This window comes from Hippocampus guttulatus, chromosome 4, assembly GCF_054856545.1.
Source record: "Hippocampus guttulatus isolate MCC_2025c chromosome 4, RoL_Hgut_1.0, whole genome shotgun sequence".
In the NCBI taxonomy this organism is placed as follows: domain Eukaryota; kingdom Metazoa; phylum Chordata; class Actinopteri; order Syngnathiformes; family Syngnathidae; genus Hippocampus; species Hippocampus guttulatus.
The window spans coordinates 6,557,401-6,845,758 of NC_141264.1; the positions used below are offsets into that span (position 1 = coordinate 6,557,401).

General features: G+C 41.8%; 9 protein-coding genes across 16 annotated transcripts in view; 2 read left to right on the forward strand and 7 right to left on the reverse strand.

Annotated features, from left to right (window-relative positions):
• The window catches only part of cbfb (core-binding factor subunit beta), a 27,478-nt gene extending 24,659 nt beyond the window's left edge, over nucleotides 1-2,819 (reverse strand). For both annotated transcript variants that reach the window (XM_086109067.1, XM_086109066.1), the window contains exons 1-2: nucleotides 2,414-2,819; nucleotides 1,861-1,947 (exon numbers count right to left, since the gene is read on the reverse strand). In XM_086109067.1, coding sequence (XP_085965193.1) covers nucleotides 1,861-1,947; nucleotides 2,414-2,491 — 165 coding nt within the window. In that variant the 5' untranslated portion in view covers nucleotides 2,492-2,819. The remainder of the gene's footprint in view (nucleotides 1-1,860; nucleotides 1,948-2,413) is intronic.
• A 14,180-nt stretch (nucleotides 2,820-16,999) lies between these two features.
• On the reverse strand, nucleotides 17,000-120,790 carry gnao1a (guanine nucleotide binding protein (G protein), alpha activating activity polypeptide O, a). 4 transcript variants are annotated; one of them, XM_086110014.1, is made up of 8 exons: nucleotides 120,167-120,790; nucleotides 119,568-119,610; nucleotides 97,694-97,835; nucleotides 61,676-61,836; nucleotides 45,427-45,555; nucleotides 41,569-41,698; nucleotides 22,837-22,990; nucleotides 17,000-20,997 (listed from the first exon to the last, which is right to left on the reverse strand). In XM_086110014.1, the coding sequence occupies exons 1-8, from the start codon at nucleotides 120,282-120,284 to the stop codon at nucleotides 20,810-20,812; spliced, it is 1,065 nt and encodes a 354-aa protein (XP_085966140.1). In that variant the 5' UTR covers nucleotides 120,285-120,790; the 3' UTR covers nucleotides 17,000-20,809. The 4 variants fall into 4 exon arrangements, with proteins under 4 accessions (XP_085966140.1, XP_085966143.1, XP_085966142.1 ...); XM_086110017.1 differs by lacking the exon at nucleotides 22,837-22,990 and adding an exon at nucleotides 33,666-33,819; XM_086110016.1 differs by lacking the exon at nucleotides 17,000-20,997 and adding an exon at nucleotides 33,666-33,819.
• Nucleotides 120,791-124,803: 4,013 nt separating this feature from the next.
• hsf4 (heat shock transcription factor 4) lies at nucleotides 124,804-140,155 on the reverse strand. 2 transcript variants are annotated; one of them, XR_015100703.1, is made up of 14 exons: nucleotides 139,645-140,155; nucleotides 137,585-137,693; nucleotides 137,366-137,493; nucleotides 137,147-137,271; nucleotides 136,161-136,236; nucleotides 135,523-135,590; nucleotides 133,560-133,659; nucleotides 131,976-132,091; nucleotides 130,695-130,931; nucleotides 130,506-130,626; nucleotides 129,683-129,748; nucleotides 129,418-129,514; nucleotides 126,693-127,250; nucleotides 124,804-125,246 (listed from the first exon to the last, which is right to left on the reverse strand). XR_015100703.1 is itself a non-coding variant. In XM_086109173.1 (13 exons), exons 1-12 carry the CDS (start codon nucleotides 139,768-139,770, stop codon nucleotides 129,455-129,457), a joined length of 1,332 nt encoding a protein of 443 aa, XP_085965299.1. In that variant the 5' UTR covers nucleotides 139,771-140,155; the 3' UTR covers nucleotides 124,804-127,250; nucleotides 129,418-129,454. The 2 variants fall into 2 exon arrangements, 1 of the variants encoding a protein (XP_085965299.1); XM_086109173.1 differs by having other exon boundaries at nucleotides 124,804-127,250.
• Nucleotides 140,156-147,510: 7,355 nt separating this feature from the next.
• LOC147205778 (cytochrome P450 2F2-like) lies at nucleotides 147,511-157,790 on the reverse strand. Of its 2 annotated transcripts, XM_086108402.1 has the most exons (11): nucleotides 157,568-157,790; nucleotides 156,280-156,442; nucleotides 155,707-155,859; nucleotides 155,337-155,497; nucleotides 151,976-152,044; nucleotides 151,694-151,798; nucleotides 151,440-151,581; nucleotides 150,272-150,357; nucleotides 149,440-149,541; nucleotides 148,004-148,145; nucleotides 147,511-147,936 (listed from the first exon to the last, which is right to left on the reverse strand). In XM_086108402.1, the coding sequence occupies exons 1-11, from the start codon at nucleotides 157,724-157,726 to the stop codon at nucleotides 147,749-147,751; spliced, it is 1,470 nt and encodes a 489-aa protein (XP_085964528.1). In that variant the 5' UTR covers nucleotides 157,727-157,790; the 3' UTR covers nucleotides 147,511-147,748. The 2 variants fall into 2 exon arrangements, with proteins under 2 accessions (XP_085964528.1, XP_085964529.1); XM_086108403.1 differs by lacking the exons at nucleotides 147,511-147,936; nucleotides 148,004-148,145; nucleotides 149,440-149,541; nucleotides 150,272-150,357 and adding an exon at nucleotides 150,387-151,282.
• A 965-nt stretch (nucleotides 157,791-158,755) lies between these two features.
• On the forward strand, nucleotides 158,756-169,237 carry psme3ip1 (proteasome activator subunit 3 interacting protein 1). Its single transcript, XM_086108404.1, has 7 exons — nucleotides 158,756-158,818; nucleotides 160,045-160,192; nucleotides 160,287-160,385; nucleotides 161,458-161,579; nucleotides 162,708-162,847; nucleotides 164,852-164,928; nucleotides 166,898-169,237. The coding sequence occupies exons 2-7, from the start codon at nucleotides 160,069-160,071 to the stop codon at nucleotides 167,158-167,160; spliced, it is 825 nt and encodes a 274-aa protein (XP_085964530.1). The 5' UTR covers nucleotides 158,756-158,818; nucleotides 160,045-160,068; the 3' UTR covers nucleotides 167,161-169,237.
• A 1,061-nt stretch (nucleotides 169,238-170,298) lies between these two features.
• On the reverse strand, nucleotides 170,299-218,219 carry cpne2 (copine II). 2 transcript variants are annotated; one of them, XM_086108443.1, is made up of 16 exons: nucleotides 217,995-218,219; nucleotides 212,138-212,338; nucleotides 208,421-208,600; nucleotides 208,242-208,316; nucleotides 208,045-208,116; nucleotides 205,936-206,019; nucleotides 205,724-205,813; nucleotides 205,098-205,196; nucleotides 200,361-200,447; nucleotides 199,662-199,721; nucleotides 185,767-185,900; nucleotides 182,536-182,590; nucleotides 182,077-182,128; nucleotides 181,344-181,477; nucleotides 173,177-173,413; nucleotides 170,299-171,308 (listed from the first exon to the last, which is right to left on the reverse strand). In XM_086108443.1, the coding sequence occupies exons 2-16, from the start codon at nucleotides 212,312-212,314 to the stop codon at nucleotides 171,201-171,203; spliced, it is 1,644 nt and encodes a 547-aa protein (XP_085964569.1). In that variant the 5' UTR covers nucleotides 212,315-212,338; nucleotides 217,995-218,219; the 3' UTR covers nucleotides 170,299-171,200. The 2 variants fall into 2 exon arrangements, with proteins under 2 accessions (XP_085964569.1, XP_085964571.1); XM_086108445.1 differs by having other exon boundaries at nucleotides 217,886-218,009.
• Nucleotides 218,220-233,143: 14,924 nt separating this feature from the next.
• On the forward strand, nucleotides 233,144-244,227 carry LOC147205781 (myosin heavy chain, fast skeletal muscle-like). The gene is made up of 39 exons (XM_086108479.1): nucleotides 233,144-233,350; nucleotides 233,434-233,577; nucleotides 233,654-233,810; nucleotides 233,912-233,939; nucleotides 234,015-234,120; nucleotides 234,207-234,299; nucleotides 234,387-234,450; nucleotides 234,524-234,622; nucleotides 234,722-234,825; nucleotides 234,978-235,116; nucleotides 235,203-235,321; nucleotides 235,524-235,673; nucleotides 235,761-235,931; nucleotides 236,026-236,329; nucleotides 236,681-236,745; nucleotides 236,849-236,936; nucleotides 237,093-237,210; nucleotides 237,293-237,416; nucleotides 238,033-238,169; nucleotides 238,249-238,504; nucleotides 238,584-238,826; nucleotides 239,527-239,703; nucleotides 239,776-239,921; nucleotides 240,008-240,098; nucleotides 240,180-240,569; nucleotides 240,665-240,791; nucleotides 240,876-240,994; nucleotides 241,071-241,267; nucleotides 241,508-241,691; nucleotides 241,774-241,939; nucleotides 242,054-242,178; nucleotides 242,262-242,570; nucleotides 242,648-242,851; nucleotides 242,970-243,095; nucleotides 243,180-243,350; nucleotides 243,423-243,527; nucleotides 243,616-243,711; nucleotides 243,886-244,017; nucleotides 244,129-244,227. Exons 1-39 carry the CDS (start codon nucleotides 233,144-233,146, stop codon nucleotides 244,147-244,149), a joined length of 5,802 nt encoding a protein of 1,933 aa, XP_085964605.1. The 3' UTR covers nucleotides 244,150-244,227.
• A 4,685-nt stretch (nucleotides 244,228-248,912) lies between these two features.
• On the reverse strand, nucleotides 248,913-257,769 carry syt19 (synaptotagmin XIX). Its single transcript, XM_086109282.1, has 9 exons — nucleotides 257,530-257,769; nucleotides 256,059-256,271; nucleotides 255,898-255,971; nucleotides 253,414-253,470; nucleotides 252,986-253,168; nucleotides 252,120-252,269; nucleotides 251,748-251,867; nucleotides 250,292-250,403; nucleotides 248,913-250,204 (listed from the first exon to the last, which is right to left on the reverse strand). The coding sequence occupies exons 2-9, from the start codon at nucleotides 256,261-256,263 to the stop codon at nucleotides 249,897-249,899; spliced, it is 1,209 nt and encodes a 402-aa protein (XP_085965408.1). The 5' UTR covers nucleotides 256,264-256,271; nucleotides 257,530-257,769; the 3' UTR covers nucleotides 248,913-249,896.
• A 3,887-nt stretch (nucleotides 257,770-261,656) lies between these two features.
• Nucleotides 261,657-285,544, reverse strand: calb2a (calbindin 2a). Its single transcript, XM_086109772.1, has 11 exons — nucleotides 285,291-285,544; nucleotides 281,015-281,091; nucleotides 280,843-280,932; nucleotides 277,539-277,619; nucleotides 273,508-273,564; nucleotides 268,697-268,774; nucleotides 267,885-267,940; nucleotides 267,735-267,774; nucleotides 267,566-267,619; nucleotides 265,143-265,214; nucleotides 261,657-262,141 (listed from the first exon to the last, which is right to left on the reverse strand). Exons 1-11 carry the CDS (start codon nucleotides 285,379-285,381, stop codon nucleotides 262,025-262,027), a joined length of 813 nt encoding a protein of 270 aa, XP_085965898.1. The 5' UTR covers nucleotides 285,382-285,544; the 3' UTR covers nucleotides 261,657-262,024.
• Nucleotides 285,545-288,358: the final 2,814 nt, after the last annotated feature.

The following is a 288,358-nucleotide window of genomic DNA, read 5'->3' on the forward strand; positions in this document are numbered from 1 at the left end:
AAAGAAGCAGATGTGACCCGTAGAAGATGTTCGGATGTAGCTACGACTGGTTAAGGGGAAAGCAGTGATATTTTTTTTTCACCTAGAAAGAGAACTATGGCAAAAGTGTTTGTAACGAAGTCTGTGTTTCTGCTCTGCGGCCACAGTGCATGGTAGTGGGCAGTACCCTTGTCTCCAGAACTCTTAGAAATGATAAAAACAAGTACCGACTCATGCATTGTCAAGGTGTCGGAGAGGACTGCATCCGCTGCTACTCAAAATCTTTTTCATTGTTTATAAGAATGTTGATGGATTTAACTGCATTTAGACTTAAATCAACATAATAACCCTGCATCTACAGAAGACACGCGTATGGATGTTATGATTGAAATTTCAGGTCGAAAGGCCTGCCATCCATCCATTCATCCAACGCTTGTCCTCAATTGGTTTAGAGCTGGCGCTCACACCAGCTGACTTGGTGAGAGGCGGGGCGCCCACTGGACTGGTCACCCGCCAATCACCTTTGGTCATGTCATTTAAAGCATAAAGAAATACAAATAAGTCAATAAGGAGTCGTTACTAACTCACTCTGATATACCTACAAAAGAAGAGAACATTTTTTGGACACTTTGGCAGGTCAGTGGCAAATCTAAATTCTCTAGGCTCATGAAGGCAGTCAGTCTACTACCTGGCTCTAGTCTGGAGAGTCAAAACACCCCCAATTTTTTTTTTAATATTGCACTTATATTGACTGCAAATTTCCCCAGTGTGGGGCAAATCAAGGTTATTTTATCTTATCTTAAAATACTGCCCGCCGCCACATCCCCACCACTGCATGAGCATTAAAACAACATTACGCATGTGTGTCACTGCACATGTGCACATTTTTACCACTGCTGTTATTTAAATACATAATTCTTGGTATTTTGAATTTCATGTGGTCTTGTATGGATGACAATTCATTATGGTTGCTGTTGTTTGCAATTTTGAACATACAAAAAGGGCAAACTATTGTTGATGTTGTATTTATTTTCAAAATAACAGTACAGTATTTGCAATGCTTAAGGTTTATGTATCTGTAATTTTTCACACCGTGATAAGACTGTACTGATGACCGTGATCATTTTTGTCGCTTTAATTGTGCCATGAAGTTGTCAAACCATGACTGTGGTTCAGATACAGGGAAAAGCAGCACACACTCTCCAAAATCATCCTCGACATGGTCATTTTGAACATCAAACTAATAATCTCAATATTACGATGACATACAACCTAAAAGAGATGAATGCACAATGAGTTTGCAGGATGTTCACTTTTACATTAAGAAAACCTCAAATTAAGGGTTCATATCATCAACTGGAAATGTACACAAAATGAATTAAGTGACATTTCAAAAGGGATAAAATCCATTAATTCCAGATCAGACAAATCCATTTGAAGCTGTGGAAGACTTTTTTTTGTACATCAAACCATTGCTTTTTTTTTTTTTTTTTGCCTCGAGTGCACTCGCGCGTTTACTGAGACATGGCAGAATACTTATAATTAGTAATATTATAATCACAATTGCAGCCCAGACAGTGTGATGCAACCACCTGTCTGGGTGACATTGTGTTGATGTCTGGTTGTGCACAAAGCTGACACACTCATGATTGCTGGGGTAAATATTATAGCAGGAAGTATCTGTCAACCCTTATGATGCATGATGGACAGCTTGTTTACTTCCTGGTGTGACATTCCGTGTTTATTCTCCGAATAGTTTGCTTGTATTTGTTTATTTGTCTGTCTACTTATTTCTTTTTACACCTGCATTCCACTAATCAAAAAGAAGAAAACATAAAGAACCTGTGGACTGTGTGTTTAGTTTCGTGATACAGTACTTACTACTTCTGACCGTCCATCTCTGCAAGCGTTCTGGAAGCGGGCTTGTCTCTCCTCATGGGGTCTGTCCCTGAAGCCAGTGTATTTTATCTGAAAAGAAACATCAGAATCTTGAGAAGCCCGGCGACGATTTACACATCGTGTAGGCAGGAAGACGCTTTTAGATAGGCAAAGTCAACACTGACCTGCTTTTTCAAGATAAGCCACGGGAATTTTGATTTAAAATTACCGTGCTTTGCTTCCAAAAGAACAAAAATGATCAAAATAAAACAACAAAATAACGCGCGCAAATAATCTGTCGGAAGCAACTTTCCAAAATGTTCATTTGAAGTTAAAGTAAATGCAGGTGTACGTATTGGGTATTAAATGGCATATATACAGTAGTCACTTGTTCAAGAGAGTCGAATCGCACATGCGGTAGTGATGGGGTTTTTTTTACACTTCAGGCGGTAATTAACTGAATTTATACGGTATCGGACCAAGTAACACAGGAATATAACATCAACCAGGCAGCCAATTGTGTATTTGTGTATTTATTTCCGCCGTGCACGCTCACCTCACACTCTCTGCTCAACTTGCGGAAAAACTCCTCATTCTCAAACTTGCTCCTCTGGTCCGGAACTACCCGCGGCATCTTTCCCAATGTGGATTCCTCACTTTATTCCCCGCTTTCCCCACCCCTCACCATCAACTATAAAACGAACCCGCGCAGTCAAACTTTTTTGGGGGGTTGTTTCTTCGAGTCTGTCAACTCACTTCCCTTCCGTGTGTGAGTCGGCTTGCGTCTTCCTCGTGTGGAGAAATGTGAAATGCTGCTTTCCAAGCGCGTGACTAATGGTTTTGGCTGCCCCGATCGTGTCCTTCTCTTTGCCTTCTGTGCGCCTTATTAAGTGACCCACGTAGACAGGAAAAAAGCCTCAAGATCAATTTGACCGCGTCTCTCTCTCTCTCTCTCTCTCTCTCTCTCTCTCTCTCTCTCTCTCTCTCTCTCTCTCACGCTCTCTCTCTTTCTCTCTGTCTCGCTCTTCCTCTCTCTCTCTCTCGGCCAAAGTCTCTTTACCAATCTGTCTCCTCGAGCGTCTTCTACTCTACCTGTAAATTTCAAACACTCATATCCATAGGCCTAGCCAAACTTCCCACATTAAAGCCACCATTTCTCCCATTATCGATAGATGATATGCTGAGAAGCCACCTATTTAATAATGAATGTGCCACAGATCACGTGACGCCGAGCGTATGAACGATACCACCAAAAGGGCATGATCAAATCCTCGTATATTCATTATTATTATTATTATTATTATTATGGTATCTCACAATGTTTGGGAATTTTCATAAAAACGTGTAAAAATACACATACTGTATGGCCACACAGAATGATGACGAAAATAGGAAATCATCAAAAGATTTTCACCATTGTGGCTTATTAAATTTCCGTATGGCCGTGAAGGCACCCAACACAGTCTACTTCCTGGCTCCGCGGAGTCGCTCTTGCTCTTGTGACTGAACACCCAAAATACCAGCCGCCCCCACATCGCCACCACCCCCATTCACAATAATAATACAACTACATACGCTGCGCGTCGGGCCACTACGCATGCGTGCGGTCCCAAACCGCAAACTTTATGGGAGCCATATGTGAGAGGCGAACGATGCAGGGACACTATTTCAAGGCTCCTCAAAGCAGAGTGGAACAGACGGGTTTTTAACAGACTAAACAGTCAAAACAGGGATTCAAAATTAAACCTTGCAATGGGTCAACTGCACGAACTCTTTGTTTTCATGTGCAGATGTTCATAACGTGCTGAGAACACCGTGTTAGGATGATTCAGTGGACTTACTGTCTTGCTATTTTTGAGCTTCAAAATGAGCCAAGCAGAAGTACTTGGACGGTTCTTAACTGAATCCCAGTGACACTGCTACACTAGCGTGAAAGGGTGCGAGAATCCAGTCAAAAATCCGAATAGCCTCAGTTAAACCCCTTCAGAAATGCATTATATCTTTAAAAATATATTTTTTATAATGTATTTCTAAATTGGTTGCTCAACCCCCTTATATATGGGTCAAAAAAAATTCTAGGGCTTTTATGCGCTGGATCCCTGTGTTAATTTTTAATCAGGAAGCACCAATTCCAGTCCTTCAGAACCCCCAGCCAGCGGTGTTTGAGACGTTTCCCTCCTCCAACACACCCGATTCAAATGTTCAGGATCGTTTTCAAGCTTCTGCAGAGCATGCTGATGAGCCGATCATTTGAATCGGGTGTGTTGGAGGAGGGAAACATCTAAACCATGGGCCCTAGAGGATCCCTGATCGAAATAATAAGGTCAAAAAGAAGAATAAGTTAATAAAGTAGAGTAAGCCTATGAAAGAAGAAAAAATATTGCGACACAAGAGTCATTACACCGAATCTGTGTCATTTGCACCCCTTGGAAATAAAATGTACAAATACATGATAGAGTGAACTGTAAAATACATTATTTTCTGAAGTAAAGTCTCCTGCACATTGATCGGATTGCCTATTTCATAAATATGTTAGGAGAATAATTTAAACTACCCTGAACACTGGAAAAATAGCATCCAATGCCTATTGCAACTACGACTTTTTTTTTTTTGGCTTTGCCATTCAATATGAAAATACCTGTAGAAAACCTTTAAAAATGTGATCACGTTTACAAATTATGCAGCATTATGCAAACTGTACTTGAAGTAGAAAAGAAAAAGTTTTACTTCACACTGTCATTGCGTTTTCACTCAATGCTGTTAACCTAAGACGTTATCGCCTATGAATAATGAAGACATTTCCACAAGTCACAACAACATGGGAAGATCAAAATACCTCACAGTCCTTTAACCTAAATTATGTTTTAAAATATAGTTTATTTTAGAAATTCACTTTTTTGAATACTGTAATGATTTCAGTGTTTACATGCTGTTACTTTCAGTCCAGTTACTCAAATGAGAAGTTTCAGTACAATAAAAATGTGACATAAAAAATGATAAAGCTGCCTAAGCTGGGCTAATACACATTTTGAGTAATTAACTAGGTATATTATCAGATTTGTATGAGAAATTCTGGTTTATTTTGAGAGTGTTACAACAATCCAAAGGCACTAGTTAGATGGAATGGCCCATAAACACATTGGGCTGTATTTTTGTACCCACTGCAAGTCTGGAGCGAGGCACGGTGTAAAGTGCGGCCTTGACTAAGTTTTGGTATTTTCACAGACCCATGCAAGCCAGTCCACTGTGGCACTTTAAAAAGAGTGTTTTGCGCCAACGTAGGCGTGAACACAGCCAACTTGTTTCGCCGTCAATCAAAGCATCCCTTTTAAAATCTGAGCACAATCCTCCACAAGGCGGAAGGAGAAAACGATTTGCTGGTGTCCATGCATGAGGTCAAAAATGCACAATTGTTCAATGAATTGATTTTTGCTGTGATTCAGAGGGTTCGATGCATGCTGTTGTCATATTTAGGAACGAAATATGATGACAGCCGCGACACGTGTGCATATCTCAGAATGTGTATGACTACACCTCAATCAAATTCACCAAAATCATCTCACACTACCTGCACCAATAGTTAGGCATCCTTCCTATAGGTGTAAAGCTGCGATGACTTTCAGCCACCAAATTTTCAGGTGTGCTGAGTTCATCCCAAGGGACCCACCAGAATGCCCACCACCGAGCGGTCTACCAAATTTCCAAACAGACAAAACGGAGCTTGCACCGGCACAAAAAAGAAAAAAAAATCAAGGTGCGGTACTTTTTGAAGGAGCCCATTAAGTGAAGAACCTGCTCAAGTGCAGGTATGTATCTTGTTAGTTTGCAGTTTGGATTGGAAGAGCTTCAAGCGCATCTTTAAACAAATCTTAGCTCCACCAAAAATAAATAAATAAAAAATTTAAAAAAGTACAAAGTCAATTGAGCTAAGCATTTTGAAAGTTGTTGCAGAGTTGTTGAGAAAAGTTTCGCCATTCATCCATCCATTTTCTATAACTTTTACACACCGTGACCTACTGGCCATGAACCTTCATACGTTTTCACGTGTGCTTGCCGAAATAAGAGTAAGAGTTTTCCTGAATTTAAACTCATTTGAAAGTTTTGAAAATTCTCCGGGCACCAAACTTAACAACTTCAGCCCATACATACATGAAAGTGGATCAAAACGAGTTGTGTCCAGTCAACTGTGCGAATATGAGACCAGACTGCATGCACATCAGAATTGTTCACGATGGCAACCGCAGATTATCTGACTAATTGATGAACCTTTTACTGCATCACCAGACTGAGTTGTTAAATCACTCATGCGCTGTTTGGCCTGCAGCAAACATGGGCACAAATGGCCACTTGGAGGAAGTAAAGTAGTTGGCTTTGTCAGCAGGATCAAATGAATCAAAGAAGAATTACCGGGAATCAATGACATGAGTGCCATAAAAAAGCAGTCTTTGTATTCGTTGAACTGTTCGGAGCATATGCTCCAGCCTGAGGCCTGAACCCCCTTGAAAAGTGCTTCTTAGCCACTCATCCTGTCCAGATGTGCTACAAGTATGCAAATCCCTCTGTCCTAAAATAGCGGAATCTTGTATTTTTTCCAAAGTATTTTAGTATTGCTGTTCAATAATTAATGTGATAATGTCACGGACCTACAGTTTGCGTGTGTGTTATTTCACATTTTTACGATTGGATAGTTTCGGTCTATTGTTATTTTTGTTTGACGTAGATGTCATACAGTCACTGCAACGACTATTTGCGGACTGTTGTGTTAGTCTTACGTTAGTTAGCTAGCTTCCGAAAATGTTGGTGACCCCTGCTCTAGATCCACTAGAACAGGGGTGTCCAAAGTCGGTCCTGGAGGGCCGCTGTCCTGCCTGTTTTCCAGCTTTCCCAGGATGCAACACACCTGATTCAAATAATCAGGATCGTTCTAATGCTGCTTCAGAGCTGGCTGACGAGCTGATCATCTGAATCAGGTGTGTTGCAGCCCAGAGAGGTGGAAAACAGGCAGGACAGTGGCCCTCCAGGACCGGAGCTGGACATGCCTGCACTAGAAGGAGACCGTTCTAAGGGCAGCTCTGCGACATTGTTCCACCAGGTTGTCTTCGCTTTGCCCCAAAGTCTCCAAGAGTTCTACTCACCAGGAAGGAGTCACCTCAGCTGGTCACTCTTGCTGTGGAGGAGGAGGAAAAAACGTATGATACAAAAAAACCAAGATGAATAACTACAACGAAAAGTGACTTACATAGGAAAGTGCAAAAAACATGGCGAGGTCAACAAAACGAAGCGCATGAAACATCAAGAAGAATTCAAGACTCAGTGCCAGAGTTCTAAGCAAGATGAATTATCCGACAGAGAAATGACAACTTGGAAGTCCACAACTAGTTGGCTGATTAACATTGGCAGCAGGTGTGCATGCAGGAGGGAAGGCCCTCCTGTGCCACATGCTGGAGACAGACAAGAACGGAATCATGACACAGCTCGTTCAAAATGCAGCAGCGAGACTTCTTAAGAATTCCGATGGGTGGCATCACATCGCACCAATTTAAGCATCATTTCATTGGCTCCCAGTCTGTTTTAGAATTGATTTTAAGATTCAACTGATTCCTTAAAAAGCACTTATGGGACTGGCTTCGAGCCACCTATCCGAAGTTTTAACTACACATGAGTTAGCACGTTGTCTCAGATCCCCGGGTGGAGGCCTCCTGGATGTTCCAAAGTCAAGACTTAAAAATAAAGGTGATCGAACATTTTCTGTCAGAGCTCCTCGACTTTGGAATGATCTCTCTGTGGATCTGAGATGTGCAGATTCTGTTGCATCTTTTAAATCACTTGTTAAAATTCACTTTTATAGATTGTCTTTTGATCAAGGTTTTTTTTCCCCCTTGCTTCCACAAGTGTGTGTGTGTGTGTGTGTGTGTGTGTGTGTGTGTGTGTGTGTTATTGTTTCTGTGGTATGAATGAAGTGTACTGCATCCTGAGAGCACCACTGGAAAATTAAAACCACAATAAAGAACATACCGTTGAATCAATTCCGCTTTGACAGTGTGAATAAAGACGTGAGCTTTGAAATGAATATTTAATATAGTTGTTATTCCATTGTGCTAAGTGGTCATAGTTCTGTGGCCGGTCCGTGTAAATTGATTGTATATTTTTCTTTGTCTTTGCAACACATGAGCCTGCTCAGTTGCAATGTTGTGCATAAGTTAGTTTTCAAGTGACAATGCTACCTTATAGCACGTTGAACATTAAACACAAAATCAGTGCCATATGTTGTGCTTGTTGTACCGTCATTGTTATTCAAGGGCACACACAGCAGTATTTGGCCTTTGTTTTCCGGCGCAGATTATGCTGCGGCCCTGGAAATGGCCTAATAAATATTTAAAACGCATCAATAACACAGGAACGTTAATGATGCTACAGTGGTATGGAGCTGACTCGGGATAATGTGTGTCTACAGACAGGGGATGCCATTCCTGAATAAGTTCTTTGAGGCAGCAGCGTGTGTTCTCGTTTTGTTATGATGCCTGAGTGTCATCTGCTCCAATATTCCGTGTTTGCAAGGCTCTTTGCTGTCTGCATCTCTGTCATCTGAAGCGAGACTGAAAACTGCCGCCTGAATTGTCTGTAAAAGTATTTCTGCTTTTGCTGCACTAAAGGGACAAGTAAATAATTAATAAGCCCAAAATATTTCAGATATTGCCAATGGAGTACTTTCACCATACTGCTTCTGCTTTTGTGAAGGCCTTAGACGACAACTTTTCTCATTTCTTCCGTAGTTGATTAAGTGTCAACGTTCAAAAATAGTTTCTATTGAAATGATGAACAGTATGAGAGGCAAAACAGACCCAAAGCTTTAGCTTTTAAAGTGTTATCTTTTATGAAGGAACCGGCGACACAAGTACTCATTTAGACACTGGATTTCTTTACTTAGACAACGTCCATCACTTACCGTTGACATCATCTACACACGTAAAACCATGGACACATTAGTGTAGAGCAGGGGAGCCGTCTGCATGTGCGTATATTTATTCTTGGTGTCAGACGGTGGGATCCCGTGGCTTACAGACAAATTTGGAATGGCGCATGGTCGAGTAATTTAGTGGATCAGTTACAATGTTTGGTCAGCCAGTCTGTCTGGTTGTATATTTGGCTGGCTGTCCGCTTTTTAATCATGCCTGGAATCAGGACCCCCCCCCCCCCCCCCACACACACACACACACATTGAAAAACAAAAAAGCTTTGGAACATTTTTGTAAATGTGTAAAAATAAAGAGAAATCTCAAATGAGATGCAATCCTGTTATCCAATCTGCCACATAATGCAACCCAAAGAATATTAGACACAATGAAACTATGCATTACAGAGGATATGCACACCTGCAAGGAATATGCAAATGGTATTTCACCAGCGGTATGCTGTTTGTCTTCACTCCAATAGTCCCATGCAGTAATTCACCCACATTTATTTTAAACGATGAGAAATCAGAACCTTCCACGCTATGCTTATTGTTACACACTTTCGTCCCTTAAGGCTTCTCGTGTCAACACTAATCCTCCCTAACCCTATAGTGGTGGGCATGGACTCTGTCACTGATGGAAGGTCTGTCAGTCCGTCACTTATGCCGGATTGTTGGGAACACATGTCACATGGTCCTTCTCGGGGGTGACTTGGACTGGGCTTGCCTTGAGGAGGGGAAGGAGAGGGCGTTTTCTGCTCCGACATAAAAAAAATAAAGATATTGAACATCGCAAGTCAATCCGGTGACCTGTGGTTGTGTTGGCTGCTAAATCGCAGTTCCCATTCTCCCTTTTAAATATATTTTTGTGCACCTGCGTGTGACGTAGTAAGCGGTTCGGCAGTCATCATTCAGTCGCTATTTCAGACTGGTAAGTACGTTCTTGACTCTGATTGGTTGTTGATGGTCCAGGCTGGCCTGAAATAATGATGTAAGGATGACTGACAGGCGACGTAGCCCCAGTGGTCATGAGTATGTTCTTGAATCTGATTGGCTCTTGCCACTGACCAAAATATTGATGTGTTACTAACGGTCCTAAAATCGTGGTGACCAACTGTAATTTGGCGATGACGGAAGTGTGGTTGAAATAACTATGACGGAGTGACGGACTGACAACAGACGGGAGTCCCGCAGGCGACATTTTACTGGATAGCCCACCTCTGCAGTTTCCATTCAGGGGCTGCAAATGAAAATTGCACCCTCTGGTGTTATTGTCAAGAAATAGCATCGTGTGGTGCCACATGCAACTGTACAGTATAGAATGGACCACAAAAAGAATGGTGCGATTATCAAAAAAGAAGCAAATCGCCGGGGTTGCTGTATCCGGGGTAGCTCATCATCTGTTTTCACATGACCAGGATAAAAAGTATACAGTTATTGATTAGTAGCAGTTATTCATTTATCTCTGGTGTCTCAAACGATGACATACTTTGTCTTTGGGCATATAGAGCATGGCCGATAAATTCTCATTACATGTTTTTGCATGCGCAGTCTGTCTTTATGGAGGATTATGCATCATTGGGCGCGGACTTCCAACAGCCAATAATGTTTCTTGGAGGGGAATACTTCCGGTCCGCCTTCATCATGTCTGAGTGACTCCTGCTTTTGACGGAATTTGCCCCACCGAATATGGTCACCATGTCTACATCTTTACCTCTCTTTCTCAACATAGACTCTCCACGTTGAACTTTTTAAGCAACGGTGGGCTCTGTTCATTGAGATATATCCTGAATTAACAGTTTTTTAATTTACTTTGATCTCTTTTCGACACACAAGCGAAGCCGTTCCCTCGACCAAGAATGAAAAAATATATATAAGGCCCTGCCCTCTTAGGTTATCCTTGGTTGTTACGTCATTATTTGTTGTTGACTAAAGGGTGTTGAATATGTTGCGTTTTAATTACAAGATTTTGTTGGAATCCCAGTGTTTTGTGTTTGTGTGTGGTTTCACAATACCATACCAAATTACCATTTACTCTCTTTCTGTCTCACAGGTGGGTGCAGAAACTGCGCTTCACAGCAATGTGATCAGGTTGACAAAAAATTGCTATGTAATTTTTTTCTACTTTTCGTAATAGTTCAACTGTTCCAGATGTCTGCTACACCTAGTCCTGAGATTTCTTTCATTTAACCACCCACTTGAGAAAAAAATACAACTATTTTAGAAATGGTCGGATACAGCCATGATAAATATCCTCTAATGTTTTATTTTGTACTCCAGTAATCCTCATCTGGAGAATTATTCCACTAAAATGCACTAATTAAAGTTTTAAGGCTAACACGTTGTCATCACGCTCACAGTTTATTACGAGGGAACAAAGTCGTTCCTCAAACAAAACATGTTTACACACTACCACCCTCTGTTTCTGTTTTAACGGGAAGTTGTTATTATTTCCAAAGGCAGTTGCTGTAGCAACCACAGACCAGTATAAAAATTCTGTCAACTTTTTGGTCAGGGTATTCCCACTCACACATCATTAGAATTTATCGTTTGAGTGTGTATATGCTCGTGTGTCTTGTGTTTTACATGACTCCAGATAGGGACGGACTAAAACACTTCATTTAAAAAAGTGTAAGTTGAGGGGCTCGTAGGTTTTACGTTTAGAATGGGCAAAAAGGAGAGGACGACTTCGTTTAAACACAGCTCTTTCTTTTTTCTTTTTTTTCCAACGGCTGCCTCCTAACTCTCGAACGAACACTCCCCCTTCCGGTAACGACCCGCCTTCCTGCTTTTCTTCCCCAATCACATGTAAGCAACATAAGAATATTTCAGGACGTATTAAACAGAGTATAATTAAGGTAACTAACATAAAAGAATATAATGCTTAAATATAAAATGATAATAATTAACAATTTAACAAAAGCTTACATTCTTCCCCCACCCACTAGAGAAATGTCCTCATTTCTTCTAACACTCAACTATAGAATCCAGGTTACAACAAATTAACAACATTACACAGGGGGGGGGGGGGTTAAAAAAGCATCAGAAACATACAATCACATCAGAACAAAGTCTTTGAAACGTGAAGGAAGTTTAACTTGGCGGTGGCCTGGGCGTGAAGAGGAACCGGTGTTTGAACCCAGTGCTGCAGGCAGAACGGTAGGCCTCTGGTCCACAGATGAGGGAATAGGTAAATCTGTATCAGTCGGATGAGCTTACAAAAGCTTCACGTGACTTAATGTCAGAAAACTATCATTATCCTGAACAGTCATTATCAAAACTGACTTTCACATCTCTACAACTGGCCACTTCAACCTCTGAAAATATCAAAACAATCGCACCGATATTTGAGATTTTGCGGACCTTACAGTTTTCCTCTCCATCGGTGCGCACTCAAGTTTAATGTCGCTAAAAATGAGGAAAACGCTTTAACATCCATAAAATCCCAAATAGTGAGGGGATTGTGTAGATTTTTTTCGAAGATTGGTGTGGGCGTAGATAGAGATGCACATGAATGTTGGCGTTGATGGCCGTAGATTTCTAACATCAAGCCACGTTCAGCTTTTTCTCGATAGGGAGGAACACGCTGAATGCCCATAAAATCACGGTGGCGACTGCTTTGATTTTCACAAGTTGAAGTGGGCGTAGGTGGTGTTCTGCATTTGAATTTTGATGGTGATTGGTCTAAAACGCGTTGAGCTATTTCACAGGCAGATGAAGCGTTTTAGACGATGCCCTACGGTACACCCCCAAAAATGCGTGTTCATTTTTTAAATAAACAAACCAAAGTGCAGTGTCTGGGAATTCGGAGCTAACTGGTATCCTAGCAACATAAGGGTTGGTGCTGGAGTGCTATAAATGTACATTTGTTGTGTGTGTGTGTGAGTGAGTGCGCTAGTAGCTGCACAGACATTATTGATTTAGTCTTTCAGCTAACTATCTGCCTTGTTAATAAAGTGCCACCAGCGTCTCCCTTCGTCGAGAATGTTGACCAATAAGAGGGGAGTGAGCGACAGAAATATGACGAATGAGAACGACATGGACAAGATGCTGTCAAAAAAGGACAGGCATGCTGCAAAGAGCAGAAAGGCAGAATACAGTCAGTGAGAGTTTGTTTTCATGTTCAGTTTATTCGTGGATCAGATCTGCTTGTTTAGCACCTATGCCGTTTAATCAAAAATGCTTTCGTTTGATTTAATGTTTTTTTATGCCGTGATGTGAATTTTATGCTTTCTGTTTTTGTGTATCAGAGAGGGAACGGCTCGGTCAGCTCATTCACGTGCAGAGTAATATCACGTCACAAAATCTGCCTGCTGCATCAGACTTTTTTTTCTTTGCTTGTGAGCTTCGGCATATAAACATGCAGACCAAAAAAACAAAACAAAACAAAACAAATAATGGGCGTGGTGGTGCTGTGTCCACTTTCCACCACTAGATAGAGCACCTCGCCCATAGGTGAAGATGGAGAGACAATCACAAAAAGAGTCCCGGAAGGCCAAACGCCTGAACAACAACCTTAAAAGTGATAACCATCCATATCTTGAATGGGTTTCCGCTACTGCTAATGATTATGGCAGCACAGTGGAGTAATGCCAAGCATGTCTGACTCCCAGCCAAGAGAATCTAGGTTTGAATCTCTTCCCGTGTGGAATTTGCTTTCTGCTTGTGTCTTATTCCACCCGTTCAAAAAACATACATATCAGTTTGGTCGAAGACGAAATGGTCGATAGGTGCTAATATGAGTGAATACTTATCCATAGGTATTTTCCCTGTGACTGGTTATTAACCATTCCAGGGTTCTGGGCCACAGTTTGTTGGGGTCAGCCCAGCTCACCATCGACTTTAAAGAGGACAGGCACTTGATAAAAATTGATTGATGGATCATCTTCATGATCATTATCATCATTAGTCATTTTCACAAAAATCCAAGTACTGTACATCCTTTTTACATTTTAGGAGTAGAGCCAAAATTAGATAATTTTTGACTCAGAGTGATGCTGAAATGCTGAATCCTGTTTTCATCACAAGCCAACTTTTTACTGCCTTGACCAAAAAGTCACTGAGGAAATTTCCATTGATTCAAAATGTGGCAGCCAGGATTTTAACCTATACAGAAACATAGTGAACCCATTACCGCTTCGCTTGAACTGCTGCACTAGTTTCTTTTAGAACGGATTTTAAAGTTAATTTAACTGTTTAGAAAGCCAGAGATCTGTGATTCTCAACCTTTATTGAGCCAAGGCACATATTTTAAGTGAAACAAAAAATTGCAAGGCACACCACCAACCAGAATTGTTGCAAAAAAGGAAAGATATGTCAATTTCATACTATAATAAAAAAAATATTTCATCATTTGCACCACTGCCTTAGATAATGCTAACCTCCTGGTCCAGCTTGTTTTCAGACTCCACGGAATTCCCATGGACATTGTCTCAGACAGGGGTCCACAGTTTACCTCATGTCTGGAAGGCCTTCTGTCTGGCGCTGGGGTCCTCAACCAACCTTTCGTCCGGCTACCACCCTCAGACGAAGGGGCACATGGAGCTGGCAAACCAGGACCTAGAGACTGCACTATGCTGCGTAGCCTCACGCCTCGTCGGAACCTGGTCCACCCACCTCCCCTGCGTGGAGTATTACCACAACTCACTGATCAAAACCGCCACAGGTATTTCCCCCTTGACGGTGAACTCAGGCTACCAACCTCCTCTTTTTCCCAGCCAAGAGTCCAAAGTGGCGGTTCCGTCGGGCCAGCAGGTTGAACTAACACAGAAACACTGCCGTTCGGTTGTTGACAAGATGCACTTAATTTTTTGCTAAATGAGGATACGAGATATACCGAACGTCATTTGCTGAATCTTTAAAAGCTTCACCAAAGCCATATGGCTTTGAAAATGTGCTTAAAATATCAGTACAGCTACTGTACATCAGAGACAAACAGCTTTGATAATGCACTTACTATGTCATATACTGTATTGTACACGTCAGTTCATAAGTGGTCAAACAATGTAGGGCAAAATAATAATTGCGGTCTGCGGACACCGGGACTTGTACAACACAGCCAGCTTCCAACGTGAGCCAAAAAGGAGCAGATGTAGGCTACTTGGTGTAGTTGGTAAGTAAATGTATGGACTTGTTTACCACTGCTGATCCACGATAGGAATAGTTTTAGCAAAAGTCCCGGCCACCTGAGTGCCTGGCGATGTGCATGCATTATTTTAAATTTATGTCAGAGAAGGAGATGTCGTAAACATGGAAACATTACACATTATATTTAATGTTTGTCAGGTTGTTTTAAAAATAATTTTGGGGGTTGAAATGACAATTTTTTTTCCAATGCATTTTCGCTTGCTAGAGTGAATATACAGTTGATTAAATAGATGTATTACTCCATCTTCTGATCAATTCAGTGTCATAAAAAAATCACAAATTGACACCAAAAATTCAGATCACGTGACAGCAGTTGTTGCAAAGGTCATGATTCAAGACAATTGACGGAACGACAGTGTTGCGCAGAGTACGGCAGCGTTAAATAGATGGAGCAAAGTAGGTACTGTCTGGAGGGTATGAAGAACAATGGAACCCCCAGCCCATGCATTTCATGTGCTCCCTTAAGCCTGAGATCTGGCGGGTCTGGAGTTAACGTGAACAAAGCCTAAGACATGACCGGAAAAGAACCCGCATATTTATTAACAGAGGGTGGAAATGTGGTACAATTATATACGTTGCCCTTGTTTGCATTATTCAGTTCTTTACATTTTTTTTTCAATGAAATGTATTTTATGAAGAAAAAAAATTAAATCATATATATTATTTCATCCATTCATTTTTTAAACCGCTCATCGCGTTTAGAGTCAAGGAGTGTAGGAACCTGTCACAGCTGACTCCAGGCGAAAGGCAGACAACACTTTTAATTGGACTGGTTGCCATTCATTTGCAGGGTACATACTGTACAATATGGACAGACAACCAATCACACTCTGGTTCATGTCGTCAGTGAGTGGGAACGGAACCTACGCTGCCTGCATGGAAGTCATACAAATGAACCACTACACCATCACTGATTTACATTGTTTTGAATATTTCCCCAAATCACTGCCAAGAATAATGATTGTCCTGCTGTCATTGCAGCAGGGTTGGGCTGCCTGCTGTAGGACACCCTGTGGAAAACAGCGAGCGCTCATTAAAATGCAATTAATGAGCAGCAGTGTTTCATTAACGTGACGTGGCATGATCCTCAATCTTCTTTCAGACACGGCGCCAATGTTAATTGCTATTGTGAAGAGTTTTGGTTCACAAACAGTGGCGCTTATGATCTACCACATATTATAGTATATATTAGTGCTATACACATAGAGAGTTGAGAGAGAGTTGAGAGTCAAATGTTCACACCTTCTCATTCAATAGCATGGGAAAAAGTTTCCAAATGTTCTCATAAAAGGAATTTGTTGGGTTACCTTAAACATACTTGACACTGTAAACTGTATGGTCCTAAACCTGATGTACAAGATGAACATCATGGGCTCTATTTTCATGACTGGCGTAAATCCTGCATGGCGGATCTGAGGGAGGTCCACGCCGTTGTGGGAGCGGTCACAGCCGACCTCAATCATGGCCAATCAAAACAGTGACTCAAATGATCTATTAATGCAGTCCAATGGTTGCCACTACAGTATCGACATGGAGAGCACATAGCCTCACTATTAAGTGGCCCGTTGGAGACCGCCCTCCCAGTCGTGCCAGCCAGCCAGTGGGATGATTTCAAAAAATGTAATGATGATGACAATAATAATAATGCATGCAATGAATTAATTTCAGTGATTCAGAGCGTTTGATGCCCACTTCAGATTTTTATGAATGAAAACCATCTGACATTCATCACACGTCCACAAAACTTGCAATTTGTCTGCCTGCAATCTAATCAAATTCCACCGCCAAAATCGCATTAGACCTGCTTTTCTACTCCAGTTGTACTCCGACAAGTAGAAATCTCTTGATTGCCGATTCAGTCTTCCGGTCTTCATGGTGGTGAAATCCCCTCTTGCCTTTGCCCCAGCAGTACAAAGAGCAGGGTGTCGGACTGTTGCTCACTTGCACGGGACATGACTTCTTTCACCGAATTTTCACTAATTTAATCAAGACAAGAACTCGGATGTGTAAATGTAAGTGGGTGATATCATTCTTGATGCTTGGTGTATTTGGACAAGTTTTATTTTGTAGGGGAAAAAAATGCAGAATTTTTCACTTTCTCATACTTGAATCGGACCTCAACGGCATCAAACACCTTTGGGAACCAGTTACAGCTGCAAATGGGCTTCCAAATCAATCCTTTCTTTCAATATTAGCTCCAGTGTATACATGCGGTCAGCTGTCCTGGTTCATTTGTGCACAATGTACAGTGAGATGACAACAGTCAAGCATTGAGGCAGTTTTATACAGAAAAGACAAAATCGGTGAGCATTTTTATAGTCATGAAAACAGTGGCTTTTAATGTAAACACTACATTCGATTGGTTTTTTTTTTCCATCACGGACATCCCACATGAAATAACAACCATTCACTAAAGAGGAGGGCGAGAGAGAGAGAGAGAGAGAGAGGAAGAGAGAGGGTGAGACAGAGAGGAAGAGCAAGAGAGAAAGCTGCACAGAAAAAAATGTATTCACTGATTTGAGAACAAAAAGTATAAAAAAAAAATCAAATGCAGGTATCAAGAACAGAATGCCAAAAAACAGGTCTATTATTTCATTATACACATTTGCAAGAAAGAGAGGGCTACATAGATGGATCGATGAAGGCTAACATATAGACATGGCTAGGTAAGAAATTTTGATATTTATGTATTTTGTGTGTATGTGTGTGTGTGATATGAAAACTGTGCTTTTCATTGTCGACCTGAAAGGCATGTGTCAAACTAATTGCTCAGAGAGGAAGAGGGAAAAAGAGGAGGTTTATACACAGCGACGTGTGAACATGCGGCATCACTAACAAGTGGAGCAGCAAGAAATCTGCCCCCGCCCCAAAATAATGTTTTTTTTCTTCCTGAAATAATAATAAAAATAAAAATAGAGATTGTTATCATATAATTTAATTGTTATGAGTCAGGCTAAAGTGAGGACACGCGTTCAAACAGGCAAAACAGTCACAAGAGAGAGGGAGATGGGGCACAGTTCAAAGCATTACAACACATTGTCTTTTGAGAACACTGTGGCTCCAAATATGCTTGCTGTTCTAGCTGGAACCAATTGCAAACCATATTTTATTTTACAAAAGGGAGCTAGAGAGAGAGAGGAAAAAAAAAAGTTCTGTAGCTACAAAGCACAGGAAATATTGTAGAATATTACAGGATCACCGTGACCGTTATGTAATACTCGTGTTAATTTCTGCGTGTGATTTTTTTTTTAATCTTGCTGTTTTTATTTGATTTTTTAAAAACCAGATTGATATTGATGTAACTGCAAGAATTCCCCACAAAAATCTATGATTTGTGTCTTTCCGACAGCATCCTACATAACCATTCACCTTTAGGGGTGTTCACACGGCAACTTTTACTCCGGTGTAGCACCGGGGCTGCCCCCCGTAGAGCGTTCACACGTACAAAGTTATACCGGTGTAGCCCCTGAAAACAGCTTCAACCGGAGCAAATTTAACCCTGCTCAGGAGGTGGTTTAAAAATTTACTCCGGAGTAAATGCTAGTTTGCGGGGCAGCACCGATATATGTGAACGCTACAGTGGTAGGCTCGCTACGCGTGAGAAGAGTTGGTTACATTTGGGTATTGCATAACTTGCATCCTGGGTATTTTGCACTTCTTTCCTTTCTCTCTCTCATCCTTTTACGGTGTCTGATAGACCACAGCGTTGATTTGTCTGGAGAAGTAAAAACCATGGTTTATCGGTATGTCACAAACAAGGCGGGGAAAAGGAAGTACACTTTACGCATGCGCATGTTTTATTTCCGTATTATTACCGGTACTATCGTATTGCACGGCCGCAGAAACTGCTGTGTGAACGCGAGTGAGGCTGCACCGGGATTAACACGCTTCTCTTTAGTAAGCGGCTTTATACGTGTGAACGCTCCACAAAATTGACATCGGTGTAAGATACATCGCAACAAAATACAACGGTGCAGTACTGATGCAAATGTGGGCCGTGTGAACACCCCTTTTGAAAACCTTAGTTGTCATTCCTGATTACACAGTAGTTGATTACACCCAATAACAAAACATCTTTCTCCTTCTTTGCAGGGCATTGACTCGCTCGCAACTGGACTGTTCCAGTCGTCTGGCAAGACATTTTGTCTCTGACCTGAACGGACTTCATCAGCTCATACATAAAGGCTCGACAGCTTTCGCCTGAGCGTTGGTGAGGGAACACAACTTCAGTATTTATCCGTCCCCCTGAAAGCCAAAAAGTGACCACAACAAACGCCTTCTAACCCGAGGCAACCCGAACAGTCCGGTTGGCTTGACAATGAAATGACCTGAAGGAGTGAAAACAATCACGGCTATCCCTCTCGTTAAACTGCTGCCCTTATCTTGCCATTGGATTTATTTTTCAATCTATTTTTCTCAAAGTGTTTTCATTTCTTTTCCATTTGAAAGGACTTTTTAAAAAATATGAATTTGTATGCGGAACTTTTCTTTTTTTTTTTCTTTTCTTCCAGTTTTGGCATAACTGTTCACTTTATACAAAGGCTGGAGTCATATCATGCTATACATGTCAAGGGCTTGAACAGGAGTAAGGAGGGAGAGAGGGCAGAAGAGGCGACTCTTCTGCCCGCCTCACCCCCTCCGCCCCCCCGGGTCTGCCTCCAATATTAGCCGTATGCCAAAGGTACCATGCATGGATTGAAGTGAAAGACGTAAAGGCATGACGGTGCGTACTGTAAAATGTAGAGGAAGAGAGACCGATAGATAAGAGTACGGTATGTCCTGGGCTAGGATGTGATCATCAATAAATAAATTAATAAATTAATCAAACATTTTCAAACCAGGACCGAGATTCCTTACACTGAGAATATATGGTAGAGGTTATAATAGTGAGAAAAGCTAGTTATAACGTGTACTCGCTTCTAAAGGCATTGCTATCTACAGTACAGTCCCTGCATGTGTCACCTGGCACTGCTTCCCATTGGCTGTCGGGTGAAAGCCAGCTTTAGGAAACACTTTCTGTCCCTGCCAGGACTGCTTGCGGAACAGGAGAGTCACGCCAATGTAAACAAAAGACAAATGTGAAATGAATTGGTGTTTGACACTTTCAGCAGGTCTTGAGTATTTTTCCAAGGTTTCGATTGGCTGACCCTCTTCATAATTTTGAAGCGATAGATATTTTCACATATTTATTCAAAAAATGTTCTGACGTAAACACTACTGTCGCCAGAAACAAAACAATAAACAACAAATGGGTTCAGGTGAGACAAAATGTGAACACAAATCTGTGTACCGGCTAATGTAATAAATACAGACAAAATCAACAAAAACACAATCCATATCCAAGGTCACAAAAAAAAAAAAAGGGAAAAGTTTCGTTAGCGACAAACGACACCACCGGAAAAGCAAATTAGATTAGAACACTTTCATTAACTTTGTTCGAGAAGGTTTCAAGGCTGCAGAGTTCTGTGTTTCCTTTCAAAAACACTTTTCTTTGTTTGTTTGGCAGCAGGCCAGAGAACATTGGGGGAGAACCCAGAGCAAGGGGAAAAAAAATTAACAACATTATATCTATCTATCTATACACACACACACACACACACACACATATATATGTATAGATAGATAGATAGATAATATATATCTTTATGACTAATATTTTCTTTTATTATCCTCACTAATATGTACCTAGTTGCATTTTTCCTCGTCTTCTTTTTTTTTCTGTTTTATTTTAAGTAAACAGCATCGTTACCATCATCGTTTCCACAGCAGTGTCAGAGGAAGCGGGTTGAGTAGGAGAGCGAAGTGGAAGAGGACAGGTTGGAGAAAGGAAGGAGCGGGTGCGACACGGGCTGCTTAGTACAAGCCACATCCTCTGAGGTTGTTGGCGATGATGATATCGGTCACAGCATCAAACACCACCTGGATGTTCCCTGTATCTGTGGCGCAGGTCATGTGACAGTAGATTTCTTTATTTGGGGAGCGATTCTTGCTCTCAAACTGTGCTTGGATATAAGCTGCAGCATCCTCGTAGGTGTTTGGTCCTGGAGAAAGACAAGAAAGGTGGGGGGAAGGGAAGACACGGTGTCATTTGTGCATTGATTGGCACGCCCCCACAACCTTGCGCTGACTCCTTTCCTTGGGCATCTGGAGCTTTGCAGAATGGTTAGTGGAATACTTACCTCTGCTTAGCAATAAAAGTTACGAAAGAATTGGACAGCTCGAGACAAATCAAGAGTGAAGATTGAAGCAACCTTTCCAAAGCGGAGGGGTCACAGGCAGCTTAGAGGATTCAGAACCGACGCGGAATTAGGAACAGTTCTGTTTGACAGGTAGATTTAACATGAGTAATACCTGTTGATTTTCGTGCTGGTGCAAGCCTCGTTTAGCCTGTTTGAGAATTTGGCAGACCCCCCTCTGCGCCACGGTCGGTGTTCTGATTTGTCAAATGAGTTTTCTTTGACAGACGTACAGCACAGCAGAAAATTTGGTGGCTGAACTAAGCTTTGCGCCTGCTGAAATCACATCAAAGTACTGGCGTACACGGACGGGGTAACGAGATTTAGGTGGCTCTGATATGGGGCACAGGAAGACACATTCTGCGCTCCGGGCACGTGTGGTGGAAGTTATTGGATTTCATTTCTAACTATGACAACAGTGTGCATTGAACCCACTGAATGATTGCAGAAATCAATTTCTTGAAGGCATTCTTATTACTATCAGCCGCGGCACAGCTATGGAGGGCAAGGATGCTGGTGGTCTAACACAGGGACAGCATGTGTGGAATGTCATCTCCAAGTGCTGCGATCTCCCTGGACAACTTTACATCATCCGCTCATGGAGAACTGCTTGCAGTTCCTTCTAAATCTACTTTGCGCACCTCGATCTGCCGCAGGACACAAGCAAACCAGTTTATTCTTCAAGGACGGTCTTATGCACCACATTTAAAAGGAATGAGAGGAGCCACTTTGATCGGCAGCAAATCAAGTCGGCTGTGTTCACTTACAGCACAGGTGTCAAACTCAAGGCCTGGGGGCCAGATGCGGCCCGCCACATCATTTGATGTGGTCCCGCGAAAGTAGCTCAAACATGTCAACTTACATGATCCTTTCTAAAATGTCTACCTAAATTTTTAATTCTCATATGGAATAAAATAAAGAGATATATTCTAAGCATTTCCTTGTTACTCAACCCCTCATGATAGTAACTTAAACAATAGTTGAATCAACAGTTATTCTTAACTTTATATGGTTTCAGTCATAACAGCCCTCCAAGTGAAACGGTAACTAAAATCTGGCCTGCGACAAAAATGAGTTTGCCACCTCTGACTTACAGAATGGGCACAAAACGCTGTTTTTTTTAGCATCTGCTTTTTAACTCATTCAGTACCAGCCAATTCTAGACCAAGTCTGAAAAGACGTTTAACAACGTCTTTGGGAGTGAATGAGTTAATATATTTTTTTTTGGGGGGGGGGGCGGTATTAGTGAAATGAGGTGACATTCAAACCTTGCTCGCAGTTTAAACTCCCACTTTAATGACAGCAGCAATTTTGGAGCCGAACCATCTCAAAATTTGCAAATGGGCTTTGTCAAAAAAAAACAAAAAACAAGACCAATGCTACAGTAAAACAGTCGCTTGTATGCATAAAGAATACCAGCATATGCACCACCAAAAAAATGTTAGTATTGTCAACTGGGCGAGCCTCCAGGGTGAGGCGACTGAATAAATTGACCTTGAGGATGAAAACAGTATCCAACCATCCATCCATCTACTGAACGACAATTTACTGTCGTGTAGTTTTTATGATACCTGATTCAACCTGTGCACTTTGTTGGTTGCTGGTCTCCTCCACCTTCATGCATTTGGCAGAGATGCGTCTCACCTGTGTACTCAGGGAAACAGATGCTGAGCGCTGACTTCTTGATCTTCTCTGCAAACAAATCTTTCTTGTTGAGAAAGAGGATGATGGAGGTATCGATGAAGAATTTGTTGTTGCAGATTGAGTCGAACAGCATCAGAGACTCATGCATGCGATTCTGTGGAAAGAGAGCGGGAAGGGGTGAGAATGTTGAGTTTTCCACACTAAAAAAGATCTGTAGGAAAATGCAAGACAAGTATTGCAAATCTTTTTGGAATGAAGCACAAATAAACAAATCAATATGACACGAGGGTCCATCGAAGACATTCTTTCTGCAATTGTCAGTTTTTTTCCATCCACAAATAGTCTTCACACATATTAAGTTACTCAAGGTATGCTTTATTTCAATACTTTCCCAATACAATGTCAACAAATGACATCACAAGGGATACATTATTAGTGGTGGTCCGCTTAATAATCATGACTGCAGTATGAGTAGCTTTGTGCTTTAATTGCACTTCTTGATAAAGTAAGGCACTCATGTACCCAATTTGCTACAAGCAGTTGCGAGAGAGTAGAAAGGTTTCATGAGAGCGACAAGAGCAAGGATGACTTATTGGCAAATACTTCGTCCCAAAGGGCTACTTGGAACAATTGTGAAGGACTAAAAAGCAAGCGCCGCCCACGCAAAATATGATATATCTGGTAGAGATGCTTGGGAAGCACTCCCATCTGATTTAAGTCGAGAGACCGTGAACTCATCACCAGTCAATCACAGGACTGACAACCATTCACATTCAAACCTATGGAAATTCTGAGTCTTTACTGAGCCCACCATTCATGCTTTTGGACTTCGTGAGGAAGCTGGATTATCCAGAGAGAACCCCTAACAAGCACAGGGAAAACATGTAAACTCAACACAGCAAAGCTTTAAACATGCCAAAATGAGCTCCTCACTGTTAGGCAACGGTCATATTTTTTAAATTGAAATCTGTTCAATTAAAAAGAAACAAAATACTTGTGAATGACGTTTTTGGTAATAACTTTAATAGAAATGGATCAGGATCAGCTCATCAGCAAACTCGGAAGAAACAACATAACGATCCTGATCATTTAATCAGGTGTGTTGCAGCAGGGAGAGATGGGATACAGGCAGGACGTCGGCCCTTGAGGACTTAGTTTGCACACCCCTGTGATAGATATTGTATATTTGGATAGTTCTTTGAATTAACTTTCATGGTTACATTGTTTGGAAGTAGTTTTATTTTATCAACAAGACCAGGGATGCACAACTTAAATGATGTAGGGGGGCCAACATTTTTTTCCCCAATCTAAAAGCAGGTCTCAATGATAGTGCAGTTGACGCAACGCAATTTTGGTGTATTTGATGGAGGTGAAGCCGGACAGATTCAGTTCTCTGCGGACAAAACACAGACGCACCGTCGTGGGTGCAAGGCGGTCTTTTTTTTTTGCGAACGCAAATGTCATGCACGGACACCAGCGAGTTCATCACCGTTTCCATAATGTCAAGCACGGCGTGCCCTCCGAATGTCCTGATTTGAATGCAAATGAGGCATGTCGCTACGATTGGCTGGCACTCAGCTGCGTTCCATCCCACAAAGGTGCACAATGGCGCAAATGCCACGTACGCCCAATTCCACCTGTGCAACATCTAACAAAATACCAAAAGAAACAGAACTCCACCCATGCGCACAGTTAGCTTTGCGCTACAAAATAAAGCCCTCAGAGTGAGTTTGAGCGCTGCATGCTACCTGCGGGCTGCCAGTTACCCAACCCTGAAAATACTGAAATTCCCATTCTCAGGTGTGTTCCATCTTGCATGGATTTGTGAAATAACAGTTATGACAGTTATTATATAAAAATATAAATTAAAACATTGCCTATACAGTTAATAAGGCAATGGACGGTTTAACATTGGAAAGGAGGAATTCAATGTCAATTACTGTGTTTCCAATGGGACAATCTGCTTGTAAATCTAAAAATATTCCAGAATGGGCTATGATCAGCATTTCAGGTCCTGTGAAGCCGAGGGCCTCCGCAACAAGTCGATAAAACCCAGTCATAACCTTTTGCGATTTTTACCTCACAGACTGTTCAAACATACAGTATGTCGATAAATAACAGAATAAACAAATGTAAAAATATAAACTGTACTGTAACATCACAGCAAAAGTGTCCAATAATTATTTTCAACATGTTGGCCCCCATCTAATTTTATGCATGTATTACATGCCAAGTGTCCGTACAGAAGAAACATGAACGGACGTATTGGTCGAGCTTCAGACAAACAAAGTAAAATGAGGCAAAGTTAAAGAAGTGGGTTGCCTCCCATGAAAAAATAAAAATGTAGGCATGAAGATTTTACTGACTCAGATCTAGTGATTTAGCCTTTGAGGAATTAAAACATAGAAAGGGAAAATAAGAGCTGCACCGCTACACAAAATGAACCACAGAACAAAAACTGAAGCCAACACCTGACTACACAATAACAACAGCTGCACATACAAAATGAGGAGGAGCTGCATGCACAAAAACAAATTGCAATTCCTGCTCACATTTCAAAGGCAGTGCACATGCCTGACACCATTGATTACAAAAGCGACAGGGTAATCCGACATTTGCATTGCATGAAATTAAGTATTCCAGATCTTGATTTCTTGATTTTTTTTTCTAATATCACAAACATTGTTTTGACATTTTGAAACCACGTAGCTGTGTTCATGGCTTGATGTGCTGACAGCCAGTGGGCGTGGAAAGGGGTGGACCAGTGAGTGCCTTCTGGATCATTAATCCACTCATACTGGCTCCACCCATGGGCTCGTGGTGTCTTTGACACAACACTTTCTAGTGCTTTGCAATCACGGGCACATACACACCCACGCAAAAGCACACACGTCCTTCCCTATACCATCGACGCACACTCAGGACTCAGACCACAAACACATGCGCAAAGCAGGTTGATCAACAGCCTGAGGCAGCTCGGTGTCTAATTAGGACATGCCATAAATGGAAATGGGAGACGTCATCTACCTGGTTCTTAAAATAACAATTTGGATCGAAGCAGACATGCCTTTTTTCGGGAACATCCAAGGCTAGTTTATTTTCTGTATGATCATTTTAAGTAAAATGAATAGAGAATTAGATTAGATTAGATATCTAAATTATAAACTATACTATTGATGCTTCCTACATGTTAACCCTTTCAGGGACCATGGTTACTACAATGGAAGCTTATCATTTTATCAGGTTACAGTGTACATGAAAGGTTCACGTCAAGTAACCCGGTCTCTTTAATTGACTCTCTAATCTCATGCAATTTTTTCAGTAGAAGCAACATGAGCAAGCTGCTCCAACCTACGGGTGAAAACTGCAGTCCCAGTTGACAATGGAACCACAGAAACACAATGCCTTTTTTTTCACAGCACAAGTTTGACTTATGAGGGCACAGTTACGGACAATAAAGAAACAATCACGTGCAGCAGCACCCAATAATGGTAGAAGAAGCCCCCGGTGACCCTATCAAGTCAATTGTTACACTGAAGCACCCTCTGAGAAGTGTCAGACTGAGTCAGCACACTACATCTCAAGCTTGAGTCTTGAGTGGTTTTATGTAGGCCCTAGCAAAAAGACAATAGTTCCCCTAAGTATAATGTGCAACAATAAAGATGCCTTTCATCGAGTGCAAAAACCCCTCCCAAAAAACAAATTACCATAAAATAGCAATTTAAACAAAGAATAAATTGATGTGAAATAGATGTTGAATTGTGTATATCCGGGGTCGGGACCTTTTTTGACTAAGAGAGCCATGAAAGCAAAATATTTGGAAATGTATTTCGATGAGAGCCATATATATATATATATATATATATATATATATATATATATATATACACACACACACACACACACACACACACGCACACACACACACACACACACACACACACACACACACACACACACACACACACACACACATCTTGGGGTCGACATATTACCGTAATGACCATACACAAGATGCACCGGATTTTAAGGCCCGCGGTGAGGTTTTAAGAAAATGAAGACTTTTTGGTGCACCCTATAGTGCGAAAAATACGGTACATGTATTTGGATTGAACCCAAAACCCGCTTAATATGAGGTGGTCTCGAAGTCGTGACATCATCAGGCTAGGCCAGAGCGCCGGAGGCTGTCGGTGATGATGACATTACTCGCAGCATCAAAGACAAACTGCATGTTTTTCGTGTCGGTTGCGCAGGTCACATGGGTGTAAACCTCCTTGTTTGATGACTTGTTCTTGCTCTTGAACTGAGAAGTGATAAAGGAGATTCCTTCCACATACGTGTTTGGCCCTATGGAGACAGAGACGACAGAGATATGGCATCATTATTATGGTTATGAAAGCGTTGGAGTCGTGAAAGCTATTTTAAGATTGACTTTGTTTCTATTCAGTCTTTTTTTGAAACCAAACTGTCTCAGCATGATGTACTGATAAACACATTCTGCACGTTAAATTCTACTAATATGCTTTGAGGATCCCTGCAGCAAATGCAAAAGGAGGGGTTTTATTCTAAAATTAGACCACCATTGATGCGTTATTTTTGGCACCACAGTCTTGGACGTCCGCAAATGAACGAGAGCTCAAAGGCAGCAACCATAATTCACAGCACGTATTGATTCATTTCACAAATCTAGTGCATGCCCTGTGGTCCACACCCATAATCGACCGTGACAGTCAATAAGGCAAGGACTGGATTCGCAGCTTTTCACTTGTTAAAATGCTTTTCGATCGAGCCAGATGGTGGTGAGTGGAGTCATCTGTGGGCCAAGTGTCACTAACATATCATTGGCAGCACCGCGGCGGGCCTGTCTGTTTCAATTGCAACACCATCAGAACATGCGCGGGGTCCTTCCATGCCAGAAAATGAAGAAAGGAAGCGGGAATGATTGGAATGTGAATGTTCTCTTTCTCACAGTTTATGCTGTTCGAATGCCTCTCGACACTGTGTTCCCACAATCTTGCTCTCTGCACTTGGTTCTGCTGTTTTCCCAATGACACACACGTTCTCTATCTTTCACACTTTCTGTTTGTTTGTTTTCCCGATTGTCTTTGCTCCCGTTGCATCTCTTCAATATGAGCCTGCCAGCTGCTCTCTATTCATCACCGGCATCTATGAGCATGCTGCAGCCAGTATTGGGCACTCATTACATTCATGAATCGCATGCATGCAGTGACACTAATGATCAGTTTTTGGTTTAAGTGTAACATGGATACAATTGTCAGGCAAAATATTGGTCACCTATTTCTTGGGTTAGTCGATCTTTTGGAGCAGCAAAAAACTACTACTTGCAGTGTTTTTCATGAAAGCAGGATGCAGCAGTAACAACTATCTTTTGAGCATCTTGACATGCTGTATTACCTGAATATATACTGTACATACTGTATATATTAAAAAAAAATCCTCGTCTCACCCCTCGGGTGGTGTCCGTCCCTCATTCAGCTCGGGTCCTCTACCAGAGGCCAGGAAGCTTGAGGGTTCTGCGCAGTACCCTTGCTGTCCCCAGCACTGCACATTTCTGAACTGAGATGTCCGATGTTCCCGGGATCTGTTGCAACCACTCATCTAGTTTGGGGGTCACTGCCCCGAGTGCTCCGACCACCACAGGCACGACTGTCACCTTTACCTTCCAGGCTCTCTCCAGCTCCTCTCTGAGCCCTTGGTATTTCTCGAGTTTCTCGTGTTCCTTCTTTCTGATGATCACTCGGGACCGCTACATCCACTACAACGGCTTTCCTCTGCCCTTTATCTATGATCACGATATCTGGTTGGTTCGCCATTACCATCTTGTCAGTCTGGATCTGGAAGTCCCACAGGATCTTCGCTCTGTCATTCTCCACCACATTCGGAGGTGTTTCCCATTTTGACCTTGGGGTTTCCAGTCCATACTCCGCACAGATGTTTCGGTAGATTATGCCAGCCACCTGGTTATGGCGTTCCATGTAGGCTTTCCCTGCCAGCATCTTACACCCTGCAGTTATGTGTTGGATCGTCTCAGGTGCCTCTTTGCACAACCTACACCTTGGGTCTTGTCTGGTGTGGTATATCTGGGCCTCAATGGCTCTGGTGCTCAGGGCCTGCTCCTGAGCAGCCAGGATGAGTGGCTCTGTGCTGTCCTTCAGGCCAGCCCTCTCTAGCCACTGATTGGACTTCTTGAGATCAGCCACTTCAGTTATGGTCCGGTGGTACTTCCCGTGTAGGGGCTTATCCTCCCATGATGGTCCCTCTTCCAGCGCCTCATCCTCTGTTCCCCATTGTCTGAGACATTCTCTGAGTACGTCATCCGTTGGAGCCTTCTCCTTGATGTATTCATGGAGCTTGGATGTTTCCTCCTGGACAGTGGCTCTCACACTCACTAGTCCCCGGCCTCCTTCCTTTCGGCTTGCGTACAGTCTCAGGGTGCTGGATTTGGGATGGAACCCTCCGTGCATGGTTAGGAGATTTCGGGTCTTAACGTCCGTGGTCTGAATCTCTTCCTTTGGCCACCTTATTATTCCTGCAGGGTATCTGATCACTGGCAGGGCATAGCTGTTTATTGCCCGGGTCTTATTCTTGCCATTGAGCTGGCTTCTTAGGACTTGCCTCACTCGCTGGAGGTATTTGGCCGTAGCCGCTTTCCTTGTTGCCAGTTCGAGGTTGCCATTGGCTTGTGGTATACCGAGGTACTTGTAGCTGTCCTCAATGTCTGCTATTGTTCCTTCAGGGAGTGAGACCCCTTCAGTGCGGACTACCTTTCCTCTCTTAGTCACCATCCGACTACATTTCTCAAGCCCGAATGACATCCCGATGTCGCTGCTGTAGATCCTGGTTGTGTGGATCAGGGAGTCTATGTCCCTTTCGCTCTTAGCATACAGCTTTATGTCATCCATGTAGAGGAGGTGACTGATCGTAGCTCCATTTCTGAGGCGGTATCCATAGCCTGTCTTGGTGATTACTTGGCTTAGGGGGTTCAGTCCTATGCAGAACAGCAGTGGGGAGAGTGCATCACCTTGGTATATGCCACATTTGATGGACACTTGGGTAAGTGGCTTGCCATTGGCTTCGAGTGTGGTTTTCCACATCCTCATCGAGTTCGCAACGAAGGCTCTTAGGGTCCTGTTCACCTTATACAACTCCAAGCATTCAGTGATCCATGTATGTGGCATCGAGTCATATGCTTTCTTGTAATCAATCCAGGCTGTGCACAGGTTGGTATGTCGGGACCTGCAGTCTTGTGCGACTGTTCTGTCAACCAGGAGCTGATGTTTGGCTCCTCTGGTATCTCTACCAATGCCCTTCTGTGCTTCGCTCATGTATTGATCCATGTGTCCACTTATCTTAGCCGCAATGATGCCTGACATGAGCTTCCATGTTGTGGAGAGACAGGTTATTGGCCGATAGTTGGATGGGACTGCACCCTTTGAGGGATCCTTCATGATCAGGATCGGTCACCCTTCGGTTAGCCATCCTGGGTGAGTCCCATCCCTCAGCAGCTGGTTCATTTGTGCTGCTAGGCGCTCATGGAGTGCTGTGAGTTTCTTTAGCCAGTAGGTGTGGACCATGTCCGGGCCCGGTGCTTCTTCATATCTGAGACTCTTTCCTGTATGTCTGCCACTGTTATGGTAACTGGGGAGGTGTCTGTGCTCCCCCTCTCAGGGTCACCAGCCATTGTGCACTGCTGTTATGTGCAACCTCCTTCTCCCATATGCCTTTCCAGTACCTTTCAGTTTCCAGTCTTGGTGGGTCAGCTCTGTTGTTAGGACCCTGCCACTGAGCGTACACTTTCGCAGGTTGTGTTGCGAACAGCCTGTTTATTCGTCTGGCCTCATTCTCTTTCGTGTACCGCTTTAGGCTGCTGGACAAGGCTTGGAGCCTTTGTTTGGCAGTTTCGAGTGCTTCAGGTATGGTCATCTGGATGTACCTCTCGGGTGTCGGCCTTTTCATCACACCTCTCTGGGCCTCCGTCAATTGACTCACATCTTTCCGAGCCGCCTTGATCTTAGCCTCCAACCGTCTTTTCCATGGTGGATAACGTATCTCATAGCTTCCATGGTTGTTCTTATAGCCAAGCATCTCTAGGATCACTGATGCTGAAGCGTATATCAGCTCATTGGTTCCATGATCGTTACGGTAGGGATCGCCTTCAGTGCTGCATTCACACTTTCCATGAGACTTTCAGGTGGTACTAGGTTGCCCAGCTTTCATTCTCACCATGATCTTAGCTTTCAGGTCAGTTGCTGCCTCGCTCAGCATTTCATTCATTGGGGCTGGCCTCCCAATCTCATCATCTGCATTCATTGGGGCTTGCCTCCCAATCTCTGGTATGACCTCCTCCTCTGATCTGGCAGCCTGGGGCTTCACCATGGAACCTGCGTTGTACCTCATCAATCTGAAGTTGTGACAGCAGTTGCCATTTGTGGATGTTGGAACACTAAGCTACTAGTTGTTTTGTGGTCAACCGTGACTGTGGGTTTCGAAGTAACCATTTAGCCCACATTCTCTGCATGTAACTCCTCTGACTAGGATTGCTTGAGGAGTAGCATTGCAACAGAGCCATGTTATCCCATCTCGCCCATCTCCGCTTTGGTTCCCCAGCACCTGATGCAGACCTTGTTTGGCCGGGCGACGTCTGAGCCGACATGTCATTCGTTTTATTGTCTCTCATCATTGTATAAGGTAGGCATTAGCGTGAAGGATCTTCCCCAAGGACCCACACTGGATGGTGTTATGTGCTCATTTTTGCCCCAAGCGGGATTCGAACCACCGTCTCCCGTACACCAAACCGATGCCTTACCAACTGAGCTATCCAGCCGCTCGTTGGTGTTTTTTATATATATATATATACACACACACACACACACACACACACACACACACACACACACACACACACACACACACACACACACACACACACACACACACACACACCGTATTTTCACGACTATAAGGCGCCATTAAAAGTTTACAATTTTCTCCAAAATGGACAGGACGCCTTATGATGCGGAGCGTCTTGTCTATGCGCTGAGTTCCAAAACCTGACTGACAGCCGACACGCTGTTTATATAGAGAAAAGGCGGAAGTGACTGTGGACAGGCATGCGGCAAAGAAGTCGGCCAATCAGTGAAGGGTGGGCGTGTATATATACACATATGGAGAGCGAGAGAGAGAAAAGGCAGATGTGAGTGAGGACAGGCATGCGGGGAAGAAGTCCGCCAATGGGTGAAGGGTGGGCGTGTAAGTGGACGCTAAAGGTACGCCCCAAGCAGGTACCAACACCTGTATAGAGTGTGGCTATGTGCATTGTTGCAAAACAACTTCGGTTTTGGTTTCTAAGAACCCCCGAAAATAGATTTTACAAAGAGACACGCCTACGAAGCTCAGGTCAAACTTCAAGCCATCGGTTATGCTTTTGGCATGCGTGCCCATCTCACAGCAGCGGTGAAAAACCAAGTCAAGCAAATGAACTCTGAGCTTGCCGTCATTCCCGGAGGCTTGACTAAATAACTCCAACCGCTGGACATCGGCATCAACCGGGCGTTCAAAGTAAAGTTGCGAACGGCATGGGAACAATGAATGATCGATGGCAAACACAACTTTACAAAGAGTGAGAGGCAGCGCCGGGCGAGTTACGCCACAATTTGCGAATGGATTGTGGCTGCTTGGACGAACGTGTCTGCTTGCACTGTTGTTCGAGTTTTTGGCAAAGCCGGCATCATTTCTGTGGAGCCACATGGCAATGAGAGTGACTGACAACGAGAGGGAACACGGCGTTTTTGATGGATTACCGGTACTTGCACAATTGTTCAATTCTGATACAGAGGATGAGGACTTTGATGGATTTCTGGGTGATGATTGATCGAAAAACGTGAGTACATTGTACGATGGCTAAATAAAATACAACGGAACTCAGTTTTCTGTTGCCTTTTTAAAAACGTGTTTTTAGCTTGTATCTGTATGTCTTGGCATGCTACCGTATGCTTCAAGCTAACGTGTTTTTAGCGTGCGCGCATGCATGCCGTATGTTTAAGCTGGCGTATGTTTTACCACTTTAAAATTGCGCCCAATAATACAGTGCGTTTTGTCTATGTGTAAAATACAGATATAGCACCCATTAATGAGACTGCGGCCAACCATACGGTGCGTCGAATGGTCGTGAAAATACGGTATATATATATATATATATATATATATATATATATATATATATATATATATATATATATATATATATATATATATATATATAAACAAATAACAGTAGTTGTGTTGTGACTGTTGGTTCCTTGATGTATCATTTGCTATGCAGGAACTGTGGGCCTTCATTGTGTTCCCTTCATTATGTCAGATATGCCTGATGTCTTCCAGTATTAAGCGTGGATTACTCAGTTACAATGAGTGCGAGTGTCAGATCACTTTCGTGTCAGCTGCATCCAGCCCTGCTCTCTGTAGTTAACTTTGTATTTTCATAGCTCAAAACTTTTACTTGGCAACTTCCACGTCACGGCTGTTTCTGCATCCAAATTACTTTGGTGTTTTAAGTGTTTATGTAATTGTAGTGAAAATCAACCCATATATGTTGAAGCAAATGAGTCAGTGTTGTCTCTCAAAGCTGCACTGTAGATCCTAACCCAATTCTATGGTGTCACTCCCGCAGTTTTAATTGAACAGATTCAGGAATTAATAAAAGTGAAAAAAGATTGTAATTCTAGTGTCTCATTCAAAGTGAGAAACAGACTAAAATGATGTGGATGGAATTATAGAATCATATACTTTTCTGTCATATGTGGACATACCAGTGTATTCAGGGAAGCAGATGGACAATGGTGACTTGCTGATTTTGTTTTCAAAAATGTCCTTTTTGTTCAGGAAGAGGATGATGGAGGTCTCTTCAAACCACTTGCTGTTACTGATGGAATCAAACATCTTCAGAGACTCGTGCATGCGATTCTGCAAAAGACATTAAACATTTTTTACAGGTTGTTTTATGCATGACTCATAGAGTCAGACATGTAACCCAAAGAGTCATCCAACAAATGGAAATCTGTGCATGCAAAAAACAAACAAACCAAAAAAAGCCATCAGCAACAACAACAAAAAACAACACAAAAAACATCAGGAAAAACGGTGTAAAGTGAATTACGTGATTACATAATTAACATGCGACAATCAAAGCCATGCATTGTTTGCATTTTATCCTTCAGTCACGATCCAGTCTAATTGTATGATGCCAAGGATCACACCACTTGTGGTTTTTCTGTAATGGAAACCCGTTTGAAAATGAATGCAATGAAATCATCCAACGTTTGATTGAGTATTTAAATACATGCTGGAATAATAATACTGCAAAGTTCCAAATTCGAGTCACTGTTAGATTAGCAAGCGGCAACACATGCATGAAAATACGGGCCTATAATAATGAAAACTCTTTTTATATATATATACACATACATACATACATGCATATATATATATATATATATATATATATATATATATATATATATATATATATATACACATACATACATACATGCATATATATATACAGTGTATATACATACATACACACACACACACATGCCTAGCAAACCTAAATGCGGACTGTCAAGGATAGTAGATATAGTGCAAGAGAGAGCATGCAATAAACACACAAACGCAAGGAAATCATGCCAAGCATATCCGCTTTTCCAAAGGGCTCATACCTGTTGGTGGGTGGAGCATCTGTGGAACATCTGAATGCTCATTGCTTAGACAGGACGGCCGAGGGTGAGAGTGACAGGTGAAGTGGAAGGTACCAAAGATGCTGCGAGGTGGAGCTCAAAAGCAGGAAGCGAAAACGCAAGGGACACACTTCCCCGGGACACAACCTCGTACACACACTCACATGACACACACAGGCACCTCTACATCTGAGACTGAAAAGAGGCAGGAAAACAGTTCCCCTAAAGCAGCTGTCACATCGAAGGACAGCAAAAATGGCTGTGAATGTGTGCGGCTGCTTGTCAAAGTGAAGAATTTGTCTTCAACAGCAAGATGGGAATAAAGAGAAGAACATCTGTGTGTGTGTGTATAGGTGTGTGTGTGGGTGTGTCTAAGGAGAGACTATATATACAGTAATCCCTCGTTTATCACGGTTAATGGAGACCAAAACCACCCGCGATAAACGAAAATCCGCGAAGTAGCGACCAATAAACATATACAGGTAAAAAAAAAACAACAACTTTTTTTTAAGTCCGCAAAAAGTCCGCAAACGGTCCGCGAGAAGCTGCAAAACAACAGCGAGTCACATCGAGCAACAAAAAAAATTATGAATATGTTTGAAAAAATTTGCGATGCACCGAAGCCGCGATAAACGAACCGCGAAATAGTGAGGCATTACTGAACATCATACATCCAACACAGAGGAAAACAAATTAAACCTCTTTTCCAAAATGATCTCAACATATAAAACATAAGATTAAAAAAAAAGATCCTCCCATTTTATTGTGCACAGAGTATCTTTTTTTTCAAGCATTTGACAGATTGATCAAAATGTAGGTTTAACCCTTTCATGCACCCTGCACCCTGATAACATGATCAGCTGTCCACTGTCGTAACCGCTGTCCCTGAAAGGGTTAAAAATATAGCATTCACCCTCATTTACATGGTTGTTGCCACTGAATGAGAAAAAAGGTGGTCAATCAAAAGTTACAAATCTGCATATGACTTAATAAAAGGGTCTTTCTTTTTCGACACTTTCCTTTGAGGGTGGATGCATTTTTACGACCCCTTATAAATGCTCCCATTCCACCCAAAAATGCTCTACCAAAAATACAATTGGCATTTCAACGACCCAACTCCACCAGGAGAGGTATAAACGTTAGCAGCAAAACTTTACACTGTGAGGAAGTGAAAGAGGCATCTTCTTCCCTTTCATGTTCTGCTTCACCCAAAGGAGAAGAGTAACTTCTTTCTATGACCACTGAAATCCTATTTTGCACGTACTTCAAAAAGGAAGCAAAGCAAAAGTAAAATATGTTGTTCTCTGCACCTCAAATATCTTTGAGACTCTACCCGAGTGGCGTGGTGTCGTTGTGTTTACGCCACCCCGGAATAGCTTTCTTCCTTTCTTTCCTCCCAAAGTACAGCACATGCGATGGAGGTGTCTGGTAAAGATGTGAGTGAAGCAGAGCATCCAAGTTCTTTTCCTCGTGCTGTCATTATAAATTCACACGAGTGCTTGTTCTTTAATAATTACACCTCTTTGATCAGCACCCTGTCTCATTAAAGCAGACCGTGCCATATATCAGTCTCATGGGTAACCACATGCTTAATTAAAGCATTGTAGGTGCTGCACCGCACGCGGAGCTGCTGAGGTGAGGTTGCTGGGAATTGAAACAAACTGTCCCTGTGCGGTTGTTTTTCATTACTGGACAATTTGAGACAAGAAGTAAGCGCCTGATTTCATGTTGGAGAAGGGTAGTGACAAATGAGGAGATGGTGGCAGATGGCGAAAACACATTGTCTTCTATCCAACATGATTGTAGTCATGTTAAAAAAATATAATAAAATAAAAAATAAAAAATAAAAAATAGCACAGTGGTTGACATCTGCAGAGATTGCAATTGTCAACATCAGCCCATCACGCAAGAGGAGACTTTGCGGCGCTCCCGACTCACAAGGAGGCATGAAGACATCTGCGTAAATAGAGCACTAATTCCCAGTGGATACACGTCAAGCCTATAAATATCAACCTGCATGCATCATATTCAAATTAGCCCCTTTGTTTGAGGGCACATGACATCAGCTTCTCGAGAACACCACAGTATGTTGTCTGCACGTCCATCTCATCTATGTCTACATTTACCAGCACTTGCATACTTGGTATGTACGGTAAGTAAATAGTGACATCCTAGGGCATGAGCATGCCATGACATCACGAAGGCAAAGGCCTTCCGTAACTTCATGTGTTGTTTGATGTAAAAAATCAATTATTGTATATTTTATTCAAACGGGGATGGGGGATCGGGGGCTGACAATTGGGAAATTCGAGACAACTCCAAAACGGTCGGCCAATTCCAGGCTGACCTGGTCTACCGGTGTATTTTTTTTTGTTTTTAAGGTCCTTATTCCTTTATCATGGGTTTCTTCAAATGTCTGAGCATGGGTTATGATATACATTTTTTTTCCTCACATGCGCTGCTATCACAGTGTACACCTGTTGTCTGATCACGTGATCGCAATGAGCCAATCAAATTGTTTGCCGGAAGCGATTTGCGACTTGCTCCAAGGTTCTAAAACCGGACTCGCAAAAAAGAGTTTTTCCAAATGAATGGACAGACTTGTTCTTTTCTATTCTTCCAGAAGGCAGCTCAAAGCTCTCGCGTCTCATGCGTTGCTTTAATAACATTAGGCAGCACTTCCAAGACAAAGAAGTCATTCTGCGACCAAACATCCACTGAACCCGGTGACCAGAACTCGCCAGCCAGCCAAGCATTTTGCGATGTTTCGGTCGTAAAAAAAGGCCGCAGTGCAACTGCACATTATTCAAAGGTACTGTCGACCTAATCACCTTTTTACTTAAAATCTGCATCTACTCGTTTTGTTTTTAATTTGAAAGCTAAGCTTAGGTTGTCTGTTCTGAGTTACTGGACTTTAAATTTATAATTGAGAGTGAAATGTAAGCCTGACATGTTTGTGCTAGTTTATTCATTCATTCATTTTCCGAACCGCTTTTATCCTCACTAGAGACGCGAGGGGTGCTGGAGCCTATCCCAGCTGTCTTCGGGCAGTAGGCGGGGGACACCCTGAACCGGTTGCCAGCCAATCTGTCATGATTCGGTTTAGGGACCAACAGGTGGCACTGTAGGGCTCCCCCGGCAGCTGCACACCTGTTGGTCATTTGGTAATTAGTTGTTTAAAAGGACTCCCAGCGCGAACACTCAGTGTCGGGTCATTGTTGCTCTTGCTACTGTCATGTGTGTTGCTTTTTGCTACTGTCATGTGTTTTGCTCTTAGTTTCTGTCATGTTTAGTTCATTGTTATGTTTTAGCTTTAGTCATGGTTTTTGTTTGATACTTTGGACTTTGTTTTGGATGTAGTTTTCTTTGTTTTAAATACAATTCTTCAAATACACCCTGCTCCTCCCTCCTGCCTGCTTTTTGGGGTCCACCACCACCATGCTACGTGACAGAATGACCCGACCACCTGGACCCCGCAGGTACTAAGGACTGGTCCCTGTTCCACCATGTGCCTGGCGGAGCGCGTCTGCGGCCGACACCCCTTTCCCCTTTCAGGCAGCGCTGGGGATGCGGCTGTCCTGTTTTCGTCTCGTCAAGCCGCGTCTACGGTGGGCCGAGCCCCGTCCGCGTCGACGTTGAGCCGAGGCTCGTCACGTGTCTGTTGGAGCAGAGTCACATTCACGTCGACGACGAGCCGTGCCACGTCCACGCCCACGTCAGGCCGAGCCCCTGTTCACGTCCGGCTGTTCCATGTCCCCCGTTACGTCGAGCTCCGTCCACGTCAGGCCACGCCCAGCCAAAAGGATTGCCGTCGCTTTTGTTCCTGTTCCCTGGCGAGGTGAAGGTCACCGTCGCTTATTGTTCTTGTATTTCGGCAAGGCGAAGGTCGCCATCGCTTTTGTTCTTGTTCTGCGGCGAGGCAAGGGTTGCCGTCGCTTTTAATTCCTGTTCCCCGGCGAGGCAACCCTTTTGGACAACTTTGGGACGTCTGGGATCCGTCCCTTGAGGGAGGGCTACTGTCATGATTCGGTTTAGGGACCAACAGGTGGCACTGTAGGGCTCCCCCGGCAGCTGCACACCTGTTGGTCATTTGGTAATTAGTTGTTTAAAAGGACTCCCAGCCCGAACATTCAGTGTCGGGTCATTGTTGCTCTTGCTACTGTCATGTGTGTTGCTTTTTGCTACTGTCATGTGTTTTGCTCTTAGTTTCTGTCATGTTTAGTTCATTGTTATGTTTTAGCTTTAGTCATGGTTTTTGTTTGATACTTTGGACTTTGTTTTGGATGTAGTTTTCTTTGTTTTAAATACAATTCCTCAAATACACCCTTCTCCTCCCTCCTGCCTGCTTTTTGGGGTCCACCACCACCATGCTATGTGACACAATCCCAGGGCACACAGAGATGAACAACCATCTGCGCTCACACTCACACCAAGGGACAATTTTGAGTGTTCAAACAGCCTACCATGCATGTCTTTGGAATGTGGGAGGAAGCCGGAGTACCCGGAGAAAACCCACGCAGACCCGGGGAGAGCATGCAAGCCAAATTTTCGACTGTCGGTCGCGGGCCGACCCGAGGGCCTCTATAGCTCAAATATCCGGGCTCAATTTGAGGCAGAGTAAGTCCCTGTATTTATCCATTAAAAAAATCTGAGGTTGCACCATGTGCAATCTGTCGATGGAGGATGGAAAAAGTCTCCTCGTCTCTCAAGCCTCACTCAAACGGAGACGCATGTCATGGCCTCAGCCAATCAGAGTTAGTGAAGGGCGGGACTTCCTCTGATTGGCTCTGGCATGATATCCTTGCACTTTTTTTTGTTTTGTTTGTTTTTTTACTTCATTAGACGCTCAACAGGGCTGGCTACTCACTTGCATGGGTAAACACATGCAATTGCACCTCTATGTCACACACACACACACCCACACACACACACAGCGTGGTGAAGTAAAAACAATATGCGACAATATAATTGTGCCCTGCGGAACCGAGAGGTATGCAACACAGCTAGCTTCCAAGAGCGGCCAAAAAGGAGAAGTGAAGAACTATCGGTGAGTATCTGGTAAGTGTATTGACGATACTGACAGCTCCTAAGACTGTGAGCATTGCCTTCATGGCGGCGAATACGCTGCAAGCCAAATCCTGTCTTATACTGTACTTAAAACAAAGAACTTTGGTGATCAGATTGTTCATCGTTTATCAGTCAATATTGTGTAAAATACATTTTTTCCTCTTCATAAGATTAAACCTGTGATGCTTCGGCGGGGAATGTGATGTGGTTGAAAATTCTGATGCACCTAACTTTAGTGCTGATGCAACCAAGAAGAAAAATTGGGTGCAGCGGTGCAACCAGTTATAAACAGCTCATCTAGAGCCCTGCTTTACCATCAGGACTTTGTTTGAGAAGTTGGGTACACTCTGGAGTGGTTGCCGCTGAATCAAAGGCAAAACTTGAAAGTAATAGAATAGATCATTTATTATTTTTGACTTTCTCTAAACTCTTGAATCCACATGCGCGACTCTTCAATGTTTGAGTACTTTTTGCACACGTTGCTGGTTTCGAACAAGAACCTCAGTTAACCAGCAAGCTGAATATATGCCAATCTTTGTCGTGAGTAATGTATAAAGTATACAATTAGATGCTGAAAAGCCACACAAATAGAAAAAAAACATGCTAACTTTACAGACAGATCTTGTCATGGTGTTTGAATCCCACTATCCTCATTGTGAGGCAGGCGTGCTGACCTGTAACCCAGGAGCCTGCCAAATTATTTTAGAAACAATTCAAATATTGTAATATTAAATTTTTAAAGTGAAAATGGAGATACGCATGAATTGTCTTTAATTCCGAAACAGCAATCCATTGTGGTGGCCATAATCCATCGCTTATTGGCCTGATCTCCTTAGCTACAATAATCTTGCTCCTCAGGTACTTTGTAGATAAATACCATTACCAAAACATTATAAATCCCTTCCAGTATGACAACGTGATGTACTGTAAATGCAGTCAAAGCTCAACTTTTTGCACCTCAGAGGTAGAGCACAGCTTTCAAGTGTTTTGTCGAACAAATTTGTTAAGGTATTTCGAAAGTAACCTTCACTGTAGTGTGAAAAGATCCATTTCATTCAAATGCATGTCACGTTTTAGGAGCAGGTACCTTGTCAAACCAGATCATGACAAATGCACAATATGGTGGTCCCACGCTATATTGTGGTTCACCGTTCATGGAGACGCAAAAGCTCAGATTCTTTTTCTTCCCAAGTGCAATTTTGCATGCTTCTTTTTAAAAAACAATTTTTTTTTACAGCTTACAACCCAATACGTTTGTGTCCGTATTTTTTCAGCGTCCGCATTGTGTACTGATTGGCTCAGATACTGTCAACCAACTTGAATCCATCTCCTCCTTGCCATGTCTCCTGTATAGCACCGAATAGGTCAATTTGACCCACTATATCATAGTGGGGTTAAAACAGGTCTTGACCTCTTTTCCCCCAAATAATATCAACAATAACAATTAATAAGTACAATAATGATAATAGCAGATAAAAGGCATCAATCTACTGGTCGCCATTTTTTCCCTGGTTAATGGTCTGTATAACAACTGAGTTTGTGCTGTAATTGGTCTTTTGTTTGGGTAAGTGCTAGGTATAGGTCACTGATAGATGCATTTCAATGTAGTCCTCTTAATGGCAGGATGGATCCCATCTGTTGGATTAGACTGCAGTTGCACTGTTTCATATTCAGTTCGTGTCCGTTTTTTTCCCTCACATCCAGTATTTGTGGTCTGATTTGGCTCTGAACATACACTGAAGGTATCTGTGTATTTTTGGGCTTATTCTGCTATGACACATGCAGTATCCGATGTGAGCCACGTGAATGAAAAAGATGTGACTTGGTCAGTTCAACCATATAGTGTGTAAATCAAGTGGAATTCACACTAAACATTCAGAGAGACACTCAGGTGAGCGTGCGTCCTTACCGTGGTCTCGTCCTCGTGCAACACCTGGTCGTATCCACTGAGTGCGACGCAGAAAATGATGGCAGTGACGTCTTCAAAACAATGGATCCATTTCTTCCTCTCTGACCTCTGGCCTCCGACATCAAACAGCCTGATAGATGGAAACATTTCCATGTTTACAGCTTTGAAACATCATCAGGCTCAGTTATTGGTCACTTTGCATGACAGCTCGGCTTTAATATAACGTATTCAATCAAATATTGGAGAGCGGTATTTAAAAAAAAATCTTTTTGAATACCAATTTTATTGAAAGCGAGATATGTTTATTATATGGCATTAAAGGTAATTGAGGTCTTCTTCAATGTTCTGAGGGCCTGGTTCAGAATCTCACTTCTGGCTTTACTGGGTGTTTTTATTAATGTTTATTTCCAGATATCGGGACTTGTATGTTAAATTAAATGAAGACTCAAAAATGTCAATCAATGTGAATGCGCGTTTGAATGCTTGTCTGTCTATTTGTGCCCAGAAATTGACGAGGCACAACATGCACCTTGCTCCTGTCCCTTGATTGGTTTGTTACTTCCATTTCACAAAATGAATGGAATGTGTACCTACATGAGGTTGACATTTGTGCCTCCTTTTTTATTTGGTTCCTACCAATAATGCAGTGCAACTGGAAGCTGAAGCAATTTTTTAAATGTCATGATTTCCACATATGATGGAAGCACGTCCCCGAACAGCTCGGTTGAAGCAGACAAAAACAAGCGAGATGTTCTAGTTTTGCCCCACAAAGCAGAAGCAGGCACTTGCGGCTGAAGAATGAAAGTCATTTTTTTTTGTAACCAACACCCCTAACTGTGTGTGCTACTTGGGTATGCTATGGATCTACCCTACTTACTGTTATTTTTTTCCTGAGGGGGATAAATGAGATGTCGATTTGAAGTAAGACATTTTTTATCGTTTTTTTTTTTCCTTTTACTTTTTCAACGGAACTGCACATGCGATTAACTGAGGCAGGGCTTCTTTTGGAAGAAACCTATAACAATGGTCTTTAGGCTAGCATTCTTAATGTCATTTGGAGTGGCGGGTGCCTCTTTTTTTAGACACTGTTTTATTTTTTGTGGTCAGAGAGTCAAGCGGAAATGCCCACTTTAATGTGCACAATCTCGCGGAAAGTAATTCTGATAAAATATAGGGCAGGGGTGTCAAACCCATTTTTGTCCGGGCCACATTATAATTACCGTTTTCCTTGGTGGACCGTTATGACTGAAATTATATAAAGAAGTCAAGAATAACGTGTTATTCAATTATTGTTTAAGTAACTGTAATGAGGGGTTTGGTTACAAGAAAATGCTGACAATATGTCACTGATTAATTATATATGAAAATTTGAAATTTTGGTACAGATTTTAGCAAGCATCATGGAAGTTGTCATCTTTGATTTGCTTTCGCAGGCCACTTAAAATGATGTGGCGGGCCACATCTGGCCCCCGGGCCTTGAGTTTGACACTGGTGGTATAGGGGATGACTAATTGAGAATTTAGGCTATTCTCTCCCTCAAACCACTCCGCTACCTCCTCTTGAGCTATTTAACATTGATTGTAACACTGAAGTTCCACTTAAGATATTTCACATTCCTGTCTCGCTTCTGAATCATGAGACAATAATGGAATGTGGGCTGTATAAGGCAGTATGTTACCTGAAGTCTAATTTGGAAAGGATCACTCTCATCTATTTTATTTTTCAAGTCCAGTTGGGAGTGTCCTCCAAGAGAGGAAATGAATGCAACCAGGTTATATATTACATGGAGAGAATGATAGGAAGGCTGATGGGCTCCAGATCAGTCCGGTAATACTGAGGCTGCCCGTTCAGTGCCATAGTGCCACGTAATAGCGACTGAGCCGAAACGATTTTGGCATCTCAACAGAACACACTCAGTGCAGCACTGGCTTGAGTTTATTGCCTAAATATTAAAACTTCGGGTTATAACTGAGCATTTGGATCTGACAACATACATTCGTACAATGTGTGCTATGTTGATGTACAGTTAGTGGTCACAACATTAGAAACAGTAGCCTGTAGCCCTTTCAGGGACAGCGGTTACGACAGTGGACAGCTTATCATGTAATCAGGTTACAGGGTGCATGAAAGGGTTAATGAAGTCCGATATAACAGTTGTATTAAATTCCAAAGATTTAAATCCTCAAATTTGATTTACACTGTCAGAGAGGGATGGATTAAACATAATGGCCTTCAATACGGGTACAGAACTGCATTGCATCATGCTGGGAGATGTTTCAAACAGTCTGATATCTTCATGTTGGCAAAAGATCCGATTGCATGTAAATAAGTTTCGGCTACCATTTGAGACTCATTTCCATCAATCCATCCATTTTCTACCGCTTATCCAGGGTCGGGTCGCGGGGGCAGCAGCTTTAGCAGGGAAGCCCAGACTTCCATCTCCCCAGCCACTTCTTCTAGGTCTTCCCAGGGGATCCCGAGGCGTTCCCAGGCCAGCTGGGTGATATAGTCTCTCCAGCGTGTCCTGGGTCGTTCCCGGGGCCAGGACACGCTGGAGTGGGACTTGTCAGAACACCTCACCAGGGAGGCATTCAGGAGGCATCATATCATCTGGCTCCTCTCGATGTGGAGGAGAAGCGACTCGACTCTGAGCCCCTCCCGGATGACCGAGCTTCTCACCTTATCTCTAAGGGAGAGCCCGGACACCCTGCGGAGAAAACTAATTTTGGCCGCTTGTTCTTTTGGTCACGACCCCTAGCTCGTGACCATAGATGAGGGTTGGAACGTAGATCGACCGGTAAATTGAGAGCTTTGCCCTTTGGCTCAGCTCCTTCGTTACCACGACAGACAAACAAAGTTAAGTTAAGAACAGAATCAGCGACAAAGGGCAGCCTAGGTGGAGTCCAACCCTCACTGCAAACGATTCCGACTTACTACCGGCAATGCGAACCAAACTCTGACAATACAGCCTGTATCAGGGGGTTCAGTACCCCATACTCCCGAAGCACCCCCCACAGAACTCCCCGAGGGACACGGTCGAACACCCTCGCCAAATTCACAAAGCACATATAGACTTGTTGGGTGAGTTCCCATGTACCCTCAAGGACCCTGCTGAGGGTGAGACCCCTTTGGCCCCTCCCGTGGGTGGTGAGCCCATGAGAAGGGGGACCCACGTTGCCTCTTCGGGCTGAGCCCGGTCAGGCCCCATGGGTGTAGGCCCGGCCACCAGACGCTCGCTAACGAGCCCCACCTCCAGGCCTGGCTCCAGAGGGGGGCCCCGGTGACCCACGTCTGGGCAAGGGAAACTAAGATCCATTCATTTCAGTCATCATAAGGGGTTTTTGAGTCATGCTTTGTCAGGTCCCTCACCTAGGACCTGTTTGCCATGGGTGACCCTGCCAGGGGCATAAAGCCCCAGACAACTTAGCTCCTAAGATCATTGGGACACACAAACCCCTCCACCACGGTAAGGTGACGGCTCACAGAGGTAGACTCATTTTTATTCCCCAAACGCAACGAACGTGTGTGCATTTCGTTTGATTGTGCAACATGCGCAGTTGCTGAGTCTACATCTCTGTTCACCCGGATTTTAGGCACACATGCATGAAATCGGCAAATTGAATTCGAAAACTAAAGTCATCCGTCTTCACTGGCACAGCAGGCAACAGGCTGTAATTCACTCACATCTCTTTTCAAATGAAGATCAATCATAATCTTGGATGCTGAACTCATTTTTATAGACTACAATTACCAAAAAGGCATTTAAAGGTAGTATTGGCAGAGGTGCAGAAAATATGACATTAAGTTGCTGTGTTTGTGTGTGCGGTGAGTCACTTGGCGATTCACTTGTACTCATACCTGAAGTGGAGGTTTTTGAAGGTAAAGTGTGTCTCCACAATGCCCGTAGTCTTCACCCGGGTCCTCAAAATGTCCTGCTCTGTTGGCTGGTAGTCGGCAGCACCGATACGATCTAGACTGTCGAGATAGCTGCAAAATAAGGAAGATACATATTGTTAATTAGCAGTATTCTTCATGGCGGTATTTATCGACTTTAATGTGGATTGAAATAAGAATATAAAATGAGCGATCCAATACTTTGGAAGTTATCGCAAGAATGAAAATTGGTTTTCCCAAACAAAATAAAATATTCACTGAGGCAATATTTCACTTATGTGAACCCTCAAATTCAGGGACCAACAAATATTACATGAGAAGAAGAGAATGAAATCAAATGTCTGAATTACTGCACTTTTGCTACACTTAATCTGTTAAATGATCATGAAATGAGCCTCTGTGTCACTTTCTTGTGATTTAGTTTCAAATAAAAATGTTGCAATCACTTCGTACAAAAGAATATTCAAGATATCAATCCATCCATCCATCCATTTTCTGATCAGCTTATTCTCACAAGGGTCACGGGGCGTGCTAGAGCCTATCCCAGCTGTCTTCGGGAAGCAGGCGGGCTACACACTGAACTGGTTGCCAGCCAATCGCAAGGCACACAGAGACGAACAACCATAATGGGACAATTTAGATCGTTCCATTAACCTGCCATCCATGTTTTTGGAATGTGGGAGGAAACCGCAATACCCGGAGAAAACCCACGCAGGCACGGGAGGACATGCAAACTCCACAAAGGAAGGCCAGAGCCGGAATCAATCCAGTCGATCACCGGGCCACCCTATTCAAGAAATTGATTTCTTTATTTTTTGCATGTACAACAAAATGAACAACAAAAATGACATTTAACCAGACCAATGTGTGAATACCCATCTATTGAATAATCATAAGATAACTACTGCAGTGATTAATGTTTCATCTAGCAACAATTATTCAGCTGTTATAAAGTAGATATTGACTCAATTAGTGTGACTCGGCCATAATGAAGTGAGAAGAATGGTCGATAAATCGATCCTGCCATGTATTCCGTACAAACCTTGAGATATTGCACATGTTGAAATAATATGCTGATAAAATATGCTGATATAAATGATCTAATAATATCGGTCTCAATAAAATCCATCCCATTCTTCCCACAAATTGTCATTGCAGACTGGCATGATTCGGTTTGGGACCAACAGGTGGCACTGTAGGGCTCCCCCTGCAGTTGCACACCTGTTGGTCATTAAGTAATTAGGGCTTTAAAAGGAATCCCAGCCCGACCACTCATTGTCGGGTCATTGTTTGCTCTTGGCTTCTGTCATGTTTGTTTCAGTCATGTTTAGTTCATTGTTATGTTTTAGCTTCAGTCATGTTTTTGTTATTGAGAGTTTTTAGTTTCTGCCATGGTGTTTGTTTGTTACTTTGGATTCGTTTTGTTTTCATGACTTTGTTTTTGGATTTAGTTTTCTGTGTTTTATCAATAGTAGTGATGGGTCCATGAGGCCTCATGAGGCATGTCGACACAATGACACACATCTTGTGTAACAAGTCTATGAACGTATTTATAAAGGACGGTGTGGTTTCAGCACCGTTAGACGGATGCTGACTTACCTCCCGATGAATGGAAGGACAAGATGGAGAAATGGTGATTCATGCGTGCACACAGACATGCACGCACTCACACTTGCACTGACTTTCAGGTCGATTGATTACATGGACAGGAATCATGGTGAGAAATTGTGCACTGAAGCATGAAGATAATGTAAGATATTATGGGAGAAAGCCATAAAGCTAATCTTCTTTTGAGACAGGATGGTGATTTCATTTTGAACCACTGCTGATTCGTGTTAGTAATTAACAGCAGACTGTTTTAGTTATCTCCTAAAATAGCTGGAAAGATGAAGGACTATCCAATGTTTGGGACCAAGACAAAAAAACATGTGGCGTGACAGACACTAAAAATAATACCTGATGCTTTTCAACTCAGCTCTTTGTCATGTTTGAAGATAAAAATAACTAGAAACAAATAGCCATTGTTTTGTTGGGCAGCAATTTTGCATCTCCATCGTGATCTGCACAATTTATTCACCACGATGAAGAAATACAATAAATGATGCTGGCTGGAACAGCTCGGTCAACAATTACTTTAAAAAATAAGTAGTTATTTATGTACTGCATGCCACTGTGTGTCAAGTGTGGATAAAATGTGCTGTTTGAAGTTGCATTTGCATGTTAGCCAACATTATTTGTGTAGCAAGATGCTGCACAGTGCTCAAGCAGATTTTAAATTATGACCTTCGGCGTGGGAGGACAGTGTGATATGTCCTCCGAAGGTGTCACACGTGGCATTGGAATTTCAATCAACAGGCAACCAGATGAAATGGATAGCTGTGAAGTGATTATGATGTATTTGTGCGTGTGTGTTCGTGTGTGTGTGTGTGTGTGTGTGTGTATGTCAAAAAGTTATCTGAACAAGGTGTCAACATCATCCTCAGAAATTTTTGTTCCCGAACACACAAAACCGATCTGCTGTTTTCAACAGCTTGCATTACCGTTCGTGAGTACGGAGGCAGTTTTAAGAACTCATCATCTAATGGGATCGTCGAGCATGAGGGAGGCACATCTAATGGAGATGCACGTCAGAGCCATCCATCCAAGCCAGGGGCTGAAGCCGAACACTGCCGACTGAGCAGAAGGATGACTACACTCCGGATTGCTAGCCAGTCAATCACAGGGCAGACATTGAGACAGATAAGCATTTTCACGCCCACATTCATACATGCGGTCACTGAGCAGGTATTGGCACTCTGCGTTAAAGTCAGATGCGTGAACCACAGCACGACAAGGGACCAAGTTAGTGCTGAAATATTGAAAAGCAACAGGGGTGGGGTGTTGGTGACATGATGCATTATTTACAGCAGAGTAGTCAAATTCATTTTTTGTTGCGGGTCACTTTATGTTTACAGATTGGTTGAGAGGGAATGATGAGAGTGAAACCAAAGAAATGCTTCATCGTCTCATCGTATCTGACCCGTACACAACACATTGATGGACGACTATTTTTTAAATGAAAAGCCAAGGACAAGAGTTTGTTCCAATTATTGTTGACTTTACTGTCAAAATGTTTTCAGAAACTATTTCAAAATCTGAACATTATTTCACGTTATATGACAATTTAGCAAGGATTATAGAAATTGCCGCATGATTTCCTTTCATGGGTCTTGAATTTGACATCTGCGATTTACAGTATTCCAGTAATAATAATAATAATGATAATAATAATAATATACAGGAAAACTGTGTTCCACATTTTTACCAAATGCATGGGAAAATACATAAATTTACATTTATTTGTTGATTAATTTTATGCCGCTGACAAGATAATCCCTTTATAATTGCCTCCAACATTTGCAGTGAAAAGTACCTCATCAGGAGAGAAACAGACGAATAATGGTTTTACCTGAATCATCTTTAATCCTTCCATCAATTTTCTACCGCTTATCTGGGGTCAGGTCGCAGGGGCAATAGCTTTAGCAAGGAAGTCCAGACTTCCCTCTCCCCAGCCACTTTTTCCAGCTCTTCCCGGGGATCCCGAGGTGTTCCCAGAATACCGGACATGCTTCACCAGCGAGGTGTCCAGGAGGCATCCTAATCAGATGCCCGAATCTCTTCATCTGGCTCGTCTCAACATGGAGGAGAAGTGGCTCAACTCTGTGCCCCTCCCGGATGACCAAGCTTCTCACCTTATCTCTAAGGGTGACCCCTGACAGAGGAAACTCATTTCGGCTGCTTGTATACGGGATATGTTCTTTTGGTCACGATCCATAGCACGTGACTATAGGTGAGGGTAGGAACTTTTGGCTCAGCTCCTTCTTCACAACGACAGACTGATACAAAGTCTGCATAGCAGCACCACACCGAAACGCCTGTCGATCTCTCGCTCTCTCATGCCCTCACTCATGAACAAGACCCCAAGATACTTAAACTCCTCCCCTTGGGGGATCTCATCCCTGAGCCGGAGAGGGCACTCCACCCTTTTAAGACTGAGGAACATTGTTTCTGATTTGGAGGTGCTGATTTTCATCCCAACCACTTCACACTCGGATGCAAACTGCTCCAGTGAGAGTTGGAGATCAGCACAGCAACACATCATCTGCTACAAGCAGAGATGCAATACTTAGGCCAGCAAACCGGACCCCCTCAAAGCCTCGGTTGCCATTTTAATTTCATCTGATTATTAACGATGCTATGACAGTCATGTATGTATCTGAGCAACATTCTGTCATTTTGATTGCCGACACACGCTGAATTTTACCAACGCTGTACAACCTGCAGCATATTTATTTGCATGAGTGCACATTTTGTGCTCACATCCAGTATGCCATACAATACACAACATACTGATCCAGATATATGAGATACAATCTAAATGAAAGAAATAATTGCAATACTCTGTTATTACTTTCACAAAATGTCAGTCATGTGCATCCCTTCTTAGAGGCGCACATTCACAGATCTGATTAACATGATCACTGAGTTTTCGACAAGTGTTGTTCCACCATAAGCACAAAGGAATTACATAATTTGCAAGAGCAGCAGTGAGGAACCGATGGATTTTAAAGGTGATGCAAAGCACAATCCTCCACACTTTAGTTGAAAAATGTTCTGAGTAGGACTGTCATTGTAGACTATTTTTACAATCGATTATTATATAGATTATCTGATTATTAAATAATCAGATAACATTTTATTGTGCATTATTATCAAAGAATCATTGCTGTTTATTTGGTAAAAAAGAGATCTCGGTCATTCACACTGAAAACTAATGCAGGTTGTTGCAGGTGAATTAATTTACATGCCGTGCATGGCCAAGCCTTTTAATGTAACTAACGCAGTGAGAAGTTTCTCATTTATCAAACAGATATTGTGTGCTAGTGGAATAATGAAACAAAAGAAAAACCCTTCAGAAGAACCAAATTATTGATTTGCATCAATCTCTGATGAAGGGTTATGTAGATACATTTGAATTGACTTCACAAAATAAATTGCTGTATCAGCTTAAAGTGAACTGTGATTAAACCCTGCAAGAATAGCCACATCGTGCTGTGCTGTACTGCAACGTCCATTCCATTTACAAATGTCGCAAGACTTCACATTGTCATCTCAAGGGATTGAGTCAGATGGGTGAATTCATTTGGTTATTTCTGTGGAAGAGTGGTTCAGGAAGCATGAGAAATCAGTTCCACACATTGATCGAAACCTTAACCCCACTGAGAGTCTTTGGGAGATTATATGCACAAGGTTGTGACCCACCATCATCTGTTCAACAACAATGAATGCATTCACGGAGCACTGGAGGGGTGGGAGGATAAGTAGGATGGATATGGTTCTCAAAATGTTTTGGTGGCGTAAATAATGAGTCGAATACATTTCATGAGTCAAATTCAAATGTAAAAGGATGACTGTTAGTTAAAGAAGACACGTCACCTTTAAAAGATCCTGCGGTCTCCATCTCTATTTCACACCATCGACACTATATCGAGAAAGGATGCCATATGCACACATACGCATACGTGCATTGTGGTAAATAGGTCAAGATGCGACCATTTCAGAAAGGGGCAAAGGAGGCCTCAGGCAGAGCTCTTAGAATACAACGTTGTACTCTCGACAGTGTCACATCACATACATTACACATACAGGCTATGCACACCTTTGGGAATTTAAAACAGAACTTTCCAATTCCCCAGCCCCTTTAGTCATTGCAAACATTGTTGAAAGCACATGACGACAGAAGTTCACCTATCTGTTGTGCGATATGAGTCACACAGAGACTCCACAGGCCAGAACACAACAGGAAGCTGCCATCAATCTTTAATGTGACATTTAGCACACACGAATGGTGTGCATGCTTGCGCAAGTGCGGATGTTGTTTCAATTGACAACTGGCCACACGGAACTGCTACGTTGCCTATTCCTTTGAACGCCTGGTGCTGAACCACCCAAAGAACGTCACCGGACCCCTGCTGGACCCTCTCCAGTTTGCCTACTGGGCAAACAGGTCTGTGGAAGACGCAGTCAACATAGGTCTGCACTACATCCTCGAGCACCTCGACAGCACAGGGATCTACGCAAGGATTCTGTTTGTGGATTTCAGCTCTGCGTTCAACACCATCATCCCGGAACTCCTCACCCCCAAACTTCTCCACCTCGGTGTGTCCCCTACGATCTGCCAGTGGATCCTCAGCTTCCTGACGGGACGGACACAACAGGTGAGACTGGGAGCAACAACATCATCAATACGCACCACCAGCACTGGAGCCCCACAGGGATGTGTCCTCTCTCCACTGCTCTTCTCCCTCTACACAAACGATTGCACCTCAACAGATCCAGCTGTCAAACTCATAAAGTTCGCAGACGACACCACGGTCATCGGTCTCATCAAAGACGGCGACGAGTCTGCGTACCGCCAACAAGTGGAGCAGCTGGAGCTCTGGTGCAGCCGACACAACCTTGGGCTGAACACGCTCAAGACTGTAGAGATGATCGTGGACTTCAGGAAACATCCTTCTCCACAGTTGCCCCTCACACTATCCAACTGCCCTGTGTCAACCGTCGAGACCTTCAAGTTCCTGGGAATCACAGTCTCCCAGGACATGAAGTGGGAAGTCAACACCATCTCCATCCTGAAAAGGGCCCGGCAGAGGATGTACTTCCTGAGGCTGCTGAGGAAGCATGGCCTGCCACAGGAGGTGCTACGACAGTTCTACACGGCAGTCATCGAATCAATCCTATGTTCTTCCATCACGGTTTGGTTTGGGGCCGCCACAAAAAAGGACAAAATCCGACTTCAACGGACAGTTAGGATGGCGGAAAAAATCATTGGCACCGCCCTACCCACTCTTGAGGACTTGCACACTGCAAGAATCAAGACAAGGGCACGGAAAATCCTCCTGGATCCCCCGCACCCTGCCCACCACCTTTTCCAGCTACTCCCCTCAGGCAGACGCTACAGATCCATGCGCACCAAATCCAGTAGACACTTAACAGCTTCTTCCCTCTAGCCATTAACTCCTTAAACAGTCACTGACGTAGTCACTCTTCTTGTACTACAAATACTGCTACTGGTCACTCTAAAATGGTTCAATGATTTTGTTGTTTACGATGATACTAATGCAGCGTGTTATACCAGAGACAAATTCCTTGTGTGTTCTACATACTTGGCCAATAAAGATGATTCTGATTCTGATGATAAAACAAATGTGGTAAATGACCTCATATTGGCTTTTGTATGTGAGCATTATTCGTCTTGACTCTCATGTTCTGTCTGTTTTGATTGTGCTTCAGTTCCAGCTGGAGGGAAGGGCGTTTCACTCCAGCAGGCGCACCTGTTTCCGCGTTTCCCCATCAAGCCTTGCCAAGTATTTCAGGTCTATTGTCGGATTATTGATTATTATCGCTGTACTGCTTCAAGTGTTGTTTTCCAGGCCTCTCGATATTCTCCATAGTCGCTCTCATTACTCATAGATCAGGGGTGTCAAACATACGGCTGGCGGGTCGGAACTGGCCCCCATGGAGGTTCGATCAGGCCTGCAGGATAAATTAAAGGTGAAACAAATGCATAAAAGACATGGAAAGAATATTTTAATAAGGTGAAGTTCATGTAGTATCCGCTAGGGGACACACTGTTTTGATTAGAGTAGAAGACAACATTGTTTTGATCAGAGAAGAAGACAACAGCAGTCTCAGTCTATCATCGAGACTGACCTAACACAGCAGACGCTATCAAGAACATGTAAATACTTTGTTCTTTACACATTTAATAGCACTCTCCTTAGTTTGAAAGGTGTAGGCAGGGATTAAATTTTGATTTTATATGCACATGTGTAAATAGTTGAAAAATTCCTTTCTTTATAAATCTCGTTTAATCTTTAAGTGCATGACTATATTTTTCAATACCAATTACTTATTAAAGTTTTGTGCTTTTGTACAACCAGTGGGATTAGTTGCAATGCATATATATGTGAATGAAAAAAGTAAATTGCACATTTGTCCAAGGATATCTAAGGTGTTATATGTTCAGGATAAGTTCAAGATATGCTCATTAAATTTCAACATTTTACTAATGTTCTTGTGCTTCTTTAGACCAAAACAAAGGAAAGACGTATTATTTTGGTTATTTATAGCAGAGTATGGTATAATTTTAATGGTCCGGCCCACTTGATATCAACCGAGGCCGTATGTGGCCCACAATGTGAAATTAGTTTGACACCCCTGTCATAGATTCTAGTTTGTCAGTATTTTTATTTTTTCATTATTGCTCTTGACCTTTGGCTTTGCGTTATTGGCTTTGTGATGTTTTGGTTTATTTTTTTGGTGTTCTTTAGTACCTTGCCTTTTGCAATCGCTTTTGTTGATGCTTTGTTTCTCCTGGGTCCTTGCGACTAGCAATTTCTGTTTGGACATCGTCAGTGCGCTTTTGTGTAAATAAATATTTTTGTTATCGCACATTGTCTGAGCCTACATTTCTGGAATCCAAAAATATTATTCAATTTGGTCTGGAATCTCACATTGACTACATCAGACACAGCTTTTGATATCAAGTGTATTTTAGCTGCTTTTTCCATTTCTTCCAATCTTTTGCATCACTTCTTATGTGCGCTTCCCTATTCCGTGTAATTTTTTTTCTCCATTTTATGTGGCTCTCATACTTTGGTATAACTTCTAGATTCTTGTTCATTGATTTTGTCCAACGTCTGTCTTTCGAGAGCTATGTTTGGTCTGTTCATTTATTCATGTTCCTTGTACGTCAATGATCTGGCAGACAAGAGCCTGCTGGACCTTCTTGGGCCACAAGGAGGCCTCCAAGGGCATCTCAGAAAAATACCCTCAAACTTCACCAATGGAAGGATGCATATTGAGGATTGATGGCATGACATCTGGAATGGAGAGAAGCTGCTGCAGGGTGAAAGCTTACCACAGCAGGAAGTGGAACTCACCAGGCCTCTCTTAGAGACCGGCATTGGTATTTCTCAGCTACTCGAAACTGCCCATCCATCATTTTCCATAGTGCTACTCCTGTTTATAGTCACTGGGAGCTGGAGCCCATTTCTCTGACTTTAGGCAAAGGACTGATCCCTGCTCAATTACAGGGCACATGTAGAGAAAGACAGTAATTCACACTCACACCGTGACTGAGTGGGTATTGACCCATGCTGCCTGCACCAACGCCAGCCAGGTATACCACTACATCCTCACGGACTCCATTTAAAACGGGATAGTCAATTATTACATTGTTGTCAACATGTCATTTTTCCATATGAGCTAACCTGCAAATGAAGGGCTCACTGGGACATGAGGCATTATTTTGTGGTGTACCCGTTGCACAGTTAAGATCAAGGGATTGGGCTCTCTTTGCAAATTGTAACAGTAAATCATAACAACTACAAATAATCTGCCATATAATGGCCCAAGTAAGAAATATTGTAAGAACAAAACTTGTTTATTTTACTACTTAAGGTTCTTTGGCTGGATTATTTTTCCAGTAATAGTTACACAATCATAAGCTCGCCAAAGTCTAAATAAACACCACACACTTTGTTATAAGGCAGGAGAACCCTGCTCTTGAGCTCAGCCAAAGAGCACAGACAGTTCATGAACTCGGCTGATGTATTTTATGTTTTCCCCTACTCTCGACTGATACAATAACATTTCTGACACTGTGATGATTTTCACGCTTTTTCCCACAGAGATCAAAAGTGATTCCCTAATATAACCAGTCAAAACTGTCAGTCATCCAATTAAAACGGCAAGTACGCTATATGCTGCATCAGTCACATTATGGTTGGAATCTTCCGTTTACTGTGCTCTGCTCATGGCACCATAGAAGAAATCCTCCATCATTCTCAGTCCATTTTTTCTTCACGTCACTGTATGTCATTTCACAGGATGTATGGTGCACAGTTGAACAAGGATTACATGCACAAACATGGCATTTAACGTGAAAGGCTTGCCCTCCCCCGCTTCATTTGTTGTTTTTTCTCCTGCTGTCTCCATCTCCACCCACGCGCAGGCACTCAGCAGAAATCATCCCCGGTACTGGTAATGGTAATTGACTGTGTGCAGTGAAAGTTTGTGGATGATCAGATTGAGAAAATTATAAATAATGAGCAGGGTGTGTTTGAGTGCACACTGCCCTTGCTTGTCATTTGGGATACTTTGCATTTGTAATAGATTGTATTCAAAAATCAAATAATGATTATTATTTTTTCAATTAATTCAAGTATTTATTTATGTATTTATTTTGGGTACTGATCATTTAAAAAAACTTTTTTTTCTTCACGTTGCTGAGGCGCACTATGGATATCTGTGATGGATCCACACAACATTACTAGGACAAGAGAGAGCAATAAGTTTCTTCCCATGAAAGAAGCAGATGTATCATCTGTGTGCTTTGGAACTGGCTTGGATGTGTGGTAACAGAATTGGAACAGGCGACTGCACACTGCAAAGTTTGGTTAAAGCTCATTGCAACAAAAGGCGCAGCACAACAAACTTAATCCAGAGTCTAAAACAAAGGCCTCCAGCTGAGTGTGGGAAATGGCAAGCTTTATGAGGGAAGACTCTGACAACCAACAAACTCCCGCTTAAAAGCAGCTTACTGTGGAGAAGTCATTTACCCAATGCAGTGTGAATGATAAGAAAGGGCCGAGGTGGAGAGTGATCACTGACTGAAGCGGTTGCTTTGTACATTGCTACAGAAATGGTAACCAAATATAGATTGGAAAAGACCGCAGGTATGTGCTAGGTGTGCGTGTGAGAATATTAGCAGAGAATTTGAGGGCGTGTCATTTTATTCTGCAACGCCAGAATGAAGTCCAGACGAACCATGCAGCCAGACGTGCACGAGATGTCACATTTTATCGGCAACGACTGGGCTCTGCAAAGTCTTTACCGCCAAACAGCGTACTTTCCAGAGGATAACAAAGGTGACCTCATTGCTCAGGGGTTGAAGAACTCTCTGGGTTCCTGGAACCTGTTTAGTCCTCGTCTAATAGGCATGAGTGAAAGAGTGGACGACTCTAGTGCTTTGGAAACAAACTCCACAACACGATTGGTAAGTCAACAATAAGTCAAAATAGTGAGGTGAAAAAGTGTTTGCCCCCTATCTGATTTCTTTTTTATTATTATTTTTTGCATGTTTGTTGTCATGATGTGTATTTGGACTTTTAAATTATTTTGAATAAATTTAGTTTTGCTTCATGTTTTGTTGCGTTTTCTTCTCTTGTTTTCCATCTGTGCTCATCAACCTGGTCCCTTGTGTCTACCAGTCAGCTCCTTCAGCCGCTCGGGTCTTGTCGAGGTGTTCCTCGCTGTCTCGTTAGTTTGCTTGTATATAGTTCCCTGGTTGCTTTCAGTCATTGTCGATTCATTTTTTGTTGTTACTGTAAGATGTCACGTCCCCATGTCATGGTGAGTTTAGTCAGATGTAAACTTTGCATCATGACTGACCCGCAAAGCCTCTGCATGCCACTCTCCTACCTCTTCCGTTGGCATTGCCCCACAAGCTTCTGGTCTTTGGACCGCTTCCATTCGTTTGCCTGATGCGGTGCTACCGTGAAACCATTTGTTCAATGAGAATGAGGTGCCTTTAAGAGATGGACGAAAACACAATGTCTGACCTCAATGAGGTACATTAGATGTGTTGTGGGAACTTGACTTTGTCATGTTCCGTATTTGGCAGCAGGTGGCAGACGTTTCATTTCGGCCGCCTGCACACCTGCTGCCTATTTGTCGGTGATTGCACCTGCTATATCTAGGCGCTCCGGCGGTCAACTCATTGCCGGAGTATTCCATGCCGTGCCACTGCTGTTGCCCATACCTTTTTGAATACGCTACCCTAAGAATATTGATGATTGTAACATTCCTCGACGTCTCTTGTATATAATTATAGTATTTGCCTAATCTTATCCCTTGCTGTTTTTTGCAAGCGTTTTCTGTTATCTCGTTACATTTAATTCCTGGTTTTCGTTATTAACCAGCATTTTCTGTTTTCCGTTTAGACGGGGCTTTTTGTTTATAATAAATATTATTTTGTGACAAAGTTCCTTTCTGTGCCTGCTGTTTCGGTGATCCACTTATTCCCGTTTTGATGTTACGCACAAAGCGATTCCCCTGTCGTTTCGAGCGTAACGTGACAGACTTGCTTGCCCAGGTCTGTTCTTAGCTACCAGTCTGATGCTGGATTGAGCAGACCGGTTGCTGTTTTGGGCTGAAAAGAAGATTTTCCTCTGAACGCTGGGAAGTAAGATAACATAATCAAGAGAAACACTGTTTTTGTATGTATGCTTGAGTGTGTGTCTGTGCCTGTTTGATATTTGGGTTCATAAAGTTATTTGGTATAGAAGAAAATGGAACCCATGTTTGACATGTAGACCAGGATGTATTTTGATGTTAGTAATGTCCTAATTATTATGTCTGACCTCTAATTAAACGGAAAATGATGTTCATGGTTCTTGCATAGTTTGAGTTATTGGAATTTGCAAGGTTGTTGCTGCTTTTACTTTTAGCTGGAAAAAAAAAGAAGAGAGCTGTGCGAGGCACAGTCATAGCTTGGCCTGTCCTCTCATCAGTTAACAGTCCCCAACCAGACAGGGCTCACGCCACAAAATGACAGGGTGATTCCTCAAAAGAGAAGGCCATAACCCGTGTCCTAGGGTCTGATAAGAAAAGCCGACACGCTGTGCTTACTTGGCAAGACCAGTAAATCAGTAAATAAGGCAATCTACTATACGACTTGAGCTAATATAATGTCAGTGGAATGGTGAGTCACTGTCTTCTCCACTAAAACTGTTATCCTATTGTTCAAAACCAGTCTTTCAGTCAGTTTTGTGCCGTCCCCAGCCAGACTGATTGATATTGCTCAACAGAGAGTAAAGCTCCAGCTGTGCTGAGTGAAGGATTGATGTCCCTCTACGGCAGCTTTGTATTTTAACTGCAGTTGCAGTGTTTGACCACTATGGAGGCGCTATATCAACAGCGGTGCACAGGAAAGATCTGAAGCAATGGTTCATGTCCTCGTTCTCTGAGCTCTGGTACACCTCTATGTGCTGCGCAAACGCACGTCAAGTGCCACCTTACAACACACCGCAAACTTGGGATGCACGATAAATATCGGAACGTAATGACGTCAATAAATCTAATAACATTAAAAAATAGTGTTATCTGACAGCCAACGGAGACAGCTGTGCTGTCAAGAAAGGAAAAGTACAAACCTTTTGTCAGAGGAGCCAAGGGCTCAAACAATGCGATCTGATTTCACCAGTGACGTTTTGGATGCTTATAAATTAATCTTGTAGCATCTCATGGTCTCACCACCCGTGGGAGGGGTCAAAGGGGTCGGGTGCAATGCGAGCTGGGCGGCAGCCAAAGGCGGGGACCCTGGCGGTCCGATCCTCGGCTGCAGAAGCTAGCTCTTGGGACATGGAATGTCACCTCTCTGGCAGGGAAGGAGCCCGAGCTGGTGTGTGAGGCAGAGAAGTTCCGACTGGATATAGTCGGACTTGCCTCCACACACAGCCTGGGTTCTGGTACTAGTTCTCTCGAGAGGGGTTGGACTCTCTTCCACTCTGGAGTTGCTCATGGTGAGAGGCGCAGAGCAGGTGTGGGCATGCTCATTGCCCCCCGGCTCAGTGCCTGTACATTGGGGTTCACACCGGTAGACGAGAGGGTTGCTTCCCTTCGCCTTCGGGTGGGGGGACGGGTCCTGACTGTTGTTTGTGCATATGCACCAAACAGCAGCTCAGCATACCCACCCTTTTTGGAGTCCTTGGAGGGTGTGCTGGAGAGTACTCCTGCTGGGGACTCCCTTGTTCTGCTGGGGGACTTCAATGCTCACGTGGGCAATGACAGTGAGACCTGGAGGGGCGTGATTGGGAGGAACGGCCCCCCCGATCAGAACTCGAGTGGTGTTTTGTTATTGGACTTCTGTGCTCGCCACGGATTGTCCATAACGAACACCTTGTTCAAACATAAGGGTGTCCATATGTGCACTTGGCACCAGGACACCCTAGGCCGCAGTTCGATGATCGACTTTGTAGTTGTATCATCGGATTTGCGGCCGCATGTTCTGGACACTCGGGTGAAGAGAGGGGCGGAGCTGTCAACTGATCACCACCTGGTGGTGAGTAGGCTCCGATGGTGGGGGAAGATGCCGGTCCGTCCTGGCAGACCCAAACGTATTGTGAGGGTTTGTTGGGAGCGTCTGGCGGAATCCCCTGTCAGAAGGAGTTTCAACTCCCACCTCCGACAGAGCTTTTCCCATGTTCCGGGGGAGACGGGGGACATTGAGTCCGAGTGGACCATGTTCCGTGCCTCTATTGTTGAAGCGGCCAATCTGAGTTGTGGCCGTAAGGTGGTTGGTGCCTGTCGTGGCGGCAACCCTCGTACTCGCTGGTGGACACCAGCAGTAAGGGATGCCGTCAAGCTGAAGAAGGAGTCCTATCGAGCCTTTATGGCCTGTGGGACCCCAGAGGCAGCTGACGGGTATCGACTGGCCAAGCGGAACGCAGCTTTGGTGGTCGCCGAGGCAAAAACCCAAGCGTGGGAAGAGTTCGGTGAGGCCATGGAAGCCGACTTCCGGACGGCTTCGAGGAAATTCTGGTCCACCATCCTCAGGAGGGGGAAGCAGTGCACCACTAACACTGTGTACAGTGGGGATGGGGCACTGCTGACTTCGACTCGGGACGTTGTGAACCGGTGGGCAGAGTACTTCGAAGACCTCCTCAACTCCACCAACACGTCTTCCTTGGAGGAAGCAGAGTCTGAGGACCCTGAGGTGGGCTCTCCTATCTCTGTGGTTGAAGTCACCGATGTGGTTAAAAAGCTCCTCGGTGGCAAGGCCCCAGGGGTGGATGAGATCCGCCCGGAGTTCCTCAAGGCTCTGGATGTTGTGGGGCTGTCCTGGTTGACACGCCTCTGCAACATCGCGTGGTCAACGGGGAGAGTGCCTCTGGATTGGCAGACCGGGGTGGTAGTCCCTCTTTTTAAAAAGGGGGACCGGAGGGTGTGTTCCAACTACAGAGGGATCACACTCCTCAGCCTCCCTGGTAAGGTCTATTCAGGGGTGCTGGAGAGGAGGGTCCGTCAGGAAGTCGAGCCTCAGATTGAGGAGGAGCAGTGTGGTTTTCGTCCCGGCCGTGGAACAGTGGACCAGCTCTACACCCTTAGCAGGGTCCTCGAGGGTATGTGGGAATTCGCCCAAACAGTCTACATGTGTTTTGTGGAGAGGGAAGTCTGGGCTTCCCTCTCCAGCGGTAGAAGATGGATGGATGGATGGATGGATGGATGGCATCAACGACTTTTGTAGGCTACTAAACGACTTGCCACATATAGTTTAGACTTCTGAGCTGCGGTTATCTTCTAAAACAGGAGTTGTCATGCTTCTGCATACCCTGACAGAAAAAAATAAGGACACGAGCCTCACTTCTGATTTATGGCCGAGTGACGTTAGCCCTGTTAGCTTTGCTAGCTCGCGTCAAGTCATGAACTGCAGTGCTTACTTCTGCATTTACTCTCTTGACTTTTTTTTTTAATGCACTTTTTCAGCTTGCAGTACTTGGCGAATGCACTTTGTGAATCCTTAACCAACAGTTTGTGGACTCTGAGAAGAGGCCTTTATTATGCACGTTTTAATAAACAAATGCTTCAACATGATAATAGTCACATTTAAAGTATGTTTCTTGTAAAAGAAAAAGAGTCCGTTGAAATTACAGAATACATGCATGTCATGGCGCAGGGTCAGGAAGGCACCACCTCTGCCTCAATTTGAGCCAGGAACAACCCTGTATCTCCTATTGACAGAGGCGGGCCATGAATCTCCTTTTTCAAGGCTCTAACTTGGCCAAGAACAAAAACTCATTATGTGAGATGGAGAATACGGGTGAATGAAAAAATGCAGATATTTGAAAACATCAAATAGCTGCCAAGAGGAGTTTTCCCTGCGCAGATTGTGCAGGGAAAACGCTGGAATACAAATAAGCATGCAAGGGCGTGCACGTATAGTCACACACACACACACACACACACACACACACACACACACACACACACACACACACACACACACACACACACACACACACACACACACACACACACACACACACACACACACACACACACACACACACACACACACACACACACACACACACACACACAGACTTACTACTGCGCTGAGTCGTTGAGCTGGTACTCCCGAGCCCGGCTGAAACATTCCTGGATACCCGAGTCGGACCAGAGACGCATCATGGAGGAGAGCAGTTCGCTGGAGTAAGGCTCTGTGTCCTCCATACGACTAACTACATCACATACCATCTTGGCATCCGCCTAAAAGGAGACAAAAGAGGGGAAAATAATGTCATGTAAAAGTCTCTCAAAGTGCTCCAGCATTAATAAACATCAATTTCATCAAAATGTAATAAGTGGTCTAAAACAGACTTCCTTGTCCGATATCATTGACAGAGAAGTTCAACTATGATGATTAGAATGAGTGTGAATGTCGAGTAGAGAAAAGGAGCAACCATTTTCTCATTCCAAAGACATGCATCTTGAATTTCAAAGTTGTACATTGCCAACCGATGAGAATGTGAGTATGATAGGGTTGTTTATCTATTCAGTTCTGTATGTCCCCTGATAACCGATCTTGCCCAACGTCCCAACTTAGTCAGCAGGGCTGGAATCCTGCTTACCCATGACCGTAACAAACAAGTGGTGTCAAACGGTTGGGTAGATGGAGAAATGAGCCAACCTAAACAAAAATGTCACAAAAGTATGAACTACTGAAAAGTATTCATACTGAAATAGCAATGGGCCTGTTGGATTGAACACACAGCTGATATACATGTGGGGAGGTTGTGACCTTATTGGAAACACCAGTTCATTGTAATTTCTGCCATCTATTATAAGAGCATTTAGTCATTTTGCCTGTCGCTATCCTGTATGTAACTGGAATAGAGTGATGAGCAAAGATATGTTTGTAATTAATAAATATTTTTACACAAATGAAGTGAATCTGGATTGTGTCCCATGGAAAATCTAAGGATCTCTCATGGCACGTGGGAGTGCCAAGGCCCTCTGTTCTGTTTAAAGGTAAAGTGAACCCCTGCAATTACCAGGGAATACGGACCAGGCCAGCCAGCAAATATAAAAAATCTGAGTACAAATATAGCCGAGTGATGAGTGAGGTCCAAAGTTCTGTTAGCAAGTTCAACAATATGTGGTGTACTGTGTGCTATGAACTACGCTATTCATCCGCCCATAGCCTCTTTGGTCTCAATGGAATTTCATCAGTTGTCTCTCCATAATTACAGCAGGTTTACTATGGCTTTGTCAAATTGCAGTCAACCTTTGACGTGGTCACGACAAAAACGAACAAGCCATCTGACTCTTTTTTCCCCTCGTGTCCTCTCTAATTTCTAAAGTTGAAATATGCCTTTGATGTGAGACAAAGGTTACTAAAAACTGAAGGTTCATATTTAATGAGCACAGCCTTGCCTTGTCATTACTGGTGAAGAGCCTGTTACATCGCATTACTGTATTCCCACTGCTTCTTGACCTCAGATCCTTGTTTCCTTTTGTTAAAAAAAAAACACTCCCAGTGTCCAACTCACCTCCACCTGTCATAAAGTCATCCTCTATTTTCTTGCCTTCTCCATGTATCACATTGTGCTTTCATTTTTTTGTTTTGAAAGCCCCTTCATCTTTCTGCTTTTGTCCCATTACTCACAGGTCTTTATATATGGCATTTCAATCACCACTTCAGTCTGCATCAGTTAACCATGCTCTTGTTTTATGCAACTACACATCAGTCCTTTTTGATCCACTTCTGCCACATATTTGCCATGCGTCCGTTTTGGAGATCACATATCCTCACGAGAATCACAGATAAGCTTATGAGAATTGTAGCTGACTTTGGGTGAAAGGGAAGGTCGCCTGCTATTTGTTTTTATCTTTCATGCAATTTTGTTTGAAGATCTCCACTGCTGGAGGGATATAAGCAAAATGTGACTTTTTATCTTCCCAAAGTATGAGCACTGTGTGTTGAGGAACTAATTCACCAGTTTGTACTTTACACACTTAGACATTGAATAGACAATCACTGTTATCATCATCATCATCGTCATTGTTCCTCTCACATTCACTGCAGCCTCTCTACATTTGTCTTGTTCAACAAACAATCAGAAGTATTGTTAGTTCTGCAGAAGGGCGAAAGCAATTAAGCTAAACCGACATCCCAAATAACAGTGAGGAACAATTATTGTGGTAATGTGTCTTTCACCGTTGAGTCCCAGTCAGATAATCAAAATGAAAGTAAAATAAGGGACTCCTGAAGATAATGTGCTGCCAGTTTCTTCAAATTATATTGTTGTATCTTTCAAGATAATCCCCATAAAGAGCACAACCATTTATGTTGAAAGCGCTTCTACCCAAACTTGAGTCGGAGGGTCAAGTCAAGTCAAGTCAAGTCAAGTCAACAGTATTTATAGAGCACTTTCAAACAGCCATCGCTGCATACAAAGTGCTGTACATGGTACTTGTACATGGAAGGTAATCAAAACAGCGACATGGGCAGAAGCTAAAGAAACCAAACTAATGAATGTAGATGCAAAACATGAGCAAAACTCATCTGGATCGTAACATAAAATCTTAACACAAACATTGTTTGATCAGTTGAATATATTTGGTTAAACAATACACACAACTCAGTTGAAAGGCATCCAAGATGTGCCATTGCATTTTGGAATGGGTCCAGGCTGGTCCACTAATAATAAAAGTAGGAGATCTGCTTTCACTGTGGCAGTAAGGGAAAACATATTACAATACTCCTCTTTAGAAGTGAAGATTGAAAACATGTTGTGGCCTTTTGGGGTGGACTGATATGCTGTTGGCAAAGGAGCAGGAAGGAGAACATCCCATTTGTTCTTTTGGTAGTGTGTCTCAGTTCATGATGTTTCTGCATGATAAAAGCTCTCCTTTCAGTTTGGTGGCATTTTTCTTTGTATTGGCAGACAAAATGTTTTTTTGCATCTCTGAGTTCATTTTAATGCCGTGTATTGAATTTGAATTGAATTTGACTTTTATTATTACATAAATCAAAATTATTGAGCATCTTCCCTAAGAAGTCAGATGGCCTCAAGTCAAGGTATTTGCTCCACGTTGTTTCACAGATGGGCTTCTATGGTTGGGCTTCTCCTCCCACAACCCACATGAGCCTTTTCATCACTTTACTGAAGGTCAATCTTTGTCATTAGTCCACAAAACCTTTTCTGATCATGTACTTTTTGGGGGCCGAATTCCAACCTGCCCCTTTCCAATTCTTCAGCCCAGTCACTTACTTAAACATTACAAAAATCTCACGGCACAACACCAAACATAAATGTTACACAAGTACATATCTCCATTTACTGCATTTAATTGAACTAAAAGTGACATACATGCAGGAATTTAAGAAAGGCACACACACGCACAGATCTAATATACAGGTGATCATTTTCATTCCATTTCAAATAGTTCCAATTCTTTTGGAGGGGAGTGTAATTTGCACACTTCTTCCAACGATACTAACATGGTCGAATGTCAGCACAAAATGGAGCATGAGTAAGCTCAATCTCCCCGCCTTGAACCAAATCTACGTTCTCCCCTTTCAGCTGCCGAGGCACCACGACACCATGAGCATGCCCTACTTCGATATTCCTTAAAGCTTATGCAGTAGTTGCTTCCGCTCGGCAACCATCTCACTGGAATGGATTTGATTTAAACAGTTTTTTTTCAGTGTGGGTTAAAGCTGAGCTTCAGCTTCCTGCCGGTGATTGATGCTCTCAACACTCTCTTCACAGCCACACAGTGCCTGATATGGAGAGAGAGTGCGTGTGTGCATCTGGAAGTGTGAGAATGAGGTTCGGTGCAAAGTGAAACCTAGTCCGTTTTCTATTTGTACACTTTAAAGTGCTGGGCAGAGGGCCACAGACACACTTAGAAGCACTAAGCAGACAAAGGGTACCATCTTAACAGATCATATTGAACAGGGTCAGTAGTGTGAATGTGAGTGCATTGTGTGTGTATATGTGATGGTGATGATCAGAGGGAAGATGACATTTTCCAATAGTAGTATGAATTGGGAATTTCTCCAGTGCGAGACTAATAAAGGTTTTCTTATCTTATCTTTATTTCGGGGTGCTGTTGTATTGACGTGAGCGTACAACAGACGATGATAGGAATACAGTAATAGGTACTTGAAAAAAAATGCCGTTTTCCTTTATTTCATTTCCTGAGAAAACGTGCGGCCCGGTAGTCCAGTGGTTAGCACGTCGACTTCACAGTGCAGAGGTACCGGGTTCGATTCTGGCTCCGGCCTCCCTGTGTGGAGTTTGCATGTTCTCCCCGGGCCTGCGTGGGTTTTCTCCGGGTGCTCCGCTTTCCTCCCACATTCCAAAAACATGCATGGCAGGCTGTTTGAACACTCTAAATTGTCCCGAGGTGTGAGTGCGGGCGTGAGTGGTTGTTTGTCTCTGTGTGCCCTGCGATTGGCTGGCAACCAATTCGGGGTGTCCCATGCCTACTGCCCGAAGACAGCTGGGATAGGCTCCAGCACCCCCCGCGACCCTAATGAGGATGAAGCGGTTCGGAAGATGAATGAATGAATGAATGAATGAATGAGAAAACGTAATTTTGTGTGTGGGTTGGAGTTCTTCAAATTGAGATTGAAAAACGAATGCTGGTTTCAGAATCATAATCCAAATCTGATTTATTGGCCAAATATTTAAAACAGGGAAGAGGAGAAGAAAAACACCGACAGACTCCAACTAGTCAACTTAAAAAAGGTTTGAGCCCCCCCCCAAAAAAATCAACATGTCGGTTATGTTCAAAAGACGTACAACAAACCTTGAGACTTAACACGTAGTGGAGGATGGAAGTGGTTGACGGGGGAGGGAAGGGACGCGTCACAACCAGTCACATGAGCAGCTCAGACGAGCGGAGCACTCTGTCAATCAAGAAGGGGACACGTGGGGCTGGAGCAAATAGGAATCCAATGAAGGCATTGACATTAGATGGAATGTGTTTTTATCATTTGCTTGTGTACGCGTGTTGAGCACCAATGGCTGTAAGGGCCAAGCTTTATCAGTCTCGGGCTCAGGAAGGAGTCGTAAGGGGGCTGATCGGAATTCTTGCGTCTGAGCGTATTTTTCCATCCAAGGGAAAATCCAGATAACAGTTGTTTTGGGAACAGGCTGTCCACAATTTCAAAGACCTTTGAAGGTCTTTTAACTTGCTCTCCATGGCATCAATTAGCCGAATCCTTGATCAATCAATCAAATTTTTCCACGCCGGGTCAACTCTCCTTATTCTTTTCCATTTTGCAAAGCGGCTCCAACACCGCATCCACTTTGTGATGGAGTTCAGTCAACGCATGAGTCTGAGTGTTGGTCACCCGTCCCACACCATCCAGAAAGGCCGGCAGAGCTTTCCTTCCAATGAAGGTACTCCCGCTGGCTGAATTTTGTGATCGATCACAAACAGCAGGATACCTGTTATCAGAAGGCCAATAACGAAGCTGTCTTCTACATCCTCTACGGACAGTATTGTCAGGCAAACCAAACTCCACCCAGAAGGGCAAGAAGGCTTCCCACCGCCTGCTCTTTTCATTGAAAAATGTTTTATCCATAGTGCTGAGAGTCCCATTGACTAATTCCATGGTTTGTTTTTCGAAAGAAAAAATACGACCGGAGGCTACATCAAGACAGAAGACAGCACATTCGACCGAGTCACAAGTAGAGGAGTAAGGGGGTGGGGGAAGCAGCAGCAGAACAAAAAGCATCCAACTTTGCCAAACGCAAAGCAGAAAAAATAACTACCGGTATATCATTTTCCTAAATGCATATTTTTGGGGAAGCTGCAGCATGTGGTGAAAAATCACAGAAGAAAATCAGAAGAACATGTAAACGCAACATAAAAAGGCCCCAACTCAAACCATAAACCTCAGAATTTTGTGGCAGACGTGCAAACCACTCGTTTGCCATGCTGTACCAGTAATTATCTACATTGACATTATAAATCTTAAGAAAGCATCTTTACAAAAATATACAAAAGTATGTTCCTCAGTCTTGACTACCGCAGTTCTTTCATCCGAGAGCAGCCTCACAGTCTGACAAATGTAGGATTCATCCTGCTGGGGTCACAGTGGAATTTCATGTTGCACAGTTTTTGGATTCACTTGAGTCCAAGCAGACACAGAATATGATTTGTTCTGGATAAACATTTCACACATTTATGTTCCACCAATATATCATGCATATACGTGTCACACTGAAGGTCAGTGGACTGAATGCCACGAGTAACATTATTCTATAGGGCCTGTGAAAGCTTTAAAACAATGCAATTATTTTACAATATGATTATAAGGTGCTTCACAGATTGGAGTATTGACCATGAAGGGTGTCCCAAAACAATGTTTTTTTGATTTGCAATTTTAAAGAAAATTGGCCACTGAGAAAAACAACAAAACATCTGTCATTGAATTAGGAGGAATTTTCCAGGTTAATTGCAGCTGTTGGTTTTTCTATAATGTTTCTTGTACGAAAGGATGGTGAGGGCATTTGTATAACACCTTTGAACATTGGGATCACACAAATACAGAAAGAAGTTAACCACTATAAACCCTAAAACCAACAAAGGACAGTACAATGCACATGGTCATGCTGGAAAAAGGTCACTCTTGATGATTTCAAAAACAGATATTGTACACAAAACTTAATTTTTTTGTTGCTGTAAGTTATTTTATCTCGCATGTGTACGTCATGTAATGGCAATACCAAGCAGATACCTATGAGAGAACCCCCCCCCCCCCCAAAAAAAAACCCAACAAAAAAACCTCCAACAGTCTGCTCCCCCGATCTCCTCCCCCTCCCTTCTTTCTATTTTTGGGCAAGGCTTTGCTCTTTCAATCATCTCATTCATTTCTCTTGCCTCTTGTCATCTCACCTTGACTTCTGGCTGTAATCATATCGCCAGCAAAAAAAATACAAATCTACAATTTTTTTTCATAATTTCTCAAATGCATCCCCTTCCTCGGCCGTCTGCTGTCACGCCCCACCCTCTCACTCCACCTCTTTTTTTCACTCCTGCAACTATCCTTTTCCCTCACTCGCTCACTCCTCCGCATCATGTGACTCTCAGATGCAGTTGCCATGGTGACATCCTCATCTCCCAAGAATGCAATCTTGTCTGTGTTTCGCTCTCTCTTGTGCCCTTCCCATATATTCTGCAGCACTCTCCCTCTCCTTCACCATGATCATCATTGCCATCATTTCATCTACACGTTGATCCCCATGATAGAAAAACAATGTTTGCAAAATTAGGTTCATTTCCGCATGGTTCTGAACTGTTTGTTTGTATTTGTGTAGCAGTACTAGATACTGAGGCACAAATACTCTTCCCTTGCCTTTAGTGGCCTCCCAGACTCCCTCCTTCTTCGGAACAAACTGCGGAATGCTCAAAGAGATTAAATATTTAATTGCTCCTCAGCCCTCCTATGGCCTGCCCTGCAGATGCATTGACACACGTGTCAAATGAAGGCGCGCGTGTGAGTGTGTGGTCCAGGCTTTGGCGTTTCCATCAGCACACTCCCAGGGTGTCCTGCAACCACACCCACCCACAGAGGAAGGAACCAGTGGATGTGAAGCTCCACATTCTGTGGTATTATGAGCGGATGGTTAAAATACACTCGATGATAGCAAACATCACCACGACGGTGTGGTTAAAAAACTATTTGATTGTTCTCATCTGAAATGTAGATTATGAAAAAAGGAGAAGCATGTTTTTGCAATGCTAAGAGTTGCAGGTAATATTTCCTATTTGCGAGTAGTTGCTTTCGACTCATTTATTTGGCCCGTGTACAGGTCATAACTTTAACATGCATAAAAATGTTTAAAAAAAAGTTGGCCCTGCTCAGACTGGGCCACATCACTGACACAATTGACAGGCTATTGTAGCAACATCATCAGAAGGAGGCATCGTCCAGCAGGTGTAGTGTTCAACATCATACAATTACCACAGCGGCAACACACGAATTACTTTCATGGACAGATCGATAAGCCAATGGCGTTTCTCCTTCGTCCAGGCCCTGCTGTTTTCAATTTCTTCAGTGTGCTTGATTTTTAATTTTTTTTTTTTTTTCCACGCCGCAATTCGATCGGCGCGCTCTGCTCTGGCACATCGGGTCTTTCGTCATGTAGAGTGACATCACAGACAGTCAAGACTGATGATTGTGTTTCAATCAGTCTCGCAAAAATAGGATCTCATGCGCTTTGTGACTGTTCAGGCGACAAAAGAACCATCCAGAATTAATCTGCTAAAAATCTGACTTGCAGCTGGCAGTCTGGACTAGGCCTTATACCGCCGTGTACTACATCGTAAGAGGGCCTTATCATTTTTTTTGCAGATTTGGAATGACATGCAGGAAAAATGTGGTACCTAACTGATAATGCCAGTTTGATGAGTGGATTTTTGTGGGAAAATGGCTTTTAGCATGGATGGTGAAATTATGGGAATGATCTCTTTGTGTGTCTGTGATGGTCACTAGCACGAGTGCCTTTTGTCTGGGTATCCTAGCTTTGTCACATGGTCCACTGTTAGGATAAATGTAGAAACAAATATAATTTCTATTCAGAAGTCTATCACCAGGTCAGCTGGAAGAAGCGCAAGACTCCGAGCATAGGCTGAGCATCACAGAAAAATACCAACTTTTACAGTAAGATTTTGTCATATTTCTGTTCTTTCCATTTTCCACCTTTTCTTTCTTAGCTGTTTTCCATCGTGTGCTCCCTCTCTTTCGTTCCATTTCTGACCTCTTTATTTGTACAAATCTCCCGAAGCCCTTCATCATTTCAGTGTATCTTTCTTCTCATAGACCGTCTAAACTTAGAAGCGCCAGTGAGCCATCACCCTGCTTTTCTTAGCAGAATCTACACTCAGAAACACACGTAGCACAAACACGGCCAAATATATGTCGGCCCACATGAAACATCGGGAGGATGTTGCTTTGTTGAATTTGGAAAAGCAGAGAGGTTCAAACCAAACATAGCACAAAGCACAGCTCAGCCAGCACTACTGCATGCATTTCCAAATCTTTATTTTGTCGAGCATAAAAAGAAATCCTATGTTTGAGACTACCAACAGGTAGTTCTTAACTCTGACTGCTAGTTTCAAAATTTAGTAGGGCACCACCCACTGTCACTGACATGGTATTGGAAATAAAAAAGACTGTACACCAAGACATTACATCTGGAGGATGTGTGTCATGTTCTGTCTATGTTTCTTTTGAGTTTCACTGAGCAGTGGGCGTTTCCCTTGAGCTGCGCACTTCAGGACTGTTCCGTTCTCTTGCCCTTTTGAGACAATCGATTCCCGTTTGTATTTTCCTTACCTTTATTTGTACTTTGTCGGCTTTGCGCCATTTTTCTCTAAATATATATTGTTTGTACATCTTCATCCGAGTCTACGTTTGTGGAGTCTGATTCTCAATTCAATTCTGGTTCAGAAACACATGTAATGGTGGTGCCCTATTTGGATGTGTCTGGAATGGACCATTTTATTCGATTTTAGTCGTTAGCAGGTAATACACGTAATATTTAGATATAATCACATAACGGGGTAGGACTAGATAATTTTTTTACTTCTTCCTACTCCCTTGAACATAATAACTGTGTTGAATGAAGATTGATTTCTTTCTTTTTACTTTTTTTTATCTACCTTATTTTCTGTCAAATTATTACTGTATATATGTTTTATGTTCAATAAACAAACAAACAAACAAACAAAATACATCACAGTTTTACAATAAGGAGTTCCTAGTTAGCGATGCACACAAGGTTCGAGTCATGCTTCCATGCAACGACTGAAGTATGCTGATGTCACAGAAACCACGGGTTTGCTGACAGAAGGAGAGGGGGAGATACGGAGCAGCAGGGACAAAAAAAAAGAAAGGTGACAAAAAAGAAAAAGACAAAAAAAAAGGAGAGGGAGAAAATAGAATGATGCTATGAAAGTGAAGACAGGGAATTAGTTCAGGGGAACAGTTTAACTGATCATATACAGAGAACCATGTCTCATTTCATATCCAATTGGAGAAGTGATTACGTGTCATGAGAGTTTTTACGAAAGTGGCTGGTGAGCCTGGTTAGCAGTGGTAACTTGAGTCCGACCCGGAGACAGGTGACATGTTTTTATGGAAAACTGAATTTAAGGATACAAAGTGGCGGGAGAGGAGAAACTTCCTTAAATCCAACACAACTCATTCTCTCACTAGAAAATCAGCATTTTCAGTCACAGCTAGGAAAAATGAAAGTAAAACCCGATCTTTCCTTCCACGAATAAAACAAAACATAACCACGTACTGCATATGGCTGTTGAGCTGACATCAGGTTTCAGCATACTTATTTGCATAATTAGCTTTAGAAATCCTGCATCAGCTCATCTTTCTTCCAGAACTGACTCAATTATGCGTATGATGTTATTGCATAGATAATAATAATAATAATAATAATAATAATACATTTTATTTGTGGGCGCCTTTCTAAGAACTCAAGGACACCTTACAACAAGCAGTTAAAAAACACAAATACAATGTTAAAAACAACATCAACTAAAATAGATCAAATAAAACAAAATAGAGACAATGGATTTATGGTTAGAGTGAATAAGCTTGTCTAAACAGATGTGTTTTAAGGCTGGATCCGTGTTGTCCCAACCTTTATTGACCTGTGGTACCCATTTTACATTACGTCACAATGAAAATGACAAATAGTATGAATCATGAAATAATGACGATCTGGTCTCTGTTTATTTGGAAACTTACTTCGCCCATTTTACGGACCATACGGCTGTTGAGCTGACAGCAGGTTACAACATACTGTACTGTCATGCTAAGGAAATGTTTGAAACCCCTCAACTAGGCTTATTGTACCATCTGCCAGCGAATGGGAGAGCATTGGTTCCTTCTGCTTGACACGGTATGTTGCTGGCATAGACTGGGAAAAAATGAATAAATAAATCTGGCAAATTAATTGAGATGGAATCATTTCCTACTGTATTCCTAATGATGTCCACTGGCTTACTAGTGTTCTACAGAACGCTGGTTGGTAATTACTGGCACAGGGTGACTGATCAAAGAGGAGGCAAGGAGGAGCAAGACAGCTGTTTTGATCTAAGTCGACTTTTGGATGCTTCTCTTATTCTTAAAGCCAATGCAAGTAATGGATGGTATGGTATGGTGATGTGGTTGAATGCGTGAAAAGTACTTGTCTGGCTCCGAAATTCACTCCACCATGACAAAAATGTGTGTGAAGATGTTTCTGTTTCTGTTTCTTTGCGTGGCCTAGGGCAAAATCTTTACAGTGGGCCTAGAAAGCAGCAGCTCCACTCTGACAGCCTGGCTGACTCGATGCTTCAGGAACATGCGAACGCACACACTCTTCCTTTTGTCTCAGAGCCACTCAGCCTGTTCCTCGTCTATTCAAGCTGCTCTGCTCTTCCCTCCCTGAGAACTGTCAGCTTGCAAAGTAGAGCAGCTATGGACACACACACACACACACACACACACACACACACACACACACACACACACACACACACACACACACACACACACACAAGGGGCTGGGAGCACTGAGGCATATTCTCGTATGCATGACAGGACTCATACAAGAGTCCCTATATAGCACTAGGCTCACAAAGAACGCATCAGAGTATACAGTCATTAAATCTTACTCTGTGTCCTGCAGCGTTTCCTACAGTTGTGTGTCACCCTCTTGAGGAAAAAAAATGCCTGGTACTTCAGTGTTTATTGCCTCTACAGTACTTTGACTCAGCAGCACATTGACTGTAACAAACCTTGTGAGTGGGAACTGCTTGTGCCGAAAGAGGCTGGCGTGAAATCTATCATCATTTTAAATTGCAACACTAAAACCTGTGGAATATACCCTCATAAAAAGATGTCCATGTCAGATTTAACTAAAGCAGGCCAAACTACCTTGAAACCTGATTCTTACAATGTGAAATACCTCACAAATGACAAGTGAAAAATGTATGCGTCTTTACTGCTCTTAGAGGGGCGTATTCTCCCGTGTGCTTAAGTCAAAAAATACGTGCTGCTGCGTCCTTTTTGGGCTGCGCAGATTCTTCCATTGACTTAAGTACGTAAGGCGTTCTGCTGCGCACCTTCTTGGCATCGCGGATTCTCCCATGGATTTAAGTGTGCCACTTACGTACCTTCATGAAATGTATGCGCTCTGGGTGGAGCAACCTTTACATCAGGGCGTGACTCTGACAAATCTGACAGCGTGTGCATTCTGCCGTCGACTCAAGCATCTTTTGGCCTCCACATTCCCGACGCTGTATTAAGGTTAAGCGCCTCTCAAAGGCCAAACAACATATTCCATGTTTTGAGTCATTTCACGGCTGCTCACAGCCACCACCGGCCGACTCTGCAGATTCGTGCTGACGTGTGGATGGGGAAGGAGGGGATGGTGCACAAGTGTCCCATATACGCTTTCTGACTGCCCAAAAGCAGAATATATATCACTACTACATCATAATAATGGCTGAATGTTGACATTACAGTGCATCATATTAAATGGTGAAAAAAAAAAGGATCAGCGCTAGAGCACTTTTTTCTTCACCTGTGAGGAGCATTTCCACATGCTGATGGGTCTTGAAGTGCTGGTTACAAACAATAGTCATCATAAAATTGGGTCATTAGTTAGATTTTTTTGGGGGGGGGGTTGCTTGGCAACCTGGTCAACTTTCAATTTGCACCATCAGCCAAGCATTCTGTTCTGAACATGGTATTCTGATTCATTTGCTAGCTCTGGATTTATTAAAAATGAATGCAAAAATACACGCTCCTTCAAAGTAGTTTGCACATTAGCTGCACACACAAAGTGTGCCGTATTGTCAATATGGATCTCGATGGAATTATCATGTCTTATGAAAACTCCACCATCCGAAAATCAGGACCACCCGCAGACTTCACTGAATCCCGCCTCTTTGGTGGATGCACACATATTTCCAGGTGAGTGTGTCAGAGGCCTAGACGGAGGAATCGCCACATCTCTTGAAAGTTTGTAAAGAAATGTCCTTCAACAATAGCAAGTCTCTGCCCACAAACCAGACCAACTATTGTCAGCCCTGAACCCTTTCGGAGCAAATCCGAGATTTAAAAAAAAAAAAAACCCAAGTTAACAGACTCCACTCCACAACCCTTTGAATAAATAGGTTAGATATATTTGGTGCATAAATAGTGAGTGCTTCATTGTAAATGGCACCATTTTTTCATTGGCTCTTATTGTACTGTGAAATTGACTATAATGTTGATTGGAGTACAAATCTGAGATATACCAAACGTGAGCACAACTTGACATGACTATTCACACTTCTTATGTGCACACACGCAGAGCTACACATGTTATCAGTCTCAACGTATAATTTCAGATCCTCAAGCCCGTATCTCACTGAGCGGAGAATGCTTGCCAACGTAGCGAATTTGGGTTTTTTGTCATGATTCCTAAAAGGTTGCAAAAATGTTCACAAGCGGTACGGCTTGTCGCAAACAGTTTTTCTTGTCGCAAAGTAGTTTTGAGCAATTTCAAAATGTCCTTGCAAATCCGTTAGTAGTGGCAAGTGTTTGCAAATCAGTCGTATGCATTTTTAAACGGTCATAAAACGAGTCACCAGAGTTGCTTTTGATTTACCGATGCTAGAGACCATGTGAACAGGGTTAAAATGGTTCCCCATTTGTGCGTTGTGTTGACAAGCATTCGGCACTGTAAAGACTGAAAAAAAAAAGATAACTACACCCGTTCTTCCCAATGATCATCATGCCAGAGGGGGAAAAAAGCACAAACAGGAAGACAATGAGAAGTACTCTGTGTTTTACTCGGCCCATTTGAATGAGTTTAAGGACACAAACAGCAAAAGGTGTGGTGTAAACAAAATGATATCTTGTCTGCAAGTGTTGATCTTTGACACAGTGACACAAGATGAGTTGATAACATTCAAGCCGTTCCCACTCTAAAGTACTTTTGATTTGACTTCTGTATCAATGTTGCTATAACAATCTCAGTTTCCCTTGACTTGCCTCAAGATGCTGATGGTTGCTGATGCACTCAGATCAAATTCAAGCTGACCTTCAATGGAAAATGGGGCACTGTATAGGAAGCTTGATTGTGAGTGAGGACGAGTGACAGAAAGCAGGAAGTAGATGAGCATGGGAAGGAGAAAAATAGGCTCCAACAAGATTTCCATTAAAAGTCCAGACATGTCGGGGCCCGAGTTATGTCAATGCCAGTTCTCTTTGTCACACACACACACACACACACACACACACACACAAGCTTTTCTTTTTTCTTTACCATCTGATCAATAGAAGCAGCACTTTGCAACACTTGCATAAAAGGCATTTGAGGATGAATTACAATCAATCAGAAGACATCATCCTGCAGACTGGGATCTCAGAGGATGGCCCCAGGATGGTTGAAATTATCTACAAAACCATCCATTTTCGATCGCACATGTCTTCATTCGGGTCGCAGGTGAGCTGGAGCCTATCCCACCTGAACTTTGGGCCAGAATCAGGGGTACCTCCTTGATTGATCGCCAGCCAATCGCAAAGAGGTAGAAAAGTCATCTGAATACTACATCGGGGTACGCAGAATTTAATATTCTTGGTTGAAACCGCAAACGAATAAAGGAGGAAAGCAATACAGGAAAAACAGAAGTTTAAAAACCTCAGACAAATTCCTCAACTGGATCATTTTCTGTACTTTGTAAATTTGTCAAATTCTATGTTCTTAACAGCATGTCACTTCCGATTTTTTGTCCGATGTGTCACGTAGCTGATTTCCCCCCCCCCCCAAAAAAAAAAAAATCCCATAAATACAACTGAGACTTGTACTCTGGACAGGTGGCACTCATGCATGTCACCAAAAGGAGACAAACATTAACAATTGTTCTACAAAGAGACAGGCGACAAAAGCAATTGGTGGAGAAAGCAGCAGAAAACAATTCGTGGTATGAAGATACTCGAGATCTGATAAATATATGCTGGGGCACCAGCAACTATTCAGTCAGTTCAAGTACAAAACGCCTAACCAACCGTTTCCAAGGTGTGTAGTAACTAGAATGCTATTTTCTCATGCGGCCACATGAGAAAATAAAAACGTTTTGATGATTCTACACGGTATTTGCATTCAACTAATACATAAGCAACAAATCAACACTTTATACATAATCACGAGCCACTTCAATTATGTGCTGTGCGCGAGGGGTTGGAGGTGGGGGTCGGCGGGCACATTTATGAAGAGTAACAACGGTGATAACATTTGACTTGAATTGAATCCCGCTTGAAACATAAAGCATGAAGAAGAGTATGTGGAAAAGTCATAGTTGAGCCGCAGAGGCCTTGATTTGTGAGCCAAGTTAATGGTGCCTTGTTCTGTTTAGTTGCAGTGAACAAGGCGAGATCGTCTCATTTCTGCAAAAACTGTCCCTCCTCGTCTCGCCTCCTGTGTCAATTTCCTCATCTCGTCAAAAGGATTTCAGGTGGGTGGCACGAACACAGTTAGGAAGTTGCAAAAAGAAAAAATGAGAACATGTGGGACCATATTTACTTCCATAAACACTGTGCCACAAGGCAGAGTATTGTGCACATGCAAGTTTCACAGGCACATGCTGTCAACATTGGAAGAAATGTTTGTTTAATTTTTTTTTGTCATGTGAAGTGATTCATAAAAATATCAAACTTAACAAAAAATATAAATTGGGCATCATGCCGTGCATGCAGTGTGAACGTAGCCTAAGTGTGAGCTTTCTAGATCCTTCCGAGTGATGTGCACGCTTTCACAGCTGCCCGAGAGGCAGTCCATAGCGGCCACGAACCACGCAGCCCTCTCCTCCCAGGCCAACTACCATGGCAAAGGAGCTTGGGTTTTGGGCTCATTTCCCTGTGTTAAAGCAAAAACTTCAGTTGGCCGTCAGTACATGCTTGTATCATCATCACATCCTGTTGTGTGTGTGTCTTTTGGATCAAAGCCACAATATCTATCTATCTATCTATCTATCTATCTATCTATCTGTCTATCTGTCTGTCTGTCTGTCTGTCTGTCTGTCTGTCTGTCTGTCTGTCTGTCTGTCTGTCTGTCTGTCTGTCTGTCTGTCTGTCCGTCCGTCCGTCCGTCCGTCCGTCCGTCCGTCCGTCCGTCCGTCCGTCCGTCCGTCCGTCCATCCATCCATCCATCTATCCCGATCCCATGAATAAAGGTAAAGTTGACTTGCATCTTGTGGGAATCTTGCCGGATTCCCGGGGAAAAACAAACAAACAAACAAAAAATGTCACTCTATAGTTTGCATATGTGTGCCTCAATGAATCGGTTCCTGTCGGACCACTGAAGCACCATGTTTTATTTACTAAACGGCAAGGAGAAAAAAAAAATGCAACCAAAACAGTGAACATTGTACTGCCCTCTTCGAATTTAGCCTTTCGCGATGGGCGCCCCAAACGTTAGCCTCATATAACGACACCACTGAACACAAGCTTCAGAACAAATGTCAGTGTCTTCATATGATGGAACTAAAAATAAACATCTGCAAACAGACACGGAGATGAGATGCACACTGCAAAAGGACAGAAAGTACAGAAGAACACTGAACTATTAAGATTAATATATAAAAATAACCTGAATAACGCTGTTATAAAACGGACAGAAATAGGTCAAGTTGAGCTCATCAGTGTAAAAGCCAGCATGGAAGAAAGATGAACTGGATTCTTTCCAAGCGGGAATATACTATATTTTAAGCCACTCTCGACTCAAAAACACCCTGCTTGCACACCCCTCACGGGGGACATTCCATTTGAGCCTCAATTATTTATCAACAGAGAGCTGCAGCTTTTTATGAAGTTAATAATTGAAGACAAATGAAGCAGAGGGCCACCCAAGTGTTGAGAGAGGGAAACATACTATACTGGGTATTCATGTCCAAAATTGGACACAAAATCATTATCCAAAATGAGCACGAGTTTCCGCATTGTGTTTCTGTATCACTGGTATTCCTTTGCCCTCCACTCTTATGTTTCCGATATCTGCCCTTTATTTTCTCTCCAGCATGTGTCCCTCCCCTTGCATCCTTCTTCCCAGGTGTCCCTGTTACCGTAGCAACAGCAGGCTGAAGCACCGACAGTGCTTCATTTTTCTTTTCACACAATTCAGGACACACGTGCATGTTGAAAAAGACTGACATTGCATTGTATTGTGATAACTGATTCCACACACACACACACACACACGCACACACACACACACACACACACACACACACACACACACACACACACACGCACACACACACACGCGCACGCACAGACACACACACACACACACACACACACACACACACACACACACGTCATTAGCAGCATCTGATGGCTGCAAAATCACTTGCAGATGATGCAGATTACGCAAATCTTGCACAATGAATGTTATGTATTTCCCTTATTTGCATGAGATGTTGCTTTTGATAACATTTTTTCAGGAATTATGGAGGAAATGTAAACATAATATAATGTCATCCAAACACGTCACATGAAAGCTGCAACAATACGGAGCCTTATTCCTCCCCAAATTTGCCAAATAATTAATTGCTAATCATTGAACAGTAAACTGAGGATCAATTTTAAATGTCAGGGTTTTATCGCTCACTGATAGTTTTGATCACATGATATACAGTAAGTGTGTGCGCGTGTGTGTGTCTCAAGACAGAGATGACTGTTGGCATCCACTCATCGTTGAAAAAGCACACGTCGACAAAGTAGACTTGTACAAATGTGCGTGGTCATATAGTGGAGTGTAAACACTGTGTCACGATGCAGCTCAAACTACAGCGTAGATCCACCACTGACGGAAACAGGGAAGGGCAGGGTAAAGAGTGATAGAGATAGGGAGTGTCATGCTGATGGTTATCTGCTAACCTTCAATTAGCAGCGGTAGTCAGCAGGGCATTGATTGGCTTTTAAATGCCACAATAACACCACAAACACATACATATACATCCAGGCACACACACACTCACACACACACATGCACACACACACACACACACACACACACACACACACACGCACATACACACACACAGGTAAACTCTCTGTGTGAAGTACAATGGAGGGAGCAGGGAGAGAGATAATGTACAGGAGGCCAAGGAAGAATATGTGGAGGTGAAGAAGCTGGCTGGAGAGAAGGATGACAAGAAGGTGAATATGCAAGGCGAGTAGGTCATAGAATGAATGAGCATATCAGAGTTACAATAGTGGACCATGCAATCAATCATGGGATGACCCAGAAAGATGACATGATGTGGACTGAGATTTTTAGCTCTCTTTGAAATTGCTGTTTTATTTAATGTGTGTTCTGACATGGAATCAACACTGCTTTGTGTTTGTCTTGATGTTTTACAGTAAATACAGTCAACACCTTGAAGAAAAATCCTTGAAATTTGGATACTTCAACCTGACAGCCTTCTTTGTGCACCGAGAAAGCAAAAGCCAGATGTGTTTTTCATTCTTTCCATGGGTGTGTCGTTGGCGCTTACTAATAGGATGGAGATTGCTTTGATATAAAAATAAAATTTTTACAAAGGCTTGAAGAGTTAAGCATGACTTATTTGTTTTTGCAAGGGAGCTAAAATGTTTTGCCTCTTTGATGGAAGGTTGTCGTATTTGTGTGAGGAGTTTTGGAAAAAATAGTCTTCAAAAGCTTAACACAAGATTTAATTGTAAAGTGGCCATTCTGTAACTTGACAACTAAATTTACTCATATGGCTTGAAAATAAAATTTCTGAATTATAATTTTTTTCAATATGAAACACATTTTAGATTGTAATCAGTTGTTTTTCATTCTCCTTCCGACAAATAAAAAAACAACAAATTATGATGAAATTATTAAAAATGAGTTTTGCCTTATGGGGGCAATCCCCCCCGCCCCCTTCTAGGATTTGTCCCACACCAAGCTGTGATCAGTGTTCACTCAATACATTTTTCTTTTATATAAATGGTTTCCCTTTAGAACTGGCATACAACAACACGTCATTGACTGAATGTAACATAAATCAAAGGTGCGTTTCAAAACTGTCCTGATTCCTTCTTCTGTAATGATTGACACAAAGGGCTACCAGTTTAATACACACTTAATAACAAATCTCTTCAAATTACCTTTGATTTAATGTTACTTTTGATGATTGATAACATTCATATATGTAAATTAAATCATCACAGTAATGAATTATCACAATATTAATAATCAATATGTCACACTTTAATTCTATAATCGCTGCAAGTACTTACATTTTTAAATGATCACTTCAACAACATTTCTCATTGATGACCTATTTTCAGAACAGATACGCAGGCCACTCGTGATCCATAGGGGCTACTTGATGCTCACGATGCACCATGTTAGTTATCTGTTATCTCCTTATCTACATATATCACCCAAGGAGTGTAGTGGTAATGGTGTATAGTTGTATTTTATACATTTAATACGATTCAAGATTTGGGCTTTTTCGTGTGTTACGGCAACACCTCCTGCACTGGAAAACGCCTTTGGCGCTGAGAAATATGTCTTGGCTCAATTTCTGATTTGCGACTTGAAAGCGCATACAGAACCTCCTCAGGTCAAAAGTCTTCAGCAAGGTTTTATGTCATGGAAAACGCGCACTGCAATCCGGTCTCTGTGACTGACTGGCAGTGGGCTCCTATTCAGGCGGGAAACAATTTATTTTTGTTCGTTGTTTGATGAAAGACGAATCAAATGAATTCGCTTGGAATCAGTCATCTATCATTGCACATTTTTCTCTTCCCCAAAGAAAAGAGCTCCTTATGAAAACAGGAACCCATTCCCAATGCTGACCTCCCAGCATAAAAATACACAATCACAATTCAAGTTCTATTTAGATGCAACCTTTCTGTTCCGATGAAGACACCCTCAAGCAAACAGACAGGGACAGACACTGGCACACACCCATACACTCGTGTGCACAGGGCGACAGCAACACACACCCACATGCACACACGCGCACAAAGACACAAAAACACACACCTACCGTTGTACTCTGTAAAATGCCTGGTATCAAAACAAGAGCTAGTCATCAAATATAGATTAAAACATTCTTCATAATTTAAATCTACAGGCCACAGCAGGAACATTAAAACCTATACGTTGCCTTCTTGCTGTTTGAAAATCACATGTGACTCTGCGCACAGGGAAATGTGTACGTCACTCGGAAGGAAAAATAGAACACTCCAAAAAAATGCAATGGGGAACAGAAGCCAAAAAGAGCAAGGCAGATGCATCTGTCTCCAGTTTTCCAAAAGTGCCATTCACTGCAGCACGTCGACATCCTCAATTTCCTTCTTCTCACCCCTCCATACACACATGTACAGGTGACTCCGTTTTCACTTGATCTTCTTCGTCTTTTGTCCGCTGTACTGTGATTATGGGAGTTCGCTGCGTACTGGGCACTGGCATTGAGGTTGACGCTTAAAGACTGTGTGCGTGCAGTGGTAGTGCAAGTGGGCTAATATAATACTTGGTGAGTTCAACAACAAAGCCACTCTACGTCTTCATGTTTACAGTTGAGTTAGTGTGCAGTTGTGACTTGTAGGTCAGTTGCTGAGACAGTATTGCGGAGCATGTGGCTAACGCTTTTACAGGAGAGAAATGAACAAATCTCAGCCTTAGTTGACAGAACGTAGTGTTCAGTATATGGCGAAAACTCGTGGAGCAACAGAGGACCCGTACACAACCATCAAAACAGTGTTTGTTGAGGTTAAGGTCAGGGCTCTCATGTTCTGTCATGACATGTCATTTACCACACCGCTGATCCTGTACACGGTTCACACTAAAACACACCCAACCGGACCTTGCTCTGTACACTGGTAAACAGACATGCTGGAACAGAAAAGGGCCTTCTCCAAACTGTTAATTTGTAGAAGAGTCAACAAACGATTGGTTGGCTACAGAATTTATTTAAATTAAGAATTAAGGCATTTAGCACAACCCCCTAACTGAATAATTAATGCATTAATGGCCGTGTTCCAAGACTTTTGTCATCAACTGTATGTATGCCACATCCACATCCCAAATAAGGTTCAAAGCATAATTTTCTACCATAGCAGAAGCCACCAAGCAGCCACATAAGTATGGTGTAATTACATTAGTGTCTATTTTAAGAGAGGTATAATTAACAAGATGACTATATTTTCCTGCGCTACTACACACAACACAAATACGGTAAGGTCAGAATGAATACATCTATGATTTGCATCACAGCATTTGCAACACTTACATACTTGAGCTGGCAGATGACGAGTGGATGTAATCAAGTGTGAAGCTTTGGTATGACAGAAAAGACAAATTGATTTGTTTCTGTCTGTGAATGCCACTGAGCATACTGATTCTGGTCTAAATTAGGATGGTTAATTTGGCAGATGCGACTGGTCTAGGGTGTACCCCGCCTTTCAGCAAATGCCAGCTGGGATCAGCTCCAGCTCACCCACAACTCCAGTAAGCAAAGGCACGATTGAAAATTGATGGATGGATGGAAGTTGGCAGCGGTCTGTGCTGAATTGCGTGCCATTCTGTTAAAGGCATAATCCTGTGTCAGTTTTGTGTTGGTTTACCAAATGAAGGATGCACTGACACCGCATATATCGAAAATAATCTTTTTCTGCCTTGGCTTAATTATTAACGTAAAGTACAGAAAAGAATTAAACAGACGTCAGATCTCAAAACAGAAATACATGCAAGGATTAGCAATATGCTGGACCCTGAGGACTCAATCTCCCATGAATCTCTACTCCTCCCTGGGCTCGGTTTTACACCTCCATCATTTTATCACAATTATAGCCAAGGGAAATACTTTCAAATGTGTGTCTCTCTCAAGAGATTACAGCCTGCATTAAGTCTGCCAGCACCCGAGTGCTCCAGCCCCGAGGTAACTTCCACTCAACTCTGGAGAAAATACCACTTGATCAACATTATACACTGTTTTAGGTGCCAAATTAATGGGAAGTTTACCATAGTTAAAAAACCTACACTTTTTTGTCACATTTGTTAAAACGATCATTATCGCTTCATAGTAATACATGATAAATAAGAGCTCTGAAAAAAAGATGTCTCTGGCCGCATCTTTTGTCTGAGGTGGGCATTTATACACCTATCTGTCAGTACCAACAGAGTGTCCGTCCGTCCATCACTGATCAACTCCTATTTTAGCGGGGTGATGACTCATGGCAACTTCGAAACACTGACGGACGGAATAACTGCATACGGAAGCGATTTTTATCTATCCCCCAGATCGCCATGAACCTGAAGAAAAGACGATGGGCATTTTGGCGATGAGAAGCAGGAGGGGAGTAGTAAAAGTATAAAGACTAAGATTATTATTAATATATTTTTTTTAATGACGTGAAGTGGTCCAAACTGTTTCTAGATGAATGGAATTGTGTGCTGTTACCCTTTTCAACAGTTTAACACTGATTGTCCCCAAAGAACTATGATGAAATGTAATTTAGCGATGAAGGAAGGATGTTAAAAGTAACAATGACAGAGCGACAGACTGGGCCGCCCTGAAATAATGACCACGGACGGTGACAAACTTAATTCGCTGGCGAATGACAGTTCACTGACACATCCAGCACTCCAAATTTGATATACAAGAAACCACAGCGTGAAAAACAACCAATCGAAGACAAAAGACGTGACTTACAAGGTGTCATTTGTCACACACTCGTGGGCACACTCATGATGACCAAACCTTTGGCCCTCTCAAAAAAGAAATCTTCAAAACCGATAACATTTAGGACTTCACCTTCATGATAGTAAATACTGCGTGGCTTGACTCTGCACGGATTACATCCTATAATTTCACAGATGAGTGCAGACCAGCAGATCTGAACGAGGTCTGCACTGTTGGGGGAGTGGTCAAAGCCAGCAGACCTCAGTCATGACCAATGACAGCACCTCCTCTCATTCTCCTAGTGGCGCAGTCACAACATGGGCGAAGCAGGCACATAAGGTTGCAAAACATTTGCGCTGAGAAATGGGCAATTGGAGATTCCCCACATCCTCCGATACTTGGTGTGCACCCCCATAGCTGTGCCAGCCAGTGGCATAGTTGGAAAAAAAAAAAAAGAATAATAATAATAATTCTTTCAATGAATCTATTTGTCCGCTGTTCACATATTTATGAATGAAATCCAGCACACGTCCATTTTCTGCCACTGAAGTGCCACTATTGCAGGCAGAGAGCCGTTTCCCAAATTGGCAAACACACAGAGCTAGCCTTGCTCTGGCACAAAAATGAGGATCCGGTGCTGTTTGCACTTTGCCTGTTGCAGATGCGTTGTGTACAAAAACTGACCCCTGAGTGTTATGGCAAGAATTCGCTACGAAAAAGCTGCTTTTCTGCGACGATAAGGTCAGGTCTGCATGAGATTGCGGGGTTGGTGTGCCCACAAAAGTGATTGACACCTCATAAGTCAAGCCTTCGATTTCTCTCACTGTCTCTTGGTTATTTTTCCTCTGGCACAGTGATGTGTTGCCTATCAAACAAAAGTCACAAGATGGGGCCAGAGACGGCTGATTTTTCTCATAAATTTCTCATATTTATCATATACTACTGTGAACTCATTAAGACTGCTTCATAAAATATGAAAAAACTTTTGTGTTTTTTTTAACATTTCAAACCCCACGGTTTGTTTTTCCTTTCTTAAGACAATACGGTTTGTATTTACATTTACCGTATTTTGCTCCGGAGTATAAATCACACCAGCCATAAAATGCATAATAAAAAAGAAAAAAGTCATACTGGAGAATGAGTCACATTTTTGGGGGGCATTTATTTGATAAAATCCAACACCTAGAACAGACATGTCATTTTGAAAGGCAATTTAAAATGAAAATAAAAGAGAGAAAAACAGGCTAAATAAGTGTATGAAATGCTAACTTTACATGACGCATAAACAATGAACTGAGAATGTGGCTGGTATGTTCATGTAACATATTAAGAGTTATTCAGATATGTGAAATGATAATAAATAAATGATAATAATGTGTTAAGAATTTCACACGAGTCGCTCCAGAGTATAAATTACACCCCTGGCCAAACTACGAAAAAAAACCCCCTCTGATTTATAATCCGTAAAATACGGTACTAGTTTCCATGTTTACTGCTGCCTTCGCCAGAAGTTGTCAGCTGAGCGCTGTGACGTGTCCTTTTATCAGCTGATGTTCCTGCACGCAGCCAGCTAAGCCGGATTGGGGTGTACAACAATAGCAGCTACCCCGAGGACAGAATATATCCGGACAATAATTGTAATGCAATACACGAAATACCTTGCATAACATGCAATAAAACAACAGAGAGGGCTTTCAATATATGAAAAAAAGAACATCAGGAAGAATGTGTAAAAACAACCAGCAACACATCTCATAAGAGCAGAAAAAGAAAGGGGCCAAACAGAAAAAAACTCAACTCTGCAATATCATATCACGGACAAAATCACGTTCTCCTTATTATCAATCAATCAATCGGTCAGACTTTATTTATATAGCACTTTTCATACATGAAAATGCAACTCAAAGCGCTGTACAATGCTTTAAAACAATTCAAACTTACATTTGAAATTTTTTAAAATTTTACTTGACACTAAAGCCTTATGTTGATAACAGTTTATCCAGGAAGTCTATGAATCCCTGACTAAATTTGTGCAAGCCTGGTGTTTTTGTTAGAAGGCAGTGCTTTGCACACCAGCGCTGATGTTCACCGGCCTTGGGGGCGAAAACAGCAAGGCATCATGGTCCTATTCTCAGCGCAGTGGCTTGGCAGGCCCATGTGCCAGTCATATGATGCTGGCAGCACCACTCTGGTAAACAGTGCGGGAAGTAAGCGAGACTGTGACTGTGTGTGTGTGTGTGTGTGTGTGTGTGTGTCTGAGGGAAGTTTCAGAGGGTTTATGGGTAAACTGTGCAGCGGGAGTCATTATGCACTTTGACATGATGAACAGGCTTATTCATGCAGGCACACACACACACACACACAAAGCTGTCATCCTTTTTTGAAAAATCATCAAGCTAAAAGATATATATTACTAAATGGCATCAAGTACAAAGTATCAATCAATACAGTTGTCATGAATACAGGAACGGTTTGTCAGAGTAATAATCTAAAAGGCTGTTTTTGTGATCTAGAAGATCACAAAAACAAAAGAAATTCATGATCGTGCTCTGGTCAAAGTCATGGGGATGAGTGAAGTTCGAGGCTTTTTTTTCTTTCAAAGGCTCAGAGGGCTTTTCCGAATTCCAGGGCTTTGTATGTACCGAGAAATTGTTGCGGGATTTCAGTCTGGCCAAAGGACTTGAACAAACCCCGAGAACAATGTGATTGTGCCATGCACTGAGTGACAGTCTTCCAGCAGACTGCAGCCATCAATTCAATCATTTTCTACTCTGCTTATCCTGTGCAAGGTCACGGGAGCTGACTTGGGGCAAAAAGTAGACAACATCCTGCACGGCAGTCAATCGAAGTGCAATTCTAAATGGGACAATAAGTGGGAATTGATCCTAAACTGCCTGGGTAAAACACTATTCACTAATTGCCTTAGAAAAGGTGGAAAATAAGCAAACTAGAAAGGCCTGAATCAAGACTGGATGGGTTTTCCCTTCTTCCTGCGAGGAAACAGGGCAAACCAATGAGTCGTCGTGCTGCCATGCTGCAGGCATACAAAACAACCTTTAACCTATGTCTAAATGTCATGCATAAGTATTCAAGGAACATCATAATGTCAGGCATTCAACCCATTTTCTAAACTATCCATCCTATCCAGGTCACTGGAGACTGGAAACGGTCCCAGTGTGCTCTGCTGCCAGTTTATCTCTATGCCTGGCAGAAACACACCAGCGTATTCATATCCACATCCACAAACAAGAAGGCAGAAAGCAGAAACGCATCTGGCTCCACATAGAGATGCCCGCAGTTGTGAAAAAAAACAAAAAAAAAAACAAAGAAAGGCTGTGAAACAAGCACTCAATCCAATCCAGTGTTTCAAAAGCACCCTGGAGTGGCATCACTGTCTTTCGCAGTGTTCTGTATTCTAGTCTCTTGCGCAAGTTCAAACACAAAACCCCTTCCCTGTCATGTAGCATGTAATATATGAATAAGTGAACACAGAGGCATTAACGAACACACACTCCAACCAAAATCAGTAAATCTCAGGTGTGAGATCACAGTTCTTTCTGTTGCTAGGATACAGTTCATTCTCACTCACATTCATGAAGCTGCATTTCTTTGGTTAACTCTACTGATCCTGGTCTCGCTGTGCATGCCCTCAACACATGAATCTGCTTTAATATTTCAAATTAATTTTAAGGTGTTGACAGATGGAACTTCGTCATGTAAATAAGTAAATTTATTTGAAGCATAGGCAGAAATAGATTCAAATGTCAATGGAAAAATATGAGTCAGTATATAAATAGGGAGGTGCAGACTGTAAAGTCATAGAATATGAGAACCATGAAGAATAAAGAAGCAAAGACATGGGGAAGTAAGGCATGATGAGATTGATGCTTTGATCAGTGTGGAGGAAAGGGGAAGTGACAGAGAGGAAGCTGAAAATAACAGGAGGTGAGAGAGAGCAAAACGGCAGGGGCTATCAAAGAGATCTCAGCACTGCATGTGCTGTCCTACTTAAAACATCCATCCATCCATTTTCGATATGACTTATTCTCAACTGGGTTGCGGGTGAGCTGGAGACGATTCCTGTGAAATTTGGGCAGGGTGAACCAAAGACTGCCAGCCGATTGCAGAGCACGGACAAGTGTCAGCATACGTGTGTAGATTATACGTGTATAGAACATATTTCGAATTTACATGGACAATTTAGAGACTTTAGTTAATCTATGAACATGTAAAAATCCATCATGAGGGCTACAGCAAAGATTCAAACCCTGAAACTAGAAACTATAAAGTGTGAGGCAGACATTGTAACCAATCACCCACTGTGTGCCTGCTCCTGACGCTTCAGAGGATTTCATTTTTAGGAGAACTGTAAGTTAGAATTTTCGTTTGCAGTAAATAACTTCATTTGTTATTAGCCAACAGAAAAACACAGCAGTACGTCTACAAGAAATTTCAGCTGGTCCTGGGAGGAGCCTTATCAATACCCTGGGGTCTGGACTGATCAAAATAATCAATTCTCAATTATGAAGAGCATATTTGAGTCAGAGTTGATCACATGCCAACAGAATGGTCAGCTTTGTGAACCACTACACTACCAGTCTTTGAGGGAGGAGATTAACGTTTTTGTCTACCTGCCTTGATGCAGTTGTTATTGGGCGGCTCTTTAACTCTGTACACAAACCCATTCTTTTAGAAAAATGAAATGATGGCCTGCTTCCGGAAGGAATTAAAATTAATAAAGTAAAATAAATGACTAAGCATATGAGTAGCCATGATGGGATATCATTTACAGTGTGTGTTAAACCTTCAACTTTCCATCACGGGCTCACCAATGCAAGTCATGTCTTCGAACTTTGCAAATTTCAGTTTCTTTGCGGAAGCCCTTACTGAAACCACACTGTTACTGAACTGGGCTTAAAATCATGACTGGAGAGCTACAGTTGCTGGGCGAAATTGAGCCTGCAGGAGCTGCTTAAACAGCAGCAACATGTATCTCTGCTACCAAGACCCCACTGTTTTACTCACCTCAAGTCCATAAACACACAGTAAATAGTTAGAAACTAAACAGTACTCCACATATCAAAACTAGCGGTCAGTCTTTCAAATGATATAAAAACATCATGGTTCTGTTTCGTGGAGTTTGCATGCTCTCCCCATGCCTGTGTGGGTTTTCTCCGGGTACTCCGGTTTCCTCCCAAATTCCAAAAACATGCATGGCAGGTTAATAGAGCCCTCTAAATTGTCCCTAGGTGTGATTGTGAGCGCGGATGGTTGTTCGTCTCTGTGTGCCCTGCGATTGGCTGGCAACAGGTTCAGGGTGTACCCCGCCCACTGCCCGAAGACGGCTGGGATAGGCTCCAGCATGCCTTGCGACCTTTGTCAGTATAAGTGGATCAAAAAATGGATGCATGGATATGTTTTGTTTCGCCTTTGCCATTTTGCTTTGCCAAATCATGCTCCTCTCCCTCTCTACAGTGCTGAAGTATGGCAGGAGGTGGGACCAAACTCAGAGGCGGAGACTCACCCCCTCACCTGTTCCACATTAGCTTGAATAGGTGGCAGCCTTTTTAATCAGCTTCTCACATTGTTTTGTGCTGGAAGAGCCTTGCTGGTCACACTGTGGCTTGTCATGTTGCTGCTTTTCCCCCTGCCACGCGGTCCAGCCTCAAGACTCGCCTGGTGATCTAGTTTATCTTGTTGTCACGAGTATGTCCCTGACGAAGGGGATTTTCAGTTGCTACTTTGTTTTTCAGTGTATTAATTTTCTATCTCTGCTTCTTGGCTCCTGGTCTTTTTGTTTGTCTCACGTCTAATCACAATATATCTACCAAATCCTTCTTCTTCACTGTCAAAGCAACTCACCACTTGTATATTTTGAATCGAAACAGTGGGGGAAACCTGTTAGTTACCTAAACTTTAAACCAGACAGGTGTGTTTCCATGTGCAGGTTGCTTCATTCTAAAACAGAGCTGTCAAACTCATTTTTGTCATGAGTCACACTAGTTACCGTTTCCCTTGGAGAGCCATTATGACTGTGAAACCATATGAGGAACTCAAGAATAATGGTTTAAGTTACTGTAATGAAGGTTTTGGTAAGAAGAAAATGCTTATCATATCTCTTATTTGTTACATTGACAATTTGACATGTTGGTCCATATTTTAGCAAGCATCGTGGAAGTTGACATGTTTGATTTGCTTTCGCGGACCATATAAAAAGATGTAGCAAGCCAGATCTGGCCCCTGGGCCTTGAGTTTGATAACCTGAGTTCTATAATGAGCAGAGGGAAAATGGTACTCACAGGGGTATTGTTCATATACTCACAGTGGGCAACTGCAACACATGAAGGCGCACACAAACTACCCCATGAGGAAACCGAAATCCACCTGGCCGCAAGCTCTCCTCCTCTTTTTTTCAATCACTGCCAATCCTTTCCATGCACCTCTCCATTCTGCCTCCCTTTCTCCTTAATGCCATTCCTCCCTTCAAAAGTCCACAGAGACACAAAGTGTTTTTGTGGTGTCATATTCTGCATGCATGAACGTGCAGCTGCGTCCTTTTCCAAGCTTCTTCAGTTGGGCTAAGATTGCATTTACATTGTGTCTGAAGTGTAATGACGAAATCCCCATATGTTTTATTCCATTGTTTTGCTTTTAAAAATAATTTGCTAGTCAAATTTGTAACAAAAAATACAGTCCTGCGAGGTGCACTGCAATCAGGCATACATTAGTGTGATTATCACACAAAGTAAACAGATCAAAACAAACAAAATTGAAGAACAGGGTTTCACATCCGTGAATACGACTTTAGATTCCAGCAACGACACAGACTATTTCAAGCATCCTATCATGGTGTGAGTGTGTGCGAGGTGTGATGTGTGAGGGTTGCCTGTGTGTCTCATACTGCCCTTGGACACAGGCTTGCGGAATGTGTTGCGAGCAAGGCAAAACATCGGGTTGCCACAGCAACTAGCCAAGGCCAGGGATCGGATTTGGGGTGTTATCAGAAGAGGTTAGTACAGGCTGAAATCAAAATGCATCTCCATAATTGAGGATAATCTATCAACCTATCTATATTATTCAGATTGACGTATCCAGACACACTGAATCAATTAATGACCTAATCAGGGGTTGGTGTCTTCATTCTTAATTTTACCAAGACCTTTCGAATAGTGCTATGCTATTCTCCAAATACAGAGCTGCCAAATGTTAAGGTCGAAATGCTGGTTGTTTCGGATACTGCAAAGAAATCCAACATTGTCACCAGTATGGTATTGTGTTGGGCCACCAAGACAATGGCCAGGAAACATTTTGTAAATAAATTAACACTACATTGAGATAAAAAACAAATCTCTGTGTGTACATGTTGCACAGTCATCCAACTTTGTTGCTTTTCGCTTTTCCTATCAGGGAATGCTTAGTGATTGCTCTGTTGCGCTGCCGCAGCTCCCTGCAAGGTACGGCTGCTTAGCTAACTTGGCTAAAGATGATGCGGAGCCACAAATTCATTTTGCGTCCGGTGTCAACACAGCCCAAGTCACAAGTTACTAATCATCGCCTACAGTTGATAAGATATATTTCCAACTAGTATCGTGATCATAAAACGAAGGCAATACTAATTGCTAACCTATCACGATAGCTATGCAGAAGTGAAACTGAAATAAGTGATTTGCTAACCTATCACGATAGCTATGCAGATGTGAAACTGAAATAAGTGATTGGATGACACAGTACGCTTGTTACGCAGGGGTGTCTGGGAATCAAGTTACGGTGGAGAGGAACCAACTTTGAAAAGCAAAATAGCAGGGAAATGAATAAGTGCCAGCAGAGAAAAAATAATGACACACAGCTACATTTATCCTATTACTGTACTTAATATGCTGCAATAACGGTCACACGGTAATGTTCTTGACTAAATGTATCAACGTGTGGAAATTGGGTCACGTAAGTGAAGTTCTGTAGGTTCACAGCTCTGCATATATCCATCCATCCATTTTCTAATCCGCTTACCTCAGGGTCGCGGGTGTGCTAGAGCTGTCTTGGGCAATAGGCGGGGTACACCCTGCACTGGTTGCCAGCCAATCTCCTGCATATACAGGGTATCCCAAAAAAAATTATACATACCTTGAATAATTGTATATTTTGGGTTTATTATAATTCGAATAATTTTCAACATGGAAAAGAATTTACAAATATCATTCTATTGTCTTGTTATTGCATGTTCTCGTTGAAACGTTTCCAGTAATCTTTCATCTTTTGTGGGGCTTGTCGATGTACGTGGTCTTCTGGGACGCTTCTTATGGACGTCCTGAACAGTTCCATCAGCTTCAAACTTATCTTTAATTCGAGTGATGGTAACTCGTGTTGGTGGTTCTTTGTTAAACTCCCTCCTAAATTGACTTTGCATTTCTACCGCGTTTTCATACTTCCAGTAGCATTTTAGAATACATTTCCTTTCTCAAGTCTGGCTGCCATCACTCGGTTCAATGGGTTCACATACGCGTTTACATATATACTGTACATGTGCCAGTAAACAGGTAAGTCAACAATGCTGTCTGTCTATATCCATCCGCCGGCCCTTCAAACCTCTCTGGCTGCTTTAATAACCCAACAGGAGTCCTTCCAAAGATTTTCCAGACTCTGTTCATCTACGATTGATTTATTTATTTCCTAGTAGCCATCATTTTGGTCTGCGTGGCACAGATCATTGAAGTAGATCGCAGATCAGAGACAAAGAGAAATTTTACGCATGTATGCGGACATGGCGGAGTTACATCACAGTACCAGCGAGCCACCTCACATCAATACACAATAGAATTCCACACCCTCTTGCATCACCGTATGCATACGTATTTTCTCTGAAAAATGCTTGTCTAAACGCGAAATAAAAAGTGAAGATGAGATGCCACTTTTGCGTGATGAATGAGGACCCAAATGCAGGATAGCAGGGAGGTGAGGCGGGTGTTATAGAGAACAGAAAGACAAGGTACGTTGATTGATCAAAAACAAATAATTTCCTATAATCCAAAACACCAAGGTTCAACATAACAAAACAAACATGAAAATGAATTAACTGGACAAGTAGCCACCAACATGCAGAAAAGATATGACTAGGACATGGACACTGAACCGCTAAGGGCTGCAAGGAAGCAGGTACCTAAATACAAATTAATTGACGCGACACCAAAGAACAAGTGGCCAAGACACAAGTGGCTGAGGTAGACAGCCACTTGCGAGACAAGGGACACAAGGGACTCGGGCTGGCAAGAAAAGTTAAAACAAACAACCTAATGAGACAAAATTACAAACAACAACAAAAAAAAACAACCCAATGAGAACATGATGAAACTAAAATCCAATCAAAATTAAACCAACAAATGCAAGCTCATGACATCGGGCACTAATTGGCAAGATAACATACCTTTCTCCAGGTTCTACCATTCACCTCTATCAGGAATTGCAATACTACATTGTATTATACAAATGTCAGCACACACAAACACACATAGGTATATATTGTGTCAAAATCAACATACGTGCTGTTATTTTAGTCTCCATTGCTCAGTATCAATGATCTCATTGCAATTAGAAACAGGGTACCTTTCGTAAAGGTTAGAGACAATGACTCAGGGACGTACCAGAGTGCAATTGTGTGTGCGAGAAACAAAATGTGTGAGGTGGTTTACATTGCAGATGGGATTGGCCTTCTTAATTAAACCTTTATGTCAAAATAAACAATACATACATAAAACCTAGGATAGACGTTTTAATTGTTGAACCATCATCATCAACATCTTTCAGCGATTTATAGATTATGTAAGCAAAAATACTGTAACTGCACACATCTTGTAACAGACATTAGATGGACTGGAATGATTAAAAAAAAAAAACTCTGATTGAGACATGGGAGGAATAAATACTGAATTCAATGCATGCCAAAATGCATTCAGATCATAATGGTGCCTCATATTGCCTCATGCAGTGTATTCATCCAGAGCAGGGGTGTCAAACTCATTTCACAGTGTGATCCAAATACGGCCTCGGTCGATGTCAAGTGGGCCGGACCATTAAAATTATACCATACTTTGCTATAAATAACCAAAATATCATGTCTTTCCTTTGTTTTGGTAGAAGGAAGCACAAGAACATTCAGAAAATGTTGAAATTTAATGAACATATCTTTGACAAAACATTTGACAAAATAACTTGACTCTCTGTTTCAATTGGCTGTCTAAATCTGCTGATAGGTCCGAAATCCTCTCTGGTATAGTATTCCTCATCAGGCTAATATTGGCAAAAGCTTCTCGCTTCTTGGGACAGACAAGTTCAACCGCCTTCATCATGCATCGCCCTCATAGTCCACCGTTTACAAAGAATGCAATATTTCTTTGAAGTGTCATAGCACAGAACTGCTTTATTGTCCATAAAGGGCAAAAAATCCCAAGGAATTAATATAAACTATATATGTATGGATAGCACAGATCCCGCTGAACATTTTGAGTGTTTGAAAAAAAAAAAGCTATGTTTGTATAACACAACGTACATCATTTACAAAATTGTAAAACGCGTAGGTTCGGTATCAGCTTTTTTCGAAGGGCATAAGGGTTGGTTAACAAAGTCACCGTCGGAATACGGCTTTGATGCTAATGCTATTTCGCTAGCAATTAGGTAGCTGGCTTTCACTGCTGTATTGGTTCTGTCTCAGTGACAGACTGAGACTGCTGTTGTCTTCCTCATTGATCAAAACAATGTTGTCTTCTACTCTGATCAAAACAGTGTTCCCCCTAGCGGATGATCCACGAATTGGAGCTGATTAAAAATATTCATTCCGTGTCTCTTATGTATTTTTTCACTTTTAATTTATCCTGTGAGCCTGATCGAACCTCCTCAGGGGCCGGTTTCGGACCGCGGGCCGTATGCTTGACACCCATGATCAAGAGGGAGACATGGCTCGCTTTGCCAAGTAAAACTGAAACACAACCACATTCCAAATTAAGAGACTATTTCATGTTCTGGTGTTTTTTTTCATAACTTCATTTTGGGGTGTTAAAATCAGTCAATTTTTGTAATTCAGCATTGTGTGTTAGTAGACATTACAAGTCCAATTAACCTTCATCCTTTGCTTCCTTGGTCACGGAACTGATGCTTTTCTTTGTGTGATCTAGGATTTAGCGGCTTAAGAGGCGCGGACTAATTTAATTGGAGTGATGGACTTTTGGCTGGGGCTTCACAGTAGTTTTTGGCATTCATGAGATGAATCATGCTGGCATTGGCATATTCAGCATTCAAAGGGAAGAACATCGGTCACTCAATAACCAAGGCGCCCCACCAAATACCAAAAATAAATAAATATGACGATTGACAAATATGAGATTTGGTTTTATAATTTTACAGCAATGAGACAGTATGTAGTCGGTGCACCTTTTTAACTGCTTCAAAATAATTTGGATGGTAGAGCCACGGTCCAATATGGGCGATGGTGTTGTTATTTCTGTCTTCTTTCAGCCAGGACACCTTTTATTTGATTGTTGTTATCAGTAAGGATGTCCCGATCACATTTGTTTTGTTTGCACCCGAGTCTGAGTGCTAATCAATTCATTTTGGGAGTCACAATCTTATACATTGTCAAAGCATCAAGAAAAAAAACCCCAGCGTATCCAAATTGTCTTCATTGTTGTCCTTTTCTTTCAATAAATAAAATTATCCAAATAGGATACCTTTTGAAAGAAGCACCCATGGTTGCCCTTTTCTTTCATGGCCCATCAACCTCAAAGTGTGAATTTAAAGGCTTTTTGTTGCTGTTTTTTTTAGCAACTTTTAGAATTTGAGGCTTTGTATTATTAATATAACCATAATATTTATTTAATCATGAGACAGCTATAGACTTTTTATAACTAAACCAGTGCAGCAAGTTAACAAAGTTATAGCCACGAGATTTCGTAAACAGTAGTGCATCCTTGTTAAACGTTTGAATGCTAAACACGAGTGTATGCTAATTCAACAATCTCTTATACGCATTGATATGAAGGATAATAGATAATATGTATGTAGGCCTGTATAAATATATACAGACTGTGTGTGTGTGTGTTTCATCAGGTACATTATATTTATAATTTCATATAAGTAGGCTGTATAAATATATACGGACTGTGTGTGTGTGTGTGTGTGTGTGTGTTTCATAAGGTACATTATATTTATAATTTCATATAACCTGTGGCTAAAAAGCAAAGGTGGTAGTGTGTTGCCAAACTACGACAAGGTATATATACTGTATGTTTGCAGAATGCAGCACTCCCATGTTTTTTTTTTTTTTGCCTTTGCCTCTTTTTCACTCCATCACACAAACAGGAAACATTAGATGGTGCAATTTTGCAGCATTGTTGTCTCACATGATTATCTCAATACGTATTGACATTTAAAAATGAGTTTCAATTTTCTTATACCATGAGGCAAATAATAGAATCTGTCTCTTCTGCTTCATGCAATAAAATGTCTGAAAAGGGCATTAACAACAAATACTTCACTACCTCCAGCTGATAATCAAAGATGAGAAGCGAGGGAGACAAAATAGTAAAGCCACATTTATTGGTCACATTGAAAAGGTATCAGCAACAGATAAGTAGTATAGATAGCACAGATAGTGTTTTAGCTGCATGAGTCCTTGAATCATGCGGCAGCTATAAGCCCGTGGCGTGTGGTGAATGCATTGGGAGTGTACCCTTCTGTTTGCTACGCTGCTGCATGTGAGGAGATGATTGAATCAAATTCAATAGAAAGCAAATAAAAAGTCACTTAGGAGAACATTTGTTCTCCTTGTGGTAAGCAGGCATATTTCACAGAACAATGTGTTCTCATCCATAAAAAAACGCTCAGTACATTTCTTCAGTATGGAGCAGTCCAAAACCGAGATCGCTCATAATCATGGATTTTCAAGTAGCAGATTTATAAAACAGTGACCCCAAAGTACCTCAGATCCAGATGATACGGGACATGGTTAGAATACATGCTGGCACGTTAATGTTAACCTCAGTGTTCTGCTACCTTTTAATACAGTGCGCCATATGGTCCTGAGAATACGATAGTGATTTGTGGAAGAGCATGCTTTTGTCGGCAATTGACATACTGTATATGTTGACTGTGCTGTTTTCTATATCAGGTAATGACTGTAACCTGATGAAAGAACAATGCAGCTTTAAAGACTGTGACGCTGCCAAAAATGTCCCTCGGCCCTTGCAGTAGACTACGGTGATCCAGGCTAATTAATTTCTCCATTTAGCTTCATTCAGCTTGGCAATATGTACAACATTAGATGTAAGTTTGCACTCATTTTTGTGTGATTGGGCACACAATTATATACAGCATGCTGCATATTGATGCATGGTGCAAATTAAGAACAAGGACTCACCTTCCGCTCTTTGTCTCCATACTCAAGGCCTAGTGTATCCATGGCACGGACAATGGCAGCCAGAGATTGGATGGTGTTGCTGTAAACAACAGGCTTGTACTGCTTTACATCATCACCAGAGAAACCGTCCTCGTGGATGATCCTAAAGACAGACAAGCCAACAAATTAGTCAGTGGAAACATACTGTAAATCTAATGCACCACATTTGATAGGATGAAAACAAGTGTATGCAGTATTAGTACGATATTAAAAGTACAGATTTAGTCATGGATGTTATGTGCTGGGGTCACATAAAGGGTTAGGATCATGAATATAATACACCACAAATTAAAATAAGTCAGAGCAACATGAGTGGCTAAAAACAATGATAGAACAATGAGGAGGAAGATGACATTTAACAGCAGCAGCAGCAGCCTTGTCTGTTGTTTTAAATGTCATGCAGTCTTTCCCTTCCAGGAAGACAAGGACATACAGTCACAACAATGTTTTCCAGGCAGACAGTTGCAAGGAGAGACAGAGGATGAAAAAAAGTATGCTTTGTGTAATTTGTGATATAACCATTTGCTTTTGCAATATAGATCCAATATTTGTGATCTTAGTCGCAGATGGTGTAGTGGTACACTCGCCTGACTTGTGTGCGGGCAGCATGGAATCGGTTCCCATGGAATCGGTTCCCACTCAGTGACGGTGTCAATGTGGGTGTGTATGGTTGCTCGTTTCTATAAGTGCCCTGGCTGGTGACCAGTTCAGGGGTTATTCTGCCTGTCCCCTGAAGTCCCAGCAAATCCCGCGACCCTGTTCAGGATAAGCGGTGTTGAAAATGGATGGCTGGATATTTGTGTTCTTGAGTTTCAGTGCAACGTTTACAGTGTCAGACAGCAGTTATCTTCCTGAGAGAGGGCCAATTCACGCATTTATACACAAATGTACAGTATTTAACACTGGTTTTTAAAAAAGGCGTGACATATCATGCATTATACAATTGGCAACACTACGAAACATGAAACAATCTTTGATCAAGTATTTTTTCAGTATTTTTCTCAACAGGGTCATGTGAATCTGGAACAAGCGTTTGCATTGAATTGAGCAACCATACGACCACTGTAAAGCAGTCCGATTTATTCAAGCTATTCTATAGTGTCAATGAATATAACAAAATAGAATGAAAGCTAAAATATTCTGTAGATATTTAAAGACAATCCTCTGGTAACATCACAAAATAAATCAAGGTTTTAATTTGATCATCACATTACTTTGACTCCAGAAGAATGACAAACACAAAGACCAATTCAAGGAAGCAAAGGCTTAAATGTTGTGTGTGCGTGTCCAAGTGTGTGTGCCTGAGAATCTGGCCTGCTGATTTGAGTTCTCATGCATGAGGACCTTTTCTCATTAGCGACTCTCCAAGCCCTTCTGTCAGCAAAGAGCTGCACGTGTGAGCGTCAAATGTGTGTGTGTGTGTGTGTGTGTGTGTGTGTGTGTGTTTACATCTTCACTTTGCCTTGACATAATCTGGACAGTGACCCGAAACGTAGTTTAATTTCACACCGAGCCAGACAGATGGACAGACAAGCAGACATATGGGTGATTTAACCAAGACATGACACCATGTTCGTCTCAGGGTGTCTCTCAAACCTACATCAGTAATCCTGTGGGCTGTGGCGCATCGTGACTTCTTGTTTGGTCTCAATTATCTGCTGTTTACATATTTTACATAATTTTAGGCTTTAATATCCATCCATCCACCCATCCACTTTCTGATCCGCTTGTCCTCACAAGGGTCGCGGGGTGTGCCGGAGCCTATCCCAGCTGTCTTCGGGCAGTAGGCGGGGGACATCCCGAACCGGTTGCCAGCCAATCGCAGGGCACACAGAGCCGAACGACCATCACCGCTCACACTCACACCTAGGGACAATTTGGAGTGTTCAATCAGCCTGCTATGCGTGTTTTTGGAATGTGGGAGGAAACCAGAGTACCCGGAGAAAACCAAGCAGGCACAGGGAGAACATGCCACCGTGGAGCCGGGATCGAACCCACAACCTCTGCACTGTGAGGTTGACGCGCTAACCACTCGACCACCGGGCCGCCGCTGACTTAATATTGTCAATATATTCATATTACAAGTCATGTCACACCTTCAACAATATGTTTTGCTGTGCAATTCAACATCAGTGTAAAATATATATGTACTGTACATCCATCCGTTGTCTGAGCTGCTTAACCTCACGGACATGCTGGCACCTATCCCAGCTGCCTTCCTGCAGTAGGAGAGGTACATCCTGAACTGGCTATAGCCACTCGCAGGGCACACATAGACAAACAACCATTCTCACTCACATTTACACCTAGGGACAATTTAGAGTGCTCAATAACCTGCCTTAGATGTTTTTGGAATGTGGGAGGAAATCCACGCAGGCACGGGGGAGAGCATGCAACCTGCACATAGGAAGGCTGAGACCCGGAATCGAACATTGTGATGCCGATGTACGAACCAGTTGAACACCGTGCCGCCCACACAGATATATGCATCCATCCAATCCATCCATTTTTAATCTGCTTATCCTCACAAGGGTTGTGTGTGTGTGTGTGTATGTATATAAATAAAACAGTAGACTACAATGTGTCATGATTCGGTTTAGGGACCAACAGGTGGCACTGTAGGGCTCCCCCGGCAGCTGCACACCTGTTGGTCATTTGGTAATTAGTTGTATAAAAGGACTCCTGCCCGAACACTCGGTGTTGGGTCATTGTTGCTCTTGCTACTGTCATGTGTGTTGCTGTTTGCTCTTAGTTTCTGTCATGTTTAGTTCATTATGTTTTAGCTTTAGTCATGGTTTTTGTTTGATACTTTGGACTTTGTTTGTTTTGGATGTGGTTTTCTTTGTTTTAAATACAATTCTTCAAATACACCCTGCTCCTCCCTCCTGCCTGCTTTTTGGGGTCCACCACCACCTTGCTACGTGACACAATGTGTGTTTCTTCCTTGAAAATCTGTTTTCTTGTAGTTCATCTTTAACCCATTTAATACTTGCTCTTATTTTGACGAGCAGTAGGTACGAAAAGAAACACTTATCAATATCAAGTGACATGAAACACTTTATTGCAAGAAACTTTTCATTCACATCGCCCAGCACTAATTCCCTGCACTTCGGTCACTTTCCATGACACTTTTTTAGGGTACTGACAACAAAGGAAGCCAGGCCAGGCCAAGCAATGCTGGGGCAAAGCGGAGGCAGGCCATTCTGGAACCTGCAATGGAAAAGTGCGCCATATTTCCTATTATCCCCTCCATTCTTTCCTCACAGGCACTCATGTGAAGACACATGCGCTGATACACACACAAAGCCTGCACAGTGCGCCGCGCAACTACGTCCCTATCTTGGTTCTGTTTTGCATTGTCACTTGACACCATTGTTTGTCCTAATATAACCACAAGACTCTTTGAGGTTGCCTCTTTATCACTATGTTGCACAGCTAATCCATTTGCAGTCTGTGTCGACAGAGCCCTTTGTGACAAAGAGCAAACTGAGCAACTCCTGTCAACGTTTCTGTATATCGTTACGAACACATTTCATGTGTTTCTGTATGTAAATGGGGGAGAATTAATCTTAATGGGCATAAGATAGATCATGGCAGAACCAAATTCTGACAAAAGAAGCTATAAATAAGAGTGTCATTAATATGGCCCTCAGCCCTGATAAACTAACTCAGATACATAACTTGAAATGCATGCCTCAGTCACTTTGTAATCTGGCATTACTCACTGGCATCACACATTTGGGTCAAGCAGCAACATCCTGACGGAACATACTGTCCTTTCACAAACACCTCTCTGCTCTGAGTGCAGGACCTATTTATTCTTTTAAACACCCATAAAACTATTTTTAGTGACATATTTCTCAGGGATGTTGATTGAGGGTGGATAGAGAATGTTATTGGTTCAGGTTGTAACATTTTCCATCTGTTCAGCAAAATGGCCAGTAAGGTTTGAAAAAAAAAACTCAGTGAAACAATTTGGAGATGGGTATACATCCTCTTGTGCATGCCAATTGTGTTCATCTGAAGCAGCTTCCTACCTTGAAGACTTGCACATATTGTGTACATCGATCGACAGCGCTCAACGGATATTTGTGCAGAAGTGCAACAGTATACAGTCCATCATGTGGCACAAGAAGGCATGATCAGTTTTTACTTGACTGATTTATATTGATGGCCTTGTGCTAGAGCAGCAGATGGACACCTTGCGGCTTAGGGGCTGCCCACACTCGTAGTGGACCTCGATTAATTTTTGAAACTAAAAATGTTTACTGCTGCTGATCTATTGGATTCAGCGTTCTTCACAGTGCAATAACATTGTTCACTGGATGGCAGGCATCACTCACCAGTGCCTCCAAATATAGGCTGTAGTAGTGGAAGAGAGCAGATCCTGGCTTCTTGCCAGCAACCGCATTTGGTCAAGAAAAGGGTGTCCTTGAGGTAAAATAGGAAGCAGATTATATGATCACCAAATTTAAATGCAAACCTGTCTGTTTAGTGTACTTAGAGATGTCATTCGATGTCATGAAAGATTTCAACTGAAGTCGCCTCTACAACACTAATCTCAAAAGTACACAAACAGAAGCTTTTTCCACAAGGGTTGACAGATTGAAGTGCATGAGGGGTTATTAAATATGTGTCCTCCAAAAACATATTCAATGTTTAAATGTGTTACAAAAACGTATGATGATGGCTTGGGGAAGTGGCAGTTATATGGGAACGCCTCCGGGACAAATTCACGCTCTTTTGTCTCCCTGGGAAGGTCTACTCAGAGGCTCTGGAGAGGCGCGTCTGTCGGGAAGTTGAATCTCAGATTCAGGAGGGGTAGTGTTTTTTTTCCTCCTGGCTATGAAACAGTGGACCAGCTCCACACACTCAGCAAGGTCTTCAAGGGTGCATGCAAATTAGCCCAACCAGTCTACATCGTATGTTTGTACTTGGAGAAGTCATTCGACAATTCCTTTGGGAATTCCTGTCGAGGATTCTCCAGGAGTACGGGGTCCACCAATACAGGCTGTGCAGTCCCTGTGGAGTTTGGCACGAAGTCAGACTCATTTCCAGCGATGGTTTGAGTCCACCAAGGTTGCCCTTTGTCACTGATTATGTTCACAACCTTTATATAGACAGAATCTGTAGGCACAGTCGAGGTGTTCAGAGGGTCTGGTTTGGTGACTTCGGTACTACCTCTCTGTTTTTGGCATACAATGTGCTTGTGTTAGCTTCATCAAGCTGCGATTTTCGACTCTCACTGGATTGGATCACAGTTGAGTTTGAAGCAGTTGGCATGTGAATCAACACCTCCAAATCAGAGACAAGGGTTCTCCAGACAGAAAAGGGTGGAGTGCCGGAGAAATATCTTGGGGTCTTCTTCACAAGTGAGGGAAGAATGAAACAGGAAATTCACAGCTGGACAGCATCTGCAGTGATGTATCGGTCAGTCGTGGTAAAAAATAATCTGAGCCAAAAGGCAACGTTTTCGATTTATTGCAGTCTACATTCCTACCCTCAGCTATGGTCTTGGGGCTGTGGGTCATGACCAAAAGAACATGTCCACGGATGCAAGCGGATGAAATAATTTTCTCCATAACGTGTCCAGGCTTTCCCACAGCGATATATTGGAGAGGCTACGTCTTCCGGTTTGCCTGAGAATGCAGGATCCCACCAGAAAAGCTAGAAGAACTGGTTGAGGAGAGTGAAGTCTTGGTTTCCCTGCTAAAGCTTTTGCGCCTACGACCAAATCTGATATAATAATCGTGTTTTCCCATTATAGCATCTTAATAGGTAGACAGCATAGTGTAGTTTCTAGAATATGATACCACCCGCTGTCAGGATTTTCAGTCGTTGCGCCCCTAATGGTTCAGTCCTGATCTTGCATCCCACACTTTTCAATGCATCTTTAATTTACGTTTGACACCGCTTCCTTGTGGGTGGCAAAATCTCATGTTTTAACTTGGACACACAGATGTTCAACCGGGAAAATATTACAGGGCCAGATATAGCGTATTTAATTCACTGCTAGTTGAAAACCACCACAGCATGAGACAAACATATTGTCTTGCCTACAAATTAAAATGTTTCTGCACTTTGCACAGACTCATTTTGCATGCATCATTCTAAAAATGTATCTGCCAGTTGTATAATTATGTTCTTTGAATGGAAACACGGTACCGTATTTTCCGCACTAGATTATGAGGCGCACCTTCAATGAATGGCCTATTTTGTCATTTTTTCTTCTTAAAAAAAATTGATAATCTTTGCTTTCTCAACAGTGTTCAATATTATCATCTAATCCTATGCATGGTCACAGAAAGCTAGACCCCAGTTGTAACTCCATAACCACACATGAATGTGAAAATACAAAAACACACTTTTGAATGCCTAATAATGTATTACATAACCTACCTAAGTTTAGAAGGTTTTTTTTTTTTTTTTTTTTGAATGTTGCATGGCCATTTGGTGTTGTGTTAATTTGACGTAGAGCCTGCACAAACATATTGAAGTCATGAATGTATTTCTGGTTGGAAGTACAGTACCACTAAGATGTTGAACAAGAAAAGAGAAACAAAAATATGAATATGTTCCATTATCAGCAAACTGGGTCATTGGGAAATAAATGACTAAAATTCATATTTGGAGAGGCAGTTGTAAGGAAGCAGACATGATGTCATAGATTTTATCCCAGTTGTCTCCGATGCAAGGTCAAACTATAATTATTCACTTCATGTGTCCTCCCCTGAGTGAAAGTGAGTTACTTACTTTAAAGGTTTATAATCAACGTTTATCATGGTAACCAAGGAAAGCTCGATTATATTGCATATTATAAAAAGCAAAACGCATATTGTATGTTGTAATTCAAGCAAGTATAGCATTTAAACATAATTTTGGGGTCAGTGTCTAAGAATTGTCTTGCACTTTGGTGAGTATACCGTGATCTACCAGTCAACAAACAACAACAAAAAAACCTCAAACGAAAAACTGAGTATTAAATGATGAGCACTGATTTTTGTCCAGCACTGCCATCCACAACTCATGTGGACATTTAAGCAAAATGAATAAATAAATAAATAAGAAGCCAGGACTTACCCGGTAGTGTGTCTGGCTAACACCGATTCATTTAAAATCGACCTAAAAGGATTATGTATTAAAGGGATTGCCAAAGACAAAAACAACTAACCTTTTTGCTATAATTCTAGGAAGTTTTAGTCAGTTTTAAACATGAAATGTAGCATTTTCATTTTTATTTTACTTTGTAATTCGTAAAGGAAAATGGGGTTTTTTTCGGTTTACTTATTTCATTACCTTTCATTTCCTAAAACTTGCTAATAGCACACTGGTGCCGTTAGGATAGCTGTGGAACTGCCGTGGGGTCAAACCTCAGCCAATGCCTCATTCAGAGACGCCTAACGATTGACTAATCAATACTGGGTGTTGTCTGGTTTTCACCATAAATGAGCTGAGTTTGACTCAGCTCCCCCTGAACAAGACAGGCAGTAAAATGGATGGCTCGATCTATAAATAATAATATGAAACCTTTTCAAGTTATTAAAAAAATACATTACATTACATTAGCTGCTATCTTGTCTTAGCTGTGTGTTTAATGCACAACATGTTTGCATGTTTGCACTGAGGAGGATCGAGAGGAAGAAATTTCATCTATGCTGCATGTCATACACAAAGCATATTTTACAATAAAGATGACCTTGACCTTGACCTTGAAATTCATTCAGTCGACTCGTTTTTACAAATTACAGTCCTGCATGCTTTCTATAAAATCATATGGAAGAAACACTGAATTCCTACGTGGTTTTCTGGACATGACTGCCAAAATGAGGTCTGAAGAGACAGATATGACATAACGCAGTGCAATTCAACGCAAGAGGGCTGTGAGAAATAATTTAAAAGAATTCCCAATGTTCCTTTGGAATATCAAGACTTGACTTCAAGATAGTGTTGCTCTGGACTACATCATAAAATACAAAAGCAACTGAACTTTTGACAGGCATCAAAGGTACATTTAGAATTCTGTCGGCTGAATTTATATTGGACTGAATTAAACAGACTTTCCTTCTTGCTTCCATTGTCCATACATTGAAGTAAAATATGGACAGAATGATTTCAGTGAAATTAATGATAGGTTCTCTGCCCCTACTAAAGCTTTACTCAAGTCTCAAATGCAACTTTTTTTTCTTCTCTTGATCGGTGCATTCAAATTCAAATTCATCTGCACCTTTATATTCCTCACCTGGCATTTATTAGTGTCATTCTGGTTAAGTGTTCACTCATCCGCTGTCTTTTCATACATTAAATTGGACACTTTGTGTTCATTTCATATACTTTAAAATCAAAAACAAAAGTGTTGCATTGATATGTTTGGTGAGTGTACTTCTGCAAAAAGAGATGCAAATACAGAAACAAGCGCACAACTGAATCCTCTTTTATGCACAAACCACAAAGCCACTTCTGTCAGCTGACCACCATCACTATAAAAAGACTACATTGTCTCACAGCGTGACTGATATTGAATCAGGCAAATGGGTCCAAGGCAGTTGCTCAAAAAGACCACAATCACATGACACGATCAAGAGTAGCACAAAAATACAAAAGTGGGTAGAGATGCACTCATGCCATCTTGCTTTTTGTCTAAATCTGCCTCACACTGAAAAATACTCAAACAAACAAAATAATATTGAACCGGTCTCATTTAGCTGCTGAAAGACATTTTCAACGTAGAGCAAAAAGAAGCTTTGCACACAATAGGAAAACAGCGGGAGAGAACAAAAACAAAATAGACATTAAAATGATAAATACAGCAAGGAACTATAATCATAGTATGTTTCACCAGATAAATAAATAAGGCGGACTCAAAGTACAGTCAATCGTAGGTGTGCTTAAAGAGGCTGCAGTGTGTATATGTAGAGAAATAAACCGCAGCCCAAGTAAACATACAACTACATACCCAGTTTGGATTAATCATCAAAAGCAACACTGTTTTTGCCCCCTCCCTTTATCTATCCGTCCATTTTCTGATCCGCTTATCCTCAGAAGGGTCGCGGGCTGTTTTGGAGCCCGTCCCAGTTGTTTTCGGGCAGTAGATGGGGTACACCATGAACTGATTGCCAGCCAATCACAGTGTTTTTGTCCCATGAGACTTTATTCATAAGTCCAACAGAACAATACAAAAAAAGGCCTTGGGCAAAGTATTTATTTATTTATTTGTTTTAATTCTATTTGTCGTAAATGAGCCACTGCTTAACCCACTGTCAATTGCAATGGCCAATGTCGAGTATGGCTTTCATTACCATGACTACCAGGGGCGGAGCAAGTCTAAAAAAGAAGACTGTGAGAACAGCAAGGCCCACACAAAAACTATCCGTTTTCACTCGTGGAGTCAGCACATCATCATCAAGCCACACTCAACTGCACTTGCATGTGCTCAGCTGCAGATTCATAAAATAAAATCTTAACCATTTTCTGATGAGCACATTTTTTTGTAAATCGAACTTTAATAGAATAGAAATTAACAAAACTAATGAGTACGCATTTTGAAAATGTAAATGGTGTCACATAAGCAAAGTGTTCGACACATGCAAACATAACACACCCACACACACACACACATAACAAGCTGTTATTTCACAGCTCACTCAAGCAGCCAATCAAATCATTCCGGTGACGAGCACGCCCACGGCTATATTTAACCAATGAAGTATGATGATCTGGCTGACAGACTCCTTCAGATGACCAGTTAGATGCGCAAAGATTGGTGCCAACATAACCATTTCCAACCACCACCATTTCATGCGTTGAACTGTTCCACAGACAAGGAGGCTAATAATTATCAGAACGGAGCAGAGTCCAGTGAAGGTGTGGCCTTGAAAGCTGGACTGCCAACCCTCTTCTGTGTGATGCAGTATGTTTCATTTCCCCCTGCTTACTAAATAAATGAAGACATTGTATTGTACTCGCCATCCTTTTTTTTCCTTTTGCTCAAAAGAGGATTTTGCCCCCCAGTACTAGATTGCCATTATTCTGACGTTCTCTTCTTTTTTGTTTTATACTCTACATCCATTTTTTTGCCCAAGAATAAATCTCCATCTGCTGTTGCTTTAGTTTGGTGCCTGAACAGTTCTCCCCTCCATTGTTTTTCTGACCCAAGTGATCTCTCCCAAGCCTTCTTGCAACTTCATGTCTCCAACTACAAACTGTTTGCCCGTTCCTGGAACCTGGACCCATTCTGTGCAAACTTGATCTTCTCCCTCATTCTGGACAGTGGCCATTCAAACTCTTTCCCAGCCTCCCTCATCTATCCCCTCTCTGCCTCTTGTCTTCTACACTCCCATCCTTTGAGCACAAAACACAGCCCCACTTTTTTTCCAACTTTCCCCCCAACCTCTCTTTTATTCCCCTCTTCTGAGGCCCAGACCTAATTATCGCCTATTCGAGAGAAAGCACATACACACAACTTCACAGCCTTGACAGTGGGAGAAGGCTGTGGGAAGCATCGCAGCCGTGAGCCGATGTTTGTTCTCCCTTTGGCCGAGCACCTTTAATCTTGTTGGGAAGGCATATATTGGAGAGCAAATATAAAGGGGAAGTCAAACATTTTCTCGACCATATGTTCTATGAATCCCTGCTCATTTAAATGACGTATGATAATTAATTTTGTGTTTGTGGAATATGAAAGTGTCTATTAAATGTTTATGGTGTAAGCCAGTTTGTAAGCTTTCTACAATGGAAACTGAATGTCAAACAAAATGTCAAAATGAAAATAAATAGACAATATATAGACGGGGAAAGTAAACTGTTTTGAAATTTTCAGCGGTTTGTTAAGGGGAAAACTATTCAGATCGAACCAAAAAAACACATTCTTGAATTTATTTGGAGCTCCAAGAGTACGCTGTATCGGTCTTATGTTTGTGGTATTCAGTGGAAATCTGCATTGACTTTTTGCTGACATGGTTGTCGAGTCGTACTTGAGTTCAAAGGCCAGAACAATATATGCAGGTACTCTTGAGTCCTGTATATGCTTACCGTATAAATGGGATGCTGGACGGCCGTGTGATAAAGCACTGGCTGTGCCTGAGCTCTGTGTGATTTCTAAATGTTGGTATTCAGTATGTTAGCTGCAAAACAACTGTGAACTTCAGTTCCCCTTGCGCATCTCATTCCAATGCACTCTATTGTTTTACAATCAGAGTACAGTACAGTTAATAATTGAAGAAGGCATGGCTATCCATGAACCATGTACGATTTATCCCTTCAGGTTCCCAGAAGCCTATTCCAGATGATGTGAGACAGGTGATAGTTTATAAAGCACCGCAAACACCAAACATTTGGCGGGGGTCAGTGGTTCGGACTGGAGGGCAGAGAGCAAGTCAGCTTGCTGGCTCACCAATTGAGGGCAGTTGGGTGGCCCTCCTGGGTGGTGTCAGTGTCAACTAAATGGGCCTATATATATATATATATATTAGAGCTGTCCATTTAGCGCGTGTTTATCGGCATTAATTTAAATGAATTTAAACGGGATTAAATTTTTTCTCGCAAGATTAACGCGCCATACGTCACAGCGGATTATACGTTGCTCTATAAATAAACCGGAAACAAAACAACAAGCACGCTGCAGAAGTCCACGCCCATGTCTGTTTTGCCAGCCACGGCAGCGCGAGACACCGAAAACGGATACTTAAAGAGTGTATGAATGGAAAGTTTACTTTTAAAAAAGTTGCCAGATAGTTCCACTGACAAGACCAAAGTTACCTGTATGTTTTGCGGTCACAAACTGAGCTATCATCATAGAACGTCGAGTCTGAAATACCACTTAATGGCCAAGCACACAGCTGATGTGAGTACTCCGCCCCCTCGTCTAAGACAGACAGCTATGGATCATTTCAAAGCGAAGAAAATGGATAACACAACAAGGAACATATTTGCTGAACTCAGAGCTAAATGTATGGCTACTGCACGCAAGCCTGTCAACATTGTCCACAGCCAGACTCAAGCTGAAATTATTCGCATTGCATCGAACGACTCCACTACGGATTGCCAGCGAGAGCCTCCATTACAAGCTATGAACAGAAATTGTACGTAGCGGAGAAGGCTAAGGTACACCAAGCGGGAGAAGACACTGTTTCGGGAGAGAAATAAGAGACAAGGTTGATGAGCCTCTGGTGAATAAAGAGCAGGCATTCTGTTGAGTTCGATGTATGCCACTGACATAATTGTTACTTGTTAGGAACTATTTTGTGTGGAAGGTTACCGTGTTCCGTGTCCATATAAATAATGGGGGTGGAGCTTCTCTGTGTTCGTCTGACAGCGACGGTGCGCTGAGGCATGAGAGTTCAGCGGTCCAGTGGTAGCGACCAAGCGACCACACTGAAAATAAAACGTCTCCAGTGTTGTCATCGAACCAAGTGTAGTCATCTGAAATGATGTCCACACAAACCCATAAAGAGACTTCCGCGCAAGAAGGACCAACAGTATCAACATAGCCTGACTGCTGTGTTCAAAGCAAACTTGAGAAAAACAAAGTATGCAACCACGGCTTAAATCCACTATAGGCTGAGTACTAGTTTACCTTAGATGTGCACTTTATAATGTTATATTGGTCTGTTTTGATTCCATAAAAAGAGCTGTTAAAGCAGCTGTTGTGTGACAAAATATTTTTTTCACTGTTGTTGATGGACAGTAATATTGTGTGAGAGATTGTGTGAATAACTGCTCCAAGTGAAAAATGTTCATGTAAAATTGAAAATCGAAATTATTTCAGTAAATATTTGCATTTTGCACATAGAAAACTGATTCATGATTCCATGTTGATGAGAGCATTAAAATGGGGAAAAATAGGACAAAAAATATAAAAGGATATTCAGAAACGATAAAAAATGCGTGAGTAATCACAAATAATTTTCAGTTAATTTGAGTTAATTATGACAGTTGTGTTTTTAATTAGATTAAATACTTTAATCATTTGACAGCTCTAATATATATATATATATATATATATATATATATATAAAGAACAAACATTCAAACTGCCATTCATACAATTTCAAGAAAAGCCATACAAGCAGAAGGAGAACATGCAGACGTCACACAATCATGGGATCTGTCCCTCAAACCGCACAACTGTGAGGCAAACACTCGGACAGGGATGGGTAGCTGACAGCCCGTGGGCTATTTTTCGCCCTTATATTGACATCAAACCTTAGAGATAGCACAGGAATGTCAAAAATGGGAGATGTGTTAATGTTATTATCAAAACTTAAGCACACACTCCTTTGCAGTTTTTCAGTCACGTTAGCTGTCAGGCCTTATTTGTTTGTGTTCAGCGGCTTCCTTCACGAGGATAACTGGGAATCGAAATTTAGCACTCACACATGCACACACACACACACAAACACACACACACACACACACACACACACATGCACACACACTGTCTCTTAGGATGCTGGCTCAGATAATACAAATGTCATATTCAGGGAACATGTGTGTCCATAAACATATAATTCATGTAGGTCATTAGCATGTTTCCATGGGCAATGCATTGGCGGTTCATTCATTACCTTCTCAAGTCTCCCTCTTCACACTGTACCACATGATCAGTGAAAGTATTGTTGATTTTGTACATCATTCTGAAGGACTTCTTATTCTCCTTCTGAGCTCACATGTGCAACTGCAACACACAGTGCTTGCTCAACAGAGACACCATAAAATCTCAACCCAAATCTAATCAACTAATCTCCCTGTATCACTCTCTGAATAAAACACACACACACACACACACACGCAGACACCCACTTAAGGGGTGACTCAAGTGCACCCAAGATGTTCAAATCCCTTCAACAGAAAATGCAGTCTATGTATTTGAATCAAATCCAATGCAGGAACTCACTGAGCCTTTCTGAAGGGAAATGTAAGGAGGATAGAGGACACAACATAGCGTTGTTCATTTTCCCCTCTATTATGTCACAAACCCATTTTAAGGAATGAGCCTTCATTGTGGTGCTGACATGAACACTGTGGCTCCAAAATTCCCAAATCAATCAATTATTTCAGTTTTGAAAGACTCTCTCTGGGCAATGCATCACCTTGGCCCTCCCAGGCTGTCAATGAGAAGAAGGCTGCAGAAGCAGATGGAAATAAATTACCGGTACCTGGAAGAAAACTGGCTCCTACACGAGCACGAGAATCATTTCAAAATTCTATTCCAACATCCGCACATAATGAGTGCAAATTGACATTTCAATACTATGAGCAGAATGTATTTATCGAGATGACCGTTCATTTGTTTCAGTGGTTTATTATAGGCCACTGGAATCAATCAGTTGAAGAATAGTCTGTCTTGCAAAGTCTATACTGTACATTCAATGAATCCCCTGGGAGTTTCAGTCAGCGTGCAGAATGTGCCACACTGTGAGAATGACCATTAACAGCTGAGAAATAGGCTCATCTGGAGCCACTGAATCATGTATTCATGTGATATGTGTTCATATGACACTATGGCCAAGCCTATTATAATCCTAAATGCACTGAACTGTCTGTAAAGTGATGCAACACTGAAATTGGAGGGATTGGGAGGGGGGCATCACAACTGGATTAAAGGCTGATTAAAGTGTTCATCCTCAGGTGAATAAATGGGGTCAAAATCTTTTATATTTTTTTATTATTTATTTTTTAAATTTTTATTCTTTAATATTTCATGTATTCCTCAAATGGGTTTTCTTTGACATGAGGGGTTTGTATTTGGACTTGTAAGTAATTCGTGTAGTTCTTAAGGTATTGAAATTTTTGTGTTGGGACTACAGTTTTCCTTAGGTGGGATCGAAAACTAACCCCACAAATTTCAAAGGTGAACCCATCCATCCATCCATCCATCTTCTACCGCTTATCCGGGGCCGGGTCGCGGGGGCAACAGCTTTAGCAGGGAAGCCCAGACTTCCCTCTCCCTAGCTACTTCTTCCAGCTCTCCCCGGGGGATCCCGAGGCGTTCCCAGGCCAGCTGGGTGACATAGTCACTCCAGCGTGTCCTGGGTCTTCCCCGGGGTCTCCTCCCGGTGGGACATGCCCGGAACACCTCACCAGGGAGGCGTTCAGGAGGCATCCGAATCAGATGCCCAAGCCACCTCATCTGGCTCCTCTCGATGTGGAGGAGAAGCGGCTCGACTCTGAGCCCCTCCCGGATGACCGAGCTTCTCACCTTATCTCTAAGGGAGAGCCCGGACACCCTGCGGAGAAAACTCATTTCGGCCGCTTGTAGCCGGGATCTCGTTCTTTCGGTCACGACCCATAGCTCGTGACCATAAATGAGGGTTGGAACGTAGATCGACCGGTAAATTGAGAGCTTCGCCCTTTGGCTCAGCTCCTTCTTCACCACGACAGACCGATACAACGTCCGCATCACAGCAGACGCTGCACCGATCCGCCTGTCGATCTCTCGCTCCCTCCTGCCCTCACTCGTGAACAAGACCCCAAGATACTTAAACTCCTCCACTTGGGGCAAGATCTCTCCCCCGACCCGGAGGGGGCACTCCACCCTTTTCCGACTGAGGACCATGGTTTCAGATTTGGAGGTGCTGATTTTCATCCCAACCGCTTCACACTCAGCTGCGAAACGCTCCAGTGAGAGTTGGAGAGCCCCGTTTGAAGGAGCCAACAGCACCACATCATCTGCAAAAAGCAGGGATGCAATACTGAGGCCACCAAAACGGACGCCCTCAACGCTTCGGCTGCGCCTAGAAATTCTGTCCATAAAGATTATGAACAGAATCGGCGACAAAGGGCAGCCTTGGCGGAGTCCTACCCTCACTGGAAACGATTCCGACTTACTGCCGGCAATGCGAACCAAACTCTGACATCGGTGGTATAGTGACCGAATAGCCCGTATCAGGGGGTTCGGTACCCCATACCCACGAAGCACCCCCCACAGAACTCCCCGAGGGACACGGTCAAACGCCTTCTCCAAGTCCACAAAACACATGTAGACTGGTTGGGCGAATTCCCACATACCCTCGAGGACCCTGTTAAGGGTGTAGAGCTGGTCCACTGTTCCACGGCCGGGACGAAAACCACACTGCTCCTCCTCAATCTGAGGCTCGACTTCCTGACGGACCCTCCTCTCCAGCACCCCTGAATAGACCTTACCAGGGAGGCTGAGGAGTGTGATCCCTCTGTAGTTGGAACACACCCTCCGGTCCCCCCTTTTAAAAAGAGGGACTACCACCCCGGTCTGCCAATCCAGAGGCACTCTCCCCGTTGACCACGCGATGTTGCAGAGGCGTGTCAACCAGGACAGCCCCACAACATCCAGAGCCTTGAGGAACTCCGGGCGGATCTCATCCACCCCTGGGGCCCTGCCACCGAGGAGCTTTTTAACCACATCGGTGACTTCAACCACAGAGATAGGAGAGCCCACCTCAGGGTCCTCAGACTCTGCTTCCTCCAAGGAAGACGTGTTGGTGGAGTTGAGGAGGTCTTCGAAGTACTCTGCCCACCGGTTCACAACGTCCCGAGTCGAAGTCAGCAGCGCCCCATCCCCACTGTACACAGTGTTAGTGGTGCACTGCTTCCCCCTCCTGAGACGTCGGATGGTGGACCAGAATTTCCTCGAAGCCGTCCGGAAGTCGGCTTCCATGGCCTCACCGAACTCTTCCCACGCTCGGGTTTTTGCCTCGGCGACCACCGAAGCTGCGTTCCGCTTGGCCAGTCGATACCCGTCAGCTGCCTCTGGGGTCCCACAGGCCATAAAGGCTCGATAGGACTCCTTCTTCAGCTTGACGGCATCCCTTACTGCTGGTGTCCACCAGCGAGTACGAGGGTTGCCGCCACGACAGGCACCAACCACCTTACGGCCACAACTCAGATTGGCCGCCTCAACAATAGAGGCACGGAACATGGTCCACTCGGACTCAATGTCCCCCGTCTCCCCCGGAACATGGGAAAAGCTCTGTCGGAGGTGGGAGTTGAAACTCCTTCTGACAGGGGATTCCGCCAGACGCTCCCAACAAACCCTCACAATACGTTTGGGTCTGCCAGGACGGACCGGCATCTTCCCCCACCATCGGAGCCTACTCACCACCAGGTGGTGATCAGTTGACAGCTCCGCCCCTCTCTTCACCCGAGTGTCCAAAACATGCGGCCGCAAATCCGATGATACAACCACAAGGTCGATCATCGAACTACGGCCTAGGGTGTCCTGGTGCCAAGTGCACATATGGACACCCTTATGTTTGAACAAGGTGTTCGTTATGGACAATCCGTGGCGAGCACAGAAGTCCAATAACAAAACACCACTCGAGTTCTGATCGGGGGGGCCGTTCCTCCCAATCACGCCCCTCCAGGTCTCACTGTCATTGCCCACGTGAGCATTGAAGTCCCCCAGCAGAACAAGGGAGTCCCCAGCAGGAGTACTCTCCAGCACACCCTCCAAGGACTCCAAAAAGGGTGGGTATGCTGAGTTGCCGTTTGGTGCATATGCACAAACAACAGTCAGGACCCGTCCCCCCACCCGAAGGCGGAGGGAAGCAACCCTCTCGTCTACCGGTGTGAACCCCAATGTACAGGCACTGAGCCGGGGGGCAATGAGTATGCCCACACCTGCTCTGCGCCTCTCACCATGAGCAACTCCAGAGTGGAAGAGAGTCCAACCCCTCTCGAGAGAACTAGTACCAGAACCCAGGCTGTGTGTGGAGGCAAGTCCGACTATATCCAGTCGGAACTTCTCTACCTCACACACCAGCTCGGGCTCCTTCCCTGCCAGAGAGGTGACATTCCATGTCCCAAGAGCTAGCTTCTGCAGCCGAGGATCGGACCGCCAGGGTCCCCGCCTTTGGCTGCCGCCCAGCTCGCATTGCACCCGACCCCTTTGACCCCTCCCACGGGTGGTGAGACCATGAGAAGGGGGACCCACGTTGCCTCTTCGGGCTGAGCCCGGCCGGGCCCCATGGGTGTAGGCCCGGCCACCAGGCGCTCGCCAACGAGCCCCACCTCCAGGCCTGGCTCCAGAGGGGGGCCCCGGTGACCCGCGTCCGGGCAAGGGAAACTGAGATCCTTTAATTTTTTTTATCATAAGGGGTCTTGGAGCCGTGCTTTGTCTGGTCCCTCACCTAGAACCTGTTTGCCATGGGTGACCCTGCCAGGGGCATAAAGCCCCAGACAACTTAGCTCCTAGGATCATTGGGACACACAAACCCCTCCACCACGGTAAGGTGACGGCTCACGGAGAGGCAAAGGTGAACCCGAAAAACCATTTACTTTTATCAATTGTGACCGCCGGGTATACAATGACTGCTGATACATACATCTAATCCAAGTATCACCACAAAGGTCATGATTTCAGCAACACAACAACATAAATGTATTATCATCACTTTTATACCTCATAAAATATGTGCTGTTATAATATATGAAGTTATTTTTCACATCCATGGGTTTTGGGCTATCATCAAAGATATGACCAAGATATACCGGCCAGCTTGCAAGCATACAGCAGCCCAGCTAACCAACAGGCAATGTTCACATCTAAGGAAGTTGCAAGTAGCTCATTTCTCAACGATTTTTATTGGGTTTACTAATTTGTCAATGCCAAAAAGTGCCATTGATACACAACTTAGAAAGAGGAAGAAAGCCAAACAATATTTTTATCTATGAAAGATTGCTGAAATAGGCTTCAGCATACCACAGACCCTCGTGAGGATAAGCGGCTCAGATAATGGATGGATGCATTATTTATAGGTCCAGTGTTGTAAGTGTATCCAGCACAATGTGCCGGCAATCTTTTTTCGCCAGTTTTCATGCTGCACATCCATCCATCCATCCATCCATTTTCCGAACCGCTTGATCCTCACTAGGGTCGCGGGGGGTGCTGGAGCCTATCTCAGCCATCTCCGGGCAGTAGGCGGGGGACACCCTGAATCAGTTGCCAGCCAATCGCAGGGCACACAGAGACGAACAACCATCCACGCCCACACTCACACCTAGGGAGAATTTAGAGCGTCCAATCAGCCTGACATGCATGTTTTTGGAATGTGGGAGGAAACCGGAGCACCCGGAGAAAACCCACGCAGGCCCGGGGAGAACATGCAAACTCCACACAGGGAGGCCGGAGCTGGAATCGAACCCGGTGCCCCTGCACTGTGAAGCCGACGTGCTAACCACTGGACTACCGGGCCGCCCATGCTGCACATAGACATGGAAATTTGCCTGTCCGAGTAAGGCATCGTTGTAGACATGCAGCTCAAAAGGGGCGTGTCCGATAAACTTATGTTCATATCTATGGTTACCATCTTTGAACTGCTACTTTGTACTTAGCAACACTAGCCAACTAAACTAATACTTGCTAACATACAGTAATTGCTTTTGTTGTTTAGAGAAACAAACTGTTACTGTCAAACAAAGTATTGACAGTTTTCTGTAATAAAGTTAACCCATCAGACGGAATAATTATATGCCTACTTTTATTGATTACAGGCCTGCTATTATTGATTACTCAGTGATAAATGTGTATGTGATATATGTATGCATGTCCCCATATTGTGCCTATCAAAATTCCTTTATGTTTTCATCTAGAGCAGTGGTGTCAAACATACGGCCCGCGGGCCGGAACCGGCCTCCAGGAGGTTCAATCAGGCCCCCAGGATCATTTAAAAGTGAAAAAATGCATAAAAGACAGGGAATGAATATTTTTAACCAGGTGCAATTCATGGAGTATCCGCTAGGGGACACACTGTTTTGATAAGAGTAGAAAACAACATTGTTTTGATCAGAGAAGAAGCGAACAGCAGTCTCAGTCTGTCACTGAGACAGATCCAACATAGCAGACGCTATCAAGGACGTGAATACTTTATTCTTGACACATTTAATAGCAGTCTCCTTAGTTTGTAAGGTGTAGGCAGGGATTAAATTTAGATTTTATATGCACAGGTGTAAATGGTTTAAAAATGCATTCCTGTATTTTTTCCATACCATTTTACTTGATAACGTTGTGTGCCTTAATACAATCAGTGGGAACAGTTGCAATGCATATATGTGAGTGATCAAAGTAAATTGCACATTTGTTTAAGGACGTCTAAGGTGTTTCATGAAATATTTTGTAAAAGATATGTTCATTACATTTCAACATTTTCCAAATATTCTTGTGCTTCGTTAGACCAAAACAAAGGAAAGACATGTTAATTTGGTCATTAATAGCAGAGTATGGAACATTTTAATGGTCCGGCCCACTTTACATCTACCGAGGCCGTATGTGGCCCACATTCAAGTTTACAGCATAAAACATTCATTCTAATTGGGGTAGTTTTTTATCCCACTCATGAAAAAGTGTAGGTATGGGAGGTTGTGCCTTTAAGGGTTAATTCGTCTGTGTAAGCAGCTGACCATTTTGGGGTGGGGTGAAAATCATTTTGTCAACATTATTGTTTACTGCAGCATTCTAATAGATCTTTCCTTTACGCTCTTGTTTTAGGCCCCATTTGCAAGCTATGTTTTAATTTATCTCGACTAACACTTGGTTTGAATCCTTTTGTCATTATTTTTATGATTTTTGCAATGTCAAAATCCATTGCAAATCAATTTCTTTTTCCACAATGTCAACAGTAATCAGCACAGTTCTCGCATGCTACATTTAAAAGTAGTGAAAGGCACCGTTTTGATTGGCGGTGCATGAAGTCAGCTGCGTTCACATCCGTGATGGTGCAAAATGCCCTTTTTAAATGTGCTATGTTGTACCCACTTGCACCCGTTTGCAAAATCACCAAAACAAGATCTATCCTAACTACGTGCGGATTTATTTGAGAATGGCCATGATGCTCTCTAAAGCTGCCACAGCAGCCAGTCGCCCTGGCGGAAACCTTTTCCTTCTTTTTTTCTTCTCCAAGATGACGCCCAGCGAGCACCTTGAAGTGGACTGACAGTACGAAGCCATCGGCTGCAGCTGGTTCTCAGTTTCGTTAAATCCACCTCAGTGGTGACACTGCATGACCTCGCAGCCGCCAGAGGGGACTGATGTGTGGCTGTGTCGCTTCAAAGCCAGTAATTGTAGCATGTATGGAGCTGTCCTCCACAAAAAAATGTTTTAAAAAGCTTTTGAGTTTTTCCCAAAATACATCGAAGCAGTTTATTCCTCAACTCCTCTGAGGTTGGCAGCTGATGCAAAGTTTTAGCTTTGCAAAAGACGCAGACGCACCTTCGCCCTCAGCCATTTTCCCCCAGTTAAGTGGTGTAGTTGGCGGGTACTTGAATAATGAGTTATGAATATACGTCACAACAAAATTAAATCCTCTTGTTTTTCAGTCCTTTGACTTTCATAGGCTATTCATGTCACAGACTCATTTTGTCCTATAGCATGAATAAAACAGTGGAGAAGATGTTGACGGCATGAGACCTTTAAAACTGGACTTTAAAATTCTTTAGTTTCGAAAGTGCAGCTTGAGAGGTGCATTTTCTACAAAAGTTGTATCACCTTCTGAGTGTTTGACTATCAAAGATCCACTGTATTTTCTGTACTTTTTGCATTTATAGGCAAGTGCATGTCAACCAATGATTTGAATGAAACTGGGCGTGAACATTTTGAATACAGTAGATAAGATGCATACAGTATTTTTTTTCAACAAATTTTGTGGTTGACTTAGCCAATCCCATCTGCCAGCCCTACTGTATATCTTTACATTCAATGTTAATGTGAGCATCACAGAGGCAAAAAACAGGCAAGGTAAATAACATTTCATAAGGTTAGATCAATGTCTGCAGTACATGTTGTTGTCTTTGATATGTTCCAGACAGAGAGCAGCCCAGTGATTGTATACACTGTAGATTTATTGGACCATGCTTAATTGAGACTTACTTCATCTGTTTTACGATGGTGCTTTTCCCTGACTCTCCAGCCCCTGCGGGGATGAAAGAAAAGACAATGTAAACTGGGTGGCTTTGAGCACCTTTATACGTGCATTGTGTGAGAGTTCAAGATGGAGAAAGTGAAAAAGGGGATGGTGTGGGTGGAGAGAGAGAGAGAGAGAGAGTATCATCATCTTCAGTGAACAAGCTGGGTGGAGATGGCAGAAGGAGGACGCGCCCATTGCTCCCAAACTTCCTTTTCATCCCCGTGAAACCTGGCCGCCACGAATAATTCAGAGGCCCGATCAATTAATCGATCTACAATTTAAACCGACGCTGCTGAGACATCCATCATCACGTACCTGATATTTGTGTATGGAGGCCCAAGTTTAATGGGTGTGTGATGTAATATCAAATTTGGGTGTGTTCAGAGGCAATCAAAAAAGCAATTCAATTGAATCCATCATTTCATGGTGTTCCGGCGATATTAAAATGGGTTTTATCCCTGAATCTATTTCTCGTCTGTGAACCGTTAATGAGCACCCCGACACCCACGTCGTAGATGCACAGAAGCCTCGGTGGCGGGTGTTGAACCGGAGGTTCTCTTACCGAGCAGCAACAGCTTGACATCTTTGGCCGCGGTGAGCCCGTCTTCCTTGAGGTTCTTCTCGATGGCTTTGCTCCGATCCAGAGCAGCCCTCTCCTCTGCGCTCAAAGTACATCCCATGGTTAAAGAACACAGCTTGATAGCGTTGCCGGTAACGGCACCCACGGAAACAAATGCAATTAAAAAAGGCTTGGAACTGGTTGCAAATCCCGGTTTTGCGCTCTTCGATCCCTCTGTCGTTCTCTCTCTCTGGGCAGATCCCGCTCTCTGGCGCTCTCAAGGCGACGGCGGTACTGTTAAAACATTTAAACCTCGGCTCCACTCGTTTTGGTCCACGGAACAACAGTACGTGGCCCCCCACCCCCGCACCTATTCGTCTCTTAATCGTGGATTGCAATGGATCCGTTTGTCCGTCCGTCTTTTTCTTTTTTCTTCTTTTTTGGTATGTTTTCTCACTCCTAAAACACGTCCGGTTCTGTTCGTTTCCACTCTGTTACTGGGTTGCTCGCATTGTTCGTGTCGACCTTCGCCCCTTTCGGATCCTCTGGTGACAGCGACTCACGGTGTGTGCAAAGCGGCAGACTCCCGGTATCTCCCGTAGAGGCTCAGTCGGTGCGTCGTTACTTCATTCGTTCACTTGCAGGTTGGTGACGTCAGAAGAAGGGGTGTGTGAAGGGCAGCACTCTTGGATTCTCTCAGTGGCGCGGTTTAGTGGCGCAGTGATGTAGTTTAAGTAATGTTGCCAACTCAACCACGATTTTCAGGTATAATTAAATGAAATAAGATGGGAACTGGGCAAATGGGGGGTGTCGTGTTTGCATTCATGGAAACACATTCATGGGCAGCGCTGTTGAAGAACGGTGACGGTGTTCGGTCACCTCCTAACATTCATGTTAGGAGAGTCCAAAGACGACGTGAATGGTTGTCTTGTATACTATACGGGTCATTCCAAAGTTGGAGGAGGATAGGATACCAAACAATGAACCTTAAAATTATCCAGGTAAACCAAATGCAGAATCATACGCATGTTGTACTGTAGAAAGATAAAACATACTACTACTACTAACTACTACCACCACTAATAATAATAATAATAATAATAATAATACCGTAACTGGTTGTTGTAAAAAAAAAAAGCATCCCAAAATATTATTTAAAAATACCAAATAGCTTTTGACCATTCATACCTGTAATTGATTTCCGAATCTTGACTAATTTACACATCAAATATGAGACAAATTAAATTAAAGTTTAAAATCTGATTATTGTGGTTGGCTTGATTCATGTTGATGTGTTTCTTGTAAATGTTAAACCATTTAGTTTTATCTCATCACATATTTTGAAGAGTGGTGATTGTGTCTTAAAATTGTGCCACTTAACACACATGCAATGCATGTTCATATTTTGTACACAAACACCTAGAATGACCTCCGCCATGTGGCTCTTACCTTCATCGGTTACACAAAATAGAGTCTCCCACCTAAACGTTTGGTCTCAAGCTCAGTTTTTGGTGGTTTCTTGGGAACAGGGGGTGGCTGAACTTGCCTGCAATGCTCAACTTCCAGTCTCAGCTATCGTATATCACATGAGGTTTTAACCCATGTCATCAGGAATATTGGAAATTAGAGACAAATTAATGGATACTTTAAAACATATATTTATTTTGAATTAACACCACTATTGAAGTTGTAGTAGAGTATGCGAATGAAATGTTCAGTAACTTGAGATATCCCAGAACAAAGAATGGCATTTATGGCATGCCCATTTGAGGAGACGAGAAACGTCACTGTTTCAGAGCCTCACACTAGTTTGACGTCAATAACTGATTTCACTGGCAGCTGGTTTGCATTTTCACATCACTCAGAGTTCTATAAAAAGATTTTTTGTCATAAAAAATGCACAAGTTTCAGCTTTGCTGCAGCAGTCGCATCATGAAAGCATCATAACCAAGCCAAAACCAAATGAGAGCCCTCACGCTGACACGAATTGTTAACTACAATTTGTTAGCTTATCTGCTCTCTATAATATTTTAAAGCTACTACCAAACGCAAACCTAAGTTTCTGCTCACAATCTGCGCTCACCGCATTCCTCATACTGTGTTTTTTCAAAATGTGATATGACAGTATTCGGTCTGCTTGGAGGATGTGACAGTAAATTCTTGTTAATAACCTATTAGTATGATACATTAAGTGATTACCGACCTGATTCATCCCACCCAAATTGGGTTGATTTGTACCAGGAGCTCGCCTGATAACATTTCATCAATGTCATGTGCATCTCTCAGGATGCTACCAATCAAGTTGCGGGTGAATTGGGCAAAATTATCGGCAATTCCTCTGACATCCTACAGCTACCGGACCGTATTTCAACCCACTGAGTTTACTTGGCCCTGTTCAGGGATTCAATATTTGGGCATACTTTTCACCCTGTCATTGGATAATTTGGTCCAGGTTAAAAAAAATTAAGATTGGTGTAAAACAGTGGTCTCCATTATTTCTTTTGCTCCGGGGCAAGCTCAATGTGATGAAAATGAATTGCAAACCTTAATTCAATGACTCATTACAAAGACTTACAGTGAAGATTCCCTCAAAATGGTTAAAGCAGTTTGGAACACATTTCTATGGAATGAAAAGCGTCCGTGATTGAACTTGAATAAATTACAGAAGCCAGTGGATCAAGGTGGACTGGGGGACCCAAATTCACTTTTTTATCATGCATTCAGTTTGAGACACTTGGTAAACTGAGCACTACCGCCAGAAAAGACTTCACCATGGTTTGAGCTGGAGCTGGCACCCACTTCCTCCTATTTTGCAATGAAGCTTTCATTATAAAGACACAAGCTCATCCTATTATTTCCCATCCACAGTGTGCATTTTTGTTGTTGTTTTATTTGTTATTTTAATTGTCTTTCCTCTCTTTTTTCCTTTCCTCAAGTGGCTTTGCCTCTTGTCAAGCCATGGCTGTAAATAATAATTCTGTTCTTTTTTATCTGGCGAAAATAAAAGTTAAAGATTTCTTTAAAAAGTTTCAATGCATACTTTCACGCTGCAGCCTCCATATGGAAAATCACGTTTCCTCTGCTGGTGTGTATTTTAGCACTGTAATTGGGGATTTAGATACTGGGGATATGCTTAGATCTTTCTTTGACATTGAGACAAACCAGTTTTGGAAGTCCAAATAATTTCCATACATTTAGGTCCTGTTCAACATGTGCCCCGAGCATAGATTTTGCTGTACAAACACTGCAAACATTTGGTTGTGGGTTTGAGGCTTCAAGATATTATTTGATTGTTTTAAAATGGTCAGACAACACCTCATGTCTTAAATTGAGAGTTGAGAGAGGTAGGATTTATCAATCAGGATGTATTGTATTGCAACATGAAGAAGATGTCTGGAGAAATCAAAACTAGGGTTGTCCAATTCGAGATCCTGAATATTGGACCCCCTCTAAGCTATAGTCAAGTGAAAAGAAATGCCGGACTGCTAGAGGTGCCAGAATGGGCAGGGCACCCTGATTCATATGCTGAGGAGCTGTGAAGAAATAAAAAACTTCTGGCGTGAGATTCATTTTAATTCTCCAAGAGGCTTTATTTGCTTGGGGACCTGTCCTTATTTGACACATGTTCCAGAGTGGGTTCAGGTTGCACCGATGTTGGGGCGGGCGTACATTTATTATTTCAAATTGGAAAGCTTCATCACCACCCTCCACCAACTTCTGGCACATTCACCTGGCCAAATTAGCTGCACTGGAGGCCCTGACATACTGATTGCTAAACAGAATGAAAAGCTATAACTTAGAATGGAAGTGATATCTGTCGAACATGAAGGGGCCTGATGAGATGGAGTGACCTGTCTGCATGCAATCAAATGTTACTTGTTATTCATGTTGATGGATAAAAACAAAAGTTGACCATAAACTGAACCCCTTTTTGCTTCTTTGCCATCTTGTATGCAATAAACCTGCAAGTAACAATGATGTTTTCCTAAATACTGAATATTGATATTCAGTGTTGCCGAATTCACCAAATCTGTGTTCTACTTAACATATGCTTTACTGTCGTCATGTTTTATGTCAGCCAGAGTTTGACCGTTTGATTACAGGGCCTCTCTGGAGAAGAGCAGTTGAATGTGAGCTGACGATGATTTGATCGAAAAAGTTGGCTTTGTACTTGTTCCGCCCACTTCAGAAATGATACCTAGGCCCCTCTTTACTTTTGTATATTGCAGAACAACAGGAGCATAATTGGAGTTACTTGTATTTCCTGTCCCGCTTGCTATTCCCATGAGGTCACATTAAGTGAGTTGGAGTCAACGCCAGCTGACTTCGCGTGAGATGCAAGGTGCACCCAAGACTGGTAAGCAGCCAATCCCAAAGAATATGGAATAACTCAGATTCCCAACCACGCGCAATTCAGAGTTTTGAAGTTATTGGACATGTGTTTGGAATGTGGGAGTAAACAGGAGTACCCGCAGAAAACCCCCACACACACCAAGGCAAGAACATGCAAAATCCACACAGGATTGTTCAAAGGTTACATTCGAACAAACATGCATGCATCATAAATGACGTATGCATCAAATGAAGATATAATTCAAAACACAAATGCCATGAGAATGTCTCATTCAAATATCCCTTTTCTTTCATTTATTAATGTTTTGTTCACATTTGAAATACATATCCATAATTTGACCCTATGTAACATTGCACTTTAGTCTTTTTATGAAAGCCTTTTAACACATTCACATTTGCAACTGATGATGGCCCACTTTAAAAGCATTGAAACACGAAAATCTGTTTAATGGTAGTCATCAAATATTTTGGCGTGTCGTTTATTTAAAAATATTAGAAAGCCTATGATGAGAGATGACACATTCAATTCTGTTTTCTTTTCATAGCGTAACAATGCTTTTTGGGGATGCCAGGCTCTTTCTTTTACAGCAGTCATATTGTCACTTGGTTTGCTACAAATACTTAGCAGCATGCAACTTAACACACGTCCATTCATTTCCAGTGCAAATGGTTAAATATGAAAAGAGGATAAATAAAGAACCCATCAGCAGCTCAATGTGTGTAGTCACTCCTGTAAAACAATCAAATTGTTGTGAGGAACAGGAAGATAAATGCTGTCTTAAATGTGCTGTACACTTTCAGATATACAACTGTATTTTTAGTGCAATTCCACGTCTTACACCAAAGCTGACATACACAGGGAAGGAGGGTCGACGTCACAAATATCTACAGTCCTCAAAGCAGAAGGCACATGTTTTCTCTTTTACTCCTTTTTTTTCTGGTCATTTGTCAACTTGAGTGGACTTCCATTTTCGTGACATCAGGTCCAAATGGAAACAATTGATACACTGATCAATTATAAGGCATAATATAGTTCACCAGTAGTAAAAGTTCCATCAGTGAAACGTTCACCATATTTTAATGTAAATGGATGCCCGGTTTCTGATCCACAACAGTATGCCAAATGAAATCCTCCTCCAGGTCACGTTCCTCCTGCTTTGAGGATTTTGAGACAGGCAGTCATTCTCATTCTGCTGTGCATCTTACTTTGGTGTGTTCCACTTCACCACTCACAGTTGCTCTTCCCTACATTCCTACGGTCATCCAAATATTGCATTCTGTACAGTATTGCACAATTCATATGATCTTTTAAGAACTTCTGCTCAAGGATACTAGCACTAAAACTATCAAAGATCAATCTATGCAGTGTTGCTGTTTTGAACTGAACGACATTACATATGAGTAAATTAGGGTTTTTGTTTTTATTCCAAAGAATAAATCTGCACTACTTCAATTTATAGATATATAAATGATGAAATGCTCAAGAAACCACCTCACTGAACCCATATTAAAACACAGGAGGAAATTTGAAACTAGGAAAGGCAGTGTCTAAATATCTGATATGTTTGTTGTCATGAAGGTCCATGTGGACTTTATCAAGCAAGTGTAGAATGACAGTATTTATAAAATAACAAAATACTGCATCGTGTATATAGTTTGTGCAAAAATGCAGTGTTACTGTTGTTTTGATCAAATTGAAAAGTCTATCAGTGATTATCCTTGAAACCAAACATGTAAATAGACAAAATTACCCTACCTACCCGTCTGTCCTACACATGTACAGCATATGGGCTTGATATTAAACCTCCTACAGTATGTCCTACCGAGACTTAGAACTGTTTCTGAATAGATTTTAAAGTGGCTTGATTCCATATGTTCACTGAAGAGTCTTCTATTGTACTAAAGACAACTTGCCTTTCATTAACATTCATCCATCCATCCATCCATTCAGCCATTTTCCAATCCGCTTATCCTCACAAGGATCGCGGGCGTGCTGGAGCCTATCCCAGCTGTCTTGGGGCAGTAGGCGGGGGACACCTGAAACTGGTTGCCAGCCAATCTCAGGGCACACATAGACGAACAACCATTTGCATTCACAATCACACCTAGGGACAATTTAGAGTGTTCCGTTAACCTGCCATGCATGTTTTTGGAATGTGGGAGGAAACTGGAGTACCTGGAGAAAACCCACGCAGGCACAGGGAGAACATGCAAACTCCACACAGGAAGGCCGGAACCAGAATCGAACCCTGTGCCTCTGCTCTGTGAGACCGACGTGCTAACCAGTTGATCACCATGCCACCTTCATTAAGATTAACACACAAAATTGTATTGATTGCTCCTACATCTTTTTTTTCACACACACAAAAAAATCATACAGAAAAAAAATACAGTGACGCTCTCACACCCTGTTTTCTCACACTCAGATGATCACAATGTTCACTTGTACATTAGTAATAAAATGATTCTAAGAGGTAAAAGTCACTTCCATAAGTAGGAATTCCCTCTCACAGAAAGACTAAAGTGCTCAAGCCAAGCATGCACTGTGTGCACGTAGCTGGTAAAAGAGTTGATATACTTGAAGCAATCCATTCAAGAAAAAAGACATCATTCTTACAAATATGATCATTTCTGCATTTCATAATAAAACTTATGCAAAGAAGGCAAATATAATTCAGAGCTTGCCCAGCCTGTAGGATCAAATTCATGCAGGGATGTGAGATGTGTCTGTGGCCTATAGAGAAAAGTATCATTATTAGGTCCACACAAAGCAAAGCAAGAGATTGTACTGGAAAAAGTTGCCACTGAAAGGATGACATATTTTTACAATTAAAAAGATGATTTAGAAGTATGTTGTTGCTGTCTGATAACCATAGACGTCACATTTCTGCTTTGTTTTCAATTTTAAAGTATTTGGAACGGATGTCCATTTTTGGGACAGAGGACGAAGTGAGTTTTTTTACGGAGGACTAAGCAAGGGTGCAAGTGGGTTTTCGTCCGTCCCTTTAATTGTCCCTAATCGGGTTAAGTATGTGGTGACGGAGGCAAAATAACAAGGCCAAACATTGTATTTTCTGAAACAGCACAACCTTTTTCATCTCGTTTTCTTTGCAACACTGCCACCTAGTGTACATTCAGAGGACATAACAAAGTACCTACGGACACCCATTTCACTAACACTCAATCCATTTAAGAAAGTTGGCCACTAAGTTTTTTAACCCCCCCCCCCCCCCCATTTGAGGCACAGATTTTATACGATATATAACGTAAAGTTTATTTATTATTTTATTTCATAATAGTCGCTAATTTTGTGTTATGAAATACTAATGCAGAGTTAAAAGTGTGATATTGTTTAATTTAGCAAAACATGTGTTTTGTGTTTTATGGACAAAGCGTTTCTCTTGTGAAGTGATACAAACTTTGTGGTGAGCGCCTCTATGAAGAAGAAAGCATCCTAAAATCCATAATACTTGGTCAGTCATTTTCAGAGGTTGATGTGAGCATTAAGTAATGATGTTAACATAAATTTTGATGACCATTGATTGCAGTTTTGGTACATCGGACGACTTTTACAGTCCTTGATTACAGATTTGCATCACTGTATGGCAAGTGAGAAAGGACAATACATTAATGTCGGCAATTAGAGGTATTTGAACCGTTTCATACAAGATTCCATGGGAGCCATAAATTCTTCGGAATTACTGAAATGAATATTAATGTTATTTTCTTTCTCTTTTAAATTCTGTAGCAGATGATTGCTGAACCGGGTCAAAGTGATATGTCAGCAATTCCTCCAGATAGTATGTAACTTTAATATTAACCATAATGTCTGCAAATAATATCGTACAACTGAGCGAGGATAACATCACACAATCTAAAGAAATCGGGTAAGTATGGAGCAAAGTAAGTGCTGTCTCGTCCGAAGGTTATTTTGTATATACCTGTATATATATATATATATATATATATATATATATATATATATACACATTCAACAGATTTTGCGCATTAGAAGCGAACATGCACTCACAGCCACTGTTTGAAACAAGAGAGAATCTGTCCAGAATTTATTCAAACAAGGACGAGCTGATGTAATCATGGCTTCCTATGACAGATACAAGCCATTTGAGTTCCTGTCAACTTTTAAGGATAGGTAGCAAGGTGAAGTTTTTTTTTCATTTGCGTAATTCACAGTTTATTTGCCAGTTTGACTGACGTTCCCCTGCATGACTCAATTAGCCCTATTCAGCGAAAATGTACCTTTACTGTCTATCAGCTCCGCAAAAGTAGTTGAGTTTCTAGTTGAAACCAGACCTGACTTTTAGCAATCATGTAAAATCGATCACTAAAGACGGTGGAGTCACGCATTGCAACATGGGCTAGGCCAAGTCCGCCTCAAACCCCAGCCGCTGGCCAAGAATCCAAGAGTAAGAATCGTGGGAGTGGAGCAAAAAAAGGCTCCGGGGCCATGTCTCGATCTTCCCGGCATCCATTAAAAAATTCAAATGAAAATATGGAGTCCTCTGATGGTTGCAGTTAGTATACTTTTGCAAGCATGTAAGATAAAAGGACCGGATCAGTCCGTGCCTTTGTTGTGCTATTATAACCAAATGAAAGGGTGATACGCTTGGTCTGAAGCCTAATTGCATGTTTTAAAAGACAAAGTTGGCAGCCAATAGAGAAATGTTTTTATCATGATGCTATAATAAATGGCTGCTGTTACACAGGCCATTCAAGAGAACACAGACAATCTAATTGTGTTCAAATGTCTGAATCATCATAAGTTTGTCATCAGCAACAATATCATAATGCACTGTATTTGAATAAACATGGAAGATATTTTAAAACAAATATATCCCAACAGTCAAAATCCTAATGTGATTATGTGGCAAGATTATTACCTTCCATTTCAAAAAGGACCACTCACGCACAAACTGATCACTGTTTCTCACAAGTTGATGCTGGAAAAGCCTCAGGTTCTTGGTTTTGGAAGACATACTGTGAAGTGACAGACACATGCACCGCAATGCGAGTGATTTTAATGCTCACTCTGGCATGGAAAAGATGACTTGGGAAGTTGATGAAATGGACAAAATAGCTAACACCTTTGAGGGAAACATTTTATTATAGAGGAGTAAGGATGGACAAAATGCACATTCAACTTACTGATTTGAGGCTGGACTCCATCTCATTGAAGCTCCATTCAGTCAGTGGAAGGTTTACATTGAAGGGCTGCAAAAGAGACAAAAGCTGCGGCAACATATCTGGTTTGCAGGGCAGGGAATAGTGAAAGGCCAAATACTGTGTAAGTGCAGTGGTTATTTTAGAATTGTACACGTACGCAATGGATATAAGAAGTCTACATCCCCATGTTCAAATAAATTATTTCAAAACCTTTTCCACCATTGATGTGGAAATACATATTTCCGTATCCGATAACATGTCCAACTCAATTGAGAATTTTGACATAGAAAACCTACTTTGAAGCATGGCAGTGCCATCATCATCTTTTGGGAGTGTTTTTGGTTAGCTGGGACTGGCGCCTCACTCAAGATAAAGCAAATTATGAACAGTTCCAAATAGCAGTCAGTGTTTGAACAGAAATGTCAGGCTTCTCCAAAAAAGTTAAAGAAATGTAGGTAAAAGCGTACTAGAACATCTGAAATGTATTTTGGATTCATCAAAGGCTCTTTAAATGGTGACGGGTACTCACTGACTTCTATTTAACACAAATTTGAATGAAATTAGTGAATGCTGGACACAGTCACATCTCGGTTATAAAAAGGTCAACCTCATTATATCAGTTGTTCATTTTTACTTCCCCTCTCTAAAACAACAACAACAACAAAAACATTACGAAAAAAACACAATTGAGTTGTACAAGTTATAGGTCTCATTTCTCGAGATGACAATAATCTGGTATTTGAAAAGGGGTGTGAAGACTATTTACAGCCACTATCAACGTGTGTGCATGCCTGTGTGTGCTTACGTCCATAACAGTACTGGTCCCTGGATCCATGTTACTCTGTTGATGGCTCCTGAGTATCAGCTGCTGCAACTCCTCCAAGCTCATATCCATATTTTCCACTGCATCAGAAGCACACTCCACTCTGCAGGCACAAATACACACTGTGACAAGTTGTGTGTGCATAAACATCTACTGGATGGGAGCGCGTACCTTTCTATCGTAGCTCTCTTAATCCTCCTCTCTGTCACTGAGGTGGAGGAGCCTCTCCCCTCCAAAACAGATTGCACCATTGCGACAGGAAGGACAGGAGGTTCTGAGGTGCACACCTCACAGGAGGAGGTCAATGCCAGAGTGTCTCCTACGCCAACACTGCCTCCTTTCACTCCTGCTCTCACTCCTGGACTCACAGGCTCTTCTTTGATCAGCATCAGGCACTTTTCCCTATGACTTAAAAAAATGAGGGAAATTACATACAAAGTGGTCTGTGTATACTTTTTTTTTTTAAGGCTTGCTACAACTATCAAAATGAAAGTCAATCACAAAGCATCACCACCGATCCTGTAAGTGTTGGTAATAAAAAGCCATTTACCATTTAAGTTGTAAATGGCCAACCCTCAATAACTAAATTGACAAATGAAAAAATACATTCATACATACATACATACATACATTTCAGTCATACAATACTATATTTATTTCATATTTATATATGAATCATGGACTGGTCCAAGGCCAGACCTGTCATTCTGGAGGCTGTGATCTGCAGATTCTCTCGCATGTCTCAAATATGTCTGACTGTCTAAGTATGAGGTTGATCTTTAAAGAGAACAGGGCTCCAATGGGCAATCCGACAGTTGTGGTGTTCTCTGGCAAACACTCCTTTGACTGTATATTGCCAAGCTATGAGCAGAGGCTCTGCATATGCATGCCAGGCCCTCAGTGAACCTGCTTCTATCTAGATTTCTTTGGGCAAAAACATGCACACAAGTGCCCAGCTGGGTGCCAATTTTCCTCTTGCCTCCTGTTCGTCTTTGCACAATGAAGCAGAGAGCGGTACTGCTACCTAGTTTAGTACTTTTACTGTACACTTCGACCATTCAAGCAATTCTAGCCTGTATTTTGGCATTTCCTCCACATTCTCCTACTTCCACTGAGCTGGGAGACACAGCAACATATATATGCATGTGCCATTCTGAAGAAACAGCACTCCTTGAACAATTTCTGTGGACAGCAAATGTTATGCCTACAGTGCCAACATACCAGTGGCATGCAGTGAGATCAGTGACTGTTATGGGGATAAACTAAATAAAGAACCTAAACAATCACCTTCCAAGTTTTTTGTTTGTTTGTTTGTTTTTAGCAGGTGTGTTACCCTTTTTAGCAATTTCAAACAGCTCTTATCCATTTGTTGGGAGTTTGTGACTCATGTTGAGTAGGATGACAGGAATTCATGTTGAGAAATATCCTGCTGCCGATATCAATTTCACTCACCTGGTCTCTTCAGGCTGCATTTGTAGCATGCTGGCTTGAGACATGTCTGTTACATCCGATATGATCGGCCCACCTGTCAGCCCAGTGGTAGAACACGAAGCAGTATCACTGGATGGCTGAAAAAGAAGAGCAATAAAGTCAATTGAATTTACTGTACAGAATGCATGTAAAAAGGTCTCAGCGATTCATAAGCCCACAGGTCAATGTGATCAACAACCTCTTCTGCGGTCTAAACTACCCATCCCTGAAAAACAAGGAGCAACTCAGAGAAAACACATCTGTGCAGAAATTGAAGAACCCTTGTGAAGAGATCACAGAGGAAAGAATAGTAATGTTTTTTCTCAGGCAAAGTTACAACATTAAGGTGCTCACACCTGACCGTATCTCTCACTAAGCACTGTTTCCATCTAGTGTTGATATCACAAACCAGCTGCAGCATATAGGCCTTGATAGAAAACATAGGATTTGTCAAATTTTTCCATGATGGTGTGTACAATTCATCTTTCATGTAAACCAGTGGTGAGTGTTGGATGCAAAGTACTGGTAACTTCAAAGCACGGTCAGAAATTTGGAAACCATACAGTTACATACGAATTGGTGACATCAGTTTGATGCCACTAAAAATAGCAATTCTTTAATTCAATCCCTTTTGTTAATTAAAAAAAGTAACGCGCGCACGCACGCACGCACACACACACACACACACACACACACACACACACACACACACACACACACACACACACACACACACACACACACACACACATATATATATATATATATATATAGTATTCTGGTTGAGGTAAGATATTTTATAAACTTCAATTTGCTAGATTAGCAAATAAGTGTATGGGAAATATATGTGAGTGTTATGTCTGTGGAAAGCTCTTTGATCAGGGCCTTAAAATGAAGCTGCACTGTTAGGTGATCCACTCCATTTATTATTTTAATCACATTGGCTTTTCATCTGTCGGACTATGATGTGTTTTTTTTGATTGTTTGTTTGTGGATTTATTTTTTTTGGGTGGGGGGACGGACTGGCGATATATGGAGCCCAGGCCGCTGACGGATGATGGCCAAATTTTGTAATTTTATGCGTGTGTGTGTGTGTATGTGTGTGTGTGTGTGTGTGTGTGTAAAAGAGCCTGTGCTTACACTCAAAATCGCTATTCGTGTTTACATCAGTGAATGGTGTTAGGATGGATTCACATTTTGCGCTATTTTGTAAAAATGCGCCATAATCCAACAAATGAATAATGTAATTCTCAAAATGTTAAATGGTAAATGGAGTGCACTCAAATAGTGCACTATCTTCATCATTAAAGTATATAAAAGGAAATGCCAGAAAAAGGGGTTGTTTGCCTCTCAAGGAGTGTGGAGACCTTTGTAAACTAATACCGAAGTACGTATTAATAATCAAAGAATATTATTGCCATCACCATAATATGTGTCACTATAGTATCTTGTTATTCCAGTTGCTATTTATCCCAGTACATTGAGTTTTGTTCATGAATATAAGGAATCTGTAAATATAGGGCAGCTGCATAAAATGCAACGTGTACAATTTGAATTTTCTCTCACCGATTGTATGTAGAAGGGCTCTTGTATTTGCTCCATTGGGTTAGTATGGCTGAACTTGGAGGCAGGGGGGCTAATGGAGCCATCATCCAACATCAGTGGCCTGAACAGACAATGAAGTTTCAATGTTAAACATCTGACTCAGAGCAGTGTCAATATGCTGAAAATCTCTTTTTGGGTCAGTTACTTAGTTAGTTAGTTTGTTTGGTTTTTTGTATATTTGTTTGTTTGTTTGTTTGGTTGTTTGTTTTAACTGACTGGTCAGTTGGTCAGCCAGTTATTTGGACTGTAGAGTATTGAGTAACGTCCTTGAAGTACGAGATGACAAAAGATTGAACACATTTGACACAATTGATTATAATATGGGTGGGATTAAATGAAACAGTCCTGAAATGGTTAAAGTCCTACTTGGGAGAAATTTGTTACTTTGTGACCATTGGAAGTTTTGAATTTGATTGGTCATGACATGTTGGAGTCCCTCAAGGGTCAGTCCTCAGACCCCTGTTGTTCAGTCTGTATATGTTACCTTTGGGTCAAATACTTCAATGTTGTTATGCAGATGACTCACAGCTATATTAATCAATATCCCCAAATGACAGCAGTTCAATTAACGCACTGTGTCACTCTTGAGAGCAACTGGTTGAATCGAAATTTCCTTCACCTCAACCGAAACAAAACTGAGGTAATTGTTTTTGGCAATAAAGAAAAGGGGAGTGCTGTTGGAAAACACACGCAATTTTTCTATCCTAAAGACCAAGTCTGAAATCTTGGGGTGCTGATAAACTCACACCTGAAATTCTGCAATCATATCAAATCAATCGCTAAAATAACCTTTATCAGCAGAAAAACATATCCTGACTGAAGGATTGCATGCTCCAAGCAGACAAGCAGAAACATATCCATGCTGTAGAATAGATTTTAAAATTCTGCTACCAGTTTATAAATCAATGAATGAATTGGGTCTTGAAACTTTGCTGATTGAATGTACCCATTAGGAGCTCTGACATCTGCTGACTTGGGTCAGTTTGTGGATCCCAGAGTTCAAAGTAAAAAGCTTAATTTAGCTGTTGTGCTGTATACAAATGGAATAAGCTACCAGCACAAGTGAAATCAGCCCCAAGTGTAAATGCTTTTAAAATCAAGTTAAAACTTTGCTTTTTTTCTCCATGCCTTTCTCAAGTACGCATGTTTCTTTCAGCTCTTTCAGAAACCCACTCTTATTTCTTTACTTTGAAATGTTTTTAGGCATTTACCGTTAATGTGTTGAAATGTGGTCAATATGTTCTTTTAGTTATTTTTGGAAGCTACTTTAGTTTTTCTGTGCTTTGCCGATGAATGTCATTAACTGTTGTGTTTCTAAAAGATTGTAGGTGTTGTTTTCTTGCTTGTGTGAAGCACACTGGGTTGCCTTGTGTATGAAATGTGCTATATTTTATATTTTTATATTTTTTTATTAAATCCTACTGTGGTCTGGAGTTGTGCTCATAATGAATGATTTACTCATCGGATATAACCGTGATCTCCCAAATCCTGTTGCCAACTCATGGTAAAGCATGAGACATCATTGCAACTTTGCCAGGTGGCATGCTGACCCTGAAATGTCTGTTCTCTTGTCACCTTTGTGTGAGAACGGGCCTTTCCCACTGCAAGGCTGAACCAGCATTTTACATACATTGGCTGTAGCAGGGTCATGCACTCTACTCTGCCTTCCATCTGTGCGTGCGTGTGCATGCGTGTGTGTGACTGATTCAGCACTTGTCGCCATTCACACAGCCTGATGGTTCAGTTTGTCAGCTGAGCCAGCCCTTCCTTCTGCCCTACTGTGGCCCCATTTGTCTCACTTTTGTTGATAGGTACCCCATGTGTTTGTGTGTGCGTGGATGTGCATGGGTGAGTGTGTGTGTGTGTATGTATGTATGAATGTATGTATGTATGTATGTATGTGCGTGCATACGTGCGTACTCACAGCTTTCTCTTCAGGCTTACAGTGCCGGGTGTGTTGGACTGCATCTGGCTGAACAGAAACTGAATTAGCTGGCAAAGAGAGAAAAGGCACAGCATGAATCAGCAACCCTCTCTAAGCTTTCAATCTCTCTCTCTCTCACACACACACACACACACACACACACGCACACGCACACGCACACAGACACACAATTATATGTAGTGGGACTGGCTAAGGGAAAGGTGTTGTGGGAAATTACATTTAATGTATGTACAGTATACATATGTTTGCATGGTGATATTGACTAAAATGAGTCAAATACAATTGCGATTCATAAGAAGTGTGTGGCCTTCATTACATGTTTCTATTAATGATCAATAAAAATGAACATCTGAATGATAAAGAAATAATATTTCAAGTATCAGCATTGGGCATAATAGCTGATTATGTGTGGAAGTGTTTGTTGATTATGGCAGCTTGAAGAAAATGTGCATTCTTCAGAAAAAAAAGGGATGATGATGAAGGCAAATATGGTCAACTGCTTTGTGCACGTGCCTTCTTTGTGACTGATATAACACTGGCACAATTGTCCATCAAGGACATTTCATCAACTGCCTATTAATATGAGTAGTCCTATTCTTCTTATCATATGGACTGACCTTGTTCATGACCTTCTGTTGCTGTGTGTGGTTCTGTCTCAGTGAAACCACCTCTCTCCACAGAACCTCATTCTGCCTTCAAACAGTACAAGAAAAAGATATGATCACAAGCTCAAGGAAACAGTTTGTATTAATTTCAATGAATGCAAGAAAAATAACCCTTTTTCTGCAGTGATGAAATGATACAACGTTCTACACAGCCCAACTATTGTGTTCGTATTTCTCTTCTTTGTGTTCTTGCATGGCATCCAAAACTGTTTACGTTCATGGCAAGCTTGCTGTTAACATTTTTTGTGTCATCTGTTCGTTATGTCTCAAGTGATCAAATTGTTTAATAGTACTGCACAATTGTTGTTTGTGGAGCCATCCAAACAGAGCTTTGTGAAATAATCATTCTGGGTTCCCGTAGGCATTTTTAATTCTGTTGAATGTTATTATCAATAGATCAGGCTATTGAGGTATGAAAAGTAACCTAGTTTATTCAAATGTGGCTTCAAACACTTTTCAACTGTATGCATGTGCATGCACAGAAGTGATCACTGTGTGTGTTATGTGCGTGCGTGCGTGCGTGCATGCGTGTGTGTGTGCCAGTCAGGTGAGCAGGTGAACATTCTCTACTCTCATGAACGAACAATGCTGAATACAAAGAAACGGCAGCACACAAAGAACACAAGGCAGCAATTGAACAACAATAGCCTCCAGAGATTTAAAAAAAAAACAGCTCTGTCATTGCACGAGTTGACGTTACAACATTGCAACAGGAGTTGGGTTTTTTCAAGCATGCATATTTTGAACGCTTGTACTTGCAGAATAAGGATTTTTTAAAATGAAATCCTGATTGAAATGTCTGTCTGACATCCTTAAGCAAAATCATTTTTTAATCTGTGACAGAATTTTAGCTCTTCATGAATTTGCTTCTGTTTTCTGTATTAGTCTGCTAGCCTTGTTCCAGGATCATGAGGAGCACACTCAAGCTGTCTACTCACTGCTTCATGTCCTGCATCTGACACTCCATGTTGTCCTGCTGTGTTCTCAGTAGCTGAACTTCATAAAGCAGTTTACTGAGGTCCTCTTGGCGAACTTTGGTCTCTTCGCTCTTCACTATTGATACCTGCACACATGGTCTTTCTGTGACACTGAGGTTTTTTTGGGGGGGGGGGGCACAGGATTCTTTGTTCTGTGAATATTTCATGTCCATACAATACCTTCCTTTTGATGTGTTCCAGCATATGTTCATGTCCCTGAAGGAAGTACAAATGTTGGAACTCTGTATCATCTCTCTCAGGCTTGACCAGACCGCTTTGCTCAATATTTACAACTTTTCGAAAGCCGTCTAGACACGCGGGCAAAGCAGAATACCAATGCATTAGGAAGAAAAGTGTGTGGGGGGGAAAAATATGAAATGAGAATAAAAGAAGACTCACACATGTTGAGCTGTCGGACAAAGCTTGCCATATTATTGTGTTTAAAATACTTTGGTAGAACTTCCTTCGCAAAGCGACCCTGGTCAAACACATGGAAACTGGTCCCAGTCTGAAACAGACAAATGCAGTAATTATTGTTATTAAATTTTTTCATTCAGAACTTGTGTCCAATGGAGTCACGACACATGCAGGATTACATCTACACTCAAAGGATACTTTAAAGACGCATGATATCTATCTATCTATCAATCTATCTACAGTGATCCCTCGCTATATCGCACTTTATTTATTGCGGCTTCATCACATCACGTTTTAGTTTTTTTTCCAAAGTAGTTTATTCAGAAAAAAATGCCGAATGACTCGGAGGTTTTGTACACTCTGTACGCATGATTGGTTCCCGGCACGACGTCTCCTGAAAAGTGATGATTTTGGAAGGAGGATTCTACCTGACGCAGTGTTTTACTGTTTGCACTGTAATTTGTCTACAATCACCCTCATTGGGATTCGGAAAGCAAAAGACAACACTGCACAAAGAAAAAAAAATATCCTGATGGAAAATTGTACTTGCAGCCCTCTACGAATAAGTGCAGTCTTCCCATTTCTTATAGGTCACAAAATGTCATTCACATCACAACAATTATCTTCACTTGCAATGAGCAATTTCAGAAAACTTTTGATCAACCTGACACAAGCAAACGATAATGTCGAACAAAGCAGAGAATTGGACTCTCTTATTTACATGGATGTGCCAAAGTATTTGGGACTTGTTCATAGAAATGAGAAATTGCTTTTTTTCAGGTGTCCAAGTGACATAATAATGTGACAATTGGACAAGTTGTTTTTGAGAAATGAACCAAATCAACTGAGAAGAACTGAGGATGTCAGAGGAAAACGCATCACATGACTGTGTGGCAGCTGTCTTGACCACTATAACATCACACTACCCTATCAATGCCATTAAAATGACAAAAATGGTTGTCAACCAGCAGACAGACGCTCCAACCAGCTCACTAAAAAAATTGCATGAAGTTGGTTGTTTTGTTTTGTTTTGTTTTTGTCATGCAAAATGAATTTGTTCATGATCGAGGTCTTACAAATGCACGGCTTTGACAACGATGGACGTGACAGAGACAGTACACGTGACCGTTTTTCATCCAGGGTTTCTTGTTTTTTTGCATAGGGCATTTTCTAAGCAATACCTTTTTCTTTCTTTCTCACATTCGCTGGCATAGTGCCAAAACATTCTGTCACAATTTTTGTAAATGTCATAGTTTTTCACAAATCTATAATTTTGGTCAGTCCATATGTGTGCGTGTTATTTTTGCAAATTATTCACCAAAGTGTTGAAAATGGTTTGCTGTCTTTGGCGAAGTAATGTTGAACAAACGTGCCATTTTTGGGGTTTTCTGAAAAGTGATGATTTCGAAGGATTCATCCTGCCGCCAGCAAATATACATTGCCTTTTTTCTATATTGTATGAGTAGTATTAGTGGTACTATTACAGTGTAAAGATATAAAATATATCACAGGGAGCAAACTGAGAGAAAAAAAAAGTAATGACTGCTGACTTCATTTTCAATCCTGCAAATTCACAGGAAAGATTAATCAACCCTACGATATGGCATAGCATTATCATGAATTTTTTGTGACTTTTATTGTGGAAATTCTAAAATTACGAAATGAGCTTTTCTTTGTTATTATTAATATACTGTATATCCTAATGACTCGCTGCACTGGCTTATAGCTAACCTGTAAATGAACGATAAAAGGTGTTAGCAAGACATTTTTATTTTAATACAAAGACATTTGTATAAATTGTACATTAACATATGCGTGTGCTGTTGTTGTTGTTCCTTGATTAGAATGAAAAAAAAATGCCCTGTGTACTTGACACCTATTCATTTGGGTGGTCCAAAGCTGACACGTTATATTTCAGTTTTAGTTTGACATGGTATTATGGGGAACCAATTTAACTGTATGTCAAAAGCAAGGCTTTTGAAGTACAGAGTAATTTGAGCCCTTGTTTATGAGTGTCCAGGAGATGATTTTGGGCTACTTACAGCGCTCCAGCAAATTAGGTGGTTGGTATCCGGATCCTCCACTAGAGTCCACAATTTGGTGAGGAAAGCCGGAACATTGCTGGTGTAGCTGCCATCGACACCCAAAGCACCTGGAGACTCCTGCATGCTGACTCGCTCCACTGCCACAGCCGCCGGTCACGACAGGAAACCAGAGGAAGGAAGGCCTGTATACAGTGTGTGCGTGTGCGTGCGCGCGTGTGTGTGTGTGTGTGTGTGTGCGTCTGCGTGTGTGTGTCTGTGTGTGTCTTCCAAGTCCCCACACTATTCCATGTTGGAGAAATCCACTTGTGGAAATCCGTTACTGATATTCCCAAACTGGCCGCAGTCTATTTGATTCCATGCCTGTCAAGCACAAGCTCACCTTGTTTATGTCATGTCCAGTTTTGTTTTTACCTTCGTTTGTCTTGACTGCTTTGTCAAATATTCTTTAAATATCTGTATTAATCTCTTTGTAGGGGTTTTCAGATGCCTTTGATCTTTCTGTCCTCTCTCTGCTCCTCCATCATTCAACTGAATGTCATCACACATGGACCTTGTCAGCACCCAGACCATTCAAACCCATCCCTAACACCCATATGCGCAAGCGCACACACACACACACACACACACACACACACACACACACACACACACACAAAAAACATGCACGCACACGCACGCGCACACACACACACACACACACACAAAACAAACATGCACGCACACACACACACACACAAAACAAACATGAACGCACACACACACACAAAACAAACATGAACGCACACGCACACGCACACGCACACACACAAAACAAACACACACACACACACACACACACACTCACACAAAACAAACATGCACGCACACACACACACAAACACATTCTTTGGCCCCCTGTGGACAACATAGAGACTAAAACAATCAGTTTTCAAATAAAATATTAGATAGTCCACCAAATTCCAGTCCCCTCATAGTGTGTATGTCAGCATAGTTGTATGACACTTTGTGCTGATGGGATGTTCAAATATCCCTCAATGTTGTGGATGGAGTGAAGAAAACATTGTATATCATATTCAATTTCTGATTGAGTCACATTTGGGCTCTGGGCTGATTCTACAGATGTGGGACTAAAAAGGAATGTGTAAACTCAAATATAGAAATGTTTGAGTTTTTCCTTTTTTCCTTTTTAGTTGTCAATATCATTAACAGTGTTTGATACAAGTGCACAAGGAATCTATGGGTAGAGGGTGCTCTATTTCATATGTAGTCTCTTCAGGCAGTTTATAATTTTGGGTAAAGGTGAACATGAATAAATTTGGATCTTACTGACAACTTGACATCAAACGTCGGAGTGTAAATGAGCTTTTGCCATTTCTCTGCTGTGAGTGGATTTTAACGCTGTGTCACTCGGTTTCAGCCTCTAAGAGGCACTATAACACCAGAATTTACCAGACGACAATGCAAAATTGAGTCGCAAATACCTGTGCAGTACTCCTTGAAGTCAAAGTATATATATAAATATACCCTATTTCGAAGATCGTCACAAATTCTGCTACTGAAACAAATGTTTGCTAAGCAATCCAAATCAAACTTCAGGGAGGCACACTTTTTTTATTACACTGAAAAAAAAAATCAAGCACCGTTACCTTACAAATGTAAGGCAGCTAACTAACTGCATTAGATTATCAAGTGGATGCAGTAAAACAATTCCTTGGTTAGATAACCAAAAATTTCCATATGCAAAATGGAAATCAATTTGCAAGTCAGTTTATACTTTCACTGGTCAACCTTTTAATATTTAAGATTTGGTACTTATTTGAGTTTCTAATGTGTTTTGATGAGTGTGTGCTTTTTGGCAAATATCCATACTACTGTACTTATTTGGTCTTGGACCAACTTTTTTTCTATTTTTGCAAATTAAGCAGCTTACTGGCGGCCCGGTAGTCCAGTGGTTAGGACGTTGACTTCACAGTGCAGAGGTACCGGGTTCAGTTCCAGCTCTGGCCTCCCTGTGTGGAATTTGCATGTTCTCCCCGGGCCTGCGTGGGTTTTCTCCGGGTACTCTGGTTTCCTCCCACATTCCAAAAACCTGCATGACAGGCTGATTGAACACTCTGAGTTGTCCCTAAGTGTGAGTGTGGGCATGGATGGTTGTTCGTCTCTGTGTGCCCTGCGATTGGCTGGCAACCGATTCAGGGCATCCCCCGCCTACTGCTTGAAGACAGCTGGGATAGGCTCCAGCACCCTCCGCGACCCTTCTGAGGATAAAGTGGTTCGAAAAATGAATGAATGAATCAGCTTCCTGTGATTTCATATGCAGAAGAAAAAAAACTTGAAGAAAAATACTCACCACTATTGCTTTTAAAGTTCTTGATTTATCTTTACAAAAAATAAAACAGATATACTTACAAATTTACATAACTCAAAATGTGTCCAACTGTTTAAGGTTTCTGAACTTTTTGCACAACTTGCTCTTCTCTTGCAGGAGGTTGAAGGGCAAAATTGTTGTTTGTTTTGTGTTTGTGTATGTCTGTTTTTGCAAGGACATCCACTTCTTTACTTTTATGTGTTTCTGAGTATCTCTGAAGCAAACACCTGATGACTCCGTTACACTAAAGCTCAGTGTTTACAATTTTTAACCCCCCGACCTCTCCCTGAGAACATTGTTGACAGCAAAATATACCTCACCTTTTCTGAATAGCTATAGACTACTCAGAAAAAATTAGGAATATAAGCTTTATACATTCCTCTTCATCCCTGTGTTTATTGTGACAGGAGCACGGGATATTGAACCCCTTGATAAGAGGAATTCGCTCACTCTACCACTAGTGACAGAGTTTGGTCCGCATTGCCTGCAGTGAGTTGCATTTGTTTCCAGTGAGGTTTGGACTCTGTCAACACCGCCCTTTGTCACGATTCCGTATTAAAAAGTCAAAATTCCAAGCGCAACCGAAGTCTTGAGGGGGCCTGGTTTTGTGGCCTCAGTATTGCATCTCTGATCTTTGCAGATGATGTGGTGATGTTGTCTTCTTCCAGCCATGATCCCCGAATTTCACTGGAGCAGTTTGCAGCTGTGTGTGAAGTAGTTTGGATGAAAAACAGCACCTCCCAATATGAGACCTTGGTGGAATACCTTCGACAGGTTGAGAATGAGATCCTGCCCCTAGTGGCGGAATTTGAGTATCTTGAGGTCTTTTTCACAAGTGAGGGCAGAATGGAGCGTGAGATCAACAGGCGGATTGGTGTAGCATTTGCTGTGATGTTGATTTTGTATTTTTCTGTTGTGGTTAAAAAGGAACTGAGCAGAAAGGCGTTCTACGTTCCTACCCTCATCTGTCGTCAGGAGCTGTGGGCCATTACCGAAAGAACAAGATCCTGCATCCAAGCGGCCGAAATGAGTTTCCTCCGCAGGGTGTCCAGTCTCTCCCTTAGAGGTAGAGTGAGAAGACCGACACAAAAAATAATGGATACATTTTTGTGAGTAAATGCCTCACTTGAAGTTTAGTGCATCTTTCAGTCTCTTTCCAAGAGTTCCTCCCTTCCTCAGTTTCGATACTGGTCTAACCTCTCAAGGATGGTCACAAAAAAAATTATAATACAGTAAAACCACAGCCTCATATCAGACAGCAGTAAAAGCGCAATATATTGTGTTTTTATTTTCAATTCATGTCGCTTCATTTTCATATGTACCTCAATCATGCATAGTTTCTAATTATGAACACAAAAATCAGCTGGTACCGTTTTAAATTGATAAATTTGGCTTTTGAAAAATTCCTCGCGGTTTGGGTCACTGGCTGAGCCCTTAGTACAGGGGTGCTCATTACGTCGATTGCGATCGACCGGTAGATCGCGGACTGGTCACAAGTCGATCGCGAGGGGTGTAGGGGAGAAAAAAAAACAACAACAACCATTTGTGTGTCTTTGTGCATGTTCGTAATATATATATTTTTTTATGTTAATGTACACTGCACCCTAATCATCCTATCAGTCTAATTTTCACAAAAGGTATTAGAAAACTAAGATAAAAATAAAGCAGGTAAATCTTTAACCTACGGTGGTGTGTGACCTGCATCACCGGAAGTTGTTTGCGCTCAACAGTCTGAAATCGCACCTTGTGATCAGAGCTGTTGCGCTATATCTTTTATCGTTATCATTATTCTCATACAGAGTTTGTTTCGTCTCCAATTTACAGAGGGCACGGGCAAAGAATAGGAATCTAGCGGGCCAAGGGAGGCACTTTAAAACGGTACGTGTGAGCTACGATAGTTAACAGACTGCAGAAGTGTCCATGTCAGGCTGTTGCTCATCATGGCGTCTGTGTGTATTTGCGTGCGCGTGCGCCGTAATGGGTTGATCGCGGGAGGTTGGTTGATCGAAAAGTCGATCTTCAGTCCGAAAGGTTTGGGCACCCCTGCCTTAGTAGGTATGTGTGTCTCCTTTTGAAATCTTAAATCTTCTTTAATGGTTTACAGGAGTATAGCAGAGCAGCCGAGTTACACAGCAAGTAACTTTGGTCTATATGAAACAAAATGGACCCTGCCTGTGACCTGAACTGGACATAAAACTTAACCTGTTTTAACCTGATTATTTAAAGGTTTGCGATACTGTAAATTTTAACGTGATCGGTTTCACATTTGAACATTAGTGTTTACATTTCAACATCATAAGTTAAAACAGAAATTTGTCCAAATTCTGTTGCAGACCAACAAAATGGCAACTCGTCGAAGAGATACCATGACTACTGGTGACCATGAGCCCCTGCCCCCACCCTCCGACCCCATCTTCCAACCTCCCTTCCACCCACCATAGCTCAAGAAGTGTAGCACTGCTTGTGTACCGCTTCACTCTGGCATCTTCTTTTGTAACACAGTCATCCACACAATCATGATCTGCAGTCAATTTCCGGGAGAAGCCCAGTGCAACTGGAGGACAGAGAAACCAAGATAAGTATAGCACGAAATCCTGAAAAGGAAAGATAATTATCAGTGTAAGTCCGAGAAAGTTGCAGCAAGTACTTTGGACCAGGGATCAGTCATTGCTTCTCACAGCAGAAACGACTGCACGAACCACGTTAATCTAACAGGTGACACTTTCTTTAAACTCACACGAGAATTCGTTTCTTTACTCTGGGCAATGGAGGCAGACTACAACGAGTCAATGGATTTGACGACTACTAAACCTGTTTACTGTATAGTTACTGTAGATGTTACAATTGTATAAAGATTTTTTTAAACAGTATATTGGTTTAATGTGCATTTCTTTGCGTGTGATTTCTCTATGGTTTTCTCTGTCACACCACACTGGCTAATTGGTCTGGGTAAAGTTCACACTGACATCTAAAAAGGCCTGATCTTTGTGATAAACAGAAGTGGAGGCCGATAGTATTCAGTGGAGTCTGCAGGATGAGACCAATGAAGCAAAATCTCAAATCCTCTTTTTAACTATTATTCTACACATACCCGTGGTGGCTCGTGGACTTTTCACCTTTTGACATCCATTCTATTATCTTTCTATCAGTAGTAATAGTCTTTTTGTACAACATGCAACAAAAGGGAATAAGATTGCACATCCTTTACAATTTATGACATGAGAGCTCTTATATAGTTTGCTTAGAAGATAACATTTTACAGTTACAAGAGCGAAGGTGTCGAGCGGGACCGGTTTGGTGGCCACAAGATCTCTGATTTTTGCAAATGATGGAATGGCTCTGGACCTGCGATTGGCTGGTAACCGGTTCAGGTTGTCCCCCGCCTACTGCCCGAAGACAGCTGGGATAGGCTCCAGCACCCCCCGCCACCCTTGTGAGGATAAAGCGGATCGGAATATGGATGGATGGATGGAATGGCTCTGTTGGTGTCATCAAGCCACAAAACACTCACTGCTGTGTGTGAAGCAGTTGGGATGAAAAACCTGCACTTCCAAATCTGAGACCATGGTCCTCAGGCAGGTTGGGGATAAGAATCTGCTGAAGTGGAGAACTTCAAGTATGTTGGAGACTTGTTCACAAATGAGGGAAGAATAGAGAGGGCAATAAACAGGCAGATCAATGCAGCAGTTGCCCTGATGGGGACTCTGTTTCAGTCTGTTTTGGTGAAGGGGGAGATGAACCAAAAAGATGAAGCTCTTGATTTACATCCCCACTAACATCTATTGTTATGAGCTATGGGTCAACAAAAGAAGGTGAGATGCTCCTGGCGAGGTGTTCCCGTTTAAGAAAAAGAAAATGGATGGATGGTTGTCTATTTGTGCCCTACGCTTGGCTGGGAACTAGTTGAGGATGGACTCTGCCTCTCGCCCGTTAAGGGCTGCAATGAACTCCAGCATGCCCGCGACCCTCATGAGGATAGGCAGATCAGAAAATGAATGGATGGATGGGTGATGTGTATGGATGAGGGATGGGTGGACCTTAAAGAGCACATCCATTGGAGTTTGTTTACTCTTTGTACAGATGCCACACCATTTCAACACACACACAAAACACATGATCCCGTTTTTTATAGAGAAGGAATTTATTAACGACTGGTAATCTACAGATAACATAGGAATTGATGGAGGGTTATAAAAACTAGATAACATGATGTAGATAAGAAAATGCAGAGTGTGAACTGGAGGGAAACAATGAGTGCAAGATATAGAAGCCTAGATCTACAGCAGCTGAGATTTAGGAGGTGCTTATTCTCCCAAATGTAATATGCACCAACTTTAAGCCGAGTATATTGCAAAAGGGCACTTAAAATGAGTCTTGCTTGGCTCACGATGATGATGAGGATTCACAATGAATTTCTTCATCACTGAAGCACCAGATGTTAAAGACGTTGAGGCAAGAGTTAAAGTTTGCCAAAAGGAAAAAAAAAAAGAAAAAAGGAAGAATGAGAGCCTGGGGTCCTCCTTTGCTCAGAATGACGGCAGCTGATTGAGATCACGTCAGGTTGCTCTCATAAAAGGGAACTATGGTATGTCCGGCCGGGGCCAGCTATGGAAGCGCAGAGGCAGCTTTGTTGGGAGATGAAAAATCTTTGATCAGACTGAACGCTTTCCGGGAGTCTGTCACGGTGCGATGTGATCGCAGAGCTTCTCAGCAGGTGTGTCAGAGTAACCAAAAAAGAAAATTACGAAAGCAAAATTCTCCTTCCTGGTGTGGTGAAGACTGACAAGATGTTGAATCACATTTGGAAATTGGTAGCGGGTGTCAGAGTGACTCCACAAAGACATTTTAATCTCCTATATCAGCGACTGTACTATTTTGGAATGTGGCAATTCTTCTGAAAACAAGAGTATCTCTCCCGGTCCTCCTGTGGTGGGAGTTGCAAGACGAAGGTCACTGAGGCGTTGGCAAAGATCTGCCAAAGATTTGCTAAACCAATTACCAGCCTGTGTTCACTGGAAATGTTAAAAGTTCTGTTCACTGAATGTGAGAAGGATGTCCTGGTTTTTGCCGACTGGGGTGACACTGGGGCAGCTGCAATTTCAGACTTTTTGAGTCCAATGTCTGGATTTTGTATTTTGAAGCATGTCGGGGAGACAGAGGAATTTGTTTGTTTGTTGTTCAGTCATATCTGTTACACCGCCTCCTCCCATCATCGTCCTCAGATTCATTCATTTAACTTGCTTTTAATGGTTTATTCTCTCCGACATAATTTTAATTGATTAATTCCCCCTGTAATCTGATCTGCACATTCTGAACAACACATCTTTTCACCCAAGAACACCGGTTTGAATCTCAATTAAGGATTTAAATGATGAGACATAAATAGTGGGAACCAACACATTAAAGATTGATAGGTAGTAATGTGTGAGCAAATGTGTGTAAATGTCTTCATAAATTGAAACATTCATACACAATTAGGACAAAAGACAAATCAATTCCATGCTTAGACCAACAGTCTTTGTCTCTTCTGCAATGTGGCCATCAGGAAGGGGAAAGCGTTTGTTTCGAATGGCATATTCGTGCCACTGTTAAGCGTTGAAACAGGCTCAGAGTTTCACCACATGGTGTTTGAAAAATAAAGGAGAGAAGCGTCATGCCGGGGCTTAGCAGCTATCTACGCTACAATAGTAAATAATAGTTACTGTCCTTTAATTTTTATGTCTGCGCTCTGCTTCAGTGCATTGCCCTTAGTTGGATCTTCATGCGATAAGGTTTGGGAGTGAGCGTGACCCCATAGACTGGGGTGAAGTCTGGCTCTCCTGCATCATCAGGCCAGATGAACTTGAACTTCCTCAGCAGAGTCACCGTGATGAGGAAGAGTTCCATACGAGCCAAACCCTCACCGAGACACATGCGAGGACCTGTACATTCAAATTTGGGAGAAATCGTTAACAGCAGTTTCAACATGTCAAAAAGGTGCCCGCATACCTGCTGAGAAAGGCATAAAAGCCTCTGGCTTCACAAAGTCGCCCTGGTCATTAAGAAAATTCTCAGGATTGAATTTATGAGGGGATTTCCACTGGCCTTCCTCATGCAGCACTGAGGTCAAATTTGGGATGATCATTGTCCCCTGGGGAATAAAAGACACCAAATAATATGGGACTAAAGCAGTATAGAAGACAGATGGCTAATAAAGATTTATTTTTTGTCTCATCAAAATGAATTAATAAATAAAGCATAATAATGGTAAATCTGATACCTTTTTTTTCCCTCTTACTTTTGCCAAGCCAAGCCATGAGGGAAATAGCTATCGCGTGGAATGTTTTTATTTGCTTATTCATCGATTCACGCAAAAACTACAGCTTTTCAATCAAATACAAATAATGCATTATTTTATACAAAAACTTCATTTCAAAAATTGACAGTGCAGACACTGCACAAACGTAAATCACTTGTGATTCAGTTACTGGTTTGGTCCATAACATGTCAAGAAAAAGGGAGTGAATCTCAACACTTTAATTTCCGCCACTTCCAGCTCTGTTTCTTGTCTCATACATTATAGTTGGCCTCACCACTGTATTACAATCTTCTCCTTCCCCATAACACACTTGACACTCCCACTTTTCCAACCTGCTCTGAGCCATTTCTTCATCTCACCACACTCACCGTTGCTCTGAACTGTTGACTCTAAGTATTTAAAGTCCTCCAATCTGGCTCTTTTTCTCCCTTGAGCCTCACTCTTCCCCATCCATCGCTCTCACTCATGTACCATATATGTACTCAAATATTCCATTTAATTTAGGCTAAGTTTCATTCCTTTCCATTCCAGCGCATGCCTCCACCTTTCTAAATGTTCCTCCATCCGCTATTTGTTTTCACTGCAATGTCATCTGTAAACCTCACGGTCTGCAAACTCCTATGTCAAACTTAAAACACAACTCACCACTGTTCTTTTCCTCTCATACATGTCATGTACTATTTGAACATACCGGTACTTGCCTGCCACCCCAGACGTCCTCTTAAGTACCACCTGCATCCGTGTTACTCATCCGAGACATGAAACCACATCATTCCTCACAAATACGCAATTCACTCCTGAGTCCACCACTCTTCCCACCGTGTGGCTCATCAACTTTATTCCTTTACAGTTCCCACGACGATGCTTCCATACCTCCACTGGTATGTCATCAGGACCAACTGCCTTTTTGTTCTTCAACCTTTTTTTGTTGCATTCTAATTTCATCGCATTTCATCTAATGTCACAATGCGACCGCATACCATGAAGTGCCAATTAATAGTTGGCCTAACACAGGAAAACAAATATGGAGCTTCAAGATATTTTCCCGTTTGTTAACCAGTTCACCCAAAATGGGGGGCAGGCATTCATGAAGCTAAACAGTCCTGTGTGTTGTCCTGTCTCTTACCTTAGGAATAGAATATCCCATCAACTCTGTGTTTTTTGTCGTACAGTGAAAGACACTCAGGGGCACTGTGTTCGCTATTCTCTGAACTTCATGGATTACTGCCTGTAAAAAACAAACAGATACCCTGAATTCTTGGGAGTTTGGCACCTGCTGTTTTAGCTATTGGAAGATTTTATTCACAATGACATTTGGTTCAGCATATGAAGATCACTGTTGCGTTTGGATTTCAGGTGTTTTGATTTGATTTATCTGCATGTATGAAGCATGAACAAAAGTGTCTGACCAATCAGATGGCAATTTTGATAATCAGAAAAACTTTATTTCAGTTTCTTTTGAAGGAGGATGCTAATTTTCAGGAATAAAATCTCGGTCCAGTTGATAAAATTATTTTGCGAGTCCAACGGCAGAGGCTGAGACAAGTCCGAGTCAACTGCCAAGGAGTCCGAGTCAAGTGCAAGACAACAACAACAAACAAAAAAAAAAACACGAGGACTCTAGACTCGGACTTGAGTTCAGACTTGAGGAGGCTACTAAAGCCCTGCATTCAAAAAAATAAATATGATCCATTTGACTAGAACTCAGAGACTAAAAACTAAATTGACACAATGTAGTTTGTGAAAGATTGTGCACCTTGGCTCTGCTTCTTTTCACTATTACTATTATATTGCTTTTTCTTTTACAAAAGCAGATATCATAATCATAATTTCAAAGAAAATATTTATTTCAAAAACTAATTCAAAATTAAAATAATTTGCATCATTATAGCATACAGTATAAAACAGAGTATGGTATAAAACTTCAACACTGCTATTGTTATTATGGGAAGATTTACCTGCACGTATGGCATATTGTTTCTGTCATCAAAACATGCTTGATCCTTCCCTTTCAAGACCTCATCAATCTCCTGTTGGCAATGCTCTAACAGCAGAAAAAGATGTGTGAGTTGAAAAACAAGTCTGTAAAAAGTGGAAGTCACTGCAGCTGAAAATCAATTCCATATTCAACAACATGAAAGGGATCGGGTGACACACATATATATATATATATATATTGTATATATATACTGTATATATATATATATATATATATATATACCACCGGACGATCACTGAAGTGGTTGATCTCAAGAAGTCCTATCAGTGGGTAGAGAGGGCTGGCCTGAAGGACACAGAGGCACTCATCCTGGCTGCTCAGGAGCAGGCCCTGAGCACCAGAGCCATTGAGGCCCAGATATACCACACCAGACAAGACCCAAGGTGTAGGTTGTGCAAAGAGGCACCTGAGACGATCCAACACATAACTGCAGGGTGTAAGATGCTGGCAGGGAAAGCCTACATGGAACGCCATAACCAGGTGGCTGGCATAATCTACCGAAACATCTGTGCGGAGTATGGACTGGAAACCCCAAGGTCAAAATGGGAAACACCTCCGAATGTGGTGGAGAATGACAGAGCGAAGATCCTGTGGGACTTCCAGATCCAGACTGACAAGATGGTAATGGCGAACCAACCAGATATCGTGATCATAGATAAAGGGCAGAGGAAAGCCGTTGTAGTGGATGTAGCGGTCCCGAGTGATGGAAACATCAGAAAGAAGGAACACGACAAACTCGAGAAATACCAAGGGCTCAGAGAGGAGCTGGAGAGAGCCTGGAAGGTAAAGGTGACAGTCGTGCCTGTGGTGGTCGGAGCACTCGGGGCAGTGACCCCCAAACTAGATGAGTGGTTGCAACAGATCCCGGGAACAACATCGGTCATCTCAGTCCAGAAAAGCGCAGTGCTGGGAACAGCAAGGATAGTGCGCAGAACCCTCAAGCTTCCTGGCCTCTGGTAGAGGACCCGAGCTGAATGGGGGACGGACACCACCCGAGGGGTGAGACGTGGATTTTTTTTTTTAATATGTCTATCAGACTTATAAATACTCAGCAATAATATGCACAACTGCTTGTAATTCCATGACAGGACAAATATAAGAGAAGTCACCTATAATTCGGAGCATACCTTGTATGTCTGGATGAGTCATAAGATAAAGGAAAGCAGTCAATAGGGTGTTGGAGGTGGTGTCTGTCCCAGCAAAGTGAAGATCAAGAGCGTACATTGATAGCTGTTGCTCTGAAAATAGGCAACCATCATCACCACTTCTCTGTTAAAGAAAATTATATTGTTTCATGATTACAAAAAAAAAGAAGCCATATGAGATTAAAAAAACAACAGCACTATATGTACCATTCTTATGAGTTAATACTTTTACCTACCTTATCCATTTCATCCAGATAGCAGTCAAGAAAGTCACGTGGTTCTCCAGGGACTCTGGTCCTTTTGTGCTCGGCCAATACACACTTTGCAAGTTTTTGACATTTCTAACGAATAAAATACAAAGTATGATTATTTCATTTTCTTGAAAAACAAGGACAACACTGGACCATAATTTGTTAGCATGAACTATTTTCGGGCAATTGCCCTACCAAAATCAGTACATCTTTGATCTGAACCACTATTCTGATCACTAACATGAATTACAAAGCCGTAAAACATACCTTGACGTTTTCAAAAGACTTCATGAAGGGCAAAGGAAGACAACGAATCATAGGCAAGGAGTCATACAGCTGTAATTAGGATAAATGAGAAAATAATCATTGGTGATCTTCCAATGTACAATGCAGTGGAAATACATTGCATGATCACAGTGATTAAATTCTTCCTGCATCGTATGATTCAAACTTAAGTGGAGAGGGTTTGGTTTGGAAAGCTTAAGGTTCAGGGATTTACCCACTTTGGCCATATATACATTATATATGTATATATATATATATATATATATATATATATATATATATATGTGTGTGTGTGTGTGTGTGTGTGTGTGTATATTCCTACGTGGGCTTTTCTCCGTGTACTCCAATTTCCTCCCACATCCCAAAAACACGCATTGCAGGTTAATGGAGGACTCTAAATTGTCCCAACGTGTGAGTGTGAGTGTGAGCACTGATGGTTGTTCGTCTATGTGCGCCCTTTGATTGACTGGGAACCAGTTCAAGTCAAGTCAAGTCAAGTCAACTGTATTTATAGAGCACTTTCAAACAGCCATCGCTGCATACAACATGCTGTACATGGAGCAATTTAACATGCACAATAAACAGTAAGACAAATCGGTAATAAAGGTGGTAGAAAGCACCAAACAATAAAACCAAGAACAAATCTAAGTCATGCTGAGTCGAATGCCAAAGAATACAAGTGAGTTTTGATGAGGGTTTTGAAGATGGGCAATGAGGAGGCTTGCCGAATGTTCAGCGGGAGGTCATTCCAGAGAGAGGGACCAGCAACAGAAAAGGCTCGATCCCCTCTGAGCCTCAGTTTAGTTCTTGGTACTTCTAATAACGTCTGGTTCACAGACCTGAGGTGCCGGGCAGGTGTGTAGGGGCGGATGAGCTCAGAGAGGTAAGGTGGCGCGAGATTATTCAGAGATTTGAAAACAAATAAGAGGATCTTGAAAATAACTCTAAAATGTATGGGGAGCCAGTGAAGGGATGCCAGAGTAGGAGTTATGTGCTCCCTCTTACGAGTACCAGTCAAGAGGCGAGCAGCGGCATTCTGGACCAGCTGAAGGCGCTTAATGGAGGACTGGCGGGCTCCAAAGTAAAGGGCATTGCAGTAATCGAACCGGGATGTGACAAAGGCATGAATTACTGTCTCAAAGTGTTCATGTGAGAGGAGAGGTTTTATTTTGGCCAGCTGTCTAAGGTGAAAGAAGCTGGATTTAACAACGGCACCAATTTGCAGATCAAGTTTGAAATCACTGTCCAGTTTAAGGCCCAAGTTTGAGACTGTTGACTTAAGATAAGGAGACAGGGGGCCCAAGTCTACAGGATGGGATGTACAAGGGCCACTGGGGCCAAACAATATCACCTCTGTCTTCTTTTCATTGAATTTCAAGAAATTTTGTGCCATCCAGGTTTTGATTTCTTCCAGACAGGATAGGAGTGGCCTTAATGAGAAGGCGTCTTTCTTGCTCAGTGGGACATAGATCTGGCAGTCATCTGCATAGCAGTGGAAGGGAATACCATGTTTCCTTAAGATGGAACCCAATGGGAGCAGATACAGCGAGAACAGCAGAGGCCCCAGAATTGAGCCCTGTGGAACACCACATGACAGAGGAGCAGTGCGTGACTCAGAGCAGCCAAGGCTGACACAAAAGGTTCTGTCAGCTAAATAGGACCTAAACCACTCAAGAGCACTGCCGCCAATGCCCACCAAGTGCTGCAAACGAGTCAGCAGAATACTGTGATCCACTGTATCAAATGCTGCAGTTAAGTCCAATAAAACTAGACACACGTGGTCTCCAGCGTCATTTGCCAGGAGGATGTCGTTAGAAACGCGTAACAGGGCTGACTCCGTGCTATGCATCGTCTTGAAACCTGACTGGAAGACCTCTAAGATGTTATGTTCATCCAAGAAAATTTTCAACTGCATGTGCACCACTTTTTCCAGAAGTTTGGAAATGAAAGGCAGTTTGGAAATGGGCCTGAAACTTGACAGCACATCTGGATCAAGACCAGGTTTCTTGATCAAGGGTTGGACCACAGCATGTTTAAACTGTTGGGGAACTATACCAGAAGAGAGGCTGCTGTTGATGATATGTAAGACCGATGCGCCAACACTCGGGAGAACCTCCTGAAAGAAGTACGGGGGAAGAGAGTCGCAAGGGGAGCCAGATGGCTTCGTCTGGTGAACTACATCCTCCAAAAGCGTCAAGGACACAGTTTCAAAAGAATTTAGCACAGCTGAACATGGAACATGGACATAGGGGTCAGATGCGGTATTTGAAATCGGAGTCCTAGCTGTAGAGACCTTATCAATGAAAAACTGAAGGAATCCGTTGCACATCTCGGGTGAAGAATCCGAGCAAGTAGGCAGAGGGGGTTTGAGTACAGAATCTATCGTTTTAAATAGTCCGCGTGGGTTGTGACGGTTAGCTTGAATAAGGTCCGACAGATATTCTCTTTTGGCCTCTTTTACTGTGAGCTGGTAGTTACGCCAGCAGTCTTTTCAAATTTGATAAGAGACATGCAATTTGTCTTTTTTCCACTTGCGTTCGGCTTTGCGACACCACTGCCTAGCTGCGCAGGAAATGTCGTTAAACCATGGCTCAGGTTTAGGTTTTGGGACCACAGTTTTTGAAGGAGCCACCAAATCCAGGATGGCACGGCATGATGAGTTGAACCAAGAGGTGAGTTCCTCTGTGTTAGACGAGGGTACGCAAAGGTTATTAAAGGCATCAGAGAAACGACTAGCAGTGCGAGGGTTAAAAATTCGGCGTTTACAACTAGGAGCAGCGGATTTCACAGCAGCATGCGATAAGACTACGTCAAATAAAACTGCCATGTGATCAGAAATCCCATTTTCAAGGACTTCCAGATTTGACACCAGTAGACCATAAGCAAGGACAAGGTCTAAAATGTGTCCTTGTTCATGTGTCGGGCTGGTCACATACTGCAGGAAATTAAAAGAGTCGATAAGTCTTAAGAAGTCCTTTGCTAGTGGTTTTTCCGGACAGCACACATGGATATTAAAATCCCCCATTAGGAGGATATGATCATATCTCAGCCTGATTTCCGCAAGAAAGGTTGAAAAGTCGCTTAAAAAGTCTTTGTTGTATTTAGGAGGACGGTAAATGACAGCACAGAGCACCGGGAAAACACGACCAGTTCAGGGTGTACCCCCCCTATTGCCCGAAGACAGCTGGGATAGGCTCCAGTACACCTGCGACCCTTGTGATGATAAGCGGATTAGAAAATAAATGGGTCGATGGATAGATAGATGGATACATGGATGGATGGATAGATGGAGATTTCTGAAGGTACCAGTAATTGTAATAAAAAAAGCACTGTACTGACTCACCATAGCCCAGGGTCCATTGGCCAACTTTGCATTCTCAGTGAAACACTGAACAATAACTTTGATGAACTCATCATTATAATCATAGCGTTTTCCAAACAGAACCTGGCAGATGATGTTAGAGGATGCATTATGGAACATGAGTTGGGGACTCAAGGTACTGCCTGTAGAAGAGTTCAAAAAAAGTTCCAAAAAATTAGTACAAACTAATAATATGGTCAGACAGTATTAAATCTTTACCACAAATCCAGAGTGGCAACATAGATTCAGAGAAAGAAACATTACAAAATGGAAATGAAATGTGAGGGAATGTAATATTGGATTTTAAAAAACATCAGCTCAAGTGTACAGTAAAAATGCTTGATCCACATACCAATGTACTTTTCCAGTGTATTCATGATGAACTCAGTTTCTCCCAGAATCCTCTCCTCCATTGACTGCTTCCCGAGACCAAAGTTCCTCAAAGTCATGAGAGCAAATCGACGATGTTCCTTCCAACTAGGACCATAGTCAGCCAGGATGACTCCTGAAACAGGTGTGGAGGTGGTTAATGCAGACATTATAATGTAACCTCATAAAACATTTTCTCAAAACGCTGTACAACTGTAAAAAGTTACTTCTCTGTCAGTTTATGAAACATTTGTTTCTAATTTCAAAACATGCAAAACATTTTTAACTGAAGGATTGAATCCCTTATTTCAGTTTCCCATTACAGCCATAAGTAGAGCAACAGACACTGTGTTAAACACTGATGCCATTTCAAATGAGCTATGAGTAGATTTGTTCTCACTGACAGCTAATTAATCGTTACTGACTCTTTGTGCCAAAGGACAATGTTACTGCTATTATTATTATTATTATTATTATAACAATAACAAAAATGTTAAAAATATTGTAATAATAACAACAAAAACAAAAGCACTTGTTATAATAATTGTGATTTTACCTTTTCTGTCTGTTGTGTCATTGACATAAAGGTCTTGAGGTCGTCCAGCAAAGTCACTCGCCTTGGTCACCAAAGCCTCCTTCATGGCTTGTAACCCATTGACTATGACAGCAGGTCTAGGACCAAGGTACAGGCTGTAGACATTTCCATATGCCTTCCTCAGCTTAGAACATGGACAACACAATGTAGAATGTTAATACAATACAGATAAACAATACAAAATACTGAAGAGTATCTCAACTAATATTAGGATGTTGGAGAAGGTCTGATTTAGCAAAGCAGCCCCAAACCATGATTCCCCCACCACCATCCTTCACACTTGGGATGAGGTTTTGATGTTGGTGTGCTCTTCCTTTTTTTTCTCCACACATAGTGTTGCATGCTTCTTCCAAACAACTCAACATTGGTTTCATCTGTCCACAGAATATTTTGCCAGCAGAGGAGTGCTCTGGAACATCCAGGTGATCTTTCGCAAACCCTAAAGGTGCAGCAATGTTTTTATTTTTTTTTGTTTTGTTTTGTTTTATTTTTATTTTTATTTTTGGACAGGAGTCGCTTCCTCCGTGGTGTCCTCCCATGAACTGTATTCTTGTTTGCATATTGGAGATTTGTCCACAGAGACCGTGGCATGTGCCAGAGATTTTTTGTAAATATTTGGCTGAAACTCTTCTTAACCTCTCTGAGCATTCTTTGCTGTGTTCTTGCAGTCATCTATTTACTCCGAGATAGAGTAGCAACAGGACTTTTTTGATCCATAGACAATTTGTCTCGCCGTTGACTGAGCGAAATCAAGGCTTTTAAAGTTAATTTTGTAACACTTCTCAGCTTTCGGCATGCCAACAATCCTTAATCATAATTCTTCTGAGAGTTGTTGTGTGTGTGTGTGTGTGTGTGTGTGTGCGTGTGTGTGTTTAAAGTGATTACTGGTGGGTGAACTCTCAAGGTCAAGGACAAACAATAGCCTTGGCTTCAATTAGTGTGGTTAAAGGGTGCGTTCAACTGTGAACTGTGTACAGACAGAAGCAGTCTATTATGCAACCATATAGAAAGAGTTGTTGTGTGAAATCCCTCCCTCCAAAAGCATGTATAATTGTTTTACATGCTGACTTTGTAGGAGTGACCCCCCCCCCCCCCCCCAAATATATATGTGTGTATATATTTATATATATATATATAAACAAATATGATTTTATGAAGCAAGCATTCTTGTGAATTTCACAGTTATTTCTAAACATATAATAAAATGTATTCCATGAATGACAGTTTAAAGCTTTCCTGTTTTTCGTACCCGCTCAAAGTCTTGCAGTGGGTTCTCCAAGCTCAGGCTCAAGATGTTTCCCAAGACTGGCACGATGGTAGGTCCTGGTGGAAAATTCTTCGGCCTTCGGCACATGAAATTAAAAAAGATAAAGAAAACACAAAGAGGTAGGAGGATTGTCACTAACATGTTTGAGAAGAGTGGACAGACCGAAACAACTCCACTGCTTTAAAGAGGTTGCACAACTCCCAATCCTGCACATGTCTTTGTGTACTTTGCTTTTCTGAGTAACGGGGGGAGGGCAAAGAACGACAATGGAAATATAGTCTACACAACCCTGTTCAAATGCCAGCTTTTTGTTTTATATATATTTTGTTTTATATATATATATTTATACATACACACACACACACACACATATATATATATAATACAAGACCAAAGTAAATCATTTTAATTTCCACACACACACACACACACACAAATATAAAGTACAAGTGTACAGCTCATAGGTAACGCTGGAAATATCCGAATATTTTATCAATGACGAAAACATTAAGTTATTTAGAAATACAGCGCTGTTTTTCTTTAATACATAAGGATTTTCTGAGTGACCCCAGACTTTTGAACACTGCACGTGTGTGTGTGTGTGTGTGTGTGTGTGTGTGTGTGTGTGTGTGTGTGTGTGTGTGTGTGTGCATATATATATATATATATATATATATATGTATATATAGGTATTTTTATGCAAATACACGGAAGAAATCTATTCCACCAAACTATTATACCTTTCATCTTTCCACACAGCCTATGTTGCAAATTAATATTATGTAGATAAAGATAAAATCCTTCATTGTCCCTGTTAAACACCATTGTCAAAGAACATTCATGTATGGAAAAAAAGAAACTAAAAGGAAAACTAACTCAAGAAAATTAACGATAAAATAGAACAGCTAAATTAAGGTTGGAGTAATGGAGTATTGATATTAAATAGTGCAAATATAAATAAAGAGTTATTCAGGTCTTTCCAGCTTGCACACGGTTTTAAATAAAATTAAATAAATAAAATGTGAAAGGAAATGCGTTTAATTGTAAAAAGAAATATTCTCAATGTTTCAATTAAAATCAACGTTACTTATTTCATATTTTTAATGATTTTATTAGAGCGATAATCTTTGGCACAAACTATGTCGGAACTAAATTCACAAGTTGAAGGCTGCGACGAGCCAACTTCACAGTAACACGCAGACGTCATTGACTATTACCGATAGCCCGTGTTTGGTAAGTTTAATGGATGGAAAATCACCTAATCGTTTGACGTAGTCGCTGACAAATATGAAATTAGTCTTTGCTTTTCGTTGCATTAAAAGGGGTCGACATGCCATGCTTGATTTTCGACATACACTGACGACACCTTGGTTAAATGCTAAATAAGCTAACTAGCTACTTTGCTGCACGTTTCGACAGGTTATAGTCATCAAAGTTGAGTGAACTTGCAAATGCATGTGCCTCATTGGTGTCAGTTGTTCGGATGTGGTTTGAAGCGGCGAAGTTTTTCTTCGCTTTTGGGAAAAAAAATTATCCATATCAGCTAATGCTGTTATCTCAGATCACAGGGCCTTGAAAGTCAAAACGACAACATATATGCCAGTCAAAATCCCGCTTGCCTGATTTACATTTCGCAGAAGATTCCTGAATGTTTGCGTTGACTTGTTTTTGCTGAATAACCCATCCATTTGCTTTGATGTTTAACCTGTACTGGCCAGGGATATCCACTCGGGGGAGCCAAAGCTGCAACCTGCACAGTTTAAGCCAATGACAATGGAACCTCATACAAAGTTCCGAAGTTACTGACTTTTTTTGCGGGGGAGGGTGGGGGGGGGGGGTGTTTTGCGAGAGTAGTACATTGTCGCACGTCACAAAAAGTCACCCTCAGTTCCCACAGTTGCTCACTGTTTTTCATTTGATTGTAAAGCTGTTTCAATACTAGCCCAGTTTTTTAATATAAGTATACTCCTTGTCCTCACTACACTTTTAAAAAACTGCTGTGTTAAATTCAATGCAACCCAAATTGGGTGAAATATCTAAACCAGCGCTTGATTCCTAAAGGGACCCACCAAGGGATGACTCAATCACACCTTTTTGGCGCCCGAGTCCGAGTCGTTGGCGCGAAGGATATGCCGATAATGGACCCTTTGATCATGTCCTACCACCATTGAAGACCTTTAAAAAACATTTTTGACTGTGAAACCGTATGATTACTTAATCACCTCCTTATTACATATGCAGTGCACTACAAATTGATGGATAACTTATTTTTTCAAGTCAGGAATAATGTTTTATTCAACTATTTTTTGAGTTGGTAACCTAGGCGATTTGGTAGCAAGAAAATACTTGCAATATCTCATCGTTATTTATAACATATGACACTTTGAAATTTCGGTGCAGAACTCAGTGTTTGTGTGTGTGTGTGTGTGTGTGTGTGCGTGCGCACGTGTGTGACACAGATCTTCCTCTATAGGTGAGCTGCAATGGCAAAAGGGGGGACAGGTGTTGATCTCACCAGGAAGTTTGTTTCAGAAGCCGAGCTTGACGAGAGGAGGAAAAAAAGACAGGAGGAGTGGGAGAAAGTTAGGAAGCCTGATGACCCTGAGCGTAAGATCACTTCCAAAAATCCTCAACAAAAGACTCCTGTGGATCAATTCTAAATAGCTGCAAATACTGTACACGTTTCTTTCTTCTTGCGCAGAGGTCCCTGAGCAAGAGTATGACTCGCGTTCTCTCTTTGAGCGTCTGCAGGAGCAGAGAGACAAAAAGCAAGAGGAATTTGAAGAACAATTCAAATTCAGTGGGTATTGGCATGTTGTTTTGAAATGTTCTGGTTTTTTTTGTCCTTTTGCTCTGTGGATTGTTCCAACATAATAAGCCCATGATTTTTTATTATTTTTTATGTGGAACAATTCCATTTGATTTGGAATGTCAATCGCAGATGAACTGCGTCACAGTATCGCAGCTCTATTGACCCAAACTGTGCAAAGTTGACCGTAAAGGAGTTCACGCAGATCCTCACACACAGGCATGGATGACAATATTTGCAGTCAAACGGATCGGTGTGCACTCTGCAGATACCAAAAGTATGAATTCACCTCAAATTGGGTCACTTCTAAGTCAAGGCACATCTGTATTTTCTGCATCCGCACTCCCCTCTTGGTAGTACTTAGTCAATGAAAGACCTTATTAAATATCTGACTAAATAAATATCTTGGAGCGACAACAACTGCTTGAGAACACAACCCACTGAAGTGTAGAAATGGGAGATTTTTAAAGTGCAGTAAAATGCCTCCAGTGCTCTGTTTGAGTGAAATTCATGCCATTTCAATTAAAATTTGTTTTGTGCTTTTGAACAAAATTTGATGAAAAACAAGTGAAACGTTTCCCATCACAACTGCAAAATGGAATTGCATTGTCAAGTATCGGTACTTGATATTGGCTTAAATACAAGAACTTGACCTCGGTCTAACAACAAGCAGTATTAGTAAAATCCTAATATTGACAAAAAAGTTCTCTTTTTTCTTGCCATGAAGTTGCATGTCAACAAATGTATTCTCTCAGGTTCCTGTAGGATGAAAATTCAGCATCATTCAATCATCATTAGATAATTGCTTTGAAAAATCATAGTGAACCCATGAGTTTGTTCTTTACAATACCCGTTTAAATATGATTCTCTTTCCCTACAGCATACACAGCTCAATATTGCAAATGTGTTGAATTGCGTTTATGAGCATCGTCAAGCTCTTTTTCCCTACATGAAGGTCACCTAAGTGTATTTTCGAACAGACCGTAATGCTGTTTTCCCCCACTACAAAATGCCATGATTTTGCTGCAATGTGCTAAGAGCAGCTTTGTTTCCATGGTGACAGAGAACATGGTGAGGGGATTGGACGATGATGAGACCAGCTTCCTGGATGAGGTTTCCCGGCAACAGAGCTTGGTGGAGAAGCAACGCAGGGATGAAGAGAAACAGGAACTGTTGGAATACAGAATATCCTTTTGATCATGTCAACATTTTATTTCATCAGTGTCATTGTGGCTCACTCGGTAGTCTTATTTTAGCCCCTTTACACCACACTGGCCATCTGAGGGGGCTTTTTTACACCATTACCTGCTTGCGCACCTGTGTGGAAGATACACTATGTCATGGTTCCTGTGGATCCTTAAAAAGTCTGAAAAGGCATTAAATCCATGAATGCAAAAACAAGGCTTTAATTGGCGTTAAAATGTCTGAAAGCGAATTTTCAAAAGTCTTATAATTGTTACTTAAAAAGTAGAATTTCATTATTGTAAATGGTCTCAAATATGAAAATAAGTAAACATTCTTAAAAGAATAATTTACCGAATGAATCTCGTAGTAGCATCACACAGTGATGATAGCAGAACCAACATAACAGTGATGTGTTTTTAGTTGGAACTAGGGAGTGGAAATGCACATTATTTATGGACTCGAACAACTTTGGACAACATGAGACATTGGGAACATTGCTTGGTCTCACAGCAGGAAGCAGAAACAGGTCCAACATATCACCCGTGAGTGAGTGAGGTGTGGCCTGCTGTGAGACCAACATCACAAGAAAAGAAAAAAAAGATGAAAAGAAGTACGCCATTAAATATGATATAATGGGAAAATGACAGCAGAACAGAAGTGTTTACACCCATAGTTGCGTGATGGTAGTGTATATGTCCCGCACCGTATGACCATCCTGCATGTTCAGCGTTCCCTGTGGCTTATCACTCTGAGTTCTTTATATTTTCTTCCCCGTCCACAGAAGACAACCAGTTTGTCTGTAAAAGGCAACGAAGCTTGCCATTTCAAGCAGTCTTGCTGCTTTGAGGAGCTCACAAGGATTCATTTAAACCTCATACATCCTGTGCCCAAATGTGTGTGAATGAATGAATTCATGTTGTGGTGTGAATCCCCTGAGCTATGCCTACCTTTTTTTTCCCTGTTTTAGCCCTCTAATCTGTGTCACTTCCCAGTCCTGTTCTTAGCCGCTCTGCATTTATTGGAGTGTAATGCTGGTAGTCTTTCATATCTGCCGCATGTTATGATATCCGCCATCAGAATGTTTCTTGTGGTGTCACAAAGGTTCATTGACCTTAACTCTGTCATCACAGTGCTGTGGCAAAGCAAGTATCCTCTGACAGCCGCCCAGAGTCTGAGAAGAAGGCAACAGCTAAACAATCAGTGGTGGAGCAAAGGACCAGCCATTTGTCTCAAGCCCATTTACTGGCTGGTGCTGTCAAGAGACGCAGGTATGCACACACACAAATGTTTTCTACTTCCGTATTTTCGCGACCCTATTGCGGACCGTATTAAAAGACACAGTCCCAGTTACCGGTGCTATTTGTATATTTGTGTACATAAGGGGCATTGGACGCAGGCATGGTAAAACATACGCTACCTTAAAAGCATGCATGCACACTCGTGTAGTTTTTTTAAAGTTTTTTTTTATAGAGGCATATCAGGGCAAAGCTGAGTTTGAGTCTACTTTATTGAAGTATTTAACAATGTTATCATTATTATTATTTTTTTGTCAAAGTCATCATCTTCTGTATCCAAAATGAACAGCTGAGCAAGTTCTCCATCGAACATGCCAAGAACCCTTGTCAGTCAGTCTCTTTGCCATGCACCTTCTCAAAAATGATGACGGCTTTTGCGAAAGCTCCAACAACAGTGCAAGCAGACACGTTATCGCAAGCGTTCACAATCCATTCACAAATTGTGGCGTACCTTGCCCGGCGCTGCCTCCCAGTCTTAGTAAAGCTGTGTTCGCCATCGCTCCCATGCCACTTGCAACTTCACTTTGAACACTCTGCCCAGCGGTTGGAGTTCCTTCGTCAAGCCTCCCGGAATGATGGCAAGCTCCGAGTTCATTTGTTGCACTTGGCCTTTCACAGTGGCTGTGAGATGGCCTCGCACGGGGTCACAGATCAACAGGGATGATGACGCTTGGAAAACCCCCCCAAAAAACATCCAGTCTCTTTAGGTACACTTCACTCAGGCACCCTCTCATTTTCTCCTCATCCATCCAGCCATTTCGATTGGCCTTCACGATGACTCGGCCTGGAAACTTTTCTTTCGGCAGCGTCTTCCTCTTAAAAATCACCATAGGTGGCAGTTTCTGTCCATTAGCATGGCAAACAAGCACAACAGTAAAAGCCAACTTGTCGTGCCCCGTTGTGCGTATCGTTCCCGTGCTGGTCTCCTTCTTCTCTACAGTGTGGTTCAACAGGCTGCAGCTAGACCCATCTCATTCTTTTCACACTGTATTCACTCAGTGTAAAAGGTCTGCGCAACAGGGTGCCAATATTTTATTGACATGTGCAGCCTACCAGGAAGTAAAAAGTTAGACATTTGCAGCTGGTTTAGATGAGAAGTAGAGCGCACCTTGACAACATCTTTTGATCCTGATGAATGCATTGTATTTATCAAGGCTCATGCCGTTCCCTTTAACTAAGTTAAAGTAGCAGTAAATCGCTCGACCAGCACCTCTACAATTGGACGCCCTTTCTGATGTCACAGTCAGGCTGTTGACGAATAGAACATTTTAAAATTTGAGGCGTCTTGCCGTTGTGGCAAATGTCCTCCAACTGCTCCCTTTCAATGATGTTGTGTCCTCTGGGCCAAAGAGGAAAAGGAACATCTGGATTGTTTGCTATCAGTGCAAAATTCAAAAGCAAGTGTCTGTGACGATATGGGGTTGTATTACTGGCCAGGGCATGGATAACTTGCACATTTGTGGGACAAATAAAGGTTATCTTATGATTATTATTATTACTTTTTTTTTTTTTTTTTTGCTGAAAGATGCATACTGGTTTTGGAGCAAGCTATGCAAAGTCTTTTTCAGGGATGTCCCTGCTTATTTCAGCAAGATCATGCCAAGCCAAATTCTGCATGTGTTACAACAGCATGACTTTGTCGTGAAAGAATGCAAGTACGAGAGTGGCCTGCCAGCAGCCCAGACTTGTCTCTCATTGAAAATGTGTGGCACATAATGAAGTGCAAAATACAATAAACATGCCACAGTTTCAGCCTTTTTAAGAAGTGTTGCAGCCATCAAAGTGAATTGAGTGAATATTTGCAAAAAACAAAATGAGGTTTATCAGTTATAACATTAAATTTGTCTTTGTAGTGTGATTCGATGAATATACCTGTAGGTTGAACAGAATTTGCAAATCAGCTGTCCAGTACAGTTCTTTGAGGTGTACCATCTTTTCTTTCCATCTTAACTCTCTGTCTTGTCTTACCTGAACCAGTTCTTCACAGTCATCAGACAGCAGTAAGAAGCAGAAGGTGGAAAGTACGGCAACAGGAAATGGAGACAGACATACAGGTGGGCATCAAGCATGAGGCCTAAAACTGTGTTCATACCTAGTTCAAATGAATAACAAGTTACCGCGGTACAACTCTTGCTTTCTGATTGTTTTGCACATTCTAACACGACAAAACACCTTTGGAGTGATACATGTAGAAGCAATGGATGTGTTAGCCGTGTTAGCCAGCTCTTGACCCTCAGCGTCGCACTTCACAGGCAAGTAAAACAACAAACGTCCGATGATGATAATCAGCCAGCTATCAAGAAAAGTGCAGTGGTGCCTCATTTTATGGATTTAATTTGTTCTGTGGCCCCGTTTGTAACTCGACAATCGTGAATCAAGGTACATTTTCCCATTAAAATGAATGGAAATGCAATTACCGGTAATCCGTTCCAGCCCCCATGTTATATTTAAATATATGATATACAGTATGCGTCTGTGATGCTCAAAAAATAAATAAGAATAAGAAAACCTTTATTTGTCTCACATTGGAGAAATTCCCACTTTACAGCAGCAAAGTTATGAGAGGAAGAAAGTAGAACAAAAAGTATAGGAGCTGCTGTAAAGGCAGCCACTGTCGTGGTGCCATCTTGAAATCATAATAACATAACAAAATAATACAACACAACACATGAGACACACAGTCATTCAACCTTAACACAACACAGTGTAACTCCCAAGTTTTCCTTTTAAGTGTTCCCTTTATATTTTCGAGCATACAGTATAAATATATTTATACATCTTTTTTTTTATACATACCGGTACATATTTTCGACACAAAAAACTGTAAGAATTTTTTTATGTTTATGGCGTTAAGAATACAAATAAGAAAACCTTTATTCATCTCACAATGGAGAAATTCCCAATTTACAGTAGCAGAGTTATGAAAGGAAGAAAGTAGATCAAAAAGTACAGGAGCTGCTGTAAAGGCAGCCACTCTCGCGCCGCCATCTTGAAGTCATAATAACAAAATAATATAACACAACACATAAGACACAGACAAGGCAGCCACTGTTGGAATTGTGGCACGGAGAAGCCTGTGTGTGGGCGGAACTTCCGGTTGCACACACAACAGCTTGGTTCTGTGGGGAGCAGACATTTAAGTTTTGTTGGGGGGTTCTCAATTTAATACACATTTGCTCACGTTTTTGCCACATTAATCTGAAATTTAGGCAGCCGCTGTTAGAGTTGTAATTGGAAGAGACTGTGTGTGTGCATGTGTGTAAGTGGAACTTACACATGACAGGTTGCTATTTGCTGCCACAGAGGAGACATTGAGGTTTATGTCGGATTTTGGGGCGCCAACCGTGACCTTTATTATTCTGAGGTCGAATTTGGAGTTTAAAAAAAAATCGATTTAATTGATCACTTGCCTGATCTACGAGCAGAAATCTACACCGTTTTTCTGTTGTTATGAATGGCAACAGATGGATACCCAACTTTATTGTACCTAATGCCACCTAATGGAAAAGCACATATTTCGTTTGCCTTTCCACATCCGTTGCTGGTATTGATGAACAAAGGTATTTGTTTTTCATAAGTGAGAATTTTCAGGCAACGGAAATGAAAGTGGATCATTTCCTGCAGCACAACAGATGATCTTCATGACACACTCAGGTCACCCGGCACCCTTGTGGGGTCTCACGAGACCAATGTACCTCTTTTTCTGTTTCATGTCACTGTGATGTAATCGAGAATAACTGTCAACTTGCCCAAACCAAATTTAAGTCTTAAGAAAGCCCTAAAGTTAGTGGGATGCCACTTGTGTTATATGCCAAGTGCAAGCTCCCACTCCTGACACTGCACATTCATCAGATGGACAGAATTTCTTTGTTTCACTTGTCTCGTAACGTGAGCAATGCACTGCATGTTACGATTAAATAGCTGTTAAATGGACAAACCACACAAACTTTAACCGCCTACTCGTCTTCTGAGTTCCATGTTGAGTTGAAACTCTCAGTCTTGACAGTAAATTGTGTTGTTCAGAGCAGGAGGCAGGAGGAGGGCGAAGACCAGCGGGAGCTGAAAATCAACAAACTGTCACGGGCCTGACGCCCAAGAGCCCATCGACCCCCCTTAATTCCAGTCCGGCTCTGCTTCACCTTCCCTCGGCGGCGGTGTGCATCGGCGTCCTCCCGGGCCTCTGCGATTATTCGGGCAGCAGCGACTCTGACAGCAGCTCGGACAGCGAAGGTAGCGTGGATGCAATCATGTTGCCGTACCCGAGGCACAGCAGAGCCAGTAGATAGTCTGTTTCGCACCCAATACTCTGACACATGCACACATTCATACAAAACAGTGCATTGTTCTGAGAGTTACCTACAATGTCACAAGAAATTAGTAGTCATCGTTATGAAAGGAAGAATACAGTTTACCATACAGTGGTGAGTACTCAAACGTTTCCACAAGCTTTCTGTGCTATTATCCTTGGCTAATAACTAACAGGAACATTGCTGTTAGGGATGGGCCTGATAATTAATGGTCAATTAAACATTCGTTTTGAATATTGTTGATTGTGTGGAAGTGTTAATTAATTGTATCATAAAGCAGTTGAGGCAAAATCGAGTGCACCGCTTTGTTGCAACCAACCGTTTCATTCTTTGTTCCAACCATGTAGAAGGTACCCTGAGAGCTTCACTTTAACTTAATTTTAACAGCATGTCTCCTCATACACAGTACTTACGCCCCCCTCAAGTGTCCTGCAACAATTCAGCAGTCAACCCGGGGTCATACTCGCAAACTAATTATCGTCTTAAATATCATAATATAATAATCTCTTTCGAAGTAACATCCCTGAATAAATAGGAACATATCACAGAATCTTTAAATGTGATTCATCTTAGTCTTTAACAAAACACCAAACTGTAAAAGTGCAATCTTCATATAATAAAAGAATATGGAAATATAATTTAATCCCAAATGATTAATGCACTTTTTTCTCTCTTTTTATTTTACTTCAATTAGGCTGTGCATGAACCAGAGCACTGTAAATCTCCACGCCGCTGTATCTCGCTGCATGTTTCAGTTTCATCAAACAAAAAAGGGTCGTATTTTTCGGACTATTAAGTCACTTTTTTTCATAGTTTGGCTTGTCGCTTCGAACTATGGAAACGTTTTTCTTTTTACTTTGAATTGACTAGAATCACTCATCGCATTGTGGCCAAAGGTTGAAACATGGTTGTTGTTTTTTTTGTTTGTTTTTGGTGCTGTAAAGACAAAATCCTTCCGGTCAAGAAACATTTCTCCATAGTGAGAAGCAAAGTTTTGAATTCAACAATAATTCGTTCAGCGTCTCCACCATGATTAGGGAAGGGGGATTTTGGGTGATAGATAGTCCATGTTCTACTGACCTTGGTCTTGGTTTCTGTAAAATAAATTCCTCCCCCTCCAAAAAATGTGATTTATCATCCAGTGTGGACCCCCCTTCTTCAAAATACATTTTTTTGATGGGTGCCATTTATAATCTGGAGTGATTTATAGTCTGAAAAGATGGCACACTCAACTTGTTTGCTGTCCATAAATGACATCAGATATTATAACCCACGGCACATCAGACCTCCGCTATGGCACTTCTCCTCCATGAAGCTCGATTATACTGTGCAAACAGACGTGAAAGACATTCTCCTATTAAAAATAACAATCGATTACATTGATTTTCATAATTTAAACGGGACCGGTTCCTAATCGTGTTTTCTTTCTTTGTGTTACATCTTGGACCAATTCCCACAAAATTCTCACGAGAACAGTCGGCAACTAACCCCTTCAGCGTTTCCTGTTCTTTACACATTTACGCTTTTGCAGCCAGGGGGGCAAAATTTAGCAAAATAGTCCAAATAAATCAGAACAGGAAAACCAAGCATTTTAATTGGACACAATCTGTGGAGCTGTTTGTGCTTTTGCTATTGTTGTACTCAAACGTGATGCTTCTCCCTCAATCACGTCTCACGCAGTTTAGCCAAGCAAGCAAACCCGCACTGCCTACTCCGATGACGTCCCGACCCCCCCCACTCTCCCACCCCGTCCCGCACACCTCTCCCAAGCCACACTGACGACATGCTGTGCTATTGGCTGTGGGAAAAGTGATTGACTGCTGTGGAGGAAGGAAAAGACTTCTTTCATTTGCATATCACATAACTCGTACCATTGTAGCTACCAGCAACAGACTAGTGAGGCGCGGCAGGAGACACTCTTCTTTGAGTCCCATGCAGTCAAACTTATGTTCGAGAATAATGGAATGTGTGTCATTTGTCCCAAAGTTCAGGGAAGATGTTCATCTGTTTACTCCTGCCCCAGACTCCAAAGAGAAATAAAAAGCTTTCTGTTTTAGTCGGTTTCTGTGTGTGTATTATAAATGTATCCCATTGATGGAGTACATTGTAATCGTGGGATTTTTTTTGTTTGTTTTTTTTTTTTTGGCCAGTATGCTTCACCAACAGGCTGTTATGAGAACTCCGGGTTCGGCAACCCGCGGCTCCAGAGCCGCATGTGGCTCTTTACCGCCGCCCTAGTGGCTCCTTGGAGCTTTTTCAAAAATGTTTGAATATGGAAAAAGATGGGGGATGTTTTAGTATGGTTTCTGTAGAAGGACAAACATTCTCAACGTTTTCCAACACTGTAAAAATGTGTGGAATAAAGATTAAAATTCAAAATTTCTGTCAACGAAGATTTGCGTAATCGCCTGCGACACACGTTTCTATTAGCAGGGCGGGATGCCAGGCAGGTGGCCGTTGTAAGAAGAAAAAAAAAAACAGCGTTGCATGTAATTCACCGAGGGTACTGGCAAAGAATGGGAAAACGGAAAGGGCCGAGAGAAGCATTTGAAAATGGTCCACCTGAACGACAATAGTGAACACGCCGCAAAAGTGCCATCGTGTCAGGTCTCGACAAAGGTACGCATTGATTTTCACAAACTCTTGTGTCTACTTTCAGTTTCGTTCATCTTCGGGGCCGTTGTGGCTGTTGCTCACGATGGCATGCGTGTGTGAGGTAGCTGGTCGATTGCGGGAGGCCGTTTGATTGAAAAATAGATCTTAGGTCAAAAAAGGTCGCCTCCCCCTGTCCTACAGGGTGCACTGTAGAAATGAAAAATCATGAAGGCTCATTGTGTGTTTGTAGCCAATTAGCCATTTTGATAGTAGGCTAATCTAGCTCATATAGATACAGTACATACAGCGTGTGTTGCCTTCATTATAAGGCTTTAATTTTTTTTACGACTCCAGACATATTTGTTTTGGGGGGTCCAAGATGGCTCTTTCAACATTTTGGGTTGCCGACCCCTGTGTTAAACACCCATACGTAAGACCTGGTTTTGTTTATGAACCTGGGTGCTGTCACAGACACAACCATACAAAATGAAGCGCAACACATTTAGTTCAGAGACTTTGCAATGATGATTCTGATATTTTAATAATTGTATAATTACACACGTCTGCACTGCATAATACAATAAAAATATTTACTGTTAGCTTATCAATACATATTACAACATCATAAATATACAGTGCAATCTCAGACTGTATCACAAACTGCTCGTGCACATTCTGACTCACCTTCGTCAAATAATGATGCCTTCAAGGTGTGACAAAATGTTTGTTTCAAAAACAGTATGTACAAAAATCTGTAACACCTAATGCAAATCAACCCCACATGCGTTTTATGGTCTTTGTTCATTTGTAAACGGTGACTGGCAACATGCAGGATGAACCAAAGCCGTAACACTGAACTGGAAAAATGGTCTCATGTTGAAGAGCAGCATTCCACAGCTGCCGTGCGTTTTAGTGCTACAGCTGCCACCGCAGCAGCTTCACCTCCTTCCATTCACGCTGAACGCCTTCTCTAGCTCAAATTAAGGAACAAGTGCGCTGGGTCCACTACAAATCAGCCTTCTTTCAATCTGACCGCTGCCTGAAAAAAATCTCCGTCCGACCACTGATATTGATTTCAGCCAAGCGGACTTAACACCACAATGTTGTTAGAATCACACGGCAAAAATCACAAGACACATGCAAAAAGCAAACCACTAACATCCTCAACAATAAAAAAAACAAAAAAACAATCTTTCCATCCATGAAAATGATCAGTGTTGCACCTGTGGTTCAAACGTGCTTTTATCAGTTCTTGAAAACCACTATTTCTGCTCTCTTTTAAAGCAAAAAAAAAAAATGAGGACAAGGATGTCTTCCCCATTTGAGGTATTTGCCTACGGCAGACACACACAAGACTTTCAATTTGCACTGGCAGTTGACAGAAAAGCTATTTTACAGTGTGAGCTGTCATCTTCTCACTTATCTCACTCGGGCGCCGGGTTGGTGGGTGGGAGGTTCCTCTGTTTAAAGTACTGAGTGACTTGCTGAGGCAGCTCTGCCAGGACAGACTTGGCGAGGGTCTCCTTTGGTGCCTGAGTGAAGGAGAAAACAGGCAAACGTACGTCCAATGCGAAAGAAAACTGTTTCCAGGTTATCATATTACGTGCATGAGAATCAGAATCATCTTTATTGGCCAAGTATGTAGAACACACGAGGGATTTGTCTCAGGTAGTACAGGCTATGCTAATAGTACCAATAACAAGCAACTACGGTAAACAAGGACATGACAAAACGTATATTATGAGCATCTGTGGCTTAAATGTGTCTTGGCTTTTTAATAGCAGTTCCTCTTGAGGTTTTATTTGATTTAAAAGTGGCATGGCTTCGCTTACGATGGGATATAAGACTTGGGTACGAAAGACGGAGGATTCAGATTGCTCGTGTGTTTTGTTTGCGGAAATATCCCGTGGGGATTTTTGTGTGTTTAAATGCAACACAATACGACTACTATCACTTAAATCAGAGTATAACGCACCAGACTATTGCATTGAAATTCATCGTATTCTTGCGAGTCAACACTTTGAACCAGTCATTGATGGTGGAATGGTTTACTTGTGGTCTGGACAAGTGACACATCTCGGGGTGCACCCTGCTCCAGCTGCTGCAGCCCATCCCAGCTTACAGTGGGCAAAAAGCAGACTACTCCCGGTACTATTTGAAATCAATCATAGGGCACATATAGAAAAACAATTCACACTCACATTCAAACCTTTGGAGACTTTAGACTCTTCACTAAATAAACCTAACATATATATTTTGGGATTGACAGTTGTAGCTGTCCTCCCCTCTAAGTGATTGTCAGGTAGGGTAGTTGGAATCAGTACTTGATGATAGTTTCTAATATTTTGCCCCCCTTCTACCAGTATAAGATGCCGTACAATAATCAGAGTGTCCCACGTCTCTCGCCCAAGTCAACTGTTAGGGGCTCCAGCTCACTGTAAGACAAGCTCTTTCGAAAATGGATGGATGAATCGGGCAAACTAAATTCCAAAGGTTTCACGCAATTATTTGACGAGAGAAACTGTTGGGAAAAGAGGCGAGGACTTTGAAATAAAAACATAAAAGGCGAGGAGATAGATTGTGTATGTGTCAAATCCCTCATGAAATCTTCAGTGCTATTCTTTGTGCGTCTTTCAATGTAGTCTAGTTGGGATAAAGTGGTTGCTAAGGCGGCAATATCCACTGTAACCTTGAAGTGTTGCTTGTTCACAAGCATACATTTGTATGCCACTTTATCTAACCTCTAAATTGTGCCTTTTATAACTCCTCAACACCCACTGAGCCAACTCTAGTCTCACGACTCCAGCAGCTTCTTGGATTTGTACTCGGTATCACCAAAAAAAAAAAAAAGGCATCAAATTGAACATCCTGCTTGTATTGTATCCTTTCAAAAAAAGCTCTTTCTCAGAATTTTTCTTGGAAATTAGTATTTTCAAGAAAACTCCCAATGTTCAATTGCTGTTGACAAAAGATTGGTAAAAGGTAGTAATTTACTTTTTTTCTTCTTGATGAAAGAAGAGGGTTTAAGCTTTTTTTTTTTTTTTTGGTAGGTTCCATACTTATATGGAAAGAGAACTCAATTTTTTTCTGTTGGCCTTCAAAAATGAGTTAAAATGGTCCAAAATGGCTGGCGCCGGCTCCCCCGATTTGAGAGAAACTGAATGAGTTGAGGTGCGCGTTTGATCCCTGAAACAGATGAATTTACTTCACACTCGGGGCATTCATTCTAAATCCAGAATGGAACTTGTTGGAGGTGAGTTTTGACGCTCCGCTGTAAATGTTTCATCAGCGTGTGTTGCGGTGGGCAAAATCCCATCGTACAGTTAACCTCTGCCAGGATCCGATTCTAGAGACCATGCAACTGCTTTAGTGCTCAGGCTGAAGTGAATACTGTACTCACATTACGAAAATCCCGAAAGGGGACAAATTGCACAATGTCTCGAACAGCCTCCTCGCCGGTGTTGGACCTCAGCATGCTGGCGTCTCCATCCAAAAACTCCATGGCGGCAAAGTCCGCATTGCCCACACCGATGATGATAATGGACATGGGTAGCTTGGATGCCTGAACAATTGAATGACGCGTCTCATCCATGTCGCTGATGACACCGTCTGTTATAATGAGGAGAGTGAAGTACTGCTGCACAGACAGAAAGGTGGTAGAAGGAGGATTTAGTATAGAAAGAAAAAGAGAAAACTCAAAATTGGACTTTCGCTTAGACTCACGAAGTCGGTCAGTTATGTTTCTGATGATTGCCATGCTGTATATCCTGCAGTATGTGCCCGGGATTGTTAGGAATGAAAACGGGAAGAGAATTAATTTGAGAGCGATGAGAGTCAAAATGAGAATCCAGTAAAGAGGATAAGAAAAAGAAATGAAACCACTTCTGCATTACAGCAAGTTGGGCTCCGTTCACACTACAGACTGCAGCATCTGTTCAGGCATAGCAACGATGGTGGCATTAAATGAGGGAAAAGCGGATGCAGTTTCACTAGAACATTGAAATGTCAACATTTCTGTATATAACTATTGCTTTTAGTCATACAGACATGAAGTATGCATCCAGTATGATGCCTTCATAATTGTCTGTGCACGCGCGTGTAAACGGCATAAGGATGTCAATTACAATTTCGCAAGCCTTCTGTATGCGACTAGTCCCATGATTTAAAAAAAACAAAAAAACTAAATGCATTCCCCCTAGCCAACTACTTCAACACCTCACTCACGCTCTGAGCCCGCGATATATACCGTAAATATGCAAATGTAACATTTTTGACAATGAAACGATAGACAACATTGAACAGTGCGGATCAGAAAAGGATCATTGAAAAGTACTGTTTATTTGGTTCCAGATCGTAGCAGAGTCTGCCTCACGACCAGCCATCCAGATGTCCTCATTTTCGCTCCACTTTACATGTTTACAGCACCTGGCATTTAGGTTTAATATTTAGCATACACGGGGGCTGAAAATGTCATTTGAAAAACTAATTTTTGCAAACTGAAACATTTTTGCTATATCACTGTGCACATAAATAGTTGAAGGACAACAACAGAGTCGTTGCTGTTTTGCTTTTGCAAAAAAAGCAAAGCGCCAACATACAGTACAGTAGCTCATTGTGTCTTTATTCTGAGTCATGTTTCTTCCTTTTTGTTTTCTCATTCAGGTTCTAAATACTGCATGCTGCAATAATTTGTGTGGCATTTTAGAATTTGACTCTAGTCGTTGTTAGACCCCATTAGTTAATTTAGGAACCAAAGCAAGTTAAGTTCATCTAAGGCAGTGATTTTCAATTTTTTTTTTCTTGGAGCCAGGTACCACCTAACCAGCGCATTTTTGGATGAAAACACTGATGTGCAATCAGTGTCTGATTTATTAAACTTTGGAACTCCATATGTAGTGATATCCCTGCCACTATTGGGAAATAAAAAACATATATACCAAGAAAAATAATTTATTATAAAGATTTGTGCACATAAAAACATAATTTTAAATAAAAGCAGAAACTGCTAAAAAAAAACGTCTTAAAATACATATTTAAGAATTAAAAAGAAGACTGACAACAGTACCAACTGTCAGCACTGAACATTGCATTGTTGCACTGAACTGTGTTTGTTCATTTTGTGAGGATCGTCGTCATTGGCGGCAAGGAGACAACTGCTGTGATGAAGCTCTTTTTTTGCATGGATGCTACTTTATAATATATTTTTAAATCTCATCAACCTCCTCAAGTGCCTTCATGTACCACCAAAGGAGAACCACAGATCGAAAAGATGTAAATTACAGACCCGCATTTTTCACACTAAACACTTTGTCACGGGCAGCCATAAACCAAATATGAACTTGTTCTCAGGAAGAACACCGCCATGAGGTTAAGATGAGCTTACAAGAGACAATTTTGTGAACAGAGGTCACAAAGACAGCCGCTGACTGAAGTCAAAGCTCCAATTGATGTTACTGACAAACACGCATCGGGGGGTCAGAAGCTTGTATCTTTAATCGACAAACAGCAGCTCTGATTCGAGAGTGGTGATCATGCAGAGAGCCTGGGTTGCTGACACACTGTGCCATGCAAACCACTTAGAACGCCAGCTTGTGTGTGTGTGTGCGTGTGTGTGCGTGCGTGTGTGTGGTAGTCATACAAGTACACAGAGTCACTAGTCACTGCCAGTCGCAGGCTCATTATCTGAGGGACTGAAACATTGATATTCGGACATTGAGCCAGCCACGTAGCAAGCGACCCAGCCAGATGCTACTTGAGTCGAGTCGCAGAGTGTGGGTGCTTCTGCAACTTGTTTTTATGAGTTGCCGACAGTGTTTGACTAGTTTGTGTGAATGCTGTCACATCACAGATGCAATTGCAAATTGAATGACCGCATATGATCATGATGAGCAAATAATACATTTGTGGGTACTACTAAACGAGATTAATGTTGTGAATATAGTATACGCTATTGGGTTGACCGTATTTTCCGCACTTCAAGGTGCACCGAAAAGGATTCAATTTTCCGAAAAGCAGACAGTGCACCCTATAATCCAATGCGCCTTATATATTTGGTGTTAGTTACAGTCTCTTTCTATGCCCCATTGAGTTGTTTCCCTGTTAGTGTTCTTAGGCCATCTAGTGGTGATTATTCGTAGATACCAATAGTAAGGTAAAGGGTTCTGCCCGACAGTAATTGACATGTGCATTCGCCAACACACACTCAAACAGACACCTACTTTGTGAGCTTTGCGCAGCCATTATGAAACAAAGATAATTCCTAAAGCATCATTACCAACTGACTAAATGAAGGAAGAAGGAGACAAGCAAGGCTTATAAGGATATTTAGCCCCTTGTGAATGTGAGACCACAAGGTTTGTGTGCCTTTTTGTTGAATCAATTGTCTTCATAACATTTGTCTTTCATTTATTGCTATTTGTACTTATATGTTTCATGTCCGTGTTCTTGACCAGTTCTCACAGTTGCCACAAAATAAAATGTGTATTATTATGGACTTTGTGCCATGCTTCAAGCCTCATACTGAGGTACCTACATCTGGATCAATATTCTGATTTCTTGGATGGAGTATTTTAAATGTTCTGTCAAGCGCTTTGTTACAGCTGCAGTGGTTGTGAAGACTCCATATAAATAAAGCTGCATTGTATTGTATTGTATTCGCTTTAGCGTAGCTCTAGCTAGTGGATGTATAGTCCCACCGCAGCCAGGGCTTGATAGATAGAAAGCTGTATTGTATTCCATTTAGTGTAACTCCATCTAGTGGATGCAAAACACAACCGCAGCAACTGTTGTAGCTTCTATTCTATGCGCCTTATAATGCGGTGCACCCTATATATGAAAACAGTTTTAAAATACGCCATTCATTGAGGGTGCACCTTGTATTCAGAAGCGCCTTATAGTGCAGAAAATACCGTCATTTTTTTTGTTCATTTAAGATTAGATATTTAAGATGTCATCTGTTTGCAGCATCACTGATATGCTCTAAAATATTTAGTTTGTTTGGTTTGGACCACTTCTGCATTAGATTTATAGCCGCATAAAAAGGCATCATGTTCTGATACTTTGATTCAAATGAAAAGAAAATTGACAGTTTGGATGTGCTCTCTTAGATATCGATGGCGATCCGGGGCCCTATTTTCTTACCCGGTGCAAGTCTACCAGTCGAGCAGCCTAATTGTGCGCAAGGAGGGAGTTTTCTCTTTCTTTTTGTTTTGCAACGCTGTGGGAGTGAATATAACCGGCAGTTTGCTTCCCACCCAATGAAATCAGCACACCAGAGGCGCACAGTTTTTTGACAGTCTCTGGTCTGTTTTATGTTTGTACAAATACGTTAATAATATTTAAAATGTAAGATGTTTACAGTGAATCAAAATACCTGGTTGAATCAAATGATCATGCATTTGTGTGACTATCTAGTAGTGCCAAGAAGTACTCCGAGTATTGAAACTTCTTTTTTTTGGGGGGGAATAAATTAAAACTAAATTAAGAACTGTCATTTGGTTTGTGAGGGCCAGTCGTCGAATGTAATTTGTTTTCGTAGTTCAACCTCCTTGCTTTGTGTGCGGCTGGCAGCTTTTGACCCAACTATAAGAAAGCACGCAAACACAGGTGTGGATGATCGATAGATGCTAGTGCTCAGGCTACCAAATGACATTTTCTGTTACCTTAGATTCGAACAAAGTTTGATATAAAACGAGATAGGCCCGTAAAATGTGTTTAGTTTTTTGACATGAATTATGCCAGTCAAAGAAACAAGGAAACTGAGCCAGGTGCTCTGACTTGCATTTTACAAGAGCTTCTTCTGACCAAGGCAATGTGTCCACTTTTGCCACCAAATTTTTACATTCTATTCCTATACCAAGTAATTCATTTCTCACACATACCTTTCTTCCGCATGCATTTACCCATGTTTAATGAGAATTAATTGCATTTATTAACCCTGTCAGGGACAGGGGTTACGGCAGTGGACCGCCTATCATATTATTAGGTTGCAGGTTATCATTTTTGGTGCATGAAAGGGTTAATTGAGGTGTCACTTCTTACCTCATTGACGTCACCTATAAGTGCATGCAAAGATGTGTCAAATAGATACTCAATCGGTACAACAATATTATACTCAACAAAGTCTCATACTCAACAAAGTCTCATTCAACTCCTCACGATAAAGACCAACACAAGCGAGGATTCCGTATTTTTTCAACACAGTAAGGAACATTTGCTATTGCACATTTTGTGTACGTTTTTGAGAATTGTGTGTGTGTGTGTGTGTATATGTACACATATATATATATATATATATATATATATATAAGAGCTGTCAAACGATTAAAATATTTAATCTAATTAAAAATGCAACTGCCATAATTAACTCAAATGAACTAAAAAATTAATCGTGATTACTCACGCATTTTTTATAGTTTCTGAATTTCCTTTTATATTTTTTCCCCATTTCAATGCTCTCATCAACTTGGAATCATGAATCCATTTTCTATGTGCAAAATGCAAATATTTACTGAAATAACAATTTTGATTTTCAATTTTACATGAACATTTTTCACTTGGAGCAGTTATTCACACAATCTCTCACACAATATTACTGTCCATCAACAACAGTGAAAAAAATATTTTGTCACACAACAGCTGCTTTAACAGCTCTTTTTATGGAATCAAAACAGAGCAATATAACATTATAAAGTGCACATCTAAGGTAAACTAGTACTCAGCCTATAGTGGATTTAAACCATGGTTGCATATACTTCGTTTTTCTCAAGTTTGCTTTGAACACAGCAGTCAGGCTATGTTGATACTGTTGGTCCTTCTTGCGCGGATGTCTCTCTACGGTTTTGTGTAGACATCATTTCGGATGACTACACTTGGTTCGATGACAACACTGGAGATGTTTTATTTTCAGTGTGGTCGCTATCACTGCACCGCTAAACTCTCGACGTGCATCAGCGCAGTCACTGTCAGACAAACACAGAGAAGCTCCACCCGCTTTATTTATATGGACACGGAACACTGTAACCTTTCACACAAAATAGTTCCAAACAAGGAACAATCGCGTCAGTGGCATACATTGTATTCGACAGGCTACCTGCTCTTTATTCACCAGAGGCTCATCAACCTAGTCTCTTATTTCTCTCCCGAAACAGTGTCTTCTCCCGCTTGGTGTACCTTAGCCGTCTCCGCTACGTACAATCTCTGTACACAGCTTGTAATGGAGGCTCTCGATGCAATGCGAATGATTTCAGCTTGAGTCGAGCTGTGGACAATGTTGACAGGCTTGCATGCAGTAGCCATACATTTAGGTATGGCTTCAGCAAATTTGTTCTTCGTCATGTCATCCATTTTCTTCGCTTTGAAATGATCCATAGCTGTCTGTCTGAGACGAGGGGGCGCAGTATTCACGTCAGCTGTGTGCTTGGCCATTAAGTGGTAGTTCAGACTCGACGTGCTATGATGATAGCTCAGTTTATGACTGCAAAACATACAGGTAACTTTGGTCTTGTCAGTGGAACAATCTGGCAACTTTTTAAAAGTAAGCTTTCCATTCATAAACTCTTTAAGTATCCGTTTTCGGTGTCTCGCGCTGCCGTGGCTGGCAAAACAAACGTGCGTGGACCTGTGCAGCGCGCTTGTTGTTTTGTTTCTGGTTTATTTATAGAGCAACGTAACATTCGCTGTGACGTGTTCCGCGTTAATCTCGCGAGAAAAATTTTAATCCCGTTAAAATTCATTTAAATTAATGCCAATAAAAACGCGCTAAACTGACAGCTCTAATATCTATGTATACATACACACACACACACACACACATACATCCATTTTCCGATCTGCTTTTATCCTCACAAGGGTCGCGGGGGGTGCTGGAGCCTATCCCAGCTGTCTTGGAGTAATAGGTGGGGGGCACCCTGAACTGGTTGCCAGCCAATCGCAGGGCACACAGATACGAACAACCATCCGCACTCACACTCACACCTAGGGACAATTTAGAGTGTTCAATCAGCCTGCCATGCATGTTTTTGGAATGTGAGAGGAAACCGGAATACCCGGAGAAAACCCACGCAGGCCCGGGGAGGACATGCATACCCCACGCAGGAAGGCCGGAGTCGGGATCGTACCCACGACCTCTGCACTGTGAGGTTGACGCGCTAACCATTGGACCACCCTCTTTTATATATATCTATATATGTTATATATTATGGGGCGCTGCTGACTTCGACTCGGGACGTTATGAACCGGTGGGCAGAGTACATCGAAGACCTCCTCAACTCCACCAACACGCCTTCCTCGGAGGAAGCAGAGTCTGAGGACTCTGAGGCGGGCTCTCCTATCTCTGTGGTTGAAGTCACCGATGTGGTTAAAAAGCTCCTCGGTGGCAAGGCCCCAGGGGTGGATAAGATCCGCCCAGAGTTCCTCAAGGCTCTGGATGCTGTGGGGCTGTCCTGGTTGACACGCCTCTGCAGCATCGCGTGGTCATCGGGGAAAGTGCCTCTGGATTGGCAGACCGGGGTGGTGGTCCCTCTTTTTAAAAAGGGGTACTGGAGGTTGTGTTTCAACTACAGAGGGATCACACTCCTCAGCCTCCCTGGTAAGGTCTATTCAGGGGTGCTGGAGAGGAGGGTCCATCGGGAAGTCGAGCCTCAGATTGAGGAGGAGCAGTGTGGTTTTCGTCCTGGCAGTGGAACTGTGGACCAGCTCTACACCCTGAGCAGGGTCCTCGAGTGTTTTGTGGACTTGGAGAAGGCATTTGACCGTGTCCCTCGGGGAGTTCTGTGGGGGGTGCTTTGGGAGTATGGGGTAACGAGTGCCCTCTCCGGGTCGGAGGAGGTCTTGCCCCAAGTAGAGGAGTTTAAGTATCTTCGGGTCTTGTTCGCGAGTGAGGGCAGGAGGGAGCGAGAGATCGACAGGCGGATCGGTGCAGCATCTGCTGTGATGCGTTGTATTGGTCTGTTGTGGTAAAGAAGGAGTTGAGCGAAAGGGCGAAGCTCTCAATTTACCGGTCGATCTACGTCCCAACCCTCATCTATGGTCACGAGCTATGGGTCGTGACCGAAAGAACGAGATCCCGGATACAAGCGGCCGAAATGAGTTTTCTCCGCAGGGTGTCTGGGCTCTCCCTTAGAGATAAGGTGAGAAGCTCGGTCATCCGGGAGGGGCTCAGAGTAGAGCCGCTTCTCCTCCACATCGAGAGGAGCCAGATGAGGTGGCTCGGGCATCTAATTAGGATGCCTCCTGGACGCCTCCCCGGTGAGGTGTTCCGGGCATGTCCCACTGGCAGGAGACCCCGAGGACGACCCAGGACACGCTGGAGAGACTATGTCACCCAGCTGGCATGGGAACGCCTCGGGATCCGCCAGGAAGAGCTCGAAGAAGTGGCTCGGGAGAGGGAAGTCTGGGCTTCCCTCCTCAACCTGCTGCCCCCGCGACCCGACCCCGGATAAGTGGTGGAAAATGGATGGATGGATGGGTATATATATTATATATATAGATACAGGTACAGTATATATATGTATATAATTTTTAATTTTATTTTTTCATGTAAGTGAAATGTTTGTGTTGTGACTTACCGCTGCTTTTTCTTGTTGCAGGGCCTGGGCTGCAAAACGGGCTACATGGTTGATAATTGGAGCAAAGTTTGTTGGCCCGTAAAAACGGATGTGGGGGAGACAGGCAGAGTAGGCCTGTGCAATACCTTCCACACCTATTTGGGGCGAGGGAGGGGTTATGGAAGGGGGGGGGGGTTAAGGGTTGAGAAAAGTAAAACATTTGAATTAATGTTTGGAAACATAGCAGCAGATTCGTTGTCAAAAGTTTAAGCATCTGGCCACAACCACAACAAAGGGAGTGATATTAAGAAAACCTTTATTAGTCTCGCAATGGAGAAATTCCTAAGTGAACAAAATGTGACTATAGTTGTAAATTGCATTGGTGTGGAATTGCACAGCATCATACAGGGAAATGTTTAGCATATTTTGGAAAACTCATTTAGCCTTTTGACGAAATTCAAATGTTAGGTCTCTGTACAATGTCATAACATTCGGAACCACTGCAAATGACAGGCATCAACAAACACATCTTTTAAGGAATGACTCTGGCGATGTCAATAAAAGACTGGATATTTATTTTCTTGCAAAAGCCTTTTTTTTTTTCATACATTACTGGTAATGGCTCTAATTACTGTTGACTGTGTGTGTGAGTGGCCATTATGCTGTGATGGCTTGTGCATGTATCTGAGTAGTTCCAAAATAGTACATGCTACACAAATATTGCATTGTCTCCATCACCAGCATCAGTACACACCTGAGCAGAAAGGGTTTGTGGGGTTAAAGTTGATTGCAAATTCATGTGATACCTAAAAATACAAGAAAGACAAACTCAGACCCGCATTGCAATTCACAGTCAACATCCAACTTTTTGGGGTGCAATTTTCTCTCCGTTTCTGACATTGTAACACTTCCTTTGGGTGTGAGGGTGTGTGTTTGTGTGTGTGTGTGTGTGCGCGCGCGTGCGTGCGCGTTTGTTTGCGCGTGTTTGTGCATGCGAGCGCTTCTCTCTTTGTCCTTTTCATCAGCAGAGCGCCAAACACAGATGGGTTAACAATTGCACGATGATTTGAACATGCAAGTACATACAGTAGCTTACTGATTTTTGTGTGTTTCCACCTGACCATACACCGCTGTTATCCTCTCATGATAAAGCAAATGTATCGATATGGCACACACGCATAGTATGTACAACCAAACCAACAAACACGTGTACCTTCCAGTCAGGAGGGAGTTGGGCTCCAAATCCCAGAGCAGGAAACATTTTGTCACTGAGGAAGAAACCATGGCAACAGATAAGAAAATAAAAGTTAATCCTATTCCCACCCCCCCCCCCCCCATTTCAAAATTCAACACGCAGCATTTAGACAACTGTGGAGATATGGTGACCTGCTTTGCAAAGAAACACGGTGATGAATTGAGCACTAGGATGCAAGCAAACACACTTTGTAAAATAGTCCCTCGTTCAGATGTAACTTTTTTGGGGGTGGAAAAAAAATAGACCCTCTCCTATTTTCATGACAAATGAAGTCACAATATATCAGAACGTTATCAGATTTTGTCTGGAGTGTCAGACTTGTATTCATACCTGTCAACTTGTACGTTTTCCCCGTATTTTATGTTTTTTTTTATCATTTCAAATGATGTACGGCATATTACAACTTTTATACGGGGGGAAAAAACCCCAAAAAACAATTGTGAATCGATCTCACAAAGACCATTTTGGCTCAAATCCAGATCGTCTCACCTGCTGGTAGCCAATGACAATGCCGTCGTCGATCGCTACTGTTGTCACGGCAAACCAGCAAAAGTAATCCTCAATCGTATATTTTTTTTCATTGCTGCATACGGTCGGATTGATAAAGCATGATGTGCGCATGCACGGTAAGCCATTGTACGGGTTTTTGTTGCTTTGTAAGGGGAATCGTAATCATTCATAAGGGCAGGTATTAGCCGAGGTTGACAGGTATGTGTATTTCTTGTCAGAGGTCGCAAAAGTGCTGTGCTTTGGTAAAAGTCCAAATAACGGTGTAAAAGAAATACAGTATTGTTGTCCAAATAGTGGAAGAGATTAAACCCTTTTCAGTAGAGGTTAAAAAGTACAAACCCCAATTCCAATCAATATGTTGTAAAACAAAACAAAAACTGAATACAATGATTTGCAAATCCTCTTCAACCAATATTCAATTTAAGACACTTCTAAGCCAAGACACATATTGTTCAAACGTTTTGCAAATATTCTCTTATTTTGAAGTTCAGAATTACTAAAAAAAACCAACAAAAAAAAACCCAACACCCCTTTGGAACATTCCACAGGCGAACGGGTTCACTGCAAACACGTGAGTGTCATACATGGGTAGAAAAGGAGCATTCCCGAAAGGCTCGGTTGTTCACAAGCAAGGATGGGGTGAGGTTCACCGTTGTGCCAACAGCTGCATGAGCAAAATAGGCCAGCATTTCTTGAACAATGTTTCTCGATGTACAATTGCAAGGACTTTGGCGAGTTCCATATGGGCCATAATATCAATCAAGGCAGAGAATCGAGATAAATCTCTGCAAGTAAGCGGCAAGGCCGAAAACCAACATTGTATTCCCGCGACCTTGAATCCCTCAGGCGTAACTACATCAAAAACCGACATCAATATATAAAGGGTATCACCGCGTGGGCTCAGGAACTCTTCAGAAAGCCATTGCTAGAAAACAGTTTGTCACTACATCGACAATTATTATTTCAATTATTGGATTGTAAGAAGCATTGTGTTGAAGCAGAACTTCTGGCTGCACACACAACAGCTTTCTATTTTCTGCTATGGAGGAGACATCGAGTCATATGTGGGTTTTGGGGGGCCAACAATAACCTTTAAGTCATTCTGAAGTCTATTTAAATGTTTAAAAAAAAACAAAAAAACCCCAGCACAGCTACCACCATGAGTTACGCACAGGGCCAATGATGGTTGACTAGCGTGAGAAGCACAGCACTGATCCGTCCGCTCATCCATGCTGAGACAGTTCGCATAATGGAAGATGTACATGTGGAAGCAGATTTTCCACAAAAATTGAAGTTTGTTGAAAAAAAAAATCGTAGTTTGTAACTCGAGCTTCCAGTGTTTATACAACAAAATAATGACTGAGTATTTTTTTTAGATCAGAGGCCAGTTGTTGGATTGATTATTTTTAGTCATCATACATTCGCTTATGCCTGACATGATAAATTGATTATGCTTGCAAAGAAGAACGCTTATGCTTGCAATCATTAATTGACTATGCCTGCAATGAAGAACGCTTCTGCTTTTAATAAAGATACATTCTTTATTATGTACTCACATTTTATCCATTATATACTCACTTTTATAATCAAGAATGCTTGGTGCACTGTGTGGAAGTTTAGGGACGCAACCACCTTTCCGAGGACGTGGTTGGGACGAGATAAGTGTTAAGACTAAACAGTCAGCAAGGGTGAACAGTGAATGGAGCCATCAACACCAGCTGCGGCGTGATGTTTTTGTGACAATTGCACACGTGTACGTAATTTGCACTCACATACACACACATAGTCAAACAAGTTCAGTGTGTGTTCAACAGCCCCCACCCTTTAGGTTGGACACACCTATGTAGTAGCTTTCCCAATAAATGAGGAGGTGAAGGGGGAGATCGTTAGGGTGACGTGCGGAGAACTGAAACCGAACGCTTCTCCTCGTTCCCTCCTGGTACCAGAATCGAGTCTCCTGTCTCCTCCTTTTGTTTATTCCTGAGTGTCAAATTGGATAAACCTGACACCAGTAAAAACTAATCACCCATTACAACAAAAAAGCTAGCATGATGTCAACATTTTTAAAAGGTTCTTCACTTTTGCAATTTGCAATTTTGTATTTCAGCAAGAAGCAGTCAAAAATGCTTTCACCATAAAACAATGCCATGATGTGGCGGGCTAGATCGGGCCTGGAGTTTTTTGACAGCTGTGTCATAGGGGATTTCTAGGTATGTTTTGTCTTTTTTCTCACATAGGAGCTGTTTGCCCTTGCTGACGCCATGGGGGTGGTAGGGGGAGGGGAATAAAGCCTCAGACAAAACACAGCACCGAGGATCATTTGGACACACAAACCCCTCCAACATGAAGTCATGGCTGGAGGAACACACACATTTCATTAAAGGATATTTTTAAGTTTGATTTTAGGGAAGGAAATTAAACATTTTGATGGTTTTACACGGCTCACATTGATGCATGAAGATACCAGAACAGAATGCCATTGTTTCAATTCATGAATGGTAAAAAACATTGAGGTGTCACCTGAATGTTTATGGAGACTTAATGACACCAGAGTGTTGGATTTCAAACATATTTCCAGGCCCATTTCAGGCAAACACTCGTCTAAGACGTGTGTTTAGTAAACTAAACCATTATAAAAAAATACATAAATAAAGATCAACCTACTCATAACATACTCACGTGTCATAGTCCTGTATGATTTGTCCAACAGCTAAAATAGCAGCAAGATACTCATTGCTTCCCAGTGGGTTAATGTAATGGAGGGAAGAAGGCTCTCGAGGGTTCCCATTGGATGCCGTGAAGTCTATACCAACCTATGGAAAAAAACAATTCATTCTTTGAGGCTGATTTACTGGAAGTTAGCGTGTGCAAAAAAAAAAAAGCCTGCAAGCAGCAAGCAGATGTGGAAGCTAATCGGCACCCGTCACGTCTTATCATCAACCTGGTCAAGCGTGAGCATCACCTTCCTCGGCCTACACAGCACTCAGCAAGAGGCTCAACCGCTCCCATCCAAGATGGAGAACGTCACTAGCTTTCCACGCTCATGCAACATGAAGTCGCGAAAAAAGATCCTGGTCATAAAGTTCTACCATTGTTTCCTGTCCCACAGCACCCCGCCCACCCACCTCCACATATGTTCCCCATGTACAATGCCTTACAGTATTGCTACGGGGCTTGCAGAGGAGGTCATTTGGTCCCCAATAATGACAGAAGCTTTTGCGGCTGCTATAAACGCTTGGGATGGCACTGCTCTGCTGTTGCGCGCTTCCCAAACCGTACCAGTTTCCTTCATAAAAGACATTTTTTAACAGTGGGTTCACGGTGAGTGGCTTTCACACCTTGGTGTTTAAATCTCTATTTCACCGGTGGGGACCACACGTTTCTGTTTCCGCAGCCAAGCCCGTCTCCATCAACAAAGCGATACGTTTTGGCGTGGTGGCAGGGACATCGCCACAGACTTTATGTTTAGACAACTCACTATGCCACACAATGCATCCACATTCCTAACACTTCACTGCCTTCGTTGGCCTTCCCACACCCCTGCTCGTGATGGCCCTCAATGTCTTGCAGATGAACCACCATGAGGTAGAGACAAAAGACCATTGAGTGGGAAAACGATCCCACGCTGCCTACACACAAATCCGCCGAGTGTACCACTACATCATCAGCGAATAATTCTGTTGTAATGTTTTCGTAAATGTATGTGCTACGGTTTCTTTTAGGGCTCAAGCTTCCTTCAAGTATATGGTTAGAGTCTGTATTTTATTTTATTTTTTATTCCCCTCCCCTATCGTTTCCTCCCCTAAGATCTTGGGGTGCTAAATAGTGAACCGGGAGGCTTCCCGTTCTGTCTCCCTCTATTGGTTATTGTTATTTTGTGGTATGTTTTTTTTGGGGGGGGGGGGGTTGTAACTGGGAAGACAAATTCCTTGTTTTTACACACTTGATTTGATTCTGATCTCATCAATGTCACTTTTAACACACCTGAACCATTGTTCTTATATGAGGAAACACCGGAGACGTTTGCCCTGGTTGATGAACGGACCCTACATCGAGCTTTCTCCCAAGTCAAGCCAACAAGCTGCCTCTGTGAACAAATTCCCGCATCACTCTTAAAACTGTTTTATTGCTTCTTTGAGGAACAGATTTTAAATGTTGCAAATTACTTGATTCAGATTGGGTGTCTTCCCCACTGCTCAAAAACAGGCAGTGGTGAAGCACCTTTTGAGGAAGAATAATTTAGATCCCAAACATTTTAAATAATTACTGACCTGTGTCGAAACTACCGTTTTTAAGGACAATTTTAGAAACAAATGTTTCCGAATTACTGGTAAATTGTTTCTGAAATAGAAACAACGTTTTAGAGAAATAGCAATATGGACTTGAGACGAATCGCAGGACCAAGATAGTCTTTTTTAAGTCTAGAAATTACATCAGGTCTAATGTGGATTCAGTACAACCCACTGGTGTTACTGTATTTCAGTGCCACCTTTGATACAGTAGATCAGGGGTGTCAAACACATTTTTTTTGTCACGGGCCACTTTAAAGGCCGCTATGACAGTGAAGGTAAATCAATTGTCAAAACCAAAAACTCCACACAGGAGGGCCGGACCCGGAAATCAAACCCTGCACCTCTGCACTGTGAGGCTGACGTGCTAACCACTGGAACACCCTGCCACCCTTATTGCATACACCCCATGTGAATTAAAGTAAACACACTCCCACACACACACGCGCGCGCGCACACAAAAATGCTGCAAAACGTGAGATACAAAGTGACAAGTTTTTCCTGTGGCCATTGTGTGCAGATGGTAACTTCCACCCTACTCTTAAGTGGCCTATTACATAAGTGTACGAGTAATGGATTTTGAATTAATCAGTTATTTTTGCTCAAAATTGGGTAATATTTTTAGGGTTTGTCCTAATAGAAAAAATAAGTAGATATATTTTATTCCATTTAAGAATTGCTCTTAATGTACCTGTATGTAACTTAATAAAGATATTCTTTGCAATGTCGGTTAAAAGTGTGACGAAACCTGAACCGTTAAGCCGTAGTCCGAATGAACAACCACCGCCTATGTGCAAGCCCTGAATGCTTCCAGACATGCAAGATTATTTTATTTCTATTGCGCATATCAATGCCATCTGGGGAATTAATTAGATCTTGCTAAAACATTACATTTCACAAGTCGTGATGGCATATTCTCCTCAGTAATGTGTAGACATCATTACTTTGATAAGTGTGAATTCAGTGACAGTGGGAGATGACACCATTCTGTTTCCAACCGCTTTCTACCCCCAAGCTATTTGTAATTGTTAACACAAAATACACTAAATATAACATGACAGGCCCTCCCGTTCTACAAGCAATGGCATGGGAAAATGGCGAGCAGTATTTTTGTCATGGAATATTCCAAAAGCTGCCCTTGCAGTACATTTGAAAAATGTCACTGCTTCCAAAACAATGTTAAATAATATAAATCCGAGACCTTTCAGACACAGTGAGCTCGGCAGATGGTGGTGTGAGGAAATTTGAAAATAAATATCACTTTGCATTGGTATTATACATATACTGTACATAAGAATTGATCAATTCCAATACCGTTATTGATGCTGTTTATTGATCCAATTCCTTATCTACTTGTGATCGGGTGAGGGAATTCAATGATATACCGTATGACACGATTGATGTCATGACCATTATACACCATTATCGTGATATATTATCATACAAAAGATGTTTCTGTCTTATGCTTGTTTGAATATTTTGATTGTAAGCCCCTCCGTAAGTCACACAATGTTCATGTTTTTGTCTTTGTTTTTGTTCACTAAGCAAATTAGCACAGGTCATAAACCAAGGAGCTGTATGCTCCTGATCGATGGTTAAGGTGAAACGACAGATGACGAATGACAGTTAGCTTCTTTATAATAACCGTTCTAACGCACGTTCTAACTCAAAATGAGATATCAAATTATTGAGCGACAGCCATCCATTCATAAGTCTGAACAGTGCTGTGCTCAGTGTGCAATATGGATAGTACAGTGTAGTTAATTTCAAATCCTTGTAACACAGGGGTCGCAGGGTTGTCAAACTCATTTCTGTTGCGGGCCACTTTGGACTTATGCCTTCCATCGGAGGGCCGTTATGACAGTGAAACCAATAAATGTTTCATTATCTCATCGTGTTATTACTTGTAACACAACAAATTGATGGATTACTAGTTTTGAAAGCAGTCAACTGCAAAAGTTTGTTCAATTATCATTCAAGTGAGTGCAAACAGGGTCACAAAATTATTGCAAAATCTCAAAATGATTTATTTGTATGTGACAATTTGACATTTTGATACAGATTTTAGCAAGGATCATGGAAGTTGACACGCATGATTTGCTTTGGCGGGCCACATAAAATGACATGGTGGGCCGGATCTGGCCCCCGGGCCTTGAGTTTGACATCTGTGCACGACAGTATCCCGATATTGTATGTGAAATTAACAGCAATTTTCTCTGGTCTTTTCTGTATTTATTTTTAAAATGCATCTTATATGGATGGAATGGCAATAAAGTGGAAAAAAGATCAATGAAATAACTATCCAGAGGAAAAATACCACTCAACATTTCTGGTTGAAACACCCAGCGGTTGTGTACATTGCAAACAGGGCTCTAAATGAACTTTTTTGAACAGTACCAGTGTGGCTGCTGACTCTCTAAAGTTACCAGCCAATCACATTCTTTTTTCCAACTTTAGCTCTCATAGCATTTATTAAAAATGTAAGAGTCACTGCCAGGAGTAAAAACGAGAGAGAAGAAAAAATAGCATTGATTCGAATTGGCATTGTTTGAATTTAAACGATTGCAGTTCCTTGCAGCACAAAATTAAAAGAAAAAAAAAGTCATTTGCCCACATTGTTCTATGGTAATTGCGTTGTACACTGAGGCTGTGTCCAAATTCACAGGCTGCGTCTGGGAAGGCTGCACGTGCTTTCAAAATTCACATTAAGTCTGTCCGAATTCGCCACGGGTTCGAGGCGGCCTGCGAATTTGGACACAGCCTGAATGGCAAGGCAGGAGAACGGAAGTTTGTTCTCATCTCTCACTTGATGTCATCATTTGATCGTGCCAACACCAATACCAAAATCTTTAAAAAAAACAAAAAAAACCCTAATCATTGTTTTGCTTTATTACCAGCTATATTTTTTCCAACTCTACAGAAATAAATATATTATAACTTCACATATCTTTACATACATTGATGAATTGTCCAAAAATTTATTTCGATTCATGTTTGACTTTTTGATGAAATTTAGTGTGAATCTCTCACAGGGTTGTTTTTCTTAACCAGCTTTTATATAAATTTTATGAATTTGAATTTTAGTTTTTTGTTTTTGTTTTTCTTTTTAACTAGAGAGCTTGATTTTTGAAAACTCATGCAAATAAATTCATACATGAGTGTGAATGAGTATAAATGTGATCAAATGAAAGCTTTGCAAGGGTTGCAAGTAGCCCTGGTATAATCTTGCTCATAAAATAGAACCAAACGTTATAAGGATTCTGAGGAACCCTTCAGCAGAATCATTCTGCAAGCAAACAATTGATTGGGCATCAAATTGCATAGAGCTGTTTGTCAATAAGATTTTTTTTTAAATTACAATGACTGTAGTAGATCATTGTCAAGATAGCAACATCCCGACCGAAAGAAGTGATAAACATTGAGGACCTCTTGATTCCCCCTGTTGTATCAAAATGGCTTGACTGGGTCACTACCAACGAATTATAGGCAATTTATCAGTAACCAAACAAACAATATATATCAATGCAAATGTTGGGGGGAAATTAATGATAATTTCAATAACTATAATACCTGAGCCGTATTGTAGATTATTGTTTTTATTAAAAATAAATAACATTTTAAATTTGTGGAGTTGCCACGAACTGCGAGGAATGAGAATGCTTGGTCTTTTCATAAATTGTGTTGAATTCATTGAATGTCGAGCATTTGAGTATTCGATCTAATCCAGAGATGAAAGTGGAGTTTCTTGAAAATTCCGGAAATGTATATATATACAGTATACAGTAAATATTCTCTGGTACGGACTCGTGTTTGCGCTGTCCAATTTGTCCTGATAACAGAAATTCCTCATTTGGGAAATGAGCATGGTACATGTCCTTTATGAACCTGCAAGTATGTTGACAAAATGCATGTGTAACAACACAATCAATAAAATACAAAAATATACTGTCCAAAAACTGTTTATATAACAAAAACTGCAATACAGGTGTATCCCAAAAAAATCACAACAGTAAAATACGTACAGTATTTTAATGTTTATTTTTTTCTCTCTTGGGAAAAAAATGTGTATTTTGGATTGTTTTGTTGGATGCATTCTTTGGTTTATGACAATGTTTGCCTGCGTGTCATACAGTTTTCTTGCTAGTTGCAAGTAACTGTCCCGTTGATCACCGATGTCTGGTAATTCTTGTGCATACTGAAGGATTTTTGTTGCAATTTGCATTGCTTCCTTGCTGGATGGTGGCTTGTCATCAGGAGTTGAATCGATGCCTTGTTTTGTAAAGTTTCGTAGATTTGCGTCTTTCCGACTCCAAGTGTCTGCTGGATCTTTTTAACTTTGTGTCCAGCCTCGCTCAAACGGACGCATTTCACTCTCTCCGCTCCAGTCGTTACAGTTTTTCTACGTTTCGATGCGATGATCTACACGACGTAAGTGTATAAAGTTAAAATCTTTCGCAATTACAGTAAAACACGCCAATAAAAAGTCGCTTACACGTCTTCGTTTTGAATCTGATGAATGAGAATGGCGAAGCAGCACGTTTCTTTGGTCATGTCGAGTGGGTGCTGCTATTAAGCTAGTGCCGCGTTCTCCAGGACGTAAGTGAATAAAGTTAAAATCATTCACAATTACAGTAAAACACACGGCAATAAAAACTCACACGTCGTCGTTTAGAATCTGATGATCGAAAAACGCGAAGTGAAAACTTGTACAGCGTTCTGTCTTTTCCGTCGCATCGGGTGGGCGTTGCGTGTATTTAAGCTCCCGCGGCAATACACCTCCATCCGGGTTACGGGTAGTGGAATTTCCGCTTACGCAAGTTCCAGTAACACGTAATATCATAGTCAAAATGTTAATGCATAGGTTTTTATTCCGGGTGAAGGATATTCCTTTCCATAGAATTCCGGGGATGGGGATATTTACTGTATATATATATATATATATATATATACACATATATACACCGGTATACATGTATATACACAGTATATATATATATACACATAAAATTCCTCGTCTCACCCCTCGGGTGGTGTCCGTCCCTCATTCAGCTCGGGTCCTCGACCAGAGGCCAGGAAGCTTGAGGGTTCTGCGTAGTATCCTTGCTGTTCCCAGCACTGCGCTTTTCTGGACTGAGATGTCCGAGATGTCTGGATTTGGGATGGAACCCTCCATGCATGGTTAGGAGCTTTCGGGTCTTAACGTCCGTGGTCTGAATCTCTTCCTTTGGTCACTTTATTATTCCTGCAGAGTATCTGATCACTGGGAGGGCATAGCTGTTTATTGCCCGGGTCTTATTCTTGCCATTGAGCTGGCTTCTTAGGACTTGCCTCACTCGCTGGAGGTAGTGAGGCAATAAATATATCGGCTGGATAGCTCAGTTGGTAAGACATCAGTTTGGGGGACGGTGGTTCGAATCCCGCTTGGGGCAAAAAAAAAAAAAAGAGCACATAACACCATCCAGTGTGGGTCCTTGGGCAAGATCCTTCACGCTAATGCCTACCTCATACAATGATGAGAGACAATAAAATGAATGACATGTCAGCTCAGACGTCGCTCGGCCAAACAAGGTCTGCGTCAGGTGCTGGGGAACCAGAGCACCTTGATGAAAAATAGGCTACTGGAACAAAGCGGAGATGGGCGAGATGCAATAACATGGCTCTGTTGGAATGCTACTACTCAAGCAACCCTAGTCAGAGGGGTTACATGCAGAGAATGTGGGCTAAATGGTTACTGTATTTTCACGACTATAAGGCGCCATGAAAAGTCTTAAATTTTCTCCAAAATGGACAGGACGCCTTATAATGCGAAGCGTCTAGTGTATGCGCCGAGTTCCAAAGCCTGACTGAGAGCACCTCTGGCCGACACGCTGTTTATTCAGAGAAAAGTTGGGCGTGAGTGACGACAGGCATGCGTAAGTCCGCCAAATAAGTGAAGGGTGGGCATGTAAGAGGACGCCAAAGGCACGTCCCAAGCAGGTACCAGTCGCCAATGAGTGAAGGGTGGGCGTGTAAGAGGACGCTAAAGGCAGGCCCTTAGCAGGGACCAGTCGCCAATGAGTGAAGGGTGGGCGTGTAAGAGGACGCTAAAGTCTTTGAAGTCAAGATGGCGCCCGAGTAGGCAGCCGTCAGCAAGTGCTCTCATGAGCCTTGCTTTTTTGTTGTTGTTGTTTTTGTGTTTGTTTTGTCACTTTGTGTTTGTTGTTACGTCGTGTGGACCTGATGTGAACTTTTTTCAGCATTTTTTGGCCACGACATTCATCAAGGAGGAGACTCTGTGCTCGGTGGTTGCGCCTTCTCGGCAGCATGGGTATACCAGCACTGTTTTTGACTGGGAGGAATGTCGGCGCCATTTGACTGTCGTTGCTGGACAGTCCCGGGGCGCTTGTGTCTTGCGCCTGTAATGGGCAGCATTTTTCACAGCCCCGCTTTGTTCAGCGGAGAGATCGGTGCTGTTGAACGGTCTGCGGCTGGATGGATGTAAGTCTTGAGGAGCCGACGATGAGAAGAAAGGAGCGTTAGCGCGGAGCGCCGATGCGGATTTGGAACTGGGAGTCGCGGCTTGGAGTTTGAAGCGGATTACGTGGGACAGGAGAAGTGAACTCATCTCTTTTCATCAATGGACGCTCCAGCTTTGTGTTTGCTTTCAAAACTTAGCTTGTGAGATTGGGAGGCCAGCCCCAATGAATGAAATGCTGAGCGAGGCAGCAACTGACCTGAAGGCTAAGATCATGGCGAGAATGAAAGCTGGGCAACCTAGAAACCGATTACAGCGGCTATGTGAAGTACCACCTGAAAGTCTCATGGAAAGTGTGAATGCAACACTGAGGGCGATCCCTACCGTAACGATCACAGAAACCAATGAGCTGATATATGCTTCAGCATCAGTGATCTTAGAGATGCTTGGCTATAAGAGCAACCATGGAAGCCATGAGATACGTTACCCACCATGAAAAGACGGTTGGAGGCTAAGATCAAGGCGGCTCGGAAAGATGTGAGTCAATTGACGGAGGCCCAGAGAGGTGTGATGAAAAGGCCGATACCCGAGAGGTACATCCAGATGACCATACCTGAAGCACTTGAAACTGCCAAACAAAGGCTCCAAGCCTTGTCCAGTCGCCTAAAGAGGTACACGAAAGAGAATGAGGCCAGACGAATAAACAGGCTGTTCGCAACACAACCTGCGAAAGTGTACGGTCAGTGGCAGGGTCCTAACAACAGAGCTGACCCACCAAGACTGGCAACTGAAAGGTACTGGAAAGGCATATGGGAGAAGGAGGTTGCACATAACAGCAGTGCACAATGGCTGGTGACCCTGAGAGAGGATCACAGCAACCTCCCTGAACAGAACCCAGTTACCATAACAGTGGCAGACATACAGGAAAGAGTCTCAGATATAAGATAAGATAAGATAAGATAAGATAAGATAAGAAAACCTTTATTAGTCTCGCAATGGAGAAATTCCCAATTCACAGCAGCAAAGTTATGAAAGGAAGAAGTAGAACAACAAAATATAGGAGCTGCTGGAAAGGCAGCCACTCTCGCGGCGCCATTTTGAAGTCAAAACAACAAAAATAACACAACACAACACATAGGACACAGACAGTCGTGCAATCTTCACCACTTTTCTGCATACACTTTGTTGTCTGAAGCAGTTCTAGATGAAAGAGGAGAGGATCAAAGTGTCCTTTCACCAGTGGATCAGAGACTTCATGCTGAAAATGTGCACACGTCTGCTACAAGCTAAGTTTTGAAAGCAAACACGAAGCTGTAGTGTCCATTGACGAAAAGAGATGAGTTCACTTCTCCTGTCCCACGTAATCCGCTTCAAACTCCAAGCCGCGACTCCCAGTTCCAAGTCCGCATTGGCGCTCCGCGCTAACGCTCCTTTCTTTTCATCGTCGGCTCCTCAAGACTTACATCCATCCAGCCGCAGACCGTTCAACAGCACCGATCTCTCCGCTGAACAAAGCGGGGCTCTGAAAAATGCTGCCCATTACAGGCGCAAGACACAAGCGCCCCGGACTGTCCAGCAACGACAGTCAAATGGCGCCGACATTCCTCCCAGTCAAAAACAGTGCTGGTATACCCATGCTGCCGAGAAGGCGCAACCACCGAGCACAGAGTCTCCTCCTTGATGAATGTCGTGGCCAAAAAATGCTGAAAAAAGTCCACATCAGGTCCACACGACGTAAACAACACAAAGTGACAAAACAAACACAAAAACAAAAAAAAAAAGCAAGGCTCATGAGAGCACTTGCCGACGGCTGCCTACTCGGGCGCCATCTTGACTTCAAAGACCATATGAAGAACTGGACAGCACCAGGCCCGGACATGGTCCAGACCTACTGGCCAAAGAAACTCACAGCACTCTATGAGCGCCTAGCAGCACAAATGAACCAGCTGCTGAGGGATGGGACTCACCCAGGATGGCTAACCGAAGGGCGAACGATCCTGATCATGAAGGATCCCTCAAAGGGTGCAGTCCCATCCAACTATCGGCCAATAACCTGTCTCTCCACAACATGGAAGCTCATCATTGCGGCTAAGATAAGTGGACACATGGATCAATACATGAGCGAAGCACAGAAGGGCATTGGTAGAGATACCAGAGGAGCCAAACCTCACCTCCTGGTTGACAGGACAGTCGTACAAGACTGCAGGTCCCGACATACCAACCTGTGCACAGCCTGGATTGATTACAAGAAAGCCTATGACTCGATGCCACATACATGGATCACTGAATGCTTGGAGTTGTATAAGGTGAACAGGACCCTAAGAGCCTTAGTTGCAAACTCGATGAGGATGTGGAAAACCACACTTGAAGCCAATGGCAAGCCACTTACCCAAGTGTCCATCAAATGTGGCATATACCAAGGTGATGGATGCACTCTCCCCACTGCTGTTCTGCATAGGACTGAACCCCCTAAGCCAAGTAATCACCAAGACAGGCTATGGATACCACCTCAGAAATGGAGCTACGATCAGTCACCTCCTCTACATGGATGACATAAAGCTGTATGCTAAGAGCGAAAGGGACATAGACTCCCTGATCCACACAACCAGGATCTACAGCAGCGACATCGGGATGTCATTCGGGCTTGAGAAATGTAGTCGGATGGTGACTAAGAGAGGAAAGGTAGTCCGCACTGAAGGGGTCTCGCTCCCTGAAGGAACAATAGCAGACATTGTGGACAGCTACAAGTACCTCGGTCTATCACAAGCCAATGGCAACCTCGAACTGGCAACAAGGAAAGCGGCTACGGCCAAATACCTCCAGCGAGTGAGGCAAGTCCTAAGAAGCCAGCTCAATGGCAAGAATAACCATGCATGGAGGGTTCCATCCCGAATCCAGCACCCTGAGACTGTACGCAAGCCGAAAGGAAGGAGGCCGGGGACTAGTGAGTGTGAGAGCCACTGTCCAGGATGAAACATTCAAGCTCCATGAATACATCAAGGAGAAGGCTCCAACGGATGACGTACTCAGAGAATGTCTCAGACAATTGGGAACAGAGGATGAGGCGCTGGAAGAGGGACCATCATGGGAGGACAAGCCCCTACACGGGATGTACCACCGGACCATAACTGAAGTGGCCGATCTCAAGAAGTCCTATCAGTGGCTAGAGAGGGCTGGCCTAAAGGACAGCACAGAGGCACTCATCCTGGCTGCTCAGGAGCAGGCCCTGAGCACCAGAGCCATTGAGGCCCAGATATACCACACCAGACAAGACCCAAGGTGTAGGTTGTGCAAAGAGGCACCTGAGACGATCCAACACATAACTGCAGGGTGTAAGATGCTGGCAGGGAAAGCCTACATGGAACGCCATAACCAGGTGGCTAGCATAATCTACCGAAACATCTGTGCGGAGTATGGACTGGAAACCCCAAGGTCAAAATGGGAAACACCTCCGAAGGTGGTGGAGAATGACAGAGCGAAGATCCTGTGGGACTTCCAGACTTCCACTTCCGCTGAAGACTTCCACTTCAGCGCCTACGCAACCGACGTCACACACGACAACAGCTAAACTAAGCCAGCTGAGATGACACTCGAAGTCGGACGGACACGTTTTTCTGCCAATCTGTGTTTTTCCGTTTTTGTCCAAATATATTTTTTACGACAACAACTGTCTTCTCCACGGCGTCTTTTATTCGTTCCACTGGGCTTTAGTAAGTGTGTTTATAAAGAGACGAAAATCTCTTTATTGTTACTAGTGTTAGTGCCTCAACATGGCTACGCTCGTGAAAGCAAAACAACGAACTCAAACGCGTGTTCGTTCAATGTGGTCAATTAATATCCAGATTAATTTTAGGAAATTTTTCCTCAATTCTCCGGAGAAATTTTCATTAAAATTTGAAAATCCGTAATTCCGGGAAAATCCATAGGACTTTCATCTCTGATCTAATCAAAAGATGCATTTGTGCCCTAAATGATATCAAATATAAGATATGCCTGAAAGCCAAATGCTTCTATGACAAACAGCCCAGCAGCACTAGCAAACCTCTTTGTGTTGGGAGTGTTACAGAGAAATGTTTCTGTTCCCTAAAGCCGCACAACCCCGAAGAGAGGAGAGAGTTTTCCTTCCTGGAGATTAGGATTAGAGTCATTCTAAGTCTGATTGAACACCGCAGAACAGCTCAATCTGCATGCGCGTGCCTGCATGTGCACGATTTTGTCTCTTTGTACATGTTTGTGACATCTGTGAATATACAGTACATTCGGTGTGTACTACACGACGATGTGATAGTTCGATTATGCATGAATCTTAGCGTGTCTTAATCGGTGTGATTTAGCAGGAAAGGTGTGAAGACATCGAAGGTGTATGGGCACTGCGTCCTACGTCCTTCATACAGTTACGTATTTTGTGAGATGAAGTGCCAGTATGGGGAAGAAAACATTTGTTTGGAGGGATGGAAGTTTGTAAGGAGAGAGGCCGTGCGCTCAGAGTGAGATAGATAATGCACACTTGTGTGTTAAACGGTTTAGTCAGTAGACTGCAAGATGCATATGTACAGTACGTGTTGCAACCTTGAAAGCGCTGCATGTCTGTGACAAAAGATTAGGAGGGTGGAAGGCTCTCATTTGGATTTCCATCCCAACCCCCAGAACAAACGGGCCAATTTTTACATCCTGTACATCAGGGGTGTCGAACTCATTTTCGTGGCGGGCCAATTTGGAGTTATGTATTCCCTCGGAGGGCCATGAACATAGTGAAAGCACAAAATTATTACTTTTACACAACAAATTAATAGATTACGACTGTAGTTTTGAAACCAATCAAGTCGATTAAGAGAGGTTGTTCAATTATTGTTCTCGTGAGAGCAAACAGGGTAACATGATAATTGCAAAATCTCAACGTTATTTATTACTCATAACAATTCGACATTTCGGTACAGATTTTAGCTAGTTGACACACATGATTTGTTTCCACGGGCCACATAAAATGAACTTGCGGGCCGGATCTGGCCCCCTGGCCTTCAGTTTTACATTTGCTGTACATTGTGTTTATTAAAACAGTATTAAGGTCACTCTGCTGCTATTTGTAATTTCAACAAATAACACTGGGAAACACATTAAAAAAATGATTTAATCAGAGGCAAGTAAAACTTATGTTAATTTTTTTGTGTTGATTGTGAATCTGCCCTTGTCTTTTCTGTTATGCTTTGATCTGGTTACATTTGGTTTTGATACCTCATGTGCCCTTTTTTCGCCACCTGTTCTCGTTATCAGTGTTCCTTGTGTGTAACCAATTAGCTCTCAACCCTTTGTGTGTTGTCCAGGTGTTTCTCGTTGTCTCGTCACTTTGCTTGTATTTAGTTCCCTGAGTTTCTGCCAGTCTTTGTTGGGTGAGTATGTGAGCTGTGAGTATGTGAGCATACGTGTGCTCCTGTCATGTTTTGTTTCCTGTTGTAGTTTGGTTTGATACTTGTGATTTCCAGGCATTTTTTTTTGAGTACTTCGACTTAGTGTTTTTTCCATTGTACTCCTGTGTGTATTTTTTGTTAAATACATTTTGGTCAATCCACCCTGCTTTTTGGGGTCCTACAACTACCATCACGCAAAACGTGACATTTTCCCTAGCACATATACTGTAGGTTTAAATAATAATAATTGTATTATATTTTGGAATTAAGGGTTAGGTTCAGACAGGTGTCATTTTTCTGAAATGTTATAACTGTAAATTACATTTGGTAAAATCCATATTGTGCAAGCTTTTGACCAGTGTAATAATTTTGTTGGTGTCTGTTCTGACGATTCACAAGACATATATGTATTGCTATCAAACTCACAGTAAACATGAGCTGGCATCCTCCAAGTATGTAATCCAGGAAAGTGTAGACTCTTGTAATCTGGAGAAACAACATGACACATTTATTTTAGTATATTTGCCATAAGATGTCAATACAACCCATGTTTTCCTAACACCATGTCAACGGATATCATTATTGATTCATATTATTGTCGGCAGTTGGTTGCAGGAATATGCAGCAGACATGTTTGTTACTCGTGTCATGATACACTCAGTTTCATTATTTTTTTCTTCTTTTTCTGTTCACTGCATGCTCCTTTTCATGTTTGTTCTTGTTTACCCCAAGCAGCATCGTGAGCGGAGAGAACTGGCGCAAAGAAGCGCACCTTGATGTTTCTAGTCATCAGTCACAGGCTTAAGCAAAGGAAGAATTCTTTCTGCTTTGGGGTCTGACTCGTCGTAAAATCATAATTAGTCAAAACTCATTCATTCAACCAACAAATACCAGCCATGAAGCCATCTGATTTCAGGCATATGTGAATAAGATTAGATGCAGAAAAAAAATAATTATGACAGATTTAATGTCATCTTAAAACATTCAGAAACACTCAAATTTCTTATGTTCGTTTGCGTTGATTTGTTTGTTTTTGTTTGAACTTCCTAGTCAATCTTGGAATGTACAGCTCATTGAATTCAGTTTATTGATAGGAACAAATCATTGTCCAGCATTCATCCTTACCTTACAAAATTGGAGGATGATAATGCCAGAATTTTTATAATTCTTCTTCTTCTTTTGTTTCTTTGGGTTGATGCATTCAAATTCCACCTGGCAAAGATTTGGAGAAAAAAAAAGAATATGCTAAACACGGATATGATTGCAGGAGTAGCAGTTAATGGAGATTTAACTATTACTGATATAACAGTTGTGTTGTTGTTTTTAAACCATCAAACACAAAATGCTTGACGGAAGTCAGTGAACCAAAAAGTAAGGAGTTAATGCCCTGTTATGTGACTGGAAGTTTCAGCGAAAGATTTTGCATCTCAAAAGCTCTCTCATTCTTCTCCATCCCCCATCTAGCCTGTCTTTTCTTGTGAGCTCTTTTTAGACACACACCATTGGCACATGTGAACAGGCTCAGTGGGAGAACAAGTCATGTGGCTGCTTTGCTACAACACGCCCATACACAAACACTGACACATACACACATCTGATGAGGAACTCACCATTTTCTGCACAATGCATCATTAGCCGATGAAGAAAGCGTAAATGGAAAATTCAAATCCATTCGATGTCTATTCAGCACAGATTTCAAACTCATTCAGGAGTATAAAGCATATCTACACATATGAATAGTCATAATGATTAACGTCATACATTTTGAATTAAGATACAGATTAGCCCAAAGTGCATGGCTTTGGGCAAATTACTGCAGGTAATTGAGTAATTTAACAAAATCATAATTTCATGAACAACAAGGGCTTATTGTTTTGACATGAAGAGCAGAATTTGGAACCAGAATCAGAAACTGGCATGGAAGAAAATCTTTCTGACAAGGTGTCATTGAGGAACTCAAGTTTAAAAGACACCAGGCCAGGCCCAACCCTGTGTGACTAAATAAAGGACCATAGCAACTGACAACATCAAGTACCCGATCGGCGATCACAGTTACAACAGGGCAGGCCCTGACACATCTTAGGATGGACTCCTGGTCTTGATTGGCTTTCTACAATTTTCCATTGCTTTAAGAATGACAACCGGAAGAGAGGTTGGATGCTACCCCAAGATCATTACAGAAGGCTTACCATATCTGAGACGTGAGCAGGGAAACAATGTCAATGGGGATGCCATGGAGCTTGAAAACATGGCTGACCAGGATGTCCGCAGTCTCAAGGGCGAAGGGAAGTTTGGGTAGAGGAATGAAATGAACCATCTTGGAGGATCGGTCAACTGTGGTCAATATGACTTGGTTTCCATCGGAGGGAGGCAGACCAGAGAAAAAATCGATTGACGGGTGGGACTAGGGATGGTTAGGGATGGGTAGAGGTTGCCTATGGGGCGATGGTGAGAGGACTTCCCTCGGGAGCAGATAAAGCATGCCGGGACAAATGTCCTGATATCCTGGGCCCCCCTGGATCAGTAAAAGAGTTGTCGAAAGAACTGGAGTGTTCTAGTCACCTCAGTATTGTAGTTGTGCCAACTTGGAAGAGTGTCCCTATGGCAAGCTATTGCGAGCAGACAAAATTCAGGATGAAAGCTATGAATTTAGGCACTTGGCAGATCGCAGATGTGTGAGGTTTTAGTGATCTGTTCGTACTAGAAAGGGATCTCAGCTCCATCCAGCCAATTTCTTCATTCCTGGGCACCACAGCCAACAGTTCACTGCTGCCGACATAAAAGTACGGTAAAAGGTTCTTCACCAGCGGGAGCAGGCATCTCGGGGCTTTTAGAAGGCTGGGTGACCAGTTGAGGAGTGGTACAAGGGAAGGAGGGCATGTCTAGCGCTCCGACGACTTTCTCTTATGCGATTGTCAATCCGAATCACCACGGAATTAATTGCTCCTCCTGAGTGGACAGCTGATCATGAAGCTCCGATCGCCCGCAAACAAAAGCTGCTTTTTGCTAGCCTCATTTCATCACTCCCAAAGGCCAAAATCCTGAACTCAATGGTATAGTTTGCAGCTGACTGAGAGCCCTGATGTAATGACATTAGCCGTTTGCTGAAGGATTGATCAATAAAGGGCTGATCAAAGACTTAGATGTAAAAGAGGTACGTAAATGATTCGAATGTCTCGGATTTTGATCTCACAAAGATTAGGCCCACCTCCCTGCTCGTCCCCAAAGCAAGTTAACAACAAAAGCCAACTTAGGTTAGGTTGCTGCCCAAAAACCAACCAACAGCAGGAATCTGCCTGGCCGGAATAATGTTCGGGCGGCGGAATGTTGAGCTCTCAGTGAAAAGGTGAAGCAGCAGCAGGTGAGATGCTCACTACCTGATGGGAGGTCGCTAAGTGGGTTGCAGCAGGTTGTGACATCTGCAGGGAAGCGCTGGGCATCAACTGGGCGGCCATTGAATTTCCATTGGTACAACAATTCTGAATAGAGTCCATAACCTTCTTCAGGAGGTTCTCGTGTCTGTCAAGCATTGCTTTCTAATCGCTCTGACAGCTCGGTGGATTATGTCTTGAGTCTACTGGGTCTATGAGTGTCAGAACATACTGTGACGTGAGAAGCAGAATTTGGACCCAGAAGCAGAGAAGGCATGGGAGTGGCAAAGTAAAAAGTCTTATTAGATTTATAAAAATACAAAGAAACAATAGAAAGCAGGGCTGGATGCAATGAGGCATGGAAGATAATTTGACATTCTGACGTGTCATTGAGAAACAAGTTTAAATAATGAAAGACACCAGGTCACGCCCAATCGTGTTTGGCAAAATAAGGACCATAGCAACTGACAACATCAAGTACCCAAACAGTCACAATAATTGTATTGGCATGATTTCTGTTGTTTTCATTTACTTTAAATTAAACTTTTAATGAAAATATTCAGCATCTTCAATGTACCATTAAGGAAACATCAAGCTTATGAACTTGAGTAGTTTGCTTCAGCTGGGAGGAAACAAAAATAAGACAACTTAAAGGATAAGTTCATCAAAGCTGTAGTGCTCTCATGGGGAAAACTCATTTTGCTTAGTTTGGGTAAATGAGAGAGAGAAAAAAACTAGCAAATGATAATGTAGAGCAGTTTTACAATCACAATAATAAGCATACCGTATGATTAAATGAAGTCACTGATGGGGTCGTGGTACAATCGCCTGACTTTGGTACAAGTGGTGTGGGTTCAGTGATGATGTGATTGTAATTGCGAATGGTCCTGTGACCAAGTGGTGAGCAGTTCAAGGTGTAGTCTGTCTTTAGTCCAAAGTCAACTGGGATAGGCTTGAGCATTCTGCCTCCCTGAATAGAATAAATGGGATTGAAAATGGATGGTTGGATCATGCAAAATGTATATTTCTCCAATTTTGCCAATCAACAAGTTATGATCTTGGTGGAATTTCAAGTGTTCATAATAATGTGGCTGCTGAATATATAATTCATATTTAAATCAGTATTATAAAATTGTGGAATTTACATAGTGGCACAAGTATGCAAAGTATATGTCGAATTCTTGCTAGCGGCCACTTTCCAATATTCTGATTGAGGGTTTTGTTTAGGATGTTTACTAAACAAACAAACAAAAAAAATCCTCCACAATTTCATTGGTTAATTAAGCTGAAGGACCCTACAATATTTGAATCGGTACCATACTTTCTGACAGCATGTTATTGATGTAATACATTGCCACCGAATGCCTTCACACAGGCCCAAAAACTGTCTCCCAAGCTAAAGGCAGTCAGTTATGGCAACCTAAACGCCAGACAGCCTCAGAGATTTTATGTGGACAAATGGTGGATTCAACAGAGGAACAAAGCGATAAGTAAAGAACAAAACCTGGGCGCATAGAACAGATATTGAGACAGATGGTGGAGATTCTTCTGTTATGATGTGCAGTGTGAGTTTGCTGGCTGAACATTTGAGCTGGTGTGAAACTGGAGTGATTTTAATGAGTGTTGTCTTGTGTGGCTCACCGAGGCCAGGAAGCACCTCTAGACCTACTGGCTACCATCAACTGCTTTAAAAACAGATCAGAGAAAGGGGGAAAAAAATAAGCAATGGACTGGTTTTATTTGTAAACTATAGATCAGGTTCTCTGGTCACACTATACAATCCGTATCTGTGGCCCTCACAATTTGTTATCGGCATCGTAACCATTTGGGATTTCAACCACTCATGCAGGTTTTCAATCTTTTTCATTTATTGCAAAGTACAAGTAATATTTTTTATAGTCCGCAAATGTGAGGTTGATGAGAAAAAAAAACAAAAAACTCAATGTATAATCAGTTGAACTGTGTGTGTGGGTGATGGGGTTTTTTTTCCTTTTGGTAATTTCCTATACTTTGCACAGGTAGAAATGTGCCTAAATTGGCGTTTGCAGTGTTGTGGGATAGAAAGTAGCCGACTCTCAGCCAATCGTAGCGGCATCCCTTATTTGTGTTAAAACCAAGAAAATTGGTGTGCATGCAGAGTTTGACGTTGCAGATGCAGAAATAGACTCGCTGGGGTGAGTATATACAGGTAAACCGCAAAATCTCCCCTAGCGGGTGATATCTCCTTGCAACCCGATCAAGCATCTATGTGTAAGGGTACAGCAGCTCCATGTACGGGAATGCCCAATGACGTGCATCACAGTCCCAAACACATTACACTAAACTTGCCAAAAATAACCCAAATGATAATGCAACTGTTTCTACGGAGAGCGCACGGGCGTCTGCCAACGAAAATTGGGCCCAAAATGTTCAACTTTCACCTCAACTTATTACACTGTGTATCATAAACAGTTTTAGTGAAGATGGAAAGCTTCAAGAAAACAAGCATTACCTCCACGGAATTCTGAGCCTCACTCATCTTGGCCACTGTTGTTTGGAATTCTCCAATGAAGTCATGGCCTCCGTCATTATCATAGTCATAACACAAAACCTGTTATTGTGTAAGACAAATAATACATCAGTGATTCTAATAGTAAATGGGCGCTCACTTATATAGCGCTTTTCTACCTTGGGTACTCAAAGTGCTTTACGCTGTAACCTCATTCACCTACAGATGACGCAGCATCAGGAGCAACTGGGGGTTCAGTGTCTTGCTCAAGGACACTTCAACATGGTCGCAATGGCCAGAGTTCGAATCACCAACCTCTGGGTTGGGAAACGACCACTCTACCACTGAACCATGCCGCCCCCATGCATAGGTGGGTAGCTTGCAGTTGAGCCAATGTGAAAATTTAACAGCATATCCATAGTCGTTGCTTGCATTATGGAAGGCTTAAAAAAATGCATTCCAAATTCAATTAATACTTTGCACATATGCATTTCTACTAAAGGGTTGGTTTCTGCATTTAGACGTGAATTATGGAAAGACCAAGTAGTCATACAGTGTTCCATTGGAGTGGAATGAAAGTTCAAGGAGAAAAGCCATGTGGCTGCAGCTTTGTACAACATGAAACTGACCTTGATATTTCTGGTCACATCTCCATTACAGAGAGAAACAAGAGGCACAGTAAACTGTTTCCAAGAGGGGTCCAAAGTGTTCTTTATGACCTTGGGTGACACGAAGATACACAAGTAACAATTAATTCATTAAATCAAAAAGTACCAGCCATAATACCAAGTCACACCCACAACAGAAACATACTTGAGTACATAAGTAAAAACGGACTCACCTCCGTCCTGTGCACCAGCATCCATTTGTCATCTTCTCCCTGTTTGTGAAATTCCAGATAGGGGTCTGACTTCCCAAAGAAGTCCTGCAAAGAACAAGGACGCATTATGTTGGTGTTGTCTTATATAGTTAATGGCCTCAATATTTGTCAACAGCAGATCCGTTTTGGGGTGTAAGTGTCAGCGGGTCATGATTTTCATGTCGCTCTGCATGCGTTCGCCAATTTGGCAGACCGGTCTCCGCCAAGATGGGCATGCCAGGGCAGCATCAAGAGTGTCGCTGGAGATGGGCCTGGCAGTGATAATTTGGTTTCAGAAAGTCCATCTAAATTTAGCCCTGCTCAGATCACATCTATGGGTAGACAGCTGGTCGAATGTGATTTTGGTGATCGGCACATTCACGTTCTGAGTTTATTTGATCGGGACGCAGGAGCGCCACAACCAGTATGAAACAATCTGAATCATTGTAGAAATCAATTAATTGAAAGCATCATTATTATTATTATTATTATTATTATATAGATTTCAATCATCCCATTTAGCAACACGGCTATAGGAGGCACATGAACGATCAGGTTGGCAGGGGGTCTCCAAATGTCCACTTCACGGTGCAGCTGTGCTCTCTGCCATGTTAAGATCCAAGTACCAGGACACAGCATTTAAAGGGAATTAATGGAGCCACTTTGATTGCCCATAAATGAAGTCGGCTGTGACCACTCCCACAGTGTCACAGCACTCGCTCTGTATGATCCGCCTGCCTGTGCTCACCTGTGAAACTGCCAGACTTTCTAACCTGCCTCCATAGAGAGTTACACATGTGCCACGCAGGATTTATGCCATTCACGACAAAGAAATGAATTTAAAAAAGAGGCCCGTTGGGCCTTTTTGGCATATGGGACTCGGGATGCAGCTGATAACTATCAGCTGACTCAGTGGAAAAAAAACTTGGGCATGGGAGGAGTTTGATGAGGCCAGTTTTGAGGAAATTCAGGTCCAACATCCGGCGTTTCAGGAGGGGTAAGCAGTGCACCATCGACACTGTGTAGAGTGGGGATGGAGCTGTACATCATCTGCAAGGTTCTTGAGGGTGCATGAGAGTTCACCCATGACACATGAGACAGCTACATGTTTTTTGTAGACGGGGAGAAAGCATGGGGAGTTCGGGAGTAGGGTGTATCAAACCCCCCAATATGGGTTGTTCAGTTCCCGTACGACCAACATCAGAGTCTGGTCTTCATTGCTGGCAGTAAGTCAAACTCGTTTCCAATGAGGGTTTCACTCTGCCAAGGTTGCCCTTTCCCATTAATCCATCCATCCGCCCATTTTCTAATCTTCTTATTCTCACAAGGGTCGTGGGCATGCTGGAGCCTATCCCAACCGTCAACCTGCAATCTCCAACTATCACTGGAGCTGTTTGCATGCGAGTATGAAACCGTGACTAAAATCAGCAACTCCAAATCTGAGATCATGGTCCTCAGTTGTGAAAGGGTGGAGTGCCCTCTCCAGGTTCGGGATGAGCTCTTGTCCCAAGGGGAGGATTTCAATGGGTGAGAATGCCTCCCGGGACGCCTCCCTGGTGAAGTGTTTTGCATACGTCCCACTGGGTGGAGGCCCCGGGACACATTGGGGAGACTGTGCCTCCCGGCTGGCTTGAGAATGCCGAGGGATTCCTCTGGAAGAGCTGGACAAAATGGGTGGGGAGAGGGTAATGTGGGCTTCCCTGCTCAAAAGCTGCCTTTGTGACCCAACCCTGAATACAGGGAAGAACATGGATGAATGGATGGTGTCATGTTCACCATTCCATTTTGGTAAGTACATAAAGATATCCAGTCTGTAAGTCTGCCGTTTCTTGTCTCTAGAAATCCACAACAGCGCTCAGGTGGTAATCTTGTATTCTACAATAACCATCCGAAATATCTGTAAATTGATCCACTTGGGGGGATTTAAATCTTCACCTATAATTGGAATTCAAAATTATACTCCTTGCCTTTCGTATTCAATCTATTCCATCCATTCGTAAACGCTGATGTGTGGGTCCTATTCTATCCATTTACTGAACCCCTTAGCCTCATGCTGAGAATGTTTAGATTTTTGTGGAGAGAACCACCTACCTTCTTGTCCAGTTTACGCCCACTCAGGGTCAAAGTGATGATTCTGTTGTCAGACAGCTCCTGGGCTGTAATCTATTTGAACATTACATACAGCATAACATAAGCAGAAGGCACATTCTAGATAACATCACGTCAACAAAATAATCGTCTCAAAAGTAAAGACAAAACTGCATTGAAAACAAAGTATAGGTACTTACAGTGATGGATCCTTTACCAGCGGGCTTCCCGTTGGCCAAGATCAATGGCCGGTGGAGTTTCTTATTGGACACAATCTAGCAAAAAATGTAAAGGGCACATATTCCAGGAATTATTACAGAATAATGTGATGTCTATAATGAGGTTTGGTAATAGCTAATGAATTGAAATGATTCCATACAACTCCAAGCGTGCAAACGTATTCTCCCAAGAAATCGTGTTCATAGAGCTGCGTTGCACACTTGTCTTCATCGAACATGGCAAAGCGAAGCTTCTGAATCTCTTCAAAGTGGTAGTCCACCTGGAATTTCACTCCAAAAACTGGATTCAAGTTATTAACAGCTGTTTCAGTCCGGCCAAGCTGAAACACACGGAGAGATGAGAAAGAGTTTCAGTTTCAACCTTTTTTGGAACTTTGGATTTAAAATAGCGAATGAATATATCATCAAAACAGTATGCAGTAATAACTAGACAAAAGGGATCAACCAAAAATTCATCAATTTTCTTATCCAGTAAATTTTTGCACTTGTTGTAATACTGTGTAGAGGAATTGAATTGTTGATTCATAATATTTGAATTAAGCCTATGAATAAGAAAGCAAATCCAATACCATGTGTGTATATTGTGGAAACAATTGGTTATTCTGTTTGCTTCTATTGTATACTGATGCAGTTTTACAGTACAACAATGGATAGATTGAAGCTTTTATGATCTCGAGGGAAATTACTTCAGCCTATGAGAGTACACTGAATGTTCTGAGCAAGAAAGAGAGAGAGAGAGAGAGAGAGGGGGATAGAGAGGGAGAAAATGCATATAATATAGATAGATAGATAGATAGTTTGCGTACTTCTCCGGACAATACACCCTTACGAGCCATCAGAAATTTGACAATGCAAACAGTTGGGAGAATAGGATTGTTAGTGCCGGTTCCAATCGATCTTTGTGACATGATGCCCAAATATCTGACCGACACAATTTTATCATGTATCACTGGCAAAACTGACATGTAAGCTTTCACTAACATGAACCTAAATGAATTTTAATCTGCATTTGATAGGTTGGCAGGTGTTAACTGAGAACCCTGATTGTGTTGCTGATTATTATTATCTTATTTGCCGCCACAAAGGCGTTCCCAGGAAAGCAAGGACTCAATGAGGATGGTGACAGCATGATATGGATGCAACATTTAATTTTTTTTAATCAGCTTTGAGCTGATTGGTTAATGTGACCTGTCCACCAGTGGCATGACCGCTTCTCATTGTGATTTTGGGGGGACTTAAAACAAAACACACACAAAAAATAAAAATAAAACACAGCTTTGACGATCATCAAAGCCCGTTGATTACAAAATCTTTCGGTCCTAATTCAAAGAACATAATGCAATGAGTTGTATCATATTTCTTTCTGTAAGTTGTTTCAAAATCAGCCCTAGTGTGTTCCGCTTGTCTCTCACCACTGCACTGTATCGTTAATTTCTGCTTCACCTCAGTCATCGCCTCACAATTTCTTGCTTTCTGGCTTGTGTTCACGCTTTTAGCTTTTCCTGCCCTCTCTCTTTCCCCAATGGACTCAGCTGAGTCTCACTTCTCTCCATCTCACAGAACAAAGACAGAAGAAGAAGCCACGAGAAAGATGGCAAATAAGGGGAAAATAATTGGAGAAATAAAAAAGCTAACTGGAGGGATTCGATGATGTGAAATGTTGCATCTGCTAAACTGCAAGCGCTGTGGATAACAGCCTAGAGAAGAAGGTACTGGCACGAAGCTTATTTAGTTTCTTTATCTGTTACCATAGCAACCAATGGCAATTTCACATCACAGCCACATGCCCCGCTGACCGTAAGATAGCTACTACAAAGGTCTCGCCTACACAAAAGCAGGCACACACAGAGACCAATACACAACCTCGTGTGCCTTGTTGCCAACAGACATCATACAGCAAAATTATTTGGGCACAGGGCCAAAAAAAGGCTATGAACAGAAACCCAAACACAATAGAATGATTTCTCTTTCCACATAAATACAGGGAAATCAATCATGTAGTGAACATCTTTATAATCATTTGCAATGCACAAAGTGTGATATTAACCATATGCAATACACTTCTGAGGTTGTGGGTTCAAATGTGGGCACGAGCCTTCCATTATGGTGTTTGTATGTTCTCCTCGTGCTTGTGTGGATTTGGTTTTCTGAGTAAAGCATTTCTCCAACACATGCCTGTTAGGTTCAATTAAGACTTTAAATTGTGAACGTGAGTGTGAATGAATATTTGTTATATTTCTCTACATTGCCCTGCAATTGGTTGGCAAGCAGTCCAGGGGGTACTCCAATCTTTCCCTAAGTCAGCTGTGCCCGGGCTCCAATGACCCTAATGAGGATAAGCGGTATAGAAAATGGATGAACAGACATTAGTCGTTCTATTACATTAGACTAGATTTAATCGAGATTTCTTTTCATGTGTTAAGGGTAATAAGTGCATTTGACATTCAAACAGTCGGCCCAGTGATCAACTGGTTAGCACGTCCGCCTCAGTGCAGAGGTGTAGGGTCCGATTCCGGCTCCGAAAAGAGAAAATATTTACTTGCTTTTTCATGTTATTGTATAAATTATTTTATTTGAGAATCTTTTTTGGATTCATTAGGAAACATTGAAACCTCCCAGTTCAATGTTTCCTATTTTTACAAACTGGTGTAGTGGTGCGTTCGCCTGACTTCCATCCAGGCTGTGCGTGTTCAGTCCCAACACATTAATGGTGTGAATGTTAGTGTGAATGGTTGTCTGCGTCTATGTGTGGCCTATGATTGACTGGCAACCAATCCACGGTTAAGTCTGCCTTTTTGTCTGATGTTAGCTGCCATGGGCTCTGGTTCCACATGACCCTGAAAAGGATGAGATGCGTAGAAAATGGATGGAGGGATGTTTTGCAGGGAATGCATAGTAGAGTATTGGTGAGCAAGTCTGCCTCGAGCCGAGCGGTCAGACCTTCCTGTGTGGAGTTAGCTGGCTTTCCATGTGCTCTGTACTTTGGGTGGGTCTTCCGCCACATTACTAAAACTTGTGAGGTTAACGCTTCAAGTCTTCAATTAACTAACAATTAAATTAATTAATTAACTTCATTAATTGAAAATGACTTTTCAAGTCATTTTCAAACTAACAGTTTTTGTCATACATATTAAAACTGTGAATTAACAGTCGAAGCATATTAAAATGATCTTGTTCACGTTTTGTATTCTTGGTATAAGTACAGTTTTTGTCATTTTGTTTTCATTTCTCATAATTGGACTTCCTTGTTTTTTTATGGCAAGCGATTTTTTGTTGTTTATACCCCCTTGCATTTTGCAAGCGATTTGTGTTTCTCTCGTGTTATCCTTGCACTGCTGTTTCCAGGGACATTTGTTGGACTTTGTCGGTATTGCATTTTCTGTAATAACACTTTTTTTGTTAAATCTTTCACCCGTGTCTACATTTGCAGGTTCCACTTCGTTCCGGAGCAATCCTAAACTTGACAAAGACACAACCAAGAAAAGTGAGTATTGAGACCAAGACAAGACCAAGACTTTTGGAGGTCGAGACAAGACAATACCAAGACTCTTTATATCAAAGAAAAACCACACAGAAACCTCCACCCACCAAAAAAAATGACCAGTATTTTCTTCATTAAGTTTGCAACAAAAACAAAATCAAAATGTATTTTTGAAATAATTGCCATACAATGTGAGCTTTTCTTTTCAGTTAAACAGGCCCAGATTTCACACTACGTACAGTATATTTGTGGGTGAATTGAGATGATATTTTCATGACTTCAGTATTTTTGTTTGGTGTGCTGTGATATTAACTCAGACAATGTTGGGGGACACTGCACAACAGTTCCCCCCCTTTCTGTCAGCACCCTGTCTTACCTCCACCCAGTTCCCATCCACTTCATGGAAGAGAACGCAGAATGGATCCGACTTGGAGGCTACATCGCGATCCAGAAGATTGGCGGCAGTAACAGAAAGCTCCACCCGTGTGACGCAGTGCTGAGGTCCTACACCACGTGTCTGGCCATCAATGGCGGAACCCAAGGTGTAGGCCATGATCTGATGTTACAAATAGTCACCCTGAAGATGAGAAGAAAAGATAGTAGTAGTGATGTTGGGAATGATTTATCAATTTAAAGTAAAACAGTCACAGTAAGATCAAGTGACAGCACGTACAGTCATTTGTGTTTGGACCCTGGTGTGGGTTACCAGGGCTTGAGGCTTGATTTTGTGGATGTGCTTGTCTGCTCAAATGAGTACCATTGGACCATCCCCTTGATTGACCCATCAACCATCAAGATAGTGGTTCTGGGCTCTTCTCAGAAAAGGTGGTCCGCCCCGTACTGCGGATGGTGACCGAGTTTGAGAGTTAATATTTTTTACCCTTTCAGTTCAATCACCAGATTTGACCGTTTCAAACATTACACATATAATGTAGGGGTCATATAAACAACCTTGCTGAGATTTGTGCTCTTGTTTGTGTGTGAATGTATTTTGAGCAATGAAAACTAGCCCCCGTGACTTCTTCTGGTTCATGGAAATTACAGCCACTAAGTCACGTTGATCAAAATTTATTCGAAGGGGTCTCTGCTGAATTGTCTCACATCCCACATTTTGGCATTAGTTCATCTTTAATGCAAAATGGCTGAACAAGTTGACATACGATGTCAAGGCTTTTTCTGTACATTTCCATTCAACATTGACTTTTTCTCCCCCTCAAAAAATAAGATTAAGATTAAGATATCCTTTATTTGTCCCACACTGGGGAAATTTACAGCCTCCAGCAGCAAGAATGTGGGTAGAAAGAAGAAAGAAGAAAAAACAAACAAACACCGTTCAATTAAGTGCAATATAAATACAAAAGGGATAAATCGCAGTGCTATTTACAATTGTTTTTCACATCATGTAATTATTATTATTATTATTGTTGCTATTTTCATTCAGCTGCCTGACAGCAGTCGGTAGGAACGAGCGTCGGTATCTCTCCGTCTTGCAGCGCGGGTGTAACAGTCTCTGGCTGAAGGAGCTACCTAGTGCTGTCAGGGCGGGCTGGAGAGGGTGGGAGGGACTGCCCATCATAGCCTTCAGCTTAGTTAGCATCCTTCTGTTGCCCACCTCCTCCAAAGTGTCAAGGGAGCAGCCCAGGACAGAACTGGCCTTCCTGACCAGTCGCTCCAGTCTCTTTCTGTCCCGGGCTGACAATGCCATAATGGATGGCCGTAATTTTAAACAAAATGCCATAATAAGAAGCATTTGATGAACTACTGATCAATCACTCTTCTGGATTAGCTCGCAGCGGGTGAAGATAATTGCTGTGATGCGGATGAGAATTTGATGCCCAAAGGAAGTTGGGAAAATACTTTGTCATTCCGCGTTTTCCTTTCCGTATCACATGGTGATGGTTTGTCAACAACAAATTACAGTGTATACAGTAAAACGTGCTTAAGACCTCCAAAATCATCCATTTTCAGAAGACCAAAAAACTTTTCTTCATCAAAGATGAGGGGTGGGGGGTTAGTCATTAGTTTTTGAACATGAGAGGATTTTCATTCATCCACCATTGGCGGCAGATATGTTCAACCATTGGCGTTTTTGCTCTTAAATAAATAAATAAATTGTCGAACCAACCTGCGCAGCTGGCTCGGAAACATAGATCACCAATCACTTAACTAAAAGGCAGCCCATTGTCTAATAAGCATATTTGAAGGTATGCGAAAAACTCAGGTTGTCATCCGTTAGAAGCCAAAAGGTTGTCAAACCTTATTCATGCAAATCACCCTAATCCGTGTGTTCTCTTCAACTATTGATTCTGCACCTAAACCCTATCAGCCTATTTGCACAGACATTTCTCCTGAAATGTGGTACAGTTTTGACAAGGTTGACACTACTTTTAACACATTTAACCCCTCTCTGTCCAAGTTTCTTGTTCCAAGGTGTTCAATTCCTTTGAAGCAATTTGCTTGACATTTTTAGAGGATGTGGTTCGCCAAATAAAGCCATCCAGCTCCCCTTACGACTCGGTTCCTCCACACTACTTTAAGGAGGGTCTCCCGAGTTGAAGTCTGTCTTCTGGTACAAACCCCTAACATTATAAACATGCTGTCGTGTAACCCCAGTTTAAGAAAACCTGGCTTTAACCAAGGTGGGTTGTCTAATTTTAGACTCATTTCCAAGATGCCTTTCATTTCTAAAATTCTGGAAAAAGTGGTGCATACTCAGTTAATAAAGTCGAACAACGCATTGCATACTGCAGGAAGATTTGATTTTAGCATGTCTTTTTCAACTGGTTTTGTTCAGTTTTGGGCTCAAATGTCACACTCCTGGACCATGTGACATAGTCTCCATTTTCTGCGTTGTCGTCATTCCCTGTGCACCATTTCATAACCCCCCCACAAGTTTTCAAATCTATTCAGCATGGATTAAAATCGTATTCTACTCTGTTCCATTCCCACCTGTCACGTTTTCCATCTCTCACACTTTAAGAACCACTGTATTAAATGGACAATTGGAAGTTAAAGCAATTTGGTGTGGCCTGCAGTTGGAGACGTGCCCTGGTGTAAAACTTACACACTCCAAAATCTGGTTCGGGCATGGAGAGTAACTCTTGGGGGGCAAGGAGTCTGATCTTATGCATGAGGTTAGGCCTTATTCATAGCTGAAAGCAGGGAAATTCTACCTGAAATCAGTTCTTGGCGGTGTGTGTGTGTGTGTGTGTGTGTGTAGATTGTGATGCTGTTTCTGTTCATATATTTGAACTCTTTTGATTCACTATGGTATGGAAGCACTTAAGCCAGAGACACAGATAGGGCAGGATCTTGTTCAGAAATACCTTATGCCAGAAATCCGGCACTGCACTGGAGTACTTTCAGCCGTGCTTATTACTGATACTGTACTCGGTAAAGCAAGTATCCCACTGAGCGGCGAAAGTTTGAGAAGGTACCGAATGTTTCTGACATGATCGACATTCTTTGTGAATGTTTGTGAATTTAAACAAACCTCAGTGAAAAGTCAAATATTTGCTGCCTTTGCAAACACTTGCCAATTTTGCCTTTCAGTGGAATACGGCCGTGCTTCATGTAATAAGTGACATTCCTTTTCTGTATGGGCATGGCCATAGCCAATAGGTATGTGTATCATAATGCATCAATCCATTTTCTAATCGGACGTGCTAACCAGTCAACCACCGTGCCGCCTGTGGATCATAATCTATTGATTTCTAATTAACTGTGTGAAATTTAATGTTGATTAATCTTAACGGCAGCCTGGTGGCCCAGTGGTTGGCGCATCGGCCTCACAGTGCAGAGGTGCAGGGTTCAATTCCGGCTCGGGACTTCCTGTGTAGAGTTTGCATGTTCTCCATGTGCCTGTGTGGGTTTTCTCCGGGTACTCCGGTTTCCTCCCACATTCCAAAAACATGGCAGGTTGATGGAACACTCTAAATTGTCCCTAGGTGTGAGTGAGAGCACGGATGGTTGTTAGTCTCTGTGTGGCCTGCGATTGGCTGGCAACCGGCTCAGGGTGTCCCCCACCTTTTGCCCGAAGACAGCTGAGAGAGGCTCCAGCACACCCCGCGACCCTTGTGAGGATAAATCGGATCAGAAAATGAATGGATGGATGGATAATCTTCATATGTTTAATCATAAACACAAAACGAAATTTAATGCATATTAAACACAATTAAAGGAAGTGTTTGTCATCAATAAAAAAAAGTAAACCATTAGATAAATAAATAAATAAACAGCACTTCATTTGAATTTTTGTCTGACAAAAAATATTTTGTTCGCTTGAGTATTGACTTGGCACTTGGTTTGTTATTCATTCATTCAGTAATGTTGCTTGATATTAAAGTACAGAAGCAATGTGAAAACGTGTATCTGTAATCATACATTTAATGAAAAAACCCGAACTCCACTGTATGTCGATTTTGAAAGTCAGTCACTGTCACGTTGTACAAATGGTCTTGACAACATTTGACTTTGACCGTAATGTGTCGTGTCCGTAAGACCAAAAATAAAGGAACACAATTTGTTGGCTGAAAGTAAATTTGACGTTTCACTATGAATTATGTTGAATGTAAATGTGTTGATTTGATGAAACCATGTGCTTTAGAGAAGCAAGGCGCTTGACATTTTTACATGTAAACAATTCATATATTTTAGACATTTGTCTTAGAGAGCCGTAAAGAATTTCTTCGTTGACTGCATATTATCAAAACATTAACATTTATTATTAACATAACAACATACAGCAATGGCTCTGCCCCAAAAAAGTGAAATAATGTACGATAAACAGCTTTCTTTAGTGAGGGATGATAAAATCTTACGTTAACAGCGCTCCCCCTGGATTCAACGATAATGCTCATGTTGTCCTGGTTGAAAGTGAGCGTGACATTTCTAAATTGTGACTAACCTTATATGGGAAATGTGTGGGACACATTAGAAAAACATAAGACCCATCAAAATGCCACAGCTGAAATCAGGATGGGTTATCAGTGAGGTTAAGAACGGTCATTGAAATACAAGCTCACCATGTATTTTTTTTTTTCCTTCCATAACGATATCCTAAATAATCACTAAAATTCAAATATGCTACGTTGTCTGTCCACCCAGGCTAAATTGTTGATATAAAATGCCTTCGGAGCAAAAGCACAAACCAGATGTGGCCACGCAGCATGAACCGAGTGGAGGTCACTGTTGCCCTCTCGAAACTGAAACACATCATGGCCATGCCAAAGCCTCCAAATTGGCAAAAACAAGATCATGGCGTGGTAAAAACGGAAGCGTTTTGAGTACAATAAGATAATGCCGTTTTATTTGAAACTCATTTCTCCCCTATTAGTTGATGCGGCTTTTAGACAACACCTCATCTCCACAAATGTGGATTTGCTCACAGAACGGCATGCCAAAAGGAGGATGCTGTTTGTTGCTAAGATACACAATGTGCCATAACCAGCATGATTCTTCCCATGTGATGTCACACTGGTTGTGATGATGCACTAAGTAGACGTACAAAGAAATCCACCTTTCAGAAAACACCTGCTGCACCACTGTGTTGAAGGAGAGCAAGGGGTGAACTGCTACACAATACATCATAAACATTGTCATTTAAAGGGGCACAGAACAAAGGAAACATAGTTCATTCTGGATTTTGTTGGCCATTTAAGAAGCTCAAACCTAGAACCAACATTCAAGACAGAAAAAATGGCGTTTTTATATCCTCTAAATTAAATTGGATGCAATACATTGCAATGCTATTGTTTCTTCTGGATGCAAGAACTCACATCAACACACTCTCTCTGGTCCTACAATACATAGCAACGTTTGCATTATACTATGGAGAAGGCATATGTTGTCTCCTTTCTGCAGAGGAGCTGCCCCTCCAGTCACACATCACACCTAAGTCACCTGCATGCCCTCTTTGACGGTGCAAGAGCAGTGACAGCACGCCAAAGAGGAAGGGTTGGATATGGCTCGCAACATCTCAACAGGAATATTGCTCCTCACCCTCAAATGCATACCATGTACTCTGTGCCATGTTCAATTGGTCGTCAACAAATCCTCAACTCAAATTCGGAATTGAAGATTAGACCCACGTGCAGACATGCACTTAATAAGCATGCTTCCTTACATTTAAACACTGCAGGTTCTCTGAATGATGCTCATTCTCTCATATCCATAATCTTTCTAGATTCCTTTATCCAGCACACGAGAACCACAAGCTCCCCGATAAATCTTACCTCGGTTTAAAAAAAAAAAAAAACGACGTCCAACTTCTACGCGCTTTTCGAGTGACAATTTCTTTAGTTGCCGCGCAGGAAAATAGAGGTCGTTTTTAACTTTCATTCAGCTATTTTTGAAATAGATGTCCCGATAAGCATGTCTATCATCGGGACCCTGGAAAGCGCAGAGAGAACGTTAAATCATCCTTGGAAGGGAAGGCACGCTCCTTCCCACCAGTGACAGCGAGCTGTACCAAGTTAATAGAAATTATACCACGTGTTACAGGAAGTTAATCAAATAACCTCATCAAAATAAAACTGTTTCCGTTTTTTTAAACGCCTTATTAGCAAATAGACTTTTTTCGGCAATCGGTTTATTGATATTTTCACAGAACAAATAAGCATTACAATAACGATTAAATAACAAATAAAAAAAACAGGTGAACAATCAAACACACTAAAGAAAGACCAGACTGGTATTCGAATGAAGGGAACAAAGACCAAGGGACAAAAAGTTGCTTATGGTAACTATTATACAGTAGTTATGAAATGGATATATGAATGGCAGCAAGGTATCACACACACACACACACAATAATAATAATAATAATAATATGCATCCAGTTTCTGATCCGCTTATCCTCACAAGGGGCACGGGGTGTGCTAGCCTTGTGTGGAGTTCGCATGTTCTCCCCATGCCAGCGTGGGCTTTTTTTGGGTACTCCGGTTTCCTCCCACATTCCAAAAACATACATGGCAATTTAACAACACAATCTAAATTGTCCTGTGGGTGAATTGGTGACTTCAATTCCAGCAAAATCATTTACTCAATAACGAAGTAACAAAATCTACGGAACAGCTTCTGAGGCGGGGAGTGGTATTGTGGGTGGAGATACTGTACACCAGGTTTTACCAACATGGTGTCTGCAGGCACTGGGCCCCCCAAATACCGCATAAGTAGTTCAAGAGCCTGTTCTAAAAATAGCTTACCATTGATGGCACATCAATGGTAAGCTATTTTATTATACTTTTTTTTATTATACTATTATATTATATTATATTATTTATTATTTTTATACAAGTGATCATATAAAAATATAAACACCGGCCGAGATGTATAGGAATTAGATTGATGTGTATTTTGCAATTATCCATCCATCCATCCACCCATCCATCCATTTTCAACACCACTTATTCTGAACAGGGTCGCGGAAGTGCTGGAGCCTATCCCAGATGACTTCGGGCAGGTACCCCTTGGACTGATCGCCAGTGGCTTGGCACATATAGAGACGAACAACCATTCACACCCTTGTCCACACCTTCAGTGAGTGGGAACAAATCCCACGTTGACTGCACACAATTCAGGCGAGTGTACCTCTGCACTATCAGTGACTTTGTTTCCTAATTATTGTGAGAAATCATTAACATGATCAGTGTCTTACCCAAAGCCCCTCCACCCATCCATTTTCAACACCGCTTTCCCTGAACAGGGTCGTGAGAGTTGCTAGAGCCTGTCCCCAGCAGATTTAGGGCGGAAGGCAGACTACACACTGAAGTGGTCGCCAGTCAGTTGCAGGGCACATATTGAGACGAACAACCATACACACCCACATTCACACCGTCACTGAGTGGGGACTTCCCACACACAAGTCAGGCGAGTGTACCACTACACCATCAGTGACTGAGAGTAAAATATTCAGAGGGAATTTTATTTTGGGAGATTAATTGTACTCCAAACGATTCAAATCAACTTTTATTTGATGAGAACATAAGTAATTCCCCCACATTTTACACTGATATATGTCATGTGCAGTACACTGAGTGAAGAGATTTTTATCATCTGTGCTGTATGTTGTACATAGAGCATATTTGAGAATAAAGATAACCTTGACCTTGATTCATTCCGAAGATGTACTCCCACTCTAGTGGCCAGCAGAGGCAATTGTACACCAAAATGTTAAAATACAACTCAATTAGAGGAACAAAAGTGACTCTGTAAGTCTGTATTAATTTATTTACTGTGTATTTGTTGTTGTTGTTTTTTAATCATTGATAAGGAATGTTAACAATGCCATTTTTTATGGCTTGTCAAATGTTCAAGATTACTTTCTAGGATCTTTAAGATTCACAGAGTCCTCAAAATAATGATTAAACTTTGATGCTCCAGTCAAATGATTGGAATAGACAAATTCTCTCATACAAAGTAAAGATGAGAAGATAAGATAAGAAGATAAGAAAACCTTTATTTGTCTCACAATGGAGAAATTCCCAAAAAGTACGTTGAGTAAAATTCATTCTCGAATATTTCATTCTTTTCCAAATGTAAATTTTACACAGTTTGAAGCGAGACCACATGTAGTCTTTTTAGGGTAAAATGTACTTTACAAATTTTACTGTGTCGCAGGGAACATACTGTTCACAGCAGATAAAGCAGTCAAGCCAAATAGGCTTTGTCGTTTTACGAGTCAACTATTCAAGGAGTTACTGTACTGCGTCTAATTTCCATATTTGGATAATGTCTCTCTTTGCTAATAAAGCTTATACTGTTACAGTGAATACTTAGTGTTCAAGCAAACCAAACTGCACTATAATACAGTACTGTACTGCAGGCAGAAAACAAAGTAAAGTAATAGCGCTTCCTAGCGGTGAATTAGGAGTATTGCATCTTAAAATGCAGTGCCAGGTCGGTGAAAGGTCAAAATCACATTAATGAATGGTGTTTAATTTACACATTTCTTAAATCCCTGTTATTTCCCTGTTTCACGTCTGATGACGTATTTTATCATCGTTCCTCTTCTGCACAATAACAACACTTATTAAGGCTGAACGACACATACAAGGCACACAATGAAAAGACAATGCAGATTCAATAATTCAGTTTGTTAAAAACATTTCTGAAACCTTAGCATATGATAGGCTGGGAAAGGAGATGAGTGACATTGAAAAAGTACCAAATGGAAACCTGACTTCAGTGAGACATTTATAGCATGTCAACAGGATGTCAAAATGTGTTGAGAAAAAAAAAATTGCTATTGAATACCTCTGTTCTGGCCTCAGCATTTCATTCCCCAGCTTAGCACTTTGCAATGTTGTGAGGATGACACAAATCCACAGCGGGGGTGGGGGAGAATCTTGGAAGAGGTCCTACTCATCCGCAGTGAAGGGCTGGTGACATGTTGGTATGGCGAACGGCGGCCGTGTTAACAAACCCATGGCCTCATAAATAAAAGCATACCGACGTTACTGTCACAGTGAACGTGAACATCGGCCTAAAATAGATTAGCTGTTTTCAGTCCTACTGTTGAAACAGCAATTCAGTCGTTAGCACATTTCCAGGATAACAATACTCACGATGCATGATTTGGTATCACAAAAAAATTGAGAAATGTGGAAATTCCACTGTCAGTCTTAATTTAAAAATCGGGGCAGTTTTGTTCTCAACTATAAGATAAAGAGATACTATTGCATTGTGATATACACTGTAAATGCTGTGCATTATATGGATAATGGCTGCTTTATTACAATAATAACAACGCTTCAATTATATCCGTCAGCATTTTACACAGATAGCAGGTTTTATTTGGCTCTTGCTGAGATCCAGATTAAAAGGATAAATAAATAATGAGAAGAAAGAAAATCCTCAAAACAACTCCAGTACAGTCTCCAGTAGGTCTCAAAGACCTACAGTTTTGAGAATGACACCTGTATTAATTTTCACAAGGTCTCCTGCCTATTTTCTATGATGACATTGGGATGCTTGTAATTATACTTGAGTTTATCATCATAAGAGCTTACACTCAAGTCGACATAGGGCTGACAACAGTGCCATCTAGAGGAGTCAGAAATACTATAACTAGTTCATTAAGCAAATGAAGCTTCATTTTCCCATCACTAGCTGCAGGTGAACTGGAGACTATATCCCTGCTTATTTTGGGTGTCAGACAGGGTAAACCCTGGACTCGTCACAAGTCACTCAAAGGGCACAAAAAGAGAAACAACCATCCACACTCACATTCACACACAAGGACATTTTATAGAGTCTTTTCAGTAACCTAAGAAGCATGTTTTTCGAGTATTCAATTTACCAACATATTTAAGGAACGTGGGTGGAATCCCAAGTCTCCAGAGGAAACCCATGCAAGCAGACAATATACAATTTTATTTAAAAAAACAAAAACAAAATACAAACAGTAATTTTGCCGCACAGTTCATAGGGAGCAGGTCTTGAATCACACCGAATAGAAGAGAGAACCAAGGTGGATGACTTAATCGGTTTATTGAAATGGAAAGTGGCAGAGGGCAGATAGAATGACAAATAACAAAAGAGGGAGTAGGGGATGGAATATGAACACCCAATCCAAAACCCCCCTTCCCACACACACACACCCGCACACACGCACACGCAAAGAGTCCATCTTCTCAGTGAGGCTGTCAATGGCCCTTGAAACAAACACGGCGTACATGCCTTCATCAAAATTTGACATGTAGGTAATGTGACGAGTGATGTCATGTGAAGTGGTCCAGTAACTGCACACTGCACTGGATAAGAACAATAAGAAGAAATATTACCACAGGGGTTGTGATTGAAAAGATCATTTCACCAAACTTCCACTTGGTCACCTGTGTTTATCAGCAAAGTTAATGAATGGCCATTGTAAAATGACATTGCATTTAAATGGACCCAAAGTTTTTCAGTCATCCGAATCCAATACACCAACCAAGGAGTTAACCATGAACAAATGCAATCAAAACAAAAGCTTATTGTTTTAATAAAAGTGGGTGTGAATGGTTGTTTTTCTCTATATGTGCCCTGCGACTGACTGGCGACCAGTTGAGGGTTGAGCGTGCCTTCCGCCTGAAGTCAGCAGGGATAAGCTCTAGCACGGATGCGCGACCCTGTTCAGGATAAGCGATGTTTGAACATGGATGGAAAAAGTGAGGTGTGAGTGAAAGCCACTCTTCATCAGCGGCTCAACTACTACTGATATTGAATTTGAATCCTCCTTCGAAATTACCACCTCACATGTACTTAATTCACATCCAGTGTGATGTACTTCAAAGCGCCCAAGATATACCGTTACGTGACAAACTATTATCGTGTCTGTTGATAATCCCAGGAAATTCAATCAACTGAACTCCGAGAATAGTTGCATGGTCAGTTATATCAGACTGTTTATCTCTTCTTGAACTGTCAGAATACTGTATTCAACCCAAAAAAGAACAACCCGATTGAAATAATTTTGCTCAAATACTTGTTCAGTAGTAGTCAATGATTAGCAGCAATCAAAATCAGTTTGGCACTGCGTCAAACAAAAGGTTACAAGGATTAAAAAAAATCCCTGAAATGTTGAAAATCAACTGGTTCAACACTGAAAAAGAAAGAGCTCACCGGCGTCCGGTGGAAACCGCGTACCTCCAAAAATCAACACTTTTCAGGAGACCCCAAAAACAGGAATTTGTTCAACGATTAACTTTGCGTCGTCAAAGAGCACAAGCGATTTTCAATATATAAGATCGGTCAATTACGAATAAGACCCTCACAATTGGACTAACCAATAGTGTACTGTAGATCTGTGAACAAATATGACATTTACCAAATTGTGACATATGAGATTTCGGCCCGATGCCAGCGACATATAAACTCACATTTTTTAGAACATGACAACTGCAAGCATGTATCAACCAATTTAGAATTGAATCTCTAGCACGGATTTTCTGTACAAAAACGCAGGTACTCAATAAAAATACAGTAGTACCCCTATGATTGAAAACGGCCTCAATGAAAGGCTTTAACTCTTCTTCTTTTTTTTAACAATAATGCCCAGCATCACATCACGTAAGGCACCATGACGCTATCAACCTAACATATGGTCCAACGAAAACTAGATTGAAGTTTTTGGCCAGAATTCCCGAAGGTATGGCTGGTGCAAACATAAAACCATTACAAGAACATCATACTGATTGGGGGCTTCATCAAGGTGAAGAAAATCACAGTATGAGCAGTTTGATATTGCGGTTAGTATTAGAACAAAGCCTTCAGTCTTCTGCTAGCGAAGAAAACCAAAACACAAACGAACAAGAGAGCCTACTAGAACAGCTCAACTTTATACGGGGCTAATCAGATCCATTTTGAATGGTGGCAGTGGTTATCTCACTCTTGAATTTTGTTCTAGGTCAAAAAATGGTGGGAAATGTTTTACCTGGGTCGAATTGTTACGCTCACAAAAACCTGGCATTTGAACAGGGATGTGTAGACTTTTTATATTTTCGCTGTACTGTCAGTAGTTGTTGCTGTGGCTGCAGGATTCACTGGTGTTTATGTCACCTTCTTTTAATTTGTGTTTTGTTCTTTCAGTTGTCTTGGTGAGCATTTGTTTCCTTGTTGTGCACCTGCTTTGACAACCAGCCGATTCACGGCTACAGCTGAAGCGCACAAGAGACATCCAACTATTACGGCTCCATCGGTGATTGCCGTTGGTGTTTCTAGTATTCTGAGAATCTTTCCCGGCCAGTGTAGTCACTGGTGGTGTTGCAGTAATGTGCAGGCAGGCGTGGGTTTAAGTTTCGCAGTGCCTATGTGAAGGTGAGTGTAAATGGTTGTTTCTGTATGTGTATGACAAGTGAACAATTCATGATGTGCTGTTGTCTGCCTTTTGCCCAAAGTCAGCTGGAATTGCCTCCAGCATCTCCTCGACCCTGAATAAGAATAAGCGGGGTTGAATATTAAAGGATGGATTCTTCGGTGTGCATACTGTTTTTGTCTGGATATGTTTTACCGCAAGTACAGCTATGATTTCTGTTTTGCACCTTGTGTAGGTCCGAGTTAATACTTTGACTAGATGTATTTTTGTTTTTAGGGGTTTTTTTTGTGATGTTTCCCTTCCGCTCTGGCTCCCCTCCGCTAACTTTAGTTACCGGTATATTGTCCACCTTTAAAGTTTTTTTATGCAACGCATTGACATTTTTTGCCAGTTGTATTGTGTTGCCTTATTTGCATTTGTCTACCCATGTTCTGTGTGCTCTGGTCTTGAATTAAAATTCTGTCATGATTTAAGTGATGCCCCGGATGGATGCATATTATTATTATTATTATTATTATTATTATTATTGTGTGTGTGTGTGTGTGTGTGTGTGTGTGTGTTTGTGTGTTTGTGTGTGTATACAACAACTTGAACAGGTTGTCTACTTTAGGAATAAACGTCTGTAGTGTCATTAACAAAGATGATCAACTCATGTATCTGTTTCATTCAAACATGACAAATACATCATGTTTGAAACAACGAAAAGATTACATTTGTCAAAAATGGTAACATTTGAAAAAAAAGTACAAGCTGCAAAATCCATTCATCCATTATCCTCATCGCTTAACCATTGTCACCTGATATCAGGTGTTGATCTCCTGTCATCGTTTTGCTTGCATCACTCTGTTGACATCGGCTTCTCTTTGTGCTCTCCTGAATCCTAATCTTCCTTTATACAAGGACGCCATGGAAAAAGAACTCAAAGTTTGACTTCAAACCATCAGCAGAACTAAAAAAAATTTGGTTGAAACCAATCTTTCATCAGTTTGTCGTTTAGAAATGCACACACAAGAAGTCTTGCTTCCGCGTATTTCGGCTGTGGTCTTGCAACGTTCCACAATTATCCAATGTTTGTACTTGGAAAGTGCTAATGCCGCCATGTTACTCCTCTGTGAACAATTTGAGCTACTGCTTGTCGTAGAAACAAATTTGGCCCTCAGCACTCCCCGAGTATGTTCATGAAAGCATAAACACCGCTGCACAATGTATCCTGAACTGGGTCGTAATAGTACGCGCACCATGTGTAGGCAAGCGAATTCCCGAAGTAATGAGCAATCTTAGCGAGTACAGAATAGAGTTGCCAAATTGAACAGCTGTTCAACGCTATTTCCAGTAACAATTAACACGACAATTCACTGAAAATGTCATCTTATCATATCATATATCGTATCGGTTGATTTCTCGATGTCCTTGTGTTCTAGCAAATAAGTACCGGAGACCTGTGGTGCGCAGAGAAGCTTTATTGCCACAATGTGATCGTACATTCATCATTCATAGTATTAGGCGGAACTCAAAAATGTTTACACATTGCTGATACAGAAAAAAAAAAAGAACAAAACAACAGAATGGAAAGAGATTTATATCGTGTTCATTCAAATGCGGCTAGAAAATAAGATCAGGCAACAAATGGTCACATGAGACACATGGAAAAAGAAGGAATGTGGACGTGTTAAATTCCCCAACTATGATAACAGTCCGACATTCCTCACAGCTCGACACCATTAACTTCAGTAACCTTAAAAGCGCATCAAGCGTCTTAGCTTTTAAATAGGATATCCTCAATCGCCCAGATGCTACATTTCACACGATGGTGTGCATACAACGGTGCATGTTGCTATTTGTGAATCTTGTTGTGATGAACTGAAGCCAGAAGGCAAATGAGAATGGTTCATCACCATGCAAAGCAGATAAAACAATATCAATTCACTGTAAACGAGGCACACGGACTTTACACAGTTGGTCATCAATTTAGGTGAGAAGCAATCCCACCAGTCATCTCCCAACATCTGAGGTTTTTATTTTTCTCTGATTATTATTTTTAGATCCTCCTGGAGCAAGTTTGCTTTCTTGTGAGTAAGTGCGTCGATGCAGGAAGAGAGTGGATGGAGGCTGAATGTTGCCCTTTAGTTGTAAACGCCCACAGAGTTTAGTTATTGAACCCATTACACCAGTTGTGTTTTCGGTTGTGTTATGTCCAAGTTAGAGCTACAGTTTTAAACTCCAGGCAAATGAACAAATAACATAGCGTAACAACAAAGGCCGTTTGAAGCAAAAGTGAAAAAGGTTCTGGATTTTGGAGCTTTAGCAAAACACGATGGATACTCTGCTCTGACCTTTATGCTGACCCGTCTTGTTCTCTGATTGGAGCACTGCTTTGTATCCCCATCAGAGCATTCCTGGCTTCCTTTTAGGGCGGGCCGTCAAACATACCTCACGGTGTGCTCAACTTACCGGACACGGATCATACCTCCTTATGTTGCAAGTTTATTCCTGGAGGACTGTGACTTTCCGACACCTCTTAAACACTTTCTGTTGTGAGGGAGAAAATTCCATTCTAAGATGCCAGTTTTTAGAAAGTGCCGCCTTCATTGAGAGTCAAGGGCAGCCTCACCAGAGGCACATCAGAGAGAAGTGAGTACCGGTAATCAGAGCAGCCCCACCAGCAGACAAGTCTTCAAAAAATCCTAATGCATGTTTTTTCAGTCGTGCGCATAAAAGTAGTTCAGGTATTTGCATTCGATATATTCCAGAATTATGTACTTGACACATCTTTATAGACATGGTTCTTTTTCCTCACTTAGCACACTCGCATGGGGACCCCGCTTCAAGACCATCCCTTGACACATGTCTACGGTGTCCTTGAGCAAGACATCGATACCTTGTCCTGCTCCCCAGGCGCTTAAGCAGCCCCCTTCTCCAGTGTGTCTCACTAACAGTGTGCCTTTGCTGTCATGGGTCAAATGCAGACAAAAAAGATTCTTCGATATTCCAGCAAATCCACACATAATTAACTCACCTATGACATGGGTGGATGTATTTGTTACTTTTGGGGGGTTTTTTTTGGAATGGTTGGCATGCTGTGTAGCTGCAACAATGCCACAGCATTTACAAATCGACAGTATATATGCTCCTTTCCAGTTAACTTAGTACTTTCAGTAGCAGTAACACTAATTCATTCTATCCAAACTACATAAAGAAGAGAGCATTATTATAGTTAAGGGTATTTCAATTTTCAATTCATGTCTTGTCTGTTCTGTTTCGTCTTGTCTTATTAGAACATCCTATTATTGTGCTTGACTACAAATAAATCTATATTTAATTAGCTCAATAAAATTTGAATTGTATAATAATAAAAATGAACCCTAACAATAGCAGGCTACTTTTGATTTCAGTCAGCATAGGCTAGAAAGTGCCACTCGAGTTTGATTTTGAGTTATTGGACAAAGTGGAGGCGGACATTGTGGATGTGTGCTGTTATTTTGCTACTGCACTTTGATTTGTAAAAGTGACACTCCAGTGAAAACACCTTGGTCGAGACCTTGAGTAGACCACAGAGAGATAAGACAAACAAAAAAAAAGACTCCAATTATATTTTCAATGAATGACCTTTTACATGACAAGTTGCATTAAAGTCATTTTATAATTATAATTGTAGTGCTTTTACTAGATTACTTTTGTCAGAATCTGTTCAACGCCTTTTTCTGGCGGCCGTTCCGTCCATGGGCACATGATACGGTTGTCTTACCAATTTTATTATGTAAAATTGTCACACCTCATTTTTTGGGGTTCGTGTAAGACGCTAAAAAGCAATAAATGTCAATGTAATCCCCAGTTAAGTAAAACTCAATGTAAAAGTTGTTAAATGGCTGATTTATACCAGCAGTAAACACAAAAGTGTGGAATGAATACCTGTCGTTCTTTGAGACTGCCCACGCAAACGCTGCTTGTTTTATGATGACATCCAAATGTTGAAAGCACACTTACTGGCACGTTTTACAAACATACTGTATAAAAGTATTCTCTGAAAGATAATTTGGGTTATTATTTTTTTTAAATGCTATGATTGATCTCCAAACAAGGAGGCAGATCATGCATTGTATGTTTCTCCGTCAGAGACAGAGTTCTTATGAGGCCAGCTTGGCAAAGCTGCCCAGCTTGCCATCCTGCCAATGAAATGAGTGGAAGGCAGTGGGGCATGTCTGCTTGGGGATCTTATTGAGTAAATTGAACAATTCCTTCATGATTTATAATGACAGCCACATGTAGAATCTCGACGTTTAAAACAGAGGACGAATTTGGCAGATTGGACTGTGCCCACCTGTGCACCTGTTGCAGTGACTAATTTGTCCACACATCAGGGACTCCATGATTTGACCCTGCCTCCTGATGATCAAAAACTGGCTCATGTACTGTAAGGCCATCGGACAATTCCTCTGAGACAAAAAATAAAATAAAAAATACCACAAGGAATACAAAAAACTTGTAAATGACTTTGTTGAGTGCAAAAGCCAGTAAGATGGGCTTCCAATGTATGGGTACAGCTTCTCAATCTATATTTACATCGATAGCAAAGTACTTGGAAACTATTAGGGGTTTTTTTTTTTGTTTATTATTATTATTTATTTATTTTTTTTAATTTGGGGGGTGTGCTTCTTCAAATGGATCTCAAGGGTGTAAAACAGAGTACTGTAATGCATTGGCATGGCGAACCTCATGAGGATAAGCGGCTCGGCTAATGGATGGACTATCGGTCAGTCCACTCGCGTGGGTGTTATTTTTTACATATTGTCGCCCAATCAGATATATTTTTCTCTGTTCGTGTTCAAACATGACATTTTTTGGGTCGCTTGAAAAGCGACTATTTTAGAGGTACAAGCTTTCAGTCCAATGCCAGTGATATGCGGCCTGCAATACATCATCTCAGTTTTGAAAGTGATGCCCTAAAGGTCTATCTGCAGAAGCTGCAAAAACTTCCCAGGCCCACAACCCTTCAACATAAGAATAATAGAACACAATATCCATAAATTTCTCTTTTCAACGTTGAACATTTGTTCAAATAAGGAAAACTACTGCAAATATGAATTGACATGGTATATTTTGTACAAACACTGATTCCAGTGAAGTTGATACTACGCCACTTGGCGGGGTAGACTCTGAACTGGTTGACAGCCAGTTGCAGGGCACACATAGACAACCATTCACACTCACAGTCACACCTCGGGACAATTTAAAGTGTTCAGTCAGACTGCCATGTACTGTATGTTTTTGGAATGTGGGAGGAAACCGGAGCACCCGGCGAAAACCCACACAAGCACGGGGAGAACATGGAAACTCCACACAGGACGGCCGCAGCCGGAACCCTACACCTCTGCATTGTGAGGCCGACGTGCTAACCACTGGATCACCGTGCTGCCCCTGATGTATTATTAATATTATTATTTTACTTATTATTACCACAAACTGGAGACACCAAGCCACATTATTCCCATTCCCAAGTGTGTCATTTTCGGTCTGTTATTTTTATTGTTCCAACAAGCAGGAATGTCACTGGTCGACATGAAATTTAAGGTCGAAAAGTGAAAAATACAGCAAAATGCTAGAGGACTTAATCAGCGTGGTGACTCAGGTCAGCAAAAACAAGATACATCGCAGCTTTAACTCGTACTTCCTGCTGTCATTACATTTTCTGACCCATTCAGACAAAGTTACAGATCAAAATTCTCAATGTTCGTGATTTGTTCTGATCCTAAATTTATCCATTTCCCATTTCTGTAAGAAAATTCTAAACAAGTACCTGAAAAAGTGACTGCATGATACTATAACTTGAAAACATCAGTCCAAAAGCATTTCAGTTGTGTGTGACATTTCAAAAGGCCATTGCTCAACAACTGTGACAAGCAACGTATGTGAAGCCAAAAATGGACATGCGGCTCTGTCTGCAGATTTAAGTGTTAATAGCATGATATGTGTGAATACCAGAGACATATCTGTTACACGTGGTTACAAATAAGAATAATTCAATTTGTTTAATAATTAACTTCACTTAAAAAAATACAATAATCATAAAAAGATACATAACAAAATAAAACTTTTCATGCTTCTTCCTTTCATTCCTTAAGAAGTTATTATGAAGACAAGAGTTAGAAATAGAGTTTGATACATGATGAATTTAATGAATATGTGCTGTGAAGTGAGAGAGTCAATAGCATTAGTCTACCTGAAATTCAGCATTAAATTACATTTTCTAAAGGGGCTCTCCAGAATCTGTTTTCCTTGATGGAAATGTGATACATCAGATGTATGCTGCTGTGACAAATGTCTCAAGTCATGTAAGCATCAGCTGTGCTCCACACCATATTTGGCAGCTGTCCCAAATTTAACTACTGCTTTGTAAGCAAAGCATGTTCGCACAAAGGACGACACATGTGAGAGTGGAGGGCATGATTAGTTGAACTGTCAAATGCAACACTATTGGAATGAAAAACGAGTCACATTTACGTATTTACACTAAGATGTGCTTTGTTGTAAAATTCATGCCTTACTTTTTTTTTCACCAAGAAGTAAAAAGCAAAATACGGAAATGTATTTTTAGAGGATATGCAAAAACGTTTTGATAATTATTATAATAATTTATTAGTCGTAGAATATAGGCCTTAGTGGGGTAATTGTGGAAATTAAGCCAATAGTGGCTTAAAACTGTCTTTGGAAAGGAAGTGGAGCTATGTGTGTATTGCAGAATGATGGAATGGCTCAAAGGTAGAATTGTAATCATTTCCTAAATTTTCTCATACCTTCAGATGTATTTAAATAGCTTTTTGTTTCAATTGTCCAATGGTTTGGGGATGAGTATCCATCCATAAATCAACTTTTTCCAACAGGTGATTTTTGAGATTTCAGCAGTTTTAGACCAGGCAAATTGAATGAAATATAAATGGAATTGGAAAAGACTACCCACAAAAATTAAAACCATAATTTGATCTAATTTAAATGAAACGTTCTCATTGGCATTCAGGAAGAAAATAAACTCATCACAACAGTCATAAGCCACAGGCTGCGACAGCTGTCTTGATGAAAATAAAGGATTCTTAAATTGTGTTTGACGTGCATTCTAGTCTACATCACAATTGTTAAGAGCACAAGGGCAAGAAAATAGTCTCATTTTTATGGAAATGAATAAGGATTCAAAATATTTAAAAAACGTTTATTTATTGCCAAACAACATATAAATCAATTGGAAGTGGTAAAAAAACATTTAAAAGAAAAAAAGAATGTGAGACGACGTGCTTCCGTGGATGTTGGCTTTCAAAGTTCGCCACACTACATTTGGTTCGTGGTCCCTATTTAACTCTTGCCATATAAGCAAACAACACTTGGTATAAAAGGAGAGCATGGGTGCTGAGGCGGTATGTGGTGGAGGAGCCTGAAGACCCCAGCCTGTGGTAAGTACTCAGAAAATCGCTCTCTGCTGAGGCACAATTGAATATATACTCCGTTTAAAATATATACAATACTATTTTAATAAATATAGATCTGAATATAAGATGTACCAGCAGTAACAAAAATGTCATTTCAACAGGATTGTGACATTCAACTATTAAAAGGATAAGCAGGAGGTATGAACGCTGTTCAGTGACTTTGCATGGATTCATTCATTCATCTGCCGAACCGTTTCATCCTCACTAGGGTCGCGGGGGTGCTGGAGCCTATCCCAGCTGTCTTCGGGCAGTAGGCGGAGGACACCCCGAATTGGTAGCCAGCTAATCGCAGGGCACACAGAGACAAACAACCATGCACGCCCTCACTCACACCTAGGGACAATTTAGAGTGATCAATCAGCCTGCCATGCATGTTTTTGGAACGTGGGAGGAAACCGGAGTACCCGGAGAAAACCCACGCAGGCCGGGGGAGAACATGCAAACTCCACACAGGGAGTCCAGAGCTGGAATTGAACCGGTACCTCCGCACTATGAAGTCGACGTGCTGACCGCTGGACTACCGGGCCGCCCGACTTTGCATGGATATTCTTAAAAATATTAAGTTGCTTATTTAGGGAGGTGGCGCAGCGGGGACGTGGTTAAAACATATGTCTTACAGCTCAGAGGTTGTGCGTTCATATTCGTATTTTGTGTGAAGTTTGCATGGGCTCTGCATGCCTGTGTGGGTTTTCTCCAGGTATTCTCGTTTCCTTCCACATTCAGTGAACACTCAAAATTGTCCGTAGGTGAGAGTGTGAATGTTTGTTTGTCTCTGGTTGTGCAAATGTGCTCTGCATTTGGCTGGCAACCAGTCCAGGGTGTAAACTTTCTCTCACCTGAAATCACCTGGAATAAGTTCCAGCACACCCGCACCCCTAATGGGGGTCAGCGGTATGGAAAATGAATGGATTTAGTTCGAACAATATCGATTGCACTGTGTGCTGATCTAACATCAAAATGTTAGTGAACGTGACTCCACATAGAACTAGAAAACCCAATAAAATGAATTTTGGGAGAAGAAATTGTTGATTTGGTTCTGCAACGTGGATGTGACACAAATTAATCAGGCTGTCATTCTAATTGCTGCACAGACATACAGTAAACCACCACCATGAGTACCGACGCAGAAATGGCCATTTATGGCAAAGCTGCCATCTACCTCCGTAAACCAGAGAAGGAGAGAATTGAGGCTCAGAGCAAACCATTTGATGCCAAGTCAGCCTGCTATGTGGCCGATGTAAAGGAGCTGTACCTGAAGGCTACAATCCTCAAGAAAGAGGGTGGTAAAGTCACCGTCAAAGTCCTGGACACTGAGGACGTGGGCATCTTCTCTTCTTGTATTAAACTCATGTGCTCCAAACAAGTGATTTGGTTCTCACTTTGTCTCATGTCTTTGTCAAGGAGAGGACAGTTAAAGAAGACGATGTCACTCCAATGAACCCTCCCAAGTTCGACAAAATTGAGGACATGGCCATGATGACCCATCTCAATGAAGCCTCTGTCCTGTATAACCTCAAAGAGCGTTATGCAGCATGGATGATCTACGTGAGACAATCTGCTCAAAATTGTGTCCATAAATCGTCTCCCCTTAAGATGTTTTTACACATTGCGTCTCTCTCAGACCTACTCTGGGCTGTTCTGCGCCACTGTGAACCCCTATAAGTGGCTCCCGGTGTACGATTCCGAAGTTGTGAGTGCTTATCGAGGCAAGAAGCGTATGGAGGCTCCTCCCCACATCTTCTCCGTCTCTGACAATGCATACCAATTCATGCTTACTGGTATGTAATAATAATAAGATGAACATGTATAAGTTCAAAACCATTTGAGCCGACTGCTGTGGAAATACTACATTACTGATTCCATGCTTCTGTTTGAACAGACAGGGAGAACCAGTCTGTGTTGATCACGTGAGTTATATTTTCATTTGTAAACTAAGAAACGCTTGTACAAAACATTTTCACACGTTTATCTCTATTGTCCAGTGGAGAATCCGGTGCTGGAAAGACTGTGAACACCAAGCGTGTCATTCAGTACTTTGCCACCATCTCAGTTGGTGGTGATAAGAAAAAGGAGCAGGGAAAGTATCAGGTGTGTTCGCTTCGAAAGGATTAGCGTTTGTTTTGAGAGGTTCACTTGAACTTATTTGTGAATGTTAATTCTAATGACGATGACAGGGGTCACTTGAGGATCAGATTATAGCTGCCAATCCTCTTCTGGAAGCCTACGGTAATGCCAAAACTGTGAGGAATGACAACTCTTCTCGTTTTGTAAGTTTCGTGCGATTGCTACAGTGTACGGTAATTCTTTTTACATTTCAACAATGAATGAATCTAAACCTGTTACTTTTTAAACAGGGTAAATTCATCCGAATTCATTTTGGCACAACTGGCAAACTGGCTAGTGCTGATATTGAGACCTGTAAGTGGACAATTCACAGTGTGAAAATGCCTCGGCTGTAGTGCGAGAGACTGATTTCTTAAAATAATTGCAGATCTCCTTGAGAAGTCCAGAGTGACATTCCAGCTTCCTGATGAGAGAGGCTATCATATCTTCTACCAGATGATGACCAACCACAAACCAGAGCTGATTGGTATGGATCGTTGTAGTCTTTCCAAAATGCAAGACTCAAATACTTGAACATCCAATGAAAAAAGTTTGTTTATTCTTGCGGGGTTTTTTTTCCCTACAGAAATGTCACTGATCACTACCAACCCTTATGACTTCCCTATGTGCAGTCAGGGACAGATCACCGTGGCCAGCATTGATGACAAACTTGAGCTGGAAGCCACTGATGTGAGTGATTATATTTCAAATATTGTCTAGAAGGTAAATAATCAACTCCTGAACGCAACATTTGACAGTACAGTTTTATTTTGTTGTTTCCAATCTTATCTTCTCAATGAATAACTTGTTGTTGTTGTTTGTTTGTTTGTTTTAACGCACAGAACGCCATTGATATTCTGGGCTTCAGTAACGAGGAGAAGATGAGCATCTACAAAATGACAGGTGCTGTCCTTCATCACGGTAACATGAAGTTCAAACAGAAGCAGCGCGAGGAGCAGGCAGAGCCTGACGGCACAGAGGGTATGTCGAAGCGTGGCATGTACATGATGTCAGGCTTATTCTGTTGAACAAAGTACATATGAGCTGTACTCTACAAAAAACTTCAGATGCTGATAAGGTTGCCTACCTGTTGGGTCTGAACTCCGCTGACATGCTGAAGGCTCTCTGCTATCCCAGAGTGAAAGTCGGAAATGAGTTTGTCACCAAGGGACAGACTGTACCTCAGGTAACTTTGATCAAAATAATCCAAATTTGAAAATAAATAAATAAATAAATAAATAAATAAATAAATAAATAAATAAACAAACAAACAAACAAACAAATAAAAGGCAGCACTTAAGGTAGGCTGAAGGGCGTGATAATTTTACTCCATGTTATGACAGAGCTCTAAATATATTACTGACTCTCGGAGTTGATATTGTTTCTAGGTGCTGAACTCAGTAACAGCCCTTGCCAAGTCCATCTATGAGAGGATGTTCTTGTGGATGGTCATCCGTATCAACCAGATGTTGGATACGAAACAGTCAAGGCAGTACTTCATTGGTGTCCTGGATATTGCTGGCTTTGAAATCTTTGATGTAAGCTTCATTGATGTGAAAAGATGAACACATTTCTTCGGGACGATAGTCCTTGCCGTAATGAGGAAATGATTTGTCCTCACACAGTTCAACAGCATGGAGCAGCTGTGCATCAACTTCACTAATGAGAAGTTGCAACAGTTCTTCAACCACCACATGTTTGTGCTGGAACAAGAAGAGTACAAGAAGGAGGGTATTATTTGGGAGTTCATCGACTTTGGCATGGATCTGGCTGCCTGCATTGAGCTGATTGAAAAGGTTTGATTCCGAGGGCTAGATTTGTCGATGGCCGCGAACTAACCTGGATCACCGAAAATACCATAAATAAGCTTCTCCTTTGTTTTCTTTTCAGCCTATGGGTATCTTCTCCATCCTTGAAGAGGAGTGCATGTTCCCTAAGGCCACAGATACATCATTTAAAAACAAGCTGTATGATCAGCATCTTGGCAAATGCAAAGCATTTGAGAAGCCAAAGCCTACAAAGGGCAAGGCCGAGGCCCACTTCTCCCTTTTGCATTATGCTGGTACTGTGGATTACAACATCAGCGGCTGGCTGGACAAGAACAAGGATCCCCTCAATGAGTCTGTTGTGCAGCTCTACCAGAAGTCTTCAGTTAAACTCCTGGCTTTCCTTTATCCACCTGCTACTGCTGAGGGTGTGCTGATAAAACACATGTTCAATATCGCTGGCATCAGGAGGAATCCTCCAATCTCAGAAATCATCACTTTTCAAGAGACCCCCAAAACGGCATATTTGTTCAACCAATATAAAATGACATTGTCAAAGAGCACAAGCGATGTTCAACATTTTAGATTGGTCCAAAATTTGTAAAAGCAACACCCACACATGTGGATGAACAGATAGCATAGATTCGTGGTGGGAGAAAAAAAAAAGAAATTACCAAACTGTGACATTGGAGGATTTGGCCTGACGTCAACGATCGAGTAAATGGCATGAGTATTCAATGTGATTCTAATGCTGCATTTCCCTCCAAAATGGTGAGTAGAAACTGGCAAAAAGGGAGGCAAGAAGAAGGGTGGCTCTATGCAGACTGTATCTTCACAGTTCAGGGTAAGGCCTAGTTTGCCCAAAAAAACAACAACGTGATTTTGCAACGCATGTTACATTGTATTGACATGACATTATAATGATGTTCATTGTTTTGTACTTTCAGGAGAACTTGGGGAAACTGATGACGAACTTGAGGAGCACTCATCCTCACTTTGTGCGTTGCCTGATTCCTAATGAGTCAAAGACTCCAGGTAATGTATGCTGCCAAAATCTGCGTAGAATGTCAGATAACGTTATATGGATGACATTATGACTTATAAATCTTTAGGGCTTGATACCAATTCCTATTTTTAGTTGTAGTATGCCACTATTAAAACAACCACGATGCAATGTGCCCCTTTCCGTAGGTCTGATGGAGAACTTCCTGGTTATCCACCAGCTTAGGTGTAATGGTGTGCTTGAGGGTATCAGAATTTGCAGGAAAGGTTTCCCCAGCAGAATCCTCTATGGTGACTTCAAACAGAGGTATCATTAGCAATAATTTTAACAGCCATATAATGAAAGTCAATCAAAAACTGATGGATTAAATAACTTTCACAATTAAAAGGTACAAGGTGCTGAATGCCAGCGTCATCCCTGAAGGCCAGTTCATTGACAACAAGAAGGCTGCAGAGAAACTGCTTGGGTCAATTGATATTGACCATGACCAATACAGATTTGGTCACACGAAGGTAAACAGCTCTTTTCTTAAAATAACTAAATAAATAATAAGTTGAATTTAAAGGTGAACAATTATGGGAAAGAATTCCTCTTTTTCTTCCTTAAAAATCACGATTGCGATTTGATTTGCAATTTTTTTCCAAGCTCCTTTTCTCAGGTCTTTTTCAATAATTCTCTATTCCAACAAACACTATCAAATCTGTTATGCGATACAAAATACCAAGGTAAATGAAAATAAAGCATTCATTAATATGAAAGACAGATTATCTTCAACAATTACTGGAATAAACAAAATATTTTGATGTGCAGTTTGGTAAGTGTTCAACACAACAACTTTATTCTTCCACACGGGTGTGGTGTAAGCATAAGTATATGGACTGTAAACCAGTGGTCCCCAACCTTTTTCGTATCATGGAGCAGTTGAGACAAGGACACGCTGTTCGCATTTTTTCTCATCGCTTTTACAATGCCAGTTTTGAAGCACTACTTCTGACAACAATTTTCACGAAAATAAGATTTACAATTATTTTAATGTATCAAATTTGATTTTCAAGTTTTCTAGCCATTCATTTCTGTGTTTTACATGAGATATCAAGTTTATGACTTTTTTTTTTTCAATCTGGTTAGGTGTTCTTTAAAGCAGGTCTTCTGGGTACCCTTGAGGAAATGAGAGATGAGAAGCTGGCAGCTCTTGTCACCATGACTCAGGCCCTCTGCCGTGGTTACCTCATGAGGAAGGAGTTTGTGAAGATGATGGAGAGAAGGCATGTTAAGAATTGTAAAAACACTCTGGATTCATCAAAAAGAAATGCGCTGTGCATAACCGAAAACGTCTGTACACAGGGAGGCCATCTTCACCATCCAGTATAATGTGCGGTCATTCATGAATGTCAAACATTGGCCATGGATGAAAGTGTACTACAAGATCAAGCCTCTGCTGAAAAGTGCTGAAACCGAGAAGGAGCTGGCCCAGATGAAGGAAAACTACGAAAAGATGACCTCTGACTTGGCCGCTGCTCTTGCCAAGAAGAAGGAACTTGAGGAGAAGATGGTGTCTCTCCTTCAGGAGAAGAATGATCTCCAGCTGCAAGTTGCATCCGTGAGTAACAAGCCACTGACAGATTTTGCTGGGAACCAGTGTTTTGTGTGATTAAAGGTGTTTGGTCAATGTGAAATAGGAATCAGAGAATCTGTCTGATGCTGAAGAGAGATGTGAGGGTCTTATCAAGAGTAAGATCCAATTGGAAGCCAAACTCAAGGAGACAACTGAGCGGTTGGAAGATGAAGAGGAAATCAATGCTGAGCTAACTGCAAAGAAGAGAAAACTGGAGGATGAATGCTCTGAGCTCAAGAAGGATATTGATGACCTGGAGCTTACCTTGGCCAAAGTGGAGAAGGAGAAACATGCCACTGAAAACAAGGTGTGCATATCTCTCTCTCTCTCTCTCTCTCTCTCTCTCTCTCTCTCTCTCTCTCTCTCCAACTTCAGAATTGAATTGAGAATGGCAACTAAATTCCAATTAAATTCTTGAATTTGAATTTACGTTTGAATTCAGGAGACAAACAGGAAGCAGAATTTCAAAGGAAATTTGACATTAAGGAAGCAGAATTGAAATTCAATGAAATTCATTGTGCAAAATTAAAGTTACAATTGACTTTTACAGGGTTTCAGCCTATTGACATTAATTTCATGCAAATATTACTGTAAGGACTTTCTGCACACAAACTAAATTATACAAAATAGTAAAATGTAGTCATCTTTTTTATGTACATTAAAAGCTTACTCAGAAAAATGATTATTAAAATTATATTTTTTAAAAATGAAAGAATGGTACAACCAGAATATCTTTCTTCATCTAAGTCTTTAAAATGGCTTTCTAAACATTTTCGACATTTTGTTTAGTGTACACCTGATATGTGATGAGGATGATGAGTTTCCCTGAATCGCATTGAATACAATTCCACTTCCTGTAATTCAAACTGAATTCATCATCCTGTGGGGTGCAGCCAATTCAAATTCAAATGAATACAATGAATTGAATTCTGTAATTCTGAAGTTTGCACAGCCCTGATTTGTACTCTCTAGAGAAAAAATTAAAATCTTCTGTGTTTCCATTGTAGGTGAAGAACCTGACTGAGGAGATGGCTTCTCAGGATGAAACCATTGCAAAGTTGACCAAGGAGAAGAAAGCCCTTCAGGAGGCTCATCAGCAGACTCTTGATGACCTGCAGGCTGAGGAAGATAAGGTCAACACTCTGACCAAGGCCAAGACCAAGCTTGAGCAGCAAGTGGACGATGTAGGTGAAGATAAGTTATTTTAACATTGGAAAAACAAGATGTCACAATAATTAAATAGCATTACTCTGCAGCTTGAGGGTTCTCTGGAACAAGAGAAGAAGCTGCGTATGGACCTGGAGAGGGCCAAGAGAAAGCTTGAGGGTGACCTGAAACTAGCACAGGAATCCATCATGGACCTTGAGAATGACAAACAGCAGTCTGATGAGAAACTTAAAAAGTAAAAGCTTTGTTCTTGATCTCATGATGCAATATTAACAATCACTTGTGAAGCAAGACACCACTGCATATGACTAATCTTCACAGGAAGGACTTTGAAATCAGTCAGCTTCTTAGCAAGATTGAGGATGAGCAGTCAATGGGTGCCCAGCTTCAAAAGAAGATCAAAGAACTTCAGGTAAAATATCCTCAATGTTACATGCTACATTTTAAAAACGAAGAGTGAATTTAAAAATGTAACAAGAACATGTTCTTGTAGGCCCGTATTGAGGAACTGGAGGAGGAAATTGAGGCTGAGCGTGCTGCTCGCGCCAAGGTTGAGAAACAGAGAGCGGATCTCTCCAGGGAACTTGAGGAGATCAGTGAGAGGCTGGAGGAGGCCGGAGGAGCCACCGCTGCTCAGATTGAGATGAACAAGAAGCGCGAGGCTGAGTTCCAGAAGCTGCGCCGTGATCTCGAGGAGTCCACCTTGCAGCATGAGGCCACTGCTGCCGCTCTGCGCAAGAAGCAGGCTGACAGTGTTGCTGAGTTGGGTGAACAGATTGACAACCTCCAGCGTGTCAAGCAGAAGCTGGAGAAGGAAAAGAGTGAATACAAGATGGAGATTGACGATCTCTCCAGCAACATGGAGGCTGTTGCCAAAGCAAAGGTGAATGTTTCACTTCAGTTTATCGTTAACATACACCAGTGAGTCTGACTTTAAGAATGGATCAATAATAGTCGTCATATTTTCAAACTTACTAGGCAAATCTTGAAAAGATGTGCCGTACTCTTGAGGACCAACTTAGTGAACTGAAGAGCAAGAATGATGAGAATATCCGTCAGCTCAACGACCTGGGTGCACAGAAAGCTCGTCTTCTGACAGAAAATGGTATGCATGAGGCTATCAAACTACAGTTTATAGGTGAATAACTAAACATACACGCTAACGCTACACGATGATGTTCAAACAAAGGTGAGTTTGGCCGTCAAATTGAGGAAAAGGAAGCTCTTGTCTCACAGCTGACCAGAGGTAAACAGGCCTTTACCCAGCAGATTGAGGAATTGAAGAGACAGATTGAAGAGGAGGTCAAGGTAAGAAACGTCATCATCAACAACAATTTTGTTTCACGACAGAAAATGTAGGCATCAAATATATTTGTCTTCCCAGGCCAAGAATGCTCTTGCCCATGGACTGCAATCAGCCCGCCATGACTGCGATCTGCTGAGGGAGCAATTTGAGGAAGAGCAGGAGGCCAAGGCTGAGCTGCAGCGTGGAATGTCCAAAGCCAACTCCGAGGTGGCTCAGTGGAGAACTAAATATGAAACTGATGCTATCCAGCGCACTGAGGAGCTTGAGGAAGCCAAGTCAGTATGATTTAAATTTTAAAAAATACCATTGCCGCATACTGACAGGGGGTTTATTTCAGCCGGCGTTTTAATTTCATTTGGCATGGAATTTTTTTTTTGTTATAGCAACTAATATTTTAGGGATTTTCAAAATCACTAGCCAATGTAACTACCGGTACATGTTGCAGGATGAGGTAAATTTGTGTAAAATCTATTATGGCAATTGGAGATTTTTCACAAAGAAACCTTTTAAAACAGGAAAAAGTTGGCACAGCGTCTCCAGGAGGCTGAGGAACAGATTGAGGCTGTGAATTCCAAGTGTGCTTCTCTGGAGAAGACCAAACAGAGACTCCAGAGTGAAGTGGAAGATCTCATGATTGACGTGGAGAGGGCCAATGGTCTTGCCGCCAACCTTGACAAAAAGCAGAGGAACTTTGACAAGGTACAACTAATACCAAGCGCTCCCATGACATACAAAAAGATAAATTAACATGCACGAACCACTTTGTAAATTGTGAAACTAGGTCTTGGCAGAGTGGAAGCAGAAGTTTGAGGAGGGTCAGGCAGAGCTTGAGGGAGCTCAGAAGGAGGCTCGTTCTCTTGGCACTGAGCTGTTCAAGATGAAGAACTCTTACGAGGAATGTCTGGATCAACTGGAGACCATGAAGCGTGAAAACAAGAATCTGCAGCGTGAGTGTTGGACAAAGTTTGGAAACTTGTAGTTCACGTAGATTCTCCATGCAAGAATGCGGTGCAAGAAAGGGTCCCTTTTCTTAATTTGAAACTGTCTTTATCACTTTGTAGAGGAGATCTCTGATTTGACTGAACAGATTGGAGAGACTGGAAAAAGTATCCATGAGCTCGAGAAGGCCAAGAAACAGGTGGAGACTGAGAAATCTGAAATCCAGACAGCACTTGAAGAGGCCGAGGTGAATTAAATGAATGCGGATGGAGCAAATCAATGGATAAAATCGGAGTGCAAAGATTTATATTTGTATTCCCAACTATGTAGGGAACTCTGGAACATGAAGAGTCAAAGATCCTGCGTGTCCAGTTGGAGCTCAACCAAATCAAAGGAGAAGTTGACAGGAAGATAGCGGAAAAAGATGAGGAGATGGAGCAAATAAAGAGGAATAGCCAAAGGGTGATTGACTCCATGCAGAGCACGTTGGATTCTGAGGTCAGGAGCAGAAATGATGCCCTGAGAATCAAAAAGAAGATGGAGGGAGACTTGAACGAGATGGAAATTCAGCTGAGCCACGCCAATCGGCAGGCGGCCGAGTCTCAGAAGCAACTGAGAACTGTGCAAACACAGCTGAAGGTAAAGCAATGTGATGAGCTGCGATCACCCTTCCTTGGTGTTGCAATTTAATCACTTCATACCTTGATTTTCACCAGGATGCACAACTGCATCTCGATGATGCCGTCAGAGCGCAGGATGACCTGAAGGAACAAGCTGCTATGGTGGACCGCAGGAATGGCCTTATGGTGGCTGAAATTGAGGAACTTCGGGCTGCTCTGGAACAAACAGAGAGAGGCCGAAAAGTTGCTGAACAGGAGCTGGTGGATGCCAGTGAACGTGTGGGCCTCCTGCACTCTCAGGTAAATAATACATGTATATTTTATATATTTTTTAAAATACAGTCATACATTTTATGATTCAACATGACAATATTTTATATGCGTTATGTTTTGAGTGACAATTACCTTTCTGTCCCAGAACACAAGCCTTCTTAACACCAAGAAGAAGCTTGAGTCTGACCTTGTCCAGATCCAGAGTGAAGTAGATGACACTGTTCAGGAAGCCAGGAATGCAGAGGAAAAAGCCAAGAAGGCCATTACCGATGTATGTTTTCTCTTTGTAACGTTGTGCTTTAATTGATTCGAAAGAATGCTCTACAACAAAAAAAAACAATCCTGTCCTTTCTAGGCTGCAATGATGGCTGAGGAGCTGAAGAAGGAACAGGACACCAGCGCGCATCTGGAGAGGATGAAGAAGAACCTGGAAGTTGCTGTCAAGGACCTACAGCATCGCCTGGATGAGGCTGAGAACCTGGCCATGAAGGGTGGCAAGAAGCAGCTTCAAAAACTTGAATCTCGGGTAAGACAGTGAAGTGAACCGACTCAAAGCTAGTATAAAATATGGCCATTACATTTGAAAAACAATCCCCAGGTGCGTGAGCTTGAGACAGAGGTTGAGGCAGAGCAGCGACGTGGAGCCGAAGCTGTTAAGGGTGTCCGAAAATATGAGAGGAGGGTGAAGGAGCTCACTTACCAGGTAAATATCACTTAGCATGCATATGTCGAAGAAATTAACCTAAAATTAGATGTGTTCAAACTTGCAAACCTGATTTTTTTGTTCACAGACTGAAGAGGACAAGAAAAATGTCATCAGACTGCAGGATCTGGTTGATAAATTGCAGCTCAAGGTGAAGGCCTACAAGAGGCAGGCGGAAGAAGCGGTAAGAATCTACAAGAAAATATATATACATACACACAGACACACACACACACACACACACACACACACACACACACACACACACACACACACACACACATTGTACAAAGGTATATAATTTTTTACTGTAAAGTTTAATGTATTTCCAACTTAAATCTTCTGCCTGACTTTTCAGGAAGAGCAGGCCAATGTTCACCTGTCCAAGTGCAGGAAGGTCCAGCATGAGCTGGAAGAGGCTGAGGAGCGTGCTGACATTGCAGAGTCTCAAGTTAACAAACTCAGAGCCAAAAGCCGTGACTCTGGCAAGGTAAATACTGAAAAATGTAGATGACTAATGTCCACAATAGACAAGTACTGTATGGGCCTCTTATGCAATATGAAATTAAGTTTTGCCTATAAAAATTATATTTTCTTTCAGAGCAAGGATTCAGCTGAATGAAGTTGATTCTTCAGTGGGTTGTTTCAACTCATATAATATGATGTGAAATATACCACAATAAAACTCTTTTGAAAAAACCCCAAAACAAATATCAATGTTTTTTTTGTGTCTGACAGTATATTTTATAACAACCTAATCTTATAATCTCAAAATAGTCAATGTAATTTCACTTGGAGAAACTGGAGATATACGCCTTTTCTAGGAACAGTAAAACCACACAATTATCTTTTAAGTGATTTGTTCCTGAAGAAGAATTTTCAGTAATTTAATCTTTACCTTTATAGGGTTTCTATACATTGTTTTGCCATTTGTCAGTTTTACAGAATTTAAACTGAAAAGTAAAAGTGAAAAGTAATTGAACATTCTATGAACATAAATTTTAAAAACAAAATGAAAAAGATGAACACAAAATGATTCAAGCTGGAACAGGATCTCAACTCCATCCATCCATCCATCCATCCATCCATCCATCCATTTACTAATCCGTTTATCCTTCCAAGGGTCGCGGGTGTGCTGGAGCCTCTCCCAGCTGTCTTCAGGCAGGAGACAGGGGACACTCTGAAATGGTTTCCACCCAATCGCAGGGCACCCATAGACGAACAAAAATTCGAGCCCACACTCCCACCCAGGGACAATTTAAAGTGTTCCATTGACCTGCCACGCATGTTTTTGGAATGTGGGAGGAAACCAGAGTACCCGGAGAAAACCCACGCAGACACGGGTAGAACATGCAAACTCCACATAGGAAGGCCGGAGCCAGATTCGAACAGTGCACCTCTGCACTGTGAGGCCGGCGTGCTAACCAGTCGTCCACCGTGCCACCAGCACCTCCACTCCTTCCATCAATGCCTCCATTCCTAAAGAGCAGACACCACTGCCAGCAGCTCTTGGTTGCCGACATAATTTATTTCCACGGGAGATAGTTTTCTGGTGAAGAAAGCACAGGAGTGTACTTTTTGTTCCTTTTAGCTTCTTTGCAAGAGGATGGCCCCCACTCTAGAGTTGGGAGCATCCACCTTGATGAATTGGAGTGAGATATCAAGATGAATGAGAACATCCAAGATGGATGAGAACAGGAACGAGATTAACAGTCGCTTGAGGTAATTGAAGGCTGCATTAGTCTCAGATGTCCAGGGAAACGAATACGATGTCGAGGTGAGTTGAGTAAAGGCTGCTGCAACCTTGCTGTAGTCTCTGATGAGCCACTGATAAAAGGTGGCAAAACTTCTTGAGTTGTTTGCGGGTGGTGCTGTAACTTAACCACAGTCTCAATTTTAACAGCGTCTGGTCTGAGCGCCCCCCCCCCCCCCAGGAAGAATGTAAGCAAAAAAGTTAATTGAGGAAGCAATAAGAGGTCAGGCAGAGTCAAGGCTAGTCATGGGGAAATTAGCAGAACTAGCGAAATCACCATTGATAAAGTTACCATCATCTGACCCTGAATCTATTAACACCTTCAGTGAAGCCGAACAATCGCTAGAAGAGTCAGAGGCAGGCAAGGTTATGCTTTGAGGAGGTGAGCGGGAGGATGCAGTCTCTTTCTGCTGTAGCTGAGTGGGGTCCCTTGGTCCAATGTGGGCACTGACGGATGAAGTGTCCAGTTGTCCACAGCAGATGCAGAGGCCCGAAGAAAACCCCACGGTGCGTACTTACTGGCTGAGACAGGCCCTTGCCGAGTTGCCAGGGCCCATCCATTGGAACCCACTGCTTTTGAGGTGCTGTCCCCACTGGGACAATGGGTGGGATGGATGATGGCACAACGGGGGAAGGGAGGGCGGTAGGATCCTCTTTGTCGTTCTCTGAGATGGTGAACTATCCTGATGACTAAACTAATAAGTTGTTTGAGCGACCCTGGCTCGTCTTGAGAAGTGATCATGGAGCTTCTCTGAAAACCTGGCAACAAAAACAGTCTTCAAATACACCTTATTTCAACCATTCTCTTTTGACAAGATTCTAAATGCAATTAATTAATCAGCATCAAATGGCAAGCCTTGACATAAATATATAAATTTCTTCCCATATGCCTTGCCTGGCTGCGAAAAGGTTGATCAAAAACCATGTGAATCTCCGAGATTCACCCAAAGATGGTTGCCGCACCTTCCCTCTCTGCCTTTGAGCAAATTAATCACATAAACTTGGCATGCTCTGAAGAAAAAAGCAGTTGAAAACTAATGAGCAATTTCGGAAGAACTGACTGCATGCTTTGACCTCCCACATGTAGTGGTTTGGTGGAGGGACACATGGCTTTCATGTTGAGGGGGAGACCACAGCAAGTGGTGTGTTCTCCTGTAGTTTTGCGGTGGGGGATTAAGCTAGAGAAGAAGTGCCCTGATTTAGCTGGGCAGCCATCGAAGCAACCTTGGCAGAAAGGCTCAGAAAACAGTCAAGAACTTAATTGACAAGTACATCATGCTTGCCAAGAAGCGCCGACGGCCTGTCAAAGACAGTCAATGTCTGCTGGATCCATGTTTTTAAACCAGAACGCACTGTGACGAATGAGACTGCATGGTGTTATGGCCCAGATGCAGACATTGACATCTAACCAAGGACCAAAGTAACAAATAAAAAGAAGACCAGGCATGGCAGCGGCTGAGCTTTCTACTAGTGATGGGTCCAGCAACACCGATGTGTCGAGGCACGCACGCGCCAAGCTCACAGAGCAATCCCCCGCGTCGGTGCGTGTACTGCTTCAAGACAATCATGTGACCGATGCATGAACTGCGCTGACACAGTCGAGGGGGCGTCGATGCCGCAAAAGCCCGCCAAACTGTGTTTATAAGCAAGTGCGTCTAGCGACGTGATGCCGCCTGCCGAAACAAGCCAGACCTCACCCTCGCTTGTTTGCCGAAGTACGTGCATATTATGGAGCAGCTCCAGGCGTGTGGGACCATTTTGATCTCCTTTTGGAGAATAAGGTATTTATTCAAATCTCCTTGTCTCACCAAGTGCCTCTCAGATTATTGACATGTCTTGTTCCATTCTAATTCAAATTCATTTCAAGGTAACTCTTAGTTTACTATTCACATATTTTATTGCAGGTGAAATGTCGAATTTGCCATACAGAAATACCATACACCAACAAAAGCACCTCTGCAACTACATCTGGCATGTTACACATCATTATTAGTTTGTTTTTGGAAGCTGTTCTAAATGCCAATTTGGTTGGGTTTTGTTTTTTAGATGACCTGTGGCAGCATCTGGATGATGAGGTGGGATGACCGGGAAGATGTGCAACAGCAGATACGATAGCTGAGGTCCAGCGATACCTGGCAGAGGGAAATATTGCACACAGTCAAGACCTGCTGTTGTATTGGAAGCACCAATACACTTCTCTTCCAAACCTCTCCCACCTCGCAAAGGAGTTCCTCTATACGCCGGCATCATCAGTCCCATGTGAGCGTGTGTTCTCCACAGCAGGGGAAATAGCATGTAAAAAACGCAACAGACTGAAATTCAAAACACTCGAGCATTTTCTTTTTCTAAATAAAGATTTGTGAAGACAAAGCCCACAAGCATGCTCATGCACATAATTTTCACATTACTGAAACATAATGAATGATACAATATGAATGCATTGATGTGAATGAAATTGGATACACTTCATCATCAAATCAGTCAGTTCAGTCTGTCAAGTGGGTTGCCTGCAGGGATTATTGAAGTCCAGCAGGTGTCAGTGGTCAGTGACACAGTATCAACACAGTATCAACATAGTGTGTCATTGTGTCAGCATGCTTCAAGACGCCTCATGGACCCATCACTACTTTCTACACTACGAGGATAAACTCTCATAAATGGCAACGTAATGACCAGAAAATCAATACAAAAAACTGGGAGCATTGTCAAAGTTCAACAAAGTATGAGATCAAAAAACTTGAATGAGGACACCGCAAGGAGAACTACCTAGCAGGACAAAGGATGTAACAAGGCATTCTGGCAAGGAGCAACAGTTAGACCGGAACATAAATGCTGAGGGTGATGAATGATAACGAAGAAGACAGACGTAGAGGTAAGATCGGGCCGCCCGAGCTCGAGCCCGACCCGACCCGGCCTAAAATGTCAATCATTGCTTCGGGTTCGGGTTGGGTCGGGCTTCTCTCTCGCTGACTTTGTTTTTTTTTTTTTTTTTTTAGTTTCAAGACCGTGAATAATTTTGGCCACGAGAGATCGTGGTTCGCAAAAAAACAGAAGTCACCTCATCACAACACGTACTGTACTAAACTCTTGCAATGACAATTCAAGAACTCCTTCCAGTCTCTGTCGAGTATCCACCCGTCATTGTTCGTCTTTGTCTATCTGCTTCTCTCTCTTAAAGTGCTGCGCTAGATTCTTAAGGACGTACTGCTGCTGTGGTTTACGGCCCAATTTTCAACTCGTCAAAATGACGGACGGCCTTAAATTTTCCCCGCCCACTCTTGAAAAAATCTGTCAATGATGGAAAATTGTCAGTTAATGTAACCTCTTCAGAAACAGAAATATAAAAGATGTAAATGTTTATCCAGTCTTGTTTAACTTGGATTTCATTACAAAAGACAGGCTTTGTTTTCAGAAATCACCCCTCCTCCTCCCGAGTCCTCACAAATAAAATATGAAATCTCGGGTTTGCTTCGGTCTCGGGCCTGCAAATCAAGTTAAGTGATCGGGTTTAAATACCCTCGGGCCGGGTCGGATCGGGCTCGATTTTTTAGGACCGATCTTAGCTCTAGACAGATGCTAAAACCGGAAATAGAAATGCAACAATTTCAAAATAAAAGGGAACAAACAACAACTCATAAAACAAGTACTGTCATTTTATTCAGGAGAAGCCTACTGTTTGCTAAACTCTATTCTTTATTCTACAATAATATGGCAATCTGTTTGTACATTATATAACAAGCAAGATTTCCAAAACTTGTCAATGTTCAGTAAGGTATTCTACTCAAAAGCATGTTTACGTCTGAAAATTCATTTAAACAATATTTTAAGCATATAACACAGCCATTACAATTTTTATGGCACCAGTTACAATTTTATCAACAAAATACCTAACTCTGAAAGTGCACATTGTGGTGATTTAAATGCAGTAAGCATTGGTTTGGGTCAAATAGTCATTGATATTAATAGCAACAAACCTTTGAGCCACAAGAGGGTAGTAAAGGCTTGTCACAAAAGTACAAGCGATATGAACATCAGAAGTGTAGTCATCTTAAAGGGGAAGTCACCCCAGAAATGTCAATATTATTTGTGGAGTATGAGTTAAGCAGTAAAATCCACCTGTTTTTAATCCATCTCAGAGCACGGCTATTTTGTCACTTACTGTTGACTGTAAATAACATCACACTTGCTCAGGTAACAACCAATCACGGCTCAGCTTAAAAAAACAGGTGAGTCGTGATTGGTGCTTTACTGAGCCCTTCGCAACTGTGATGTCATTTTCAGTTGACAGAAAGTGGCAAAATGGCCACCCGCTGACATTGCTAAAAATGGGTGGAATTTGTTGCTGAACTCATATTCCATAAACATGATATTTATCAGAATTCCGTGTTTAGGCTAATGGGGGTGCACAGAAACTATTACTGCAAAGAATATTTGGGGGTTCATTTCCCCTTTAAAATACACTAATCCCTCCAAAATATTATTAAAATGAGTGCAAGACTTTCCAGGATGTCAGGAAGAAAATTTGTGTTCAAAGTAGTGTGTGAATAGCGTCACCCACTTGACTTCAAAAACTTAGCAGGCATCGACGAGGTGTTGAAGATGTCTTGAGACATAACTCAGATAAGAAGAGCATGCCACTTGGCTATGGGCTGACGGACTGAGCGCAGCATAAGGTCCAAGTGTTCACTTTCTGAATTATTGTCCTTCTTCATAGTTAACTGTCCAAGCATTTGCTTGGGTAAGTTTCTATTTGAGTGAGTCTCAAAGACAGAGACCAACATTTTCAACTGTTGCACAGGAAATTCTGGCAAGGAGAAAACAAGAACTTCATTGAAGACAGTCACCGTGCCACGCACCACTGCGGAGGTTTTCTGGTGCTTCAACTTGCACCGGTTGCACTGTACACTGATCCTGACATAGAGGACTGTACAACACAAGGAAGGTGTGTTAGAACGTTTTGTTTGACTCAAAGCTGTGTTATCAAAGCTGATAATCCATATTTGTTTGTTACCTGCATCCAAATGCAGCTCCTTATGGACTGTATGAACCTTGAGCACTCCAACCTCAATTCTCTGAGAAGTTGGAAGAAACTTCAGTGACAGAAGAATTTCCCCGACAAGATCCTGCCAATTGATCGTATAAACAGAAATGTTATTTTGACATATTTTGATCAATTATGGTAAAAACATTCCTAACTGAATTTTGAATCATGGCCAGATGTTGTCATTTTCAAAAGGTATGAATTGATTGATTGATTGTAACAAACAATATTCGGAAGTAAGATTTTTTTTAATCAATCTTTGTCATAAGTGTTAGAATGGTTGTTTGTGAATGGCTGGGAACCAGTTCAGGATGTACCCCGCCTACTGCCTGAAAACAGCATGGCCGCGACCCTCGTGAGGATAAACGGATTAGAAAATGGATGGATGGATGGAGAGCTAAAATTTTGAATGAAAAGTTTACGGAATAACCATCTCATTCCACTTCACTGTCCATATTAGAATAGTCAAGGTTATGGTAAAGATGCAGTGAAATAAGTATAAAGTCGTAACTAAATTGCGTACAAGTAACATCTACCATCTGGCAAATTTGAAGGGGCTGGTTATTCAGTCGTCCGTACCTACAGTATTTTTACACTACACAAAATCATCTTGTGGGCCAGATTAAACTCTTGCGAGCCCGGTCCGGCCCATGAGCCATATGTTTGACACCTCTGATCTACATCGTATGGCGCCCAAAGCGCTTTAAAAGTCCCACATCCACCCATTAACGCATAGATTCATACACCAATGGGAAGCTGCTGCCATGCAAAACAAACTCTAATTTATTCTTCTTCAGCCACGCCCAGTTGGAGCATTGCATAACCTAACCAATGTGTTGGTCTCTTACTATGTGCGACTCCACAGTTTTAATTAGTTTCAACTGGTAAGCGTGCCAAGAGTGCCATAGGTAAGGAAGACCAAGCAAAGAAAAAGGTCACAGCGACACAACCACCTAACAGCTAGGCAGGATAGCAATTCTAGGCCCTAGCTGAAGTCATCTATCAAATTATCTGCCAAAGAGGGCTAATTGAATGATAGCTGTGGATCGTGGGCTGTTGGTCAAAGAAAAACAAAACAAAACAAAAAAACGTGTGATTTCTGAATTTTTATATAAAGCATAATGCGTTGCCAGAGTTGTTTGGGTTGCTAGAATTACAATGTTACTGTACATAATGCAATACTGCTCAATTCTGACCCTTATTGTCCTGTATATTGCACATGCACTGTATGTGTGCTGAGTAGTGTTTTATTTTAAATTGAATTTTATTCATTGCGACAGTAGGATTAAAAATATATGGTTACGTTTGTTAAACACACACACACACACACACACACGAATTTGAGTGCATGCAAATGTGTGTATGCAAGTAGGCCTATGTGACAGTTTCACCTGTATCCGTCTGTTTGAGTAAGGCTTATTTTTACCTTTTGGGGAGTTTTGAGCTTTCCTTTTAGCTCCAGAGGGTAGGAGATATTGAGATGTCTTAAAGGCACCCTAACCTCTCCCAATGTTGTGTGTCTGGAGAATTTATCAAAGTCTCTCACCTGACAGAAAGAAACAAATGAGGGTGTTATTAAATGGTGGGCAGACATATTATGGAATAAGTGTAGTCAGATTTTTAGATTATTGCCTTTACTCTATACAGACGATAGACTGTCCGAGGCGATCATCTTTCTTAAAAATCATCAAAGCATAGTGACACAACAATAAAGTAGTATGTCAGAAAGAAGAAATAATATGTATAATTTCATCATAGTACCAATGTGGAATTATATTTGTACTGTATGTTAGAGAACCTCCATTTTGAGGTCGATGTGATCCAGCTCCTTTTCGTCATGTAGAAGACAGGTGAACTGGTCTCCAAACAAAGGGTTACAGGTGCCTTTTACAATACGAGTCCGCCAGTCCTGTAGCACTGTGCGTAGGGTAAGTGGTGTCCCTTCATCCTAACAGAATCAGTGATAGTAGGTTACTATGGAGTGGATGAACATGGATGAACAGGTTCTTGGATATCTTTTTGCTAAAACAAAAATGACATGAGAATGGTACAAGACTGTAAGAGGTTGTTTTAAGAGGTGTTGATTTCATAAAAAGTTCCACATTCAAAATTACCGTAGTCATAGCCAATCCATAAACTGTTCAAAATGGTACATGAAATTCACTTGAGATTATTGTAGATGTTGCCAGGATCTCTGACAATCATGCAAAAGATTTCCTAAAATGTGTCTCCGATCATGCATAAGAATCATTTTCATAATGTAAAAATAAACCAATGCAAATTATGTACTGTACATTTTACAAATATTATGCAAAACCTACGGTCTTCTATGCCATTGGCAGCCACAGGATAGCAATTCAACAAATGAGTATCTACTTATGCACATTTAAGCTTGGATAACTTTGGACTTAACTATCTTAATATAAAACACTGAGAGAAAATACACAATCGAGATAGAAATCCCCCAAAATCAGTGTTTCATAAACACACAAAGGTTAAAGGAAATCCACGTCATCGGTGTGTATCGTACATTTATTTCTTAAATTGAAAGAAATTTGAATTGGTGGCAGGTGCCAATTTCATTTGATATTAAAGATAATAATAATCAATATATTAAAGATAATGATAATAAAAATAATAATAATGTAATAGACAAGGATCTACCACTTCCTCAATGTAAGGCCCATCCATCTGGGATCCGATCCATAGAAGCTTCAGTTGGACAAACAGCTGGAGGCTGCTGATTTGCCTTGGCTGCTGAAGGCCCTCGACCTCCAAGATAGTAACCACAAGATGGTGCTGCTCCCCGTCATAATATAGAGAATAGTGGAGCAATCCTTGAATCATCTGTGGGCCACAGAAGGTGAGACAAATAAGTCCAGTGCTGTTCTCATCGCATGTGTTATTTAGACCAAATGAAAATGTTATGTTGTCATGATAATAATAAGGCTACAATAATGTCAAACGCCTTTTCCCAACAGGACTGCCATACACAGGGCATACTAAGGATGTACTGTCTATGAACCCAATGAGTGTCAAGTGGTCTGGTGAGTTGAGATACAAAGAAGACGTAAGAAAAGTTGGATACAAACGTTAACATTTCCTGCTTCCTGTGTGGATTCCAAGATGTCCGTATCGACATCTTCGACCTGCAAAGTTTGCACATTTGTTTGAACACTTCCAGAATTCTCATGAACGTTCCTGTTCACGTAAATGGTGCCTGTCAAATGAATCAGTACCACCACTCCTTCTAGGCAAGTGCACACACAAAATAATAAGTTACAAACTCATTCCATCCATTTTCCATACAGTGTTTGACCTCATTGGCATTGTGGGTGACCTGCAATGGTTGAAATTAACACCTGCCAAATGTGGATCAAAATTCATTTTGGTGGGTGTTGATAAAAACTGACCAGCCACTTTGGCCAGTAATACATGAGGCAATTGTGTAAGTCAGATATACTTGGGCATCGGGTCTTGTGCGATGCGCGGGGGCACTCGGTGACCATCACTGTCATGTTTCGGTTTTTGACCAATAGGTGGCACTGTAGGGCTCTCCCTGCAGCTGCACACCTGTTGGTCGTTATGTCATTAGCTCTTTAAAAGGACTCCCGCCCGACCACTCATTGTCGGGTCATTGTTTGCTGCTGTCAGGTTTGTGTCAGTCATGTTTTGGTCACTGTTATGTTTTAGCATCAGTCGTGATTTTTGTTTGATACTTTGGACTGTGTTTGTTTTGGATTTAGTTTTTCCTTGTTTTAATACAATTTGTCACGTTCACCCTGCTCCTCCCTCTTGCCTGCTTTTTGGGGTCCACCACCACCTCGCAACGTGACCATCACGAGTGCGAGTTAACTTTGTTAAACGAAGTGAAGAATCGCCTCAGGGCAACACTCAGATGATAATGTGCAAAGGTAGTAGTAACATGGCATGGATAAATCAGCAACGTGCCGTGTTTGAGGTGCTTTGGTGCTTCCTCTTGCTCCGAGCCAAAACCTACAGCGTGCTAAACTTCAGTGTCAGAATAAACTGTATCTGCTGCGAGTATGAAGTGAGGGACCAAAATTCTCAGCTTTTGTCTGCCTAGACTGCAAGTGACCCCAGCAGTGTACTGTATACTCATTTACACACACACGTGTGAATTTATTTCCTTTAGGTTTTCAAAAATAAAGCTGTAGTGAAAGTATAAAACAAACAAACAAATGACTTATAAATTCAAGGTCATAAATATGAGATTCATACTGTACTAGTTAAAAATAATTCATATTAATGTCAATGAAAAAAGTGAATAGAAATCACTTTGTTGAAAAGTTCAGATGAGTTCATTCCAAAATAACTAGTAAGCACCTCCATTTCAAACAGGCATGCCCATTTAACACTAAGCCAATTCATCCGTGGGGTAGGTATACACTGTATGCTTGGGGGGGGGGGGGGGGGGACAAATGTGCATTCAATTTTGATCAGCATTTTTCAAAGAATGTTTTGGGTACAAAATAAAATTTGTCGTTGACCTGCTGGTAGCTGGTGACACCAGCAAGACCAGCTGATCCCCAGCTATCGCCAACTCCTGGCACATCCCCAGCAACATGCTGTCCCTGCTTGCCGTTTTTGCCTCACTTAATAGAGCCGGTTGCCCCATTATCAAAGGTTCGGCTGTTTGAATTTGGCTGGTGACGGCACAAAAATGCAACACAGCCATGCTGATCTAGGGTGGGTTTTTCTTCTTTATTTAATTTTTTGTTTTTTTTTTTGTTTCAGAGCTTCCTCCAATCTGTTATTGTTTTTTGACTGGCAAACAGAATTGCAGCTATTAGTCTCGTAATTTGAAGGCCTGCCAAATTAAGTACAGCTATGGGCAAACACGCAAAAGGAAAAATACGGTAATTATTGGGAAATGAAGCTTCATGCCTTCAACCCTGAATTTCAGTTACATAGATTATACGGTATATCTATGTCATAGAACAACTGCTAAAAAGTTTGGCATATTAGAAACAGAAACAACTTCTATACATGTACATGTACAGGTATATGTGCCTGTACCTGCATAGCTCAAGCGGTAGAACTTGTCATTTTAGGGTCAGGATCGATTCCCATAATAAACCTTGACTTTTGTTTTTGTAAGTCTTATTTCTTGTCAAATTATTTTAGATGATTTTTTTTTATGAATTTTGCATTGTCTTAATTTTTTTTTCTCTTTCTGGAATGCTTTTTGTGTGTTATGTAAACAAAGCACTTTGAAATGCGTTGTACATGTGCCACACAAACAAATCTGCCTTGCCTTAATACACGAGCCGGCGGTCATATTGTGGAATGAATTCTTTATATAATTACCGGTACTTCTATACAAATGTTGGGTTTCTGGGGTGCCTCCTGACCAATGAAGTGTCAAATCAAACAACCACTTAAGTCTTATATCTGCCTCCTATTACTACGGTTGAAAAGGTCCGCAGAAAGTCGCAAGGTCACTTTTCGTTTATACATTTGACAAGTACTGTACACTATTGCACTGTATATGAACCATAAAAGTTCCATTCCAATAAGGTCAAATGACGTTTTCTTTTACCGGGATTTCTCACCTTGATAGTTGGAATTCCTTTGTACTGTTCTGTAATTTCAGATACGTCATCTGTTTGCAGCAACTCACCATTCACTACAGGAATGATCAAATAGAAAAAATGTTTTTTTTTTAAAATATATGTCAGATAATGTTTGATATTAATCTAATGCACGTGCTCACCTGCTCGAGGTCGAGGGGGTGTAGCGGAGGGCCGTTTGAAGCATCTACTGGCCTGCCAGGCCAAGATACCCAGTGCCACCAGAAGAAGAGCAACTGACAAGCCAAGGATGCTGTATTTAACTGCATCTGAGAAGGGGAACCTCAAGGCTGCAGCAGATGACAGAAACCTCCCAGAGGTGAAATAGTTCAATGGAAGCACCATCATTTTCTGGGCTACAGACCAGGAAAACGCAAGATTATGTGTCAAGGTTATGTGTCAAAATGTTGTTGGAACAATTAACCAGACCTGACACTAAGCAGAAAAGTAGAACTTAACTTGAAAAAATGTTAATTGTACGCACTACAGTTGTTACAGGATGTTCTCTCTTCTGGAAAACACAATTTAATACATTTCTGCCTTGTACAGTACGCACCTTCCAGAATACATTTTAAAATGCGTGTTTAAATTGTCAGATTGAACCATAGGGGTAGCTTGCTCCAGTTTTGGCTTGCCTTTATTTCTCTCATCCAGTGTGAACTCCATTTCCCCAGTGTCTGTTTTCAACGATGTCTGTCAAGAAACTGTGATCTAGCCTACTGGGGTAATGTTAGTGTTTAATTACATTTGAATAGTGAACTATTTCAAGTTACTCAGTTCTTACTTTCAATTTTTTTTAAGGATGTACAGTTTTTATACCATTGTGCCATCATATCTGAGCCAATATTAGAAAAAATGTCCTGTTTTTGCCCATTTAGAGTCGTCAGGAAGCCACTCTTCCATGCTACTGGAATGTGGGAGGACGACAGAGTAGCCCCGGAAGACCCACACAAGCACACCTAACCACAGAACTATGCTAACCACCGGTTCCACACTGCTGCTGTACATGTAATTTTATTTTCATTTATATCTGGCAGTCATCAAATTACGTGAAAACTAGTCAAATGTTGTCAACAAGACCATTTCCTTCTTATAAACTTTCTTTCCTGATTGTCTTGAGGAATAGTCTGGCGAATAGAAAGGAATGTGGTTTTAGCGACAAAATTCAGTCTGGTTACCGGGTGAGGCCGATGCATTTGTTTACTTTACATAAGGAGCAAACCAATGGACAAAACTCCATACAAATGTTTGGCTCCTCAAGTTTAATGATACATACATTTTTTAACCTTTTTTATGTATCACCAGCAAGATACATTAAAAAAATCGCAACACACAAAGCCTTGAAAGCCGCTGGTCAATACAAAATGTCAATCTTGGTATTCTTAATGCTCATTTGACTGTCCGAAATTGTAATAGGTTACACAAGTTACCTTCCAATAGAACCAACACGAATACAGTACAGTATGCTGAGTGGAGTCAAGTTGTCGGACTACATCAGAACCACTTTAAAGCAAATAGCAAGTCCAAATCAACATAAATAAATTGAGATTATACATACAATGAGCTGAATAAATAAAAACAAAACAAAAATGAAAGTTAAAAAAAAATACTTACTTTATTCACCAGAAAGGAAGATTATTTTAGGGATGTCGCTCCTTCACCCTGCTTGGCTGCCACCGCATCGTACATCTTTTTTTGTGAAAAATGTTGCCTTTTTTTATTCTTAAAGAAAAGAGCTGAGATCTTATCCACACTTCTTCCTCATTCTTTGAGACAAGGCACACTCCCTTGCTTCAAGCTCTTCAAACACATACTCATACAAACAAATGACAAGACAAGTTCCCATACGCACTTCTGGGCAAACTAGTTCGTTGAGATCTTGTTGACAATTTAGGAAGCTAAACATAACCTGATTGCCAGACCTTTCTTTGTCTGAAAAGTTACTTTGCCATCAGACCTACAGTATATTTACATAACATTTACAAACCAGACATATGTCAGTTTAAAAATATTTGCTCATGGGACAGTGCTATGTAAATGTGTTTGCCCCCTTCCTGATTTCTTCCTTTGTTCAGGTTTGTCACACTTCCATGCTTGCCATTATCAAACACATTCAAATATTAGTCAAAGACACAATACAAGTCAACACAAAAGGCAATTTTAATGGTGGTTGACTGGTTAGCATGTCCACCTCACAGTGCAGAGATGAAGGGTTCTTTTCCGGGCTCTGGCCTTTTTGTGTGGAGTTTGCAGTCTGCGTGGGTTTTCTCCGGGTACCCCAGTTTCCTCCCACATTCCAAAAACATGCATGGTAGGTAATAGAACACTCTAAATTATCCCTAAGTATGCTTGTGAGAGCGAATGGTTGTTTGTCACTGTTGTGCCCTTGCCCTGCCATTGGCTGGCAACCAGTTCAGGGTGTACCTCACCTACTGACCAAAGGGAGCTGAGATTGGCTACAGCACGCCCGCCCACTCGTGAGGATAACCGGTTCAAATCATGGATGGGTGGATGTTTTGTACTTGGTAATATTTTTAATCCTTTAAATTTGGCAGGCTTGTTACCATATTCTTCTCATTGTTGTTTTTTAACTATTTATTTTTATCCCTTTACACAAAGCTTAAAAAAACATCCTCAAAACTCTTGAACTGTAGCAGCTTTCTAATTGATAACTGGGCGTTTTCGTCGAAGACTTTTTGAAAAAAAAAAAAAAAAAAAAACAATGTGGTGCCCCAAGTGGCGGCTGCATTCACTACATCCAGCTGCCTTTAATTAATTAAATAAATGACATTACTGCCACGTAGTAATCATAACAAAAATGCTGTCATCTGTTCATCTACTATCGAAAAGCCTCACGTTCCACGGCAAAAAGGAGACTCACTGTCAATGTGTAATTACCCCCACTAGGTGTCACTACATAAACACATGACACATGCAGTACGGACTTATTTCTCTCTCGAGCCATCAACTCAAAACCAATGAATATCACTCGTGAAGCTTTTAGACATTTTCAAAAAATTATCTTGAATTTAAACTACAGAGATTCCAGGAATTCCAATTTCTATTTAATGGAAATTTGGCCTTCAAACATACTTTACATTTACACATTTTACATTTTCTCTATACGCTTCTTAATTCACGAGTGAATGTCTGACAATTAGTGATGTGTAAAATTCTTTAGGTAATGGCATAATTTACTGTTGAATCAAAAGGTTCTTTTTAAAGTCTCAATATTTGCATGTGTGCTTTTGTGTTACAATTTCAGTCCACAAAATTAGCGCAGGCATTTTCAGTCATGTATTTAATGCATATTTCACAATAACCCTCAAATAAATTAACAGGGTGCTTATCATCAGTGAATAAATAATGCAATGAGTATATTCACAGAGTTTGCTTCAACGCATTGGCTTCGGCAAAGTTGTCACAAAATCTCCAGTGCTTTCTGATTATGATCACTTGATCGGTTTAGATTTGAGGGAATGTAAATGCATTACTGCATTTGACTTTTGATGCTTGGTCATGCAAGTTTATCAATGAATATGGTTTGATAATATTGCTACATTTTCTTTTACTTTCTAGAGTTACATTTAGCTATTTGATCAAATGTAGGAGCTGGTTGGAATTATGTAATTTGGTATTGAGGATTAAAGTACCTGGTTAAAATTGAATTGTCACTGACAAAATACACAATTCATCCCAGCTGCTAAATTTTCTTCACATTTCCAGTGATGGACATTTTTCCTGTGCATCTGTATGTTACATAAAGATTTAAATGTTTCTGATTAATTTATGTGGATTTGCCTCAGCTCCACTGTGAAATGGGAGCTCGTATGCCTGCTGTATAATTTAGACTTTAAAAGCACGTCAACTCAATTACACAAAAAAAAATTATGCGACAACCTGCCATCTATAGATCATCATCTCAGCCAAGGACCCTTTTTTTGGCACCTAATCTTTATTAATTTTTCTTAGAGTTTTATCAAAGCTTCATCCATCCATCCATCCATCCATCTATCCATCCATCCATTCTCTACCGCTAATCCGGGGTCGGGTCGTGGGAGCAACAGCTTTAGCAGGGAAGCCCAGACTTCCCTCTCCCCAGCTCTTCCCGGGGGATCCCAAGGTGTTCTCAGGCCAACTGGTAGACATAGTCTCCCCAGCGTGTCCTGGGTCTTGTCACCAGAGAGGCTTCCGGGAGGCATACTAATCAGATGCCCGAGTCGCCTCATCTGGCTCCTCTCCACGTGGAGGAGAAGCGGCTTGACTCTGAGGCCCTCCCGGATGACCGAGCTTCTCACATTATCTCTAAGGGATAGCCCAGACACCCTGCGGAGGAAACTCCTTTCAGAGACTTGTCTCGGGAGTCCTTTCCGTCGAAACCCATTGCTCGTGACGGTAGGTGATGGTAGGAACCTATATCGACCGGTAAATCGAGAGCGTCGCCTTTGGGCGCAGCTGCTTCTTCAGCACGACAGACTGATACAAAGTCCGCATCACAGCAGACGCTGCACCGATCCGCCTGTCAATCTCCCGCTCCATCCTGCCCTACTCGTGAACCCACTAGGGGTAAGATCTCATCTCGACCCTGAGGGGGCACTTTTCCAACTGAGGACCGTTGTTTCAGATTTCGAGGTGCTGATTGTCATCCCAACTGCTTCACACTTGGCTGCGAACTGCTCCATTGAGAGTTGGAGAGCTCTGGTTGAAGAAGCCAACAGCACCACATCATCTACAAAAAGCAGAGATGCAATACTGAGGCCACCAAAGCGGACCCTCTCAATGCCTTGACTGACATCGGTGGTATGGGACCGAACAGACTGTATCAGGGGGTGCGGTCCCCCATACTCCAAAGTACCCTCCACAGAACTCATCGAGGGACACGGTCGAATGCCTTCTCCAAGTCCACAAAACACACGTAGACTGGTTGGGAGAACTCCAGTGCACCCTCGAAGACACTGCCAAGGGTGTAGAGCTGGTCCACTGTTCCATGGTCTAGACGAAAACCACACTGCCCCTCCAGAATCTGAGAATTGACTTCCTGATGGAAGGACAACCCCACAGCATCCATAGCCTTGAGGAACTCCGGGCAGCTCTCACCCACCCCCGGGGATTTGCCACCAAGGATCTTTTTAACCACCTTGGTGACTTTAACCCCAGCGATAGGAGAGCCTACTCCAGAGTTCCCAGACTCTGCTTCCTCTAAGGAAGGCGTGTTGGTGGAGTTGAGGATGTATTCGAAGTATTCAGCACCTCGAAATCTTAAACAACGGTTCATAATGTCCTGAGCTTCAAAGCAAAAAAAACACCAAAAACCAACAAGAATAATTCTCATGTTAAATTTAGTTCATTTTAATAATAACATCTGTCTGTATTTAATTGTATCTGCTGTATGTGTTCGACACAAATCAACGACTAGAAATAGATTTCTAATTCATAGTACTTTTGTGCATTATGCAGAAGGGAAAAACACCCCGAATATGGCTGACCTCCTAAATTGCCCAACTGCTCCCGGGAAAGTTTACTACAGCTCCACTGTGACACTTGTGTGCTTGTTTTAAGATAAGATAAGAAAACCTTTATTTATTTTTTATTTCATTTATTTTGTGCATGTATTTTTGTGCAATACAATTCTAAACAATCTCTGGCACTGTATAAGTAATAAATATGACAACGAGGGTACTAACAAACCCTGACTGTAAACTAAACAAGTGTCTGTCTAGACAAACATAGTTACATATGAATTCATGTTGAAGAGTTTTATTGGGATTTTGAGTTAACAGCATTGGCCAAAAACAAACATTGAAATTTAAATCATGACGTGGCGTCAAACGATTTCAAATTGAATGTTACTACGGCTTGCTGCATGGTTCAGAAAAGATCACATTAGGTTCGAGAGGTCAGGTTGCAGAAAACAAGGGGTAAATGGAGAAGAGCTATCGTGTGCCAATGGTTTACTTGTCATTTATTCGGAAGCAGCTTTAGGAGAAGATGGGAGGTCCAGCACATGCACCTGGTGTTTTGTTGCCAGGCAGCAGGAAGCGAGTGCGTAATTGAGAGAGCAGGGCAGGCAGAGCAGACATAATCATATAGAAGAAGAAAGGATCAGGAATCATTGAATTGGCTCCCTGCAGAGGATGATTTCAAGCTCTCCGCGGTAGAGCTTCCCTCCATCAGACAGGCTCATGATGCTCTGCTTGTAGTCTGTCAGGTTCTTCAGGTCTGCCTCCTGTAGGACAAGAGGTGGTGTGATAGGTAGCGTAGGACTGACTCAGGAAAGTAGAAGGTGCAAAAACTTGTCACCAGCTTTCAAAATTATTTCAATGAAGAACCTGTGGACTTATGAGCCGCAGCTACATGGCAGTGTAAAGTTGAAGTGAGATGCTGACATTGTATACTTGTCATATTAATGGTGGATCTGGGACTTAAGATTTGTTGTTTGATGTATTTCACAAAGATAATTGACACAACTGTAAATGTGTCTTATTGTGGACAACACAATAGAGTTAACAGAATTATGGTACACAGACATCTGCATGGGGGAAAAAAAGCATTTGCAGTCTTGTACAAGAAATGTAAGTGGTATCGATTAACTAGTCCCTCCAGGAATCTGCTAACTTCCCTCCAACCCAAACGCCAAATGCGGGATAAAACTCAGATCGGCGGGTGCTGTTAAAAACATACCAGCCAGTTTTGCCGGTGATGCATGAGGCAATTGTGTGAGTCAGACATACTTGTGGTGACTTTATTGTACCATGTCCGAAGACCAATAGAAAGAGAGACCAACGAAGGGGAAGTCCACAAAAGCGTCAGCGCAGATCAACTAAACGAAGAGTCTCCTTAGTGCAACACTTACATTAAGATTATGTTGTGCAAAAAAGGTGGCGTGACGTGTATAAGTTAACGAAGTTCCGAGTCTGATGAGCTTGGTGCCCCCTCCCACTCCAAGCCAAAGCCTACAGCGTGCTGACCTTCAGTATCATCATCAGGTGAGTTAACAATATAATATGCCTACTACCAACATTGACACATCTAACACCAAAACGGTGAGTCAACTCAAATGCAAATAACCGGCAAACACTTACATTATATGTACGGTACCAAGAGGGCGTGTGCTCTCAACTGCAGTAATAGGCACCACTGACTCCACAACAAGCACTTTGTAAATATAAACGGTACCTGCTGTTACTCTGAACTGGGTTACCAATTTGCTCTGCTTTTGTCTGTCTACACAGGAGCTTAGCTCATTAGCGGGAGCTTAGTATGGAGCCTACTCATTGACACTCATACAGTACATTAGTAGACAAGTTCAGAAGTGTTCATCCAAAAATAACTGGTTCGCATCTCCATTTAAACCAGGGGTGTCCACATTTTGGAGGGCCACATGAGAAAAAAATCAAAGGGCTGCTTGGCCAATTTTCAATTAACACTAAACTAATTAATCAGTGTGTGTGTGTGAAGCTATAATATAGTTATTTTTTTATTCTTTTATTTCATTTTTGTGAGAGATGAGAAGAAATGTTGGCCTGTTATCTTGCCTTGCCATTCTGTGTCGACGGAAAGCACTGTTGTACAATACCGACAAATGACACGGGCCGTGTCAAATGTTATTATCGAAACAAGGAATTTGAATTGTTCAATGCAAACGATGCCCAATCTTGTTTGACGCTGTTATGTTCTCAGTCATTTTTACCCCTGGTAGTGACTCTTACATTACCAATAAATACTGTGCCGTGATGCTGCATAAAGACGCTTAATAAGTCAATTGGCAGTGTGAATGCCAGTATTTCACACTCCAGTCGAGACTGTGACCAGTGCCAGAAACAAACACAGCTGTGTGAGGGAGGTATAATAGATAAGAACAGCAGCGCTGAAGTAAAAAAAATAAAAGAATGGCTCGTGGGAATTCTGATTGGCTGGTAACTTAAGAGAGTCACTCGCCATATCAACTGGTGTTCACAAAAGTTAATTTAGAACCCTGTTTACATGTAGTCTTCTTTCCGGCAGCTAGATTCCATCCATGGTCAGGTAGATAGGCGATTTTCACTGCAGGGCGTGATAGCCAACTTAGATTTTGTGAAATGCAATCTTTTTATGTACTCATTCACATTACAAAAACAAATGTGAACGTAACATGCCCGTGATATGAAACACATGCACATAAAGCACAACGTCGAGGGGCACGCATAAAAAGATGTTTTGTGTACAATTCACTGAGGGGACGGGCATAGAATAGGAATCGAGAGGGCCGAGGGAAGCACTTTAAAACGGTACGTGTGAGCTACGATAGTTAACAGGCTGCAAAAGTGCGTCGCATGCCTCCATGTCAGGCTGTTGCCCATCATGGCGTGCGTGTGTATGTGCGTGCGCATGCGCGGTAACGGGTCGATCGCGGGAGGTTGGTTGATCGAAAAATCAATCTTTAGTCCAAAAAGGTTGGGCACCCCTGGTCTAGTGCGTAGGGCCTCATCTTTTTATCTCATCTCCAAGGGCACACCTTCGCCTCAGCTTTGGTAGAAATGGGTCAACCAACTCGTGAAGTAGATGTTGACAGAAAACTAAAATAATAGAACATTTCTTGAGCAGCAGTTTGGTACCCCAGCACAGTATAAAGCTGGGCCCGCCAGGGCAGCTTCAGTCAAGACTGCCGCATGCATGCTCTAACACACACACACACACACACACACACACACACACACACACACACACACACACACACACACACACACACACACACACACACACACACGACACTAAGATGGCAAATTTTGAAAACGCAGAAAACTAAATAAATTCCCAAGCACATTCTGTTGTGGGCAAAACTAGCTCCCGTGGCCACTGGGAACATAGTATAAAATCAGTGGTCAAGGTTCTATGACAGCAATAGTTCCATTAATTGCTTTGACCAGAATCTGTTGTGTTTGATAGTTTCTATTGCACTTTTGTTGTCCACCGTAATTTTAATCATTCATATCTCAATAGATAAGAATCATCTCCGTTTTCTGTTATTTACCATTCACTGCAGGTGTATCAAGCAAGTGGAAAAAAGCATAATGGTGAGTTGTATTCAGGATAATCTATACTGTATATATTTTTTTAGTTACTTTGCCCATCTGTCAAAACATGATGATTTGAAAGCAAAATTGGGGATTAAAGGAGGTTGGGGAATGCTGCTGTCAAGTGCAAAACGTCAAAAGCAGATAAGGCCATGAACAAAACTCTTGCCTCACCGTCTTGTTTGTCAGGCAAAGGTCTCGTAGCAGGGCGTCCAACTCCTTCTCATCAATGTAGCCATTCCCATCCTAAAACAAGGAAGCAGAAACACAGGTGCTGCTTTAATCCTTACCTTCAATAATATTTTCAAATACATAATATGTCTGCTTAAGAACTGTTATTTGGGTAACTTCAGGATTTTTTTTTTATGACACTGAATGCGTAATAACATAATGCTCATTGTTTATTGAAAAAAATCGTCATGAATAAATGCAGAGGTGGGTGCGTCAGTAAATTGCGCCTGTCCATCATCCGCCCGGGACCGATTCATTCAGAAAACTGAATGAATCTGTATTTCCTTGGTTTACGAAGATGTTTTTGGAGTTTCTTGACTTAAATGTACCTGATAAAAGAGAACTTTGTACTTTCCTTTGAGGAGACATCTGGCCAAGCAGAGAGTCGTGAGAAATTCAAGTAATGTGTGTAGCACTCTGCCATCATTGCATGCCATCACGCACGCGAGACTTAATTTGGGGCTCTCGCTCTGAGCCTTGTTAGGGTTTAACGGACCAGACACACCGTGCTCTGTTCCAGAACCACTGGCAGCAGCAGTTTGTGCTCCTGAAGCAGTACTTAGATCAGGATGATGACACTCCATTTGTCCCCCAAACACGCAAACACTGTCATCGATTCACACTCCATCTTGAGTCTGACATGCAAGCACAAGCAGATGATGTTGGCTAACGGCTTCATCTTGGTCAAGTTAGATTTAGTGGACATTAAGTTGATCTTTTGTGTGATACGGACAAATTATTTTTTCTCCAGGGTTCATTTTAAAATGAACAGTCACCACTTTCCATCAAAAGTGAACTTGGAACTTTTTTTTGCACATCAAGTATGTGGTTTTATAGGTGAACCCATCATTATTTTGCTCCGCTTGATTGCACTGAAACACAGCGATGGTGCAATGCTGTGTAGGTCTACTTTCACTGACAACGGCCTCCCCTTATAATGTCAATAGAGTATTTTATAAATAAGAACACTAGAGAGAGACTACGCAGAAATTAATGTGTAGATCTGGTACGATACGTACTATTGGCTGAGGAGCAGAGTGCAAATAAACTCTAGAATAATAATTCCCCCACCAAGATGAACAATTCAGATCCCGCTGAAATATTTCTATGAACAATCATCATCATTTTCAACAGTTCTTTTTACCAGCTTTTATGTTCCCTAACTCATCACATTTATTTCTTGCAAACAATAGTTAAAGTGTCCCTGCGCTGGTCAGAAGGAATAATATACATGGTTTATCAAGAAAATATGCATCCAACGCGTTTTGGTTCCACTAGTTGTATTAAAGCAAGCTCATAATAGCTCGCAGGACGTTAACGCACGCACACATAGTTGCTCGTTCTTGGCTTCGGGGAGCGGGGCCATGACGGAGTGTCATTGAAAGATGAGTCTGAATAGCTCTTAGCTGCCGCAGGCAGTATCTGCTTGCACATGATTCTTGTCTATGAAAAAACGATCCTGACGAAATGCAAAGTGTATGGATGTCTCAATAACAAGCAGTAATTGGCCGTTTAAAAACAAACGTCATTCCAGTATTTCCAGATTCACACACACAAGTCCCACATCTATGTGTGATAACTGCATGTAGAAGAAGCGTACTGAAAGTGCCAAGGACTAAGCGATGCCTAAGAGGGGATCGAGTCTTTTCTGTTGCCGGTCCGTCGCTCTGGAATAACCTTCCGTCAAATGTAAGGCAAGTCCCGTCTCTGTCCATTTTTAAAACTCGTTTGAGGAAGCATCTTTATTCATTGGCTTTCGATCCAACATGAGATTGACACTGTTCAAGTGTTTTCTGGTGTCGACTGTATATGTGTTAGTAGTATTATTTTCATTGAGTGTTTTCACAATCATTGTAGTTGTGTTATCCATTCATCCATCGATTTTGCGAGCCGCTTAGCCTCACAAGGGTGGCGGGGGGGGGGGGGGGGGGGGTGCTGGAGCCGATCCCAGCCGTCTTCGGGCAGTAGCTGGGGGACACCGTGAACCGGTTGCCAGCTAATCGCACTGCACATAGAGGTGAACAACCATCCGCGCTCACATTCACACCTAGGGACAATTTTGAGTGTTCAATCAGCCTGCCATGCATGTTTTTGGGATGTGGGAGAAAACCGCAGGCCCGGGGAGAACATGCAAAATCCACACCCCGGTACCTCTGCACTGTGAGGTCGACGCGCGAACCACTGGACCACCGGGCCGCCAGTTGTGTTATATTTTATATGTAAAGTGCTTTGCTCTAGCTGCAGCTGTTGTGGAATGTGCTCTATAAATTAAGTTGTATTGTATTGTACCATTTTCATCCCAGGCACTTATTACATTGCTCGGTCCAGAAATACAGTACAATTTTAAATTTTGTTTCACAACCTACCTTGTCGTAATATGTAAAGATTGCATTGAACTGCTCACTAGTCAGCTTGACACCCTGTATAAATAAAAAGATGATTCAACTTTCATTTCGAGGTGACAATGAATAATCTAACTAATCAGCAAAAACCATCACAAAAGCTTTTGTCTATTTGTTATGTGCAGGACTCTACCTGGAATTTCAGCAGGAAATTCTCCTGAACAGGTAGAAGTCTGGGAGAGTGGTAGATTTAATCAATGGACTCAAATTTTCATTTATATCAAGATGCAGATAATGGGTTTCAATCTAAACATGACCAGAGGGAAATGAAATTGCACATTACCTCGCCATCTCTGAAAGGCCCAGTTTTCCGTCTCCATTCAGATCAAACATCCTGAGCTACAAAGCAAAGCAGCAATGGGAAGAAGCAGAGGTTAATGCAGTCGGTATGACAAAATGGTGAGCAATATCAAGATGGATAGCAGTTGAGTCTAACTTTTCAAACTGCATCTACAACTTTCCAAAAAACACCAGTAAAGGGACAACCTAATCGTTTCTTCAAGGTGAGTTGGGATTTTTTTCACATCAGTCTGAATTAACATCCGTATTTAAAAATTGCCATTGTATTTTATTTAAATGAAGCTGAAGAACATCTTCGATGGTTCTTACGCTACTTTCCAAATGCTGCACCCATTTCCGACGTTATTCTTATGCACATTCTTAAAGATTTACTGAAGTGAATCCATGTGTGATGTCAACCTGCTACAGCAAATCAGGTCAGGTCACCTCTGGGGCCTCCAAGAAGTAGCAGATGTTAGCACATCTGGCTTGTAAACACACAACCTGCAGGACACCAGCTGCCCAGACCGCTCAGGCACAAAATGGATGTCCCCGGAGTAAAATTATGTTTAAAAAAATTACGATAAAAAACATCAACCTTCATCAGACTGGACTTTTTGTGATTTTGTTATTTGTATTAATTCTAGTCTTCGAATAAAATTTAAAAAAACGAATGAGAAATGACAACCAAATTATATTTTATATCTTTCATCCTCCAAATTGTATTTAATAACTACCTTGTACAAGTTTAGGACACAAATATGTACACTGCGTAACGTGCTTGTGAGAGCTTTAGTACATGGGAAAGAGCCTTACTATGGTCTGTGTGTACTCATGAAGCTTGTGCTCGTCGTAGTTTCTGTTAGCCTTCTTCAAGAGGTCCGAGAGAAAGCCCTAAGCGCCCGCGCACACACACACACACACACACATGAAAGCAAATATATCATAACTGCAGAATCAGTGTAGAAAAATCATTTTCGTGAGAAGGGTCTTGAAATAATGTTTGGCCATATACATCTTCATAATCACATTAAAAGTGTTATTTAAAACCATCAGGGCGAGGTTAAAATGATATGAAACCGTATAAAATTGTAACAGGCAGTATATAACCTGGAATGTGCATTTTCACTGTTGATTCTTTGTGTTTTAAGAGTTTTGATGTGATGGGTGATGACCATACGTAACATGTAATAAATAATGAAAAAACACCCTGTTTAAATCAGCAAAGATATTCAACAAAAAGTCAAAAGTAACTTAAGTAGACTGTACATGTTATATTGACATAAAAAGGTATCAATGTGATGCATTACTGCAAAAGTTTACTTTTGGTACCACCCGCAGCCCATCCACATTTTCACATCTGATGCCTGTAAACTCCTTTGCATTTTTTTAAAAGCACTGAAGGACCCGCACCTCATTTGCACCTCGGAAATATGATCCCACAACGACAAACACAGCTTATGTAACCATGACGTGAACCTGCTTGCTCCCACAGTTGGGTACTTTGCTTAACAAAATTCAAGGAAATGTTTTCTAGAAGGTGGATGGTAGAAACAATGCAGATTGCTTTTTATTCTGAAAAAGAGAAAATATCATAAAAAGAAAATATTGTCTTCAGTCAAACATAATGTTCCTGTTCATCAAAAAATAAAGACAAAGTACCTCCAGACAGGAATCGAATGTCAAAATAAGGGGCGGTCTGGATTTTTTATCCAGGCATAAGAAGGGATTCATTTTTAAATCCTAAAATCTAATAACATTGATTGCATTGACATTTATGCCACTTTGTCCTAGTTGATCATGTAAAATGTATTTGCTATTGCATATAGCGGCAAATATAAAGCAATCCCACCTCACAAAAACAAAAACGCATAGGTACAGTACTTGTTTAAGAAACATTGCATAGCAAGCATGGCAGCTGCAGTTAATGAGAGCACAAGCACATTAGCGCGTCACATTTCTCAGGCCTTCATCCATTTTCTACAGCGATTGTCCTCAACTGACTTTGGGCTCGTGGCACGGTCGCAGCGGATCCCAAGGCTGTTATGCTGCAAATTATCCGGATAGAGGTGGATCCTACAAACGTAGACAAGGTTAAGATCTTGGCACCTAAAAAGTTTATTTACAAACAAAAGACCGACAAAGTCCAAATAATGACGCAGGTCAACAAAATAGGATAAAATGAGAGGAACAAAAAGCGCTTGCAAAAGGCAAGGGAAATACTAGCTTGTTTCAAAAGTACAAAAAATCTAATTCGAGAATAGTCTTACTACCAGTAAATAAAATGACGAGCTACAAGAAAACAGAAAACAACATAACGAGGCAAGAGAAAAACAAAGCAAAATCTGGAAACGTCAAGAAAATTGTACTTGGAATAAGGGCTTGAGCAAGGCTAATTATCTGATGCTAAATGGTCGGAGTAACAGTTCTTAAGTAGTCCGTGATCATGATGCGTGACTGATGAGAGACAGGTGAGCAGCTGCAATGAATGAGCCCACCTCAGCCACCTGCTGGAGGCTAACAGAACGGAATCATGACAGAGGCGCTTGTAGACAAACAATCTTTCCCATCTATGCACAGTTTGGAGTGTTCATTTGTAGGACTGGGAAGCGCTGAGAGCATACAACTCAAGTGGTACAATGTTGTGAGCGCTAAAGTACGACTGCCAGTCGAAATCGAACAAAAATTCACAGTCGACATGAGTCTTGGCAGGACTGTAAAACATAAGACGTTTGCTTCACATGAAAACTGGAGGAAAAAAAATACCAACAGATGTGTATAACTAAGTTCTCTTTAGCTAGGCTAGATATGTCATGTAATCAACAGTGGCCCAACTGAAAGACTGTATGCTTCAAATGCCCATGGAGATCGCTATGTCTTGGTTTTTTTGTTGTTGTTGTTTTTTTGTTTTTCAGCCAAAACATTGTTTTTACAGTGTGGGTATTGCAGCCAGGGTGAGTTCCAAAGCAACAGGTGGCCAGGCGGGGCGTGTTGGAGTGTTCAGAAAAAGATGACAATAATAATAATAACAATCATAATATTCACAGTGGGGCGGCCCAGTAGTCCAGTGGTTAGCACGTCGACTTCACAGTGCAGAGGTACCGGGTTCAATTCCAGCTCCAGCCTCCCTGTGTGGAGTTTGCATGTTCTCCCCGGGCCTGCATGGGTTTTCTCCGGGTACTCCGGTTTCCTCCCACATTCCAAAAACATGCATGGCAGGCTGATTGAACGCTCTAAATTGTCCCTAGGTGTGAATGTGAGCGTGGATGGTTGTTCGTCTCTGTGTGCCCTGCGATTGGCTGGCAACCGATTCGGGGTGTCCCCCGCCTACTGCCCGAAGACAGCTGGGATAGGCTCCAGCACCCCCCGCGACCCTAGTGAGGATCAAGCGGTTCGGAAAATGGATGGATGGAATATTCACAGTGTTTCATCCAAAAAGAATGGATATAAGTTGACAAGATGCCAATCGGTTGTCACCAACAACGATGGACAGACTGGGCTGGCCGAATAATGATTGCCCACTACTATGAATATATTTGCAATTAAAGCCTAACAAGGAATTGGTGTCCTGACTTATTGTTTTGCGTTAATTTAGAAGATGGCGGCACGTTACCGTTATGCAGAGTATGACCAATTATTTTAGTGGCTGGCTTAACTTGGCTGGCCTGACCGCTGTCCGGCATGTGCCAAACGAGAAACTCCTTCGCAAACGGCGACACTTGTTTTGTGGATTTTGGTTTTGGTTAGTTTTGGATTGGATTGGATAAAACTTTATTGTCAAATGTACTGTATGTGTAACATATAACATACAGCACAGATGAAATTTCTTCCCTCTCAACGTTTTGTCATGTTTTCCTTGTGTCCAGTGTGTCCCTTGTTAGGTTGGTGTGTTCACCTGTGTTTGTCAAAACGGTCCCTCCACATAGCTCCCTCAGCCACTTATGTTTAGTCCAAGTATTAATCCAAGTACTTGTTTGATTTTTGTTCTCTTTTCATATTGAATTACCGGTATTATTTTTATTTTTTAAGAGCCTATTTGCCTCGCCAACCCTGCTTCCCGGCATTTGGGTCCTCATCCCATACCAACCACACGACACAACTAAGTTTTCAAAAGGGCCATGTGAGAAACTGAAACGGTTTCTGAGGGCCGTACCAACATGATAACCCCAAATATGTTAAATATGTACTCATTGTCTTTTTATGTAAAGCGGTAAATTGTATTATTTAATAAGCTGTCGCTTTTGTAGATATGGTCAGCAGGCAGGGGACACCCTGAACTGGTTGCCAGCCAATCGCGCGGCACACAGAGACAAACAACCATCCGCGCTCACACTCACACCTAGGGACAATTTAGAGTGTTCAATCAGCCTGCCATGCATATTTTTGGAATGTAGGAGGAAACCAGAGTACCCGGACAAAACCCACGCAGGAAGGTTAGAGCCAGAATCGAACCCTGCACCTCTGTACTCTGAGTCGGACGTGCACGGTACCGCCTAATTCATCTCTAAAGAGTCCATGTTTCTTTCTATATATTTAAGATAAACCACTATTAGCCATTCTTTGGACTCCTCAATGATTATCAGGGCAAATCATCCCTCCATCATGCAAGAAATGAATGTTGATAACATGAGGATCACAGTTGGTATTGCTGCAATTAGTTAAAAGATAGTTGCCAGAATGGGCGGAAAAATCACTAAATACAGCGACAATATCTCTAAGTTGGAAACAGTGAAGAACATTCGCTGCTTGTGTTTGCACTGCAAACACCAAAATAAAAGCAGTGCATGCTTTACTGACCCCACGGATGGGCTGGTTGTGGACGGCTGGTCTGACTTTGCCCAGGTGTTAATTAAAAATGAGCACTAAACAACAACCTGTGATGCCCATTTGAAAACCACACCAAAATTGTTCCATGCAGCCCAACACACACACACGCGCGCACACACACACACTCACACACACACACACTCCTTGATAAGCACCCACATCTGATATCATTCTAACGGCCAAATTATGAGTCTCCTAACACAAATAAAAGTGGCCGATTGTTTCATGAACGTGCTTTACTGTCTTTTTATTAGTGTGCCCCAGTTAAGAGCGATACAGTAACATAACAGAAACCACTAAAAATGAATACAAATACAACACAGAGTTGATTATTCGTTGGCCCAAGAGGGAAGCAAAAAAAAAAAACCAAGTCAAATAATCCAGAAAAACAGATCAACAAAGAAAATGTAAAGAAATGATAAACAAATTTTCCAAAGTCACAATTGGTTAACTTTTACATTTTTTTCACAAAATAACTGGGTCAGTCCTTATGTGTTGGAGTTACCTTTACAAATTATTGACCAATAAAAAGTGAGGTTTATGAAAGTATGAGGAATCCGCCCCACGCCATCAATATGTACAGTATAAGATGAAAGGGTTATTCCAGTTTAGGCTGAATGCTGTGCTTGGAAGATTGAATGGACGATGGGAGAAGAAAAGTCAAAATGAAAAATTAGAATTCATGACCATCCATGAGTTAATAAACGTGTTCTTGTTATGGTTGCAAGTGTGTTTAATGCCTTTGCCGACATTAAAGGTGCCATCCTTTGGTAATTTTAGTAGTAAAATTAAATTCAAACCTTCAATTCATTGCCTTCAATGTAGCCACTGCGGTCTGTATCATATCGTCGCCATGCCTGAAAGAAAGGGGGAAAACAAAACAAAAAATGCATTGAGTTTATTACGTTGCTCCCAAGATTTTGTTTAAAGCCCAGTAGTTTGTGTTACAGTACAGGCTGTGAATAGACATTGTTCCAACAGGAAAAAGAAAAACTCCCATTCACCATAATACACAGACAAAGAAGGCAAAGGACATAAGGTTACAAGCAAGACAAAGTCAGGCAGTCATTTAAATGAATGCTTTAATCTCGTCGCTGTCCATGTCCGAAGAAGGACTCCTTGTCAAAGATGGATTGTCCTCCCCCCTTTCTCATCTCCTCTCGTCCCCATCGTTCCACTTCTCATTTGCTCGGCCCTGCAGAGGAGCTCGCAGTGGTGTGATCCATTATACATGCCCCTGAAAATAGAAGGTCCTGCTTTCTCCCTGTAACCCTTTAAAATCTCTTTGCTCACTTCCTTCCACACACATCCTTCAACAAACACTGTTCAATCCTCCTTTCTTGTTTTATGTCCTCAAACTCTGGCTCTCAGCTTCCCATTGACATTTCATTAAGTTTCCTCTGTGACTGTTTGCAGTCGTCCATCCTTGCATCCTCCAGATATTCTCCTTTCGTTGCCCCCCTTCTCTCATTTCATTATTTCCTTTGAATGACACTGGGGAGAAGGACACATTTTCCCCTGCATGCAATTGGTTCATAACTGACTCCATTCTTTTGTTGCTGCCAAGCTAACACAAAATCTGCCCTATTCTTATCTTCAGCAGGGATTGGGGAGACTAAATTATTTCATATTCCATGTAGCTTTCAACGCTCTGAGGACAGCGTTGTGTAACTTCGACAATCATTCATTATTCATCCTGCACATAGCAACAAATGACTTTTGCCAAATTTGGGATTATTAAAGAGCAAGTTTGAAGTCATTTCAAAAACAATGCCAAAAGCAGTCTTTCTATGTCACAAGTAATTCAATATTCCACCAATTCATCGTTTCCCCCCCACTGATATCCTGGTGAGCGACAAACCCGGAAATATGACGTCATTCAAAGAACAACAATGGCACAGCTCAATGGAGAAAGTGTACAAATCGATTGGGAAAGCAACGTTTCAAGCTTATCCGTGGGGATCCAGGCGTTTGAAGAGTTGGAGGAAGAGGAGGTAGTGGGCAAGATGTATATTGGACCTTACATGTACGAGCCACATGCTCAGGATACGGAAAATGTTCAAGTTCAAGTCAACTTTATTGTCAAATGTGCTACATGTGCAACATACAGCACAGATGAAATTACTTTCCTCTCGACCACAGGAGAGAGAGGTTGAGCACGAATAGCCGGACATGGAGTGGAGACGAGGCCCATCGGGATTGGAAGAATGGTAAAATGGATAGGCTGTGGTTATTAGCCTAGCGCTATAGTTTGCAATTCGCTGTGTGCACGATGGGATGACTGATTTGGTACATGTATTCCCGCGAGCACTGAGAGGACACGTTGTATTGTCAACTGTTTGCCTGAATGTGAACAGCGCATCGCCACACAGCGCCGAGGCATTTCGGATAAATCAATAACAATGACAAAGAGCGGTTAACGGGACAATCAAAAATGCGGTACAATGGTTGACTGGCGAAAGGGCGTTCTTTAAGTGACGTCACTTGCTGGAGATTGCAGAACAAAAGCAATTTCGTTGTTAAATGCGTTACGATGGGTGGAATTACGAACCTGGGTGGGTTGCATTAAAAAATTAACGAAATTTTGCTTAAAATTGTTTTAGCTATTGCTCAAAAGATGGCTAGCCAAGTTTACTTTGCATTTGACCTTTACATAGATTTCTTTCTTTCAAGACATTTGCAACAAACAAATATTTCCTGAAATGACTGCATTCAATTACCGTATGTTAGCACGTCATTGAGAACGACTGTTAACCCTGGAGAACCCAAGAACCTTTTTCTTCTTTGGAAAATGATCAATTATACATTAAATGACGGCTATATGTTCACTGAACACCAAAATATGTTTTTTTTTTCAAATATTCAATGCTTTAATCCTAATTTAGGATTGGGGCCAAATCTGACCCTTTGGGATTTAAGGGGAGCATTTGAGTAGTAGAATTAATAGGGGCCAAATTTGACCCCGTGGGTTCTCCAGGGTTTTAAAGAATGCTATTGCTGTGCTAATAATGTTTTGCATCCAGCCACTGATGGCTCCAGTCACATGGTTCATCCACCAGAATTTGCATTTCCTTCTTTACATATTTGAATCCGATACCTGACCGGAACTGCATTCGCGATATACACAAAACAGCATTTGTTTGCTGTCGTCACGTTTTGCGTGATGGTAGTTGTAGGACCCCAAAAAGCAGGGAGGCAGGGAGGAGCAGGGTGGATTGACCAAAATGTATTTAACAAAAAAACACACACAGCAGTACAATGGAAAAAAATACAAAGTCGAAGTACTCCAAAAAAATGCCTGGAAACCATTAGTATCAAACCAAACTATAACAGGAAACAAAACATGACAGGAGCACACGTATGCTCACATACTCACAGCTCACAAAGACCCAAAAAAGACTGACAGAAACTCAGGGAACTAAATACAAGCTAAGTGACGAGAAAACTAGAAACACCTGGACAACACACAAAGGGTTGAGGGACCTAATTGGTTACACACAAGGAACACATGAGGAATCAAAACCAAACGTAACCAGATTGAAACATAACAGCTGTGCTTGATAACCCTGCCTGAAGTCTTTGCATCAAACAATACATCAACCAAGAACCATTTTTCCAATTAACATAAATATCAAAATCTGAATAGCCAAATCCCATCAGCTTGCATTCCTGATTTAATGGTGGTTATTTTCAGGCAAGAACTGTAAAAAGGGTGCTATACTGTCATGAAAAGGTGATGCTGCCCTTGCAATTTAGGGGTGATATAAAGTAATTTCTTTCTGTTAAAGCTGAACACGTCGGGGTTGTTATTGAAAATTATTATTGATTTGGCTCAGGACAGTTTGCAGGCAAAGTCTCCCAATCTCCAGGCGAAGGTCCTCTCAACTAGGCTGCATTCAGACTGCGAGCCCATATGATTCAAATCAGATTCCTTCTCAAATCCAATTTTTTTAGGGCTGACTATCCACACTGATTTTCGCGAGTGTCTAAATTGGATTAGACCCTGTTCAGACTGAGCCACATTAGTGACCCATCTGAGAGGTTGCTGTGTTGTAACGACATCGGAACGGAGGCGTCATCCAACACGTGTTGAGTTTGACGTCTATATAATTATGACAGCGGCATCATACGAAATACATTTCTAAATGGACTTGTTTCTATACATGGCCTCGAGCTTTGCTTGTATCTCCTCAGACCCATAAGGCAATGCAGTCCCACCTGTGTCCAGGCCCTGCAGTTTTCAATTTTTTCGATGTAATCCATTCTTCACTGCCCCGCACTTCGATTGGCGCTCTCTGCTCTGACGCATTGGGTCTTGCGTCGCTTAGCTTGATGTCACGGACAGCCAAAACCGATTGGTGTGTGTGGAGCTGTTTGGACTGAGACGCATCCTGTCCAAATGGGAAATGAAACTACCTCTCGAATGTGGTTATAATCCATCTTGTAGAAATCGGATTTCATGTGATTTATGACTGTTGGACTAAAAAGAGCAATCTAGTTTCAATCTGGATGCATTAAAAATTGGATTTTGGCTGACAGCCTGAACAATAGTAACTCTCATTCAGGGACACATTATAGATTGATTTCCATTTTCCTCAATTACTACTTATTTGTTTGATTTGATAAAAGTGCTTTACAATAAATTTGGTACTTTTATATGTTGCGTTGCATGACATACACACAGCACATCCATCCATACAGCAAAGTTGCTTGTTGACAAATACATAGAAAGCCTTTCATGTCAAAAATAAGCCTTTGAAACATGTCTTGTTGAGGAGATAATACTAAATAAAAACAATTTCAGTTAAAACACAAAAAACAAAATGCCTACCTCCATGAACTCAGCACTGGAGCTGACAAATTGTCTGAAGAAGAGCAAGAAGTTCTCTTCAGTGGGAAGAATCTGGGCCAGCTACAGAGATAGAATGACAGAAAAACGGGAGAGATGAAAACAAAAGATTGCGACCCTCTTTAGTGAGACCAGCTATGGAACTTTTTGACTGTAAAGTTGTAAATAGATAAGTCTCACACAAATAATATACTTTAACATCCAAAAACCCAAGATAGATATTTTTTATTCAAGTTTTTGTACGTTCAAATGTTTTGTATGTTCTTAAAGGAATCATGAAACATTTGAAAAGGCATGAGACTTGGTTTTGTTTCAGAATTTTCCGTCGATTGGCGGTCCAAATCCGTTTAGAGCATTTCTGCGGGGCTGTTCTTGGCGTTATGGTCCAGGGACAGAGGAGCGAGTGACCCGAGCGACAAGCAGATTGTTAAGCAATTCAAGAGTGGGGTTCTGTTCAGAGATTTATGACCCCTTGATTGTGTTGGTGTTTGAACAAAGTTTTTTTTTTGTACCTCATGAGAGGTGAGTGGCATTCCCAGTGGCATTCCCATTTTTTGTGTCATGTTCATTTATTGAGTCCTTCTGCTATTACCGATATACGTGCACTACCGTTAGCTTTAGCTGCCACAAAATTGCCCTGGTAATACCTGTTTATCTCATTGATACATCCATCCATTTTCCGATCCGCTTATCCTCACATGGGTTGCGGGGCGTGCTGGAGCCAATCCCAGCTGTCTTCGAGCAATAGGTGGGAGACACCCTGAACTGGTTGTCAGCCAATTGCAGGTGTAGCTCATTTAATGTGCCTTATATCTGTTTGGCATTAGCAGCATCCAAATTTTGGTCACTCCCTCAACCTCTTCCAACCCGCTGTGGCTCAAGGAGGTCGCCCTTCGCACCCAAGGTCACCAAGTAAACTGTCAATCTCATCCCTGTTTAACTTTGTTGTCTGAATGCTTCGTGTTCAGTACTTTGTATGCAAAGGTGATTGTTTTAAAGTGCTCTACAAATACATTTTAGTTGAATTGAGTCCCAATTTCCATATTTTGTCACCATTTATTCAAAACTGAGTTGTTTGTTGAACAATAAGTTGACACCTGCCTGAACGGAGATGCAGGCAAAGTCTCAGTCTTAGTTCTACTTGACCTGAGCACTGCCTTTGACACATTCAGCCAAGTGATCTTGTTACAGAGGTCTGAACACCGGGTGGGAATATCTGGTCATGCTCTAAATTGGTCTAAAGCCTATCTCAAGAACAAGACGTACTTTGTTGAAATTGGTGGTTGTGACTCAGACCTAATGGACATGATCTGTGTGGTTCCACAGGGCGCAATCCTGGGACCCCCATTGCCCAATCTATACCTGCTTCCTTTGGGCAGCAATAAAGAGGCCTATCACACCTATGCTTGACACTTCGATCTGCGTGTCAATGACGGCAGGTCAACATGGGCCTGTAGATTCACTCTGGCACTGCATCAATTAGGTCAGTGTTTGGGTGGAAAACAATTTTCTCCAGAGAAGACAAAACTGGCATAATTGTCACTGGCACACAGAAAAAAGGAGAAAGTTATCAGTCACCCGGAGATGCTCTAAAACTGAATCAAATTAAAAACCCAGGGCGAATGTTAGACTTGAACCTGAATTTTAACAACAAAACTCAACTTCAAATATAACTTAAAAGAGCCATCAGAAGGTAAATTAGAAACAAGTAAATTAACATATTTATTTATATCGCGCTTTCTCAACAGCAGCAGCTGTGACAAAGCACTTTACAGAACAGTTAACATAAAATAAAATAATACGATGTTATGGTAATATAACAAAACACTAAAGACATGGACAGTTATACAATCATAACCTTACACCAGCATACGCCCTGTTGTTTGAAGCAGTTGTAGATGAAAGAGGAGAGAATCAAAGTGTCCTTTCACCAGTGGATCAAAGACGTCATGCTCAAAATGTGCACACGTATGCTACACGTTAAGTTTGAAAGTAAACAAGAAGTTGTAGCGTCCAATGACGAAAAAAGAGATTTGTTCACTGCTGCTGTCCCATGTAAATCCGCTTCCATTATAAGTGCCGACTCTCAGTTCTAAATATGCACCCGCGCTGCATGCCGACACTCCTTTCTCCTCATCCTCAGCTCCAGCAGCCATCCATCCAGCCGCACCGACACCGAGTGTCCAACAGCGCCGACATGTCCGCTGAGCAAAATGAGGCTGCGAAAAATGCTGCCCATTCTAGGCCCAAAAAAACACAAGTGCCTCGGGCTGTCAAGCAGCGACAATCAAATATCGCCGACATTCCTCTCCATCAAAATCAGTGCTGGTACACGCGTACTGCTGAGAAGGCACAACCACCAAGCACAGATTCTTCTTCCACAAATGTCGTGGCCAAAATGCTGAAAAAGTCAAGGTTTTGTATGTTGGCCATCAACATTGGCAACACAACAAACCCATTCAACCAGAAGTCCACCCACGAAAGTGATAAAGCAGACAGAGTCATCACGATCGCCGCTGCAAACCAATAACTAGTGATGTGCTCCACGGGTCGAATCCCTGAAGCGTGTGCCGAGTAATCTCGATGAGTGGTTCATGAATGGGGAGTCGAAGCGCGTGTTGATGACGTCAGTGGTGACGTTTGAAGCCCCGTGAAGGGGGTGTACCACGTGACTGATTCAGGAAATGATACGATAGGTTCGTGTTGTTCGAAATAAAAGCGACAAAGAAACGCTATGGATTCCCCTTCACATTTTGTGGTTTCGGGTCCCTAATTGTAACACAGAACAATTCATGTATAAACACTCCTCAAATACATATTATGATGTGTTCAGAGCAAGATTTAGGCTTCACTGCTTTATGGGGCTTCATTTTGCCATCACTACCAATAACCACTGAACCACTGGACCAAATAAGCAAACAATGGTGTCATCTTTTGATCATCCACATTTGCAAGTAGTGTTTATGTTTACGCCATATGTAGCATCATAAGTGAAATATGATCATGTTTCCATTACATTTGAGGCATCTTCATTATTCCTGAGGGGGAAATTTGTTTTATTTTGTTTTTTGAATACCGGCTAAAACTTTCAAGACTGGATAGTATTTAACTGTGTTATTCTTTATTGTATTGAATTGTATTGTTAAAAAAAAGGTTGCTGACCACTAGTCTAAACATTCACTTCTGGAGCATTTCCCCAACATGTAATGTTTCATCTATACATGCCATATTAGTTTTTCACTGCAAAGTTTTATGCAGAATAACAAGCATCCACCCAGTGTCTTACCTCTGACATCTCAATTCTTCCATCTTTGTTCTTGTCAAACTTCTGCATGAAGTCATTCATCTTTTCTCTGAATGTTGGGTTTGAAGGGTCCTACAAACATAGCATTCATAATTAAGAAAAAATCAAATGTGAGGGACTGTGTACAATGTGTCTGAGTGCCTACTTGACTCACCACGCCAGCTCCCCTGCGGGCGGTTTCCAGCTCCCGAAAAAAATTCTCCAACTCCTTCCCTTCGATATAACCATTGCCTTTTAAGGGAAAAGCACATAAATAACAAGATACATTCAAGTATTATCGTCCCTTTCATACCACATGAGTTCTGTTATTAAAATATGAACCTATTTTCCACATCCATGAGTTTTATGTCATGAAAGCATGTCGGGGCAACGTTCCTATCAAAGGCTTCGAAATTAAGACGGCAGTACATAATTTCTCAGCCGATTTTCACATGCCATCAAAACAGAGCATATAAAAAGAAAGCCAAAGAACATTTTACATCTGTTAAAGGTTGTTTGGAGTTCCATTGTCGTAATTGTATGGAGCCCAAGATTCTGGCATCTTTTTTTCCCCGGTTTGCTTGCTGTGCATATGTGTGTGATTGAGTAACGGTGTTGTGTGTGTGTGTGTGTGTGTGTGTGTGTGTGTGTGTGTTAGAGAGAGAGAGAGATAGAAACAGAAAGAGAGAGAGAGACTGTTTTCGCTTTACTTTATATCACCAGCCAAGTCAGAAGCAAGCAGACGGAGGAAAATCACACACACACACACACACACACACACACACACACACACACACACACACACACACACACACACACACACACACAGGCAGTCATTGACCAATGTAACACAACACTCAAATGAATAGAAAAAAAGTTTACTTACTGGCTCTACCGGTATATATCATACAAACAGAAATGGAAGCGAGCTGAGGAAGCTAATTTTGGTTAATAGTCTGAGGCGTGCAAGGCACAACTACCATCACTTTGGTCACTTGAACATCAAAGGTCTGCTTCATATTGAAGAGAACTCCGAGATTCTGGGCTTCCATCGGCATGGACCACAATCTCTTGTTTAACTACTCAATACTTGAGCTAGTCAACCTATGTATAGAATGTCTATTAATCCAAAATGATACATGCAAATGCCATATTTCAAGTAATTCTTGAGTCATATCTTGACTTTGTGTAATGTCAAATCAATGACAGTCATGCATTCAGGGAGAATCCTAAAAACAAACATTGTCCAAATGCTTTGGACCACACTGTATGCTTTTCATGAAAACGGCTTTCCATTTATGCTAATTCATCTTCTGCACAGATCTGTCCAAGAGTGTCCATTAAGTCTCATGTGTGCATCTTGGTATCGATCCAAAGACGAGCCTTTCACCAGTGGCACTCTTCCTCCCCTTCTGGCTCAATAGATTAACTTATTAAATCACATAATGCAAAAGTGGTGACTGCTCATACTCAGGGGCTTTTATGGAAAATCAACTTCTAATATTTTAATGATTGATAGGTAGGGCTGTCTTATTACAAGAGGCATCGAAGTCATCAGTGAGTGGAGTGGCGAATCAGACAATGGGGAGAACGTGGGGAACCTGTTATCTTTTCATATCTGGGAAGTTTATGAGGTAAAAGAGTCTCAATGTTTATAAAACCTCTAACGACTTCATTATTTGCTTTTTTTTTCTCATCTCGGGGAATTTGTGTCTTAGCTGTGGTCCATCACTGTAGCTGGAGTTTATCAATCCGTTCTCTTCCATGTTATTCTGTCGGGTCATTGGAGCCATTTGTCTCTCGCAGTTGAATTTGGGCATGAGCCCCCAAAACACTCTGGATGGTCATCAGTCAATCCCTGAGCAGCCGTACTTTTCGTTGGGCCTTATTTTTACTTTGAGTGGGCTGCTCCCAGGAAAACAGCCATTCAGAGAGCAAACAATGGTGCCCTTTTCACCAAAGTATATGTGAACGTGTGCTAACATATTTTTATCCAGCCCGTCGAATAACTGGACAGATGGCTCCAAACTGCTTCTATAAAGCCCTGGAAGGCAGACCTGACACATTCCACATTAACAAAGATTATTATGCCATCTACTTCCTCTCTTCTTCCTTAAACTTAATCATCTCACTCGCTCATCTTCTCCTCCAATCTACTGACATTTAGCGGCTTTGTTCGACGCACCGACATTTTCGGTGTGTGCGTGCGTGAGTGTGGGGGCATGTATGTGCTCCTTAGTGATGTTATCACAACTCATAAATGCTTGCTCCTGCTGCTTCCATAAGTAGGACAGCCTCCCTGCTATGAGGCATCTCTCCTGTAGGTCTTACTGACATTTAGTTCTCTGGGGAGAAATGACCTCAGAGACAATTAGCCCAAGTGCATTGTGATTAGATACAAGGGAAGTGGCATAAGATGTCAATAGATTTTCTTGAAGTTATTTCTCCAGGGTGTTTAATTGAAAGAAAGAATAAACCCATATCTCACTGTGCCATATATGCATATGTTTTGTGTTCAAGTCTGCGTATAGACATTCCCAAGACGTACATTAAAGACTTTCTGGTTTATCTCAGAGCTGCACTGTACCATATGTTGCATGGTAATTAGACTGTCAGCTGGTGCAAACTACTGTATAGTGAGATCTCTTTTCAATGACTTTCACTCCATACACTTCTCAAAGAAGTTATATAATCTCTGCAGATGAAAAGGAGACGGCAGATAATGCATTAATGGTTGACTTCAAATATTTTTTTAGATCGTTTAATTAAATGTTGAATAAAGACCTTTTTTTTACAGCACTAGGAAATAGTACTAACTTTATTGTTTTACTTCAGTCATTTCAACATAGTGGGGAAAAAAATTGAAAAGCCAATATTCAGTTATAAATTAGGGTTCAAGTGGTTACAGTGTTGTGCAATTTAGTTTTTCTTTTAACTTTGCTTTACTTTTGCTTGAGTTTATTCTTCTAAAACACTCTGCACAGTGAGACAAATAAATACCGGTATATTTAAAATTTATGTCAAGAGCACTTGTTATTCAAAGGAACTTTCAGTCCAGCAATTTCAAATGCATGTTCACAGTGTGGGTGAGTTTGATTAATATTCGAGATTTCACAGCCAGTTTAACAAAAAAGTGTTGACAACAAATAGTCTATAATTAGCAGGAGAAAATGCAGGTGCTTTTTTTTAAAGCTTTGAGGGGAATGAATTAAAAATGCCCGACCGAGACAGCAGAGAAAGATGAGAAGGACGCAGCACAGAGGAGCTGCAAGACGCAGGCGCAATCCAGAAGAGATTTGATCCTGCGCCAACAGGGGAATATCAGTGGTTTCATCATATCTGAATGCATCGCCTCCTTGTGTATTTTTAGCTCCAAACTCTGTGATGTTTGCTCCATCTGAGCAAACAAATTAGCGCTCCTGTCTTTCTGCTGAGCAAGAAGACGCTCCCAGTAATGAGGGCAATACTCACACACTGCAGCCAAATGTGTTGATGCACTGGACGCATTTGATTAGCAAAGTAGCGTGTTGCAAAGTACAATATGTAAAAACGAAAAAAAAAAAAGATTTCCAAAACCAAACAAGCGGTGATGCTGATCAGTAAACTCCAAGCAAGCTGAACAGCTCCTCATTCATCCTTCATTTCTCTGTGGAATAACTTCCAGTACATGAGCAGGCGTCGTCAAAATTTAGGATCAATACGCAACATAATTTTTAACCCCCCCCCCCCCCCACACACACACACACAATATAGGTGATAATGTATCCGTTGTCCAATTGATCACAAACACACATGGAAGAAGGCTGAAGTTCTATAGTGATGAATTCCGAGATTGATAATTCCATGCTGGATCAATAAAACCTATTGTATTTTTTTTTAAACTGCATAAAAATGTCACTCGACCCTGCACTTATTGACAAAACGTCGACAAGCATGATCATAACTAGAAAAGGAACCCCATTGCATCAGCATCACTCAAAAGTATTCAGTTTCGTCTTGAATGATCATTTGAAATCTACATTGCACACAAATCAAATCTAATGGGAGTTTAAATGGTTGTTGAAAAGCATGCTGCTTTTTGTGAAATGTTATTATGCAGCAGTTGCGCGTCAAGTGTCGAGCATATGCATCATTATCGAATAGACCCCCCAACACGTTCGTCACTCAAATGAGCATTATCCGATTATATCTGTGTTGAAATAAAATAAAATAAAACAACGCACAGAGCACACGCTTTGACCAATTGTGATTCATGAAACAAATTCCTACGCCGACTGATTGAGAAGCCTACAAGTTATACAGTACTGTATACTCACGCCCTTCTTTCGTTCCGTAACGTTATGATGTGTTTACATTTTTCGCGCCTTCGAATGCATCGTTAATCACCCTTTTAATCGTCAGCAATTGACGCCAAATACAAAAGGACACAACTTGGACAAAAACGGCCTCACCGTCAGCATCAAAGTGCTTCCAGATGTCGAGGAACTGGGACGCTGTGACTTCGGCCAGGTGGAGGTGAGGAGGCTTTGCTTTGTTTGCCATGATGCTGTGCGCGGGTGGTACACGTCTCAAATCCGGTGCTAACTTTTCCGTGGCTCTTGTCAGACTCACAGTGGCGCGACCCTCGCACGCTCGCTGCTTTTTAACTCTATTCTGACCGCTAGGGGCGCATTTCGCACCTACACCATCTCATCTCATCCGTTCTCCGAGCGTGCGCTCAGCGCGTCTCGTTGTGTTTTACTGCGGTCGCGCATCTGTATGTGTGTGCCTTCGTGCGCGCCTGAGTTTTTTTCACGTGCGCGTGTGCACATCTAAGAAGTGCCTGCCAGGGCTTTGCCAATGTGCGTAAGGCTTCACAGACATTAATTACAGCTCACACACTAATCACATTTCCCACATTGCCTCCAGCAAGCACTAGTGATTAGCCCACATAATAAATGTAAATTCTGAAGAAAAGAAAAAAAATCGTTTTCATTTTTGTGCGCTGTACAGTATGGCTGGTAAAGCGATGGGGGAAGAAAGCAATGTAATCTATATTCATTTCACTCATTTTACCGCTTGTGACGAACCACAGTGCATCCGTTTCAAGAAACATTCTCTTTGTGTTGGATACAACCTGTGAAAGACATGCATGCCTTCTCTTGAATATAGTATAATTACCACGCATATTTGTGACGTTGACAAAAAAGATGAATGAGGTCTGCAAGCTACATTGTCTCTGTTCCTTCAATTACTTTATTGGGGTGAAACTACAGTTGAAAAGGTGTCTTGAGGCTCTATTTATTGTATCTGTCTCTCTAATAGCTTCACATGTTGTACATAGCACTAATTTATTGTTTTACACTTGACATCTGGATAAACAGATGTTTCTAAAAAAAAAAGATGATACCCCATTTAGTTTCATGACTCCTCAGAAACATGGCATAGTAACAATACAGTAGAGGAAGCTACAGTAACTAACCACTTTTGACCGTGGCACTAGTCATGCGCGTATAAGAGTAAAAACACTGATCTGAAGGAACAGTCCTACTATGCTGCATTTTGGTCAGACGTATGTCACGTGAAGGTTATCATCTTGATACCGAGCCACAATGATTTCTAAACCCATTAAACCACAACCACATTTTCCCCACCAATTTATACATGACTAAACGATAACTTCAAACCCTTGTTGTCAAATTTAGGAACAATTGAAGATGTTTTTATTTTCCATTGTATTTTCTACTTACTGTATAGAGCACTGGCATCGGGCCGGTTTTGAGGTCTCCTGAGAAGTGATGATTTTGGAAATACAAGGATTCTGTCTGTTCGGTTTTTGCTGGTAATCGCACGCTAAGAATACATCAGGAACAGGAAGACTCAGGAGGAAGGCATGGTTGTCTTTCTTGCAAGAGAGAGTGTGCTAAAACATGTCTTGGTTCACAGTCTCGGAGCAGCTCTCCAGCAGGCTCTGCCATGTAAACCGTTCCAGCAGGGGATGGAGATGGAGTTCCAGGAACTCCAGGGATCGCGATCGACCGGTAGATCGCGGACTGGTCCCAAGTCGATCGTGAGGGGTGTAGAGGAGAAAAAAAACAATCAACGATTTGTGTGTCTTTGTGCATGTTAGTAATATATTTTTTTGTGTTAATGTACACTGCACCCTAATTATACTATCAGTCTCATTTTCACAAAAAGTATAAAAAAAATAAAATATAATCAAGCAGGTAAATTTTTAACCTACGGTGACGCGTGACCTGCAACATCGGAAGTTGTTAGCACTAAGCAGTCTGCAATTGCAGCTTATGATCAGAGCTGTTGCGCAATATCTTTTATCATTAGAATTATTCTCATTGAGAGTTTGTTTTGTGTACAATTCACTGAAGGGACGGGCATAGAATAGGAATCGAGAGGGCCGAGGGAAGCACTTTAAAACGGTACGTGTGAGCTACGATAGTTAACAGCCTGCAAAAGTGCGTCGCATGCCTCCGTGTCAGGCTGTTGCTCATCATGGTGTGCGTATGTATGTGCATGTGCGTGCACGGTAACGGGTCGATCGTGGGAGGTTGGTTGATCGAAAAGTCGATCTTCGGTCCGAAAAGTTTGGGCACCCCTGCATTACAGGTTCCGGCGCAACTCTGAAGAGACCGCGTTTGTCTCCTTGCATTTCTTGAAAGGATGTCCCTGATACACGATCTTCTAATGGGTGTGGGGGAGTGTTCACATGTTTCAGAACAGCAATGAGTCCTCCAAATGGGGCGTAGAATCAGAATACACAATTCCTGAGGTGGTCACACGGGTCATGCTGGGGGTCAGTGGTCCGTGATTGCCGTTGTTGACGTCCTACAGGCGTCATCCTTGAGTTGATGTTATCTTTACTAGCAGCTGTTAATTTTTATCAGAAGCCGTTAACTTCAACAAAAGGATGTTAATTTTAAAAGCCGAGAGCGGACCCTTTTGGTCACCTAGATTGTCAAACCCACCATCCTATCGTAAATGAGACTCTTGAACAAACTCTTTGTAACTACAGTACAATGGGAAAAAATATGGGATAAAGCATAAAGATTTATTCCAACACTCTCCAACACCAGCGATGGTTTTTTTCTGTTTTTTGTTTTTTTACTGGTATGCATATTTCTTCATGACGTTGATTAAAGTCTATGTTAGCGTGTTTGCCAGTCATTGTTTAATTTTCAGCTCTCCAGAATGGTGATCATGTGAATAATCAATCTCTTTCACACTACAGTACTACTGCTTTCCATACAGCGCTTTTAAAATGGGTACAGTACTTCTGTAGAAGAAAAAAATAATTTTCTTCTGCCCACATTGAGACAAGAGAAATCACTAATTGGGCTAGATTTGCACTGCAGATTTTTTTTTTCAATGCCTTTATCCGATCTGTCTATTTACATGTATCTATCAAGTGACAACTTCAGTGGACAGATGCCAAAACTACAGTTACAGTGAATACATGTAACTCCACAAGCACGAGTGTTCGTGACCACACAGAAGTAAAAGATAATCCATGAATGTGCACCTC

What these genes read in the sequence shown, in the direction of transcription:
- gnao1a (XM_086110014.1), bottom strand. Translation starts at nt 120,284, where the DNA reads ATGGGATGTACTTTGAGCGCAGAGGAGAGGGCTGCTCTGGATCGGAGC. An exon ending in ACCATCGTAAAACAGATGAA is followed by an intron (nt 97,836 to 119,567) that starts GTAAGTCTCAAT and finishes GTCTGTCTTTAG; the next exon opens with GATCATCCACGAGGACGGTT. An exon ending in TTCAAAAACCTCCACTTCAG is followed by an intron (nt 41,699 to 45,426) that starts GTATGAGTACAA and finishes TCCATCTATCAG; the next exon opens with GCTGTTTGATGTCGGAGGCC.
- hsf4 (XM_086109173.1), bottom strand. Translation starts at nt 139,770, where the DNA reads ATGCAGGAGTCTCCAGGTGCTTTGGGTGTCGATGGCAGCTACACCAGC. An exon ending in GTAAGCCTGAAGAGAAAGCT is followed by an intron (nt 133,660 to 135,522) that starts GTGAGTACGCAC and finishes TTGTCTGTTCAG; the next exon opens with GCCACTGATGTTGGATGATG. An exon ending in GGACCAGTACTGTTATGGAC is followed by an intron (nt 129,749 to 130,505) that starts GTAAGCACACAC and finishes TCTCTTTTGCAG; the next exon opens with CCCTTCAATGTAAACCTTCC.
- LOC147205778 (XM_086108402.1), bottom strand. Translation starts at nt 157,726, where the DNA reads ATGTTAGTGACAATCCTCCTACCTCTTTGTGTTTTCTTTATCTTTTTT. An exon ending in CCAATGGACCCTGGGCTATG is followed by an intron (nt 152,045 to 155,336) that starts GTGAGTCAGTAC and finishes TCCTAATTACAG; the next exon opens with CTGTATGACTCCTTGCCTAT. An exon ending in ACAATATGCCATACGTGCAG is followed by an intron (nt 149,542 to 150,271) that starts GTAAATCTTCCC and finishes TGTTTTTTACAG; the next exon opens with GCAGTAATCCATGAAGTTCA.
- psme3ip1 (XM_086108404.1), top strand. Translation starts at nt 160,069, where the DNA reads ATGGCAAAAGGGGGGACAGGTGTTGATCTCACCAGGAAGTTTGTTTCA. An exon ending in TGAAGAACAATTCAAATTCA is followed by an intron (nt 160,386 to 161,457) that starts GTGGGTATTGGC and finishes CCATGGTGACAG; the next exon opens with AGAACATGGTGAGGGGATTG. An exon ending in AGGAACTGTTGGAATACAGA is followed by an intron (nt 161,580 to 162,707) that starts ATATCCTTTTGA and finishes CTCTGTCATCAC; the next exon opens with AGTGCTGTGGCAAAGCAAGT.
- cpne2 (XM_086108443.1), bottom strand. Translation starts at nt 212,314, where the DNA reads ATGGCCTACACCTTGGGTTCCGCCATTGATGGCCAGACACGTGGTGTA. An exon ending in TGCTGGTGCACAGGACGGAG is followed by an intron (nt 205,814 to 205,935) that starts GTGAGTCCGTTT and finishes GTGTCACCCAAG; the next exon opens with GTCATAAAGAACACTTTGGA. An exon ending in CCTTTCGGGATTTTCGTAAT is followed by an intron (nt 171,309 to 173,176) that starts GTGAGTACAGTA and finishes TCCTTCACTCAG; the next exon opens with GCACCAAAGGAGACCCTCGC.
- LOC147205781 (XM_086108479.1), top strand. Translation starts at nt 233,144, where the DNA reads ATGAGTACCGACGCAGAAATGGCCATTTATGGCAAAGCTGCCATCTAC. An exon ending in CTGTATCTTCACAGTTCAGG is followed by an intron (nt 236,746 to 236,848) that starts GTAAGGCCTAGT and finishes TTGTACTTTCAG; the next exon opens with GAGAACTTGGGGAAACTGAT. An exon ending in CAGCACTTGAAGAGGCCGAG is followed by an intron (nt 242,179 to 242,261) that starts GTGAATTAAATG and finishes CCAACTATGTAG; the next exon opens with GGAACTCTGGAACATGAAGA.
- syt19 (XM_086109282.1), bottom strand. Translation starts at nt 256,263, where the DNA reads ATGATGGTGCTTCCATTGAACTATTTCACCTCTGGGAGGTTTCTGTCA. An exon ending in ACCCCCTCGACCTCGAGCAG is followed by an intron (nt 255,972 to 256,058) that starts GTGAGCACGTGC and finishes TCATTCCTGTAG; the next exon opens with TGAATGGTGAGTTGCTGCAA. An exon ending in AGGAAGCAGGAAATGTTAAC is followed by an intron (nt 253,169 to 253,413) that starts GTTTGTATCCAA and finishes TGTGGCCCACAG; the next exon opens with ATGATTCAAGGATTGCTCCA.
- calb2a (XM_086109772.1), bottom strand. Translation starts at nt 285,381, where the DNA reads ATGGCAAACAAAGCAAAGCCTCCTCACCTCCACCTGGCCGAAGTCACA. An exon ending in GAAGCACTTTGATGCTGACG is followed by an intron (nt 281,092 to 285,290) that starts GTGAGGCCGTTT and finishes TTCCCTTAAAAG; the next exon opens with GCAATGGTTATATCGAAGGG. An exon ending in TTGAAGGCAATGAATTGAAG is followed by an intron (nt 268,775 to 273,507) that starts GTTTGAATTTAA and finishes GCGGGCGCTTAG; the next exon opens with GGCTTTCTCTCGGACCTCTT.